The following is a 288,358-nucleotide window of genomic DNA, read 5'->3' as shown; positions in this document are numbered from 1 at the left end:
AAAAAAACTGATAAGGTTTGTGGCACATAGTAGGACTCAAAAATCATCAGTTGAATGAACTGTCAAGTTGAAATTATCAAAGAGAGAGGTCATGATGGGTTGGAGAGGTAAAAAGAGTCTTCAGATCAAAATAGACTCTATGTTCTTCAACCAGGAGCCGTTTGATCAACAATCACGCAGTGAGAGATTTGACTACAACTCGGGTCCTGGAGCCTTTGGCCAGGAGACTGAGTATCTCTTTGCAATCTTATCCAGAAAAATTTTCTGCTAGAATGACCACTTCTTCCTCTACCTTCTCGGAATAAAGCAGTTCCACTGACTCTATTAATTTGGGACAGCCATTGATCCCCAACCTGGATGTCAGTAAATAGACTTTAAATCAGAATATCCTACTATGGACACAATAGAAAAAACAAAACTGTGCCTGCTGGAGAATGCCTCTTCCTAAGAGCACACTTGAGGGCTTGTACTCTGAATTCGCTTGGATATATTTGAATTTTCCCCCTAAAAAGCACCCAATCTTTTCTGAAACTTGGACACCCCAGCAGTAGGTCAAGCTCTGAAGGCGCCCTACAAACAAAACTCCGAACTTTTCTCCCTCCAGCTTGCCCAGAGGAGTCTCCATATCCATGATCGGCCTTCACCTTGTGCACCTACTTTATCTTTTTCTTTCAATTTTCTCTCCCAGCAGGCTGGGCCCTGGCTGCCTGCCAGCCTGCACTGAGAGGCCTGCATGCTGACTTGGTGTTACTATGCGTTTGTTTTTGTAGAGAGCCATCCACAGAAGATGGGCTTCAGTTTGCTTACATAAAAGCATTCTCCCCCACAGCTAGGCTATAGGTGCATTTAAATTGTTGCATATGGGGCGCCTGGGTGGCTCAGAGGGTTAAGCTGCTGCCTTCAGCTCAGGTCATGATCCCAGGTCCTGGGTTCAAGCCCCACATCGGGCTTTCTGCTCAGCAGGGAGCCTGCTTCCTCCTCTCTCTCTGCCTGCCTCTCTGCCTACTTGTGATTTCTCACTGTCAAATAAATAAATAAAATCTTTAAAAAAAAATTGTTGCATATGTGCTTTAGCTTCTGACTGAAATATTTTCCAAACCATATAGGCTAGGCATCACATGATCACCATGCTGATTCCTTTCTATCTCTTACCAACTGAACTACATAGATCTGTTTCCATTAAAAAAAAAAAAATCTTCTTTTGATCTATTGTGCATGGGCCTGAAGAAATCAAGATCTCTGTTCACAGATACATCATTTTTCTTTTTCAATATCAATACACCAATGCCTTATATTCTTTGGAGGGAAAATGGGAGAGAAACTGACATTTTTTGACATCTGGATCTTTAAAATATCAAAACAACTATCTTTTATTATAATATCAAATAGTAGCAATATTAACAATTGGCCTTCATAGTAATTTGTTGTTAATAGGTTGGTCATATTTCCATTATCACTTACTTATATTGAACACTATCTTTTTAAAAACAGGAATACTTAAGAATTTATCATTGAAGTACTTTGGATTCTTCTCTGAAGTGATGTATTGGGGCATCATTTAAGGCAACTAGTCTTGCTTGTCTATAAGGACAATGTCAATAAAATAATCATCATCTATGTAAAAGAAGTTGGTTTCCCTGTCAGTCAGACCCCAACAGCCCATTGGATATTAGGGCTACTTCTGTCCACTGATATTGAGATGACCTAAAAATATCTTGGGCTTGACAGTATCTAGGGCCCAGGGAACTATCTTACCTCTAGACTACCCCAGATGATGTACATGTTGTAGATGGGAGATCCATATCTTAGTAAAGAAATAGCTAATCTTCTTCCCCCAGGGAAGTGTAACCACTGAAATGAAAATAAAAAAGTCTATTTTTAAAGAAAGAAAAACTTGGAGTAGACTATTTCTTCCTTTTTTCTTTTATTCTAAATTTTACTTATTAGTTATTTTGGTTTACACTTATCCTTGGATCACTGTAGGTAGCTCTGACTAGAAAGTAGACAGGGAGAGCTTATAGTATAATATTTCAAGGTATTACCTGGCAATTCTTCCCACCCCCAGCAATGAATTTTTATATTCCTGGAAAGTACATTCACTCTTACCCATATGTTTCATCTGACCAACCTCATCCCTAGAAATGGAGGTGGGGGTTGGGGAGAAAATTGGATCTCTCTCCTGTACTCCTATCTTCCAAGAGTTGTTCCATATACAATGGGGTAGTTTTGGCTGAGAGATCCTTACTTTACTGGGTCCGCAAATGTAGAATAAGTAAGGTCATAGATATCAAGCGGCCTTCTCGCTAATTTGGTCTAAAGGTCACTATGTTGCCCAAAGTTAATTGCACAATAAAGAAGTTCTTCTGTACTTCATCTCCCTCACCCAACCAAAGGGAGATCCATTGCATTCCTGCCCAAATGTCAAGAACTGAAGAGAAAAAGCTATTGTACTATATTTGGTGGCTTTATTAGGCTGGAAATGCCACAAGTGAACTCCTCCATTGTATCTACTAATTACAATTTTTAGGAATTCTTAAACTTCTCTGGCAGGGAGCTCCTTGGACTTTTGAAAATGAGCTAAGTAGGCTATTCCTGAAGCAGGTAGCTCTCAGAATTCTATACTAGAGCTGAATTAATTTTTGTTAAAAACAAATAAGATGCCCATTCTTCTAAGTACCAAACAACAGTGTTTGACTTCTGATTCCATGAATGTGTTTGAACATAGGGAAAAAATCAACAAGAGTGAGTAGGGAAGAGAAATTCAATACTTAAGATGCATCTGTCAGTATTGTTCATATATATATATACACATACACACACACGCGCACGTGCGCACACACACACTCATAATAGCAAAAATCTACTCTTTGGAATTAGTCACCCTGAGATCAAGAAGTAGCTCTACTAACCCTCTTACACTGTTGGTGGGAATGCAAGTTGGTGTAGCCACTTTGGAAAACAGCATGGAGGTTCCTTAAGAATTAAAGATAGAGCTTCCCTATAACCCTGCAATTACACTACTGGGTATTTACCCCAAAGATAGAGATGTAATGAAAGGAAGGGCCATCTGTACCCCAATGTTCATAGCAGCAATGGCCACAGTCACCAAACTGTGGAAAGACCCAAGATGCCCTTCAACTGGCAAATGGATAAAGAAGATGTGGCCCATATATACAATGGAGTATTATGCCTCCATCAGAAAGGATGAATACCCAACTTTTGTATCAACATAGACAGGACTGAAGGAGATTATGCTGAGTGAAATAAGTCAAACAGAGACAATTATCATAAGGTTTCACTTATTTGTGGAGCATAAGGAATAACATGGAGGACATTGGGAGATGGAGAGGAGAAGGGTGTTGAGGGAAATTGGAGGGGAAGATGAACCATGAGAGACTGTGGGCTCTGAGAAACAAACTGAGGGTTTTAGAGGAGAGGGTGGTGGGGGTTTTGGTGAGCCTGGTTGTGGATATTAAGGAGGGCATGGATTGCATGGAGCACTAGGTATGGTGCATAAAACAATGAATCTTGCAACACTGAAAAAATAAAATCAAATTGAAAAAAAGAAAGTAGCTCTGTTAAAAATTGTAATGCTCAGGTAGAGATAGGCTAGTCAGCTAAAAGAAGAACAGATGTGGCAATGAAAATTATCTGTAAGTCCCCTTCTTTGACTCAACAGAGGGAAACCGAATTCTACCAGTAAGACCTAGGGAAATAAAACTAAGACTAGTAAAAATGCAACGAGATTTCTTAGCCAAGGCAAAAACGCCAAAAAGAAAACCCATAGCTTTCTGAAACTAAGCCTAGACCATATGGTCTTGAGATAATCATCTCAGTTCAAAAACCTCTCTCATCCAGAAACTGAGGGGGAAAGGGAGGCCTGGAAGGAGCGAAAAGGCAGATTACAGTTCCTCTTGCCTTCAAGCAGCAATGTCACTCACCTCCTTTATTGTTGACTACCAACCCATGGGAGATTTCTTTCAGACTCTGCAACTGTGCAGCTGAAGAAGAATGGTCCCAGTACAGGGAAGATACCAAGACCCTGGGGTGTAGGGTCTCCCACAGCAGGACATGGCGTTCTCCTGTATATGCAGGACCCCCTGGTCAAATTTGGAGAGCCCAGGAATAAAGAGAGATACAGGTCTGATTCAGAGACCTAACATCCACATTCTTGGAAATGTAATGTAGAAAATGGGAAAAGCATAGAAAGTTTAATAGGAGGAGAGTGAAACAGGTATAATGTTTTGAAATCCCTCCAAATTTGGGCTCCATTATCAGTAAGTAAATCTCACTTTTATATCTATGTTCAATCCACCATTAAATTTCAGTCCTTAAACAGAAGGTCTGAGTGAGGAAGAGGAGATACAGAGAATACCAGAGAAGGGTCCTTTCTGATCTTGGTGGATAATAGAGAGGAGGAAGCCATTCAGGTCCTATTATCCCTTCCCTAGGTTTAAACACAGGTAATTTGGAGGGTGGCAGGGAAATGTTCAAATACCAATACATTCCGGCTGAGTCATTTGTTCTCTTCCACAGGGAAATAATGAAACCAAGAGAAAGACCAGTGAATACCTGGACCTGGGCTGTGATACCAGCAGGGTACAGAAAGTCATCACCATGGAGACCAGAGAAAAGTACAAGGAAATCACATGGATCTCTGGACACTTGCTTCCTTACTTGGATGAGGACACAGTTAATTTCACCTACCCTTCACATATACGATATATGGAGAGCTGAAGCAGAATGGAAATCTGAGAGACTGATTAAATTTATCTAAGGAGGCCAAGCTTTATGGAAACCAACTGTTTAAATTGTAATGGGCTAAAGGTACCAGATAATTCTTAGGTTCATTTGGCGGGGGGCACTCATAAGGGAGAGCGGAACAATTTTAGAAAAGGAAAAATTCTACTTTCTCTGTATATCTAAGAGTATGGGGAAACTTACATTAAAATTTATGACTGCTTACTATGGGTCAGACAATCATAACATCCACATAAAATTGGGACCTTGGAAGAGAAAAATCGCTTGTCTAGAGTGACATAATCAGTAAGTGAAAAGGCAGGATTTCAGCACAGGTGATTCTAATGTCCGATCTTGTGATCAAAGCTACATGCTCTGTTGTCTTCTAGAACATGTACTGTGGAGTACCAGAGCTATTCCCAAGCCATGCTGTGTATTATTACCAAATGGCCTGAAGCAGAGACTTTCGAAGAAGACAGTTTCCATATCCCCTCTATATAGAGTTGGGGGCACTGCTTAGAAGTTGTAAGGACTCTGCCTCTGGAAGAAATATTAATAGTTACAAAAACTTGCTCTGAGTAAATTAGGGCACGGATAAACATTACAGAAAGGAAAAAATCAAGAGTGACTATGTGGCAAGTGTTGAAGATTTGTTCTCCCTATCTCTAGAAAGATTTTAAAAGAGTAACTTGGAAGGACTACTTTGAGATAATGTATCCATCAAAGCCATTTCAAGAATTCCAGAAGGACCTTTGTGTAATAGCCTCCAGAAATGACTAAGAATGGTGCTGTGTTCCCCAGCTGCTTAAGGATTTAGCTACAAATTGCCAAGAAGGGAGCAAGAGATGTTGGAGACTGCACAGGCTGTCAGTAAGCGTGGCTACTGGTCAGGAGCCAAGAGCAGTAAACGTTACAGGTTTAAACAGTCTCCACTGTTCAGAACTACAAGGAGACGCTGGGAGTCCGGGTCATTGACTCTCTGGCTGCTGTAAGAAGCTCAATTTGAGAGAAGACTACTAATCTGAGAAATCGTTAAAAGCTCTCCCTGTCCCCGAGAGTGGTCGAGAGGCTCCTCTGGAAGTTGTGGGAGGAAAAATTGCTGATGTTCAGGTGGAAAAGGTACCATTGATGGGAGGAATCACAGGGAGTGCCCAGAGAAAGAGTGGAGACTCACAGAAGTCATCCTTTCTGTCACCTCAGCTCCAGTTTTGTTTTATTTTGTTTTGTTTTAAGATTTTATTTATCTATTTGACAGAAGAGAGACACAGCGAGAGAGGGAGCACAAGCAGGGGGAGTGGGAGATGGAGAAGCAGGTTTCCCGCGGAGCAGGGAGCCCAATGCAGGGCTTGATCCCAGGACCCAGGGATCATGACCTGAGCCGAAGGCAGACACTTAATGACTGAGCCACCCAGGGGTCCCTCAGCTCCAGATTCTTAGAGAGCAATGGGACAAAAGGAGGAGTGGGTGGCATCTGCATTGTCTGCTTGCTACTCACAGAACCAGGACAGGCTATGATATTAAAGTATTGCTGGGCAGGGGGCTTGTGGGGGGGAAGACAGGCTCATCACTTATATATAATGGTACCTGCTTGAGCTGGAGATCCAGAAATTCTGGGAGTTGTTTGAAGAACTCTTAGAGCCAGCGGTTAAAATCCAACCATCTGATACTCTGAGAGGAAAGCAGCCTAGACAAGAGAATTACAGATAATTACGTTTTAAGAAAGACTTGCTTTGTTATAATAATTTATGTCTGGCCATTGCTGATATAACCACATCTATGGAACTCTATATGGAGATCAGCGCAAGTAACACATTTTACAGGCAGGGAGATTACAGCACGGACCATGGTGGGAGCCATGTTGAAAATCAGGCTGTGAATCAGTTACTGAGCTAAGAACAGACCCCAGCTGCCATTTAGCAATAGAAAACAATCTCTAACAACAACCTAAAGGCTATTAGGATTTTCTCAGCTTTAGATAAATTCACCCCCAGGAAAGTATCTCACACTTCTGAAGAACTGTAATTTAGTACAGTGACTAGAATTTGATATGTTCTATTGGTTTCCTGGTTAAGGAAAAAAATGAAGATGTTTAAAATCAGCCTTGAGATTACAATTGTCAAGTAATCTACTGTGCGAATTGCTGTGGAGAGGAAGGTTAGGAGGCAGTCCAGCTGAAGAGATTTTTACGAAGACAAAAAGAAAAGATAGAAATATTTTCACTTTGACCATGGTCTTTGAAAAGTTACAAACATTATCACACAAATTTGCAGTGCATTTTTTTCCCATTAATATCTATTTCCCAAATTTAGAAAACATTTTTGAGGGAGCAATGAAGTAACAACTTCATTGTAAAATAACTTAGAAATGTACTTTTCTTTTTTTTTTTTTTAAAGATTTTATTTATTTATTTGACAGAGAGAGATCACAAGTAGACGGAGAGGCAGGCAGAGAGAGAGAGAGGGAAGCAGGCTCCCTGCTGAGCAGAGAGCCCGATGCGGGACTCGATCCCAGGACCCTGAGATCATGACCTGAGCCGAAGGCAGCGGCTTAACCCACTGAGCCACCCAGGCGCCCCGAAATGTACTTTTCCATGACAGAAATTTGAAGACTTACAGCTGAAAGGAGTTTTAGAGTTTATCTCCTCCAACAACTTCTACGTGAATCCCAGCTCCCTCTCCCCAAGGTTGTAAATGGATTACATGTCACCAACCCCAGTGGACTGTATTGAGTCTTGACTTCTCAGACACATTTGACATTGTTGATTTCTTGACACTTCTTAAAATACTCTTGTCTCTTGGTTTCTGGTGAGGAATAGGTTTCCCCCAGCTCTGACTTCTTCTCGAATTTCTGTGCGAGGTTATCCTCTTCTGCCCAGGCCGGAAATAGTGCAGCTTCTCAAGACTCGGTCCTCTTCTCTTTTCACTCCAGAGACTGTATCATTCATTCCCACTGCTATGATTACAATCTTTATAAGGTGATTCACAAATTTTATCTTTAGTCTCGTCCTTTATTTTTAGAACTCCCCTGAGTTCCAGATACATATAAACAAATCCCTGTTTATTATCTCTTCTTCGATCCTGTAAAGTCACCTCAAAACCCATGCTCTTCCCTCGGTGTCCCCAACCCCAGACACCATCAGCAGTCCCTCTCCCTGAATCATGAGCACTACAGAGTCACCCTGAAGCCCTCCCACATTGACCCCAGAGCCTACTGATGTACCTCTGAGGCATTTTTCAAATCTATCCTCCTGTCTCCATCTCCGGTGCCACCAGCCTCATCATCCTTCCTGGATCATTATATTATTCAAAATACCACATCCACTACTTTTGTTTCCTTCCAATGAATTCTTTCCTCAGCATCAGGAGAGCAACCTTTTCAAAATACAAATCTAGTTATAATACTCCCTTTAAGGGGGAAAAAAAAAAAAGTTAAGAGAGTCCCAGTGTTCTTGGGACCAAAAAAACCAAAAGTGAAAACACACACAGAATAATTCTTAACATGCCTGCGAGGTCACACAAAGTCTCACCACTGATTGCATTTCCCACTTAACACTGTGTTCCCCCTCACTCTCCTTGCCCCAATAGTAGCATCTTCCAATTTCTCGACTGCATCATGCTTGCTCCTATCTCAGTTACTTTGCCTCTGTTATTTCTTCTGCACTTAGTTAACTCTTTCTTAGCCTTGAGATCGCAACTGCCACTTCCTTGCCTGACATCCCAGATTAAGACAGACCCATGAATTATCTGCCCGCCTAGCCTCATCTTGCCACTACTGCAGTGTGTTCATTACTAGGGTAGTTAGAACATCTGCTCAGTTTGTGCCTGTCTCCTCCACTAGATTTGAGGTGCCATGAGACCAGATAGCTCCTCTCAATTTACTCATCATTTTCTGATCAGCGCCCACACCGTGGGCAGGCAATAACCATTTGTTGAGTGAATGAAAGAATTCCTTCCTGTCCTTGAATATCCCCAGTGAGAAAGAAATCATGGCCTCCTGAGTTAGTTCATTTCTTTTTTTCCTTCCCCTTTTGGGAAATTTTGATGGAAAATTCTTCCCTGTATTTAGACTTAATCTATCTCTCAGTAACTAACCAATTTATTCTTTCCTCTGTGAACTACAAAATTTACCCATTACTTTCTCCATGTGATAGTTTTTTAAATAAATGAATTCAAAATCATGATAATTTTACTCTTACTCTCTCATCTTCATCTTTTTCTTCCCTGTTTGCCATCCTCTTTATGCTTTATGAAATATGACCACCCTAGTCTCCTACTGAGATGAGTAAACAAGTAATTTTATTAAACACCCGAGAAATGACTCATTTTTATGTGGACAAGCTTATTTCTATATTCAGAGGTAGATTTATTGACTGGCTTTTTAAGTCCTGTCAATATCAAGAGTGTTTCATAGATTTGAGGATAATTTTGAAGGTAATTGTCATTGTAATATGGATATATTCAATTTAAATTCAGAAAACTTAGATATATAGATCAAAATGGACCTCTGAAAAAGATCCATCAACTGACTATGTCAACATCTATTTAAATTAAAACTATCCACTTTCTATGCTCCAGCAATGAAGAGAGCATTATTGGAAAGCCATGTGTTTTGGCAAAACTCAAGTGTACTTGTTTTGGCTTATATGTATTTTCTACCACAAAAATAAAGGGTTCTCATTCATTGCCAGGCAGCCTGGTTTGATGCCTACTAGAGATCGGAATATCAGTGCTCAGTAAATGTTCGTTCAAGGGAAGAATGCACAATTTATTGATGGAATGGCTTCTTATCACTGGAAAATTTGGTATATTTGTTGAATTGACATAAGGAGCTAAAGACGATCTTCTCACTTCTCGCTTATGAGTTTCATTTACAAATCATATATTTTTTAAAGATTTTATTTATTTATTTGACAGAGAAAGACACAGTGAGAGAGGAAACACAAGCAGGGGGAATGGGAGAGGGAGAAGCAGGCTTCCCGCTGAGCAGGGAGCCTGATTTGGTGCTCAATGCCGGGACCCTGGGATCATGACCTGAGCTGAAGGCAGATGTGTAACAACTGAGCCCCCCAGACAACCCTACAAATAATATTTAGAAAATAATTGAGAAATAGTCACATTAGTAATGACTTCTATAATTCATATACAAGCTGGTCCTCTGGTAACAATTCAGGAGAATTCCATTTCTCAAGTTAAAAAAAAAAAATGGCACTGAAGATGTAACAAACTCTGCCTGAAAAACTCCTTCCTTACACCAAAACTTCTCCTAACCTCTAGAGGCATTTACTCCTTTAAATTATAAATTTATTCCCAACATTGATTAGAATTTGGCCAGATCCAGAAATTATGTATTTAGGATTAAAACATTCAAATGGGTCTTTACAAGATCATTCATTTGCATTTCTAAAATAATACCCCAAATCATACACTTGTACAGAAAAATTATAGAAGGAAAAAATTAGTTTTGCTGACTCCACTCTCTCTTAACTGACTCTCAAGTCGAAGCCTGTTCCTTACCCTACTCCTCATATATGAGACCACAGAAAAGAATTAGTAGAAAGAAGTATTAGGAAAGAAATGCTATTTTTGTATGTTAACTGTTTCAATTTAAACTGGACTGGAAAGCATTCTCCGTTTATGAAATGATGGTACTCACGAGGAGAGAAAGGGCTGGAAGAAAGACTTCTGGGTGGGGCTGGGGGAGGACATCTGAAATTGGGTCTCCTAATTGTGTCTTAAGCATCAACTTCTTAAGAAGATAAAGCTCATTTATCTTAACTTCAAGTTTATACTATTTTAGAATATAATTTCCCCAATATATTTTATTATTTTCCATAAGCTTTAGAAAATATATGCATTAGTATTTTCAGGTAGTATGTATCCTTTTTAAAAAAAAATCATTCAACACTTTAAGTTGCTGGTAATAATAAGGAGGCTAGATTTAGACTGAACAAGGGTGACTACTTCTAATGACAGTCAAAGCTGCATCTGCAATGTTCACTGATGTCTGTTTAAAAAAAAAAAAAAAGACCCAAAGCTTTTTATTCTTTAGCTTGAACCGTGGTTATCATGGTCCTAATCATAGCGCTTATAATCAAGGCTTTTTTCCTCTAATTTTCTCTTTCCTTCAGGAAAGCACCCTCACTTCAAGTCAGGCTCATGCCACAATCTCCTCTTTCAGATGCCTTGGTTGGAGGACGTGTCACGTTGTGTTGGAGCTGTTCATCAATCAGCGGTCTCCCGTGTGTTAATCCTCACCCCAGTTAGCTGATTCAGCCCTCCGGATTCTGACCACTGCCATGGTCAATCACACAGCTGCTCTATTCAGCCTCATCATCTCCCTATTCTTACGGATTATTGCCTCATGGCCACCAAGACAAAAAGAAAGAGAAAGGGAACCAAAAGCGTCAAAATCATGTGTCCTGAAAGAAACACTCAACGTGTTCAGCATTTTTCATTTAATTGATATGATGGAAAGGACTACTTTTGCCAAATATTTGTCAATCATATGCATATGATGATAAGAAATCAGCAGTTGGACATTGCCATGGTGGTGGTAGTTTTTGTCATTTGCTTTGGTTTCCATTCATAACGTCTCCCAACCTGGCCTTTTTATGGTGAGGCCATTTCTCTAACCCTCAATAAATCCATTATTTATTTAAACTTTATACTCAGAGCAATGACTTCAGAAACAATCAGTGTCACTTTACTCATAATATGTCCAATGTAGTTTTTTCCCTGCAGGCTGATATTGACTCAATCACTTTGTAAAAATTATTTATCACCTGCCAATTGATTTCTACAGTAACGGGAATCACAGAACATGTTGCTACACATATCAGATTGCAAAGAAACATAATGAGAAATCACTTATTAGAACCATCTTCATTATATTTATTAAATATTTGTTAAACATGTTAACATTTGTGACAGCATCAGGAGGAATTGCTCAAGCATTATACTGAACTAAGCTGGTGGCAATCAATTTTTATCACATAAAATGATGTGAAACAGCATTTTTTGTAAAAGAATGGTAAAGTCTTTTGAAATAAGTTTCTATAAAGAATTTACTTTCTTATCTCCTTATATTGATGGAAAGAAATTCAGAGCTATTTGCTAAATTTTTCTCCTTAGTGATAAAATGAGACCTATAAAGATAATTTTCAAACAAAAACAAAATTTCATTTTCCGTCTCAACTTCTCAGTGATGCATTTCATAGAATTGCAAATCATGATGAGACGACTTGGAAAATCCCCTTCCTATAAAGAATATTTAAGTAAAATTATTATAATTTATTCAGAGTGCGTCTACTTCATCATTTCTTTACATCTCTTTCTCCTGGAACTCCAGCTCCATGTTTTAAAGTAGCTGATAAGAATATGCAATTTATGGAGCATACTTAATCTGCAAATCACATGCTTTGTTTTCTTTTTTTAAGCAGATTTAAAATAAGTGGTATACTCTCACACACTTTTACTCGAGGGATGAATGGCATGCAATCTGAACAGTGAACTTCGCAGGGACGTTAAGAAGGCAGACAACTCCATTTGATTATGTTCCAGATGGTGACATCCCTATGTCTTAGTACAAAGGAACACATTAGAACCTTCTTAAGGATAAGTTTTGAGAGTTAACAACATGGAACAATCAACAGGGCGGTCAACAAAGTTTTTTACTGGGAGAATGTATTTGTGGAACAAGGTGGCCCTGGTCTCCCAATTCCAAATTTTATGTGTTTATACAGGGTGGGCCATCTTAGATGTTTCCTGAAATTGTATAAGCTCACATTTGAAATTTGCTGACTTCTCTTTCGGTGTCTTCCCCCTGCTCATGGTAACTGTGCTATGGATTGACAGCATTGTGTGCAGTCATGGCATCATGTCCTATGCCTGGACACACAGGAAGATTGTTCCTAGTCTTCTTTGTAGTAAGGAGGACAGCGAGACAGGGTTTTGGTCAACAGGATGTAACTGGAAGGGACACATGCCGTGTCCTCTGGCAGAAACTGCAGATGCCACTTTCTGAGAAGGCAAAACAAGAAAATGGAAGCCATCTGGATCCTGGAACAAAGGTGTCTCAGGAGTCCCCTGACGTACATCAGAAATTTTGTGAGTGAGAAATAAATCTTTTATATAAAACCACCCAGTTGTCAGGATTTACATGTTATCACAGCAGAACCTTTCCTACTCTGACTAAAAAACTTGCCTTCTATTTTCAACTTCCTTTTTCACAAACTCATGTTTTTATGGATAAAGCATAATAATTCACCTCTTCTAAGAGGTAGTTGCATCTCAATAAGATATTCATGCAAAGCAAAAAATACCACGAAGCCCTCAAAGAAATTAATTGCTAAAAAAACAAAACAAAACAAAACAAAACTTGAGGGCTATGAAAAAGAGCAAGGGAAACTCGTTTTTTTTAAATATTTTATTTATTTATTTGAAAGAGAGAGGACGAGCGGGCGGCAGGTTAGGGAAGAGGCAAAGGGAGAAGTAGACTCCCCGCTGAGCAGGGAGCCTGATCCTAGGCTCGATCCCAGAACCTCAAGATCATGACCTGAGCCAAAGGCAGATGCTTAACCAACTGAGCCACCCAGGTGCCCTGGGAAACTCCTCTATGAAGACATAACTTATGAAGTTTCTCTGGCTGTATCATTTACTCCAGCATTCTATAGGTTGACCTTTTAAAAGTCACATTTGTTCTCCATGTTTGTACAGTTTCTTTCTCCTATTCAGTAAAATGCTATTTTAGCAAGGAGCAATAGAAGAAAAAAGAATACATTTTTTGTTGTTGAGACATTTTTGACAGTTGTAATTCTATCAAAAGAAAGGATTATAAAGTGATTTATTTAATAGGTACATACACTAAATATCTTAGCTTCTTAAAAATAGTTCATATTGAAATCATTTAAATAATAGGCATTGTGCATTGAAGGAGTTCTGTATTGTGCTCAGGATCCTTTTGTGCTTCTCTCTATGACACATAAGTTCTTACAAACAATGCTTCTGACATCAGGTCACAGTTTTTGAGATGTTTGTCTGTAGCTCCATTTTTTTCAATTGCATCCACAAATCCCCAAGTCTGTTTATTTTGTCATTAGGAACTGTAAGAAGCATTGACTATGAAAAGTGTGACAGTTTGGGAAAAGCATGGGTTTGGGCATCAGACCTTGGCTTAAATATCATTTCCGTCATTTACTGGCCATAGAAGTTTCATGATTTTTAATCTGAAGAGTTTTATTTTCTTACACGTTAAAATAAGGGGGTGAAATCCTACCCTATAAGGATTGTTGAATTTGTTTCTAGAGTCTACTTATGAAACCACCAGCACATTGCCTGCTATAAAGTAGGAATTCAACATTCAAGAGTCCATTTGAAAATTATTTTCTATATATATGACAGTATATATGATTAATGTGTAAAAATGTACATATTTTTAAAAAAGATTTGTGTTTATTTATTTGATAGAGAGAGACACAGCAAGGGAGAGAACACAAGCAGGAGGAAGTAGGAGAGGAGGAAGCAGGCTTCCTGCCGAGCACGGAGCCTGATGCTCAATGCCAGGACCCTGGGATCACAACCTAAGCTGAAGGCAAACATCCAATGACTGAGCCACCCAGGTGCCCCAAATGCACAGATTTTAAGATTTTGATAATTCTATACATCCATGAAAAACCACCCAAAACAAAATGTAGAATATTTAGCACCCTGCAAAGTTCCCTTACAGCCCCTTCCTGTAATCTCACCCTTCTTTCTCCCTCCCACCATTTCGACAATCACTTTCTAATTTATCTCATCATACACTTGTCTGATTTTAAGCTTCATATGAATTGATTCATAGACTATGTACTCTTCTGTGCCTGGCATTATTTGCCTGACACAATGTCTTTTGAGATTTATTCATTATGGATGCTGTAGTTAGTGTTTTTCATTGCTGTATAATATTCCACTGCATGATTCTACCACGATTTTTGTATCTTCTTACATGTTAATAGACATTTGAGTTTTTGTCAGTTTTTTATTATTATGAATAAAATTGCTGTATCTTGTACAATTTTTTTTTTGTAGACTTATGTTTTCATTTCTCTTTAGTGAGTGCCTAAAAGTAGAACTGCTGGGTCATAAGGTGAATGTATATTTAACTTCATAATATGTTAACAAATAGTTCTCTAAAATGGTTGAACCATTTCATACTCCTACCAGCTGTGTATGAGAGTTTTAGCTGCCTGATAGCCTTACTGATCTTCAGTGTTATCAATCGTTTTGGTTGCAGCCATTCTAATGGGTCTGAAATGACATCTCATTGTAGTTTTATTTTTCGTGCCTTGATAACTGATAATGTTAAGCACCTTCATGTGTGTTTATTGGCCTTTTGTATAATTAGTTTTCTAAAGTATTTATTTTGCTATCTTTATATTGGGTTGTTCATACTTTTGTTGTTGACTTTACATATTCTGGGCACAAGTCCTTTGTCACATATATACTGCAAATATTTTTCCCAATATGTGGCTTGTCTATTTTCTTCATAGTGACCTTCGATGAGCACACTCAGTTTTGACGAAATGCAACTTATATACTTTTTTCTTTTATAGCTGTTGCTTTCAGTGTTCCACCCAAGAAATCTCTATCTACCCAAAGTTTTCTCCTAAATGCATTATGGTTCTGGATTTTATATTTATCACTACGATCCATCTTCAATTAACTTTCAGGTGTGGAGTGACATAGAGTCAAGTTTTATTCTTGTCCACACAAATAAGGATGATAATGATTTAATGCTGGGCTTATAAGCTTGGGTCTTACATTTTGTGCTTTGATACTAGACACAGTAAGACATATCACTGTCTTCAGAGCCGCTGAGGTAATGTTAAGTAATTGCAACATTTTTTTTTAAAAGTTTAATTGTATTAGAAAAATATCTTCTTAAAAATGTTATAAAATATCCATGCTTGAGCAACATTGTTAAGTCAGTGATGATTTCCATGCAACCTGCACAATCAGCCTCTCCTCCATCCCCCAATTTAGTTTTCCAACCCCAACCTTCAGCGTCTTTCTTGCAAACAAGTACCAGGGCACTCTTACCCAGTGTGATAATCTATGTGGCTTAGTTCTCCATAGATAGGTTCTTATTCCAGATGTTTCATACACTTTGTCCCTTTCTCTCCTGGCTCTCCTCCATAGTAGTGGACAGCAAATTTATCTGATTACTAATAGAAGCCAATGTGTTGATGTTTATTACCCCATTTAGCTAACTTATCTCTAGTTAAACAAATCCTCTTTTCTGGACATGATGTCAATTCAAAAATATGAATTTAGTGGTAGAAATTCCAGGCACTGTATAAATTGATGAGAAGATCGGTTTGGGATCAGCCAGCTCTGTGATAGTGTTTAGGACTAGTCTTAAACACCCTCTTTTGGGGTGGAGGTACCATTATTTGACTTTTCTTCAGACTGGTCCAGGTGTTCTACTGTAATAGAATCACCTCTACTTTTGCCTGTATGTTCACCATAAAAGGTACTTACTCCTGATGTGATCAGAATGATACCAGTTTGATTACATATTATATCATTTATAGCCACTTTCCAAATGGGCACAGCCCTCCAAAATGAAAGTTATTACATTAGCTGAGTCTGTAAAGTTTAAAGTGAATTCGGGAACTGTTAATTATCTCCTGGTTGCTTATTATGTAGTGAATGTGAATTCATAGAAAGTCAATCTGGATAATTTTGTACCTGTGCCAAAAAAAGTAATTTCCAAGGTTAGTCAACCTCAAAAAGTCTGTGCGATGGGAGTACTTTCTCTAAAGTGTTCAACATCTCTTGTCTATATAATCTTGATTCACCGCATTGCTAATGACCCTACATACATTTGGTGCTAGTTAACAGTCACTAAAATCAACAATTCAAATTGTGGTATTTTAATATTTAATATGCCCCTTGCTAAGTTTCCAATGCCATCTTTCATTCTAGTTCACAAACAATTTTACAATGTAGTGACTTTTTTGCTGATGACATTTTCTTCGTAAGCCTAAACTTTCCAAATTCTTTTCAGGCACATTTTCTGTTGCATTTTTACTACTCAAAAACTAATCAGGCAATCATTTCTTATCAACAACCGCTTTTCCCATTATGAAAGATTCAATTGAAAACATCCATTTGTTTCATTCTTTCTGAGGGAAGACAGTCTACCATCAGCATTGTCCCCTGCGGCATTCTGAGAAAATTTTTTATAAATCAGATTTTGCTACTACTGAGTCCCTACCTGAACCTTTCCTGAGCTATATTTGCATCAAGGGAAGAACAGGAGTAAGAAGAGAGCTTCAGTATTTTCAGTCATTTGGATAATAACCTACTCAAACTGTAACTTTTTCTTTTTTCAGGTTTTTTTTTTTAAATTTATTTATTTGGCAGAGAAAGACACATTGAGAGAGAGAACACAGTCAGGGGGAGTGGGAGAGGGAGAAGCAGGCTTCCTGCTGAGCAGGGAGCCTGGTGCAGGGCTCGATCCCAGGATCCTGGGTCACGGCCAGAGTCGAAGGCAGATGCTTAATGACTGAGCCACCCAGGTGCCCCTCAAACTTTAATTTTTATTCTGCTTACAGATCTGGCTCTACCACCCTTGCATTCTTACTGCTCTTCAATTTTACCATGTTCTTGCTACCAAGAAGGTAAATGACCTGATAAATTGACCCAGATTACAATTTGCTTTGAGCATTATTGCTCCTCAAATAAAGTTATACTTAGTTTAAACTCCCATTTTAAGAGAGACCCATGGGAGAATGGGTCTTATAAACTCAGAGTCTCATGGTGAATTAAATTAAAATATAACAGACTACTCACTAAAATTACACTACTACTCACTACTACTACTATGCAAAGCTAGCCACACTTAATGTATACCGGTTGTAAATGAACACAGCTAGAATCTCACTGTACTCCATCAATAATGCTGCTGATTACATTAATACTAATGACAATGTACATTTATTGCCCACTTACTATGTGTAAGGGATGCCTGGGTGGCTCTGTTGGTTGAGTATCAGAGTCTTGATTTTGGCTCAGATTATGTATGATCTCAGGGTTGTGAGAAGAAGCCCCAGGTCAGTCTCCAATGCTCAACGTGGAGCCTGCTTTAGATTCTCCCTCTCGCTTTGCCCCCTAGTCTGCTCGGTGGGCACTCGAGCAGGCATTCACACTCTCTATCTCTAAAACTAAACAAAACAAACAAATAAACAAACACCACTGTTCTCAGCACTTTTGAAATATTCTTATTTTATCCTTACAGCAGCTCCATGAATAAGATCATATAATTATCCCCTTTTGGTAAGTAAGGAAACCGAGATACAGGGTAGTTAGCTAACTTGTCTCAGGTGATACAGATAATATTGAAAAATGTTCGCTGATACTGTGCACTGGCTACAAGCACTAAGGATAGTGTTTCCTAAGCGTCATGTCCTTTCTTTCATGAATTCAATTGGGAAGCCCTGGAGGAAACTGGGAATTAGACTCAGTCATTTGCCGGGCAACACCTCGTAAGTGGAGAAGAGTGAATCCAGAAACTGGCTTTGCCTGGCACCTAAGTTTATCCTCCTAATTACTACGCTGTTTCACAATAATGCATAAAACTATTGCAGATGCTGTTGATAATATAAGAACAGGAAATGGCAGTTTCATTCTCAGGCTTACAGGGCAATATGTTGTGGAGCTGATGTAGGAAGCCCAGTCTTTCTCTCTACTTCTCACCACGAATAGGCTTTGCAGATACCACTGTAGTATGTCCCCAAATGTCTGTGGCCGCAGTGAGCAGTGTGCTTTGGAATAAGACAGCAAAGGAAGGAGGTGGCTAAAGATGAAGAGGACTGGAGGCAAGGAAAATTAACCACCACACTCTCCAGCTGCCTGAACTTTGACCTTCCCCAGCCTGCCAAAAGATAAAGATGTCTTCTTTGGACAACACAATTCACTAGGGTTATGGTCAAGAACTTAGCCATATGAGGCCTGTATAAATAGGACTTCTCAAAAAAGGGACGATAGGGAAATGTATTCATAAAAGCTGGAGACTCTTATCAGATCAAGAGTTATTTTTCAAAAATTCTTTCATTAAGCGTTGATACATGTAAGATACATAAGATGATACAAAATGTTAATACACTAAAACTAAATACTAATGCAATACTAAAACATAGATACAGATATATGGTACTGGAATAGAGCCAAAAATACTTTCCCTGATTTTTTTCCATTTATCATTTAACAGAATATTTTTTCTGTAATTCTTTCTTTTTTCCTCCATTTTCTTCAAAACTCAAGCCTCTGAATAACAAAAAGTCATAGTATGTATTATCTCTCCTTCATGTTTTGTGGTGTAATTATTTCCAGATTTTCTATTTGATAATTGTGTTAAAAATCACGCTCAACCTACCCATTTTTCATTGTTTATGTTCATTTATTCTGATTTTGACACATTTTACATTTTCTTACCTGAGGTGATACATTTTATAGTAAAGAATTCTGTTAAGTGTTTGTTTTCTTTCTTTGTTTTTTTAGGGTATGGGCAAATTACTTTTATTCAGCTGGGCACCCTTTCCAGAAATTATAGTACCCAATTTGTTTCTTTAATTCTTATTTTTAGACACCCCAAACTGGGTGTCTACGTGGCTTAAAATAACAGAAATATATTGTCTTACAGTACTGGAAGCTAGAAGTCCAAGGTCAAGGTGTCAGCAGAACCATGTTCTGGAATCTGTAGGGGAGACTCCTTCTTCGCCTCTTCCCAGTATCTAGTGGTTGCCAGCAATCCTTGGTGTTCTTTGGCTTAGAGCTGCAGGACCTCTGTCTCTGCCTCTGTTGTCACATCCTCTTCTCCCCTGTGAGTCTATGTCTCTGTCTCTTATCCTCTTATAGGCACACCAGTTATTTTGGGTTAAGGGCCCACCCACTCCAGTATGACCTCATTTCATTACATCAGCAACAACCTTACTTCCCAATAAGATCACATTCTGAGATAGGAGGTTTTAAGACTTCAACATATCTTTTTGGAATACACAATTCAATTCTTAATAGAGAGTAATAAACCCATCATATAAAATATTTAAGTGTTATGATACCCATCTTTTATTTTTAAAATGCTTCTTCACAAAGAATAAGGATCTATAATACACATATTCTTTGTCCAATTTCTGTAGGGAAAAAAACTTTCTTCCCATTAGGGGTATATTCCCTCTAAAGTCCTGATTCCAGTTTAAGTCAGAATCACATTATGACTCTGCAGTCTTTTGCCTCTTTCGTTCTTATACAATGACCTCTGGCTAGATGATTTCTTATAAAGTATGAAACAAATCACTTGACCCTTTCTGAGCACTATTCGTTCATCAAAATCAGTGCTATTTCTCTGAGTTCATAACACAACTATAAAAATCATGCTAGCCGGTCAGATGAACGTCCTAGGTGTGAGGTCTCTTCAGTAATTGTCTCCCATTTTCTACAGCCTCATCAAACTGTGACCTGTTTGGGGTCCTATGTCTTATATTTCTTAATTAACAATAATAATATGAATTGTATGAGATGCTATGATGAAAATAATATGAGGTTCAAAAGTATACTTTTCAAATACTGATATTATTTGTATTTATTATTATATTTTATTGTTTTTATTTATTTTTATTCTTTATTTTTTATTATTATGTTCCATTAGCCAACATATAGTACATCATTAGTTTTTGATATAGTGTTCAACGATTCATTGGTTGCATAAAACACCCAGGGCTCATCACCACACGTGCCCTCCTTAATACCCATCACCCGATATCATTGCTTTATTTCTGTCTCCAACTACCCTTCCCTTTCTAACAAAACTGCTTGGAGAATTGTTTACACTCAGTGTCTACAATTACTCTTTCCCTCCATTCTTTTAAACCATTCCTTTTTAGCTTTTATCCCCATCAAATGACCTTAACCCAGCTCATGGCATTAAATATTGTGTATATGCTAATGATGCAACTATTTCATGAGACTGAATCTCTCACCATATATTCGGTCTTCACTCAAATGTCCAAAGAAAGGCATCTCAAACTTAATACACACAAAACTGAATTACTAAACTAATGACACTCCTGGGGGAGGCCTGGGGAGGGAAACCTTCATTGCTGTCATTTTCGCCATTTCAGTTAAATGGCAAACTCCTAGTCTAACACAATCAACCCAAAATCTTGGCGTCATTTTGTGACTCCTAACTTTCACATATCATGGAAAGATTGCTGCTCTGTCTTCTCGGCTCCAACTTCAGGATGTACTCAGGTGCTCTGCCACCTCTCCACCGTGATCAAAGCCAACATTGTATCTGAACTCAATCGCTTCCATTCCCCTTAGTGTAAAAGCCTGTAAGGCTATATACAATCCATCCTAAAGGTAATTGATTCCTGACCTCATCTCCTATTCACCCTACCTCGTTCTCTCCAAGATAGCCCCATTGACCTCTTTGCTGTTACTGGGACCTTGCAGGCACAAGTCTGCTTCAGGACCCCTTGCATTTTCATTGCCTTTGACTGGGATTCTCTTTGCCTATCAGATAGTCCCCAGATACAGCTCTGCCTGTTTCTTTCAAGTGCTTCCTAAAACTTCATGATCTCAGTTAATTGTACCCTAGCACCCTATCTAAAAGTTTATATATACTCCCCAACATTTCATACCGCCAATTTGGCTTTATCTAGATTTCATCTTAGCAACTATCACTGTCTAACATATTATATATTTTACTTATTTATCTTTCATAGTTCTGTCTTTGTCAGCTAGGATATAAGCCCTGTGAGGACACGGAAAGTTTTCTATTTAACTCATAACATCTGGAACATCGTGGTACTCAAAAATTGTTTTGAATAGTCTAGCTTATTAGCCAGCATATCCCCAGAACATAGAATAGAGCTAGATAGATAGTAGATGCCCATTAAATATGTTTGAATGAATGAATTCTAAAATACCTATTGCACATTGTCTTATTAAGTATTATCTTGATAAATCTTTGTTGAATTATTAAGTGAATGTTTTTAAGGCTTTAAAAATACTTTTTGATTTTATTTAATCAAAAAGTAATTGTTTCCTTTAAAAGTTGTCCAAATATTTTTTGAAAATTATGTTCCGTGGTTGTCCTCTCTATTATTCTGATTTGTCTCCAAAATTAGAATGATGATATTTCTTTTTTCAATGAGTACATTAAGTATTTAACTACAAAAGAAAATTACAAAAGCCACAAATCATTCTGCTAAAATCACTTGAGAAAAGCATGCTGTTGTGACATTAAAAGAAAAAAAAAACTAGTTTTCAACGTGGAAAAATATCAGAGGGTTTCTAAGGGCTATCCTCTGAAACAAGATAAATGAGATTTCTATCTGAAGAATGTTCCTGTTATAACATCTCAATTTCTTTAACAACGTTCACTTTGAGACTTTTATTTGGCATGATGGTATTTCAGACATAAATTTATAGAATCTGATTTAAAGACATGCAATGACAAAAACTAAGATTAAATTAATAAAATAAGTAATCACGTGTTTCCTCCTTAAGTAAAAATCCTATTATACAGAGTAGTGAGTGCCTCAGAACATTCATACTCTATTTTGTTGTATTTTTTATTATAAGAATAATAAAAAGTGAAATAAGCATTGATTGGATTTGTCATTCCCTGTACAAAACATGAAATGCACAATCTATCCCATTCCTGAAAGGCTTATTCTGAAAATATATTGCTGTAAACATTTACCAAATCAAATCCACGCACTCTACTAAAATAAGTCTATTTGGAGATGGTAGATAGACAAGATACACATCATCTATGATTAATAGATGCCCCTGAATGTCTATCTTGATAATTTAGTGCCATTGTTGATTATTTAATCCCTGTGTTCTAGTGATCTCATTTTGCAAATCTTTTCTGTAGAAAAAAAAGAAGAAAAAACAAAAACAAAAACAAAAAAATCTATAGTCTAGGGGCGCCTGGGTGGCTCAGTGGGTTAAGCCGCTGCCTTCGTCTCAGGTCATGATCCCAGGTCCTGGGTTCGAGCCCCACGTCGGGCTTTCTGCTCAGCAGGGAGCCTGCTTCCTCCTCTCTCTCTGCCTGCCTCTCTGCCTACTTGTGATTTCTCTCTGTCAAATAAATAAATAAAATCTAAAAAAAAAAAATCTATAGTCTAGTCACAGAATTACCTCTTTTGTTATACTTTATATGCAAAACAGGGAATGAGGATGACCCAGAAAAGGGGAAAATGCATTCTAAAATGCAACGTGAAGAAAGTGAAATCAGAGCTGGGTGAGTTTCTCAAGACAGAGAGACTTTTTTTTTCCCCCAATCCAAAGTTAATACCAGATCATTGTTTAAAAACCAAAAAAGACAATATAGAATTATTCATTTAAAAAAATTAATGTTCTCCTTCTCAACCCTTGCAGGCATTCCTATTTCTGCCTTTCAACTTCCTTCTTCAGAGCAATTGTATATGATTTATTCTATACCTTTCTAGAACTTTCTCTATATATATATTTATATATTTCTTCATAAATGACTTCATTGCTATTTAACGTGAAAGCTATTCCCAAACAATTCTTAAGCCAAAAAAGAAAATGTTTTGGCAGACCTCAGGAACCAAGTCGGCCAAATAACTAAACAACTTATATATCATACCTATCACTTTTCAAAAAAAGGCAACAGTAAAATATGAGCAATGTTACCTGACAACACTAAATTGTCAAAAATAACATTTATTTTTTACTATATAAACAAAAATTTTCAAAATCTACATGTTCAAGAATTGCATAGAACAAGTTAACACCACAAGCATCCATTCCAAGGGCTCATTACTTCAGTAACAGAGGGCATGGCTCAGCAATGCACCTTTAGAACACATCAGGAACTCTCCTGCTGCCCTGACAGTTTGGGGACATCCTGAGTCAAAAAAGACCTAGTTTTGTCACTTGTCAAGTGAGATATCCATATAATGTTTTAAAATACATATATGATAGAATATACAAAGAGTATTGTAAGGTGATTGGTATGGATTTCCAAAATCAGATTGGTCTTACAGGTTGATAATTTGACTTAATAATCAAGAAGATACAGGTGATCATCCCCATTTGTTGATTTTATCCACAAGTGACATAGTCCCATTCCTTTATCGCCTCCAATATGTGTATGCATGATCATGATTGAGATTCTCTTTTAATTAAAAGAAAAAAAAAAGAATTGCACATTTTGGTAGGGATGGAGGCTTCTTCCTCTTTTAAGTTTACATGTAGAACTTCTCACTGGTTATGATGTAACATCAGAGACTACTTGCAGATAAATCCTACTTCCGTTGGACAATTATCTGATTGGAGTTTGATATTCTAAGATAAGTATAACTTCTATTTCTTGGGCTTTTACTATGAATCAGACCTTCTCATTTAATTTTAGCAACCTCAAAAGTTAAATATTTTTATTAATCCTGCTTTAGTATTGATGACGTTGAAGGTTACAGGAGGGGAATAACTTCCCAAAGCAAAACAACCGAAGAGTAGAAGGCTGAGACTTAAAACGAGGACTTTCTCCTTCTGAAGTCTATTCTTTTACTAGAGTAATCTTCCAATACATAACAATAATGCTCTGCTTCCAAAACTTATCACCCGCCCATTTATAGATATTCATTTGAATTATTTTTTAGATGATTTATTCATTTTGAATGAAACCAGTCATTAATGCCAACTCTCCCAAATACCTTCTTACAATTATGTTAATTTCAGTAACTTTGTTGATGCTTCCTATGTACTGACCACATATACCAATGTAGAACCAGTTAAACATTTTCTAAGTATATATAAATTATCTGTACAAAGAGAGAAAAGAGTTCACATACTGTGTGCTAGGCATAGATCTTACCCTATTTCTGATTAGTCCTATTCAAGTACAGATCACATGTGGAGGCGGGAGTTAGGAGAATGAGATTTTTCAAACCACCAGGTCTATAGAAATCTAAAGCATTCAATGGTAGCTGCTAAAACCTGTCATGTATTAAATATATAGGTATCTCCCCAAAAGAAATGAAAATGTATGTTCTCACAAAAACAAGTACAAAAATGTCTATAGCATCGATATTCATAAGAGCCAAAAATTGGAAACAACCCAAGTGTCCATCAACTGATGAACTAAGTGGCTTTTCATACCATGGACTATCATTCTGTCATAAAAAGAAACAGAGTACTGACATATGCTAGAGCTCTGACATTCTCTCTTGTGAAAGAAGCCAGTCAGAAAAGATCACATACTATGTAACATCATTTCTATGAAATGCCCAGAATAGACAAATCTATAGAGACAGAAAGTAGATTGGTAGTTGCCTAGGTCTGGGAGAAGGGATTGCCAATGGGTAAAAGGTTTTCTTTTGGGGGTGATAAAAATAGTAGAATATGGTGTTGGCTGCATAACTGTGCAAGTGTATTAATAACCTTAATTTTGAGTTGTGTATTTTGAGTTGCAGATTTTTTGGTCATTCTTACAGGACAACCAATTGTGTCCTGGAAGCTAAGGATGAGATGACTTGTCAGAGTAGCCTGAGAAGGGTTTCCTTGCACAATCAATGCTCAGTGCATCCTTGAAGAATCACTGAGTGATCTACAAGCTCATCTGACTCCTCCTAGGCTTCCTAATATTGGCAAAGATGGTGCTCGTCATGGTAGCAGTTAAGCAGCCTCCTGGAGCTGATGGGGGACCTTTGGTTCTGTTCATTTATTAATCCTCTATGAGACAAATTTCAGACTTTTGGTAATCAACATATTCAGGTTCATTTATTTCAAAGCTATAGATTCTGTTGTACTTGTCACAAGTTTATTTTGAGAGTCACAGTGAGCAATTACTCAGCAGTTTTGCAATATCCACCATATCCTGAGGGTAGGGCATACAGAAAAATCTGGGTTGATGCCTACATAGAAAGTTTAGGGAGAAAATAGAAGCACAAAAGAGTAAAGACTGAATTTATCCTATTGGAACATAAAAGTATGACTGCTAAGACTGACTTCATATACAAAGTTTGCTAATCAGTGAACAAATGACTTCCATGACTTTCTCAAAATTGTGTCATGTGGCATGAATATAACCTGATTTTAAGGGTGGTGGTGACAGACTCTTGGGTCTAGCTCTTATATGTTATCAGAAAAAAAAAATGCATAGACTTCTTAGGGCAAGAATTAATTTTAGAAAATTTTTTTTAAGATGTTATTTATTTATTTGACAGAGAGCACAAGTAGGCAGAGAGGCAGGCAGAGAGAGAGGAGGAAGTAGGCTCCCTGCAGAGCAGAGAACCTGATGTGGGGCTCGATCCCAGGACCCTGGGATCATGACCTGAGCCGAAGGCAGAGGCCCTAACCCACTGAGCCACCCAGGTGCCCCAAGAATTAATTTTAAAAAGTGGGATTTAATGATACTGCAGGAAATAAAAATTCTCCTTCAGTTTCTCTTCCCATTGCTATTCCATATACCTTCCAGTACTACTACTCATCTGCTCATCCATTAGATTTGAGCTCCTGGTGAGTTGCAATCCTGCCTTTTAGAGCCTAAATATTATCACAGATGTTTAGACAGTATTCAGAAGACAGGGGCTGCTATTAAAGGTACTGCCTCGTTAATTGATTACCAGGTCATAGAACAACTATAACAACAAACACTAAGTTCCGAATGAGCTCTGTGTTTACCTACTTATTGCAAAAACTTCTTTAGGAGCCATTTGTAAATCAAAGTTAAGACAGAATACTAAAGAAAAAATAAATAAATAAATAAAAGGAAGAGAATAGCTTTAAAGTGTTAGAAGATTATGCTGTGAAATAAAAACGTTCTCATTTTCCATAGGACAAATTGTCACATTAAGTAATAAAAGCACAGCAGTAAGTGAGTGACTAAATAGTTCACTCCTTTGCTGGATCTTTCCCTTGGTTTTTAAATCTTCCTATTTTTAAGCAAACAAGCAAAAACAAACAAAGTCTCTTTGACCTCCTTTCTCCTTTCCTAATCCTCCTTTTCACAAACTTTCCAAAATGCTGTCTATATTACACCATTTCCATTTCTCATAGCTCTCATTATCTCATCTAAGTAGTTTTTTGTTGAGGTTTAGAGTACAACCGACCCCATGTCTTTTGACCTCCTGTCCCTTGACTTCTCAGAATCTTTGATACTATAGACCTTTTGCCTCCTTTAAAATTCTTTTTTCAAAATATTCTTTTCTTGGGTCCTTGACACACTTTATTCTTCCTATATCTTTGACTACTAAAAGTCTTCTTTTGCAATATTATCTTGCAGGAACAAAGTTTTAAAAACTCTGATGCCTTGCTGGTTTCATACATGCCCATGGCTTCAACTGCCTTCTATGGATTAAAGAGTCTTTCTCTGCGTAGACCTACCTTTTTAGTTTCATATCAGTACATGCAACACTCCACCTGACATCTCCATGTGCTCGTCTCCAAGGCTTCTCCTCATTATTTTTCCGATTTTTTAACTTCTGGCCTCCACTACACATACCCAACTGCGTACTATCCATTTCTTTCTCCAGGATTACAACATTGCATTCTTAGCTGGTTTCCACATTCACCACTGCCCTCTCTAAACCCAGCCTCCAAATTTCAGACTGAATCATCCATCCAAAAAAGCAAGTCTGAACATGTAGTCATCCTTCTTTCTTCTCCACCCTACAAAACACATTAAAAACTCTTCCTGAGCTCTCAATGCTCTTAACAAAAAGACCAAACTCCTATGGGGCCTGGTTATCTCTCCAGGCTCACATCAGTTCATTTTCTGTCTGAATAGCTACACCCAACCACTGGCATTCTTTCAGTTCTTGAATGCTCCATATTCCCTTCCACCACCCAGCCATTTGAACAGGCTACTTCCTCTATCAGCAATGTTCTCCTTTCCTATTATCTCCTCGGTAGATTCTGACTCTTTTGTGTATCACCTCCTCAATGAAGCATTTCTTGACTGCTGCTGGTTAACAAAAAACCATGAGTATAGAGGCTTAAAACATCACAAATTTATTATCTCACAGTTCTCTTGGGTCAAGAGTCTGGAGACAAGTTAGCTGAGTTCTCTGCTTAGGGTTTCACCCAGACTGAAATCAAAGTGCTGATATGTTCAGCCTCATCGAAGGCTCAAGATCCTATTCCAAGCTCAATCACATTGTTGGCAGAAGCCACATTGTGGCTGTCAGGCTGAGGTGCTCATTTTCTTGCTGGCTATCATCAGTAAATAAGTGGATACACAAATCACGGTATATTCTCACAGGTGAATAAAATTCAGCAATAAAAGCAATGACCAATTCGTATACACAATAATATGAGTAAAACAAAAATTAACTACTCTGAGTGAAAAAAAGCCTGACCCCCCCCAAAAAAATACATACTGTATGATTCTATTTATATAAATATCTAAAAAATGCAGTCTATCATGGCAGAAAGCAGATTGGTGGTTGCCTAGGAATAGAGCAGATGGAAGTGGGAAGGAGAGTTACAGACAAGCGTGAGAAAACTTTTGGAGAGTAATAGATGAGTTCATGATCAACTGTAAGCTTTAAATAAGGATAGTTTATTATATGCCAGTTATTCCTCAATAAAGCTATAAAAAAGGAAGAATCATCATCACCACTATTTTCTGATATCTTATGCTTTAATCACTTCGCTTTCTCTCACCTGACCTTGGTCAGGGCCCAGGACTTCTTTGAGTGTCTGATGTTTCTCAGCCACAGAGACATGCTTTCTGGGGGTATCTAAGTCTACCAGATGACCAAAATTTATATGAAGTCCCAATTAGAGCACTGGCAAGTATGGCACCTAAGGACAATGTGGAGAATTGAAGAACATGATTTAAACATGTTTTAAACATGGCAGATAAACTTACGTCTCTGCCAAAGAGACCCTTTGGCCTGTAAATCAAATGGTGTCCTGAACCAAAAATAGAGTATGCTTCAAAGCATCACTAAAGGTAGCTGCAAAATCAAATTCAAGTTTTAAAAATTTATTTCATGGTGACCAGTAAATCAATTCAAACTAAGCTAAGGGTTTTCCAAGAATATACCAAATAAATTAGTTGTAATTGAAATCAAAGTTATACATTTTCTGAGACCATTGAGAAGAGCAGAACTAGACATAGTAAAATGCTACCACTGTATTGAACTTGAACCTGAGTTTACTTAGTTCAGATGGTTCAAGTCCCTGACTGTATCACAGGTAAAATGATGCCCACCATTTGTGGACCTCTCAGTGGAGCTCTCGTTGTCTGATATGGTGGTAGAGAAAAATTAATATAATGTCCTAAGGTGCATGGGCATTAGTCCCTAATAACTACAACTGATTAAATTCTGGTTACAGCCATCCTAGGCTTCTAAGCACCACAATTAGTAGAGTGTGTTTTCACTTCCCAAATTTGAAGAAAAATACCTAGATTACAGAAAAATCTAGTTACTGTCAACTACATAAATGAAAGTACTTATATACCACAGCATGTATACAATTAGCTAATAAATTTCCACTCAATAATTATCTGAAATTAGGAAAGCAGAAAAGAAAGAAAGGAATGTGCCACATACCAACTCCACATTTTCCCCTAAAAGCATTGCTCTCCAGTGGTGACAGTCACAACATGTTTGGGAAAATGTTATTGGACCTTGTGGAGTTAACAATATAGTGTGGCTTTCAACTAGGAGGAGAGCTTTAAAGCAGAGTCATAAGAACATTGTGGTAATTGTACTCAACACCAGGGAAAAGAAGTAAAACAGCAAGATGTTGAAAATAATACATTTTAATGGAAAGAAACATAAAACAAACTTCACAATGGTGCCCTTTTAATGTGCTCACGATAGCTGTTAATTTTGAAAAGGTAAGTGGACTGTTTATAGCATATAAAGAAGTAGAAGGTAAACGTTAAGAAGGGCTATTTGGGATAATAGAAAGCATGGTACTAAATCTTAAAGTAATAGCTACTTAAAATTTTGCATTTTCCAAATTTAGTCTATGACCTAGAAAATTTTAATAGCTCAAAGCCTTAGGCAGATCGAAGAATCACTCCCACATTTGGACTTTTTAATCAGGATAATGGATTCTGACCAAGTCGAAGATATCAAACAGTAGAAGTAAAGGATTATTAAATATTGAATGGAATCATAAAGTCATAGAAGTTGAGAGCAGTGAAGACCTTTACAAGTGACAGAGTACAGTGGTTCTCTTTTCATACAAATAGAGAAAACGAGCCTCTGGAGATTATTTGCCTGGCTCGAAAGCACATATCAGAAAACCTTTACAATCATGACTTTTTACAAATGATTTAAATGCTTGAAACATGGGAAACCTTCAGTAAACATTTGCTGAATGAATATATAAATAAGTACTTTAGCCTTCTCAAAACCTATTTATTAGACATTTAGTTAGGCATAGCTATATATATAGTAGGTGATTAATGGTAGTCTGAATATTAATTAAAATTTTAAAAATACATAATAGCACTTAATTACTAATTTCATAACACAATTTTGTAACCAGTATGGCCAAGATTAGGAGTTTTGTCTGAGAGAAGCCACCTACTACCTCTATGATCGCCAACGGAAATATGCCCTGAGGATAAGGTGTGGGTTGTATCAGTGCAGTCACCTTGTGAAGTGTGTTGGACCATGTCCAAGTCCTTGCCTGCTATTCCCTGTCATTGTTTTGGTCTCCACCAGTGAAATGAGAGAAGCCAAGAGCAGGATTCACAAAACAGGAACATCAAGGAGAACGCAATAGATGGACAAGGAATATATAAGGAGAAAAAAATTGAAAAATTTTGGAGCACGTAGGATTGATATCCACATTAGTAAATTGACAAATCTGTTTTTTCCAAAAGAGGGTGATGCCAGAAAAGTGTTGGTATTGTATCTTCAAGTTCTTTTTTTTTTTTTTTTTTGGTATCTTAAAGTTCTTAATATGTTTTTGATATGGCCTGGAAAACAGGGTGTGTTAGTTTACTAGGACTGCTGTAGCAAAGTAGTATGAGTTAGGTAATTCACACAACCACGCAACAGAAATTTATCATCTCACAATTTGGAGGCTGGAAATTGGAACTGAAAATGCTTGTTCCAAATGGTCCAGGCCTCTCTCTATGGCTTGTAGATGACCGTCTTCTTCCCGTGTCTCTATACATTGTTTTTTCTCTACATGTGTTTGTCTCTGGGACCAAATTTAACCTTTTCATAAGGACACCAGTCATATTGCATAGGGTCCACACTAATAATTCATTTTAGTTTGATTACATCTGGAAAGACACTAGTACATCTGCAAAGGCCACATTCTGAGGTATTTAGTCTTTAGACTATGACACATGACCGGTAGGGGTGGTGGGAGACATAATTCCACCCCTGACAAACGCATGGACTACATAAAAACAAGATTTCACTTTTGCTTTTTTCATGTGAAAGGTACAAATGAAGTTGCCAAGTGGCTATAAGATAACATCTCTATTTTTGGAACTAGCTATTACATTGTATTAATGGTTTGAGGAGGAAGATTGTACTTCTTGAAAACTTAATCATCTCTAACTTGCCATTGACTTTGTGTCGGTACACAAGGAAGTAGTTATATACGATCCATGAAAAATCAATCTTTGAATAGACAATTTTTTTTTTAAGATTTTATTTATTTATTTGACAGACAGAGATCACAAGTAGACAGAAAGGCAGGCAGAGAGAGAGGGGGAAGCAGGCTCCCTGCGGAGCAGAGAGCCCGATGAGTGGCTCGATCCCAGGACCCTGGGATCATGACCTGAGCTGAAGGCAGAGGCTTTAACCCACTGAGCCACCCAGGTGCCCCTGAATAGACAATTTGAAGGAGTCTTTGTTATTAGTTTTCTGCTTATTTCACAAGATCTTAGATTTATAGCTAAGAAGCATCTTTCTTCTAGTGTTAACACTTTTATTTATGTATCAATGGTGGAGCACTTTTTTTTTTTTTTTTTTTTAGTCATGGTCAAAATCCTACTGAGCCAAAAAAAAAAAAAAAAAGTGTTTTCCAGCATTTTACAGAGTGACTAGAAACTGGAGAAAGTGGTAGCACATTTACTTGCTGAAATATTTATGAAGAATTATAAACCAGGTAGCCTAGTGGTTAAGAGAATGGCTTTGGAGTCTGATGGATCCAAGTTAAAAATCTGTCATTTGCTAATTGTATGACCTTGAACAATTAGCCAATCTCACTATGTCTCAGTTTGTGACTCACATTCATTTGTGATAGTAATAACCAACCACATATACGTTCTGTGAGAGTTACATTTTAAAATGTTCATAAAAGGCTCATAATAAACACCTGTCTCATAATAACCCTTTGTTATTAAATAAAGAATGAGAATTGGAAAATGAAATCACTATGTAAGCATGAGCCTGATATTCTGATATTAATTAAGAACAATAAGATTCAAAACTTGTGATGATACTCAAAAGGAAAACAACAGGGTTGCCTGGGTGGCAAGTGGGTTAAGCCTCTGCTTGCGGCTCAGGTCATGGTCTCAGGGTCCTGGGATCGAGCCCCGCATCTAGCTCTCTGCTCAGCGGGGGAGCCTGCTTCCACCTCTCTCTGCCTGCCTCTCTGCCTACTTGTGATCTCTCTCTGTCAAATAAATAAAATCTTAAAAAAAAAGTTAAAAAAAATAAAAAGAAAACAATGGAAACAATTTCACCTTTCATTCTTAATTACAATAATTTGCTCAAGTAATACATAAATCATTTTTACCTAGAGTATCAATTTCAAGCCAATCACTTGCACTACTTTTCAAGTAAAAATTATTAACTTATACTCCCTCATTTTTATTGGTGATTTTCCATCACGAGATAATAATTATAAAATTATATATTGTTAGAAATTGGTCTTCAAGATAATTTTGTCCAATTTTTTCATTTTACTGACAAGAAAAGTGATACCCAGGAAGTGTAACTGGTTTTCTTCACGTTACGTATTCAGGTCATAACCAACCTAGGCTTTTTAAATCCCACGCCCACAGTCAGTCATTGAAGGGCATAACTCTTCAAAATAATATTAACACATATTATATTGATCTATACATACATACAGCTTCCAAACTTTCTTACTTAATTTTCTAGTAAGGAAGAAGATTTCATTAAACTAGCCAATTGGAAATTAATTACAACACTAACACCTGGTATTATTTAAGGTAGCCCCACACAACAAAAGCTTATAAACACCTACCTTTGGAGCACATAAGGAGGTATAAATTTTCTTATCCAATTGAAATTTAACATTAGACTATACTAGCCTTAATTCATTTAAAAAGTAAAGACACTCCTAAACTGACGGGGCAACAAAATGAAATTAAGATGATGCTGCAACCCTTGGTTAAATTCATCTGATTGATCAACATGACAAACTCACTAAAAGATAAGGTAAGAAAAAGGGATGGTTTTTAAGATAATCAGATCTGTCCACATTAACTTGTCTTGGAGAAAGCCAAACCCACAATGCCTTGCATTATTTGTTGTTGTTGTTGTTGTTGTTTTCACTGATCAAGAGATTAAAAGAAAACAGATGTAATTTCTATTGACAAGATTTCTAATCACTCTTACATCTCTGTTTTCCCAAAGGTCTTGAGAATAATTGCTAGAAAACTCCTGAAATGATGAAGAATTAAGTAGTGATGCCAGTGTTGTAAAGGCTCTGTCTGCTTTGGGGAGGGGAGGAGTTTAGGAAAGAATAGTCTGGTTCTTGTCAAAGACATGCTCCTAGGATGGATAAATTGTTGGCATTCCAGAACCTTTCCCAGCGTTAGAGGAAATACAGAGGGCAGATGTTAACAGAGGGAGAAATCAGTGGAACTGCTAAGAGGAGCAGGGGAGAATCAGAGAAAGGACTTCAGTGAAGGGATATTGTTAAGTAGGTGCTCAAGGCTCATTGGGATCATGTTACAGCATCAGCTATGGGCTTACACTGTGGAATGGAAACATAGGCGAAACTGTTAGTGGAAACAAACTAAAAGAGCATGTTGAATTGAGTAAGACAACTTGGATTTGTGAAACTGGATCTTGAGTTGGAATATAGCATCACCAAACAAACATTGTGTGTGTGTGTGTGTGTGTGTGTGTGTGTGTGTGTAGAGTTTGTCACTTATCATATTTCATCTATAGATGTGTTCACAGTGAATGCATAGACTTAGCTTAGTTTACCAAGCAATAGAAATAGAAACTGGTTCTAGCTGTTTGTATTTTACCCTTGAAAATGTATAACCAGGCACATACTGGTCTCTACATTTAAGATCTTCCTAGATAACTTCCTTATTAATTTGGTCTGGTTGCCCTGCAGGCCTCCTGGACTAGAGCTGTCATGCTGAGACATTACTCCATGTTTCTTTCTGCTTTTCTTTCATTTTGGCTCATATTCTCATTTTATTAAAGAAAATCGTCTAATAGCTGCCCATGAGAAAAAAATACATGGGATGTGATTTTTTTACACCATTCATGTCTTAAAATTTATTTCTTTAAATTTCTACTTGCCTGCCAACTTAGCTTATTATAGAATTTTAGGTTGGAATTCATTTCCTTTCAAAATTTTCTATCTTGTGCTCCATTATATTCTAGCTTCTAGCGTGGCTACTGCAAAGTCTACCATCATTTCAATTCTTTACCTTTTCTGTTCTCTTTGGAAGCTTTTTAGATTTTTTTTTTTTAACTCCCATTATCTGAAATGTCATCACAACGTGAGTTGGTGTGGGCCTTTCTCACGAGGTTGGGCTGTCAGAGGGTTCATTTGGGCTGGAAACTCATGCCTTCCAAATAAGAAGTATTTATTATTTTTAGTATTATCATCATTACATTTCCTTTATCCTCTTTTATTCTGGATCTCTCATTATGTGGATGTTGGATATTTCATATTGATGCATCGTGGAGTGAAAAATGTTTTCATTTATTTGGACTCTTCTATTTTCGATCTGATTTTGGTTTCACTTTTTGAAAAATATCTTCAACATTATATTCCAAATTTTTATTCAATTTGTTTATAACGGGTATCATATTTTTCATGTTTCAAAAGTTTTTTGTTGTTTGCCTGTTTGTTTTTTAATCGCCTTCTATCACTCAACAAATACACCTTCTTTTGTCTCCTAGGAAACTGACCATAATTCTGATATTCCCTATATTCCCAACCTTACTTCTGTTTCCTTCAAATTCCTTTTCAAAAGAGTTGTTTTCATCTCCGTCTTTCAAGAAGGGACTTTCTTAAAATTAATTAAATGTGAATTTGAGACCCTTTATGCTTGGGCAGGATTTTGCAACGGGTAAGCTTCACCACAGAGGAAATGGTGGAGATCTGGCCATTTTCTCAGGAAATTTTTTCCAACTGCTAGGAGGAATAAATATTTTTTTTCTTTTCTTTTTTTTTTTTTTTCTTTTCAGGTTATTTGGCTTCTCCAAAGAAGAAACTTGTAGTCCTCTGGCCAGGATCTGTGCCTGGGTCACAGTATTCTTGTCATTGAGGAATATGAGGTTGCCGAAGCTTCATTTCAGTTTGTAGAATTTCAATTTATTCTCCCCTTTTCAGCGGGCTGCCTCTTTCTTCCCTTCCGTGTGCCAGGTGGCCCCCGGGCCTGAGCCCCTCTAGTTCCATTTTTCGGCAGAGTCCCTGGGATCTGCTGGGGTGGGGAAAGAATCACTTGGGTGCCCAGCATGGGACCTGCACTGAGCTCCACGTGAAGTCCAAACCAAGTCTCCGTGTCTCTGTGTTCTGCCCGGTACCTACCCCGGACTTGAGCAGCAAGTGCAGTGGTGCAGGGCTGAGCCTTCTCCTGAGTCCGTGATCCCAAAGGCTGGCTTCTCCTTTGCCATCTTCTTACACCTTGGGTTTTCCTTCACTGCTTATGTGGCTTTAGCACATCTCATGAGTCTTCACACACGATGTGGGCCTTACCAAGAAAGAACCCTAAGTTTAAAATAACGGAATAAAGGAGAGAGAGCTGTGCATGGAGAGAAGTCTCACGAACAGAGTCGAGCAGCTGACAAGAATATGGATTATATGCTTGTATGGGGCACGCGGGGTGGGGTGGCAGAGGCTGTGGCAAAACCAAAATGAGAAAAAAAGAGTCCCTTTGAGGAACAGCAGACGACGGTTCTGTGGCAGCCAGTTAACGGGGACTTGAGGGCTGAGCTGCAGAACTGGAAATAGTTACAAAAGGCAGACGGGGAGCCATTAACAACAGATTTGTGGTGAAGGTTTCATGAGATCAGATAGGGAGGCAGGGACATCCTGCGGTGCCTTTTCCGTAAGCCGGATAGATGGGTGGTGAGAGCCACAGCAGGACTAGGAAATCCCCAGTGAACTAGAAATGAAAGAGGGAAAGAGCGTTATTGGGAGAAGTTCTCAGAAATCTCAGATTCTAAGGGCTATGTACTAGGCATTGCATTATTATCGTGAGGTCCCCTTGAAAATGAAGAGTTATATTAAAGTATCTAAGGTGTGTCTTTATGATTCTGGAAAATCCGTATGAAAAATAAACTGTTATTCAATTTTCCAAGTATTTCTGTGGAACATGGACACAAAATCGCACACTTGGGGCAACTGGGTGGCTCGGTAGTTAAAGCCTCTGCCTTCGGCTCAGGTCATGGTCTCAGGGGCCTGGGATTGAGCCCCGTATCCGGGTCCCTGCTCGGCAAGGAGCTACTTTCCCCCCTCTCTCTCTGCCTGCCTCTCTGCCTACTTGTGACCTTTGTCTGTCAAATAGATAAATAAAATCTTAAAAAAAAAAAAAATGAAAAACCTTAAAAAAAAAAAATCACACACTTAAACTCCTGGCAGATTTATAAATACTTACATTAAACACCACCACCACCAAAAAAAAAAAAGAAAAAAAAAAAGAAGAAGAAAGAAAGAAGAAAAAAAAGAAAAGGAAATACCTCAGGACTTTAAAAGAAAAAACTTTATGACTTAAAGTTCCCCCATGCAGAAAGAGCTCCCAAATATATCCCCTGTACCTGGCACAGAAACCATGAGGAAATAATTTCATTAGAAAAGAAGGTTTTGATAAACAAAGTCAATTCTTAAAATGCCATCGGGTACAAGAGGATGGATTGGTAGTAGAGTTTTAGACATACGGTTTATTATTCAATAATGCTTATTTGATTATGACTAAAATTAAATTGCTAAATTATAATAGAAATATAACATATATAAATATAAAAATAATTAGAGACCGATACTGGTTTTACAACAAGAAAACAGATTTGCAGTTAGGCATATTCAAGTACGAAAAGAGATGAACAATTTATAGCAAGATAGTTTCTCTTGGGTTTTGTGCATTTGGAGATGTTCCACCGAAAGTCCTAGTTCAGGTACAAACCTGTGCTTCTTAAAATACATTTTTTGCTCTGGCCAAAGCACTGTTTTTTTCCCCTGAAATCATGCCGGTCATGCAGACAGCCATAGTGTGATCGCTAAGTTAGCATTCGGTGGGAACATTTGGACCAGCAACTCCATTCCCGGGGCACATAACCACCAGTTATTTCTGGACCTGACTGGAGGCGCTCCGTTTCCTCTCCTCTGAGAGGCGGCTGTCACAGCAATTTAGTGTCTCTTGCCACCACAGCAGGACATTGATTAGTTTGACTGTGGGAAAGAAAATGCCACCCACAGAATAATCAGTTCTATTTTTTTCAGTGGTGGGCAAAAGGGTATCTGCTCCTAGACCAGCTTTGTGCGAAGACAGCCACCTCACAATCTGTTCTTCCTACTTGCCTGATGTCACACTCTCCTCCCCACCCCCAGAGAGCTGGAGAGAATTCTAGGTAAGCTGCAGCAGTCTGTGGCCCCCAGGGGAGTCTTTACTTATCTCAGATGCGGAATCCGGTGCTATCTTGTAGATGGAAAGGACCTGTGGTCAGCTATGGGGAAGGCTGGTTCTGGGCAGATGCATGAGGTAGATGAAGTCAGGCATCAACAGTGTCCCACCCTCCTCTCCTATCAAACCCTCCTTTTTTTTTGCTTTTGGGTTTGTTTTTATTTTTGTTTTTGACTTTATTTATTCTTTTTGAGAGAGGGAGAGAGATAAAGAGAGAGAGCAAGAGCATCCGGGAGAGGAGGAAGGAGGCCCCCCATTTGAGCCAAGAGCCTGACTCAGCGGGGCGCCTGGGTGGCTCAGTGGGTTAAAGCCTCTGCCTTTGGCTCAGGTCATGATCTCAGGGTCCTGGGATCGAGCCCCGCATTGGGCTCTCTGCTTGCCAGGGAACCTGCTTCCCTCTCTCTCTCTCTGCCTGCCTCTCTGCCTACTTGTGATCTCTGTCGAATAAATAAATTAATAAAATCTTAAAAAAAAAAAAAAAAAAAAGAGCCTGACCCAGGGTCCAGCGCAGGACCCTGGGATTACAACCGAAGGCAGATGCTTTACTGACTGAGCCACCCAGACCCCCCCAACCCCCCTTTGTTAAAGGAAATACCTAGTTCACTTTTTATGTCACCCCAATAACGTTCCTTCTGGGATTCATCTTTTTAAAAAAATCTCTATGATCATCTCACTTCTTAAAGCTGGTCATGGATGCCACCTCACTTTTCAGATTAAAATAAAAAATTATTATCATGCCCTAAAGCCCTGCACAGTCCAGCTGCTAACCCTGTAAACAGCCTCAGCCCCATTCTCCCCACTCAGTCAGTCAGCTCTGGGAGGACAGCTTCTCTCCATTACTCCAATCCCCGGGCTCCTTCCTGCCTCACGGGAGCGGCTCTCTCACTGGCAAATTCCAGTTTCCATCTGGCAAATTTTTACTACTCCTAGATCCCAGTATGTGCCACTTCCCAAGGAGGATATATTCCACGGCCAGATTCAATTAGATTCTGCCGATGTGCCCTCTGATACTCTCTGTATTTTTCCTCCCTGGCACTTAGCAAAATTGTTGTGGGATAGTTATTTGGTATGTGGTTATTGGTTGATTGTTCACATACCCCACCTAATGTAAGCTCCATGAGAACAGGGACAGTATCTTCTTTGTCACCCCTGTACCTCCAAAGCTCAGCCTGGTGCTTCACCCGTAATGGTGTCATCAAAGCTAAGAATTTGGTGAATTTAGGGGTGCTTGTGTGGTTCAGTTAAGCAACTGCCTTTGGCTCAGGTCATGGTCCTGGAGTCCCAGGATTGAGTCTGTGGGGAGTCTGTTTCTCTCTCTGACTTGTCCCCTTTCATGATATTGCTCTCTCCCACTCTCTCTCTCTCTCTCTCTCAAATAAATAAATAAATAAACAAATAAATAATTTGGTGAATTTAGGACACCCCCGAATCCTTACATTCTCTACCAGGTCTTGAAAGGATAGAAACACTGTTAATATCTAAACATTCTCACCAACCTAAGACCTGAGTTCCCTAGACCCCAGTTCTATACTATATATATATATATATATATATATATATATATATATATATATAATCTATATATATCTCTCTATATAGAGAGATATATATATCTATATATATCTTACTATATATTGCCGTATCATGACAAGAAAGGGGAAAAAGATACCAGACATCATTTAATGGCCTTTATGCTCTCCTTCCAGCTTATAGGATATATATGAGGAATTAAAGCAGAGTTATTTAGTGATTCCACTAAAAATGTTGAGGTGGTGTTTTTAGTGTTGTCTAATTTTTTTTTGGCAGAAATTCTGGATATGACACATCCATATTTTTATAGAACTTTTTTGTGCAATGTATAATCATGAAGTTTATCAGGTCAGTTCAACCAACTCTGATTTCAACCAGAAAGACAGGAACTCATTCTAACTATATTCTGGTTGTCTATAACTACCTACCGAACAACCCAAGATTTAGTGCTTTAAAACAACAATTACTCATTTTGCTAATATATGTAATATGTAATATATATGTAATTTGGACAGGGTTCTGTGCGAACTACTCATCTCTGTTCCTTGAAGCATCTGCTGGAGTGGCTTGACCAGGATTGGAGGTTCCATTTCCATAAAGGCCCATCTGCTCAGAGTTTGCACTTGTTGTCAACTGGACACTCCCCCGAGGGCCTTTCTTTCTTTCCCGTTGGGCTTCTCTATGGACTGCTTGGACTTCCTCTCATAATGTAACTCAGTCTCAGAGGTGAGTGTAAGAGGTAGTAGAAACTGCCAGTCTCTGAGAGCGCTGGCCCAGAAAGTGGCCCAGGATGACTTCTGCTGCATTCAGTTGGTCAAGTGCTCTAGACTGAAGGTTTGTGTCTCCCAAAATTCATATGTTGAAACCTAATCCCCAGTGTGATGATGTCTGGAGGTGGGCCTTTGGAGGTGATTAGGTCATAAGGGTGGATCCCTCCTGGAGGGGATTTGTGCCCTTATAAAAGAGGCTCTAGAGAGCTCCCTCACTCTCCCTGCCATGTCCACAAGCCTGCAGCGAAGATTTGGCCGTCTATGAACTCCACCAGACACCTCATCTGCTGGCGCCTTGCTCTTGGACTTCCCAGCCTCCAGAACTGTGAGCAATAAATTTCCATTGTCTAAACCTCCCCGCCTATAGTATTTTGCTATGTGGCAGCTGGAATGAACTAAAACACCAAGGCAGTCCCAGCATCCCCTAGATTCAAAGGGAAGGATATATCAAATAATTTTATACAACCCTGTCCTTGTCACTGAAAAGAAGCAGTTCAGTAATCCACACCTGGGTTGGTTTCCAAGGCACTTAAGGGGGAAGCAGAAGTTAACACTTGTTGCCAACATTGCTTTTGCCTTCTTTCCCTGTCTCTTTGCTTAGGGTTTGGAAGAACCCTTTGAGGTACTTGGGTAAGGATGATTGTCAACAATGTGGAAATAGATCGTGACTGTATTTAGTCCATCACTTCATCACATCTAGGTCTGATAAAAAAAAAATCAACTAAAACAAAACTATTCGGTCTTTTTACTCTGTACAACCTACAACCTTTTGTCGCAAGTGATATGTTTTTTAGTTAGGCTTTAGGGAAAGGAGTCAGTGGTAGGATTTACAAAGTCTGTAGCCAGACTCAAGTCTTGCTTCTGAACGTCAGCTGTGATAGTAATTCAGTGTCAGATGCAGTGTGCAAAGAGGAAAAGTTATCACTGTCGAGAGAAAACCAGGATGCCGAGTCCGGTGGGGTAGCAAGGGAAGGCTTCCTAGAGCAGGTGGGGTTCTGATGACACCTTGTAAGATGGCAAAGATGTAGAGTGGTGCAAAAGGGGAGACAAGGCCGAGATTCTTCAAAGCAGCTTCTCTACATTTCACCGTGAACTGTAGGCTACAAGGGGGAAAGCAGGCGACAAGGCTGAATAGATTGGGGTCAGTGTGCCGAAACCATGGGACGGCCACCCTGGATTTCAACACTGGGACTGCGGCTCTGACTGGCAACAGAAGCCCGGTGGTTGGTCACACAGGCCTGAGTGGCAGGGACAGAAGCAACGGGAACAGGGGCCGGAGAAGAGACCCAGGGACAGTGGGGGCAGAGGCTGAGCCAGCGCCTGGTGGACAGCCCGTCCGGGCAGGACGGATGCAGAATTGTAATAGGGAGGGATCAGAGCCCCAGGATCATGTGCCAGGTCCTCAGATAGCCTTCTGGAAATCTCTAAAGCAACAAAGCAGAGAAAAGGAAGGGCAGAGACCTTGATGTACGCTGCAACAAACCGCTGAGCTGACCTTAGTGAGTCTAACCGGTGTCTCTTGCCTTCACAGGAACCAGGCCAAGGCCCCACATTTTTGAGATGACCTTTGTCAAGCGGTGGCAGTCACAGGAGGGTTTTGAGCAGAGAAATGGCGGACCAGGAGTGGTCCTGGAAGATGAATCACGTGGAGAGGCCAGTGAGTGACACATATATTTTAAACAAAGATCTGTCATCACAAACCACACTGCCACCACTATCCACCAACGATGTTGAAGGCACTTTATATCTGGGTACTGTGTGGGGAGTGTGGGGTGATCTTCATGCAATCCAATGAAATGACTAGAATGAATATTATTCTTCCCTTTTGGTCAAGGGGGGAAATGCAAAACTGACAGTGTGAATAACTTGTCTAAAATAACAGCTCAAATCAGCATCACAGCAGGGAGTGAAACTTTCTGTAGCTCTCAGTCTCTTTGCAGTAAGCTCTGATCACTGCTAGGTGTAGGCTGGGGTCCATAAGTTTAAGGACTAGTCTCATGGGCTACTGGAGGGGCCAGAGGGAACCTCTTTCCACTCCTTCCATGTGGCAAGGCCCACAGTTGCCCTCTGCAGTTGCAGAAACCCAAAACTTCAGTGAAGACTGGAGCTTACCCTTGTGGCCAAGTCCACACATCTGTCATAAAGAAAAGTAAAGATTTAAAAAAAAAAAAAATCTTCGGGGGCACCTGGTTTTCTCAATCAGTTAAGTGTCTGTCTTCAGTTCAGCTCATTGGGCTCCCTGCTCAGTGGGCAGTCGGCTTTTCCCCTCTGCCTACTGCTTGTGCTTTCTCTGACAAATAAATAAATAAAATCTTAAAAAAAATATTTTGTAGAGTGGCCCCAGGAGCTCATAGTTACAGCTGAAAGAAAGAGCTTGTAAGCTTGTAATTTCTCACACGTGGTATTCCCTCTTCATTTTATGGAAAAGAATACCAAGATCCAGAGAGGTTAATTAACTTATCCAAGATCACACAGCTACTCACCGGTAGATCCCCAACCAGAATCTAGGTCTTAGGGGCACCTGGGTGGCTCAGTGGGTTCAAGCCTCTGCCTTCGGCTAAGGTCATGATCCTAGGATCCTGGGATCAAGCCCCACATTGGGCTCTCTGCTCAGTGGGGAGCCTGCTTCCCCCTCTCTCTCTCTGCCTGCCTCTCTGCCTACTTGTGATCTCTGTCTATCAAATAAATAAATAAAATCTTAAAAAAAGAAAAAGAATCTAGGTCTTATGTTTTAAGGTGCAATTTCAATGATGGGCCTTTTAAAATTCTGTTTATTCTGTTAGGAGGTTAGAAAGGCCAGAAAAGGAATCCAGAATCATTCTTTATTGATCCCTTAGATTTCCCTTGGTCTAATAGTGTTCTTTGTGGTTAAACAACATCTAATACAAACAAAAATCTTTACCATTTTTTTGACTGATTTTCTTGGATTAGTCCTACAGATGAAGACTTGGTTGACAACAACAAACAGTCATAGATGGTTAGAAACTTTCCCCCAACTTTCCCTGACCTTCCTTCAGATACTCTATATAGAATGCCCTTGAGGCCAACCATGGTGTTTTATGTTTTTCTATTACCTAATTTTGAGTTTCTAGGAGATACTCAAATAACAACTAATCGATTAAGGTAGATAAAACCACCCTGAACCCACTGCTGGACAACACAGCTACATACAGGGGTCCAGCTTGGTCCAAAGGTCAGCTCCCCAGGGCTGTGAGCTGCACGCGAGCCAACCATCTGTCCCGGTGACTGTGATCTGGTGGATAACCCTGTGTGTGGAGAATGAGGATATACAATGAGAATGTAAACCTTGGGAGTTTTCAAGAACACACACATTTATTTTGAGTTCTCACAGTAGCGGGATGAGATTGAGGTAGTCTCAGGGACTAGTTCACAGGTTAATGTGAAGGGAGCTGGCAGGGGAAAGGATCACTCAAGGGCCATCACCAAGGGGACAGTCCTGTTAGCATACTTCCAGCTCCATGAGGACCAGTGGACCAAATAAGATGTGATGAAGAGAGAAGAGGTACAAATGACATGCCATTTCCACTCTGCCTGCTTCTCTGGCTTCTCTGATCCAGGTCCCAGATAAGTCAAAGTGCTCTGGGCTTGGAGCATAAACCTGAGAATACTGCCACTGGCCAGCTGTAACTTCTGACAGAAGACTTAACCTTTCTGCCTATCTGGTGCCTGATTTGTAAAATGAGCATATCCATAGCTACCACTGATGAGAAAAAGGCTTCCTCTGGGACTAGCAGTATACAAAAACTTACACATTGATCATCATTGACATGCAACTCATTGAAGATAGAGTAATATTATCTCCTCAACACTCAATACATTGTTTAAAAATCTCCATTCTTCTCCCATGTTTATTCCACATGGTAGTCAGTCTTTTATGATGAAAATTAAATCACATATATGAGTACTCCAGCAGTGTCTGATACCTTTTTGGCATTCTAAATTTTCCTTCCTTCCTCTTCTCTTTTCTTCCTCTGTCTCTCTCGCTTTCCTTTGCTACTTTAATGCACTCAGTTCTTCTTCTGACATCACATCTATGTATTTCTGTAGAATACACAGGCATTGTGGCTCCAGCAAAGAGAAATATTGAAGAATTCTCATCCTACAGTAGGGATTGTGATTTTGCAATTCATTTTCAAGCCACATTCGTGCATCTAGGATTTAGGATTGTGGCTTAACACATAAAAAACTGTATCTTGGAAAATAAGTTCTGTAGTTTCTAGAGCCCGGCGAAGATACTTGCAAATCTATTTTGCCTTTTTTCAGGTTTTCCTAAGGCTGGTCTTAAACTAGCCTATTAATTCCGTGTAGGATAGTCTTTACACTATTTCTGATTTACTTTGTGTCTCCAATGGAAATCTTGTTCTGCATCCTTGAGTCTCTCTTTTTTTTTTTTCTTTGACTCTTCTGCCAAGCTAGGATTTATGACAGGTATAACCTTGCATAGCCTATCAAAGATTTAGGCGTATTGATCATCGTCTCTCTTCTACTACTTCAGCAGCCTTTCATTTCCCAGGCCTCCATGGGGACATTTCCACCACTGGTAAGAGCTTCCAGAAGGTCTCCTCTCAGGGGGCTCCTGGAGTACTTCAGCAAACACAAATCAGATTTTTAACAACAGCTACACTAGTCTTTTCAGTGCTCAGTCACTGACATGTACCAGAGGCAAGTTTATAATAGCTTTTCAGTCCCATACCTCGTAGAGGAAAGATTCATTTTGGCACACTCTTTTTTAAAATCTATAGTAAAAACAAACAAACTATTGTTTTGAAACCCTGTCTTAAGAAAATTGCCATTTGTCCTTCATCATATAAGAAAGATTGCGACAAATGCTGATTTGTAATAAAACATATACAGATAATAAATTCTAAGCATTAAGAAAAAACAAAATAAATGAACTACCTACCACAAAATATTTTTGTGGATATTTTTGAAGAAGGAGGAGAACAACCATAAGATATTCATACTTTCACATAATTACAAGTTTCAGACCCCAAAACACCACATTCATCATTGTGTCCAAATGCCTCATTTTATAAATGAGATCCTGAGAAAATAATTGATTTAGCCAAAGCTACCTAGTCACACTTCTTTTTCAAGGATTCAAGTCCATCCGGGATTAAAACAACAACAAGCACCATTGTGCTTTATTCTTTGCCTCCTATTTGCAAAGCAACTGCTCTGGAAATATAGTCCTTGCTCTAATACGGTTGCAAGTTTCCTTAGACCTAACGAACCGTGGATACTACAGGGGTCACTTTAATTCTATTTACCGAAAATTCAATGACTCACTACTCTCCACATCTCATGGGTTCGTATCTTACACTCATGTCTTGAGGTCTCCGAGTGTTACTCATAAGTCAATCTATCAGCACTATTTTCCTTTCCACAGCTACTGACCTGATCCTCTGACTAAATTCCAAGGCCACTGCTCCCTACACCCTCCATGAGACTACGCATGTCTCTGCCAGGGCTAGTTCCGGATTAAGTATAAGAACGGCTTTCTTGGGGCGCCTGGGTGGCTCAGTCATTAAGCGTCTGCCTTCAGCTGAGGTCATGATTCCTGGGATTGAGACCTGCGTCAGGCTCCTTACTCAGTGGGAAGTCTGCTTCTCCCTCTCCCACTCCCCCTGCTTGTATTCCCTCTCTCACTGTCTCTCTCTCTCTGTCAAAAAAAAATAAATAAAACCTTTAAAAGAGAGAGAGAATGCCTTTCTTCTCTTGGGGTCACCCTTTGTCACTGAGAACCGGCCCAGAACTTAAAAGGTCAACTTCCCGGTGTATCGATTTTACTCTTCTTTCTCCCTCTGCCAACCAGCTTTTTCTTCTTTCCCTTCACGTGGCAGATTATATTGCTGTGACTCCAATTCAGTGGTTTATATGATTCAGCCCTATGGAGAGACTTCTTGGACATCTTGGAATTTCAATTCCGGGATCTCATGAAATAGACCTATCAGAATGACCTATCTTGAGTAGAATGTCTACTTCAGGTCCAGTCAGTCATGGCTAGGATTGATACAAATATGTCTGCAATGCATCAGCCTCTAGGAAATAGGAGTGTCAAGTGGGGATCTCATGAAGGGAGAAATGGCCCGTGGACTGAGCAGATATCCAATGGGTGTGCTGTGGGGCTCCTAGTCAGACACCGAGGTGCTCATCCCACTTCTCCTCTTCCTAGTTTTTGAGGCAAATACTTAACCTGTCTGAATCAAAGAATGTGAATGCATATATGTGTGCTACTTATCTGATCAACTTATCAGACATTCCTGAGCATTTCTGGATCCCAGCAGTGAGCTGAACTTAAGCTCCCGCTGACATAAATTTGCCTCCCAATATTTAAAAGAATAGCTATATAGTTGACCCAGAAAATTTTAATCTAGTATAATCACTTGAGCTTAGGACGAACTTTGCTCAGTTTCACTTTTTTGCTTATCAGAGAAAATTCCCAAAGCCAATACTGATTGTGTGTCAGGTAATGAAAATTCATCGTATCTTCTTCACTCTACAAAATCTACCTTGAGATTCTGAGTCTTTGAAGCATCCTTTTGAGCACAGCTCCTCCTTGTCTCCAAATACTTTAAAAATCCAAGCTTGATTTTAAATACCCAGTGTGGAATTGCCTCCAAATTAATTCTCTTATTTGTTTACTGGGGAAACATGATAATTTGTTTTCGTGGTGCCAAAGAAAAGGAAATCTTGTCAGCTCAGAATTCATACATCCAGAAGAATGCCATATTCCACTATTTTCTTTCAGGCAAAGTTTTTCATTCTACCCAACCCGGAGGGTGTCAGCGGGGTTGCGTGGCCTCAGAATACCGTGCCTTTGTGGGAGCGCCGGGCTCGGCTTTCAATGTGGACTCTGCAGGCCGAGTCGCCTTTCCAAGAAAAGAACAATCTGGAGAGAAATTCATCTCATTTATTGTAAAACATGAAAATGCAATTATGCAATTTGCAATTAAAATGAGGCTTTCGGTCTTTAAATTTAAATTGCTGAATCACTTGCCGCTTACATTTTGCCTTATATATTTTGTATTTCCTGTGATTATATCTCCTCTTCCCAGTGACGGCAGAGACCAGGCACCAAACTTTTCAAATCTTGCACAGCTATTTTTATTTTTATTTTACTTATACATAGTAACATCTATTGCCTATTAACGTAAACTGGGTGCAAACACTTACATTTTAATTGCATTTCTTTAGAGTAAATCGAATCCTCCAACTGAACTGAAGGCACAAACACAACGCTATTTACCATTCTTTATTTTGCGGAGTCTATTTTGCATTTTGAATGATCTTTATAAATGCTAAACCCCCAGCTTTCTACTAAATCTAAAATATTTTAAGTAAAATAGAAGACAAAATTACCCTGTGCCTAAAGTAAAAGTTGGAATCAGCAGTCTTGAGTCCTGTCACCAGCTTCACCTGAATTTATCCCTTCCTCTGAAACAATTTTCCCTAATCAAAACAATCATCTAAGAGGATAAGTGGAAGCTCCCATGGAGAGATACTGATCCAGAATTCTTCTGGTAAATGCCGTTAAGGTAAACACTTGGTAGATACTCTGTCACTGATACTCTCCTTATCTGCTTAGGGACATTCTTTTCTCTGCGCTTTAATCATCACAGAGCAACCTGGACCAGGCCACAGTCTAAGGCAAGAGTCAGAAGGAAGAACCCCAGTGTCTTCCTAACAAAGTTTACATTCTAGAAAGGTATCAGTGATGCATCTATCTACTCAATTTATTCCTTTTTTGTTTTGTTTTATCGAAGCAGAAAATAAGAGTGTTAGGGAAGGGCCCAGTGTTTTTCTGCTAAGCCAGGGTGGGCAAGATGAGAGGACCTTGGCTTACAGGATATGTTTTGCTCTAAAGGAACAGACCCAGTACTTGAGGTAGATGTCCATTACAGATCATTGTTCATTCTTTGGACCATCCTTCAGCTTAGGTCATAAACAGAGACCTCTGACATTTGCTGTCTCTCTTCACCCATTGCTCATACTTTCCCAAGATAGCTATTTTCTTGTCCATTTCTCCTTTATAGGATACTCTTAAAAATTTTACTTATAAAGAAATCTCCCCTTTCACAGCACCAGCAAACATCCCTCTTTTCCATAGCATTCTCGGGAATTTAGAATGCAAAAAAATACAGAAACAAGTTATGTCGATTGAGGGGTAAGGGATAAAGAAAATGTGGTAGTTATATACAATAGAATATTATTCAGCCATGAAAAGGAAAGAAATCCTCTGTGACAACATGGATGAACCAGAAATGCATCATGCCAAGGGAAATAAACCTATCACAGAAAGATAAATTCTTCATGATCTCACTTATATATGGACCCTAAAAATGACAAACTTACAGAAGCAGAGTGGAATGATGGTTGCCAGAGCCTGGGAGGTAGAGAAATGAGATGATGTTGATCAAAGTGTACAAACTTTCAATTATAAGATGAATAAGTTCTAGAGATCTAATGTACATCATGGTGACTGCCAATAACACTGTATTTGCAAAGAGGGTAAATCTTAAGTATTCTCATTAAAAAAGAGGTAATTATGTGTTAATTAACTCAGTTGTGGCCATCATTTTGAAAAGTATATGTATACCAACACACCATGTTGTAAACCTTAAATACTCACAATTTTTGTTAATTTTTGTTAATACACCTCAATAAAACTGGGGGTGGGGGAGAATTCAAAGAAACCCTTTCTTTCCCCACATTTCTGTAGTACTTACAATCAGTTCTGTAACTGTAAGTTTTATTACGAATGACATCATAGTACCTAGACATGTCTACCCTTCTCAGTTGGAATGTAAACTCCCAATGGGTGAAACCAGTTATTAGAGGAGGTATTTTTTTTCTCTTTGGTGTTTACTTTAGACACTTAACCCTGGTATTTAGGAAACAAATGCTTATATATTTATAAAATGGTAAGTTAATGATGATATACATACATGCTTTACTAAGACTTAAATATTAAAATGAATAAAAGACCTTGAATACAGATAATGCAAATGCACATTCTTTCAAAATCCCCTTCTGACAGTTCTTGTGTGACTTTGCCCAAATTTCTCATCATTTTCAGGCACCAAGTAAAGTCCCCCCCCCCCCCCCGCCCAGGAATCATAATGACATTTTTAATAGAGTAAAAAATTGGAGATAAGGTTCATTTTCAGAAAACCAAAATAATTGTTCAGTAACATTCCCCATGCTATATATAGAAGACATCACAAGAAATCTTGCTTCTACGTCATTCCTATGAACATCCATTTTGGGGCTCCTATTAAAAAAAAAAAAAAACAAAAACCAGGATAGACTTTCAGCACAAAGGAAATTGTTGCTCAAGAAAGCTCTTAGAAATATTAAAATAGCCAAGTTCTTAGAGTGGGAAAAGTGTTCCAAAGAAAACAATCTGAAATTTCTATTTGTACTCACCAAGTTAGGGATTTGAAGAGTTATTCAGGGGAAAAGGGACTCTGCTGCCTTGTTTGTGTCTCTAAATTTGCCTTCAGGTTTGTACCCTAAGGACTCACTTTTCATTCTGCAGGTGATGGTAGGGCCCAGGGTAAAGAGACCAGATTGGATGTGATGGACAGCAGAGTGGGACAGATCAAGCAGACCACCACCACTTCCCAACCCACGTGTCGGGTGGAGTGGAGAGCATCTTCCCATTCATGCATTCATTTATTTCATAGTTGTTATGGAATGCTTACTGAATACATGAGACTCAGCTAGGTGTTAGGTGTATGCTGGTAAGTACAAAGACCGGTAGCCTACCCGAGCAGACCTTACGGTTAGTTTAGTGGGGCCAGTCAGGCAAGAAAGAAGTAAACGGGCAAATAGAAGGAAAAAATGTGATCAGTTCAGGCCAGGAAAAAGATTCTGCCTTCGATTGTGTGGAGGGGTTTTGCTGAAGGCATTGTGGTCAGAGAAGGTTTCACAGAAGAAGTCATAGTTCAGTTGTTACTCAAAGGATGAAAGGAGTTGGTCATAGTGGTGGCAACGGTTGGGAGAGTCTGAGACAGAGGCATTAAAACCTCGAGTGGGAGGAGAGTTCAGAGTCTCAGAGAAACTGAAAGAGGACAATGTGCTGGGGTGTGGAGTCCAAGGGCACGATGTGGGGATGAGGTCAGGGAGGCGGAGGGCAGACTAACGTAGGACTGGCTTAAGTCATTGTAAGGAAGTAGCTTTGATTTTTTTTTTTAATAAAGTGAAATGAAAAGTTACTGAAGGTTTTAAGTAAGGCAATAAGCTGATACCCTTTATATTTTCAAAGGATTATTGAGGCTGTTCTGTTGAGAACAGAAAAAGGGGAAGGATGGAGGCAGAAGGACCTGTGGGAGGCTGTTACAGATGTCATGGGCTGGGGGAGGAAAGAAGGTGGTTTGGGGAAGGGGGTGGTAGTGAGGCCAGAGAGAGATGGATGGACAGGAGCTCTGTGGTGAAGGCAGAAGCAACAAGACCCAGTGAGAGCTTCTCTGTGGAAGGGAGTAGAAAGGAGAGAATAAAAGATGATGCTTCGTTTTCTGATTGGATGGCAAACCCATTTTACCAAGGTGGGGTAAACCAGGAAGGAAGAGGCAGGAGATTTTGAGGGTAGACTAAATATGGTTATGCCTTTTAAAATTAGATAGTCCTTTAAAAAAAAAAAACACAATAATTATAACATAGTCAAAATAAATATGAAACTCTCTCTGCCCCCCTCCAAATTTCCTTTGCACACAATTACCTGTGGGAAAATGACAGATTTAGAACATTTGAAGGCCATCTTTTTTTTTTAATTTTTATTTTTATTTATGTATTTATTTATTGTTTTTAAAGATTTTATTTATTTATTTGACACAGAGAGAGGTCACAAGTAGGCAGAGAGGCAGGCAGAGAGAGGCAGGGAAGCAGGCTCCCTGCTGAGCAGAGAGCCTGATGCGGGGCTCAATCCCAGGACCCTGGGATCAGGACCTGAGCCGAAGGCAGAAGATTCACCCACTGAGCCACCCAGGTGCCCCTGAACGCCATCTTTAACTGGTAGGGTACCCAACACAGGCATAATCCCTAGAACAGACGTTTGCAAACTTTTTCAGTTTGTGATGCCTTTGGTGCAATTTTTTCATGGCATCAGCAAGAGCAAATGAATTACCTAATTTTTTTTAACTAGTTCAACCCAAACAATCTGGGGGAAAATTATATTTTATTTCATGTTTAAATAATCACTACTAGACATACTAATGATGCCTCCAGGGCAAGGCACAGCTTCAGAGACCCCGCTGTCAGATCGGACACGGCCGCCTTTTACTTCCTTTCATATTGATTTCTGCATTGCTACTTGCTTTTTATCACAGCAACTTTGAAAAACCCAGCTTCTCAAAAATATAGCGTCATTAAAAGGAATGTAGCCCAATTTAATGTCGAAACTGTGAATGTCCCTAAGCTAATCATTTGCCTGTGTCTGAAAGATATTATGCATTGCTGTTTCCCTCAAAGATTTAAAACATCCTGCTGTGACCCTGAGAGTTCCCTGAGGTCCTCTGGGGGCCCCTGGCATATAGTGTAGGAAATGGGACCTTCACAGGTGATGAGAAATTTTGTGCAAACCTTAACCTGTGTTCTCAGAGCAAACAGCATTCAGGGCAGGCACTGGGGCAGTTCAGATCTTTCCTAGAATCAGCTTCTCCCCCACTCTATGGCACCAGGTTACCCAAACACATTTCTGTTACAGGCATAACTTGTTTGGTTGTGCCCATCTTACGGTGCTTCCCAGACACTGCATTTTTGACATGAAGGCAAGCCCACATCAAGCAAGTCTATCAGCTCCTTTTTTCCAAAAGCGTTCACTCACATCATGTCTCTAGGTCCCATTCTGGCAATTCTCACAATACTTCAAATGTTTTCAACATTATTATTATGCTTCTTACAGTGGTCTGTAATCAGTGATTACAGCTCATCTGAAAGCTCAGATGATGGTTAGCATTTTTTTCTCAACAAAGGATTTTTCAATTAAGGCATGCACATTTCTTTTAGCCATACTATTGTACACTTAATAGACGACTGTAGAGTGTAAATGTAGCTTTTATATGCACTGGGAAACCAAAAACTTCGTTCAACTCACTTTACAGCAGTATTTGCTTTATTGCAGGGGTCTGGAACCAAGCCCGCAATGTCTTCAGAGTATACCTGTATGCACTTTGCACACTCATGAGCCTCCAGTGGGTTTCAGTTAGTCCTTTCGCATCAGGAGGCAAACTTGGCCTCAACTCGAGATTCTCCAGCAACTCACGATGGCATCCATGTTTCTCAACTCAAGATTCTCCATCAGCTCACGATGGTATCCATGTTTCTCAACTCGAGATTCTCCATCAACTGACAATGGCTTCCATGTTTCTCAACTCAAGATTCTCCATCAACTGACCATGGCTTCCATGTTTCTCTCTCTCATTACTATAACTCCCCTTGAGACACGGTCAGCCCGGTCTGGGAGTCCTTGTAAGCCCTCCATTCCACCTTTCTCTTCTGGAGTTTTTGGCTCTTTCTGATTGTGAGGTGCTTCCTGTCGTCCTAGTACCCATCCACCCTCTTCACTCCCTCAGTGATGAAGACCTACTGTGTCCACATGGCTTTTCTGAGGAAATTCTGGATGCTGCTCACTCCAGGCCCCAGAGCCCCTGAGAATGGAGTTTGTTGCCAGACTGCCTGAGTGTTAATGTTGTCTCTCCAGGTATGAGCAACGCAGTCTTGAGTTCCTGAACTTCCTAGATCATTGCTTCCTTAGCTGCAAATGGGCAGAAGGTTCCCTGCCTCAGAGGAGGGTAAACCATTTCTTACTGGAAACTGCTTAGATTAGTGTCTGACACAGAGGCACTAGTGACTGTAATTCCAGTTATTGTCATTGGTGTTTACATTTTTTTAGTGACAGTTTATCCCATTTAACTATTTTTGTTTTGCTGTATCTATAGTGAAAGATCGTCCTCAAAGGCAAGTACCACACACAGTGTTTCAAATTCTGAAGTTGAACTGAACTGAAAAAACAACACACTTTCATGGATTATTGTAAAATAGTCATGCAAACACATGATTATAGAATCAGGAGTCTTAGATTTTTATGTAAATGAAGTTCTCTAAACTGACTTCTCCCATATGTGTGCCAAAACTTTTGCAAAACAATGATAATCAATCTATTTGGAAGCTTTCTAAAATAGTCTTCTAAAGACTTTCTGAAATACTTTCCAAGTACTTCTCTAAAATAGTCACTAAACTACTCCTCCGCTCTCTTAAAGTGAGGCTAGCAAATATAAATTAAGCGGATTTGACTCATTGTTACTAATATGGATGTCCCTCACTGAGCAGTAATTCTGTTTTGTGACCTCCTGCACTTCTGTCTTGTCTGTCATTTTTCATCTCATTGCATCTTCCTGGAACTCTTTATCCCCTTAAGTCAGAGGGAGAAGATCTAGACAGAGGCTATCCACTGGATAGACTCACCCCCCAAGTAAGAGTCTCGTTCACCAACATGATACCGTATGCGAGGGCCTGAGAAAGCTTGCACTTGGGTTTGGTGAAGAGCAGAAACGAAGTTCAGACCAATAAGGTCACACATGATGGCTGAAACAATAAAGGGCTTAATAGAGAGCAGGGGATTTGCAATCGCTCTTTCACGTTATCACAGAAAATTTGGTGGGGCCGGTGGGGAGGAAAACCACTTGCCCCTGAGCGCTGTTATTGTTTCCTTTCATTGTTCGTTTGTTTATGTCTCCAAATTTCACCGAAGAAAGGATTCAGAAGCCCTCTACCTCCAAAATAGGGAGCCCTGATGTAAAATTATGGGGTGGAAATCATCTCCTTGGTCATGTTCAGGGAATTCAAAAAGCCTAACTACAGTAAGAGCCATGCAGTATGGTTCTGTGTGTCAGGGAGTGGAAGGTTCACAAGCATACTCATTCTCAGGGTCGCCTTCTTGCGTGCATTACGTAGCTGTGCATGGGAAGAGACAAAAAACGGCACTGATCCTTTCCACGTTAAGATGGCTGTGTCACACATCAGTTGACAACTCTACCTTCATTAGATGCCTGACAGCAGTTACGTTACAGCAAGAACATAAGCCATGTTCTTGGACAAGTGTCCACCATCAGTTGTCATCACTGTATTTTAAAAGCCACCTGGGATGGTTAATTTTGTGTGTCGACTTGGCGAGGCTATGGTACACAGTTGTTTGTTTAATCACCAATCAAGGTGTTGCAGTGAAGGGTTTTTTTTTTTAGATGCAATTAACATTTAATTCAGCAGAGTTTGAGTAAGGCAGATTATCCTCCATAATGTGCGTGGGCCCATTCCAAACAGTTGAAGGTTTTAGGAGAAAAGGCTGAGGTCCCCAGAAAGGCAAGGAATTCTTAGATTGCCTTTGGATTCAAGGTTGCAATGTCAACTTTTCTCTGGATCTCCAGCCTTCTAGAGTGCCCTGCAGATTTTAGATTGATCAGCCTGATGATCACATGAGCCAATTCCTTAAAATAAATACAGATAGATGATAGATAGATCCATGGATACCTAGATTCTCTATTGGTTCCATTTCTCTGGAAGGCCCTAACTAATAGAGAATAATACCCAACCAAACCTAGCCAATAGCCGCTTCTAATCTGACTTCTCCCTCTGGTTAAGTGTGGATCTGACTTTACAAATATAGAAGCTTATAAACTGGTGTGTTGCAAAGCTAGAAGACTAATAAGTCTTCACTATCTGACCTTGAGCCATCCTCCCTGCTGAGTACACTCCTTTCCAAAATTAGAGTATATTATTTCAAGTAAATAAAAATAAATCAGAACAGTAACTCTACACCTGCAGGACCCTTTAGAATACTTAAGGATGTTAACCCATCCTAGGACAAAGATAATAGCTCATCTAATTTCCAATGATAATGCCTTTCTTATCTCAGATATAATGAAAAAGCTAATGGGCATTTTAATGTTTATATGAAGAGAAAACCAGATCTTGTTACAACAGATCTGTCATAGCTACTTAAAGAAGGTTCTACCAAAACAATACCCAAAGGTATTAGGGGCCTGAATTGTGTTACCCCCAAATTTACATGTTGAAACCCTACCCCTAGTACTTGGCTTTACTTAGAGACAAGGCCTTTAAAAAAGTGATTAAGTTAAAAAGAGTCTGTTAAGGTAGGCCTTAATACAACATGACCTAGAAGAAGATGAAATTTGGACACACAGAGAAACATTACAGGTGCATACACCCAGAGGAGAGACCATGTATGAACATGGTGGTGAGAAGAAAACCATCTTCAAGCCAAGGAAAAAATCCTCCAAAGAAACCAAACCTCCTGACATCTCAATCTCAGGCTTCTAGCTTCTAGAACAGTAAGAAAATAAATTTCTGTTGTTTAAGTCAGCCAGTCTGTGCTATTTTGTTATGGTAGCTCTAGCAAACTAAGGCACAAGGAAATCAGAAGTCTTACTTATAACTCTACTTCTCTAGAGCAAGAAATACTTATCTGGTTTCCCCCACACCCACCCAAGAGTTACAATGCCCTTCTGCTACAGTACTGACAATCTTTTCAAATGATGGGATATTTTGTCAGATAAACTTCAACTTTTCATCCTTAGATTCCATTTTCTTACAACAATGAGGAAGAAGAGCAGTGTGGAATGCCCTGTTCCAAGGAAGTCTGAGGTCTCCGACAGAAATGGTATACATGACATACAGAAGCAAACTGACCAAAGGAAAGTAAGGATTTTGTGGTAAGGGAGGAAGGTTGAAAGGAGAAAGTAAAAGTAAGAAATTGAGATGAAGTTGGAGCAGGAGACCAATAACTCATATCAGTGCTAAATCCAAAGACCTGTAAGCTTCTGACAAACTTTAAGTTGGTTGTTTTATTTTTTGTCAGATCAGCCATTGAGGCCATATTTCTTCTTCCCAAAATATAACCATCTTCAAACTATGCAAGTAAATGGTTGGGTGAATTTCATTTAATCATTTAAGGGTTTATGCTGAAATTTACTTCAGGCAGATAAGTTAGAAGTATAAGGATATGTCAAATTCTCCAGTGACTTATGATGAATTCTTAGAGTGTGAAACCACTCCTCTCTGTTGTTGGTAGATAAGGATTTTTTTAAAGTGATCTGTGCATTTGAGAATTAAAGTGAGTGGAAAATTTCTCTAAGTAGGACATATTTCTGATGACTAAGATTGGTACATTATGTCTACTCCAAACTAAGTCAATAATGGATTGTTCCCAGATAAGCACACAAAAATGAATTATATGTAACTTAGAGCTGAAATAGCAGACATAAATTAACTTATTTAGTTCACCCTAGAACTGGTCCAGAGAAATAACAACACAAAAAAAGAACTCCCAGAAGAACCAGAAAAAAAAAAAAAAAATCACTGACTAGATAGCATGACTTTCATCAAGTGATCATATTAAGGTCATTAATAATTGCAGAAAATGACTAACCCATTCATAGTTTCTGTGGAAATGGTGTAGAATCTGAATTTTATAATACCATTTGTCTTTCAAGTTTTTTTTTTCATGATCCAAGTGAAAAATTGAGCACTCATTACATGAGAGGAAACTCAAACCAGAGAATGTCATAAATTTATGGAGAGCTATATTGAAAAACACATCTTGAAAGTGACACAAGTATGATTGATGAGAAAAATCTCAACTTTACTTGCAAACTGTTTTCCATTAAAGATTTTTAAATCTTGTGATTTTGTTTTTAACAAAAGTGCTGCTGTTTTTTTAAAAGATCTCAGAGAATAGGAGTTTAAACAGCAACTTTTCAAATTCCAGAGAAACTGAATCCAAACACTGTTTTACTGTTTTATCTGGACTTGGAATCTGCGAGAAATGTCTCCTGGACAATGAAATGGAACCCAAGACAGTAGACTCATGCATTTCTTTACTTTTTTAAACTATAAGCATTTGCAAGTGCTAGAGTTTTTCAAAGTACATTTAAAATTATGAGATAGAAGTGAAAAAGCACAAACTTCATCTTGTGAAAATGGCAATGACAGCTTATTTGCAACTGTGTCTCCTAGAATGTATAAGATGCTTATTGACAAGAGAAGAAGGAGCTAGATTTGGGGATGGATGTTGGGCAGAGATGAAAACAAGTGATCTCTCTGCCCAACTGATTGGCTCCTTCAGGAAATACTTCATGTTGTAAAAACATATTCCTGAACCACTTCCTATCATTGATATAGTTAGTAATACAGAGAAAACCCATTCTCCTGAACATAAAACAAAGAAGTCAGGAGGTGTGTCAAAATACTCACTCTGTAGCTCTGTCTTCTTTATTGTGCCTCTTGCTAGTGAACCCACACAAGTTGTCCCACATCTCTATACCTCAAGATTTACATTGGCAATGCAGATAGTATCTTGTCTAAATATTTGATTGAGGAAAAGAAAACTGAGATAACACATAAGAAAGTCTTCCTAAAGAAAAAAAAAAAGGCTATTCCATTGCAATATTTGATTGCTCTAATTTTCTATTGCTCTAAAAATTTCCTTCATTTCAACACCTATTTAGATCTTATAGTTCTTTTTTTTCCTCACCTCAATAGCAAAGCAAATGTGTTCCGTAAACTCCAATGAAGTAGAGAAGCTTCTCTGACATGTTCCTGGATTTTCTACTCAATCATGTTCTATCAAATCAAAGTAAAATTGCTTCTGTGAAGTTAGTGGCGCCATTAAGGACGGTGTAGTCAAGCATTGGATGAGATTCCAGTTGGAGGGTTGTGTTCATATGTCAAAGCAACACATTACCAGCAGAACACAGGAAGGTTCTCTCCACAGCCTCTTCACTTAGGACCTGTGCACAGCTGCCATCTCAAATTCACTCTGATCTCAACTATAAAGTGTGGAACCAATAACAAAATTGCATTGTCTTAGTCAAGGTAGACACATTTTCTAATGGCAGGCCCCTGCTCTTCTGTCAAGTTAGGGCTACCAGGGCTTGCAGAAACCATCGAAACCAATGGTTTCCAAACATTTTTAGTACAAAATCTCTGTTCTCTGTTGAAGTCTTATCCCAAATCCTGCTATGGAAAACAGTCTGGAAATGGCTCTGTCTTGGAGGAGGCAGGAGAGGAGGACATCTCCCCACCCAGTCTTCCCACTTGGAAACATCGTCACATCTTCAGAACCATAAGGTCTGTGGAATGCATTTTGAAAATAATGAATTTCTTTCATTTTACAGACAAGGAATCTTAACATGCTCTCCTGGTAGGAGGATGAGAGCCCACACTGACTGACTACATCCTGTGCTCTTTTTATTAAACAACCTCTTTTTCTTCATTCCTTATTTCCCCAGGAGACATTTGAGTTGGTTACTTCTGTGGGCACATTCCCCACACCTGGGGAGTCTGGGCTGGGTACAGGGACAGAGACAGGGTTTGTGGATGAAATAGGAAAGAAAAATGTGATGTAAACCTCATAATTAAGACTCAGCCACCCAAAGGTTATTTACAGGGAGGGCTAAAGGGGGGTAAAAGAAACTCAGAACAGCGTTTCTCAAATTCTGGGTTTCGCTTCAACACATTTGAAGTTACTGAGGACTCCAAAAAGCCTTTAATGCACATAGGCTTTATGTCTTGTAATAATGAATAGAACTGAGAAATTTTAAAATATCGATTCAGTCATTTATTTAAAATCATGAGAACCATTACATAAAACATAACTAACATATTTTTAAGAAAGCAACTATATTTTCCAAGTAAAAAAACAGTGAGAATGACACTGTTTTATATATTTTCCAATCTCTTTAATGTTTGGCTGTAGGGAAGATCGCCCGATTGCCATACCTGCTCCTGCCTTCGAGCTGTTATGACATCACACATGGTGCAGCCACTGAGTAATGCCATGCTGGGTTAGAAGGGTATGAGAGTACTCACAGGAAATGATATCTTAGTATTATAATGAGAATAGTTTTGACCTAACAGAGGCCACAAAAGGATCTCTGGGACCTAAAGTGTATTCTCCTTTGATCTTTCACACAGTGAGATCTCTGCTTGGAAACTGACATGAAGCATGATTCTGAGCCTACAACAATGAAAAGCGAAATGGTGTTAGAAACTGCAAGTGGCCCAACTGGTCTGTACTAAGAAGGCAAGGAGGAGGGGGAGATATGCTTGGTCCATTTATTCAGACTGTGTAAAGAGAGTTAGAAGATATAGTAGATAAATATCATTTCTGTTAGATAAATGCAAACTAAGGCAAAGAGAGAGAGCTTACCATCTCCACCGTACTCACAAAGTACAAGGGTAACAAGGTTGTTATCACAAGAAAGTAAAACTAGCAGTAGATTTACTGAAAGACTTCATATTCTTTGAACTTTTTGGTTTCCTGGTGTGATGGGTTTGCAGGGTTCTTGTCTCACAGAGTTGAAGAATAAATCTTGAGGACAAAAGGGGGAAGTGAAGTGAAAGTTTATGAAGTGAAAGGGAGAACACAAAGGGAAGAAAAGGAGCTCTCTCGAGGGAGAGGGTTCTCAAATGGGTTGCCCCTAAGGGGTTTTATGGACAGTCTTTTATAGAAAACTGACCAGGGAACTTGGTAAATATCTTGTCAATAACATGTAAGACAAACATGGTGGGTCTCTAAATATGGTCAGAATATCCTGTCTATATTTGGAACAAACATGGTGGATTTGTTATGTTCCCTTCTTTCTGGTCAATATCTTGTCTATAACATTTCTTCACATCTGGGATTTCTGGGGACCTAGTTAGGTAGACTTCTGCATGAGCTTCATCAGCAGCCCCCTACCTACCTCTCTTCCTTCCCCGCCTGTCCCTTACTCACTAGAATAGGCTAAGTTTCTATAATTTCAACATGGAATCACTGTGAGCAGATAAAATATTGTAAGAAATCTATTCTACAAAATTTAAATTTTTAAAGATTTTTGTAATTTGTTATAACATGTAACATGTAATCACGTTTCCTTTGTGTGCTCCCCACATCCAGACTCTCAAAGCTATGTAAAGACATGTGCCCACACAATAATCTAGAGCAGTCTGTGCAGGGGCAGAGGTTGTGAACAACTCAGCCCACGAATGCTGAACCCATCCCTACGTGCACACACACACACACACACACACACACACACACACACACACACACGGTGGGTTTAACCTCAGGCTGTTTTCTGTTGTTTGGTGGAAAGAGTGCTTTCCAAAGTCCCACTCAGCTCAAGAGGACAACCATTATGCATGTTTTAAAGATTGTATTTATTTATTTATTTTAGGGATAGAAAAAGAGAGAGCGCACACAAGCAGGGGAGGAGCAGAGGGAAAGAGACAAGAAGACTCCACACTGAGCTCAGAGCCTGACATGGAGCTCGATCTCATGACCTTGTGATCATGACCTGAGCTGAAACCAAGAGTCAGATACTCAACTGACAGCCCACCCAGGCACCTCCATAATGAATTTTAAAATCAGAAATGTAGCCATATTTTTTTCTGAACAAATGGCTAGAAATGATAAATATAAGGAATGACACTCTGTTAGAAATTCAACTCATGCCACCCTAGGTAAGAAAAAAAAATCAATCTGGTAAAACCATACATAGTTTTCAGCTTTTCCTTCTCAATGCACTGCAAATAATATATTTTCAATATACTGCAAGTAATATCGTAAGAGAAATAAAAATAAAGGGAGAAAGTAAAGTAGGAGTGGGAGAAACCGCACATAGATAAAACCTTAAATACAATTGGTATCTCTTGGTTCTACCTTTTGTCTTTGTAAAACCCACTTCAGCCAACAAAAATATGAATGCTTTTAAAGTTGAAAGGTTATAAGAGAAGTATCTCCATGATTACTTTTGAAGCTTCAAGCCTGCAATATTTATTTTTACAATTTAACTGATATTGTAACAGATATGACATTAATATGTGCAGAATCTGATGGAGACACCAAGAGCGGAATCATTCAAGTGCACACAAACACCATGTCCCCACCAGGGGAACGTGTCAGGTGAACAGTGACATACACCAGAATACTGCTGGCATTTAGGGATTAGTGTAAATGGGAAAACAGTGAGGCAAGCAGGAAAAAAAATAGGTTAGGTAAATGTGTCCTAGGGAAATACTAGTCTGGAAATTTTACATTACCCTTTTCATTTTTCTAAACTAAAAATACACAGCGTAGTTTTACTGGAAAAATTAGGGTGCAGATTTTTAACAGGAGGCACTGGCTTTCCACGTAAATGACCTGTCAGGGAACATAGATGAAAGGACCAGCTACAGAGTTAAAATGACCTCAGTGGAAGCTGACACAACACAGAGGTGAGAACTTGCTGTGTTCTGTCACTGGTGCCCACAGATCACCACCAGAGGACTGTCCCCCTCCCTGGTAGTGCCTGGAGCAATGGCACCTGAGTGTTCTTTCTGGGAGGTATTTTGGCAACTGAGAAAAATGTGAGTATAAATACATTAAACCTGGAGGGCAGTGAACAGAGAACTTGTACTCTAATTCCAAGCTGAGCTGTTCCAACTATGTGGAAAGTCTAGGAGCCTCCATACCTCAGCAGTGACCTATGAAGATAATAACCCGAGAGCATTGAGAAAAGGCACAGGATGTGAAGACTTTCTTTCTGAGATCTGATTTCCCTTTTTCTGTGCGAGTCATCTGGTATGCTCTGGGTATCAGTTTAGTGACAGGTTTGTTTGCACACCAATGTTCACAAGTTCTTATAGAACTTGATTCAAATCCTTAACCAAGACTTAGAGCAAATAAAGACATTTGCTTGATAAATATAAAACAAACATACAGCTCTCTCTCTCTTTTTAAAGATTTTATTTATTTCACAGAGATTTTATTTATTTTACAGGGAAAGAGAGTTGGGAGAGAGAGAGAGCAGAGCGAAAGGGGGAAGCAAACTCCTCACTGAGCTGGGAGCCCGATGCAGGGCTCGATCCCAGGACCCCGGGATCACAACTGGAGCAGAAGGTAGACACTTGATGAACTGAACCACCCAGGCACCCCCAAACATAGACTGTTCTTATCTAAGATTCTCTCCAGCACATACTTTCCACGAGGCTCCTGGAGAAGTTTGAGAATGTTAGTTGTTTTTCAGAGAGAATTGATTAATGTTCTCTATCCAGAGACTGGGTCATGATGGGAATATCCTTTGGACCTAATTTCCCTCTACTTCCTTTTCTGTTTTTTTTCTTTCTTTCTTTCTTTCTTTCTTTTTTTTTTTTTTATAAACTAACGTGTAATTTTTTTTCCCACAAAACATACCCTCCCCAGTGTCCATTACCCAGCTACAGCAATCCCCCAACCCCCTCCATTACAGCAACCCTCAGTTTGTTTCCTGAGATTAAGAGTCTCTCGTGGTTTGTTTCCCTCTCTGGTTTCATCTTGTTTCATTTTTTCCTCTCTTCCCCTCCATTTTCTTTTTATACATTTTTTTGTCCCTCTTCTGGCTACAGAGAGCTTTACTCTTCTTTTTGTCAAATACATTTAATAATACCCCTCCCTTTAGTTGTGTGTGTGTGTGCATGTGTTCCACCTGTATTCACTTTTATTTGTCATGTATTACTTACAAAGTATTGATTTTTTGTCTTGTAACTGTTGATATGTTTCTGTTCCCAGCTTGCAATAATTCTTATACTTTGCTTCTATCATGAATCATGATGCCCACTTCCCTAGACACACACACAAACACACACACACACACACACACACACCTTGCCTCCAGTCTGCACAAAATTCTGCCCTCTGGAGAATGGAGGGCTGCTGGCAGGTTTTTTTCCCCAAGTAGTTCTTGGCCTGGCTGAATGCTCTCATTGTCTCTAAAAGAAATACTGTGGCTGGGCTTCCTAGCAAAGGACCTCTTTGAAAAGCACACCCCAAGGAAACAAACCTGTTCTGCTGTTACTTTCTGGTTTCGTTGTTTCTGAACATCCGCCTCACGGCTCAGAGAGAACAGCAAAGAGAACAGTTTGGGGACGTAGCGGGCACTATTTTGCACTCTCTTCTATCTGGGCATTGCTTATAATAAAATAACAGAAATTTATAAAGTGCTATAACATTGGAGTTATTTTTAATCCATTTTTGGGCTGTATAGCAATAAAAATACAGACAGTGATGAGGCAATGTTCAATAAACCAACATTTTATTGCTGTAGAAGGAGCCTTTGTAAACCTTCATCCAAAGTCACTCTGTCGGGAACTCCAGGGAACCAGCTACGAAGTACACCAACATAACTCCTGCTTTTACATATTCTATGTATAATTACCCTTTTTTCATTAATAAAAATTATGATATAATTTTAGGCTACCTCGTAAATATGCAATGATACAAACAGTGAAGAAACAAAGAGAGAAAAACCACCTGAAAGTTACTACCACCATAATTTATATTTATTCCCTAATACGGTGAGCACGCTATATACTTCTCATCTTACATTTTTTTTCTCTTAATATAACTCAGAAATATCTTCTGTGCTTCTAAGAAGCCTTTATAATTGTCATTGCATTGATTTTTTTTTCTCACTAATGCCATGAGATTCCTTTTTTTTACTCCCTTTTTGAGTTACCCTTGTTAATACAGAATTGTGAGTTCTTTCTCCTTAATTTGATGCAATAAGCACAGATAGATTATTGTTTTATTTTGTCTATGGTTTTGTTGAAGACTTGGGAGCACAGGCAAAAAAAAAAAAAAAAAAAAGGCAAAGGCAGTGAACACTGAAGAATTTCATTCCAGTGGTGTGTCCACTACAACAGAATCCCTTCCTCACATCTCAAGATGGCAACACCACACTGGCCCATTTGTACTCAGGGAGATGATTACAAAGACCCCCAGCCTCCAAAAGAGTGGCAAGAAATGATCTTGGGTTAGCCCTAGAGTTCTTAACAAAGATTAACTTTTGGGAGGGAAAGTGAAGGAGGCATAATGTACACTTCCTCATCTTTTAAAACATCCTTAGCTTTGAATCAAGATGCTTGAAGTCAATCACTTTATTAATATTGAAGTAGAGGTCATTTCTGTAGTTGAGTTGGGAAATGGTATGTGGAATGTTAGGTGACTCGGCAAGAGGACTCAACCAGCATCCTCCGGCAGCCCAACTCAAGGCATCCATCATCATCCACATTTCAACACGGCCCCTTTTCTGGGGGTGACAGCTCTGGCAAGGTTCCCTTTCCACCATCCTCAACATGAACCGAGGTGAAGGCAAACACATTGTCAAGAAGGACCAGTGTTGCTAATCCATGTAGTAAATGAATGATACTGTCTGTAGTTATTACAGCAAAATTTTGTATTAGAATTGAGGATATTTGGGAGCAATTTCAAGTCTCCAACACAGTCAAGAAATTCTCCCCTAAAACCAAAAAATTTCAAAAAATTTCTCTGCTCACGCTATAGAACAATATTAATTTTAAGTAGCTGAAAGCGTGAAAAATAAAAGAAAATGATAAAGTCTTAAAATTTTAAAAGAAAATATCTATAAATATTTCTCTACAAAGATCTACAAATGTTTATCTGATAATTGGATAAAGACTTCGTAAGCTTTATATAAGGAAACTTTGTGCAGAAAATTACCATATGGATTTGATTATCTAAGTATTAGAATTTCTATATGTCAACATTATAAACAAAATTAAGTCCTTCAAAAAGCTGGTAAAATATTTGCAACCAATATGACATTGCTAATTGTATTTACTTTTTTATTTTCAAAGGTTTTATTTTTTATTTGAAAGAAGATAGAGAATGAACTGGGGGAGGGGTAAAAGGAGAGGGAGAAGCAGACTTGCTGCTAAGCAGGTAGCCCCAATGCCAGGCTCCATCCCAGGACTATGAGATTATGACCTGGGCCAAAGACAGACACTTAACTGACTGAGCCACCCCGCCGCCCCTGACATTGCTAATTTCAGGCTGAAAATAGGTAATGAAATAAAAATAACAATGATAACTCAATAGTTGAATATGTAAAAACCATAAACAGAAAATTCATGAAAGAATAAAAACAAAAATTTCACACAAAAACTGGGGAAGCGATCTACTTCTCAGGAGATGGAGCAGACATATTTTCCCTATTCCTCCACTAAATACAATTACAAGCATTGGCATTCTATGTAAAACAAACCATAAGAAGTCTATGGAACATGGGAAGGAGGTCGCAAGACTGCCTAAAGACCTGGGGATTCAAGGGATAAAATAGCAGTGAGTTTTCTGGACGTTTTCCCTCATATATACTAGACTTGGATCTGAAGAAGCCAACAACCGAGGTATATCAAAAAATGCAAACAAACAAAGCCCCTAAAAAAGCCTGTTCTCTCTGACCAAAAGACCAGGAAAGGGGCAGCCCAGCAAAGGGAAGTTTAGACAGTAATCACTCTGTTACATCCAACCACCAAAGAAAACGAAACACACACACAAAACCAACCAACCAACAAGCAAAAACACACAACTGGCTCCACCCCAATCTACACCCACAAAGGCTGAGTGGGTTCATCACTGTGCAGTGGTAATGAGGATGGCCTCCTTCTGTGGTTTTAGTGGAGGTCATGAGGGAGCACCCCTACTCCTGCTGACCAGGGAAACATCAGTGGGAGCTAGTAGGGAGCCAGAGTCCCACCTGCATCCAACATTAAATTAGGGGTCCACTTGCTCAAGTGCCTACACAGGCTGAGTGGCGAACCTAGACTTCTATCCCCTCTGGCAGTAGTGAGATGGCGGTCCAACATTTTTGTCAGAATTTCAAGGGAACCAAGACCTCACAGTGTTTAAAGCACAGAAGAGGTCTCAATAACAAGATCACTTATACTGATCCCTTTTGCTGGCTTAACTTCTTCTAGAAGGTTCTTCCTCGTTAAGATGAGAGTTGGTGAATAAGCTAGAATAAAGGGGTAATCCTTTATGAAGTTGGACCGTTTATCATGTGACTTCCTTGTTTAGTATCCTGTCCAGGAAGCTGAAGTATAGTGACATGGGTGGCTGGGGAGGGACTGGTTTCTGGAGCAGAGCACTGAGAGAACTGAACTTGTTAATGCTGAGCAAGAAATCAGTCATGACGTGATACAGTCCTGCCCCTGTCCCTGTGCGAAGGGAGGAAGCAGCTGAGTTCCAGCTCTAACCATCAACACGGAGGACTCAGAAGCAGCACTTGTCAGCACCCCGGAAGTGAAGGTGACCTGTTCGATGAGCAGTCTACACAGATCTGAGTCAGGTTTTGGATTTCATAAAGTATCGACCTGGGCAGTTAAACTAATTATATCTAAAGTTCAAGGAGGGGCACCTGGGTGGCTCAGTTGGTTAAGCGTCTGCCTTTGGCTCATGTCATGATCCCAGGGTCCTGGTATCGAGTCCCACAAGGAGCTCCCTGCTCAAGGGTAGTCTGCCTCTCCCTTTACTCCTCCCCCCCTGCTTATGCTCTCTCTCTCTCTCAAATAAATTTTAAAAGAGTCTTTAAAATGCAAGGAGTAAGGAGAAAATAAAATAATTGTAAAACTTAACATGGTGGTAAAAACACATTTCCTGACACTCCACAGTCTTCTTTTCTCATTTTTGAATGATTCTAGATGTATATGACATTTTTCGTAGTGTTTTAGGCAATTGGCACATTGGCCATCTGGCAGGCAGTGAAGGAGCACACCTCTGACATTGTGAGGTGATGCATCAGCGGTTAAAAGCAAAACAAAAGGTGGTTGGTGTTTATTATAACGGAACAGCATAGACCCGGAGGTCCTTAACTCATCCGTATTCACGGAGGCATCTTCACAAGGAAACATCCACTTTCACTGAAAATCATTTCTAACAAGACAAAATATTTCAGCCAACTGTTGCTTTTTGTGACAAAAATAAACAACAGACAAACAAAAAAGGTAAAAATTAAATAATCTTAAATGCTTGCCTTGTTTCTGAAATGGGCTAATTAGAGATAACAAAATTGGGGAGACGTTCTTATAGTTTCTTCACTTGCAATTGTTCAATGATTTTGCAGGATGAATCCAAACTCTTTAGTTTGGACATGAGGCCTTTTGTAGTTTAGATCATCTTCTAATTTAATTTCCATAATTAGTAAACAGTATTTCTCACCCATGAAGCAATACTCAGTAGGTCCCTGAACACATATACCCTTCTTCTTCGTCTTTATCTCTGTTCACATTGCTTCTGCCTCTTGGAAAGCATATTATCTACTTCTCACCTGAACATTCCTCCTTCAAAACTGAATTTCCCTAAACTCTCAAAACACACCAAGCACTTCTTTTTGTGTTCCTGTGCACGTCCATTTTATCACATTTAAGGTATATACTATAATCATCTGTACACCTCTTAACCTCCCCTCCACCAAGTCCTTTCATTTAATAGATACTGAGTCATAAATATGTGTGAGGCTCTGTTCTGAGCACAAGGAATACAGCAGTTGTAGAAGTCAGGGTCTAAAATAGAAAAAACTTGAGTGTTTACAACAGAGGAGATTTAATTCAGGGTATTGGTTAGAGAAGATGAGAACAAAACAGAGCAAGGGGAAACAGTCTGGAAGTTAACAACACCCAGGAAGGCACCATTTTGGGACTAGAGAGGCTAAAAGAAGAAGAGACCTACAAGAGCCATGGGATGGAGATCGCCTTTCAGAAACTGGAACCACACAAGCTTGCCCTGTAGGAGTTAGCCGGAGGCATGGTGGCGGGGAAGGGAGGCAGCTTCGGCTAGAGAGGCCAGCAAAGGAACAAATGGGAGGAGAAATTCCCCTCTTCTCCATTCTGTTCTCCAGTCTCCTGCTAGTGCTCCCCATTGTCAAGTCCATCTGGAAGCCAGCTAAAGCAGGGGCATGAGAAATACAGTAGGTTTGGTTCCCACTAGGACGCAGAGCAGAGCAGTGGAAGGGTGCAGAGTGAATCGAAAGGCAAAAATGCCCAGGATCGGCACAGCCTTGAAGAATTTATTTTTTTTTTTTAATTTTTCCTGCCCTCATGAGTGTATGAGCAGTTCACTCTATCTCACCTCTGTATCCTTAACTCCTTGCACAGGGACTGCACATAGTACTTGGCCAACATGCATCTTGGATGCCTTAATTGAAGAATTAAAAAGCCATACAGATAAATAATCTTTAGGGTCTCCTGGTTCCCTCCACATCTCCAACTGCTCCTTGAGAAAATACTTTGGATGACAGCTTTACCTCTTGATACCAAATAAAGAGCATAGCTTCCACTTCCCACATGGGTAGCTTACGAGTCCTCTATATGTGTTGTGTTTTCTGGGTTTTTTATTTGGACCTCATAAATTTGATACTATTCCAAGGTTTCATAGTCCAGAAGATTACCAAGGTCACCATACTCCAGGCAATGTGAGTTGGTTTGACAATCTCTGGGTTTCATTCTGCTGTATTTCGCAGAACATAGCCTGTCCCTGCAACCCCTCTTGCAGAAGCTGTATTCAACATTCTGTAAGCAGAGCATTAGATTTGCCTTCTGCAGCCTGGGCAGACAAGAGGGCACTGGAATTGATCTCAAGCCCTTCTGGAGCAGACATTTCCAGGATTCTGCTGAACTTGTTGGCAAAACTCTCTAAGTGTTGTGAGTAGCATTTATATTAGCAGCTGTTCTTCTCATTCCTATAGGGTCCTCTCACTGGCCAAGGTCTTTTTCTGGGCCATTATCAATGCCAAAATTAGCCCAAAAGGCATGGATAAAGACTTCATACACACGGCATAAAAGTGATTAAGTTCAGCAAACATTTTGGCATGTTGATTCTGTGCTTGGCATTGTGCTGATCAGAGGGAGGGAACCAAAATCACAGAGCATCATCATGATCATTCTTATTATTAAGGACTGCACAGAACATACACTCCTGGAGGGTAAGGATTGAGGGCACCACCTTTGTATCCACCCAGTGCCCAGCAGAGAAGCTGGAGTCTAGTTAACCACTTATTTATCTATTTATTTATTTTTAAATTTATTATTATTATTATTGTTATTATTTTAGTTCTACTCAAGTAGAACTCAATACAGAAATGCATCAAGTTGCTTACTGTGTCTGTACTATTAGAAAATGCCCTAACTTCAGTCCTGATTTATTTGGTTGGGGAAAATCCATACTGCTTACAGCACCTCAGCCTCTATGGTGTCTCTTGGTTCTCTTACTCTCTGTCTACCCTCAGTTTGCATTTCAGGATTATTAGAGTTTAAGAGAAAGAGTGAAGAAGATAAGGAAGATAGAGATGAGAAAGGTAAAATCGGAGTAAACGGAGAGATAAGACACAACTCCAAGCACTGAAAGTGAGTAAAATAATGAAAAACTCTTCTCTTCCACTGCACACTCATTCTGTTTCCACTCTTGTGTGGACTCTCATGAAGTTCTCCTTGATTAGAAGGTTTGTCCCCTCCTTCCCCCGGCATCCAAATCCCTGGCCCAAAGATGCGTTTCTACTGGGCCTACAGGAGTATTTTCAAGACAGGACATACTTCCCTGATAGGCCTGGGTAGGGATTGCTCTCATGCACAAATCTGATCTTGATGCTTTCACTAATTCATTTCTGCATTGGGCAACTGCTCATTTCCTAGGATATCCTGAGTTCCTACTCTGTAGAAGGCACTGGACTAAGGCAAATGGGACAGATGAATGAGACCTGGGCCTCAGCCTCAGAAGACATAAAGAGACATCATTCATCAGTATGAATGAATAGTTACATTTGTGAGATAAACTTAAATAGAAGTACCTATGGATGCTGTATGGACAAAGAAGTAGGAATGATTAATATTATATAGGATTTGTCTTAGCTACATATCCAGTCTTTCTCAAACCTTATCATTCTGCTCTCAACAATCAATTATCTTGGTCAATTCAATTGGTCTATTCAAGAATTATTTATTGAGTACTTGCTATATGCTGAACTTTGCAGAAATCGAAAGTATAAGTGATATTTTCTTGGGGCATCTGGGTGATTCAGTCAGTTGAGCATCTGACTCTTAATTTCAGCTCAGGTCATGATCTCAGGGTCAGTGGGTCTGATCCCCAACTCAGGCTCTGCTTTCGGTGGGGACTCTGCTTGAGATTCTCTCTCTCTGACCATCCCCGCACTTGTGCTCACTCTCTTTCCCTCTCTCTCTCTTTAAAACAAATAAATACATAAATCTTTAAAAATGATATACTTTTCCTCCTGGGTCTTCACAAAATATTAGGGAGACAAAAAAATAAACCAACCAACCTCATGGCATATCTCTAAATGGTAAGATTATATTGTGGAAGGAGGCCATGAAGGAGACAGAGCTTAGCTTGGGGTTGTAGGTATATAATGGGGATTGGTACCTGGAAAACAGAAGAAAAGGACCTTTTAGGCAAGGGGAGAAACTTGGGGCTTGAGAGGAGACTCATGGTGGGTTGAAAGATCATAAGAAAAAGAATGATTGAGAGTGTTGGGATAGGAGAGATGGTGAGAGAAAAGGTTGTATTGATGGGTACAGTCAAATTATACAGAGTCTAGAAATCCCAGAAAATTAAAAGTCTAATTAATTGGAGTATCCAGAGTACTCAGGAGCCCATTCTGCACTTTCTGGGAAAACAAAGGTCCAATGAATGAATTCCAGGCTTTCATTAGCCAATTGAACACACAAAATAGTTCTGTTTTTGAAGAGACTTTGGTATCTTGCAGCCTGGACTTAATATTTAACTTCTCACCTTTGCCATCTTTAGTAAATGTCAGTCTCTGTCGCTGCCTTTAAGCCTTTTCACTTTGATCTCTCTGCTGTTGTGAGGTCTGTTGGTGGTTTATGTGGAAAATCGTGGTTACCTAGATTCCTAAATTGTGCTCATGTGGCTCACCTTTTGTCTGCATGTCCTAAAATGATGACAGCTTGTCAACAATGTCACAACCTAGTATGGGCCAACTTTTCACCTTCTTACCTTCCACACTGACGTTTCTGAAAACATGTCAACACAGTAGCTTGGAGTGCGGTTGAGGAGGTGTGGATAGGAGAGCAGCTGCAGTCATGCTGAGGAAAGCACTCACGTAGACAAATAAAGTGGAAAACAGCAGACAAATAAACATATATAGAGAGAGATCTGAGGACTAGATGACTTGAAATAAAGGTGGCAGTCCTATAAAGAAAAACCAAGCTACTAAGCACTTAAACAAGTTGAATATTGTTTATAAAAAGTAGCATGGGAAATCAGTGTGGGACAGAGTCAGGGTTAACATAAGGTCTCTAGCTAAGAGGCAGAGAAATAAATTTTTTGGTACTCTTCTTACTGTCCCACTTTCCCTGTCGCTTTCGACCTGGGTCCTTTGTTCTGTGGGCTGTGGAAGGAAAGGCAGCTTCCTTCCTAACTTCTCTCCTAGTGCCCACCTCCTCAGCGCACATGAAGGAAAACACACATGGATAATCTATCCAGGTTTCCTGAGGGCTTTTCCAATCGGGAAGGAGGACCCAAGCTTATTCGGTATTCTTTCCCAACCTTCTTTCTTTTTTGCCCACAGGAAAAAAGTAGTCACAAGGATGCTCAAAGGAATACAGTAGTTCCATCTAATATGGCGAAGGAATTTCTCTCCTTATGTACCTCCTGGGAGTCTCATAAATGAAGCTGAAACAGGAAGTTTATCCCTCCTGAGGATGAGGGGAGGGACCAGCGGCCACTGGAGGATACAGTTTTGAGGGAAGGGAGAGTCTTAAGGGTTTACCTTCTCCTTTTTCTTTCATTTCCCTAGCCAACAACCACAGGAATCCTGAACAGGCCTTGCCAGGCTTTGACGTGACAAACAGGTTGTGAGGAAGCTATCAAAACACTATTTTTAAGACAGAATAGGAAACAGAGAGAATCAGGATCCCAAGTTGAGGTTCAACTATTTTCTTTTTCCCCAGAGGGGATTTCCAGTTGCTATTGGCACAAGTAGCATTTTGTTGTACTGAATGTGCAAAACAAGACTTAGACATATTAATTTACTTTCAGTTTATAGTTTGGGACCATTGTAGGGGAAGGGCAGAAACCTCTTAAGGAAGTGATAGCATACAGTAATACTGCTGTGCCCACAAATCTTTAAGTTGTAGGTCTTCAATCATTCAAAAATATTTGCTGCTAAGTTACTCAGTCCTTGGAGGACACCAAAAAATAAAATTTTTATCTGGATGAGCTTCCAATCTAGTGGAAGAAATGAAGCAAGTCTGTTGCTCGTACCTACAGCAGAATGTGATGGAACGCATGAGAAATGTTCATGTTAATGGCAGTAAGACTGCATCTGGTGACAGGCTTCAGAGACTATGTAGGATTCCCCTTGAGATTTTTAAGGAAAGATAAAAGCCCACCAATCTGACAGCAGTAATGGGTAGAATGATTTGACTCGTAGGGAAATGGGGTGAGGAAGGACAGAGAATGAACAAAGTCCAAGGTTTGGTGGATTCAGAAATTAATGGGGATCCAGTTTGACTGGAAATAACAGTCATGGGAGGTGACACATATATGAAAATAGAAAACTGTTCAGTTTCTTCATATAAGGCTTCAGTGCTGTGTTAGAATCTGTGGTCCATGAAGTAATGAGAAACCACAAAATCTTTTGAGCAGGACCGGACCCTGGTGAGGAGATCTTCAAGGCTGGGTGAGAGGTTTCCTTCCATGTCCCCCCTACCACCTCACATAGCATCCTGGAATGTAACTGCCTCCAGCTGTCCTCACTTAGTGATTGTGGATTCTTGCAAGGCAGGAACCACTTCTTGGATGGTGAAAATGAGCATCTAGAGAACATGTGTCACAAAAACTGGTACATACAATGGGCTAAATAAATAAATAAATAAATGATTTGAAGAGATAAATGAAAATATTAGAGCTGACAAATATTGAAGCATTACAGGGGACCAGAGATATTTTGGATGGAGACCTGACAGCTCTTAAGACTAGCGGGCAAGAGAAATTATTTTCAATGTGGTGACTTCACGAATGGAGGTGCCTTGAACAGAAAAAAGGTAGTCAATAAGCCACCAGGACTGTCATTCGATGGAAAAATGTGCTAGTGCACTCTTCCAAACCCTCATTCTTTACATTATGCAAGCAGAAATAGCATTCCAGATCCCTGAAAACTTCTGTCATTTAGATAATATTATAAAACAAAATCAATGTTTACAAAATTGACCATTTGCTTACATATTAAAAAAAAAAACTCTGTACATTAAAAAAACAAATCGTTGTGTTTGTCAGATGCCTTTTGAATGTCTATGTAGCTGATTATCTTGCCTCATATCTAATGTATGACCAGTCCCTTTTACCCTCTATGAATTAAGGAAACTTCCATAAGGAGGATGAAAAGAAAGTGTGGATCTACTATTCTTTGTTATATGATGTCGCTGATAACATTGCCATGTTACTTCTCCCAAATCTGGTTGAGTAGCAGAAGTGGACAAGGTACGAAAGCAATGGGAAGAGATTGTGGTCCCCTTCAGTCCAAACAGGGGGGACTCACTCTACTTCACTTTCTTCAGTAATACTAATAGAAATTTAAAATGCTATTAAACTAAAAGGCTTTAAAAAATTAAACACTGGGGGCACCTGGGTGGTTCAGTGGGTTAAAGCCTCTGCCTTCGGCTCAGGTCATGATCCCAGGGTCCTGGGATCGAGCCCCACATCGGACTCCCAGCTCAGCAGGGAGCCTGCTTCCCCCCTCTCTCTGCCTGCCTCTCTGCCTACTTGTGATCTCTGTCAAATAAATAAATCAAATCTTTAAAAAAAATTAAACACTGAATGCTTAACAGATTAAAATTATGAAATTAAGCATAACATTAGCAGAGAGAGACTACCGGTGGTAGCAGGAAGATTATAATGTTCAGGAATGCAATTTTTTACCCAAAGAGCCCCAGAAATTGTGTTAACTGTGTCAGTGCTCCAAGAGAACTACAAAGTATTGCAGGAATTTGGAGCAGGGAGTCATCATCTATGGCTGGGTGATCCAGAAAGTATTCATGTACTTGAAGGTACATGAGTTTGGCCTTGAATTATGGATAGATCTGCAATAGGCAGAAACACAAGGAAAAAAATTCTGAATAATAAATTGCAGAAAGCTACACCTCTCCACAGCTGCTGCATCTCAGCACCTGAATATTGATTATGTTGTAAGCCTACAACTATTAAGAAATACGTATCCCAGAAGTTAACCCAGAAACACATAAAGAATAGAAACACTCCCAATTATACAGCGGCAAAAATTTAGTTAGATGTCACAGAGTAGCAAGTATGTATAATAAAACTCAAGCTCATTACAATTTATACCATGTTAGAAAAAAGCAATTCCTTTGGAAGGAGCCTTATTTCAGCACTGACTTATAATTATAGATGTACTTAATTCCATCACTGATTTATTTTTATTGGTAATGAAGCTTAGAACTTTAGTTTAAAGTATCTCTCTTCCATGTATGTCAAGCAATTAATGACCTGTAAATGAACTCTTAAATATGCTAAGAAGCTCATTATTTAAGGTAATTACTTAGCAAAGCAATGATCCTATGATTATGCAAATTACTGACATTAAATCATAAATCTGTGAGTATCCAGTTTTATGTTTCATTCTGGACCCTCAAAATGACCTTCCAAACTAGGTATTTATTGCTTGATCCAAAGTTAAGATGAATAACCAGACGATGAAAATATATACTTCAAGGGTGACGAGAAAGAGTGGCTGTTAGCAATGTCTGGGGATTTCTAGGTTTCCTTCCGCTGATAGAGTTGGAGCTGGAGCCAATGATGGGGATGATGATGGTGATGATGGTGATGGTAGCTGTGGCTTGCTAATTCCTCCAGCCGAGTAGTTGTTTAGATTTATGAATAGATTATGTGCCAGAGGACATATTCTAAAGATTTTTGGCTTTAATGTTGCTTAATTTGAAGACCATCTTCATCAGACAGACATTTATAAGTTACTTTTTATGTGTGTACCAAGTCCAAAACATTCACTAGGGACTGAAAATAATCCGTGCCTGGGAGCAAGGGCGACCAGGGTAAGAAGCAGGCGATCAATAAAACTTTTCATTGTGTGCTAAGTGAGATGGATGAGCTCCAGTCGGATCCTTCGAGATATAGAAGACTCACCTGGTCCAGTGTGGGAGGAAGAGGGAAGGGGGCAGAGGTGAAAACAGTTTGAAGGCTAAGGGGAATAAAACTTGGAGATGGGGAGTGAGACTGTTTTAGGCAGAGAGAAAAAGCCTGGGACGTGTGAGGAGCAACAGGCTGTTCTCTGGACTGCGGATAAACTCAGTGAGGCCCCAGTGCCGAGTATCAGGGTCGCTGTGGTGTTGGTAAAATAGAGGAGGCTGGAGAGGGAAAAGAGGGAAGAGGAGGCCAGAAGTTTTATTTTGAGGGATATGTTAGGAAGCATTGGAAGATTTTTAAGGAAGGGGCCTATACGATCAGGTTCGCATTTTAGAAAAATCAGCATTATGAAAGGGGGTCAAACTGCTTGTGATGTTAAAAATATCCAGTAGCCTACTGAGCTGGGACCAAAGGGCAGGAGGGTCTTAAGTGTACTGAGTCAACTCTTTCCTTGCTGCCTCCAGGCATGTGTAAGTGCAGCAGGCGTCTACTTACTAACATACAGAGATACTCAGTGTCATAGCCATCATAAGGCTGTACGCATACGTGCTAGCTCAGTATCTGTTCTGGGTGGAAAGCACCACATTCAGTCAAGGAGATCCATAGCACGTTACTGATATAAACCATATAGAAGTTAACAAAAGTCTTCGCAGGAGAGATCAAGACACTTGAATGCACTCAAGAAACCCTCAAAGAGAAATTAAATGGCTTGGGTATTAATTGGTGGGGATTGAGTGAAAAGGAGGGTAATAGGGGAGGACTTGTTCTTCTGGCTTGAGTAAACAGGTGCATGGGGTGGCCATTCAATGGTTCATGGAGAGACGTGGGAAAGGAGAGTGGAATAGCCGGGGGTGGAGACATCAGGCTGTTTATTTGAGGTATCTCTGGAACCCTGAGGAAGAGATGTTTGCTTGGCATTATTTGATCCTGTAAATTGGAAGCTCAGGAGAGAGAGAGGAACAAGACCGGCAGGTTTAGGAATCATCGTTACAGGTGGGAGTTGGAGCCATTCATGGTGGACAATGTCTTCCAAGTAGAGCATATAGAGTGAGGGGCCACCAGCTTGAACAGTGAGTCTTAAATGTTCCCTAGGTGATAATGCTTTGTGTACACACACACACACACACACACACAAACACACACTGGACAACACACACAATTTAATGGATCTAGGAAATGATACATCATATCCAAACAGATAAGAGATTTACTAACCTACTGCAACCACTCTCTTACACAGCTCAGTGTGTACAGGTTTCCTAGGTGGAGGGCAAAGGACATTCACAAACATGGCCCTTTGTGGATCAGGATATCCCACCCCTACTCTGTACATGGAAGAATATGTGCTTTTACAGACTTGGGTGTAGAGGCATTGTTTTCAGTTAGCTCTTCTCTCTTTCCCAAACACTGAGAGGAATATGAGAATTTTAGCTGATCTCCAATAAAAAATTCAGAGGAAAATTATTAATTTATATTGTTATCCTAACATATAAATTGTGTCTCTTGTTTGCTAATTTTCTACTTTTTCCTAAATTCTGTTTTGTCTATGTATTCTTTTAATCAATTCTTCTCCAGGCCTCCGTACCCTTGAGAATCATTAAAACTGATTCATAGCATCTTGCTTTCTGCCTCTCTTAGAAATCCTTCTGAATATGGCCTCCAACGTTACTTCCAAAACTCCATTTCCATAACATCACTCACCCAGAGCTGGCAATGACTTTTCCATTGCCAATTACATCAAGCACAGACTTCTTTCCCTCCAGGCTCTCTAGAATAAAATCACACCTAGCCTATGAATGGTTTTAATGATTCCCTGATTGAGTTCTTCAAGGCAATCAGACCTAAAAATCTTCACTGACTACCCGCCCTAGTCTGCTCTAATTCTTCCATTTGTTTTCTATTTTGCAGAGCTCGGATCTCAGTAATAATAAACATGGATTTTCAGAGATTCAGAAACTCTGGCCCTAGGTTTGGAGCCTAGTGACTCTTTTGACAAGCTATTTAATTTCTTATCTATAAGATAAAGAAATCTGCTAGCACCTTTCATAGACTTATTCTTATTCTATGTGAACATGCTTCCTAAATTACAGTTTTAGATAAAGCAAATCCTATGTAATCAAAATTTCTCTTATCTGAAATTCAAGAATACATGATTTTTAAACAATGTATATGTTTGATAGCTTGGAAATTTTCAGTGTTCCTAGATACAAGTTAGAAGTCACTACTATTTGAAATAATTAAAAAAGAGGGACTTGGAGGTTGGGAACAGAAATAAAGGCCAAATAAATACTCAAGAACTTCGTGGGGATTTTCAACACTGGTTTTCCAAAAGGGCAGGCTTAAAAGGGTTTTAAGTTGACCTAGGATGTAGGACTACTCTCTTGCCAACTATATTCCTGTGATGAGGAATGCAGTCTAAGTGTAAAGGGAATGGCAGTTCCGGAAGTGTGTAAGACTGAGCCACAAAGTCACAAAGATATCATCAAAAATTTGGTTGAGGAATCAAACGCTAAACATTCAAAGAATTAAGTGCTTTCTAGTATATGTATTACCTACAACAAAGCAGAAACAGATATACAAGTAAACCATTATAACTTTGTTGCAAAAAGATTACAAAAAGGGGCACCTGGGTGGCTCAGTGGGCTAAGCCTCTGCCTTCGGCTCAGGTCATGATCCCAGGGTCCTGGGATCAAGCCCTGCATCGGACTCTCTGCTCAGCGGGGAGACTGCTTCCTCCTCTCTCTCTGCCTGCCTCTCTGCCTACTTGTGATTTCTGTCTGTCAAATAAATTAAAAAAAAAAAAAAATCTTAAAAAAAAAAAAAACTTTGAGGCTCATTTATTAAAAAAAAAAAAGATTACAAAAAGTATCTGGCAATTAAGTAAATGGAAATTAGTAACATGCTACTCATTAACACTAATTTAAAGATTCAAAATGTCATTTGAATTGCAGATTCTAGTTCAATGAATTCAAAAGTATTTATGAGTTTGTGTGGGTTCACTCAAGACCTTTGCATCTGTAAGTCTACTTTCCTTCATTTGCCAACTTTCCTCTCCTTTGTTTTAAAGGCCTTGTCCTAGGGTTGGGGGAGGTCTGTGGGATACTGAGGGTCCAGCTAACACCAGGGATCTTCCATGGTATTTCCCCCATAGTTATGATATAAGCTCATCTGCTCTCTTCCTAAGCGTTGCTTGCATTTTGGTCTTTTCCATTCAACATTGTTGTTTTTGTGCAATTCATGAGTTATTTCCAAACATATTTTGCTGTCCCAAATAGACTGAGGGTTCCTTAAGGCCGACACAAAATCTCTATTCCTTATAAAGATACTGTGACTGCAAATACACACACCAGACTCTTAACAAGTATTTCTAGAGTAACTGAAATCAAGTCTGATAAACAGAAGTTTGTTATCTATGGTTTCTTAACTGTAAATGTAACGTGAGTAAAGAATGTTATTTCTTGTAGAAATCTGAACTTAGTTCCTCATATTTACCATTCAAGTGTTAAGAAAAACAAATTTGTGGTTACAGACTAATGTCTTATTTAGTTACTGAAATGTCTGTTATTAAAAGTAGTGGTTTAAGAATCATTTTGTAATCACTAATGAAGTCCAAAATGCTTAGAAAATTCAAGATGGTCCTTTCAAATGCTCCTTTTGATATTATGCCTAAGTGTTTATAGAGCATACCTATAAAATATATTAATATTTTGTTTCAGTCCTGTACTTCTTGACAGAATATGAGGTAAAAATGGTACTCAACATGGCTAGTTAAATCTGTCACAAGTATGTGGGGGGAATACTGGCAAGAAGGTTGTTTTTTTTGTTTTTTTGTTTTTTTTCCTCTTACTCCCTCTTATTTTAAAAGTATTTTATAAGTGAAAAAGGCAACATTGTTTTTAGAGTTTGTTGAAAATTTCAAATATCTAGTCCCCAGAAGCAAGACTCATCATCAGGAATATCTAAGGCCTATCCGGGTTTTCAAAATAGTGCCCACATATACCGTACTTGTTGAACAAATTCAGATTTATTGAAAGTAAACATTTACATTGGCTACAATGTTAGAACTATTACAAAGCTGGATAAAAGAGGCTTAAGTAGCAGTAGAAAGCAAGTGCAATAAAAAGTGAATAGAGAAAATATTTGGCCTTAGTGATCTCTTGGCAGTATTTATTACATTCTGTACATATTGTTAAATATTTATAATAACTCTAAGGCACCAAAGGCTAAATAGCAGGTTGCAATACTATTTTGTGCACAAAAGTCAAGAAATTTATTGTAAAGAAGGCTGGATAGTTAAAGAAACATAGGCATCTCTTAATGTTTACATAAAGGAGTGGCTGCATTTTTTTAAATCTCAAATGATACATTAAATATTGGGTAGATTGAAGAAAGTATTTTTAGAACATTAATTATGTTGACTATGTAAATAAGCACTATTTTTTTTTACTGACTTGCTGGTAAATGTGTAATGTAATCTATTCTTCAACACAGCTTTTTCACACTCATGGATATGTTTTGTCTAAAAACTACTTGAAATTCTTTTAACCTACAAAAACCTATCCTAATATATCATAGTGTATACAAAATCTCCAGGAAAATTGACTGGACAGTAATATACATCAAATTTATATATAATCTGACAAAAATTTAGCAGGCATTCAATGCCAAAATAACTGAATATTCAGTCTGCCATTCTGGCAAAGCAGTTGAGGATTTTAATCCTTTAACTGTAAAATGGGCAATTGTTTGTGACTTAGGTGAATGGACATCAAATTGGCCCATGGAGAAAACCAATCTTAAAGGGAACTAATTATATTCAATTTTGCCTTGAAACCCCTTCACATAACTCACTGGGTCTTAGCTGTATCATTCATCACCAGTGAGTGAAATATCCTTATTTCTGCAGTGTGAAGAGGTAATTGATAGTATCTACATCCAGCACGGTCTTGCTGAATTATTTGAATTTACTTCCATTTGCAAAATTTTATTGTTCCTTCAACTGGAAACCAATTTACCTTAGCAAACAGTCTATCATTTGTCTTGAGGTAGTGTTATAATGAAGAATTCAGCAGAGCAATCAAAAAACATCCTAATATTTTTACAATGTGCTTCAAGTGTTACTATGAAATCCACATACTTAAGCGGTAGGCAGTCCAAGGCTGAGTGGCCCTTCATGACATATTAAATTACTATCTGATAAAGGCATCCAGACATTAACAAGGATGATGAGTTCTTCCTTAAAACTTTCTCAAACGCCATGGCCTCTGGCGAGTTATGGTATAAGGTACTGCTAAAATTCTTTCAATGATATAAAAAATTCATAGACTTGCATATTAAAAGTTTCCTTTCTTTTAGCAAAGTGGAGAAAAACTGAGAGTTGTCTTTTCTAAACTCTCAAGTTTTTCAGTGAGAGATATTCAGAACATTAACAATAGTTTTGGGGGTGGTTTCTTACATTGCATATTTGATACTAAGTTTAAGGATGTGGCTCTCATTCAAATTTTAAATTGAAAACCACCTTCACACTCAACATTTGACTGAGATTTGCTGAGCAAAAAAATAAAAATAAAAATCATTTCAACATGACGGAATCTAAGGCACCAAAAATGCCTTTCCATAAAGTGTTGTGGAGCACTAGGTTATAAGTATATTATCACTTTTTTCTTTTTGAACGTCCAATCATTTTCTTCTCTTTTTAATACAGTGGACAGTGAAAAAGGACAAATTACTCATAGTGAAATGTTTACAAAATGAGTAACGCAGGAAAAAGCAGAAAAAAATTAAGGTTCTTCTTCCGGTACTTCAAGAATGAAAATAAAGGATTACCTTTGCTCAGTAGGTTCATATTATGTAGTAATGGCTACACAAGTAATATAACTACAACAAAACATCAGTGAACAGACTTCAAATATTATATAAATACAATACAATATCACATGTTTGGAATCATCAAATATGTCAATAGGTAGTATCTTACTGGGGTAACTGAATCAAGGCATGATAATGTTCAAACTTCTACATTTAAAGACCTGCTTGGATCTTGGAAGCATGATATTCACTTACTAATGATAGATATTGAAATTAGATTCCTTAAAAATAAAGATAAGTATCAGGATGCTATAGTTACCCCAATACCATAAATTCAATTAAAAGACTTGCTCTAATACTTAGACTATTTGCTTACAAAGGTTCTGAACTTAATTTTTCAAAACAAACTTACAACCTAACATTCTGCACTGCAATAGCATTCAATGAATTACCATTAGGAGACATCTGATTTTATTATCATAAAAGATGTCCATTGTCTGTAATATTTAGTAAGCATGAAAACTAGCAACCACTTTCCTTGCCCTAACAGGTGAATTCACTTTTATTTTTATTCTTGAACTAGCAGTAGAAGTTTGCGTTATGCCAGTTTTTCCTCCCTGAGATACTCTCCCCTGAGTCCTCCAAGTTACCCTTCCAATTCAGGTGCTAATACTTCACTCTTTAGAGCTCACTCAACTGCGAAGTCCAACCTGAATGATTAGGTCTGTGGTCTTAAAACTACATGTGGAGGCACTAGAGAGAGTTTCTGGAGATGCCTCGGTGGTGCTAGTGGCCACACAGGTGGGCCTCCAAGAACTCAATTTCTAAATCTCACTAGTACATCTTCACAGTGATGTTATATAAGATTCAGAAGAATGTGCCACAAAATTAATTTATAATTTTGTCGCTTCAAATGGTTTTAAAAACCCAGTCAAAGGGATTTGGAAGACTTGGGGAATCTTGACAGAAAAAAAGCTAGTCGTCCTCGTGTCCCATGTAAAGTCTTCAAGTATCTAGTCACAGAACACTAAGGAAGATGTAGCTTGGCCCTACCATGCCGATACAATCCCTCAGTCTGGCTTTGAGTTCAGAGGCACAAGTCAGAACAGATCAATGTTTTAAGTGGATCCTATCACAATGATTAATATCCCCACCACTTCAAGTCTATTTTTTGCAGAAATAAGCGGCATATCAATTATTTACAATATAAGAAAACAAATAATTAGTAAAAACTTCTTAGATAGCAACCCTTAACAACGAGTATGACCTTTTTGCTCACCTTTAATGCCAAAGGAAATAAACACAGAAGTTATGACATTATACTTGCAAATGACTAAACATTTTTATTTATTTTTTTCGTTCCAAATAAATTAGAATCAGATATGAGCCTTGATTCAGGGTTTGACTAGAGTGGCAGACTTGCTAATTAAACTGCTCTCATGAATGGCCTTATTCCAAAGACACCATGGAGGAAAATAAACACTGTCTAAAACTTACAATGAATAACTTTAGGACCCAAAGAAAGAGAAATGATTTTGATGAGCACGTGACTCTTGAAAGGAACAATGCTAAGAGCTGGTGTTATTCTCTATAAACTTATTTGTGTTCTTTTAATATAAAAGAAACTTCAAAGTTTGTCTTCTCTCTCAATAAGAAAAAAAAAAATAAGCAGAGGTATTAGATGAAAAAATATAAAAAGTGCTGGTGTGGTATAAATAAATTTTAAAAATGTTCCACCGTGGGAAATAAAAAATATATACTGTTTGTTTAAATTCTGAGGCCTTTCTTCTATGTATATAATCATTTGAATATAGAGTTAATCCACCTGGGGCATCTGTGTTCCCCAAATTATAACTATTAGATAACATTATAAAAGAGTTGAATTTTAACTGAAGTGGAAATTATTTAAACAAATAAAAAAATTGTTTCTAAACATCTTCAGTGAATGAATGGTGGTAAATTTGACTCATATCTTGGTTTATGTCCTGATTTACTGCTTACTGAATATTATTTTCTTCCTATTAAATGAGCATAGAATCGGGGAGCCGTGCCGTCTCTGCTCGATCACACATTTGGATGCATCGGTCTATAAATATGTACATTACATATTCTTGGGCAAAGCTCTGCATCTAAGACCTAATTGTCTTTGTACGAGAAAAAAATAACAAGAGAATAGGAAACGTCCCTCCCCAAAACATCTGAGTGTTCATACCACTAAGTAAATAGCACATGAGAATGTGCAAACAAACTTACTGCAAAGTACTGTATAGATTTAGATGTCTTTATAAAATGTTCTCCGTTCTATTTTGGTAACCTAAAATGTTGGTATATAATACTAAATTTCCAATTGAAGAGTTTAATATAAAAATATCAGCACAGAACTGTTTTTTTTCAATCTGTTTATTGTGTGAGCAACCCAAACTTCAGTTTAAGTGCTGTTGCAATTTTATTACTAGATTCCATAACCCTACAATTGATAAATTTTATACCATTTTAGGTATTTAATGAGATACTTAGAAATACTAAGAAAAAATCAGTATTCAAAGGGTTACTTTTGTTTATAATAACAATAAATTATTTTATCATCTTCTTCAGTTCAAAATCCAGCTTTGAACCCGAGGAAGGCTTTCAAATCATGTTAATTAAATGGTGGTCCTTTAACCAGTAGCAGTTTGATTACCAATTACTCGAAGGATCTCTTTGTGAATGCCTCCTTCTTGTGTGTTAATATTCGCATCTCCAACTTGGCCATCTTCATAGCTAAAACACAAAAAAGAAACGTAAGACATTTTTTTTAAAAGACAAAACACTCAAGAAAGCACTTAAAACCCCCTCAGAAATGCCATTGGATACTTAAAATTTAGCCAAAGAGAATGAGTAGTGAAGACGTTACTTCTCAGTTTATTTAACAAGGTGTTTGCGTCAATAACCGCAGAAAAGTCTGCATGACTACACACACGATTATCCTACATCATGCCCTGATTTGCCCCTTCTTTCCTTCCTTTTTACTCTGAACTTTTTCATCCCCCATAAAGCATTGCCTAGGTCTTTGCCTGGTGGACATTTCCCACTCAGCTGTTCCACGAAGCCTCCCGTGGAAGAGCATGCCAGCTCCAGCTTTTGGTTCCCTAGCTTCAAACCTTGTGAGGCCCACTCCCACTTATCTCATTTGTTTATTTTCTGATCTGCAACACCCTTAGAAATTACTTCACATTCTGCCGCTGCTCCTTCACCCAGCCAGCCTTCTCATTATTATTCCTTTGTGATCAGTGCTGCCTTTTTTCCTTATCACTGGTAGCTCTATGTAGTCTGACTCTAGAAGATACTCTGATTTATGCCGGTACTCCACACAAGAATCCAAGTGTGCTAAGCTATAGCAGTGGAAATATAACATGAAAGGACAGCAATTACTAAGTCCCTTAGAAAGAAAGAGGTGCGTTTTAGGTGATCATTTATTTCCTCAAATAAACTTACTTGGGCAGTAAGAATTTTCCAGGAAAGAATTTTTAAACTTCTGTGATAAGATTCAGAAGAAGAATAGGTGATGAATTAATTTTACTTTGTACAAATGACTTCAAGACAGAAGCTTTCGAGAAGTAGTAATTACTTCAAAGTAGATAACCAGGCTTGTAAGCAGCCTCAAAGATTTATGAACACCACTGTCTTTTCCTCACTACATAAAAATTCTCCTGAAATAGCACAATACAGGAAAATGGAAGAGATGACGTAGAGCAATGAGAACTCAGGTCCTTACATAATCCACTGCTCAAACACCCAGTGGTAACTGAATCTGTATCACGTCTAAACTCTAAGAACTGACTTATGGTTGCCTATCAACTTGGTTAATTCTATCCATATAAGTATGTCCACACGCACACATGTATGCAGGCATGTGTGGATATAAGACACTCAATGGTGAAACGTTACCGTGAAGAAAAGAAAGGGCCCATTTAGAATGATTCTCCCAGGAGATCAAACTGTAAGTGCTCTATTAATTAAATGGAGAACGTTTAAGTGAAATGCTTTAAGCACTGTCCAAATCTAATTTGGTGCTTTGTGGCAAACTGTGTAAAAGTTACAGTTTATTGGGCAAGTAAAATATGTTACACCGGTTTTGTGTACATCCTGGCTACCCATGGGACAAAGGGCACACTAAGGCATCCACAGCACTGAGCCAAGGCTGGGGAGGCAACCTGGCTTGCAGACTCATCCCGAGGGAGATAGTGGTATTTACAGAGCCAATCCAGCTAGTTCCTCAAGGATCTGGATTTTGGAAAGCAAAAAGACACTGCCAAAAAGAGGATGGAGAGACTAAGAACACCAGACTGCAGTTACACTTACACCAGTCCACATAGCTCTCTCCTCATTTTCCTGATATGCATTTATGTTTATTCTGTCTCTACGGCATCTGTGTCCTCTGGACACAAAGTTGAGTTGCGTAAGATACTCTTGGCTTAACTGATACCCAGCCTACGTACTACCAGCTCTACTCATTCAGTTTAAAGCTGACCTTTGAGATTTGTCTGCAGTACAATCTAACTGCTTTTCCTCAACCCACTGCAGTCATTCTTCCCATCCTACCACTCTGCTGGAAGTCCAGACAATGGCTACCCAGGGCCTCTTCGATGAGGAATTCGGATTCTACCCGCTACGTCTGCAGTACATGATACAGCTGACTGCTCTTTTTCCTGAAGCTACATTATCTCTTCACTCCCTAGTTGGCCCTTTGATTATTAATTCTCAGTTACCTTCACTGCGTCCTCTTCCCTAACCTCCCATTTCAATGCTGGCTTTATCCACAATTCACTCTCAGTGTTTTCTCTTTTCATGATATGCAAACTCTCAATTATTTCAGTCTCTCCCGCTGCTTTAATTATCACCCACATGCTGATTCCTAAACTATATCTCTCATCCTTACATCTTTCCCTAACTAAAATTTTCCCATAGAAATCACAAATCTAGTATATTCAAAACTGAACTTAATTTTTTACCCCAAGACTGCTTTTTTTTTTAAACTCTATCAAAATCTCAATTTGGAGTGCCATCACCTACCCCATCTCTCAACAAGAGAACTTCAGTCATTCTTGGCTCTTCCATGTGCCTAAATCCAATAAATCACGAAGTCATCTTCCCCTCTCTTTTCCTAATTACTCCCAGTTGCACCTTCTCTCCGTTAGATGACATTACCTTCATCTAGGGCTTCATTATCATTTGTTTAAATAAGTGATTTTCAAGTTGCAGGTTATGTACAATTAGCAGGATCTGAAACTAACTTAGATTGTTCGGGCTAGCCTTTTTCAATGAAATTAGAATAGAATAGGACACGGAATACTGAATGCACCCCACGAAGTAAGCCTTGTTTTTTCCAAAGTCACCATGTCAAACACGTTTTCTTCTGGAGTGAGAAAACACTGACCTAGATGATTGTAAGAACATTATAACTGATCTCTCAGTCTCCATATTGAGCCCCATGATCCCCTTTAGAAGACTTTTCTGCTCTGCTAGAAAACAGATACAAATAGGATACAATAGGACACAAATGGCCTCCACTTCACTTGCAGGACAAAATCCAATGGCACTAGCATGACGCCCCAGGGTCCCTCAGAACCCAAACCTAAAAATCCTCTCCAGTCAAGTCCCACCTCCCCAACACTCTATTTCCATTGTAAGGGCCTATTCAGCCAGAGCGGCCCCACCCCGGTTGAACTGCCATTTTGTTGTAAAACTTAAATTGACTCTACCCTCCCCACCCCCCCACCCTTGCCCAGGGGAACTTACTTAAAAACAAGTCCCGGAAACCAGTCCGAGGTAACAAAGTCCAAGTAAAAAGGGTGAGCCAGGCCAGATGGAGGTATTCAATCAGTGGGGACGCATACTGTCTCCTAGCTACCAAGGAGTATGGGCCCCGCCCTTTGGGCCCCTATTCTGACCAAGGTGAAAGGCTGGTTCAAATGTTTACTAGGGTAAACTGTAATTCAATTGGTCACCTAGCATGACTGTGCAGCTTTCTCTGTGTGTTACAATTTCATTGGCCACCTGTGCGTGGCCAGGCCCAACCACGTGGCCTTTGCTCCATAAAAGCTAGTCTGTGAAACAGAGAAAGGTCGTCTTCTCTGTAAGGGGCGGCCCCGACCGGTCTGTTTGACGGTCGGTTTGATTCTTGATGCTAGCGCGAAATAAAGTTTTGCTTGACTTTCGCTTTGTATGAGTCTCGCTCCTTTAATCGCGGACCCATTATTGGGGGACCCAACACCATCAAATGGAAGCATTTGCTATCCCTAAATACTACATGCTCACTGACTTCTGAAAAGCATTTGCAGTTAATGGAGAGACGATGAGAATCACATTCTTTAAATGAACAATAATAACTTAGGACAGAAGGAGCCTGGGGGCAAAAGTGAGCAGAGACTAGAGAGCAAGAGCAAGAGGTTGAGACGGAGATCGAAAGCATTAAGAAAAATGCTTATTCTTCCGTTGTCTATGAAACCCACAAGGAAGCACAGCAGTTGTGGGTTGGAAGGGAAAAACTGGCCACAGGCATTCAGGTGTCTTAAACAATGACGCATGTATCATAATACAGGAAAGGCAAACTACCATTTGACCAGGAGAACTGGCAGCCGTCTAGATACGTGCGCTGCTAGTGGCATTAGGGCATATGCTACAATATGGCACACAGAATGCTTTGCAGCTATTAATCAGTATTCCAGACATGCACTCAACTGCTAAGTTAACAGTGAAGTTCATTTATGTCCAGAAAGCAACAAGATTAAAAAAGAAGAAATGGAGCAAGACTGGTATCAATAGGGAAACGGTACACCTGACTGGGGTTTTCTGGAGAAGGAAAAAAGAAACCATCTAAAAGGAAACATACTTTATATGTATGAGATAGTTGCCAGGGGCATTAAAAGATTACGAAGATTTTAATAAAAAAAAATAAACCAATTTGCTTAAAAAAGTATAAAAAAGAAATAAAGAGAACAGACGGAATTTAGCTGCCTGGAACTCTCCAGGTATGTTAGGAAATTTCCTGGATGAAGACTTTTGAATGCATTCACAAGTTCTATTCCCAAACTCATGTAGCAGCTAGCTTTGTGACAGCTTTAAAGAATGGTATACGTCAATTTGTTTTCAGACTCCCTAAATCTGGAACCCAGAAATGACTGCATTGTTTTTCATTAGCAACAGAGAGGAGAAATTCACTGCAAATGGAATGCTATCCAGCACTTCTCCAACTTCTCCGAAGTTCCTTAAGGTATCTGATGCTCTAAGAGCATTATCTACATCATCGCCCATGTACAATTTCTTCATTATGTTGGAACATTCAGTCTTTGTCACTGCTCTCCTATACTATGCGTTAAGTGTTTGGGGGAACAGAATTTGCATTGTACTAGAGGAGATAATAGAGTTATGCAAATAGCTGTAAGATAGGCAGCAAGGACGAGCAATTTTAGGACGAGCAAGGACAAGTAAAACTTAAAGACAGACATCATGTCTGACTGGGATGTCAGGAAAGACCCCATGGAAAAGACCATGTAGTTGAGCCTTGGGAGATCAGCTAAGGCTGAGCTGGCAGGTGGGCCTATCATTTGGACTGACTGAGCAAAGCACAGTGATGGGAAAAATACTTCCAAGTTGTTTTCAAGAAACACCTTAGATAATAATTTTATTCCATCAGTGGTCTGTACGGGTCACTGAAGTAAGATAAAACGGGCTCTTTGTTGGAGAATGTCATGTCTTTGTTAAAAACTATCAGAATTTATGAACAAGGTATAATCAAGACTCTGCTTTAGGAATATTAGTGGGATATAAATAGTATGATCTTAAAAAATTTTATAGAAATGTAGGCTATACACCAAAAGATTAACTATAGTTAACTAACTCCAAGTGGGATATTATGGGTGACTTTCTTCTTTTTTGCTTACCTTTGATTTTAGTTTCTATAAATGAACAGTTACCACTAGTGTAATAATGTTAATGTTTAATAAATGTGGCATTGTACAAGACAGATTAGGGGCAATGACAAAATTGGAAGCCTAGAGAAAAACTAGTAATCTTTTGGTGGACTCTGAGGCAGAGAATGATATATCTATGGAAACAAAGGCATCGAAAGGAGAAAACTGTGTAAAGATATGCATGGGGGCTGATGACTATAGTGTCAAGGAAAAAGACATTAAAAACTAAAGCTCAGGGGGCGCCTGGGTGGCTCAGTGGGTTAGGCCGCTGCCTTCGGCTCAGGTCATGGTCTCGGAGTCCTGGGATCGAGCCCCGCATCGGGCTCTCTGCTCAGCAGGGAGCCTGCTTCCTCCTCTCTCTCTGCCTGCCTCTCTGCCTGCTTGTGATCTCTCTGTCAAATAAATAAATAAAATCTTAAAAAAAAAATAAATAAAACTAAAGCTCACGATTGCAAGTGTCTTTGAGTAAAATCACTGTGTAGACTGGGGAAGCCAAGAACTTGACTCGAGGTTTTAGCAATGGGTTTCACTTGGTACATACTGATTTTAAGGTATGAGCAGACTTTTTGAGGGGAAATACCTAGCGAGCAGTTAGGTATGGGCATTTCCTTCATTCCTACTTCTCTGCCAAGCACTGCGCTAGGCACACAAAGACAAATGAGCCATACAATCCCCAACCTTAATATGTATGCGGGGATAATGGAAAAGATCGTACAAAGAACAACTCAGTGATAAAAACAAAACCCATGGCATCCGCACAGTAACACCAAGGAGTAGCACAATGAGTGAGGGAAAGTTTCTGGGAGGAGGGAAGGCATATGCTAATATTTAAAAGAGCGGGAATCAGATAAAGTAGTGTGAGGGGAGAGAGGAAGAGAGAATCCAAGTTTACTGGAGAAAGGAAAGAGGAAAAGCATAAGCATTGTGGGAATCATAGCATACAGTTTAGGTTGTGAAGCCTAATACCTAAGGTGAGAAATCATGGGTAATGAAAACCAGGGCTCTGGGGGAGCGGGGGGAGGTGTGAGGTGGTGGTGGTGGGGGCTAGATATCCTTGATCTTCTAACACAGCAATGCTGAAGGAAGAACAAAGGTCTGGGAAGTGAGTTGGTTTCCTTTGTGAAGGAGACTAGACTTCATCTTACAAGAAGCAAGCAGTTTCTCAAGAGTTTTACGCAGGAGAGTGATGTGGCAGTTTCAATCTTGGAAAGGGATCTGGGTTGCAGACAGAGAAATTGAATTTATTATAGGCTGGGGATAAAGCAAAGTTTCCAATCATATCAGCTTGATGTCACACAGCTAATGCCACACAGCTTCACCGAGCCATGACCGAATGGTTTGTCTTCCAACTTTATAAATAACTTGTCTGTCTCCTCACTATGTTCCCATTCAAACACTGTTGTGGTGGTGTTTTTTTCTTTTTTTGCAAAATCATGATGAAAGTCCTCTTTCTTTTCACTCAATGGCCATGATACAGTTCTTATTTTATGAATTTTTCTTGTATCTGCCTCTTAGATTTCAAACTTTCACCAAAAAAAAAAAAAAATTACATAATCTAAAATATTTCCCTTTTTAGCTTTGTCTTTGTTCATTCATTAGAAATCTACTGAGAAGGATCCATGCATCAGGAACCAGGGGAGATGCTGCAGGGCATCAGGAGAGTAAACAAAGGCAAGAGTAGGAGTCAGCCCTTTCTGACATGGAAAATTCCGATACAACGAAAAAATTGATTTTTAAATCGTAAGTTTTGTAGTGTAATAATCCCTAGAATTGGCTAGAATCTGTTTACAACATCTGAATTATTATATTTTGCCTAAAGCATTAAAATTTGATTAATTCATTTTGAAATTATTAAACAAAACTTTTCAAATTTATTTCTATAAGTGATATCTTCCCTTAAATTTTACTTTCAATTTTTTTGATACAGTAGTCTGTTCCCTAAAATATCCCCCCAATTCTTCTCTCATTCTGTGTTGTTGTTCACTTGTTAGAGAGAGTATGATTAGGATATTAAACACCTATCTTATTATCTCCATTCTAGAAATCAGATTAGCATGGAAACTATTTTGATTTTTTGTAGTTTCACTTAATAATAGATTTAAAAGGGAAGCCCCCAATAATTTATATTCTAGTCATCAGGCCAAACTTCTAACATAGGAAATTAGATAATGTTAATTTTAAAAGATCAGAATAAGGGACGCCTGCGTGGCTCAGCTGGTTGGACGACTGCCTTCAGCTCAGGTCATGATCCCGGAGTCCCGGGATCGAGTCCCGCATCGGGCTCCCAGCTCCACGGGGAGTCTGCTTCTCTCTCTGACCTTCTCCTCGCTCATGCTCTCTCTCAAATAAATAAATAAAATCTTTAAAAAAAAAAAAAAGATCAGAATAAAATGAGAATAAGAAAATAAGATTTTCTGCCTGATAACAGTATATTTGTGATAACTCACTTCTTTCTCAACAATTTATCTTTTCCTAGATGTTACCACTCACTGGGAAGGCACATTACTCATAGAACTCTGTGATTTTTATCTTTTATAAAGAAGCTGATGGTTGTGGGCACCTGGGTGGCTCAGTGGGTTAAGCCGCTGCCTTCAGCTCAGGTTGTGATCTCAGGGTCCTGGGATCGAGTCCCACATCGGGCTCTCTGCTCAGCAGGGAGCCTGCTTCCCTCCCTCTCTCTACCTGCCTGTCTACTTGTGATCTCTCTCTGTCAAATAAATAAATAAAATCTTTAAAAAAAAAAAAAAAAGAAGCTGATGGTTGTAATTAAAATGTACATTAATTAGTGAATGGATTCTCTTTCTGATGTGTTTGAATCTTATCAATTTTCCTTAATTAGTCTCTTTTCTCTTGAGGGTGCAGAGAAATTAGGATGAAATCTCATCTGTATTTATGAAAGAAATGAAAACAATTACCTTAACAGATTTTTTTTTCTTTAAAATACTGGAAAGCAGCTAAGTATACTGGCAGGATTTTATTCTCTTTTCTTCAGATGGTCTTTCCTCATTTTTTTTCTTCTAATAAATACAGAAATCCATCTCTCCAGACATACACATGACACATATATTCCTAAAGATTTATTTTACATATGATTTATGTAAAATTTCAAAGAAATAATGCTAGAATGCCTACTGCCTAAAGTTGCTTATTTAGCTTAATGAATTTGAACTTTAGCAAGATGCTAAGAGGATTAAATTAACTGATTAAGGGGCGCCTGGGTGGCTCAGTGGGTTAAGCCACTGCCTTGGGCTCAGGTCATGATCTCAGGGTCCTGGGATCGAGTCCCGCATCAGGCTCTCTGCTCAGCAGAGAACCTGCTTCCTCCTCTCTCTCTCTCTTTCTGCCTGCCTCTCTGCCTACTTGTGATCTCTCTCTGTGAAATAAATAAATAAAATCTTTTAAAAAAATGAATTAATTAATTAACTGATTAACATCAGGCTAAGGAACGGATTTTGGAGTTACTTTTCCATCTAAATCATACGGTCACTCAATCAAACAAATTTGTGATTGGATATGTCTTTTGGAAGGCCAGTCTTCTAACAGTGGGTAACAGTCATGATGGTCAAGAAAGAAGGTGGGGGGAATTTAATGAGTCCTTTTTTTTTTTTTTAAATATTTTTATTTCTTTATTTGAGAGAGAACGTGAAAGCACAGAGGGAGAGGGAGAAGCAGACTTCCCGCTGAGCAAGGAGCCCGATGGATGTGGGGCTTGATCCCAGGACCCTAAGATCATGATCTGAGCTGAAGGCAGACACTTAACTGACTGAGCCAACCAGGCACTCCTAGTGCCTTTCGTTGAAGACCTGCACTGTGCTAACTTTGTCCTCATAAGAATCTTAAAATCGGGGGCGCCTGGGTGGCTCAGTGGGTTAAGCCGCTGCCTTCGGCTCAGGTCATGGTCTCAGTCCTGGGATCGAGCCCCGCATCGGGCTCTCTGCTCGGCAGGGAGCCTGCTTCCTCCTCTCTCTCTGCCTGCCTCTCTGCCTACTTGTGATCTCTCTGTCGAATAAATAAATAAAATCTTAAAAAAAAAAAAAGAATCTTAAAATCGCATATAGCTAGCTTCCCTAGGAAGCTCCAGACCCACATCGCACCCTTATCTACCTTGCATTCTGACCAAGGAGGCTGGCCTGTACAGACTCTAATAAGCTCACTTCCCTCTACTTTTGGGCAGGGTTTAAGCAATGGTGAGTCCCAGCAGGACAGTGGCGGTGGGGCAAAGTCCAGGTTTCCTTTGGGTCCAGGCCCATAAGGGCACGTTGGTCTATGTAAGTCCCTCAGCTGAAGGCTCCAGCTCTTTTCGAAGATGCTGAACTAGAAAGGGTTCTCCTACTGGGTTCTGAGAACAGTTTCTTGTCCTTGTCCTTGTCCTTTTGGTCCTGGGGATGCAGAATACTGCTCGTGCTACTAGATCCAGGTTACTACACTAGACCATGTTGCCCCTATAAACCACATCTTTTTCAACAATCTACTTGTGGGTGATAGAAATTATGTTTTTCATGGGCCACAGATTTCCTGTTGGGATTCTGCCTGGTACGGGAGACACAGCATGCTACTGTCTCTACCGATGATGCTTTATTGTATCTACTAATGAAGGTCAGAGAGGTCCTACAACATGGCTAAGGTCACCTAATTGGTCAGCCTGGACACAAACTGTCCAACCAAAGCAGGCTCTGTCCACCATACTCATGGCTGCCTGGCCGTGGAGAAAGATATCTATAGATACATATATATGTCACAATATGTAATGTCTATATGAATATGTATCAGAAGTACAGAAGATACATAAATGCATAATACATAAAACAGTATCACAAGAAAGTCACAGTTTTCATACTATCCCAAAGAAAACCAGACAGTTCATAAAATTTGCATCGAGAACAGTCTGCCAATAAGCCAACAATCAACTGCTGCAGGCACAGCGTGCTACAGATAACACTATATAAGCAATCTGGAGGCAGTCATTTTGACATGGCTTATAAAACAAGCCTGTGTTTTTTTTTCCATCTTCTCTTTCGAAGACTATATAAAGGTACAAAACGGATATACTCCATTCTTTCCTGAGGTCTTTCTGGAGATAGGACCGTGGCTGAGGAAGAAACAGACAGGGAAAGGGTTGGGAGTCAAGCGAGGGTGGGTGAAAATCAGGTCTACTGCACTCATTATTTATTTGAAGATGAAAAAATAATGCTATTATACTCTTGTGCAGGTCTTATGATACAGCTGTGTCAAAAAATCCACATCAATATGTCTTGCATTGCCAGCCAATGTTACATGAAGTGCAGATCATCAACTTTTTAAAAAATATTTTATTTATTTGAGAGAAAATGCACACGAGGCGGGGCAGGGGGCAGAGCGAGAGAGAGAAGTGCACTCGCCGCTGAGCAGGGAGCCCAATGTGGGAACCAATCCCAGGACCCTGAGATCATGACCTGAGCCAAAGGCAGCCGCTTAACCCGCTGAGCCACCCAGGCGACCCATATCATCAACTTTTTTCCTCATTACTATTTTCTTCATTCCCAGTTATAATACTTCTTAAATCCATAGACAACTAAAGACATATGTATATGTGTGCGTGTGTGTATATGTTACATCTATCTATAGGTGTATGTCTGTCTACACATACATACACATGCATATATATATGCACACATAGATCATTAAAGAGACAGAAAGTTTTTCTTCACTTCTAAGTTAATAGCCTTTAAATAACCCCTCTGTTTTTTACAGCTCATTAAAATAAAACAGAAACATTCAGATGATGAGAAACTACCTGTCTGGTACTTACTGGCAGCTAAAGTGACCAAATAATAATGTAGTCACTATCTCATTCATGGAGAAGACAGTAACATACAGATTTGAACCTTTACACTTACACAAAAAAGAATCGTGTGCAGACATGATCAGTATTTGGGACGACCCATATCTCTCCATGTTTGTGCAGGTCAGGTGAGGTGATGACTGTAAATGGAAGATAAAATTAAAGAATGATTTTATTCTAAGTTACTCTATCCATCCTCTTAGAAATCTAAAAGCACAAAGTACATGCACAAACACACATGAAAAATGTTTAACCTTATAAGCTATCAAAAGTGTAAGTAAATACAATGAAATGTCATGTGACAATTTTATGTTTTAAACACCATCAGTGTAACAACAGGAAGGGAATCACCTGTATAGTATCAAAAGCAAACAGTTCCTGACTTGGGGACTATGTAGAAAGCAACTTCGTGTCCTATATTAACTATCAAGGGTTGACTACGTAAAAGACAGTTAATGGTGCCTACTGAACTCCCAGCACCAGTTTTTTTTAGTCAAGGTTAGATTTTATGGCAAGAACAAGGAAAAGTATACGATCTTGCAAATCACCTATCAATCTGTCTACCGCAAGTTTAGAATAGAGGAATAATGTCAGTGTAGAAGCAGAAAGACCTATTGGGCTCTCCTCTTAGTGCTTGGTTCATCTTTCACACTTTTCACAGTATTATACATTCAAAAACCAACTTAAAGAGGAAGGCGGCATATTCACAAAAGAGATTAGCAATACTTGATCAGAAAAATATAATTACCATTCTGAGATATCTGCCAAGAATAAAATACAGCACTGTCTGAATTCTTGCCAATTCTGCTTTTTCACCTTTATGATCTCTATTGTATCTGTTTTCCATCTGTGCCCTTAGAGAAGGTCACAAGGAATAATGCAATGTTTTCACTAACCCATTTTGAGCATTCTGGAAATATAGTCGAATTCTTAAACACAGATAATATAGAGAATTAACACTATGAGGTTTGTGAAACTTTCAACTTACCTTCACATAAGGCTATGCATTTTAAGTTACGGCTTTGCAGGAATTGGGACTGCTGCCCTTTTTTCTGTGACTAAATTCCAAAAGAATTAAAAAATCAGAGTGAACATAGGGCAGTTGCTCAACTGAGAAAAGAACTAATCATCATTAAAAAATAATAGCCACTAAGATAGCTTCAGATTTAAAAAAAAAAAAAAAAGGCCTATGTAGACTAGCAGCAATATCCTTGAATTCTTTCTTAATGTCAAGCTATATTTGTTGTATCATTTAATTTCTGTACATAGTCATTATTAAATCAGTCTCAAGATAAGTGAACTAAAAATGCTCAATTAAAGTTTCACAGCCTCACATCATAGAATTAGAACTCAAATTTATTTTTACTGGAAGCCTGGCATCCTCATTTCAAGGGAAACAAAATTAAAATTGCATGCTCTTTTCAAACTCTACAATCAGTTATTCCAGATCATCTAACTTACTCAAAACCAGACCATTTTTACAGCACCATTAACTAAGCTGCAGAAGTTTCAGGAAAATCTCATGGAGAATATCTGTAGTTTTGTTTGTTTTTAGATATTAAGTTAGCTGTAGTTCCCCCCCACCCAATTCAAAATCACATTATTCATTAAGTAGATTTCTCACTTGTCCAGAATGGCTGGTTCCACTGAAATAACAAGGGATTTATGCTTGGTCTTTTCTCTGTCTGGAATGTTCTTTCTCCCATATGGCTCATGTACTCACTGTCCATAGGCCTCCACATAATCACCTCGGATGATTCGACATACAGTATTCTACAGCCCTTTTCCCTGACTTTTCTCCATTTTTCTCTACCATCTAGCATTCTTCCTCTCTAAACATACATTTAATTTATCCATAGCCACTCAATAGGATGTAGGCTCCCCGAGAAATTCCTCTTGTTTTTGGTTCTATTTTTGATTTGTCACTACAGTCCACTGCCTAGGAATCTCTCCCATTGTGATGGGAGCTTAATAAATACTTGCTGAACATTTACTGCATAAAGGTGTTTTGATTATCACATTTCAGGGTCAGTTTTATGGCTTTGTGGGTAATGGCCATTCAAGATAATTCTGCAGACTTAAGAAGCCCGAGTGCTTATGGAAGCCCTGCTGGCTAAGGAGGCAGGAGCTCACTCAGCACACATCAGCCCCTCGAGCGGCTACAACACCTGTGATGCACTGCTGCTTTTACTGCTGGACGCCGGCTCATCTTTGGTTGTCACCTTCTGCTTCTTGTTCATCCCTGAAACACAACAGCAGAATTGTAACTGAGGGACAAAGCTGGGTGATACCTTAAAATACAATCCACTGGCATCACAAAGTTCTACTGGAGGTGAAGACATTGCATCGGCCATAGATGACCACGCTGGGCTCCGGAAGGAGCAGCGGCTATGACCTGGAAAGTCAGTGGGTTTTGGGAGGTCCTGAGAGTGTGAGAATGCAGACAAGCCAGATTGGTTTTCTTTGTACTGAAAACAGGGATAGGAAACTCTCTTGCAAAAAACTGATATATTTAGAAAATTCTTAAAATTTGCTTTTATAGGGCTGGTAGAGCTTAAACTTTCATTTTACTATCTGGTTAGGAGAAGGAGAAGGTGAGGAGTGGGAAATATGAACAAGGTCAGAAAAATACATTTACGCTGAAACTTAACTTCGTGAATTGTTCATCTGTATTTAATTCTGTGTAGAATTTACTGTATCATCTAATAAAGGAAAAATTACGCAAGTTCCTTTGTCTATGATACTCACAAGTTTTAGCTTACTCTGTTAATGCCATGACTTTTTACTGTGACAGATTTTAGACAAACAGACGTAAGATTCATATCTGTTTTAGAAGAGATCAGTATTTTTCTATGCTTTATTTGGAAATGCCCATCTACTGTCCAGAAATTGAGAAGTAGGTTGATTTTCTGTTGTTGTTGCTGTTTCAATAAAGGCTCGATGAGAAAGAATAAACTGCAGACGGTATGAATATAACTCTTTCCAAGTCAGAAATATACTCCCAAAGTTGCAAATGTCGAGAGGGTCAAGCTGAGAACAAGGCCTAGGGTTTCAGCCACGTGCTTCTGGGAGAAAGGTAAAGTCTGTTATCCTCAGGCGGACTGTGCTGCTCTCCACCCCTTACACTTGCAGCCTGAAAGCCAATTACGGAAAGCTACTTCACAGTATGTGATGACTTGATATGTTTTTCCTTATCAATGCTGAGGATGTATTTTTTTTTCTTTTCTTTTAAGAGATTTTATTTATTTATTTGACAGAGAGAGATCACAAGTAGGTAGAGAGACAGGCAGAGAAAGAGGAGGAAGCAGGCTCCTTGCTAAGCAGAGAGCCCGATGTGATATGGATCCCAGAAGAGGGATCATGACCTGAGCTGAAGGCAGAGGCTTAATCCACTGAGCCACCCAGGCGCCCGGAGGATGTATTTTCTTGAACTGGTTTTATTTTAGTTTTTTATTGTGTTACATTTTAATGAGATTTAGAAACTGATTTATGCTGATTTTAATTTGTTTTTTCCTTTGAATTATATCATTCTGTTTCCTTTGTTATCTTATTCTTCCTGGTGTTTCTCTTTTCTTTCTTTCTTTTTTTAAAAGATTTTATTTATTTATTTGTCGGAGAGAGAGAAAGAGCACAAGCAGGGAAAAGGGCAGGCAGAGGGAGAAGCAGGCTCCTGGTAGAGCAAGGAGCCCAATGCCAGACTCAATCCCAAGATCCTAGGATCATGACCTGAGCCAAAGGCAGACGCTTAACTGAGTCACCCAGGCATCCCCGGTGTTTATTTCCTGTGTTATTTTGGCATATTGTTTTTTCAAAGATTGTTGCAACAATATTTCTTAAGCCATAGGCTCTTCTACAATGGGATTTTGTCACTCTTTCCTTCGGGAATGAAGCCTAATTCCCCAACCCTCAAAGATGCAGGGGCTTGTGACTGCTCTGACCTATGACATATGTGGGAAGTGCTACTATGTGACTTCTGAAGCTGGGTCAAAAGGCCTACAAAGTCCACCTGGTGTTCCTAGGACATGTGTTCTGGAAAAGTTTGGGGTAGAACCCTGAGAAACAACTTGCTGTGGTTGAAAAAGCATGAACTTAGGCAGAATTATACTGGCCTGGTTAATGTTTACCTGGTGATTTGAACTCTCAAGATATCCTTTTGTATAACAGAGCATCTTAAGACTTACTAAGCAGGCACCACCACCAACTTCAGGAGACTATGTAATATAACCATACAATCGCACATACACATGAGCACATAAGCAAAACCAACTATATATGCAGGTGTATGAATACAAAAACTTTACAAGTCTGAAGAGAAATACAGAGAACACTGAGGCTGGGGGAAAGGAGAAAAAAATTCCATTCGTTACCTTACACAGGTCTATGCAGTTTCAATTTTTTTTTTTTCTTCAACTTTGTATAGTGAGCATAATTACTTTATGTTTAAATACATTAAGTTATTGATCTAAAAAAATTATCACACTGATTATGGAAACATATTTCCCCAAATTTAAAAGTGTAAAGAAATCACCCGAATTGTACCACCTGAAGATAAAGAATGCTAATAATTTCGTGATCTTTCTTTCCATATTTTGCATTTACCAGGCTCCTCTCAAGCACGTGCTTTCAATTTTTTCCAAAATAATTTTTTCATACAATATCACCCAACAAAAAAATGTCAATAAGCAGGATAATTTTGAGGGTATTTTTCTAATCCTAAATTCCCCACATTGTTCAAAATATCTTTATATAATATACAATAAAAAAAGAGAAGAGGTTGGCATGGTGCAGAGTTACAAACCAGGACAGTGAATTACTATAGATGAGTAGTCTGTGTTCGACAGAATGCTTTGCACATACCACATTCTCAATAGTTACTTGTGGAGGGAATGAAGGTAGAAATCACTGAACAAAATGGAAATTAATTCTGACATTGAAAAAAACCACATATTCCGCTTTACATATTAGGGTAAGTATTCTAAATTCACCCTGACATGTGAGCTTTGTTTCTGCTTCTGATATGAATCAAATGAATTAAATGCAAATGTATCAAATAAGCTTCAGTCACTTGATACACATTAAGAAAATTCAAAACCTCACACACTTGAGGTTAGAAATGAAATAGGAGCTTACCTGAGTAACCAAAAGATATGCTTGACATTGGGCTAAGATAGATTCCACTCCCATACATTGCACCATGGAGCTAAAAGGGGAAGAAAGGGGACAGAAAGTGGACAGTCAATGGTTTCAAAGGGGAATATTTTACAAAAGAAAGGAATCAGTCTCATGTTGGGAGGATTAACTCTCAGAAAACAATAAATCTCTTTCCTAAGATCTAATGTGAAAACAGTACTACTAATATCCTTGTCTTCAACATTCAGTGAGTTGATAGATGAAAAGTGATAGCTAGAGAAAATATCCTTGATAAAGGTTTTCTACCCGACCCATGACAAAGACAGTCACTTATTATCATGTACTAGCATAGGTTTTTATGTTAATGACTCCAAAATATCAAAAACAAAATAGGCTGAATATACACAACAGAGCTTTGATTAGGACACACATGCTAGTTCATCAACAAAGTAGCCTATTCAGAGTTTCACTGTACAACACTGTCATCCCATTCTTACCTCCTCTAAACTTTTAGGTTAACAGTTTCATTAGCGAAAACTCTTCAACTGATCCAAGAAACTACTCAGAACAATTTAAACTCTCTCTCATCACTTCCACGTTCTAGGGCCCCTGGACCTTATTTAGCATGGACTGAATACTAATTCAGTAAGTGTGTGTTTATGGACATTTACATTTAATTGTATCATTTCAACTGTCATCTGCGTGTGGGATCCAGCACAGGTGACGGGATTAAGCATCTCATTTTCTGACCTCTGTCCATCATCAGATGAAAATCAGCTGAATGAGAGTGAAGTGGGGTGTTGAAGGCGACAGGCGTAAATAAAGATGAGCGCTATATCCACGATACCCCATGAGGGATACCCCATGAGGGATATCCATGATATCCCGCTGACTCCCAGCACGGCCCCGGAGACCATGAAGCAGGCAGCAGATGGCTCTTTGGTGTCCAATCTCCCTCTTGCTGATTCTTAGCCCTACCTTACCTCCTCTTAAAGTACCCCACTCTGGGGCAGTGCTCAAGAAATCTGCGTTGAATTAGTAGACAGAATGTTTGCACGGTTTTACTTTCTGCATGATAATTTTCTTCTACTGAAATTCAAAGTGATTTTATTGTTTTCTCATAGGGAATTCAATTTCTTTTCCTCTTCATCCCCGGATGCTGTGTTGGTCAATTCTGCTTCAGTTATTTTATGAACATTACTTCTGCCTTTTAGAAATTCTATGTAATGTTTAAAGCCCACTGGCTTCCCCTTTCTCACATAATAAAAAAGCACCAGGATTGCTTACTGAATTCTAACACTAAAGAATATATGGTCTTGTTAAAGCATTTAGAAAATTTACCTGCAGTCTAGTATTAGAAGCAACAACCAGACCATTCCTCAGGATAGAGTGCCAGTTTTCAATGTGTGAGCCACTAAAACACAGAGGAGGGGAAGGACAAAATAAAACAAAACATTAATAATCTTCGAAAGTGGCCACAATATGATCAGTCATGTACCTTCTCGAAATCTTGAATTTCCAAGTCAAGTATCAGGCAGTGGACTACTCAGGGCTAACAGCCAAGTACTAAAAGAATGTTTTCCTCCCCATACATTTCTGGAAGACTGGGGTAGAGACATACCCCCATCAACAGGAAGCCATACTCACTGAAAAGCAAAGGTGCTTCCAAAGAGTTTTTTAGCAGCTCTAAAATTAGATTCTTTGGCTGGTGGACTGCTGAGAAGAAGGAATTGATGTGGAGTATGCATAAACTTCAGTTGCTGCCGTTTAAAATAATGACAAATGAAAATGTCAAAATTAACATATAACCAGACTGATGACAATTTCAAATTTTACTGGTTTAAGAATTAATTGAGATTCAAGCCATACTAACTTAGATTAGCAGGACCATTCATTAAAAAAAAAAAAAAACAAAACAACAAACCCTGCTTAAATGATCTATCATATGGAGTTGCTGATATGAAGGGTAATTTTTTAGGCTAATGGAAAAGGAACAGGACACAGACAATCCAAAGTCATTTATATTTATCTTTGGAATACACTCTGTAATCATGTCCAAGCAGATCTGCCTTCCTCATTATGTTTCTTTTTAAGACTTTTATTATTGAATTCCCTAAGTATACACTAGCAATTCAACTGGGGAAATATCTGAGTTGGCTAAGCAGAAAAGAAAAGTTAGTTCAAGATTTTAAAATTGCAAAAACTATCATCATCATGCTTTATTTGCATACATTTATAAAACTGTAAATTGCCTACATTCACGCATAGTTCCCCCTTTGTTCATGGAAAGAAATTAAAACAGAATCTTTTGAATTAGTGGACTGACAAAATTTTCTAATTGCTGCCCTTTCACTTAGGAAAATACTTATATAGGAGTACAATATAAAGGAAATCTCGCGGCTTAGAGATTCACAGACAAGCGAGCTGAGATTTTGGATACGGCTCTTCTTTGGTTTCGATCATAATTGAAATCAGAGCCCATTAGCTTTTTCCTTTATTTTCTAAGTGTATTAAGCCGATAAGGCAGTATCTTCTCCTCTGTGGAAAAGAGGGGCTGTGCCGACAAGAAACTGACAATGATAAAAAGCACATTACCTTTTTTCTGGTCAAACTCCTGATTCTTCCTATCACTGGTGGAATATCTAAACAATTTCAAACTGACCCTTTTACTTACTTAAAAGTTCAGGGCAGCAGCCTGAATGTGAATTTGATTTCTTGGGACAACTTGGAGCTGGTGCACATATGGTAATTTCAAACTGAAGAATTAGGCCTAACCTGGGATTACTTCAATTTCCTGGAGAGGCTGCCTAAAAAATCACAGGGGTCACTTCTCCCAACCAGTCAGGACTCTTCCCATTTCTGTATGTATATGTTAAAAAACAACTTACCCTGTTAACTGGCAGTTTCACAATATGTGACCTATTACTTGAAATAACCCTGAAATTAATTAAAATAGTCCATCAGTCACAAATATATGCCAAATATACTTAATGTTTTTTTCCCTTAGTTGGCAAGTGATCAGAACTTACGTTTGCCGTGACATTAACTAAATTGAGTAACCATTTTACTTAATTACATCCCTTTGCTTTGGTTCCTGAAATAATTTAAAGAGCTTATGTAACAAAGAAGATAATATTTTAATCTGAGAAGGAAGAAGCAGTCCCTTAAAACCTAACAGATAATGATTTTTAATCATTACGACCTCAGATATCAGCAAATGAACATTTCTAAACATACTTTCAAAGGATGATCGTCGAGATGCAAAGCTTAGATACATCAGCTTGCTTGGCTCTTCCCTACACTGTCTCATTAAGAACGAGTTCCTGTGAAGATCTTTTTCTTTCTTTATATATTTGAAGATCTTTGTGCTGATATATATGGTGATATATACACAAACTGTTATTCACTATATTTAGACACTGAGGTTGAAAAAAATTTACATTGTTATCTGAAAGAATTAGTTATTTTTATGTTTTTCAGAACAGAAAATAATAACTAGGGAAAACTCTAACAAAACAGTTTTGTAGATTTTCTTCTCCTTGAAAAAGTGACTAACAAGCTGAAGGAAATGATCACAAATAATTAAAGTTAACAACGAGGCTGACTACAGGGGCAGGAAAAAAAAAGAGATTAGATATTTGAGATTTTTACCTTCATTCTGAATATGATTTCATGTGAGAATGTAAAAAATTACAATGAAAACTCTGTTATTCTATTCAAACAGAATTTTAATAACAGATCATTATGGATATAAAAAGGAAAACTTCCAAATCTAATTTTTTAAAGTTTTATTAGACTAAATGTTTATTGTAAAATCCTAAATGAAAGTTAAGTAACCAGAATCATTCTTTCTCCTTTGCCCATCTTTCCATAATTTTTAAAAACTTCCTGGTTGTAGCATAGAATAAATCTCATTCAGACCAATCACTTATAATCTTTACACTTGTATAAATGTATAATTGTGGTGAATTTCACAGTCTTTACGTTTTCAGTGATTTCAAAGACGTATGTGCATAAAACCCTCAGAGGTAAGGGGAGTAGGTACTATTGTTTTCATTTTGCAAGTTAGAAACCAGAGGGCAAAGGCTTTGAAGCAGGTGTGGTAGGAGAGGCCTTCTCAACCGGCTCTCCTGTTCTCAACTAGCCTTCCTTGGATCCATGCTGACTATGCCCCTCACCAGGCTCACTCCGAACACATCTGCAGTCGCCAAACAAAGATTTCATCAAATTTATACTGTTTTTGTTAAGGAAGTGAACCATACACAACATACATTTTAGAAAGATTTTTCAATAAGTGTTTGAAACTGAGTTTTGTTGCTGAGTCCTCAGTTAACTAGAAAATTAAATGAACCAAAACGGCTTCACCATATAATCCGGCTAATCACATTTTTTTTTTAAATGATAGACAAACGGCTGTCAAATACATTGTTTATCTGCGTAGCGCATAGGACAGCATTTTCTTCCCCTTGTGATATACAAGTTTTAATTAAAGTGCGAGTCATTAAGGACTCTGTAAAATCACCAGGCCTCATAGGCTTGTAGAACTGTAGCATTGCAGGTCTTGTAAATAGGCTTTTTTTTTTTTTTCCCCTTAAAGCAGGCAGTAGAAAATGATGCTGTTTTCATTAAGAGGAAAACTAAAATTTTATACCATTGCAGTAGGGGATGAGCAAGGGGGTCTTGTTTATCCATCTGCTTCTTGATTTCCAGATATGGTGCCTGGAAAAAAAGTCATTATACTTCTTGATTTTTCTTAAAAATTCCTTTTTTTCCTTTCTCATTTTTCCTTTATGCAAAAGGAAAATCAGGTTGAACAGGTATGTCTAATCTAGTTAAACCCAGAAGCTTTGTGGCTGTGACTACCCTCGTGTTCTCCCCCAACCCCCACAAGGTGATGTGAACTCTTAACTTCATGTGGCACAATGGACTTGCCCAGACATGTAGCTCCAAGAGGCTTAATCCAGCTTTCGTCTGGATCCCACGCCCTAAGCCACGTCTAAAGGTGATCCCAGGCCCCCAGCTGAGTTTCTGCTCTAGCAAAAGCGATGTGCCCAACAACAAAAGTTACCTCCCTTGTACCCACCCACACTGCTAACCTTCCTAATTCTCTACTCATCCCTCTTCTGTAATTTTCTGCTTCCCCACTGCCCCTTATTTTTACTTCTCTGTAGCCCCCTTCTGTTCCGTGTCTGCTCTCCCTTTAAAAACCTCTATCACTTTTGTCTTCCTTGGAGGTGACCTCACTTACTCTCCCCCAGGGCAGTCCTTCAATTAAATCTCTCTCCCCACCTTTAGCAAGTGTTAGGCGCTGTCTCTTTCTGAGATGACGGTTTTTAACTTTGAACTAACATTAAAGCAAAACTTGTGAGAGCTACTACTCCCGCTCATATCTGAAGGTACTGACTTAGGTGCAGAGCTTTACATGAGAAAACTGAATGAAATTTACATAAGAAGAGCCCCCCCGCCTTTTTTTCAAAGTATTTAGTGGAATTTACCCAGACAATTAACTTTTTCATAAAACAAAAGGCGATCCGTCTGTAACAATTTACCACTATCCACAGGGCAGTACCTTCTAGAAAATAGGACAGTATAATGATATATTTATTTGGAGAGGTGTAAAGGATTTGATGCAATAGAACCTGACAGCATCCCTATGGAGTGCAGACTGGAAGGAGGTGCAGTGTTACTATTTACCACCTTGATAGTGAAGAAGCTAAGCGTCAAGCAATTAAGCAACTTGCCCAAGGTCACAGGGCGCATCACTGATGAGCAAATTATACAACACCCGCCTCTGACTTCCTAGGCTGACACTCAATTGTCTGCATTGCCTTCTATTAAAATAGCTTACATATGACCCAGAATAAAGGAAGAAAATTTTGGCAGAGAGCTGATCCCAGAGTCAGAATTTCGTAGCTATTTTTATCGGAGAATGATCTGGGTCTAGGGTATAGTATAATAAACACCCTAGTACCACCAAAGTCTTTGGTGACTAAAAAATGTTTATTTAACTTTGTGTAAGCCAATGGAATAGGTTCATTTTCCCCCCAAGTGGAACTGTATTTCATTGTTTTCTCTTCCTTATACAAATAATAATATTTGTTTGAAAAGGAATTCAGGTAATACAGAAAAGTATGGGCATAGAAAAACAACGAGCCAGGATGATGGTTTTTTTTTTTTTTTTTTTAAGATTTTTTATTTATTTGACAGAGAGAGATCACAAGCGGGCAGAGAGGCAAGCAGAGAGAGAGAGAGGAAGAAGCAGGCTCCCTGCAGAGGGGAAAGCCCGATGCGGGACTCGATCCCAGGACCCTGAGATCATGACCTGAGCCGAAGGCAGAGGCTTAACCACTGAGCCACCCAGGTGCCCCAGGATGATGGTTTTTAAGCAAATGATCTAACTTGTAAATTAAGGATCTCTTTGTTTACCATTGTCTGACACAAACTATTTGTTGGACAAATGGATGAATATTTGACTACCTGAATAAATAACTATCCGAAGACTCAAAACTCAAATTTGGAAATGTAAAAATGTACTCTGGGAGCACATTTCAAATACAGCAGTGGCGATGGCAGGGGTGAAGGGAGGAGTGGCAGTGAAGCTTTGCGGGCCTCAAGACTGAAGGAGTCCAATACTCTCTCCCCAAAAACAGAAATGACCCAGGGTAATACTATAAGCCTCCAGGGTCTGTAGCGTAGTGCAAGCCTTGAAACCACCACATGCAAACCAAACCCATAATGTGTGTTGTTGTCAATTACAGATTATTAATTTCTACTTATCATTGATGAGTTTTAAGCCTCTCTCCAAATTCTTGACAGTGGAAAAGCCTCAAAAATTCAATAGCATGTGCTTTTCGAAGAGCTGGACTATAGCCCAGTGGTATGTTAGACTTTCATAATAAACCGCCATCCGTGCTCAGCAAACATCACCAAGCCTCCCCAAATGGCTAAAAATAGAAACTCATACTCTTGGGGAGGCTTGTGTCCTCCAAAGTTGTTTTGAGATTCTATGTTCTGTTTAAAATATTTATGCACAATTTATATTTGATAGAATATCTGTTTTTATTTTGACATTAAAATAATGTGTTGGAACTACTACCATTAATTAAAATGAACAGTCTAGGAAGATGGTACCAGATTTAACCTTTGCTTTAAGATAGTCCAACATACCTCCATATACTCCAACTGTCACAGAGAACATTAGGAATATAATCATGCAATTACCTTCCAAAAGTCACAGTGATAGCCCACCAATACAACGATGTAATTTAATTAAAACCTCCTAGTACAACACACTTTTAATTTTTAAAGTTCTTTAATTATACTCCCATCTAATAGAAAAATCTACATTTCACTACACAGCGAGTACTCTCAGACATTTTTAAAATATGATTTTACTCAAGCAAAACTAAACTGTACAAGACCACAAGATGATATACTTACTTGTGTCATTTCTCTAATGGAAGTTATGCTATCCAGTGCTTTCATTACTCGATCATAGTTCTTCTTCTGTTTGAGTGGGGAAAAAAAATAGCATTCACTATAAGCCTTTGCAATCTACATGTTACTAGAGAAACACATTATTTCTGTACGTGGATTTCCCTTCAGAGTCGATTTGAAAGACTGTTGTGTACAAAAAAGGAAAGGCTTTAATAAGATGATTCTAGGATGTAGGATACATAACTGAGTTAGAAGGAAGAAAGAAGAAAACAATCCCAATCCTAATATAAGTACATAAAATCATGTTTAGCCTACAGGGGGAAAACTATAAAAATAAACAAGATATTGGGCTCTTGATTCTTTGTCTCACCAAAAAAATTAAGCCATGATGAATAAAGTAAAAACAGAATCCTTCTAAAATATAAAAATCCACTTTGAGTCTCATAATATCATTTTGCTTTTATTTTCTTTTGATTGAAAGGTTGTTACCAAAAGAATATGACTAGTAAGTGTATAAATGAATGACATCACACACTTAACTGATAATTCATCTTTAAGTATACTCTGTGTACTCTTGCCACTAATGACAGAAGGAAAGCTTTTCCAAGGACATTTTATATAGCCATTGTTTCCACAGAATGATTTCAAGATGGATAGTAATAGAAACTAAGGCAATTTTAGCTTTCATGTAATTGGAGAATTCTGCTATTTCAGAAGGATTCTGCCTCATCTCCACAAATATTTATAAAATTGTTTTCTCAAGAAATGCCAGTTGACCAACAATATGGACTAAATTTTCACTAACCTTCAGGTAACTGGGGAGGAAGGGGAGTGGGGAGAAGGCAAGGGATGATTAAGTAAAAATACAAAAGAAAGCAAAAATCGGTCCTTTTACCCACAACCCTTAAAAATTACAGTGAGGTTACATTACGCTAGACTCTCAAAAATATTTAATGAAGTTATTACTGCTATTTTCCTTCCTTTCACGCAAATGGGATGTGTAAAGATTGCAATTTGAGAGGATGAAATGGGTGTAGCTTCATAAAGATGAAGTTCTGAAAGTGATTTTAAAAGATGAAAGGACAAGGGAAGTAACAGGATATGGGAAAGACTGGAGGAGGCAGTAAATCAAGTTTGTGGGAAAGGAACTGTATTTATTAAATGGATAGGGTCCACAACAGGTTAGGGGTCGGCCTGATGAGGGAGGGGGTTAGACAGAAAGGGGGAAACTAGCAGGACTAAAACCTCAGCTGCTGTTACGGGGGGCAGGACGGGTCTATGAGGAGCAGTACTCACTCTGGGGTTGAAGGCCAGCATCTGAGGATCGTTAGGATCCACCACAGAAGGATATGGCTCGAAAATGACAACTTTTCTAGGAGATTCCAATGCAGACCTACACATGGATACCAGCAGATCTACCACCTTGAAACACACACATGAGACAGTTAGCATCCTTTGAGATTCAGCTCGTGCTTTGCCATTGCTCCTCCCTCTCGTAGTCACCTAAGTCTCAAAACTGCTATCAGCTTCTCAGATCTGTAATTTACGGCTTCAGACCACAGTTGACCAAACTTGACCATTAACTCGAAATAACTAACATGTATTGCTTCCAGTTACGTCCTCGGATCTCTTTGTCATGAACTCCTACAGTGCTCTCACACTGCTCTAGGCTCTATAGCAGACATGCACAAGAAAGACAGGTCCTCTCTCTAAATGGATTTGCATTCTAATAGAGAAGATGCATAACAAAATAATCAGTTAAACATATGCTCAAATACATTTCTGTTAGTGTTGAATGCTGTGAAGAGTAAGCAGGCAGTAGAGACTAAGGCAATAGGGGGTTTCAGAGTGCCTAGGATGGTGGTGATATTTCAACAGAGACCAGAGTGAAGACGGAAAGGGAGATAGAGCTCTGGGAGAAACTATTCCAGGTGATGGAAACCGCAAATTCAGGAGATGAGTCTGACGCACTCCAAGAACAGTAAAACTCCTGACATCATCTTACTTCTTCCTGCTCTCTACCTCAGAGACCTTCTCTGCCATTCATAACCTTTGGTACCCTAAATAAGATGGTTTTATTCCTGTGTTCTTCTGTGACCTCTTAACACAATTTACTAAGAGGCAGTGCCATTTAACAGGAGTAGAGCCCCCTCTCCAGTTCCCAAAATATGCTTCTGGCAAGTCAACTGAGAAAACAGACACTGTCTAAATGGAGAGAGGGCACATGGACAGAGACAACAACAGTGTGAAGATAGAGGACATCATAAAGAAAGGAATGGACTTAATCTTTACAGAGAAAAATATTTCTAGAAAGTTTTTAGACAGGCATTTAAGAAGAGTAGAGTAAGAGTAAAATAATTTTTGATTCTTGTGGTTCATGGGAGGGACACTGTGACCTAATGGCTATAGTGCTCACTATGTTGTATATATACTCACAAAACACATCCATCCAATCACAGCATCCAGAATTTCCAGTGACCTAAAATAATCAGCAAAACTCAAGCCATCGGGTATATGATCTATAAGGAACCCTTCCCAAAGTACACAGACATACATCCCAAAAGACTCGCTCAGAAAATGGCAGAACTGAAAGAGCCAATATGTTTCCAACACATTATTCCACTTATATGTGTGTGTCTGTAAATATATGGTTTCAGCAATAGATAGAATAAAGACATAATAAAATCCTTTTTGTCTTCTGAATCCACAGTCACACTCCTTCTACCCCAGAGAGATGCACTTAAACCTAGACACAAATTGTTTTTGGCATTATCTGGTCTCTCAATAAAGAAAGATCCAAATAAAAACATCTGAAAAAGAATAATCAGTAAAATAAAACAGCCCTTTCTGACATACTGGCTGTTGGGAGGGAATTGGTACTATCCTATAAAAATTTTTAAGAATTACAAGTCACAGTATGCAACTGAAGTGTTAAAAAAGTGCATGCCCTTTGCTTTAATAAAGGGTCAAATGATCTTTCACAAGGGTACCAAAACCACCCAATGGAAAAGAACAGTTTTTTTCTACAAATGACAGTGGCAAAACTGGATATCAATATGAAAAAAAATGAAGTTTTATCTTATACCATACACAAAAATTAACTCCAAATGCAATAAAGACCTAAACATAAGACCTTAAACTACAAAATTCCTACAAGAAAACATGAGGAAAAACTTCATGACATTGGACTTGGCAATGATCTCTTGGCTTGACACCAAAGCACAAACAATAAAAGCTAAAATAGACAAATGGAACTACCTCAAACTTAAAAACGTTGGTTCATCAAAGGACACAATAAACAGAGTGAAATGGCATGGGATGGGAGAAAATATCTGTGAATCAGGTATCTGAAAGGGGGTTAATATCCAGAATATATAAGGAGTTCCTACAACTCAACAAGAAATCAAATAATTTGATTTAAAAATGGGCAAAAAACTCAGATAGACAATTCTTTAAAGAAGACATCCAGATAGCCAACAGCACATGAGAAGATGCTCAACATTATTAAACATCAGAGAAATCAAAATCAAAACCATAAAGAGATATCACCTCATAACCATTAGGATGGCTACTATCAAAAAACAAAAACAAAAACAAAAACCAGAAAATAACAAGTGCTGAACCCATGAAGAAATTGGAGATTTTGTGCACTGCTGATGGGATTATAAATTGCAGCAGCTGCTACAGAAAACAGTACAGAAGCCCCTCAAGAAGTTAATAATACAATTTCCATATGATCCTGCCAGAAGTGACAATCCCACTTTTGGATATATATCCAAAATAATTCAAAGAAGGATGTTAAAGACCTAGTTGCATATCCATGTTCACAGCAGCATTATTCACAATAGCCAAGAGATGGACACAACCAAAATGTCCACTGACAGTTGAATGGGTAAAGAAAATGTGGCATATACATACAGGAAAAATTATTCAGCCTAAAAAAGGAAAATTCTGTTATAGGCTACAACATCAATGAACCTTGAGGACATTATGCTAAGTGAAATAAACCAGTATAAAATAAACCACAAAAAGACAAACACTGTCAGATTTCACCTATGAAGTATTTAAAGTAGTCAAATTCATAGAAACAAAAAGTAGAATGGTGATTACCAGGCAGGAGGAAGGGGGCTATATAAGGGGAGTTGTTTAATGGGTACAGAGTTTCGTTCTGCAGGATAAAAAAGTTATGGAAATCTGTTTCATGACAAGTTGAAGACACTTAACTGCTAAACTGTATGCTTAAAAAATGGTTAAGATAATCAATTTTAGGTTACGTTTTTTTTTTTTTTAATCACAAGAGTAATGATACAAACAGAACAGTAATAACCTGAGCAATGTATACCTTTCAATCAAATATTAAACACCCTGTCCCAGAAGCATCAAACTACCAAAAATTATATGCATTCTTCTGCCAATAATTTCACGTTGGGAGTCCTTAATGAAATAGTGGATATAGGGGGTAGGAAATTTAATTAGAATATTCCTGCTAATATATGTTCTAAGACAACTTGAAAGAAATAGCGTAACTACCGTAGCAGAATCTCATGCTGTCCACCAAAGCCTTCTACTCCTTGCTTCCCAGGTACAGAGCTCTTGACAGGAGGCAGCTGCTTGACATGCAACATTTCCACCCCTTTTGTCTACATAAGGCTACATGACTAGTTTTAACCAATGGAATTGGATCGACAGTGGAGAAGGGTAGAATGGGTGCACCTTCTCAACTTTTATCTCTGCCTCTACTGTATGCCATGTACTTAAAGACAGCAGAGCCACACAAAGGAAAGGGTTCAGTTAACTCAATCATCACACAGAAAGCTGCCCAACAAGCATTCTAACTGGATAGTTGTGGGAGGAAGAAATAAAAAAGTCCATCATTAAGCCACTATAATTTTATGTTTTATCTGTTACAAAGTTAGCATTAGAATTTTTGAACAAGAAAAGGTCTGTATTACACTGTTTGGATTTATATTCATTTGCATGTTAATTTTTCCATGGAGTAAAATGTCTACTTTAAAAAATGAAACGTAACAAATGACTATAATTTCTTTATTCCAAATCATGTATTTCCCCACTCCCAGCATTTAAAATGATTTTGTTTTTGTTTTTATGTAGGCACCCACGCCCAGAACGGAGCCCAACATGGGGCTTGAACTCAGGACCCTGAGATCAAGACCTAAGCTGCGATCAGGAGTTGGATGCTTAACTGAATTAGCCACCTAAGCACCCCCAAATTTGAAAGATTCTTAATGGGCTCCTAGCACATAATGGTGAATGCTATAGTCAGCAAGTTACAGACATCTTTCTTCTTACACTGAATAATATAATTGAAGGGACAATCCAGACGCTAAGATACTTAGGATAGAGAAATACAGAATTCAAACAATGGGAATTAGGCCATTTGATGAGTGAGAAAAGGTCTGTGGGTTTATAGAAACACATGCTTGCAAAGGCTATTGTATACAACCCATCTGATAGAGCAAGACTCTCCACCCTTCCCTGAAGGAAGACCTTAGAGCGCTTGCAGATGAGAAAGTTCAAGTCCAGAAGAGTAAGAAAGGAGTAGCCTACAGATACATAATGTATTCTGGAAAAGAAATGAATTTAAAATTGAAGATCAATGGCTTTCAAACATTTCAATATTGATTCCTTATTTTTTTTTTTAATAAAATCTTGTAAGAGAGCTAAACATAAAGAAATAAAATGGAGCTGTTTTTGGTTGAAACAGTATATGGGGGCTTCGAATCCTGGCTTCTTAGACACTCTCATCCCAGTCCAGCCTCCTGCCATGTCCCTCTAAGGGATGTTCTTGCAAACTCAAGAGAACCACTGAAAATACAGGAGTCAACTGATGCATTAGGACTACTGAGATATAGTTTCTTTCTTTCTAGAAAGGGAATCAGGGGGTGCCTGGATGGCTCAGTGGGTTAAAGCCTCTGCCTTCAGCTCAGGTCATGACCCCAGGGTCCTGGGATTGAGCCCCGCACCAGGCTCTCTGCTCACTGGGGAGTCTGCTTTCTCCTCTCTCTCTCTGCCTACTTGTGATCTCTGTCAAATTAAAATTAAAAAAAAAAAATTTTTAAAGAAAGAGAATCAGTTTCTATGTAATCTTTAGAATTACAACCAGAATATTGTGTACTTGCTTTCAAGTAGTAAAAAGAATATTCCACTTCAGAGTAGAATCATGAAATTGATATGATCGAGTAATTGTGTTTTGTAACTATCATTACAAAATCCAAAATAAAGTTCTCTTTAACAACCATAATTTTTTGAGGTAGCTATAATAAGAGGGGGGTGGGAAGCACCTAATAGTCTATCAACCTAGCCTACGGTGGCAGGATGCTAATTTTCCTTCTAGTTTTTTTTTTTTTTTTTGACAGATAGAGATCACAGGTAGGCAGCGAGGCAGGCAGAGAGAGAGAGGAGGAAGCGGGTTCCCTGCCGAGCAGAGAGCCCGATGCGGGGCTCGATCCCAGGACCCTGGAATCATGACCTGAGCTGAAGGCAGAGGCTTTAACCCACTGAGCCACCCAGGCGCCCCCTAATTTTCCTTCTAATTATTTCTTCGTTCCAGGTTCTAATTCCTTCCCTTCTCACATCGTCTGAGGGACAATTTACACTAAAATGCACAAACGTTAACTTTACCACTTGAAGAATTTTATATACATAAATATATATGTTTATAGGTAAATTTATATGTGAAATATATAAAATATACATACTATGTAAAATACATATTTTATATATTATACATATATACCCCCATACCCATTCATGCATGTACATGTATGTATACTCATAAGCACACACACAGCCGTGTGAAGCTTAATCATCTTTATGTACCTGTATTTCAGAATTTGTGCTACCGAAGTGAGCATTTCAGATAGCTATCTATAAACAGCATAGATTAAAGTATCTCTTTTTTTTTTTTGAGCAATATTAGTTCCAAATGATGAGAAAAACTTTCACATTTAAAAAAAAAAATGGGGGCGCCTGGGTGGCTCAGTGGGTTAAAGCCTCTGCCTTTGGCTCAGGTCATGATCCCAGAGTCCTGGAATCGAGCCCCACATCGGGCTCTCTGCTCAGCAGGGAGCCTGCTTCCTCCTCTCTCTCTCTCTGCCTGCCTCTCCGCCTACTTGTGATCTGTCAAATAAGTAAATAAAATCTTTAAAAAAAAAAAAATAAAAAAAAAATGAAAGAAAAAAAAGAAAAAGGACCCACCATGGTCAGACACATTTGAGAAACCCTCTAAGTACTGGCTACTTATTTTCTTAGTTTCAGGGATTCTGAGAGTCTTTAATATGCAAATATGTGCATGTTGGCTATAGAAGTGGTATCGAGCCATATTTTTGAAATTTAATCATGGGATCTTTTTTCCCACATTACATATGATCAATGCCATACCATTTGTATTCTTGTTCATTTATAATTCATTATATCACAATTGTTTTCCTCAATAGTTCTTCAAGTGGATGTACCTCCATTTAGTTAATGAGTGAAACAATTAGGTTAATAGGACGTATGTAAATCCACAAGGCCTGCGCTATTCCATAGTAATTGTACTTCCATCTGGACTAAAGCCTGTTAATTGTAGGCATTTGATACCTGTTGAACAAATGTCTGTTATATGATCATTTTCCCCCACCCATCTTGCAAATTTTTTAAGTGACAGATTGGTAATTCTCTTCACATTTAGCTTCGTGCTGATTTCAGTAAAGCTGAATATTTTCTTACATTTCTTTACTAACTATATTTGTGAATTGAGTGTTCATTTCCTCTATTAATCTGTTACAGTCTTCATGTTTCTTTTTTCAAGTTTTATGTGCTTTTATACAATTATGTTTAAGGCAAGACAAATTTTCTCATAGGTAGCTCTTATCGTTCACTATTCTTTCAAGTAAAAAACAAAGTATGGATGGACTCAAATCTGTTGGTATTTTTTACGATTTCTTGACACTGCATAAATACACAAACCTGAGACACTGTCCATGCTGTGCATGCTTAGTATTACTCTCTTCCAGTTTGTATGTAGTATTTTTAAACAAAACTCTTCTTTCAGCTATTAGGAATTTGTTTTTACAAATTTGTTTTTACAAACATGGGGGTTTTGCCCCCCATGTTAGAAGTCATTTGTTCCCATCTCACTTACTAAAACATTTTAATTTTACTATTTGATGAGATACTTCCTTTAAAATATGGTAAGTATATTTATAACTATATCTCTTTTGGAGATTATTTGCCATCCTATTCTTTCCAGTACTACATTTTTTATAAAATAGAGAATTGAATGTTTCTGTATATGGTCGGTCTAGCCTCCCTTAATTAACACTCATTTTTTTTGTTTTCTCTGATATTTTTCTATTAATCTATCTTACCTATATTATCTGTAAATCTATTTTCATAGGTTTATGAGGAAGTTAGTTTGCATAAATAAATTTTTAAAAATCAATTGAAATTTTGCTGGAATTCATGATTCATGAAGTAAATTCTAGCATCTTTAGAATTTATTTTTTCCTTCCAGAAACATGGAATGCTGCTTACTCCCAAGTTGCTTCATTTGTTTTTATAATTCTCTTCCTATGTCATACACACTGCTATTGTAAAATTGGATGCTTTTTCTTATATGTTCTGCCCTTTATCTTTTCACCTACGTTTTAAAAATAAATTGGCTTCCATTTTATGGCACTATAACTTTACAAATAAATTTTACATAATGCATGTGCAAGGGTTTCAATATTTCAACTTTGCCATGACAGAATCATAGTTATTTTTCAAACACAAGAAAGTTGGCTGAATTTCTTCCCTCTGCAATTGCCAAATGACAAAACACTCACTAGATACAGATAGCAAGATTCAGTTTCAAGCTTAAAAAAAAAAAAAAAATCAAATGCCAGCCTGCTTTTTAATCTACCGTCAAACTATCAAAAATGTATCCAAAAGAAGAAAGAAGAGCAGACTGAAGGTAACTAGTGGATCAGAATAAAGTTTTCAGATCAAAATCAGGACTAATTAGCACTGTGTGTTCCTACCTGAGCTCCAGTAGCTATTTCATCAGCAGCTTCGTTCATTACTCCCAGGGTTTGAAAAGCAAACACACACAGCTCTCGCTCACACACAGTGGGCTACAAAAGAAAGGGCAATGAGTTACAATACTGTTTTTTTTTTTTCCGTTTCCCAACTCTTAAGGTAATTTTATGACATTCCATTAAGTATCTTTAAAAAATGCAAAGTTTCAGGGAGGGAGACAAACCATAAGTGACTCTTAATCTCACAAAACAAACTGAGGGTTGATGGGGGGAGGGGGTTGGGAGAGGGCGTGGGGTTATGGATATTGGGGAGGGTATGTGCTATGGTTGTGAAGTGTGTAAACCTGGCGATTCGCATACCTGTACCCCTGGGGATAAAAATATATGTTTATAAAGCTGTAAAAAAAAAAAAAAAAAAAAAAAAAAAAAAAAAGAAAGAAAGAAAGAAAGGATGAATACCCAAGTTTTGTAGCAACATGGACGGGACTGGAAGAGATTATGCTGAGTGAAATAAGTCAAGCAGAGAGAGTCAATTATCATATGGTTTCACTTATTTGTGGAGCATAACAAATAGCATGGAGGACAAGGGGAGATGGAGAGGGGAGTTGAGGGAAATTGGAAGGGGAGGTGAACCATGAGAGACTATGGACTCTGAAAAACGATCTGGGAATTTTGAAGGGGTGGGGGGTGGGAGGTTGGGGCACCAGGTGGTGGGTATTGTGGAGGGCACAGATTGCATGGAGCACTGGGTGTGGTGCAAAAATAATGAATACTGTTATGCTGAAAAAATAAAAAAAAAAAATTAAAAAAAAAAAAAAATGCAAAGTTTCAGAATATTAAAAGGAAAGGAATCACAGGACCTTAATTAACAAAAGTTAAATTCCTAAATTTGGGTAACAATTGGTAAATAATCATCTAGTGATATGGAGTAACAAATATAAGAAATCCATTTCAAATAGTTGTAGGCACTTGCACTTAGAATCTTTTAGCAACAGATGGAAAAATCATCTCTCCTACTTCATTCACTTTTGTACCTGAGATGTATTAAAAAAAAGAAAAGAAAAAAGCAGACACCTAAGCTGGTGATACACTAAAAAAACAAAGTTAAACCTAACAGCTGTGTAAAACAAATATACGAAGAAGAATTCCACTTTTTCCTAGGTAATTTTCTTTGGAAGAAATAAGCATGACTCTGCTTACTCGCTACTCAGCTCTTGAAAGATTGGTTTTGTTGCAAAGACTTTTGACTTCAATAACCTCCTGAAGTCAACAGCACTGAAATATACACTCTGCAATTGCTTTGGAAGACTTCTCATCTTTCAAATCTAATATAGTGTCGTCTGTTTGATTTATCTTATCTCCAGACTTACATTTCATTAGGTAGCTGATGAAGCCTAACACGATACAATCCATGGTGCCACTGCCTAACAGACAAAAGGCTTTTGGTTAGTGCCACTGCTCCTCTGCTCACTCATTTCTGAGAACGACTTGGTCGAGCGCTTAACCAGTGGGAAGTACAGTCCCTTTCGGTCCATCTTTTATGTTTGGAATGGGCCCATATGGTGGCTTTGTAGACATAAGCATGACCAATCACAAACACTTCTGGTGACGTTCCCCAAAGAGAATTTTAGGAAAAAAATCAATTGATACCTTTCTTTTATCCACCTTAAAAGGGCAGTTTGATTCCATTTCAGAAACATCAGGTAAAACTATCTATAGAGGAAATTAACTGGAGAAAACTCTTCATCCAGACTCAAGCTATACAGACAGTGCTATATATAGATGGCTCTACTTAGAGCAGACTGTTCAATTTCTGCGACTTATTTTTCCTTAAGTGTTTAACCTGTTTTTAATCTTCTATTTTTTTGTGTGGGTTTATCTATATGCATGTATGTTTCAACCTCAGTTTTCCCCAAGGACATTGGCTGTTCCTTCTGTTTACTTTCTGGGAGCACAATATGGTCTGAAATAATAATAACAATCATTTATTGTCCATTTACCATAGTGCCAAACATTATACTGGTGTATAGTGGACCTGTATATAGAAAAAGAATCTGGGGAGAAGATAAACCATAGAAATCATGAAGGACCCTAGGAATTTATTCATGTACCAGCCACCCAACAATGTTCACTGAGGAAGTAAACGGGGACACAGAAACAGAAGGTATTTTTTTTTAATACTACTCTTGTCTAATAACCATACATTTTTTTAAATAAAATCCTTCAATCCCAAAGGAATAATAGGAAAAAGCTTATTTAGTGTATACAAGTAATAGTTGGTTTCATTTTTTTCAACTGAACTTTGGCAATCAATTACACTTACTTTGAGATCATCCAAATACGTATGTATGTAGGTACCTATGTACGTGGTATTAACAGATTCCAGGAAATGTTTTAAAAGAATAGAAACCATCTTTTTCAGTACTAAGTGGTTGCTTCAAACAATGGAAGTGAAAGTGAAATAAAATATCTCACACTCCACTAGACTGGATGGATGAAATATTAAGATTTTAATGTAGGAAAAATGTCTAAGACGGAAGAAAAATAGTGTAGTTATTTTTACATATCTCTACCGCACACTTTGTCACCAATCCTAGGTATTCATGTGCCAGCCTGATTTTGTTTCAAATAATCTGTACCAATTTCGCCCTGACCTATTTTTTTTTTTTTTAAATCTTGGGTAACAAATGAGCAACATTTCAAAGCTTTCTTCTGTATTTCCATTTCTTCTCCCTCCCAGACCTGATAATATTCAAATCTCTGATCACATGAACTTGCCAACTGACCCATTGCTTTTTTTTTTTTTTTTTTTTTTTTAGGATCTTATTTATTCATTTGACACAGAGAGATACAGAGAGAGAGAGAGAGCATGAGCAGGGAGAGAGGCAGAGGGAGAGGGGAAGGACGACTCCCCGCTGAGGCAGGAGCCAGAAGAGGGTCCCGGGACCTAGAGACCATGACCTGAGCTGAAGGGAGACGCTTAACCATCTGAGCCCTCTGGGTGCCCCTGACCCTTTACTTTAAATTAAAACCTACATTCCTAATGATAAAGCTATGGCTTGATTACTTTATGAACACTTCTCTTCTTTCTTGCATCTTTTTGGTTGAAATGTATAAGGCTGACTTTTAGGAATATATGGTTCCTGCAACTGTTTGAAGAAGGAAGTCAGATGCCCTATAAAACTTTGAGGGGAGAAAGGGCAATTTTTGCTACTGCACTAAAAAATTAGAAGTACACATTACATTCTTACAATTTTATCTTCCCTTTTTTAAAATAGCAAATATAGAGGTAATATGGTGATTAATTTATGCTGTATTAACACCAAACTAAGTAAATACTAGTGAATTTTTAAAATAACAATCAATTGCTCATTTAAAAAAATATTTATTTATTTGAAAGAGCCAGAAATAGAGAGAATGTAAGAGGTGTGGGGAGGAGCAGAGGGAGAGGAAGAAGCAGACTCCCCACTGAGAAAGGAGCCCAATACTCAAGCCAATGTGGGGCTCAATCCCCGGAGATCAGGGTCTGAGCCAAAGGTAGACGCTTAACCCACTGAGTCACACAGGTGTCCCTCTATTGCTCATTTTTACTAGAAAGTTCAAGACAGTATCAGAGCTATAAATCAGTTAAATTTTCAGATAAACATTTACTAACTAGTTTTTGTAAACTTTTGACCCTCCCTGCTCCCATGTTTATCCACATTTTATTTGAGAAGTTCAAAATGTCAACATAAGATAGCACACTAAAACAGAGTTCTCAAATCATATTAAGTAATCAAGATTAGATGTCTCATTGCTCACAGAAAGGACATTTTATTCAAAAAAGAGGAACCAAGGGAGCACCCTGGGTGGCTCAGTGGGTTAAAGCCTCTGTCTTCAGCTCCAGGTCATGATCCCAGGGGTCCTGGGATCAAGCCCCACATTGGGCTCTCTGCTCAGCAGGGAGCCTGCTTCCCCCTCTCTCTCTCTGCCTGTCTCTCCGCCTACTTGTGATCTCTGTCAAATAAAGAAATAAAATCTTTAAAAAAAACGAGAGAGAGGAACCAAATCATTCTTCCCTAATGAAACATAAGTAATTACATTGTGGGTTAGCTGACTCTCAGCTATTCCCCCACCCCCAACATATTCTGCTCTGACTGTACCATTTACACAGAAAGCTCTAGCATCAATTAAAAATGGAACATAGGTGGGGCACCTGGCTGGCTCAGTTGGTGGAGCATGCAACTCTTGATCTTGAGGTTGTGAGTTCAAGCCCCACATTGAGTGTGGAGATTACTTACTTAATAAATAAATAAATACATACATAAACACACACCCCCATTTTTGGGGAAAATATTAAAAATTCTTACTGGGTAAAAAATTTTTAAAAATTTAAAATTTAAAAAATTTTACTGGGTAAAAATATTACTGGGTAAGTGTAACGATGTGTCTTACTGCACATAATTTAATACAAAGTGTATATGCCCAATATAACCAAATGTGTACATCATTTATGAATTCATTTCTGAGTTTACAATCAATCAGTGTTTCAATTCCTAAAATATTAACAATTCTTAATGTTATTTTATTGTCCTCAAGCAATTAGTTCCTATAATTTGAACTGTAAAAACATGACAAGTCCCTCTTGCCATTCCACATACATAATTCTTTTTTTGCGATGTAACATTCATTATGCACCATTTAAACACACAGATGACTTTATATGTCCCTAAGATTTATTTTAGAAGTTTTAAAGCCAAGACAAATACATTTTAAATTTTAGTTGAATCAGAACAATTTAAAATGTGAGCAATGAAAATGTATTTCAAAAATGGTTAAGTCTAAAGAATATTTTAGAACCTAACTGCGTTTTAGAAAGTTTGTGTCTTCAATAAATTCAAATTACTTCCTACTAAAAATAGAAATGATAAAACTCAAGAGTATCTATGTATTTGTATATAGCACGGTGTAGATGAGAGGTTTTCAAACCTCTTCTGCCATGCTTTTTCCACTCAAACAACATTTTTCATGTTAGCCCAATATACAGAACAGACAAAAAGTGGTGACTGTTCCAATGGGGGCACATGTGCACAGGTTGAGTTTTCCTATCTGTAAAACAGGAATAAAAAAATCACATCTAGTGCACCAGGTTGATAAGACCAAGAAGTAAGAAAAGATAAGAGGCTTAGAAAATCTTCCTGAGGTACACAGAGCTGTTTAAATATTAACAATAAATACTAGGTAACTTGATAACCACAGATGCTTCTCATTTTAAACCAATGCATACACAAAAGTAAGTGTTCAATAAAATTTTCATTGAAGCTTATTATGAAATAGTATTTTTATTTTCATATCCATAGCTTATCAAAACCCTTAATTTAGTGTTAAAATTGTTCTTGGTAAAAAAGAAATGAGCAGTGTAAATAAAATTCCTAGTTAAAAAACTAGGGTTGAAAACATGTAAGAATAATTAAGAATAGCTACTAGAAACTCAAAACCTACAGGCCTTTATTTAGCTCTTTGTATTTCTGATTTTATAGTCAATGCTTCAGGTTATTTTCATGGTTTGGAAGAGAGACACATTCAGGGTGGGGGGTAGGTGGGGGGAGCAAGTTCACCATGGCGAAAGAAAGACAGGAATCCCGTGGAGATCAAGGCAGATTTGTAGTTAAGATAGGCTCATGCCCATTTAAGCTTCAACACAGTGTTTCCTATTATCTCATACAACTTAAGTTGTTGTTTGAGCCTTAAAACCAATTTATTTCTACTTGGTTTGGAAAAAATCGTATTTCTGAACTAAAGTGTTTGGTATAATTATCATTTAGCCTATATTTCAAAAATGGAAATCTTACTTCTGTGGCATGAGGTGGGGGGATGGGAGGAAGAGTTGAGGAGGGAACAAGGTGTGCTTTTCCATCCATTCTTCAAACATTCAAGTCAGACTTAAATACAGGAAGACCTACCTGTTTTATTCTTAAGAAGTAAAATGGGACATATCAAGGTTTGTTGGGGTCGATTCCATGTTAAAACATGTTAACCCCCTAGGGCCTGCCTGGGCCTACTTAGCCATAATGACTCCATGTTGCCTAGGTAGACATTTTGTTGTTTAATAAATGCCTCAACAGTTATTGATAACAGTTCCAGGTAACTGTTACTAAAACACACACCTAGGGGCGCCTGGGTGGCTCAGTGGGTTAAAGCCTCTGCCTTCGGCTCAGGTCATGATCTCAGAGTCCTGGGATCGAGCCCCGCATCGGGCTCTCTGCTCCGCAGGGAGCCTGCTTCCTCCTCTCTCTCTGCCTGCCTCTCTGCCTACTTGTGATCTCTCTCTGTGTGTCAAATAAATAAATAAAATCTTAAAAAAAATAAAAATAAAAAAAAATAAAACACACACCTAAAACAAGGCCATTTTGTTGTTTAATAAACGCCTCAACAGTTATTAGTATCGGTTCCAGGTAACCGTTACTAAAACACACAGGTAGGAGACATCCAATCAGCCAAAGCCATATATGTAGATGCCTGTGATTGTGCCCTATAAAAACTAGCCTGTAAGACCAAGGGGCGTCGCTCTCTTCGGAGGCGGCCCTGGCCAGTCAGTCTGACTTCTAATGCTTGTCATAGAATAAAGCTTTACATAACTTTCCCTTTGTCTCAGCCTTGTTTCCCTGGCCGGTCAGTCTAACTTCTAATGCTTGGCATAGAATAAGGCTTTGCGTAACTTTGTCTCAGTCTCATTCCTTTGATAACGGACCCAACAGGTTTACCTACATGCTCAGTGTTTCAACAATTATCATGGGAATGCCTTAAGCTTATGCCTTAAGCTTATGACCAAATTATAACTGGATGCTGCTAATTTCATTCTGAAAATAAGAACTTAGTTACAAACATTTGTCTAAGGCCCACAGCTCAGGTGTCTCAGCTGATTTTGCCTCAGTAGGATTGGGCATTATACTCAAAGAATGATACCAGGATCTCAAGCCTGATCAATCTATTCACAGCAAGCAATCTGGAATATTTTCACATGACAGGAGAAGAAAACGAGGTCCATAATTTTCATGTCATATGTTGATCTGGGAAATGGGAAAGTCTACTAGCCAGGGACATACAGAATGACTGCCAAGTACCAATGATAAATTTCTAACTATAGAGATCCTAATCCCTACAACCATATGCATGGTTTTCTCCAACCCAGTTCAGCAGCCCTTCTGCAGGGTTCAAAAAAGAAGACAAACAATTGCATTGATCATGGTATTCAGTGTGAGTATAACATAAAGACAAGGGCACTAGGAAGGAAGAGGCTTAGAAAACAGTGGTGAGTCTGGCAATAAACCCTTATTTTTGTGTCTTCCAAAAACACTGGATGAAGACAAAAATCAACATTTTAAAGCATCAACAGTTGGCTGTCTTAATACTCTAGTTGATTCCAAAATGTAGAGAACCACCTATTGGGTTTGGGTTTGGTTTTCTGATCATAATCCGAACTGCACTGCCACATGGGAAATCCAGGACACTCTAAAACAATCCTTGTGATGTTAATGTGAGTTTTATGCATTTGCAAAGTTTTACATGTCAGGCCTCATGCCTGGGAGTGACATTTATAACCTTTGTGAACAAAGAGATAAGTGAATCATTGCGGTATTTCTAAATCAGTAAGCATGGTAGGTACCCATGTTTCAGAAAGTATGGCACGCTTACCCAGACCTCTGAGTAAAGTGACAGAAGAGTACAAGTAGTGACCAAAATGTTAAGACTTCTGGGAAATAGCAGTAAAGGGCAACTTATGTCATTCAATAAATAATCATGCTTAGACAAAAGAGAAAAAACGTAAGACACACTTTGAATTTTGAATGAAAGAGATCTAACAAACATAATGAATATTAGATATAGAATTCTCTGGAACCCTGAGTTTTATCTGACTTATTTAATCACTCACTGGGATATAATGTCTCTTCTTTACATCTCTAGGAGTTATTACAGTTTGTAATGTGTCATCTGTGCTGAATAAATGGTCAATGAGTCAGTTTAGTGATTAATACTCCATAAGAAATTTTATGTGCACTAATTTTATACATTTTTATTAAAATTACAGTAAAACATATTACAATGTAAATATAAGAGAGATACAGAAAAAAATGAGTATGCCGGATTTAGGTTAAATATCCAGTTAAGACAATCAAGAGGCAGTTCTTTGTTTACTTCTCTTCCTTAGACTTCCATTTCCTCATTTAATTTCAGCTGTCACTTATCTTTCTATTTAAGAAACCAGTAGGTTTTCTGATTTCTTAGATATCAGTCTGAATGGCAACAACATAAAACCAGCAGAAAACTAGCTATACTTACTTAGAAAACATCGTTATTTACAAAAGAACTTCCACTTCTAGAAAGAAATTCTGGTGCAGAATAAAACAGTTAAAGTAAAACAAAAATTGAAGCAAGGCACAGAGAATACTGATAGCAATCAGGATACTTCTATCACTTACTATAGAAATGAACTGCCAGTAACTGAACCACAAGGACCACAACACGTGCAGAAAATATCCAGGATGTGAAAGTAGTCAGTTAAAGTACATGAGTCAAGAGTAGCATCCTGATAAAGAACTGTGGCCTTGGTGCATTCTGCCAGGGTTTGAGTCTCATTTCTATCACTTACTAGCCACGTTGATAGTAAATAAATTACTGTTCTCCTCATCTGTAAAACAGGGGTAATAATAATACCCATCTCACAGGGTTATCATGAGATGACTAAATCAAATAATAATCCATGTAAAACACTTTGAATACATGATCACATAAAAGGCACTCAAAAAGCACGTGCCATCAATAACATTATTATAACCTTCTGGAGTGAAGATCACATTGCCACTGATCATGCAACAGATCAAGATCCACAGATGAACACTAACAAAATAAAGATGGACCTTCTGATGGGATAAACTGAAATGACCAAAGGATTCTCCTTATTCTCATTGTAACTACACGCTTCCATGTATCACATCAAAATAACTGGCCCCAATATTTAATAAATAAACACCGATTTAGTTAATTTGGGTTTCAGAGTAACATTGTATGTATCTCTTTGAGAAAAAAAAAGCTGACTGACAAAGAATAGTGTACGAGCAGTGAGATAAATTTTTTATATATATGTTTCCCATAAACAAGTAAAATTAAATATGTCTTAGACTTTGACACATGATCATGATCACAAATGGTTATTACATGTTTTTTAAAGAATACATCCTGAAATGCAAACAAGTTCTGACAAAATTTTCTCTTTATAGGCTTTATAATTTGTCTTTTCAAATATATATTCCCAAGTACAGGACAAATTTCTCTTAAAAAGTACAAAAGAATCTAGCTTGGTGCCTTATACTGAGAAAGCCTTCAATAAGCATTTATGATGCAGTTTTGAAGACAGGCAGAAATAGGCTCAAAGTCCAGCTTCTACCCATATTGGCTGGGTGATGCTGAACAAATTGCTTGATCTTTTTCGATCTTAATCCTATTTGCATGAGCAAATGAGCGAAAAAACACATAAACCACAAGAGTTTTGTGAAAATCAAATAAGGAAGCAATATGCAAAATATCTATCCATACAGGGTCTAGCATACAGCACTCACATCATCCGCAAATGAGGATCATTTTAGTTTTTCCTTTCTTATCTGAATACCCTCTAATATTTTTTCTTACCTAATTGCCCTGGCTATGTTCTCTAGTACAATGTTGATTAGAGTGACAAGAATAAACTAACTAAAAAATAAATTTATCAAAGTATGTGTAAGACCTGATTAATGAAAACTACAACATAGTGTAGAAAGAAACTTTTAAAGATCCAAATAAATGGAAAAACTTCTTGTGTTCATGGACTGACAGGGTTAAAATTTCCCAAACTGGCCTATGGACCCAACGCAAACCTATAAAATTCCCTGCCTTTTCTTTCTTTCTTTTCTTTCTTTTTCTTTCTTTCTTTTTTTTTTTTTTTTGGCAGAAATGAACAAGCGGACTTTAAGATTCATACAGAAATGCAAGGGAGCCCAAACAGTGAAAACTATCTTATAAAAGGAAAATGAAGTTGGAGGACACACACTTCTTGCTTCCCAAACTTACTGCAGAGCTGCAGTAATCAAGACAGTGTAGCACGGATGGAAGGATACACATACAGGTCAGTGGAATAAAATTAAGAGTCCAAATAAACCAATACATCTACAGTCAAATGATTTTCAACAAGGGGGCCACGATCATCCAATGGAGAAAGCTCTTTTCAACTAACAGTGCTGAGGCAACTGAATAGCTACATACAGAAGAATTAATTTAGAACCCAACCTTACACCATACACAAAAATTAACTCAAAAAGGATCAATGACTTAATTGTAAGACAGAAATTATAAAACATAAAAGAAAATATAGGTGTGAATCTTTGTGACCTTGGATTAGGCAACAGATCAACTGATAAATATGGGCTCCATTAAAATTTAAAACTTTTGTGTGTCACGGGATGCTACCAAGAGGTTAAAAAGAAAAACCACAAACTAGGAGAATATCTGCAAATCACACATCTAATAAAATTTAGTATTCAGAATATATATACACACACACACACATATATAAAGAACTCTAACAACTAAACAACAAAAGAGAAATAATCCAGTTAAAAACAGGCAACGAATATAAACAGACATTTATCCAAAGTAGATGCACAAGTGGCCAATAAGCACACGATAAAATGCTCAAAATCACTAATCATTTGGGAAGTGCAAATCTGAGCCACAATGACATACCACTTCACACACACTCAGATGCTATATAAAAAGAAGTATCACAAGTGTTGAAGAAGTGGAGAAACTAGAACCATCATACACTGCTTGTGGGAAAATAAAGTGGTACAGCCACTGTCAAAAAGAGTTCGGTAGTTTCTCAAACACTTAAAGTTAGCATATGTACCAGCAATTCCATTAAATGATGAATGGAAAATGTGTGTCATATATCCATGTAATGTAATATTATTACACCTCCCCCCGCAAAAAAAGAAAGAAAGAAACACAGACTGATACATGCTACCTGGATGAACCTTGAAAACATTATATTAAGTGAGAAGCCAAAAGCAAAAGGCCACATAATGTATGATTCCATTTATATGAAATGTCCAGAATAGGCAAATTCATAGAAACAAAAAATAGATTAATGGTTGCCAGAGAATGAGGGGAGGAAAAGACTGGAAATGACCAGTAACAGTTATGGATTTCATTTCTGGGTAATGCAAATGTTCTGGAATTAGACAGTGGTAATGGTTCCACAACACTGTGAATAAACTAAAAACTACTGAATTGTATACATTAAAAGAGTGAATCACATGTTATATGAATTTTATCTCAATTTTAAAATTATAGAAAAACTTGAAATCGGATCATTCCTCCCAAACTACATATCTAAATAAATGGAAAGATTTATTTTTTGTGGGAACATATACACATTGATTCTTATTTCTATACTCCCTCAGTAATGCCCCAAAAGTGTCAGTGAGCTGGCATTTTTTGGAAATCATTAAAATTCAGATTCTCTGTGTGCTATTGTGTAACTCTTCCGACTTCTCTTTTCTCTCCTGGTAAGCATCTTAAATTGTGTGGTTTTGAAGAAACCCTGTTCATAAGTTTACATATATACATCTATAGCTACATTTATCTTTCTATCCACCTACATGTACATCTATTGATATTAATACAGATATAAATAGATGAAAGGAAAGAGAGATGATAGATATGCACATATAAGAAATACGCTAGGAAATATTTTCCTAATATGAAACAACTTGTCTTCCACAGATTCCTTCACAAATAGTGATTCATTTGCCAAAATTACACCACTGTGTGTATTAAATAATTTGCTCATTAGACAGTATGCACTGTAAATCAAGTTATATACTTCTTTATTTTTATATCTTAACCCTTTTATATCCTATATCAACACTGAAATTCTATCAATGAGAACTTACCCTAAGCATAGGGCCATTTTGAAACACATGTGGCTCATCACAAACCACACAGTATTCATTCAATACAGGGATCCGCTGTTCAGCAAACTCAATTGTCTGAAAAAAAATAATAAAGAGAAATAATTAAGTCAAGTTCATAGATAATTTGAAAACCCATTAAAAGCTCAAATATTTCTGCAATGGATGGCTTGCTTGGATCTTACCTGCACTAGGAAGCCGCGGTCTCGTATTGGAATGCATTTGGCACCATTTGGCTATAAAAAAGCAAAGTAAAAGAAGAAAATAATTTTTTAACTCAGAGAATAGATGAATTACAGCCTTTGACTTTTTGAAACAGTGAATACAAGTGTGTGATCTAAGGTCACCTGTAATATGAATTAAATCACTGAACATGACATCAAGATTTTAGAGTTTCTTTATTATAATATACTTTCTGCCATTATTACCACAAGCCTTGTCTAAGCTAACCCAACAGCATTCTTAATTTTTGATCTTCTAGTAAAAATGACTGGCATTTTTAAATGATCACAAAAGCTCGTTTCCACTACTACTTACTGTCAAATGCTCCCATCTCCTCATTTAGATTATTTCCATCTTATTTTACAATGAGAATTATTCCTCCAAGGACATATGAGACAGCTACTGAGGGGGTACACCACTAAACTACTGTACTGTATCAGGCTTAATTATACAGAAAATAGTAAGATACTTTCTTTTACAGAATACGTGAAATTATCTTTTTTACGTGAAACTCTCATGGGAAACTTTCTATGTTAACACTTCAACATTATTTTCTAAGTGTCCTTAATGCTTACTTTTGATAGGAAATGGGTTTTTAGGGGTCCACCTAAAATTATCAATATACTTACATACATTTTCTTAATACAAGTATAATTTTATGGTATCATTTACAATGTAATTTTAGAAATAAAACTATACAAGAGGAGCACAAATTTCTGAAGATGTATCTTATTTTTTTTCAATGCCATCTACTGTTAGGTGTATCCATATGTATGGTTAAGAGTCAAGTACACTCTTACCCCAGCACACACACGCATTTACTGGAAGAAAACATTTTTATCGATTGTTTTGCATAATTAATATACATAAGGGAGGTCTGTTTCTTTATCTGAAATCGGCTATAATGCTGATCACTCCAAAGGTAAAAGCTAAGACTGACTCCCAGTAAATACCACCCAGAGGGCTTAAGCTTGAGTACCGTTACCTTCCCGCCCCATCTCCACCAAAAAGCTTCAGGGTAAAGTGACTTCAGTTTTATCAAGCAGACACTGAACGCAGCTTTAAGCAAAGCTCTGGGATACAGAAGTAGAGGATGATTCTCTCTATAAGTTACGATGTTCATAGGCAAATGTCCTCATCCAGAAAAGGAAGGACATTACTCTGAATTTAATTATTCGACAAACTTTGTCCTCCACTACCGACGTACGAACACTAGAGGCCAGATAAACCTACTTGATAAAACATTAAAATGCCATGCTTGCTTAAAAGGATCAGCTTTGTGGATCCAACCGACTTCCTTCCATTTTTAGCAGCATTCACGCCCAAGACAGGAATTTGGACTAGACTGTCAATCAATAGCTAGAGTTATTTTTTTCAGTGTCAAAATGCACGTTCCAGTACCGGTTGCCAGTGTCTGGCGTGCTAAGTAACACTCCAAAAGAAAGAAACGGTAAATTCTAAAACACGAAAACAAAAACGAAAATCTCACTTCTTTCTTCTACCAGACCTGCCCAAACGAACCCCCCACCCCACCCCAAAACCTGAGGAACTCAGGATGAAAGTATTTACGCACAGCAGGCTGGGAAGATGACGATGAAGACGGGGTTAAGATACCGATAAGCCCTGAGGTGAGAGAGAGCCTCCTGCCCTCTGCGTTAGGTTCCTTGAAAAGCTCCGTCTTGGAGGACTTGGGAGCGCTCGAGTAGGACTTGCTGAGCAGCTTGTGGCTTTTCAGTCCGTACAGCTCTTCCATTCTGAGATTACTGGAGTAAGATCTGCTTAACAGTTTGTGGGGCTTCAAGCCGGCGTTGTGCTCACACCGCGGGTCTCCGGAACAAGACCGAGTCAACAGTTTATGCGACTTGAGAGTGAGGCAGTCCTCTTGCTTGACGGCGGCGGAGCAGGGCCGGTTCAAGAGTTTGTGCGACTTAATTGCCGGCACGGTCTGCTCCGCCCTCGGGTCGCTGGACAGGGAGCGACCAAAGGTCCTGTGAGACTTGGTGGCGCACACGTCGTCGGTCTTGACGGCGCTGGAACAAGTCCTCCGCAGCAGCTTGTGCGTTTTGGAGATCCCATCTTGCTCCGATTTCAGCTTGGATTTGCTTTTACCACAACCGGGGGGAGGGTAACTTGGCGACCTTGAAAACGGAACAGCAGTTAACACGGGGCGAACCAGCAGCGCGACACACCGCAGAGAGCACCGTGGAGAGCACCGCGGCGGCCCCGTCCACTGCACGCGGCCACAAGGCCCACCTCGTTTAGACACAGCCCGTCCCGCGCAAAGAGAAAGTGCGAGCATGCGCACCGTGAGCACGTGCGCCGAGCCGCCATCGAAACCGCGTGGGACGGAAACAAACCCTCCGAATGCAGAAACGAGTAGCCATGCTTTTGAGGGAATCGACAGGACCTAGTCCGTTCTCTGAAGTCACACAGAAGATGCGTGGATGCCGAGACTATCTTAAAGAATGTTCTGAAGGACCTAACCGTGGAGTAGCCCGTGCTCAGAATCGAGAAAGACAACCGAGAAGTCATCTGCTACCCACCTGCGCAAGGTAGAAAATAAATGCAGGGGAGATTTCACCTTCTTCTCTGACAGCTTCTTATTGTGCAGGCAGTTCGATTTTTCTTTGCTCTGTTTCCACTGCTGTGTAACGAATGTCTGCATGATCCTGTCAATCCAAAGGAAGTCTGTCATCACAGTTCCAAGAGAATTTAATATGCCATTTCCGTATTATGTAGAGAACGTATTTATCGAAGGAAAATAAATGCACGGGAATTGGTGAGATTCTAACTTAGAATCATACGAGATGTTCCCGTATGTAGGAAAGCCCCATGCAGGAAATGTCTATGACTTTACTGCATTTTGGTTAATAACTCATTGATTACTGTAATACAATTAATAACGTAAATGATAAAAGAAGTGATAAAATTAGGGGCGCCTGGATGGCTCAGTCACTTAAGCGTCTGTCTTCGGCTCTGGTCAGAGTCCCAGGGTCCTGGGATCAAGCCCTGCATTGGGCTCCCTGCTCAGCAGGGAGACTGCTTCTCTTTCTGCTTCTGTCCTCCCCCTTCCCCTGCCACTTGTGCTCCTGCTCTCTTGCTCTCTCTCTCTCTCTCTCTCAAATAAATAAATAAATAAATAAATATCTCTTTTTAAAAAAAAGAATTGGTAAAATAACAGGCTATAAAGAGATTTAGAACGGCAGCCTTTAAACAACTTTAGCCAAAGTTCTTTAGCCAAAAGCAAATTCTGAATTATTTTGCTGGTGCCAGAAACACAGTTTTGAAATAATGTTTGGTAGTCATTATGATTTTATCACTTAAGATACAAGTGAAGTCCATTTCTTTTCACTTGATTTGCTTATGCAATTTTCTTCATGAAAAGGGAAATAAAATGAAACCGTGAAATCGCTAAGTAAAAGGAAAACACGTAAAACTGATTCTGCCTTCTTAACTTGCTATGTTTCTGGAAAATAATCCCTTTATATTTCAGTTTTCTCTTATGACTTACTGTGAGGATGAGATATTTTTGGAAATCATGTAATTTTAGACCAGAAAGGATCACAAGCAAACCCAGTTATTTATAATTTAAGGAAAAGTAAATTAGATTAAAATTTAACAGGAATCATTAAGAAAAAGTTCTAGTCCGTATACTAAACTGTCCATAGAACTAAAATTTACCCTTAGAAGTAATTAACCTTTTTAAAATGTTAAACATTTAGATGGAAATATTAATAAAATATTACATATTCTACAAAGCAATTAAACAATGAATACAGAACACAGCTTTCCTTAATTTCTCAGAGTTAGAATTATACACATCATTTCTTTTTCTGAGTCCAAACAACATACTCAGACATCATTAAAAGGCAGAAAGTTACACATTCCAAGAGTTCTGTGTTTTTGCCATTCTTGGCTCATTTGGACCTACTTCATTTCACTTTAAAAAAAAAAGTTAAGTGGCTAATAAAGTACTTTACTTTATGTAAAACTATGGACTTTGGATGATAGGTATCAATGTACATTCATCAACATCAACATCATCTAACAAATGTACCTTTCTGGTAGGACACATTGATAGCTGGAAGCCTACGCATATGTGGGGACAGGAAGTCTATGGAAGATTTCTGTATCTTGTTCTCAGTTTTGCTGTGAACCTAAAAATGCCCTTTTAAGTTATTAAATTAGAAAAAAAATTAAAAACAAGGAAGAAAATTGGGTGAGGGTAAAAAACATCACAGGAGGGGAAAAAAATACAGAAGATGTGCCAAGGTATGGTGGTAATCAACTTGGATGGTGTAATATAGAGGCAGGCTCCATGCTTAGCTCCAAGATCTGTTAAGATACTAGCTCAACACAGAAAACAAAATCCAATTAAAAAAACAAAACCAGCAGCACCTGGGGGGCGGGGGGAGCTCAGTCAGTGAAGCATCTGCCTTTGGCTCATGTCATGATCCCTGGATCCTGAGATCAGACCCCAGGTTGGGCTCCCACCTCAGCGGGGAGTCTGCTTCTCCCTCTGCCTCTCACTCTGCTCAGGCTCTCTCTCTCTCTCTCTCTCTCTCAAATAAATAAATAAAATCTTCAAAAAACAAAACAAACAAAAAAACCAATTCCACTGGAAAAGCACACTTAATCCTAGTGCAGAAAAATAAGAAAAATTTTAAGTGCTTATAAAGAAGCCACATGGCATTCTACAATGTGCTAAACATATGTTGTAAATTTAGTTTTATAGATGTGCAATTCAAAACATTAAGGGTTTATTATCTAATTTTTATATATTCATATTTAAACCCAACACTGGGAATTTGCAAGAATACTCCTGTATCTTAATTTCCTTTCAAATGTGATCCACCTATAACTCACATTTGCACAATGTCAAGTCATAAAAACTTAAGACAATTCTAGAGCTCCATAATATGTACAACCCTTTATAACACACACAAGCTTTCTCTTACATCAATAATCTCAAGTAAAATGACCACAATACATTCCCTATGTAGTAAATGAAATAAAAGTTTCAAAGTACTTTCTCTTAGAACATTGCTCAATCAAGACTAATGTCTGATGCCTAATTTAAATTCATTAAAATACAGGTGAATGCATGAACTGAATCATCGTGGAGGGTGTAAACCATGTGTTTAAATATATAATAATCTAATGATAAATTTAAATTGAAGTAAAATTTGTATATTCAGAAGGATAAATAATCCTTTAGGAATTCTCCAGTAATACAAATTCTTTTTTTTTTTTTTAAGATTTTATTTATTTATTTGTGAGACAGAGAGAGAGAGAGCACAAGCAGGGGGAGCAGCAGGCAGAGGGAGAAGCAGGCTCAGTCTCAGGACCCCAGGATCATGACCTGAGACGAAGGCAGACACTTAGCCGACTGAGCCACCCAGAAGTCCCAGTAATACAAATTTTTATAGCTGATGTATATAGTATAGGATTTACTAAATTTAATTTTAACTATACGCTACCATGTTTTAAAAGTCATTCTGACTGGAGTAATTTTATGCTCATAAAATATAAATTAATTCATTGCATTAGACAAGGTCTAAAGAGGAAATAAAGGGTTTATTTAAAAAAGGAATGATCATTTTAAGAGTGTAAGCAGAGGAGCTAAGCACAGTGCAGTCAGCCAGGGCCAGTGGCTGTTGACTGTTACCACCTCTAGGCCCCAAGAACAAGCAGAGGGAAACTGTAATGGAACCCAGTAAGAGAGAGAGTTATGCATAGGCTATGGCCTAGAGCAGAGAAGAAAGCTTCATTTGAAGGGCTAGTCAACTCAAGGTGACCTCTTAGGGTGGAAATCAAAGGCAATAAATACTCCCTTCTTATACTGTTTCCTCCTCTGTTGGTCACCTATAGCCACAGTGACACATTAGAACCTGCACCCACACAGATCAGCCTCCACAGGCAAGGGCAGGGAGGGAGGAGACTGGACCTGGGCAGGCAAACAAGGACGGCAGCTGCTTCAAGTGGGGAGCTCTGCCAGGTACACTACTGATGCAGCTCTTGGCCTCAGATGAGTTCCTCTCCCGAGGCTCTCACTTCAAAAAGCTCTTTTGATAAGAAACAGGGGAAAGGAGTGAGCAAAATGAGAAATCAATTCTTTTTCAAAGAAATTTATTTTTTTTTCCCTTGGGAAACTTACTTTTTCAGCTGATGTCCCAGTCCAAATCGCTCTTTTGTAGAAATCTGAAAGACATCAACAGTGGGCACTGCAAAGGAAAAAATAATCAGTCGAAATGTGGAGCTGAAACTTAACCATCAGCCAGGGAAAAGACCAAAAAGGAATATATATGATACAGTACATTATGTACACATACATAAATATATTATACATTTACATATTATATAGTATGTAAAACGTATTTATACACACATACATATTTTAAAATAGCATACACCAGTCCGATACATTGCTATTTATGCTTCATATATATATATATTGGAGATCATTCTTGGTCATTAGATACCATACACTAACATATAACATATGTGCATATAAGATTATCATATGTATAATGATGAAGAATCGCCAAAAAATATGTAAGTGTAAATAGCAATATGTAGGACAGTTTGTACATGATTCTGTAAGTGGAAGAGGCATGTTTGTATAAACAAAACACTCTTTTTATTCTTTTTGCAATAAAACAATGGATGATGACATATAAGAGACTTGCCTTTCACTAGGGGGCCTGTCATGTATTTTTACCAGGTACATGCATTTCTGTAAGCTAATAACTATGATGTTTATGAATTTAATAATCTCTGAAAAAGTCACTCACCATTCATTCTTCATGGGTTTATTAAAGAATATCTATCTGAGTGTCCACTGTGCCAATCATTATAGATAGAATGGCAAAAAACAAAACAAAACAAAACAAAAAACCCACATACACAAATATCCCTGTCCCCATGAAGCCTTGGTCTAGTGGAAGGAGACAAACAAAAACCAGACAGATAGACTACCACATGGTGGTAAAGGTTCTGGGGAAAAATAAAGAAGGGAAAGGGTCTTGGAGTAAAGGTTACATGGGAAAAATATATTCCAGCACTTGATAGCATGGCAGAAGAAAAAAGTGTCCTATCCAGGGGAAATCACAATGGCACTGCCCCTGAGGGAGAAATGTGCCTCAGTATTCTAGGAACAGCAAAGAGACCAGTGGAGCCACAGAGCAGTGAACAAGGTATCACTTTAGAAGCTGGAGATCTGAGAAGGACCACAGGTGTGGCAGCATAAGATCTCTGTAGAAAACAAGGGGAGAAGTGGGAAAATCATTCAGGAACTTATTAAAGTAATTGGCAAGAGATGTTGTGGTCTGGATTGGTGGAGGTGGTAAACCGTCTTGTTAATAGGACATCCTCAGACCACACATGTCCCATATTGGAAACCAAACCGGCACCCTCAATTTCCTCACCCCCTGGGTTGGCTGTTACTCGGGGACACAAACACTCCACTCATCAAAGAAAACTGGTGCTGGAATCATCAATCAGTTCCTTTTCCAAAAGCATTCCAATCCATAGGTACAGACTGAGGAAATGAGTGGACATCACTCAAATCCCTCCTGTCCCAAACCTAGGGCTACAGAAATTCAAAAATGAATTAAAAAATCCTAACATTTTGGAAACTCAGCAGAATTTTTTTTTTTTAAGAGAAAGATGACAAAAGTGGAACTTGCTGTGCCCTCTTGGAAGATTTAAGAAGACACAATTTCTTCCCAGGTAGATGGAAAAAAATAACTGGGAGATGGAAGCAGAGAAACAAAAGGGACCTGTTTTTTTAAAAAATGCAGAAAAATCCAAAATGCACTAGAAGAACTGAAATTATCACTGGAAGAAACTGTATAAGATGCATAGAGAGAGAGAGAGGGAGAGTAAAGAGATATAATAGACACAAATATTTACCCAGGATATATAAATTATTCCTACAAATAAATGATACAAAGACCAAAACTCATTCAGACTGTAAATGACTAGAAAATAAACATCAATATTTTACCAAAAGGATAAATCTTCTAGGGAAATGTAAGTTACAAACACTGACTCAACTAGTAGTATAAAATCTGGATGACCTAAATTATAGAATATACTAAAAGAGCTAACAAGATGGTACTTCCAAAAATGTTCCAAGATTCAAGTGATAAAACTTATCATTAAATTAATGAAATTAATTATTACTATTAATTAACTTGAATGCATTCAGAAGATGTTAATAATCAGTGAAACTGGATGCAGAGTGTATGGGGACACGGAGTACTACCTTGGCAATTTTTCTGTAAATCTAAAAATGTTTTAGATGAATTTGTATAACTTTTTTTGAGAGATAGAGCGAGAGAGAGTGTGTGTGAGCAGGAAGGATGGGCAGAGAGAGAATCTTAAGCAGACTCCACACTCAGTGCAGAGCCTGATGTGGGGATCAATCTCATAACCCTGAAACCATGACCTGAGCAGAAATCGAGTCCGATGCTTAACCAACTAAGCCACCAGGCACCCAATTTTTATAAAAATTTCCTCAAGTAATAGCTTTCTGATAACTAATGATCAGTTAGAAAATAAACTGGAATATAAAAGTCCCATTAAACAAACAAGTACTCATGAATAAATTTAGCTATACTGACCTCATGCAGAAAAACAGAAAACAAAAAACACAGAACGGTACTGATACCTAAAACTAAAAACAACAAACAAGTCTTCCTTTAAAGGAAAAGTGAATATAAAAATGTCTATTCTTCCTAAATTTATTTAAAAGTTACCTTAAAATAACCAAATAATTCCCCAAGAGGGTTCATTTTTTAGGGACAAGAGACTGAGGAAGAACTTGACAGAATGAGCTACAGAAACATTTTCATGTTTTAAAAAAGATGAAAGTTACTCGATTTTTCCTAGTCTTTCATATAACATAGGTTGGGAAGGCAGTAAGTGAGGGATGCTTAAGATACATGGAAATGATTCTAACACTGATCACATACATGTACAGGTACCAATGATGAGATGATTTGTACAGAAAAACATTTTTAATAATGTTGGTTATTTATCGCATTAAACCAAAAGCAGCCTTGCCCTTCAAATCAGAAACTAGGCTTATACAAGAGCAATTCTGAAAAAATACATAATAAGAATAATCATGTCTTTTTATTTAAAATGTATTTCCTCATATACAAGGAAAATAGTCCTTATCTTTAATATTAAAGTGGATAAGGAGGTGTATTTCTTTAATTCTTATCATTCCTGTTCACTTACAGATATTTTGTCAGATTAGCCCTGATCAAATATTATAGCTCAAATAAGTATTATTCATACATTTCCAAAACCTAGCAATGAATTTTTTCAAAAACAGCTGTTAACTAGGTCAGTTTCAACCTTGGATTCTTCATAAAACTTGCTTGAGGTGAATTAAGATCAAAGTGTACCCATTGAAAATATATACATAAAAAATAATATTAAGGAAAAAGAGGGAAAAAATAGCCCAATAAGTACACATAACAAAACACAAGCAACACCAAAGTAGATGTCTTACAAATGAACAAAATTAAAACACTTCAGACACAAGCTAGCAGAGGTTTCTAAAGTATTTTTACCTTTTGAGGGGGGAACTATTATGACCCCATAAACTTATAGTTGGTCAAGTTTGTCTCATTCACAAAATCAGAGTCATTCTGAGGTTTGAAAAAAAGAAGAATCCTCATGTTTCCTTGGTTTATAAACTATTAGGTAGGCAAATCAACCAATAGAAATGAAAACAGAAGGACTAAATTATGGATGAGTTGTAATACCAAAGAAGGTGTGCCAAATAATAAAGTCATCTAAATGTGAATTAGAATATAATTATTAGAACATTTACAAAAAAAAATTTACAAAACCATGCAAATATAGCAAATCTTTAGAGACATTGAGAAGGAAAATCTCTGCCTAAAATTCAAGATTATATTTAAAAAATGAGTAACAGTGTTAAGATTACATAAAAGCATGCCACATTCTCATCTCACACAGATGGAGTAGTGTGAGTAGAAATGAACTGACCCAATTTTGTTCCTAACCCTGATAATTTAAAAAAAAAAAAAAAAGTTCAAACATAAGAGCTGCTCTTTCTTTTAACCACAAACAGAATAAAACCAAATGGTCACATATCAAATCCCTAAAGAAAGAAAAATAATTAACCATACAGCACAGTATTTGGGGGAACAGCAAAAACACATATAACTATAAGCTGGAATATTGTGCAGATATTAAAAATTATTCAATTTCTGAATATTTAATGACTTGAGAACAGTCTCATGACATAATAATAAGGTGCATAAACTACACAGTTCAGTGTCAACTTTATGAAAATGAGCCAAGCGTGAACAGAAAAGAGAAACACCAAACTATTTGCAGGTTTCTCACTATAGAGGGATTTTGAGTAATTCTTTTTCTTTTTTATTGCATTTCTATACATTTGAAATAATCACAATAAAAATATGTAACATCTAGTTGTCTTTGCCTGGCATTAAATCATAGGCTTTTATATTAAGAGTTGATTATTTAAGTAGAAATCATTATACAAAAATAGAAAAGAGGTGACTCAACAGAAACTTTTTCAAAATGAGAAATTTTCCTAAGTATTTCTTTTTCTTTTTTTTTTATTTTATTTATTTGAGAGAGAGAGAGAGAGAATGAGAGAGAGAGAGCATAAGAGGAAGAGAGGTCAGCGGGAGAAGCAGACTCCCTGCTGAGCAGGGAGCCCGATGTGGGACTCGATCCCAGGACTCTAAGATCATGACCTCAGCCGAAGGCAGTCCATTAACCAACTGAGCCACCCAGGCACCCTTTCTATGTATTTCATCAGCTTGGAAGGTCAGGGATTTTTCTCATGTAAAAGCTAATAGTAGACATAAGTTTCTTAAATGCCTAGAGAAAGATGCGCCAACATCACAGTAAAGGATGTGTGAAGATGGCCATGACTTCATGTGCTATCTATATCCACATCCCTTGATTCTGGGTGGGTTTTCCAACTGCTTTGAACAATACAATATAGTGGAAGATTCACTGTGCCTTTTTCCAGGTGGCATCCACAGCCTGTCTCTTGCAACACTTGCTTTCAGACCCCAGTACCCATGCTACAAGAAACCCGAACCACATGAAAAGGCCATGTGTAAGGTCAACACTCAAGTTAAGGGGCCGCAGCTGAGCTCCAAGATGACACACACATCCACTGCTACCCCAAAGTTCTGCACCTTGAGCATCAGACCTAGCAGAGCCTTTAGTCGACATAAGCTCTACCTACCATCTGACTTCAAAGGCATGGGCGACTCCAAGCAAAAACTGCTCATCTGAGCTCGAAGAACAGTTAGAGATGGTAAGTGGTGGTTTTAAGCCACTAAGTCTAGGGGTGGTTTGTTATTCAGCAGTATGCAACTGGAGCAAAATGAGTAGATACAGTGTATGTGTGTGTGTGCACGTGGGCCCACAGGCATGCGTATCTGGTAGGGGAAAATATTGTAATTCAGTAAGTCTTGGCAAGATCTAATAATCATGTCCTTTGCTGTAAATAACTATCACTTGAGATATAACAAAATCATCCTTTAAGATAGTGGAAAACAAAAGTATTACTAAGATTTCCATTTTCAAAAATAGAAGTATGTTGTATTTATAGTTAGGCTAAATTCATCAGTAATCAAAGGTGGGATAAGTAAACATTAAAACTGAATCCCAGAATCAGAAACATAATTAATTAAATCTAAGGGTAACCCAAAATACACCCTCTGAGCCCCTACTATAAGCAAAGTTCTCTTTTAGGTTTTATTTGCTTGTTCACAGCAACTTGTCAACTTCTGAAATCTATACAACTAAATGTTGTATGTTTCTGTTTCCAAAAGTTAGACTGGCAGGGGCGCCTTAGTGGCTCAGTCGGTTGAGTGTCTAGACGCCTTTGGCTCAGGTCATGATCCCAGGGTCCTGGGATGGAGCCCCACATCGGGCTATCTGCTAGGCAGGAAGCCTGCTTCTCCCGCTCCTACTCTCCCTGCTTGTGTTCCCTCTCTTACTGTCTCTCTGACTGTAAAATAAATAAATAAAATCTTAAAAAAAAGTTATACTGGCAATAAACCATCTTTGTTAGGATGCAAGTATATTTAAGTACCATTATTAAGATAGCTACAATTATGCTCAGGATTACCAAATGAATATTCTGTTGAATGCACAATGCACAACTAATTCATATTCAAAATAATAAACACAGAAATAAAACTAACCTGGGCCATTTAAATACTGTGTAAGTGAACAGTGTAGTCGGACAATTATAGGTTCTGTTCGAATCACTTCCCAAGCCACAGCAATCTCCTCCTGTGCAAATATATTAAAAGATGAATTAATTTTATGGAATTCTTGATTTCTTTTTTTTCCAAAATGAAACTGTTTCTTTTTTTTTAAATTTACTTTGAAGAAATACAAAAATCAATAAGTCTCACAAATTACCTCAAGACCTAATGGTTTGGAGAAGAATGTCAAAGTATTCTTAATTTTTGCCTTCTACATAGGAAAATTGAAGTGAAAATTTAAGAAATAATGAAGTACTATAATAAGAACCCATAAATTTCAGAATATATTGAAAGAACCAATGTAAAAATATATATATCATGCATTTCTTCAACCAGTCATTGTATTTCTTTATAATCACTTTAACAAAATCAGCATATACTAATAATATGAGAAACGAATATTTAATTTTTTCCAACAATACTGTTGGAAAACAATAAATGTTTTTGAATGTATCAATCATACTGTATAAATTGATACTTACATCCAGAAAGCTAACATCAATATGCAGATCAATATCTACATCATCAATGGCTCCGTATTCCCTGAAAGCAAAGATTAACACTTATTTTTCCATTTTCCTTAAAAGATAATGTGTGCTCGTTTAAGTCAAAATTCAATCTCTCTTTTCCCTGATCTCTACAGAGAACTCAGAAGTGAATGGGGACATGAATTAACTAATTTCATGTAGTTGGACTGTCATCTTTTGTGACTATTTATGCCGTCTAGACATCTATTTTTACGAACATGCTTTTGCATACATAAATTCAAGAACTGTTTGCTTCGTAGTTTCAAACATCCCCAGTTCTCTGTGGCAAATTCAACCATCCTCTCTTAGGACCACTTGGTGTGCAGTGTGCTCTCTGAGAGGAAGAGCTGCTTCAAAGGCAAAAAAGGAGTTTCTTATGGGAGAAAGGGTGGAGAAAGAATTCACCATGACAATGATGTGCCCATGATTTTCCCTCCCGTGTTAAACATCACCAGCTCTGACTGGATCCACGGGCTTTGCCACTTAAATGTCATTGTGTTTTGAGAGGCAGCTCTAGAAACCTGATATATCAAAATTAAAACAAGTAACAACAGTTATGTGCCACAGGAAGACATTCTAGAAACCAACTTTTCTCCAGCCCTGGGAGTGCCATAAACCAGCATACATGAAAGAGCGTAAAAACAATAGTTTTCCCATATTCTCTAAATACACATATCTGTATTTTTTAATATTTTTATGAGAGTATGAAGTTACAAATGCTATATACAGTGAGAAATAAAACTATACAGATAAGTGAAATGATACAAGGTAGCTGCCAATATTTATTAAGCACCCATGTGCCAGAAATTATTCTAAGAATTTTACATCCATGGGACCACAGTCCACTACACATACCACTACTACCTTTAATTTATATACACACTGAGACCCAGAGTAACAAAGTAACTTACCCATCATCACTCTGTAGCAGAGCCAAGATTTAAAGACATACATCCTCTTTATTTATGCAGGTGATTAATCCGTTCAGTATTCAATCAACTAGCAATTTGCGGGGTCCTCATCATAGTCTTATGACGAGGATACTATTGCTATCCTCATTTGCAAACAAGGAAACTGCGGTTTAGAGAATTGAAATCAGATGCCAAAAAGTCAATGTCAGTGGGGGAGTCAGGCATTGAACTCATGTTCAATTTCAAAACTGTGTGTAGGACAGTATCTGGCACACAGTTAGTCCTCAATGACAATTTCTGTGCATTATGTATTCAAATAATGCTAACATAATACAAAACTGTGGCAATTGTCTAGGGTTCAGAGAGGACACCTTTAATGATTAAATGGTTTTATGTAATTTGATGAATGAAGAAAGTGAAAGGTATTTTTTTTTTATTCTTTATGTCTATGATACACAAAAAACAGCATATTAGAATGTAAGAACTCAGCCTCTGTGCTTTCTCCATCATCCCCTTAAAAATATATCAAAAAAGGGGTCCCTGTTCAGGTTGTCCCTCTTCCTCTGCCCCACCCCTCTGCTCGTGCGCTTTCTCTCTCAAATGAATAGATAAAAATCTTTAAAAAAAATAAAAAATAAAAAAAAATTTAGAGGGGGGCCTCGGTGGCTCAGTCAGTTAAGCATCTGCCTCCGGCTCAGCTCATGATCCCAGGACCCTAGGATATGGCCCAGTTAGGCTTCCTGCTCAGCGGGGAGTCTGCTTTTCCCTCCCCCCCTTGCTTGTGCTCTCTCCCTCTCTTTCAAACAAATAGATAAAAATCTTTTTAAAAAATTAGAAAGTTAATATATATCAAAACACTGACCACATTTTTACTATTTATGAAATTGTATTTTTTATTCTTTGATGGTAATATTTTTAGATTACATAAAGAAAAGGGATAAAAACCTATTCACATAGGAATGGATTTCTTAAAAACATTGCATGGCTTAAAACATCTGTTATTACAAAGGATAAGAACACTTATAACCTTGTGCAAATTTACACATGATATGATATGCAAATTAGATTTTAAATACACCAATTTATTAATGAAATTATACAAATACTATGCCAAGAATAAGGACCAAGCAAATAAACCATCTCTTTAATGCCTCTGGTTCAGGGATCAGTAACTTTTTCCTGTAAAAGTCAAGAAAGTAAGTATTTTAGCCTTTTCAGGCCTTTTCTGGTCTCTGTCACATATTCCTCTGTTTTCGTTTTTCTTTAAACCCTTTTTTTTTTAAATCTTTTTTTTTTTTAAAGATTTTATTTATTTATTTGACAGAGAGAGATCACAAGCAGGCAGAGAGGCAGGCAGAGAGACAGGAGGAAGCAGGCTCCCTGCTGAGCAGAGAGCCCGATGAGGGACTCAATCCCAGGACTCCGAGATCATGACCTGAGCCGAAGGCAGCGGCTTAACCCACTGAGCCACCCAGGCGCCCCTCTTTAAACCCTTTTTAAAAAGCAAACACTATCTGTATCTCACAGGCTTTTCAAAAATGGGCCCCATGACCCAGTGATCATAATTTGTCGATCTGGAACATCAGCAAATTATTCATAAATATAAAAGTCAAACATGTTTTGTGTAAGCAAATTTAAAGAAAGAACCACTAAATATGGTGATGAAGACCAATTACAAATGATGTTCAGTAGACATTCCAGTGGGGTGAACCTGTAACAAGTATGTGTAAACTTCTGCCTAGAAAGATGTTTGTGAGTGCAGAAATTGGGGACAGAAATGAATATTAAATAACAAGGGAACACTTAAATAAACTATAGGACACTGATACATCAGAAAAATTTTTTACCCATTACTAAATTGATATAAAAATATGTACTATCCAGAGGGATATGTTCCAAAATATACTATTTGGAGCAAGTAGATTACCAAAAATGTATGGAAACTGAAATGCTCTTTTTTAAATTAAATAGAAATAGAAAAACCAAAAAAGTTTAAAAAAAAAAAAAAGAAGAAAGTATTTATTTATTAACTGTAGATTGTGGGTAAAATTTATTTTATAAAAAAAACCCACGGTCTTGGGATCAAATCCCACATGGGGCTCCCTGCTCAGTGGGGAGACCGCTTCTCCCTCTCTTCCCTGGTCATGCTCTCTCTCACTATCTCTATCTCTCTCTCTCTCAAATAAATAAATAAAATTTTATAAAAAATTAATGGGTTTTCTAAAAACATATCTCCTTTTTCTGACTACAAAGGTAATATAAGCTCATTTTATAAAATGTCAGAAAAACATACAAAAGCAACTTATAATACTACCACTCAGAGATAATTATCTTTGCTTATATCTCATTCCATGTATTTGCTTGTATCTCATGCCATATTTTTATATATAAAAATTTGTCCTCCTCTTTCTTTCACTTCTTCTAAAACGAGTGTTTTTCTCTATTAAATATTCTTCCAAATCATCGAATTAAATGGTTGTATTTGTATAAATACAATTCTATAATAAAACAATGATATAATTATGGGGCTGCTATTGATTTTTTTTTTTTACACAGTAAATATTGATAAAAAGTCCTCTGGATAAAAATTTATGTGCATCTGTCTTCTTAAAGAATAATTTCTAGAATTACTGCACAAAATAAATAATATAATTATATTTGGGAGTCTTGATATATGTCATCTAATTACTATTTTAAAAGGTTATAACCATTTCTAATCACACCAGCCAGGTTATCACAGTGACAACTCCCCACATTGTCATCATCACCAGGTGTTCGTTTGCTCTGGTCAATCACTGCCAGTTTCCCAAGGGAGAATAACTCAGGTTTGGATTTAGTTACAATAGCCAGAGTGTGATTCAATCAGAGGCAGAAAGAAGGGAATCAGAGACAAGAAAAATCAGTAAGAACCTTACCCACAGCTATTTTCTTCAGAGATTTCCAGACCACTTCAGCAGAATTTATTATAAAGTTATGATCAGAAAGTGACATGTATTCTTTTAAAAAGTTTAATATGAGAATTTTTAAGTCTTCTTTATATGATTTCTTCAACATTTTTGTGGTTAGTGTTTTCCCAATTTCTAACACCGTCAATTTATTTCAACAACAACAGAAAGAAGGAAATTAAGGTTTATAAGTGCTCTTCCCCGCCACAGCAGAGCACAAAGACAGAACACAAACAGAATTTTAAGGAGGCAGAGGCATTAAAGGTTTGCAATTAACTGGATTCTGCAGGTGTAGATCTGTAAATAGTTACACTTTTTGTTTTTATGCCACACTTCAAAGAATTCACAACAGCGCTGCGTATATGCAAACCAATTTCCGTTGTGATGCCCTTTTTATATAATGCCCGTAATTTCACATTTCCCACTGCGAGATTACAAAGCGTGATTACAGTTTGTCCAGATGCAGCGACCCAGTCATCAGGATTGCTTCTATATCTGAATAACTTTCAGTTGCCCCGGATCTCATGAATAGCAAATGCAGAATCAAGTCAAAAGCCTGAAATATGAATGCAACTTGAATTGTGAAGCCAGATATCTGATTGTGTCCTGAATGCTGTATCAGGTTTATAATAACTCAAAATAATTCCATGCACTGCCTATATTTATTCACTGTGAAAAGATCGCATCAGACTGAACCTGAATGCTTTTTCAAGATAAGGAGAACAACGTAGAAATGATCTGATGTAGTTGTTACACCCTGGAACTGAGAAAAGATCGCTTCACAAATTTTTCTCCAGACATGTGAGCTACTCTTTGAATCAATGCATCTTGAAATCTGGTCATTTGATTTTGGATATTTATACGTGACCTAGTTCATTTAAGAACATACGTATGAAATATATTTTTCTACGAACGTGTATTTTTGAGGGCACCATGTATTAGAATTCTTGGCAATTTTTTCTCCTAATTTTTAATGGAATTAATCAAGATAACACGCTCATTAGGGAGACACAACATCCTTGTTCACAATATAGTAAATGTTAGACCATCCCTGCTGGTCCTCCTTGCTCTATAAAACTACAGCTTATTCATTATACTGTCGTGATGTTTTATAACACCACCTGATCAGAATTAGCAGTGATTGTGCTGGTTATAAAAATATTATTAGATATCTAGCCTTCCCTTATTAACTGTCAAGGAAATTAAACATTATACACACATACATGAAATTCTACCACAGGTTCTTGGGAAATAAAATTATTGCTGTTTAGTTATTTCTCACATTCAGTGACTGGTCAGTTACATTTTGAGAAGAAATAGATTTTGTGAGGAAACACACACCTTCTATGACATCTGAAACTCCACAGCATTCCCTGTCTGTGCATGCCTACTCAATGTGTGTTTTTTGCTCAGTGTGGGAGAGATGTTTGTGAATGGGCCAAGAAATATGCAAACTCAGTAGTCAGAAATAAACCTTGGTAGATTAAAGCATTTGCAAGACTGTATCCAAAGTGCTCTGAAGTTTCTCTAAAAGGCAACAGGACTGAGAAGAATTTAAAAACTAGATCCGGATAAAAAAGGAAGCCGAGATAAAAATTACACTGTATAAGAGATACAGTTGCTACAATTCCCCCTCCGCTGACAAATCCTTGGTTTGGCTTCAGGAAAGTAAAGGCGTTGGGAATAGGGGTGACTGTCTGGGATCTGACATTCTGAAGCTTTCGCCTAGGTTATGAGCCAGTATTTTCAGAAAATACTCTCCCCCCCTTTCTTTCTTCTAGGTGCTTCCTGTTACCGCTTTTCCCTGGTTTTCAGTCAGACCATTTTTCTGGAGGCTCCAGAAGCAGGAGTGGGAGAATCCATAGCTGGAAAGAACACTACAAATATCCAACACCAGAACTTTTGAGGAATGACGTACTTCAACGTAGGTTAAATTATGTTGCAATGACAAACTTCTTCAACTCTCAGTGGTTGAACACACAAGAAAGATTTGTATTTCCCTAACGCTACACGTTTACCATGGACTTGGAGGGAGGAAGGGGAGTTGCTACTCACTGTGGTCACTCAGGGGCCCGGAGTGACAGAGTCCGGGGGAAACGGGAGCTCCTGCACCAGAGCTCACGCTCACATTTCACTGGCCAGAGGTAGCTGTGTCCACTCATCACATTAAAAGGGGCAGGGAAATAAAATGCTGCCAAATACCAGAAGGCAGGAACCAGAAGATCTGTAAGTAAGCCTACTGGTCACCACAAATGGAAATGTAGAAATCCTGATTTGTATGGCTTTTTTCCCCTTCCCTCCCCTCTCCTCTCCTTTCTCTATCTTTCTCTCCCCTCTTCCCTCTCTCAAGGAAGTATGGGGGCCTGAATATAGTAGCATAACCTCCTCAACCTTAAAAACTCCTCAGTATTCCCTATCCTCCAGAACATATACTCCAAAAGACCCTATTACAATTGTCCATCCACAAAAGGTGATCAAAATGCAAAAGATGGGGCGCCTGCGTGGCTCAGTTGGTTAAGCATCTGCCTTTGACTCAGGTCATGAATCCAGAGTCTGGGAATCAAGCCCCCATGCTAAGCAGGGAGTCTGTTTCTCCCACTCCCTCTGCCCCTCCCCCCTACTCATGTGCGCATGCACGCCCTTTCTCTCTCTCACTCTCTCTCTCAAATAAATAAAATCTTTTTAACAAGTACAAAAGACTTACAATCTTGCAATCTTCCAACCTTCATTAAGCCTTAGTCACCATAAAAAGGCTAGAATATTACACAGTAGCTTTGACTTTTAAAACAGAAGGTGGTATGATCATAAAGCAAAGGTTATTTCACATGGGCTAGACGTTTGAAATACCACAAGCAAACTGTCAGAATCATTTCATTCCTGACCACGTGAGAATTTTGTGACTTATAATTCCCCACACCTTTCTAAAACTATTAACCTCAAATTGTTTTCAGATGGCACTGATCATTTTTTTTTTAAAGTAATGACTAGAGGAGAAAATTTATAATGAAACACATAAAACACCCTCACTTTGCTGCATGATTCAAGGCGAGACATGTTGATTCAGACTGATAAACTGATAGTTTATCCTGTTTCTCCAGATACCTAACTCACTTCAATACAAAAGCGTATGAACTGGAATTCTCATCAGTGTTTATAAGTATGGGTCAACACAGCCAGGATTCTGCTTTTGAATGATATGGCCACATAGAGCTGAAATTACCTCCTTCAGTAATGAACTGGCCATAAGTCCCCATTTCTATCTCCTCCTTCAACCTACTTTAAGAGGTTCTGTCTCAAGTGAGGCAATGCCAGTTATTTTCATCTCTTACAGAGAACTTAGATGTGGTTAGCTGCCCTTCTCATTAGACATCACATTAAAAAAAAAAAAATGACACCAAATAGCCTACTATGCATATTGAGGTACTTTTGTTCTTCAAACTCCATTAAGTTCTTATAAACCTCAATTAAGTAAAAGAACAGCTAATTACAACAGTCCGTTTTCAACAGGCTTATAACTTTGTAAGGAAGAAGAGTCCAAGACCTTCTGCCTAACTACTTCTCTTGCCATGTGCCCAAGCTTCAGTATTTGATACTAGACAGTAAATTCATTTGTATTTATTTCAAGTAAATCAGACTAGTCTTACTGTGATTCATACTTCACATCATGAGGCCTCTGGGAGATTCTTTATTCTGGAAATATCCTCTGTAGCTATAGAAAGTCTAGAGCAGGCAAGAACATGGCTCATATTCAAAAAGATTTAAAGTGAATCAAAACTTATAAGTGAAATAGGAAAGGAGAAAAAAAATCAAAGCCATTTATGACTTTCAATATTTCAGTTGAATGAACTTACAAATATTTATCTAATTTTAAGAGTAGATAAATTATCAATAATTTTATTAATAATGGAAAACACTAATAGAGATGATCACTGGTACTTAAATTCTTGCTGAAGAAACAAAAAAATTGCGCATATATATATATATATATATGGCAATGTAATTACAGCTTAACATGGAAATATGTGTTTAAGAAAAATCCTTATAAATGCTTATAAAAGCAATCAACATGTGCTAAGGCAATCCCCAAAACAATAGGCAGTGCAAATTAAAAGAAATTGAACTTACTGTATTATATGATTAACTCTATCCCAGTCTTTTTTTTTTTTTTAAACAGAAGGGGATTAAATTACTGTGATCAAAGTTTCAAGTGGTCAAACAAATTCTGTCTCAAGTTAAAAAATTAATCATTGTTTTGGACCACTTATGGATAAGTCCCTACTGCCTTCTTCATTTATTCATTCTAACACACTTATTGAATACCATATCCTCTACCCAGGAGCCACAGTAGAGATCAACTGAGAAATAATTGCAGCCAATCTGCTAAAACCTTGAAAATTGCAAAGATTTGCTTTTCCAAGTATAATCCCAATCACTCTCAGTCCACAGCAGCCCACCAGAGCACCATGAGTAGGACAGACAAGATCTGTGTCTCTAGCCCCAAATTACTGAGGGGGCAGGTGGTGGTGAGTTTGTTTTTGAAGTTAAAATGAAACCGTTGATAGTGATCAATTATAGCTGTATTGTATTTCCCAACTTTAAATATTTGTTGGCTCTCTGAAGAATGTCCATGGAAGAGAAAGTAACCAGATAATGTGAACATCTTTCATGGATGCCACTATAAATGATCCAGAATCCATCAGCCCGTATTTCATATACTCCCTGTGCTGTATTAAGTACCAAAATATAAGCATGATAAAAAAACCAAAACACAACAAAATAAAGCAAACCAACAAAAAAGCACACGGGTCCCTGCATTCACAGAATTTAGGGTCTAGATGGGGAGAACTAAACCAATAATGATAAGACAAGAGAAGTTGAGAAGCATAACAAATGAGGTGAAAGCCAAATGCGATGGGAGTCTGAGGGCAGAACCACCAGTCTGCACTGGAAATTCAGAGGCGGCGCTGGAGAAACTGGCCTTTGGACTTTGGCTTGAATAAAGACACCAACGGGGTTATGAGTGAAGCTCTCACTGGTGAGCAAACAGCTTGTGCAAACGCCCAAAGTCAAGAGCGAACAGAGCGCATCTGGAGAAAGGGGACAGTTGTGGTTTGGGTGGATGAGGCGGGAACCAATGTCAGGCTGGGGTTGGGGTCTGGAATTCCAAGGCAATGTGGAGGCTACCCTTTAGGCAAAGAAAAAGAATCTGAAATAATCAGATCGGACTCATGGAGGGAGACGATGATAGTGACAGGAAAGAGTATCTTTTTTAAATTAAGGAGAGAAAATGGTAGGTGAGGATACTGGGGTTTTCTGAATAATTAAAAATGATACACAATGGTCTTTAAGTTTAACACCAAATTATATATGAAGTGACTGCAAGATAAAATACAGTATCAATCAAACAAACACTGCAAATTTATGTCCTTTGTTCCCTTTCTTTTTTGGGGGTCAAATCACATCCCAATGTGATCTGGAGACCAGTGGTTATGCATTATTTACTTTCATTGTTCACACGATGTGTCCATGATTTATGACTGACTGCATGGGCCCAGCTGGCCAAGTGTATTAAGGAATTGATTACGACACTACTTAAGACTGATATTTTATCAAACTAACTCTCCAAAATAACTAATTTCTTTCATGCATCAATGTACTCTTAAACCACATGTACCAAAAACAAAACCAAAAAAATTGATACAGCCAGAGATACACCATTTTGCCTAAGGAAAAACACAGCAGAATGACTCAAAAAATTTCAAATATAGCTAAGCCCAAGAATATTTCCACTTAAATTGCTCAACAGAAAATTCCCAATGACTTACCAAATCATTTTAATTTTTATTCCAGAGAGATATTGATTTACCTGAGAGAAACTGCATGCGGCCCGTATATCTCTCTCACTGCCGACAAATCAGCCTCAAGCTGGGGGTGCTTGTGCAGTTCCCCGTCATAGTTCACCTGGCGAAAAGGGATGGTTCAGAAATGACTTACGGGTGAAGAGAATCAAAAGAATCAAATACAAACTGTCTCTTGAGCAGGTCCCCCTGCAGGTTCTGCCATGGACATCGTCTCTGTCATCTTCATTGAAAAATACAGAGAATACAGCAGTATATTCACTAAAGATCGTAGGTTCGCTTATGTCCTACGTCTTGTATAATTTATTATGTTTGAAAAGTAAAATTAGAGGGGTGCCTGGGTAGCTACAGTCGGTTAGCCATCTGCCTTCGGCTCAGGTCATGATCCCAGATCCCGGGATCAAGTCCCGTCTAGGGCTTCCTGCTCAGCGGGGAGCCTGCTTCTCCCACCCCTTCTGCTACTTCCCCTGCTTGTGCTTTCTCACTCTCTCTGTCAAATAAATAAATTAAAATCTTAAAAAAAAAATTAGACTACTTTGATGTGAGAAAAAGGCAAATGTTAAAGAGACTAAAGTAAGGGGTTGGCAGATAACCTGAAAACTTCTAGACTGAGTATCTGTCCTGGAAAAAAAAAAAAACAAAAACAAAAAACAAACATTTACTTCCTCTCTGCAAATATTAGCTGTGTAAACAAAAGTCAAAACTAGAATTTTTTTGCATGATTAAAGTTTAAAGTGCAACACTGGTTAGAGAATTGTTAGGAAAATACATCACGGCTAGAAAGGCACTCTTGGAGAGAAGCAGCCTACTTTTATCTATATGTCCATATCTCTACTGTCTTGCTTATGCTTGATTAATTACCGATTTTTTACTCCAAAAAAGTAAATTGACTTACATTCTTTTACACAATTACGATTTTGGCTTTAAAGTATGACTTTAGGGGCTCCTGGGTCACTCAGTCAGTTAAGCATCCAATTGTTGATTTCGGCTCGGGTCGTGAGATCAAGCCCTGTGTAGGGCTCCATGCTGTGTGTAGAGTCTGCTTAAGATTCTCTCTCTCTCTCTCTGCTCCCCCCACCTAGTGTGCAAGCATATGCACACGTTCTCTAACAACAGACAAAAGCACCACTTTACTACCTTCCCATTATGCAAGTTACAAAACATGTTTGATTAAGAAGTTTACAGAACCAGAACAAGATGCTTTATACAGCCATATCCTAAAATCTATAGCACAGTTTGAAATTTCCACGCTATCCTGGAAAAATAGTGAATTCTTTTATAAATATGCATATGTGGCTATGCCATTTTCATATACATCACCATTTTCCAACAAACACTTTACATCAGTGAAAGAGGAAGAGAAAATGAATATAAATATTGAGGATGCTCAGTAATTAGGGACCATCAATTTTTATAAAGGTTAATCATGTACTACTTAAAACTAACCATCCATGCTTTCTTTAGAAGGGTCATCATTTCGAAACACTGATGGAGCCCAACATGCCTAAGAAATGTAAAAGTCAAAAACATAATACAATGCCATCTGCAAAATCTCTGCAACCAAGTAAGATAAATTCAATGTAAGTGAGTGATGACAGTCAAAGAATCGCCAAAGTAACCTTAGTTTCTGAATATACGTACAAATAAGAAACAGAAATGATGCATATTTCCAAGTCAGTTACAGAACGAACACGGAGGTCTCTCAGATCACACGCACGGGAAACCTCTAGGACACAGATGGCTGGCTACTGATGACTCTGAGAGCGGAGAGCTGGGAGGTCTGATGTACTCACCTGTCCTCCATAATAAAATTCTTCAGAATCATTATCACCTTCAGAATCTTCTTCCACTGTACTATTTTGTCTTGACTCCTTTAAAATAAGAGAAGAAGAGAGTTTTAGTGGTCAAACCATCTTGCCTTCTTTTGAAAAAGAAAGTCGCAAATGGCCATAATAGAGAAATCTTGTGCTTATCACCTGGATTTTATATAAAAAACATTCTTAGTACAGTACAAACCAAAAACAAAAGGTAGTATAAGAGACAGTTTTGTCAGTGCATTAAGCGCTAAGTACATTTTTTTTACAAGTTCTATTTCATCGATTTTGTGTTATACCATTTACCATTTGATATGTACATAAAAAACCATGTATAATCAACTACAACTTTGGCTTTGTTCTGTTAGAACTTCTGACAAGTTTGTACGGATTCAACTTTTTTATTAAAAAGTTCCACAGCACTATTTATCCTTGACTGTCCTCATTTCCACTGCCAACTCTACACAATGGTATGAAATAAAAGGCACTCAAACTCCAATAATGAAAAAATCAAATTACGAAAATAAATATGAATTACATTATGAAGAGAATTTCCGCATATAGAAGTTATTTGCTTTAGATTTCAGATGTCAAAAGGATATTTAATTAAATATGCTTGAACTTGAAGTTTGAGTTTCTAATTAACTGAACCACAGCTGTGATGTGTCTAAAGTGCAAACAATGAAAACTCATCTAAAACAACTAATGATGATATTCCTATCCCTGGCTCTGTTAGAATAATTAGGAGAAAGGCAAATTCCATTAGACACAGGAATCTATTAATTCAACGTTTTGGAATCATTCCCAAATTTCTAGAACAAATTTCAACTTCTTAAGGAAAAAGAAAAACCTACAGAAAGGGAATTTGGGTTTTGGGTTTTAGCAGAAGTACTGCCAAATCTGTGGTTCTCACTGAGAATAAAGAAAGAGTAGAGGGAATGAAATAACACTAAGGGAAAGGAGGGGTTGTACTGGGTGCAGAGTGTTAAGAGCAAAGAGTTGTTGGTCCTGTTACACTCATTTTGTTTGCTTAATGTCCCAGTATTTATCGACTGATTCAAGCAAACATTTTAAAGGTAAGGAAAGGGGTATGAGTTTGTTGTTGTTTTAACACTGGTCCATAATAATGACTCTACATACCCATGTTCTTTGTTACCTTAGCTAAAGAGATCGCCCTTTACAAGTGAAATTGTAAGGGTGCCATCGAAATAATGGATAGCCACATATAGTTGTTAGAACTGTAAGTTACATAAGTGCTCCTAGGTCACTTATGTATTTGACGAACATATGAAGAGTAAGTAAAGCTTCGTATGTATTTGATCTAGATTTAAACCAGACATTCTATTATTTTAAAGGGAGCATCCTTCTCTGAATTAATTCTAGGTCACTACCCTCCCCACACGTTAAGTCTCTCAGCCACGAGCTTGTGTTTCATCCGCTAGATGAGATCTTAACCTCAAAAACAGTGATGATATTAAATATTAACTATAAATACAAGGTAAATTTAAAATATGATTACTTTTTTAATAAATATAAAACATGAAATGCAATATCCATACCTCTCCATTCTCCTTCTGTAATTTGGATTTTATGGATAAGCAACAGTTAGTGTCATTTGTCTTCCTTAATTCTGAAAGTTATAAAACATCATTTCAGTTTTCAGTATACTATTTACCAAACATTCATAAGTTTCAGTATAAAAACCACCCCTCAGATTCTCTCTTCACAAGAAAATTAAGGAATATTTTGAAATTATATTATGTCAGGAAGTTTCATGATATACATGCTATTCTCATTTTTCATAAAATATGAAATATGGTCATAAAAATATGGTCAAACCAAAGTGCCACTACATAGACTCCTTCAGTTCTCATTATATATTTCATGGGATCTACATTGTCCTGAGCAAGCTTTTTAAGTATTCAGTTTGCCTCTTCTGTTACATGGGCTAAAAGAAACAAAAAAATAAAGCTACCTATATTCAAGAAAAATTACCCAGAGTTTTGAAAAATAGTATATTCCTATTACCTGTTGCTATTCGATAAAAAATTATTGGAATTGGCTCTGTGGTGACTAATACATCTTCATCATTTTCTGAACTTGATACGTACGTATTATCTGCAAAGAAATGTGGACAATTAAAGGTATAGTAACTTGAAAAAAGACACTTTATTTTAAAAAATGAGGTTAGATCCACATCACTTTTACCACTCGTGAAGCACATACTACTGCTCTGATTAATTTCAGAAAAAAAATAAGTGCATTTCAGATATATGTGTGATTTAATTTTAAATGGCCTCTCTAAAGATGCTTGCATCTCCTAGAGAAATACAGACTTTGGATAGAGAATATAACCCAAATGTATCTCTCCTATTCCATGGGGCAATAGATCATTGGGATGCTGGAGGTTACCCTAACTCAATGAACAAGGTCCTTCCCAGGATCAGTAGCTGCTACAGGAAGCAGGCTAGTGGTTGGAAAGAGAGAGCTAAACTAGCACATTTGGCGCAACAAATTCAGTATCATGTCACTAAAGAATTTGAACGAAAGTTTGTGTTGAAAACCATACCTCCATATTACTCTAATGCACATTTTTAAATTGGTATAAAGTCTCACAACTCTTCCTCCATGAATGAATTTTCATTAAATAATACTAAACGAGTTGCAGTCATAGGACATTAAATTATTCCACAGCTTACTTAATATTTTTATTCATTATTTATTTGATACATTTAGGATTTTCCCCTAATAAATATCAACTTTCACACATGTGGTAATATAATATAATATAACACACAGCCACTTATTCTAATTGGTTCCTTGAGAAGTACAGGGAGAGAGCTGTTTTAACAAACACCAAGTCATTAATAGTGGTCCTATAATACTCTCATCAGTGTTGTATAAAATACACAGAATATAAAAATAAAAAGCATAAAATATTCCCAACAAACAAGAGAAACCTGTATCAGTTTCTGCAAAAGGAAATGAGTACACAACAAAAGATCTTGAGCCAAGTTTTCATAATATTGTGTCAGCACAGTCAGAACATCATCTTCAATTGATAGATATCAAAGTCATTACTTTATTTCCAAAAAAACATCTGCACTGTTTTTAGACCTAGGGTAGTGAGTCAGTGAGAGCTATATGTAGTCACAGCGAATCCACAAAAGATGTTCAACAGACACAAGGCTTTCATAGTTATTCTGGAAGATAACAGGACATGAGCGTAGATTAGATTTGAAACACAACAGGTTTGCCCCATTACTTTGTTTTAATTGCAAATTTTGCCTTGTTTTCTTTTCAAATGGCATCAAGGTGGGTGTGAGATTTTTTTTTTTTTAAAGATTTTATTTATTTATTTGACAGAGAGATCACAAGTAGATGGAGAGGCAGGCAGAGAGAGAGAGAGAGAGAGGGAAGCAGGCTCCCTGCTGAGCAGAGAGCCTGATGCGGGACTCGATCCCAGCACCCTGAGATCATGACCTGAGCCGAAGGCAGCGGCTTAACCCACTGAGCCACCCAGGTGCCCCGGGTGTGAGATTTTTGTATTGATCAAGCGAGACCACAGATTAAGAAACGGATTTAAGATAAACTTATTTTAATTAAACTTAATTAATTAATTAATTTTAAATTATTTAAATTATTTTAATTAAACTTATTTTAATTATTGTCGCATTGATTGAGACTTCAGCCGTTTATCTGGAGTCTCTTCTTTCAGTAACCTCATACTCTGAGGTAGGGATCAAAACCCCTCTATCCAAGCCAGTATTTAAATTTCTTAAAGCCTCATTGAGAATCTCACTGATTCCAAGTTATCTGCTACAGAATCAACTGAATTAGATTCTCCCCATGCACAGTGGATTCCGTGAAGCAAACTTATGGAGAAAAGGGGTATTAGAAGTGTGGATTAGAGCAACAGAATTAATAGCTGACCACCAACTAGAAAGGGAAATCCAGAAAAATCCATAAAATGGACACAGTATCACACAGTATCTCAAGGTCATGGAACAAGGAGGATTTTACTACAGCTTCAAGATGCAAGTAAATTAGGGCTTTCTGTTTACGAAAATGGGGAAGTGAATAACTCAGTTTAAAGAAATGGTTTACATAAGTGTTGATATTGGAAGGCTGTCAGCTTTGATTCAAGAGAATATAATTTGGTGAATACATGTTGCATAATGCTCAAAGACAGGATTATGCAGTCAAACATATCATTTTCTACGAGATTTTCTCCCAGCTTGTATTTTGATCAGTATTTAGGTATTAAAACACTTCCAACTTCTGTTTCCGGCTTAATTTACCCAAGCCAAAATGTTTTCAGGTTTCAAGACAATATCTATTAAATCATCATTACAACATAATAGGCCAGATCAAAGGGGTATATACACAAGTGAAGAACAGAAATACAAGAAAGCAGACAAAGCACATAAAGCCTAGACCCAGCTACCAACTAGCTATCAGTCCTTTCTAACTAAGCCACGGTTGGCTCAGTTCTAAAAATGAAGGTTTGCTGATGTGTTCTGAGGATCGTCCCAGCCATATGAATGAATTCTATGTTTTCTCTTTTTGTTGTTGTTTAATCATTTCTAAACCTTCCTAAAACTATTTTGACATCTGTAATAATAACATCATCTTTGTTTAGACATGAGAAAGTAGGACATAAAAAGAATAAAGAATGCACTTAAGGTAACAGAATGAATGAGTCAGTGACAGAATAGAATGTTTTCAAACTCAAATTCCTTCTCTGGAATTCTCCCACTTAACTCCAGAGCTGCCAATTTTTTTCTTTCTTTTTTTTGAAACTTCTGGGGACCGTTAGGTTCTTTAATGTGTAAGTTTTGCAGAGGCCCTCAAGATCTTTATTATAGGCTGTTAACAGTATGACTATTTTCTCTTCCCTGTCCTACCAGACTCTGCAAGCATCAGCAGAACGCTCATGGACAACCAGTGAGAAATGGGTAGAAAGCTAAGAGAAAGCATCTCCTGAACTATTGTTTTCACTGCATTTCAAATGCAACATAATTTAAGCCAAGTCATTCCAGGATTCATTACTATGTAATTTATATAATTATAATTATATTGGTTTTATAATAAAATCTGGATATCTCCCCTGAATGTTGTGTATACTATTCATGTGCTTCTTGTCAACCTTCAAGCCACTCATTTATCATCCCTGTTTTAAAGATGGAGAAACCAAGGCTCAGAGAAATTAAGCCATTGGCCCAAATTATTTAAGTAATTAAAATTACACATGACTCATAAGTAGTGAAACCGTCTGACTCCAAACATCAATGCTTTGTTATGCTTTTTTAATGTCAAAAAATTGTCACTCAACAGCTGCAGGATGTTGTAAAGTATGTAAAAGGGATGAGAGAGTCACACCCACCAGTAAGGCGAGCCTCCTAATTAAAGGTGGGAATTGATGAGAAAAAACTCTGCTGTTCTATTACAGGAGAGCCAATTATCTGTGACTTGTAATATACTTACTTTCAAAAAGCAAGAATCTGTCTGCAGTATAAATGACATAAGGAAATACAAGTAAACCAGAAGGACTATTTCTTCACTTTATTTTAAAGAACCAACATATCATTTAGCATTGCATTTATATCCATGTTACTTAAGGTATACTTAACACTCAACAAAGACCCTCTTTGTTCACAAAAAACAAAACTGTGACTGATTTCAAAAGATGACAGAGGTTAGTAAATGATTAAAATTATAAAATGATAAATTCGTTCCTAAGGAGAGAAACAGAGTGACATAATCCTGAATTTGAAGAATTATTCTCATACATTTTCCACAGGACAAAGAAAGTTCCAAATTTTCAAACTTGGATGATGAACTAATCAGTCAACCATATAATCCAGGAAAAGTAGGAAGGGAGGAAAAAAAAAAAAAGGCTGAGGAACAATAGCAGAAGGAATTAACAAAAGTACTACCAAGATTACTGCATTCAGAAATTAAAAATGAAGTAAAAAGCTATTTGTTTGAAAGGATTTTACAGTAGGTAAAACTCTGGAGAAGAAAAATCGAAGGGAGAAAAGGCAAGAACAAATGTAAAACAACAGAAAGAAGAGAGAAGAAAGAGCCACAGAGATGCACAAGATTTTCAGATGTATATACTGATATATACTGAATACTATAAGCAAACTTCTTGCTGAAAAAGTTGCACATTTCACCAACATAGTGAGCTTTAAAGAAGAACACATGCTTAGAAATGACTAAGAAACAGAAAATCAGAACAGATAATAATCATGGCAGAAAAATAATTATTAATCCCAGAACTTTCCCTAAAAAAAAAAAACAAAAATACCAGGCTCAGAGAGATTGGCTTGCATGTTCTGTCAAATGACAAAGAACAGGTACAATGTCAAGTCCTTAATGACAAAGTGTATGACAAAATACATCTAATTCTTAGAGATCAACATTAAGATATATACTAATAATATAACTCATTACCTTATTGTTCAAAGGAGAAATCATGTATGATAACTCAACAGATGTTAAACAAGAATTTGATAAAGACTTAATAGTCATTCAAAAAAAAAAGCTTGGTAAATGAGAAAAGTAGTTTTCTAAGAGCAGATGGAAGTATGATCACTAATTTTGAAAAATGAGGACAAAGCTGCCAACTTTCTTATCAATTATTAAAAATATTCTGGAAGTTCTAGCAGCGTAATGGGACAAAAAAACATAAGGATGATTATTGGAAAGGGAGAGCAAACAGGTAATTTTTATACAATATTATCTACCTGAGAAATCAAGCATATTAACTGAACTGTTGGTACAAATAAATGTAGATTAAAATTTAATCATAGGGAAATATTATCATGGTAATATTCACTTTGAAGGAAGCTCCATAAAAATACATAGAATTGGTTTTTACCACTAAACTACATGTCCTTGGATAATACTATTTAACCTCTCTTGGCATATTTCTTCAAGTACAAAATGTCATTATAGCCTCTGTTCTGCTTATACACAAACTGGCATTTAAAGTCAATTCAATTATGTATATGGAAATACTCGGTACACAATGTACTGGTTCGTCACATCAACCAATTCAAAATCCTACCCCCAAATGTACAAATCTCTCTCACCCATAGTTGTGTTTTATCTACACTCCTTTTATATTTAGAAATGAAATTATATTGCAGATTTACTACAGACTTTCTCCAGGATGGGAATTTGTTTAAAAGGAAAAAAAAAAGCACTAATAATAACCAATTTTTAGCAAGTTTCAATTTTTGTACATTGCATTTTTAGAGGGGCTCCCTCACGCCAAGGCGAGAAAAAGTCCGTGATACCTCTTGGCCACAAGAGGGAGCTAAACATTTTGTTCGCTTGGTTTACCAAAGGCATCTTCTGCCCTATTTCTTGTGTTACAGAATGATTCACTGTCATCAAGATGGGTTTTGATTTGTGGCATTATTTCTATCACCCTAACTAAAGTCCTCTCATGATTGACATCTCTAGGAGCTGCCTCAGATGAGAAGTACAATAATTATAATTATGTATGATAGTGAGGTTAACTTTTATTTTCCTAACATACTTATTTGGCAAATACTCAGCATCAAAAATATCACAAGGGTGAGAGTTGACTGCAAAATCAACTACAAAAAATTTTTCTTCATAAATATTTTATTTTGTCTTGCTACTTCCAATGAAATCTGCCTAGAACACTTTATATACTATTATCAAAAAATAAGCATCTCTTTAATAATGAATAACCCCCCCTTGTAAAACTATACGATAGTCTTAAAGAATACTATGCTTAACATGTGTGGTGATCATAGCAAAATAATTGTAAGGGAGTTTATGATTTATAAAATTATTTTTATTTATTTTTGATAATGTTAGCCATGGTACTTTTAAAAAAAGATTTATTTATTTGAGAGAGTGAGAGTGAAAAGAGAGAGAGAGAAAGCATGAGCAGGGGGAGGGGCAGAGGGAGGAGGAGAAATGGACTCCCCCCTGAGCAGAGAGCCTCACATGGGGCCCCAGGATCATGACCTGATCTAAAGGGAGACACCTAACCAACTGAGCCACCCAGGCATCCCTATGAAATTATTTCTAAATGTAACATTTGACATTATTAAAAAATGCATGATTAAATGCATGATGCAAACTGCCACAAAAAATCCTAGCCTAAATGTTAAAGAAGGGAGATCGTCATACTACCTTATGAAGTAATTATTTTTTAAAAATACTCCAAGTACATATAATCAAAGTTACTTATAACAATGTAGTAATTTTACATAGAAAAATATGATCCAAATCATGCATAGTATGTGAATAAAATGGCTAGAGTTGAATAAGAATTGATTCTAATTTATGATACTTGCAGATCACAACAGTATAGCTTGGTGACCGTCTGATTTGAGTAAGTCAGACTGTTGGAGAGAGAGTTAATGTTCTTTGCCACAAAATACAATAAACAATAGATTCCTGCATTATACTCTTTGCTCTGAGGGTAAACTAATCAAGGTGTATTTTTTCTGCACTATGTCTGCAATCCTTATGCTCTTATTCAAAATATCATTATAGATGTCACTTGTGAGGAAAATACTAAAGAGGAACATCTTGTTTGTATCTTCACATTGTTGTGACTGAAATGTTAGCATCCACAGCCTGGGCTCTATGAGATGACATGCGTCTAGAAAATAGGACTGACCTAGGCCTAGAAGAAAAACACTTGTCTGATTTACAGAAAAAGGGATCTGCAGCGTTCTTACATTCTGTCTTCTAGAGACAAGTATCTGTAGGCCTTCTAATCCATTTCAGGAGACAGACACACAGTGAGAATAGCCGTGTATATACCAGATACCCAGTCTAGTCCAGCGGTATAGTCCGTAGGTTCTGGACTACTGGGTTCAAGTCTCAACTCTTCCTCTTACTAGGTGTGTCACCATTCAGGAGGAAAATGGTGATATTATGGTAACAATCTCATAGGATTATTATGAGAAATGTGTAATCATTTATATACTTAGAGAAATGAAGACAGGCTTATTCTTAGCTAATTGTTATTTTTAGCTATTAGTTTAGCTGCTCTTCTTACCTGTTCTGTTTACATTATAAAAAGTCAAATGATGTTGCAAATCCAACAACTAAACCGGTTCAGGACTCTTTGTTTTACTTATAATGACATAAACATACACAGGCAGAAGCTATCACACGGGCTCAAGTACATGACTTTTCATCAGGAAACTATTTTGATTTTGGACTGCATCGCAGGGTAAGCCATGCATCTCACAGGCATCCAACAGAATTCTTCTAGATCTGCAAGTCTTCCTGTGAACGTTTCACTCTTAGATATATTTATATACATTCCCCATCTCCAATAGAAAGAAACATTCAAAGAAATCATGATACGAGTATTTGTAATAAAAAATAGAAAGAGAAAAGCATACCTGGGTAATCTTCAGACACATGTACTGAATAGGATACACTGTTAAAACAGGGGGGGAAAAGAGAAAAGAAAGGCTCAAATTACCACTAAGGTAAATGTTTTTACAAAATAAAAACCAACCTCACATTACCCATTCATTTTTTTTTTAAGATTTTTATTTATTTATTTGACAGACAGAGATTACAAGCAGGCAGAGGAGATAGGCAGAGAGAGAGGAGGAAGCAGGCTCCCCATCGAGCAGAGAGCCCGATGTGGGGCTCGATCCCAGGACCCCGGGACCATGACCCGAGCCGAAGGCAGAGGCTTTAATCCACTGAGCCACCCAGGTGCCCCTTACCCATTCATTTTTACAGATATAGTACAGACATTCATTTTTACAGATATGAGTACAAATATTAAGTATAAACCAAAAAACCTCCTTGGTATTTGACACAGGAAACTTACAGGATTTTAAGATATATTTTCCATGAGTATAAACGGTTTTTGAAATATCTTTCTCCCAACAGTGATACCTTTAGTATAGATAGGTCTTTTTAATCTCAGCAATACCAAATATTCCCTAAGCTATGACCATATGTGTCATTCGCTCAGATTTTATCAAATCTCTCTCTCTCTTTTTTTTTTTTAACCAAACATAAAGTATTCCTCCTATTTGGTACAGCAGTTCAGAATTTAAGCATTTATTTTTAATACTGCTTCCCCACAATATGCTGTGCTTTTGAAACATGCCCTGTGTCCTTTCCTTCAAAGAATTAACAACAGGATGCCAGTGGAACTAATAGTTATTCATCAGCCACATCATGATATGTAATAAATAAATGATCTCCTGTTCTCAGAAGGATTGGGTTGCTTTAAAAATAGTTTTTAAATTACATTTTAACAATTTCACAACTCCTTTCTCAGTAACCTGACTGCTTCCAGATATTATCTCAGTGACGTATTAAAAGTTACCATGCTTATCTATAAGTTCACTTTCCTATCTCGATCAGTTAGACTGTAAGTCTCTTGAGGTAAGGGTCCATGTCTATTTTTATTTTTAACACAGTCACCTATTATGATACATGACTCTCAGCACTTATTCAATATTAGCTTTCTGAATGGATCAGGGGAACTGTTGCTGCCAGAGAAAAGTCAAAATTTAGTTTAAGTTCAGCCAAATTAACTGGCTGTTAAGACCAAAAAAAAAAAAAAAAATTCAATTCTCTTTGAAGGAACATACAAAATAAAGTCGATGCAAAGTATCATTCACAAAGTGAATTCAATACAACCCAAATTACTTGACATATGAACAAGCAGGAAAATCTAACCTATAGTCAAGTGGAAAGTTGACCCAAGTGCTGGAATTAGCCCACAGTGATGTTAAAACAGTTAATATAAATATGCTTAAGGAAACAAGAAAGGAAAATCCGATCTGAAGAAGAAGAAACAGATGATCAGGGTCTTGTGGGACAGTAGCAAAAGAGCAAACATTTTGTATTACTAAAGTTTCAGGAGGTGAACAGAGAGAGAAAAATACAGGGGATAAAAAGAGCTGAAAATTTCCCAATTTGGGTGAAAGACCGATGTACAAACTAAAGAAGCCCAGAAAACCCTGAACAGAGCAAGTGCAAAGAAAGCTGCATCCAGCTACACAGAGTCAAACCACTGAAAATCAAATATAAGGAAACATTTTTAAAAGAGGAGAAAAATTTGACACATTACATACAGGAAAACAGTAAGAATCAATGTTTTCATAAGAAACGGAGGACAGAGGACAGAACAATGATGAAGAGCTGGGGAGGGAAAGTAGGGCTGACAACTATGAACCCAGAATTCTATATCCAGGCCATAGATCTTTAAAAATGAAGATAAATTTTAAAAATTATACATAAAAGAAAATTGTGGGTATTTGTCCTAGCAAACCTAAAGTAGAAAAAAATCCCAAAGTTCTCCAGGTGAATGATATCAGAAAATCAAAGGTCCAGAAGGAATGGAGAGCACCAAAAGTTGTAATTTTTCTCTTAAAGTTTTAAAAATATATGACTGTTTAAAGATTCTAACACTTCACTGTGGGATTTATAAAACATGTAAATGTAATATGCATGACAATTATAGTATGATGTCAGGGAGGGGTTAAATGGTCATATACAGTTTCCAGATTTTACATCTTAAATAAAACATTGTAATACTAACCATAAACAATAACCCTAAGAAAAATTAAGGATACACTGTATTCCCTAGAACAAGCACAAAAAAACCTTAAAAAACAATAACTAGATGAAAGAATTCTAAAATCATTTTGGAATGTTTAATCCAGAAGAAGGCAAGAACAGAGGAACAAAACACAGAAGGAACAAATAAAAAACAAACAGTAAATGGTGCCTGACCCTAACTGTAACAAAGATTGCTTCTAATGCTAATGGATGAATTACACTGAATAAAAAGGCAAAGATGGCCAGAATGGATTAAAAAAAAACAACAACAAGATCCAATTCTAGGCTGTCTTTCAGAGATCCACATTAAATATAATTGGAAGTAAAGGGGGGAAATTTATACCATGCAAAGGGTAAGCATAAGACTCAAGTGTTTAAATTAATAACAAAAACTTCAAGATAAAGATAAAAAGAAATCATAATGATAAAAGGGTGAATTGTCAGGATGAAGGCACAACAATAAAAAATGTATATGCACCTAACAACAGAGTTTCAAAATACATGAGGCAAAACCTGACAGATAAAGAAAGGGACAACTCCACAATCATAGTTTGAGTAATTAATACAACAAGACAACCCCCCCCCAAAATCATTAAAGACATGGAAGATCTGAAACAGATTTTCATTTAAAAAAAAAAAAAAAAAAACTATAACTGCAGAGTATCCTTTTCTTTCAGGTATGCATGAATGGAACATTCACCAAGAAAGTTCGTACACTGCACTATAAAACTAGCCTTAGTAAATATGAGTGGATGGACAGTTGTATTTCACCATAGTTCATATCCTGGTTTCCTGGCTCATCTGGTCTTATAACACTAAGTCTTGAGGCCTCAAGGAGGACTTATTTTTAGAATTTAGGACTAATTTTAGAATTTGTGAGTGGACTTAGGGCTATGTGACTGTGGCCACAGGCTGTGCGACCCCTTCAGGCAACCCCAAGTCTTCCAGACTCCTCAGATCAAACCCCTGGCATGCTGCTTAGTCCATGGAAAGAAATGACACAAAGGCAAGAATGAATAAGGAAGTGAATAGGAAAACAAGATGGTTAGTAATGAGACCAAGTACTGATATACTGTTCTTTCATCAAGTATATTTCATTGTTTAATTAACTCAAAAAGCATTTCTTGGTAACCCGATAAAAGACAAATATTGTGTCAATGTTTAACTATGATTTAGATAGAAAAAAAAATTAGGAGATAATTTTGTATGATTAATGTAAGAGGAAGCAAAGAATATAAAACATAACCAATATGATAGACATAGGAACTTAAACATTTTAAAGCACAATAGTATTTTTTTTTACTTTTTATTTTTATATAATTAAAGGTTCACATGAAATTGCACAGGTAGAGAGGTCTCATGCAGCCTTTATCCAGGTTCCCCCATTAATTACATGTTATATACCAATACTACAATAACAAAAGCAGGAAATCAACATTAGATAAAGTTTGCATATAGTTCTACGTTATTTTATCACGTTTGCATCATGTACTTACTATCATACATCAAAATACGGAACTATTTGATCGTTCAAGGATTTTCCTCATGCTATCCTCGTTAGAGTCAAACCTGTCTCCCTTCATCCCAACATCTTTAACCCCAGGCAGACCCTAATCAATTCTCCATCTCTATAATTTTATCATTTCAAGAACATTATATAAAGGGAATCACAGAGTATGACATGAAGCACAATACCATTTGGACGCAAAGTTAGTATTGTGAAAAAATTACTAGGATTGACAATATTTAGGATTGACTGAAGAAGCAGGAGATTGGATTCAGAAGCCACTATCAGTGGGGAGGGGTATGTAACAGGGAGGAGAAGGCGGCAACAAATGGCAGATGGTGGAGGCCAGCCAAGGGACCAGCTTTGGAAATCATGGCCCTGAATCAAATGCCAGGAATTAGAAGATAAAATAACCATGCCAGCGATGCTTCAGATAAACTGGGGGAGACACACACTATGACCTCAATGAATTTATTTTCTCACAAGTCAACCCCTTAGGCAACGGAACTATACTATGTAGAAATGAAATTATTGATGATCAAGGCAACCCTTCATCCAGCAGAACTTTGTGATAGAAGCCTGGAATCTTGCCAGAGACTGCACTCAATACTAAGCTGAATTAATTCCCAACAGCCTACCATCTCAACCAATAGGAGTTGGCTTCATTTCTCATCCATATGACTGTCCAAATCTAAAAGGAAGCCTTAATATGTTCCCATGATTATCTCCAACTGGGGAGCCTGTTGTAATCAGGGCCACACAGAGATCAGATTCCAGCTTTGAGCCTTACTAGCTGAGAGGCATTATGAAAAGTTACTTCAATACGCTCGGCTTCAATCTCTTTTCAGTAAAATGGAAGAATCCAGACCTACAGTACCAGCCTGCTGTGATGATTTAATGTTTTAACAGGTGTAAGGTCCCCAGAACAACGCCAGACACAGAGCAGCAGGTGCCAAGTAATTCTAGTCAGCTTCCAGTACAAGCAATGAAAATGTACAAAAATGAAATTTCATATGAATGAATGCTTATTAGGAAACTCAAGTTACTAAAAAATCACAATATATTACTTAATCAGAGACCAAAACTAACACTGATGATTTTATATTACGGTTCTATTATCCTCCTGATTTTAAGAAACATTTCCAGGTTCGGGATCATACCTAATTTTTCAAACACAAAATAGAAAGCAAAAGCCCTACAAAATGACTCATCAGCTCCTGTGCTATATAGCATTTTCTTGGTAGTACACCAGAAGGAAAATCACCAGGGCTATAAAATCCAAATCAGTTTCACTCTGGGGCTTACAGAGTTCTTAGGGGAACTATCTAGTACAAGCAGACATGGATGATTAAGCTAAAGACCTAACAGGTAGGGCGGGGGGTGGGGGGCAGCACAGGGAGGGGGTTAGGAAGCAAAGAACCAAGCTGAATAGGTACAGGAGTAAGGGTAGCATGGACCGTACGTATTAAATACTAAAGCAGGCGAAATTATCGTGAGGAAGTGAAAAGGAAAGAACGTGAACGAGAGAAGGAAGAGAAAGCTGAAGCAAGCTCTGAATTCTGATTCAGGAAAAAAGATGCTTGCAAAATTTTAGAAGAGGCTTCTAAACCACAATTATACTGAGGTGCTTTGTAGAGGAAGTTAGTCGGTCACTCCGTGTTCGTTATATACTGCATGTACTGCACAGTGCTGGGGTTTGGTTTGGGTTTTTGAGATTTTATTTATTTATTTATTTGTCAGAGAGAGAAAGAGAGAGAGAACAAGCGGGGGAGCAGCAGGCAGAGGAGGAAGCAGACTCCCCCTCGAGAAAGGAGTCTGATGCAGGACTCAATCCTGGGACCCTGGGATCACGACCTGAGCCAAAGGCAGCCGCTTAACCAACTGAGCCACCCGGGCGTCCCTTTTTCCCCCATGCTGGGTTCTTAATATCATACATTTAAGACTGGAATCTCTAAACTATTTCTATAACTTCAATCATTTCTTAAATAAATAGCTGCTTCCACTTGTTATTCCTCTGAAAGCAACTGTCCCTACCAAAGACCTCTAGCTCTACTGTCAAGAGCTTCTGAAGGAGTTCGAGGGTGGGGGCAGGGCCAGGGGCGGGGGGGGGGGGGGGGGGGGTGGATATCCTCAGATGTTCAGTTATCTACCAGATCCTCTATTTTGTTTCTACATTTGTTTTCTTGTGTAATTAAAAGCATTCATAAGTTCATTCTTATACCTAACCTCACCGCTCACCCCATTACCATCCTATTTCTTCCAAAATGCCTGCAAAGTATGAATAAATGGAGTTTAGAGCTAGTTTCCAAGTTCACAAATAGAAGAAAAACAAAATTTTTTTAAGAAACCTTAAAAGATTTTATTTATTTATATGACAGAGACAGTGAGAGAGGGAACACAAGCAGGGGGAGTGGGAGAGGGAGAAACAGGCTTCCCGTTGAGCAGGGAGCCCAACGCCGGACCCCAGGATCATGACCTGACCCAAAGGCAGAAGCTTAACGACTGAGCCATCCAGGCGCCCCCAAAAATTTTTTTTAGGAATAGTAGAGAGCTCAGGAAAATGGCAGTTTTAACATAATAGGGGAGGGAACTCGGATCTGAGGAGGAAATTGTTTTAGATTTAGACCTCTTGGCAGTACCAGATTCAGTAGCTGTATTTTACAAGTGGGTCCCAAAATGTTTCTGTCCCCTCAAACTCAAGAGTCCTGGATTCTGAGTTCATACTTTTTCATCTACACCCAGCAAGCAAAACCCAATATTTCATTCTGTCTTTTACTTTACTCTCTAGAACAATTTCTCTGATAAACCTATCCTTACAGAGCTTTTCTTTCCCAGTTAGATCACTTTTAAAATTTACATAAGAAAAAGCAAAATGCAGAAACTAACCAAACAGGGCAGCTCCTGGCCCAGAGTTCTCCACCCGAGCTATACGCTTATGGCTACAGGCCTCAACTCTGTACGTTCGCATTTGCTTGCAAGACAACAGCTTAGACCTGACGATATGTGTTCCCTAGCCTATTCCCAGATCCTCTGGGAATTTACCAGAAGACAATTCCCTCCGGCACCTCTTTGCCAGTGTTCAGTATTACAGGGTGAAAAAGACACTGTCCAACTATCCATTTCCACAACCAACTCTTGTATCTCAAGGCAAAAGGTGACTTGGCATGCTAGCAGCTCCCATTTGTTATTTTGATGCCATTTACTTCCCAAAATATTCACTATCACACTCATTATCATTTTTATCTTGCATAAACATTTTCTAAATATCCAAGTCAACGAGCTCATTTACCATTATTCGCTACCAATTGTTCTGTCATTTATCCAGGATTAGGAATTTCTAGGGCACTCTCTTTCTCTTCACTTAAAAATCCTCACATCTCCCACATCCATATGGACAACGTTAAGCTGCATATGGTTCCATGACCTCATCTTCCCTTAATTTTAGCTCATGAAATCCAAGGATACCCCTTGGACCTTGGCTTGAAGCATAGCGGTTTCCTTCTAAAATCTCAACCCAGTGTCCCACTTTTTAGCCACAATTTTATAACTTTTCAGCCCTCACTCCTTTATTCCTACTCCCTGACACCCACCAATCCCCATGCTTTTTTTTTTCCACTCTCTTTGTTCTTCATAATCTCTTCCAGCTTCATTTCCTTCTTTATGTGACTGCAGAGCCTTAACTGCTCTCCCCACACCATCTTCAACTCCTTCATTGTGTACCCCTATTTTGCCCGTGCAGACTATCTGCCAGACCTAGAACCACCAGACTTTGGATAGGACACGTCTCAACTTCCTCCCAATCGGGGCTTTGAATGCTGCTGGAGAGGACAATGGATCCAAAACATCTGAACCCACTATAGACATATGGTGCCCCAGGCCAGCTCCAACAGCCTTGCTCAATAAGCCCTCATAACCTCTTCTGCATCTTCTTCTTGGTAGACTTCACAACTTCACAACTTCCTAGCATCCTGTAACAATTCGCCCTTTCAATATCTGTATTAAGATAAAACAGGTCATCATATGGCTACTCTGTCTAGGCATTCTATCATTTCTTTAGCCCACCAACCACCTGTAAGTTAACACTTTTCACCTTACACCCAGGAAGATGGAAATGTCTGTTCTTTTATCTAAGACTAACCCATCTAGTTGATTTACAGATGCCATAAATGAAGCCTCCATTTGGGAACTTGTTCCACAATTTGAAATTAATTTTTAAAAAAAAAAGTGTAATTATGGAAGTATGAAAAGATTCACTTGCAAAGATATTAATGGTAGCACTATTAAAATGAAGAAATACCCAGAAAAACAAAAATGCCAATAATAGGATTACATACACTACTTTATATACATATACATGTGTGTGTGTGTGTGTAGGACGTAACACCAGGTAACTGTGAAAAAGTAATGGCGTAAAATAATATTGTAACTAAAGAGACACGTGTTTCTGATACATTAAGGTACATACAAAAAATTAGACAGCTACAACATATTTGCATTAAAAATATATAAATATGTATTTATTTGCTAGAAATACATACTGATAGAAGCATGGCTAGAAAAATATGGATAAATTTCAACATTTGTTATCTCTTGTTTATTTGGTGAAGGGAAACTTTATTTTTTGTATCTGTATTTTTTAAATCTTTGTAATAAGTATGAAATGTAACAGGAGGGGGAGGGAGCTAGTAATGTTTAAGCTCTCCCTTCACCTTGTAACCTTTTCTAATTATCACTCCACCTGCCTTCTTAAAATCGAAATTTTGCCAAGAGTCATCTAAGCCCTTTTTGCCACCTGTCCACTTGCACCTGCACATTCCAACCTGGCCTCCACTCCTAGGACCCCACCAAAATTCTGCTTCTTCACAATAGCACTGGTCTTTTTTTTTTCCTAGTCCTTTTCTTACATAAATTCCCAGATGCATTTAATAAAAACAGAGACATCATGAAACCCTTCTTTCATGGCTCCTGAATCCCCTGCCTCCCTAGGTCCCCTCTTATTTTTTTAAGATGCTCTTCTGAGTCAAGATCTCGACTTTTGATATTTCACATTTCATGCTGTTTTCCTATTTCAATGCTTTCCAGTCATGCTGACTGCTCTATTTTTTCACATGAGTAATCTCAACTATATCCATGAGTCTCCTACCAGCCATGAGCAGAAGGCTCAAAAATTCCCTACCTTTCAACCAAGTAGGCAGCTTTTTCATTTCCCACCACATTTCAATAGGACATTCTGCAAGCAAATTAAACCCCACTCATACAAAGCAGAATTCACTGCCTTCTTTACATTAATTTTCAACTCAACAAATTAAATACCAAGAAATTTGGGGCAACTAATAGCAGCACCTGCCATTAGGAACTATAGATCTACTTTCTATTTGACCATATCACAGTGCAAGATGCTTGGTCACTTCCTGGAACATGGAAAGTCCGAAGTGGTTGATTTGAAGCAGAACCTGGACTATGCACTTCTAAAACTACCCCAAGCAGTTCTGAGGAAAGTAAGCTCTAGACCTTGTTTTCAAAAAACAAAACAAAACAAAACAAAAAACAAAAATAACAACCAGATACTGATTCTACAAAATTAATGTTAATTATTTAGCGTGTCTTCAAGGCTCTTCATGATCTGACCCATGGAACTCTCTGACCAGCCAAAACCTCGACAACTACCCAGAGACCTGAGCTTCTAACCCCTTCAAGTTCTACCATTTCCAGAACAGGTCATTTTACTCACACAAAGGAAAGTGGCCCCTGACTCTGGATGTGAAACCTGGCTCCGCCATTATTAACTGTGTGACTACGAGCCAGGTAACAACACTCTCTGACTCAGTTTCCAATCTGCAGTTTTCTGTCTCTTAGGGTTGCTATGAGTAGACAGGTTAATACATGTAAAACACTTTGAAGAAAAGAAAAAGAAGAAACCAAGCACTCCAAAGTTTTCAATAAATATTAGCTGCTTTATCCATAAATATCTTTATCATTATTATTATTCCTACACATAGACTTAGTTTCCTGGAACACACCCCGCACCCTTCTACCCTCAAGACTCCATCTCAAAGACAACTTCCTATGAAATTTCTCCAACAATCCAGGCAGATGGATGTTTTCTTCCCCTATGTCCAACTTCATCTCTAGACTTAAGGTACAGACCAAACATTTTCATCCTCAAATCCCCAGGGATTTGACACAGTAACTTATTTAAAAAAAAAAAAAAAAAGTTTCCAAATAAACGAACAAATCATTTTTTTTCCCCCAAATTACTGGAGGATATACCATGACAGTCCTTGACAGAAAACATACTGCTTTGGCAAGTGTTGAAAGCTTTGATGAAAATCAGCAAATGCTGGTACTCAACAGCTACCCTGTGGGTCCACACCGCCGTGCATGGGAGTGTCAGGCACTTCTATCACCTCTTCAGAGGCTTTTTCTGATACCCAGAACAGCGTGGGTTCTGAATGCCCAGATCACGTGTATTCTCTGTATTTCTCATTTTCACATCTACATACTGAAGGTGATACTTGCATTATTCCCAGTCTTGACGGCATGAGTTGAAATTCAGTGACACAATGGAGGGGAAGATCTTTGCTCCAAAAAAATGGAAGCATCACAGTTATTTTCAATACAAACAAGCAGAAGTGTTAGCATTTCAAACTGATCATTAGTGTACTAGTTTACTTGTCCAGAGAGCGCTACACAGCAAAGTCCTTGTTTAACCTATCTTGAAACTTGTCTCTACTCCTATCTTGAAAGTACAGAAGGAAATGTCAGTTCTCCTAGGCAGAAGAGGAAAGTGATATAGAAAACGTTTGAGCAGGGACTTACTGGAACATCATATACTCTGTGCTGGGAGCAAGCATGCTTGAAACAGGCCTATAATGACAACCATGCATATACACCCGCCCTGCCCCCCTTATGCAGCATTCAACATCAAGGCAAGAGAACTAAGCTCTCATTCCAGTAGAGAAGACACATCTTTCCCGCCAATGAAATAAACTGTTGAGGCAGGACAATTGATATTACCCTTTACAAAGGTTTAAGGAGTGAAGATGCTTGCCTGATAAACACTTACTCAATAATACATATGTTCCTACTTTCAAAGCTTATTTTGACAATTTTTAAAGTTATATTTTCAGTAAGTGATGTAACAAGATTAAAGTAATGGTGTTCATTTGTGCAACTTTTAGGAAACTGGCTGAGTTAGCAACTCCATGCTTAAATACTATATTATAGGTCAAATGCTTAGAATTTTAAGCAAACCATCTTTTCTTTTTTTTTTTTTTAAAGATTTTATAGGTCAAATGCTTAGAATTTTAAGCAAACCATCTTTTCTTTTCTTTTTTTTTTTAAGATTTTATTTATTTATTTGAGAGAGATCACAAATCGGCAGAGAGAGAGGAGGGGAAGCAGGCTCCCCGCTGAGCAGAGAGCCAGATGCAGGGCTCGATCCCAGGACCCTGGGATCATGACCTGAGCCGAAGGCAGAGGTTTTAACCCACTGAGCCACCCAGGTGCCCCGTAAACCATCTTTTCAACAGAGATGAACTTGAAGGACCTAAGTTCAACTTTGATTAGTAACCAGGTGCATGCTTTTTGGGATATTAATATGCCATATGGCATGAGCAAAATTTTTCTTTTATACTGCCCTTAGTCAAAGCAAAGAGCCAACTGCATATTTAAATAAAGTTCTGTTTCTCTTTTATTCCTTGATTATAACCAAAAATAAAAAGGAGGTCACAAATTCAATGTCAACAAGACCTGACGAATGGAAAGAGCATGCCAAGTCACCAACATCAAATTTATTATATATAAATATTATTTCTGTATTTCCTCCCCAAAGTTTAATGTCTGGACTTTTCTTCTCTGTGCAGTTTGCAACTAATTCAACAATCTTTTTGATAAATATTCACTAAAATGTAGATGCCTTTCCCATCACTTTTTTACATCTAGGTTCAAGTCATACAAAAAGCTGCTACAAATGATTTACACAACATGCCAGGACTGGAAAGCTGAATATGATAATTCTAAAAATGAGGTAAGGCTTTGTTGTGGCAAGAAAACGTGTTTTAAGAAAATACTATAAATATTCAGAGAGATAACTGCAATAAATATTAAGATACTACCTCAGCAACTTGCTCAAATCCTTAAAGTATGTAAGATCAGTGCTTTCCAAGATAATTTCTTGTGGAGTATCAAGCGCAATTCTTAATACCACCCGGAGACCCTGGAGGATGTAATCTATCTACTTGTCTCACCCCCGTCTTGTCCAGGGCTGCAACAAAGAGGACCCCCTTCACTTCCTAAGCATGCCACATTCTCTCTCCCTGGAATGCTCTCCTCCCTTTTGGCTTAACTTGTTCTCATCCTTCAGATCCCAACTCAAAAGTCACCTCATAGGAAGAAACTTTGTGATCATTCCTGCCAGACCTAGATCTTACTCCAGAGCAATTTCATAGTTTGTAATTATACACTCATTTGCATGACATTAACATCTGCTTCCCCCACTGAATCCATAAGATTGGAAGGCACTTCTGTTTTCCTCACCTTAACCTCCCAGCCCCTACCATATATCCAGTATATAGTAGGAACACTGTAATTAATTGTGGAATGAATATTTATTAATAAATGTATAAAATCCTTTGACCTTCCAAATTGGAATAACCTTCCTCACAAAATTACTTAGCAACTATGATTTAGTTTACAGCCTGAAGAGCACAGAAGAAAGAACACAGACTTTAGAATATGCCTTCACAAGCCCTGTGAGCCTGAGAAAAAGAATTGGCTAATCTCCTCCTGCTTATTTGGCAAGTGAGATAACATCTCCTTCCCAGGATTGTCAAGAGGATCACAGGGAAGATGATAAGTGGAAGAAAGAAGCTTGTGTAATGGGAGGAGACAAATCAATGAACGTATTTATTAACTCCCTCCCATTCCCCAAAACTCAAGCATGAGAAGATAAAAAATAATTCTGTAGAGGAGGACATCTTCATTATCCATTCCCCTCCTTCCCCTCTGGGCTGAATATGAAAGTCCTTGGGTTTGCAGGAGAATTCCTTCTCCCAGGGGAGAAAATTGCTGAGCTAATGGACAAGCCAATCAGATAAGCCTAACTTCAGCCGGGAGACTTCTAACACCTGCGGTAAACAGAGAAAGGTTGAGCCCAGAAAATTTCAGAGATGGAAGCAGAGGCCTGATCAAACTAAAACTAAATCTCTCTACCAATGAACTTTTCAAGGAACAAATAACTTTTTTTTTTTTAAGATTTTATTTATTTATTTTACAGAGAGCATGTGAGTTGGGGAAAGAGCAGAGGGAGAAAAACCAGCAGACTCAGCCCACTCAGCGTGAAGCCCCATGTAGGGCTCAATCCCAGGACCTGAGCAATCGCAACCTGAGCCACAATCGAGAGTCAAACGCTTAACCAACTGAGCCACCCAGGTGCTCCCTTTTACTCTTTTAAGCCAGACTTACATATTTTTTGTGTGTGTTTCTTACAACCAAAATCATCCTAACTGGTACACAGACCTATTAAGCCACATGAGATGTTTTAATGTGAACATCTACAAGCTATTTAAACTAAAAACTCATAGGCACATAGCCTTAGTTTTATGATTTTTTTGTTACAAAGTGTCTACTTGCATGATTTACTTAGGATTTTAAGTAACATTCACACATTTTATAGAACTTGTGACCTAAAATGAACCGTAATAAATCAGATACTACACAAGAAAAGTTGCAAGTTCACAGTCTTATTATTTTTCTGTCTGCCAAACATAAGGTCATTCTCTTTAGGGTGTAGTATTTTTTTTTTTTTCTTTGTGGTTAAATGATTTTTTTTAAGTCCTTCATGGTTCGTTATTTTGTTTCATTATGTATATATGTATATAAAGTTGAATTTGGTAAACTGTAGTCCTAGCCACTGCTTTTTTTGTTTGTTTCTGGACTACAGACTTTTTTGGGAAGTCAGCAACTCAAGGGAGAGTGAGAATACTTTGAGACTATAGAACAGTATTTCTAAGTGCTTGCTACAATCAATTAGCTTTTCGCTCTTCATTAAGCTTTTGAAAAATGATTTGTTCTCACAAGATTAATGTGGAAAATATAATTATTTGAAAACAAGGGTACTGTACTTAAATCTGACATATTTTGACCACGAAGTTAATTGATTACTAGATATTCAATTAACAAATGCAATTCATTATTCAGCCAGTGAATATGTAACTAAAAGGTAGCAACAAAGTAACAAACAGATAACCCAAAAGGAGCCCTTCAAATGTTTTAACAAAGGAAAGGTGGCAGTTGTAACAAGTATAATATCTAACTAGGATGTTGATGTTTTCTGTGGGAAGAGAAGATTCATCAAGGCAAACTCTGCTGACCCTAGATCCAGTGAAAGAAGAAATATAGAAGACTGAATTAATGGATTATTTGTTCAGATATTGTTGATGCTGTCTTAATATTCTATTTTCAAAGGATATATGAGGAAGACTTTTTTTTCCCCTTAAGCTATACCTAACTTTCAATTTGGTAGACACTGCTTTTCAAATTGAAGCAAAACATTTAAAGAGAGCATCTAATTCTCCCTGATCTCACCAGAATTCAGAAACGAATGAGTGTCCTTATTTTTCATGACCATACAGTTATTTTCAAAGGTTCAATAAGAATTTTCCCTCTCTTGTTACTAGAAAATTATTGGACAAATCAATTGTGTAACCAAAGCTATCCCTATAATATATTTGAAAATGATTTTCATTTAATCAGGAACGACAGGCAACTACTGAGGGACAAGGATTGACTTTACATGTAGCAGTAATGCTTATAAGTGTCCCCCAAGAAAACTGGCCTAACACTTGGCTGATAGGTTCCCAAAGTTATGAGATGGTGAGAAAGGTCACCTTCAGTCAGGACAGGAACCCTGGCAAATGCTAGGAGCCTCAACCAGACAGAAATTCACCCAATTACACAGGTACTAAAGATGAAATGTGTTGGAGAGTTTCCTGGTTTTGTTTTCCTAATTCACAAAAGTAAGTAACAAGAGGCTTTTAAGAGTCCAATCTAAAGTTGTTTTTTTTTTAAATTTCTCAATCACCTCAATAACTCATGGTTCTAGATTTGCAAACTCAAGGAGGCCTCTATGGCCAATTAACATTCTCACTGCAGCACTTCTTTTTTTTTTTTTTTTTTTTTTTTTTTTGGATGAAGAATTACCTTTGTAAATTACTTATGCTTTCAGGAGAAAGACTACAAAGAAAAACTGTGAAATTTGAAAATTTGAAAATGAGACACTAGCCCTTTATCTGATATGTCATTTGCAAATATCTTCTCCCATTCTGTCAGTTGTCTTTTGGTTTTGTTAACTGTTTTCTTTGCTGTGCAAAAGCTTTTGATCTTGATAAAATCCCAATAGTTCATTTTTGCCCTTGCTTCCCTTGCCTTTGGTGATGTTCCTAGGAAGATGTTGCTGCGGCTGAGGTCGAAGAGGTTGCTGCCTGTGTTCTCCTCAAGGATTTTGATGGATTCCTTTCTCACATTGAGATCCTTCATCCATTTTGAGTCTATTTTCATGTGTGGTGTAAGGAAATGATCCAATTTCATTTTTTCTGCATGTGGCTGTCCAATTTTCCCAACACCATTTATTGAAGAGGCTGTCTTTTTTCCATTGGACATTCTTTCCCGCTTTGTCGAAGATGAGTTGACCATAGAGTTGAGGGTCTATTTCTGGGCTCTCTATTCTGTTCCACTGATCTATGTGTCTGTTTTTGTGCCAGTACCATGCTGTCTTGATGATGACAGCTTTGTAATAGAGCTTGAAGTCCGGAATTGTGATGCCACCAACTTTGGCTTTCTTTTTCAATGTTGCTTTGGCTATTCGAGGTCTTTTCTGGTTCCATATAAATTTTAGGATTATTTGTTCCATTTCTTTGAAAAAAATGGATGGTACTTTGATAGGAATTGCATTAAATGTGTAGATTGCTTTAGGTAGCATAGACATTTTCACCATATTTATTCTTCCAATCCAGGAGCATGGAACATTTTTCCATTTCTTTGTGTCTTCCTCAATTTCTTTCATGAGTATTTTATAGTTTTCTGTGTATAGATTCTTAGTCTCTTTGGTTAGGTTTATTCCTAGGTATCTTATAGTTTTGGGTGCAATTGTAAATGGGATGGACTCCTTAATTTCTCTTTCTTCTGTCTTGTTGTTGGCAAACTCAACACCCAAAGAACAAATAATCCAATCAAGAAATGGGCAGAGGACATGAACAGACATTTTTGCAAAGAAGACATCCAGAGGGCCAACAGACACATGAAAAAGTGCTCCATATCACTCAGCATCAGGGAAATACAAATCAAAACCACAATGAGATATCACCTCACACCAGTCAGAATGGCTAAAATTAACAAGTCAGGAAATGACAGATACTGGCGAGGATGCGGAGAAAGGGGAACCCTCCTACACTGTTGGTGGGAATGCAAGCTGGTGCAACCACTCTGGAAAACAGCATGGAGGTTCCTCAAAATGTTGAAAATAGAACTACCCTATGACCCAGCAATTGCGCTGCTGGATATTTTCCCTAAAGATACAAATGTAGTGATCCGAAGGGGCACGTGCACCCGAATGTTTATAGCAGCAATGTCTACAATAGCCAAACTATGGAAAGAACCTAGATGTCCATCAACAGACGAATGGATAAAGAAGATGTGGTATATATACACAATGGAATACTATGCAGCCATCAAAAGAAAGGAAATCTTGCCATTTGCGACGACGTGGATGGAACTAGAGGGTATCATGCTTAGCGAAATAAGTCAATCGGAGAAAGACAACTATCATATGATCTCCCTGATATGAGGGAGAAGAGATGCAATATGGGGGGTTAAGGGGGTAGGAGAAGAATGAATGTAACAAGATGGGATTGGGAGGGAGACAAACCATAAGTGACTCTTAATCTCACAAAACAAACTGAGGGTTGATGGGGGGAGGGGGGTTGGGAGAGGGGGGGTGGGGTTATGGATATTGGGGAGGGTATGTGCTATGGTGAGCGCTGTGAAGTGTGTGAACCTGGCGATTTGCAGACCTGTACCCCTTGGGATTAAAAATATATGTTTTTTTAAAAAATAAAATTAAAAAAAATTTTTGAAAATGAGCAAAAAAGATACTGAATGTTTTCTGCTGAAACACTGGACCCTGCAGAGATTCTCTGATCCTAAGAGGTGTTTTTATTAACTCAGTTATTTTAAACCCTGCAGGGATAAAAGCTAAGTTGTTAAAAAAAAAAAAAATCATAATGCAAAATATTCCTGATCATGGCACTACAAATGAGTTTTTTCAGTAACGAATATATATCTTGATAAGTTAAATGTCCATAACACTAATTGCCATTGAACGATCTTTAGTACACAAATCGAAGAAAAAAAGCTCTGGGATGGACAAACGAATGCCTCCCTATTTCAGATTGATTTAGATGCTAAGCTGAAAAAAAGTCAAATCTATAAATACAATAGACTTTGTTTAAATATTTGTGGGTGGTGGGGGCACCTGCGCAGCTCAGTTGTTTTAAGCATCTGCCTTCTGTTCAGGTCATGATCCCAGGGTCCTGGGTTTAAATCCCAAATGGGGCTCCCTGCTCAGCGGGAGGCCTGCTTTCCCCTCTCCCGTGACCCCTGCTTGTGTTCCCTCTCTCTTGCTTTCTCTGTCAAATAAATAAATAAATAACATCTTAAAAAAAAATATTTGTGGGTTGTGAAAAAGTTAGAGGTAACTAAAAGGTTCACAAGCAGTGACTGGGTAAATAAAGAATGGGGTATCTATTGTGAAGGTCTGTGGCCAGGAAAAGGGATGTGGACTGCAATCGAGTAATACTGTAACCCCATTTTTATTAAAAATTTGGATTTACATATCTTTATCAAAATGTATGTATAGCTGTATTGGGCTTTTGTCGGGGAGAAGAGTATAAGGGTCTACTTTTGGGAGGAGGTTTCTTGGATCACTGATGGCTATTATTTCTGATGATGTTTGCTTCCAATTTTTTCTGGAATAAATGTTTTAATATTAATCAAATATACCTTTAGAGGAAAACGACTAGAATTAATTTAAAAATTTTATTTCCCAATCCAAATAAGAGTATATTCATTAATAAAATGGGGGGAAACACCTCTATATTTCCTGGGTAGCTCCCATACCTCTTTCAGCCATCAGTTCTCATTTTTACTTTCAAGAGCCCTCCCTCTCAGCTTCACCTGGCTCGTTCCCATCTGAGGCAGACAATATTAAGATCTCTCACTAAACACTGCCACAGGCCCGTTTACAAGCCCCTCTTAAAACTTTTCATAGCTATAATTGGGGTCAACATCAAATCAATGTTTCTTTCCCCCACTAGATGTAATTTCTCTATGTATCTTACTCACTGTCGTGTCCCAGATGCTTATGCATACTGCATCCTAAGAGATGCTCAAAATACATATGTAGCTCCCTTGCCATATACACTGAGTGACTCTTAAAATATGCTAGAGTGGGACACGTGGGTGGCTCAGTCGGTTAAGCATCTGCCTTGGGCTCAAGTCAGGATCCCAGGCTCCTGGGATCGAGTCCTGTGTCGGACTCCCTGCTCAGTGGGGACCCTGCTTTTCCCTCTGCCTGCTGCTCCTCCTGTTTGTGCTCTCTCTCTAACAAATAAGTAAATAAAGTCTTTAAAAAAAATTTTTTTTAAGTCTTTAAAAAGTATATAGTAGAGTAAGAAGTACTTTATGTCTTATCAAAGAGAAACAAACCTAAATCCAATTAACTTAAGTCTCTTTATAAGTCTGATTATAGGAGAGATGAATAACACTTGCCTTTCCCTCAGGGAATAGATTTTTTACATATGTAATATTTTAAGGGATATAATTTGGCCTATAATGCATCGGTATGAAGCAAATCACTATAATGGAATTTTATTGTACTGTGTAATGTCGTGAAGTGAGAACAAAGGAGTCACACTGTGTCTATACATTACATGTAGAGGGTTCAAGGACATTCATCTATAATTCAACATGCTCAAAATCATGAAAATATTACATTTGATATTTGCAACATTGATTATAAAATCTGAACAAACAATAAAGGGCACTTGAAGGTCTTAAAATTTCAATATTTGCAGGCCATGCAAATAAACAGAATATTTTCTGTTGAGATCGCTTCCCAGGAACCAAACAAATGTACACTGAATCCTATTACAGCACTACCACATGAGAGAAGCGACCACCAATCTGGCTTATAAAAATGTTCTTCCAGTCACTTTGAACCCTTTTGTTCACGATTAGTTTCTATTACAGTGCACATTACAGTGATAACTAACAAGACTGAGGCTCTAGAATACAGGTTAGTCTAACACTTGGTTCTGCATATATAATCTCGTTATAGTCTGGATTTAGGGTGGGCATAAATATCACACTATCTTAGCTTCCCTTTCTAGGCAGTGCATGGTTAAATCTGTGCCTTGGCATCCTTGATTTTGGCACCAAGAATTTCACTGAAGAAAATGGGAAAACTCCAGCACCCATAGAAAGTCACTTCTCTAATTTCTAAAAATAGGCAAGCAAACCTCTTAGTTTCAGAGAAGTCAATGAAGAAATTTCTCAAGCTACAGAGAAAAGCAAAGAGAGAGAACATTATTAACCATTTTGTTCAATCAACCTGAGAAAGATAAGGAATACTAAACATCCTGGGAACATTTGGCAATTTGGTTGAGAATTCACATTTCTAAGGAATAAAAATAGGAAAAAAAATCGATTTTACACAATTTTATATAAGGATAAATACATTACTGACAAATTGCGACTTGTTTAAAATGATTATGCGATTTTCAGCAAAAATTTACTCATATGCTGCCCTCTGTTATCATATCATATACAGGCTGAGTGTAGGATAATCATCACTTTTACCATCTAGTGGCCCCCCAAAGCAAACGGAGAACTGGATACTCCTACACCATCAAAAAGATCTTTTTTACTCCTGTTCCCCTTCATTTTTCTTAAGAGGGCCAATAAAAAGGAAAATGGCAAAATTTCTATCATGAGATTTCCCAACCCCTTTCTCTACCCTCAAGAAATCCTTCATAAATTACCATGAATTTCACATATAGCAATTAAAAAAAAAAAAAGGCAAAATAAATATCCATACAGGATCTTCAATTAAACCTCCATTTTAAAAGGAGGAAGATAAAGTTCAATGTTAAAAGCCTTTGTATCTCTCATACACACACACACACACACACACACACATATACACACACACACACACAATATATATATATAGATACTATATATATATGAGATACAAAGGCTTTTATATGTATATGTATATATATACATATATATGAGAGATACAAAGGCTTTAATATGTATATGTATATATACATATATATGTATATATGTGTATATATATATATGTAATTTTTTTTTAAGATTTTATTTATTTGACAGAGAGAGACACAGAGAGAGCAGGAACACAAGCAGGGGCAGTGGGAGAGGGAGAAGCAGGCTTCCTGCCAAGCCGGGAGCCTAATGCAGGGCTTGATCCCAGGACCCTGGGATCATGACCTGAGCCGAAGGCAGACCCTTAATGACTGAGCCGCCCAGGCGCCCCTCTTATTTATATTTTTGCCTTTAATATCATCATATCATATGTTCCTTGAAGACTTTCCTGAATGCTTCCCAAATTCAATTCCCATAACAAAATACACTTAAGGTCATTTTCTTCATTAGAAACTCTTCTAATGTACACAGTTAATGTACAGAGTGTGAGGAGAGTAAGGAAATGGTCCAAATGGGACAAGATCACTTAAGGAAGACTTTGGAGGTAAGTGTGTAATACTTGAGAATACACTAGATACTACAGATAGATACACTATATCTATCTAACTATATCTATAACTATATATAGCTAGATCTATATCTATGTATATCTATAGATACACTATCTATATCTAATACTTGAGAATACACTAGAGACTACAGATAGACACTACAGATAGATACTAAATACTACAGATAGTTACAATGGTTTCTACAGATCAACAAGTGTGAGACCCAGATCTGTAGAGGATTCTAGGGAAACTGAGCTGGTAGGGAAACAAGTAACCACGATGAATATTAAAATGAAACCTCACATGATAAGAAGAGATGGAAAATGATAGGAAAGACATTGGATTCTACAATAGATATTGACAAAATACCCTTTTTTTGGTATAACAAATTGTGAGGGTGTGAGCCCATAACTGATATCATTTCTAACCCTGAATATAGTTTAATTAAAATTTAAATACAAATACTATGAAAGCTTAATATAACCTTTCAAAAATTGACTTATTATAAAATATTAAGTGAAAGTCAGTCAATCAGGGAAATCCTTAAAGGCTTTTAAGTTAAAGTCAATCAATCAGGGAATCATTTAAAAGCTTTTTTAAAAACTACTTCAAGAGTTATTAAATATAAAGACTTTTTCAAGCAAATGTTTTCCATAAAGTATTGATATTAGCAATTTGAATCTTCAGTTCTTTTTAAAAGTCAAGTTGCCCACCAGAGAGTCTAATACACACCATCTGTTATGTCAGAATCAAGTTTTTTGTCCATTTTAAATCAGACTTCTATGACCATAACTCACAGAAAAAGGCACTGTTATGTGAGACTTATTCAGTTTAATTCCTATAGTTACCAAAAAAGAAAGAAGTTACTATCTGCTGAGTAAAAACTATTGTATGTCATTTACATTTGTCATTAAAAAACAATTTTTACAACTTTGTTTTCAAAGCCAAATTACCCAACAATATACTGAACATTTCCCACACATCTGTTAATTAGTTTTTATGCAAATATCGGTCTGCATATCAACTATTTCTATTCAGAATTTCTTTTTAACCATGTTTAGCAAATCTGTATAAAACCCTGATTGCATGTATAGCAAGCACAAAACTGGTTTTAAAAATTACAAGCACTATGCACTAATTTTTATGGATAAGTCCTATGGTATGTTTTGTGTTAAGATTCTCTCCCATATTGTATGTCGTTTATTTTTCCAGAGTCTAGTTACAACCTTAGGGGCAAGCACTAAATTATTGTCTCTTTATCACATTATTTCCAGTGCCTGCAACAATGAGAAACCCACATTCTTAAGCTCAATGCTAATAAAACTGGGATGGTTTTCACATGCTGGGAAAACCAAGATGGTAAAGATCACTGTCTCTTATCTGAACCCCCAGTGGCCAGATGTATTTTGAAATTCAGTTTTTCATATTTTAGAAAGATAACAGTGCACATTTTACACCTTATCATCAAAAACAATGTGTCTGGAGAGAGGCATGAACGTTCCCTCTGTTAACAAACTCATGTCAGGTCAGTCTGCCAATAATGGGCCAAACTTAGTAACTTTGTTTCAAGTTTCAGAGTTTTTTTTGGATGTAGAAATTCTGGATAATAAACTGTGTCTGTGTATAGACATACACACACACATACTTATATGTATTTTAACTTTTAATATCTGAAAGGATAACTCATGAGGCCACATTCTATAATTAAGGAAACACATAATTGATTATAAGAAATCTATACATAAACACCTAAACATTAAGTCCTATACGTTATGCTTTCCTAATGACTGTATCCCCCCAAAAATGAGAGAGAAGGCTGCAGGAGATAACGAACATTTCCCATCACAGTAAAATTAGATAAACGTATCTTAACATATCTTAATGGAAAGAACAAAAAGTTGTCTAGTGATCCTTTACTCAAGGTTCTACGAGGATATCTTCCTCTTCAGCATATAAATAAATTTAAGAACTCTACCGGACTTCCTGGATTTACCTGAGCCACACCTGTACAAGCAAAGGCACAATGCTAGGACTTTCCTAGTTTACATTTTCATTTGACTTGAGTCCAACAGACAAACACATTCATTCTTTTGGACAGAAGAGCAACAGAGCAATCAATTGAAAAAAGAAATTAAAAATGGAAAGACCTTGTTTTGATTTACTTTCTAAAGACCAAAAGATAAAAGGCTTGAGAAATGGCAGGAGATGGGGGTAGGGGGAGAACATTATGACATTATTCACAGAGTGGCAGAGTGAAACAGAAGTCAATAATCACCTAACTCACACTCTCACTGTGCAGATGAAGAAACATAATTTTATACGGATTCCCTCATTTCCATGCGGAACCAGAAGCAGAGCTAGGTTTTCTGACTTTTTCCTCTAAGCCATTTGGGTCTTGTGATTTTGTGAACCGAGCTTTGTTAGGGCAAGAAATTTCTGATTATTTTGCAAGAAGATTCAAATCGTTCTTCCTCAAAATATTTCTGAAGATAGAAGGCACAGAGAAAAGTTACTGTCCCAAAGCAATCCAAAGCCACCAGGCATCCCTCCTTCCACAGGTTACAACCTTGTCTTGTAATTAATATGCTTAAGTTTACACAGGCATTTCTTCATCTGTTCTATTTCACCTTTCATCATTATTAACAGAAGAAATGATTCACATTCTAAAAGTACAGCGCTGTTTTCAAAGGCAGACACTTAAGCTATAACAAAAATATCTCCATGTTTTTTGGCAATGAATAAATATTCCATCAGTTAAAGTACTGGTTAATAATCAGCACACACACTCACTTCTGTCCCATCAGCTTTTCAAGAAACAAAAATAGGTCTGACATTTATAAAATTACATAGACTAACAAGAAAAAAATGAAACTAAGACCAAACAAAATTCAGTTAAAATTCTTACACAATCTGTACTGATGACTTTAAGTTTCATGTTTTTTAAAAACATATTTCAATTTCAAAGGAGGAAATATACCCAGATGCTTGCCCTAATTAGTATCAGACAAACAGTAACACTTCTTAATACCTTAGTTAAAATGTTTCATGTGTGTTCCCTTCAAGAAGGCATTTAAAATGTTTGTAGGACAATATGTGCATACTCAAATGCTTCTAGCTCCTTTCTTCTCCCACTTTCCATCCTCAAATAAATTCTGCTCAGGTAACAGACATTTGATAAAAGATAGGAAACATTTCAAGGCCAGGCTTCATAGTCATAATATACACTTTTTTTCAACTTTTAAAACCAATGTGTATTTTTATGTTTAAAGTCTGCAAGGTGACAAGAAGGATACTGAAGTTGTCGTCAGTGTCAAGAAAGAGTCCAAATTTATCGGTAAGAATGGGAAGGAAAAACATTTGAGACAGCTAATCTGGAAGAGATGGATGGAAGATGCCTACAGGAGATATTCATACCTAACTGAAAAGAAATAATTCAAAAAGAGTTACCTTGCTCAACTGCAAAGAGAAATAAAATGTATTCCCATAACACTCATAAAATTATAGTCATAAAAATGGACCATCTACCTGGGCCTCTTATTTTATAGGTTAAGGAAATTAAGGTGCAGAGAGGTCTATCAATTTGTCTTTGGTTACAAAGCACTTGGTCCAGAATTTAGGTCTCCTTTGATCCAAATGCCTTTCATTAATTTCACCATTTTCACGATTATTTAACTGCATTTTTTAAAAGATTTTATTTATTTATTTGACAGACAGAGATCACAAGTAGGCAGAGAGGCAGGCAGAGAGAGAGAGAGGAGGAAGCAGGCTCCCTGCAGAGCAGAGAGCCCGATGTGGGGCTCAATCCCAGGAAGCTGGAATCATGACGTGAGCCGAAGGCAGAGGCTTTAACCCACTGAGCCACTCAGGCGCCCCTATTTAGCTGCATTTGTACAGCATATTTATTAACATTTATACACAGCAGAACACCAGCTCTTGCTCCAAGTCAGAAATGAATCAATTTAAACCAATCATGAAATGTACTTAACAACCTAATGTGAAAAAAAAGTTACTTTTCCTCTATATTTTCTTTCCTTAGCACAGCACCGTTTGTGGATGGAGACATGTCTAACTCTATTTGGCATAAGATTTGCAAATCAGTATTAGCTAGCAAAGGAAAGTTCTTTTAATGATGCGGTGACTGTTTAAACTACTTTTATTTAGTTCATAGTTACAAGAGCAATGAAAGCAAAATATGTCTAATTTCATTTTTTAAATGAATGAGATTTTCACTTTAGAAGAGGAGCAATGTTCAACAACCACACACTTACATATGTACCATAAAACTGGACCACAAAATCACTTTATTTTTGAGGAAAAAAAGTTTTGAATATGCATTCAATATTTTTAAAATGAGCTCTTCGTTACCTTTTTCTACTTCAATGAAGATCTTTGATTTGTCTCATCACATTATTAAATATTTTTCAAAGTTAACATAGAGATACCTGCAATATGAAAGGATATGGAAAAACTAAAATAGTCCATATAAAATTTCATTTTGAGTGATATAAAAATTATCCTTTGTAAGTGATGCAGCATTTTAAATTCTGTTGGGGAAGCCATCCATTCAAAAAATATTTAACTTCCTTGATTTTAAAGAATTAGTTTTACTTTTTATCTTTAAATGTTTTTGTATCAGACATGCTTGGGAAAGGAAAGGCAACTAATTCTGGGAGGGGAGTAGCCAAAAGTCTCATGTGGGTTCCAAAAAAGAAAGGTGGGGAGGGTGGTGGGGAAGGGAGGAAGAGAAAGAAAGAAAGAAAGAAAGAAAGAAAGAAAGAAAGAAAGAGGGAGGGAGAAAGAGAAAGAAAAAAAAGGAAGGAAGATAGATGGAGGGAGGGAGGGAGGAAAGGAAAAAAAAACCAAAAAAACAAGTCTGTGTAGTTTTAAGAACTGAGGAAACTGTAGGATGTTGATTTTTAAAATGTGATTCCTACAAAAACAAGAACCCGACACACAAATAGATAGTTTGACAGAAAAGCAAAAGTGAAGCTTAGACAGCCATCAGTTAAATTGCACTCAGAATATTAAAGAAAAGAATATGAGAATGATGTCAATTTAAGGATTATGTGGAAGTATCAAATGACAAATGTTTCTCAGAACTCAACAGATTCATTTTGACCATTTTTAATGAGGTGATTCATAGATAACTCAAAATTCAGATCATTCTTTGAAGTAAGTCTAATCACCACAGCATCCTTTCATCATGTATATGTAATCCCATCACCTATATGCAGTCTGAGATCTAAAATTGCAAATATCAATAAAGCTTCTTCCCCTGATGCTGTCAATTGACAGAGGAAACAAGATAATGGCTTAGAAATATTTGTTAGAACTGCAAGGAGAATACTTAAGCCTTAATTATTTCCACCTAGAAAAACGACACAGCAAGAATGCTGGCAATGGTCACATCTGCCCAGCTCTGGTCCTAAGACCTTCCTTCTCAAACAGGCACCATCCTAACCCACCCTGACATTTACAAAAATGCCTCTGAGGAAGTAATTCAAAGTCATTATCCTATTATGACTAAAAATACTACAAAACAAAAGACTTTTAACTTTTGTGAGCTTTTAAAAGCACACAGAAGGTTTTATAAATATGGCAAATATTAAGCCCTTGAGAAAAATGACATTCATACTCAGGGTGAAAAGAAGTCCTAAGGAACTATATTCTGTGACTAGTTCCCACCCATCATTAATCGAACTCTTACATTCCTGCAGCCAGTTATAGAGTTAAATGATTATTGAAGACCTACTTTGTGCCAACACAGCTGAATTAAGAATAGACACAGCCCCTGAACTCAGGAAGTTCCATGTATGGCCAAGGAAAATACAATAAAAATATTGCTCAAATAAATGAAAACGACAGCCGTGACAAATGCTCTGAAGAAAGATGACACCGTAAGTGGGAGCATAAAACAAGGACACAAGACTTGCCGCTGGTGCAGGGATGGGAAGTTTCCCACAGAAATCTGTAAAGGAGCAAAAGGAAAGGAATGGAGGAATTTTTTTTTTTTTAGATTTTATTTATTTATTGGACAAATTAAGTAGGGAGATCACAAGTAGGCAGAGAGGCAGGCAGAGAGAGAGAGAGGGGGAAGCAGGCTCCCTGCTGAGCAGAGAGCCTGATGCAGGGCTCGATCTGAGGACCCTGGGATCATGACCTGAGCCACCCAGTTGCCCCAGGAGTGGAGGAATTTAAACACACCACCCATGTTCTTCAAAATTTTCATTTTCTAGCCTTATAGCTTCCAAACTAAATGTGGAGGGCAGAGACTGCATTTTATTCCTCTAGATATCTGCAGTATCTGTAGCCCCCCGCACGCTAGAAGGTGCAAATCATAACCTGCTTTAACCTATTTTGCTGAAAAGAATGGAAAGCAAGCCTACAAGGAATGTGGACTCCCTGAGTATTTAAACTTTATAAAATATAGTCCCCCTCTACCCCTGCCACAAGTTTGACCAAAACCCTTGCCACAAATCTGATCGAAGCACAGTATCTACACACAGAAGACAATCATGAAAAGAGGGATACAGCTTGGCAGGATCAGTGTCCATCTTTTCCAGAGGACACTGGAAACGAGCAGTAGGTGCGGGCACTGGGCAAACTCCAATAGAAGGGAGGATTTGGCCCGCGAGAGCCAACGCTGACTCACAACGTGTCCAAATGAGCCTACAGCATTTTGTACAAGGAAGTGGCTTGGATGTTCCCTAAAAGAAGGGGAGTTGGTCATAAAAATACGACAGCCCCCCTACAGATGAGGAGCTGAGGGCAGAATGATTACCGAAACTAGTATCGCAGCAACCCTCTGTCACTCGCAAAACACTAAGAAAGTGCCTGTGCTTTACTTACCAACTTAAAAGGCCCTGAGAAATCTCACATTAGATTAATTTACGACTGTCAATGCCATCCTTACCCTATAGTGTGGGATTGCCTTATCCTTAGTGGGAGAGCAGTTTCTCATGACCACTCTTCCAGTTACATCCACAAAAAGAAATAATGTAAAACACAGAGTGATGGATTGTTCTAAGATGTGGCTTCCCTCCCCAGTACATGTCTACCCTGCCCCTTTTGGGCCAACAGAGGTACCTGGCTTCTGCCCTTGGAGAAAGGTCCACTGCAAGGGCACAGAGATGCTCTATGGGGACGAACCCTGAGCAGTGCCTCTCACACTTGGATAGGACTTGTCTGTACAGTCCTTGGTGGTCCCGCCCTTCTGAGAGAATATTCAAGAGCCAGCAAGTCGATGTGAGACCAGCATACAAAGCAGCTCCCTTGTGAGTTTTCCTGCATTGGGGAAAAGGGAACTTTCTGAATCATCTCTGTGGCCAAGCCAACTTTATTAAATGGAGCTTTGTTCCCAAGGGAATTTTTAATTGAGACATCACTGGCAATACGCAACATGCTTTTAAAGTGGCTGGTGATGCTAATCAATGTGGTTAAAGGTGAAGAAACAACCTCCCCTCTCGGATTCTCAAATCATATCTGAGGTACTCCTGTCAGCAAAAACATGTTCATAAAATGGAAAAAGATCTAAAAGCTCGAAGATAGGTTAACGAAACAGTTTCCACACACTTCATTGGACAGATTTTTACTGAACACCTTCTATGGAATACGCACTTAATGACATCATTTTTTTTTTTTTTTAATGCCATACATTCACGGTTACTATGTAGCTGAGGAAACAGGGACTCCCAAGCTTTGAAACACTCCCCCAGTCAGGCCCTACCAAGAGAAACAGTGAAGCTTCAAACCCAGGTCTGTCTGACACATCACTAAAAGAATCTTAAAAAAAAAAAAAAAAGTGGGGGCACCTCAAAAGCAACAGGGCAAGCGGTAAAATCGCCACATAGAGAGCGATCAAGCTTCCCAAAAAGAGGCTCAGAAACACCGAGGGTGTCCAGGCATAGCCACGCCCGCTCGGGCTCTAAGGGAAGCTTCGGAGGACTGCAGACAGGCACTGAATTAGAAAAACTATCGGAGCAGGACTGCTTACCACCTGAGAAGGCCAACACCAGCCATGCCATTTCGAACCACAGCCAGCCACAGAACAGAACATACCGGTTATGTTTCAGAAAGACTGAGGGATCTTCTACTGTTGTTGTAACTTAGCTATAAACCCTTTTTATTTATTTATTTATTTATTTATTTATTTATTTATTTATTTTTAAAGATTTTATTTATTTATTTGACAGAGAGATCACAAGCAGGCAGAGAGGCAGGCAGAGAGAGAGGAGGAAGCAGGCTCCCTGCTGAGCAGAGAGCCCGATGCGGGGCTCGATCCCAGGACTCTGAGATCATGACCTGAGCCGAAGGCAGCGGCTTAACCCACTGAGCCACCCAGGCGCCCCTATAAACCCTTTTTAAGTACTGGTGTTGTAAAAACTGTATCAACAACTGAAAAGGTCTGCTGTGGAAAAAACCATTAGTAAATTAATAAATTAATCTGTAATTTGTGTTATGTAGACCACTAGTTTTGTTTTAATTAACAGCCATTATTAACAGTAAACACATGAAATTATGTTTGAATTTCATAAACATGACCTGACTGAACATGTATGTGTTCATGTCAGGATCCACTACTTGGCTAATAATTTCCCAGACTAATAGTGATGACTCGAAGATAAGATTGTTATTTGAGCCTATGTGTAAGTATCCTGCTAAAAATGTAACTAGGTTGGGGCGCCTGGGTGGCTCAGTTGGTTAAGCGTCTGCCTTCGACTCAGGTCATGATCCTAGGGACCTCAGACGGAGTCCTGCATAGGGCTCCTTGTTTGGTGGGGAGCCTCATGCTCCCCCTGCTTGCACTCTCTCTCTCTCTCATTCTGTCAAATAAATAAATAAAATCTTTTTTAAAGTATATAACTAGGTAAATAATTCTCTGGTTGTTCTCACTTTAGACATCAGCCAGCATTCACCTCTAGCTAATACACACAAACATAAATATTATGTAAAATGCTTTATAAAGAACAACTGCATTCCTTTAACTGGTAGTATGCTACTAGTCCAATCAAAAAATTCTGCAATGATAACAATGAAAACGTTGAAATAAAGAATATCATATACAGCCAAAACTGCCATATGTATTGCTTTTACCAAAAAATTTTTAAAACAAATAACACGATTACGGTATTTCCCATTAATGAAAAGTTAAATTGTAGGCAGATGAGTGGAAGAGGGAAAGATACCTAACATTTCACCGAATACCATGTCCAGTCACTTCAGAGGGACACAACTGTGGTTCGTGGTTCTTACCCATCTAACATATCACATTGTCAAAATCAATTCAGGTAGCTGCAAATTCCTTTCTGAATCAATCAACTTCTGTTTTCAGTAAAGGGTAACTAAACTGATTTTTTTCCTTTCCTGTGCTGGCCCATGTACTATATCATTTAAAAGGAAAGAAAACAACAAATTTGATTAGCTATAATTTATTTTACATTTGATTAGCTATGACGTATTTTAAATGCATCTACTGGAAAGTTAGCAATCTGCACGCTTATTAAGGTAGGTAAAAGTAAAGAATTCATTTTCTCACATACAATCAATTTCACCGAGCTATATATCTGTTTCTTCATTCCAAAAGCAGAATGGAAAGGCATGTAATCTGAAGAGACAATCATATTTTCGAGCATTTTTACAGTTGGTCCTGAAGAATATTTATAGGCATGTCATTGCACAGATGGAGGCTGACCCAAAGAGAATAATTTCTTCTGGAGAAATTGAAATCCTCTACTTAAAATTTAAAAGGGAAACTAAATTCCTCATAAATAAACTTTTTTTTTAAAGATTTTATTTATTTATTTGACAGAGAGAGAGATCACAAGTAGACAGAGAGGCAGGCAGAGAGAGAGAGAGAGAGAGAGAGAGGGAAGCAGGTTCCCTGCTGAGCGGAGAGCCCGATGCGGGACTCGATCCCAGGACCCTGAGATCATGACCTGAGCCGAAGGCAGCGGCTTAACCCACTGAGCCACCCAGGCGCCCTTCATAAATAAACTTTTAAAAATATTTCAATGTCTCTAGGACTTAAACATTTGACTGAAAAGAAATATTTTTTAAATTTCCCTCCCTTCTTCCTAAAAGAGATTTTTGTTGTTGCTGTTTGTTTGTTTGTTTGTTTTTAACCCTAATAAGGAATAGAAATAAACCTGTTTGGGGAAATCTGGAAATATTCTCCAATAATGCATATTTTTTCTTATGTTTCCTTTATTTTTCTCACTCAGTTTTCTCTTTTCTTATTTTCCTTTCTCGAGACCTTATTCTTACCTCTAATTGTAGGATTACTACCACCAAGCATAAAGGTACTACCTGCCATGGGTAAACCATAAATTTAATGGATCACACCATTACACAGTTTAAAGAGCTTCTTCTCACATTACAAGTATGAATGAACAAGAAAACAAATAGAGGTTAACAGATTTATTTAATACCGTATAGCAAGAAAGTGAAAGAATTAGCACAAGAACCTAGTATTCATGCAAACACAAACCTCCTTAAATGAAGTTTAATGCAAATCACCCAAGAACAAACCATCACTGCTTTTCAAAGAGAAAGGCCCTTGCTGTCCAAACACTTGGCTACTCATACACTTAACCATACTGATGTTAAATCAACAGCATCATCGTCATCAGGATTATATCATCATCACCAAAGTCTTGAGAAGGCAACTATTTTATCTAGGAAATGAGAGAGAATAATCTATTCCTAGTAGAGAATACACTGAACTCAAAACCCTGGGGCAAGAGCGCAAGAAGGAGAAATTGTGTAGCTAGCCATTGCTTCCTACCACCAGACTTTTCAGGACTCTGAAGTAAGTTCTTAAAACAAGCATCTGAGAACCAAATGATAACATTAAAAAAGTTATTATCCATTAAAGGCATCTGAACGTTGATTTACAAGGGAAAGGAATTTTGAGCTTATTGCCAATATTTGCATGCAAAGTAAAAGCTATTACCATATTTAAGAGGCAAAAATATACTTTAACATTCATAGAGTGAAAAGGCTGGGCAAGAAATAATAAGTTATCTCTAATCAGTAAATTATTTCAAATGGCATCTGATAGCTGTTGACTGCTACCAAGCCACATTACGGATCATTCCAGTAAGCTGGCTATAAAACAATACAATTACCAATGTTAACTATCTGCTGCAGAAATATTCATGATTTAGAGTGAACTGAAATGCCTCCTTGCTGCTGGACTGTCCCACACATTCCTAGTAAGTACACCACTCACATCATTCTACAGGGTTAGGAAAGGTCTGGAGTAACATGAGATGCATAACATCTTTAAGTATATAAAACATCCATGCCTGAAAATTTGGGCAAATGATTGCTGGGAGAGGCAATGTCCTGTGTTCACTAAATCCTGTGTCTTCCCTAAGACACAGCTGGATTCCAAGGTCCCAAGATGGTCCCATTTGATACCTTTTGGTATCAATTCTTACATCAGTAGTGGTTTAACACAACAGATGTTGACTTCTCATCCATATCACAGAATGTGGAGAAGAGCAGGAGATCCTGCTCCAGTTGGTGGGAGCCCAGGCTTAATAAACTACCTGGCCCAGCAATCTGCTAAGACTTCATCCTCCTCTGCACTCCATCCACAGGTGCAAGAAACAAAGGCTCATGAAAGTCACGAAGAAGGGTGCCTGGCTGGCTCAGGGGGTTAAAGCCTCTGCCTTCAGCTCAGGTCATGATCCCAGGGTCCTGGGATGGAGCCCCACATCGGGCTCTCTGCTTGACAGGGAACCTGTTTGCTTCTTTCTCTCTGCCTACTTGTGATCTCTCTCTCTGTCAAACAAATAAATAAAATCTTAAAATAAATAAATAAATAAATAAATAAAGTCATGAAGGAAAGTTTCATGAACAAAGCCCTGAAATGACATACAACACCTCCTCCATCCATGCTCCATTCTCTGGAACTCAACCTAAGTGCCAGGGAGGCTAGAAAATGTAGTCTAGGTGTGTACCCAGGAGGAAAGGAATTGGGTGAAGATATAAAAGTCTATACCATAGCATCTTTTAACACTTTTAATACATTTGGCTTATTGTAAATTTTTTTAAATTTTTTAAATTTTTTATTTATTTATTTGACAGAGAGAGATCGCAAGTAGACGGAGAGGCAGGCAGAGAGAGAGAGGAGGAAGCAGGCTCCCTGTCGAGCAGAGAGCCCGATACGGAACTCAATCCCAAGACCCTGAGATCATGACCTGAGCTGAAGGCAGAGGCTTAACCCACTAAGCCACCCAGGCACCCTTATTGTAAAATTTAATTACTTTGAAACTCTTCCATTAACTATAGAACTTCCGTTCTCCAATGTCTTTCTTTAAAAATTAATGGCAGAGAAAAACAAATATCCATACAGGCGTGCCTTGGAGATCTTACAGGTTCAGGTCCAGACCACTGCAATAAAGCAAATACCACGATAAAGCAAGTCAAAAGAATTTTTGTTTCCCAATGCATATAGCTTTATTTACACTATACTGTAGCCTACTGGGTGTGCAATAGCATTGTCTAAAAGAACAATGTACACACTTTAATTAAAAAATACTTTGTTGTTACAAAACACTATCCATCATTTGAGCTTTCGGGGAGCTGTAATCTTTTTGCTGATGTAGGGTCTTGCCTTGATGTTAATGGCTGCAGATCAATCCAGGTGGTGGCTGCTGAAGGCGGAGATGACTGTGGCAATTTCTTAAAATAAAGACAACAATGAAGTCTGCCGCATTGATGGCTTCTTCCTTCCGCTAATGATTTCTCTGTAGATGAGATGCTGTTTGATAGCCCTTTGCCAGCAGGAGAACTTCTTTCGAAACTGGAATCAATCCTCTCAAACTGGGCCACTGATTTACCTACAGACTTCATTTATGTAATATTCTAAATCCTTTGCTGTCATTTCAACAATCTTCACAGCATCTTCACCAGGCATGGATTCCATCTCAGGAAACCACTTTCTTGGCTCATCCGTAAGCAAGAAGTCCTCATCTGTGAAAGTTCTATCATGAGATGGCAGCAACCCAGTCACATGTGCAGGTTCTACTTCTAATTCTAGTTCTCTTGCTGTTTCCCCCACATCTGCAGTGACTTCCTCCACAGAAGTCCTGAACCCCTTCAAGTCATCGATGAGGGCTGGAATCACCTTCTTCCAGACTCAGGCCACACTGTCATTTTTTACCTCTTCCCTTGAATCAGGTATGTTCTCCAAGGTATCTACAATGGTGAATCCTTTCCAGAAGGTTTTCCATCTCCTCTGCCCAGTCTCATCACAGAAGTCACTATTTATGGCAGCTCAAGTTTTACGAAACGTATTTCTGAAATAATAAGACTTAAAGTTGAAATGACTCCTGCAGAATGGATGCTGTGTTTGCAGGCATGAAAATAGCACTCACCTCGTTGTCCACCTCCATCAGAGGAGCTCCTGGGTGACCAGGTGCCCTGTCAATGAGCAGTAATATTTTGAGAGAAGCATTTTCTCTTTCCTAAGGTCTCAACAGTGGGCTTAAAATATTCAGTAAACCATGTTATAAAAAGACGTGTGCAGTCATCCAGGCTTTATTGTTCCGTTCACAGAACATAGGCAGAGTCAATTCAGCATCACTCTAAAGGGCCCCAGAATCTTCAGAATGGTAAAAGAGCACTGGCTTTGATCTTGAAGTCACCAGCTGCTTTAATCCCCTAACAAGAAGGTCAGCTTGTCCTTGGAAACTTGAATCCAGGCACTGACTTCTGTTTAGCTCTGAAAGTCCTAACTGGCATCTTCTTCCAACATAGGCTGTTTCATGTTCATTGAAAATGCACCACTTATGGCAGCCACGTTCATGACCTCAGCTAGATCTTCTGGGTAACCTTCTGCCACTTCTACATCAGCACCTGCTGCTGCCTCTTGCATTTTGATGTTATGAAGACGGCTTCCTTCCTGAAACCTCATGCCCCAGTCTCTGCTAGCTTCAGACTCTCCTTCTGCAGCTTCCTCACCTTCCATAGCCTTCATGGAATTGAAGAGAGTTAGGTCCTTGCTATGGTCTAGGCTTTGGCTTAAGGGCATGCTATGGGTGGTCTGATCTTCTATCCAGACCACCCAAACTTTCTCTATAATCAGCAATAAAGCTGTTTTTCTTTCTTATCATTTGTGTGTTTACTGGAGTATCACTTGTAATTTCCTTTAAGAACTTTTCCTTTGCATTTACACCCTAGCTAATTGGTGACGCAAGAGGCAAACTTAGCTTTTGACCCCCCTCAGCTTTTGACATGCTTTTCTCACTAAGCTTAGTAATTTCCAACTTTTGATTTAGAGTAAGAGACAATGACTCTCACTTTCACTTAATCACTTGGGAGGCCATTGCAGGGCTATTAAGTGGCCTAATTTCAATATTGTCATGTCTCACGGAATAGGGAGGCCCGAGGAGAGGGAGTCAGTGGAGCAGTCAGAACATACACATTTATCCACAAAGTTCCCCATCTAATGGGCGCAGTTCAGGGCTCCCCAAAATAATTAGAACAGTAGCATCAAAGGTCACCGACCACAGATCACCATAACAAATATAATAACAATGAAAAAGTTTGAAACATTGCAAAAATTACCCAAAAATTACCAAATGTGACAAAGACACACAAAGTGAGCAAATGATGTTGGGGAAATGATCCCGATGGCCTTGGTCAACATAGGGTTGCCATGAGCCTTCAATTTGCAAAAAATGAAATACCCGCAAAACACAATAAAGCAAAACACAATAAAATGAGGTATGCCTGGAATTTTTAAAGATTTCAGTAATCCCCAAAACGTTCATGAAAAACTGTTCAGTCCAGCTGTCCTTCCTCCTTCAAATATTACATTGAAACATTCATTATGAAAACTGTTAACATATTTTAATTGGACAGAATGAAAGAGGGAACAGCTTGGACATGAAAAATAAAAGCTGATTCATCTACTTAGTCACATTCCTTAATACTATTCCAAAGCTACCAAAGTTTTAGAGCATGATAGAGATAAATAGAAAAAAAAAAATGTAAAAAAGAGAAAGAGTATATTGTAAGAACTGCTTGGGGGAAAAAAGACCGAAAAACCAGGACACAACTTTAGCAATTTCAGGTTCATCATTACATGTCATTACATACAAAGGCATGATTTCTTATCAACCAGTAACAACTCTTCTTTTCATGAGAGAGAAAACATTTTCTTTTTTTTTTTTAAAGATTTTATTTATTTACCTGACAGACAGAGATCACAAGTAGGCAGAGAGGCAGGCAGAGAGAGAGGAAGGGAAGCAGGCTTCCTGCTGAGCAGAGAGCCCGATGCGGGACTCGATCCCAGGACCCTGAGATCATGACCTGAGCCGAAGGCAGCGGCTTAACCCACTGAGCCACCCAGACGCCCGAGAAAACATTTTCTATTAATTCACTCACTCTCACTAAATAAGACCTTATTGTGTTTAAAAAAAAAACATCTAAAAAGTTTCCAAAGGAGGAGAAATATTCAGCCATGAAATATTATCAATCTCATTCCCCTGTTAGTATAGGCTGTTTTCCACTATATTCCCCACCCATCTGAGCTAATCAACCACGGACAAAGGAAGGCACAGAATAGTACAACTGGTTAAGAGTCACGGGTCTTTGCCTTCAGGAATTCAGAGAAAATGGGAGGGAGGGTTCAGTGAACTGAACAGTCTCTCAAGAACATCAGTTCCTTGCAGCGCAGGGTGGTGCCTGGCTGGCTCAGCCAGTAGAACGTGCGACTCTTGATCGTGGGGTCATGAGCTCAAATCCCACATTGGGCGCAGAGCTTACTTTAAAAAAAAAAAAAAAATGTCGGTTCTGTACTCTGGTATAAATTACTGAATGAGTGGACCATAGCACAAGCACAATTAGCTTAATGCTTCTGAAACAGCTGGCCAATTTTCATGTTTCAATAGAGTATCTATCAGGGCGTGACTACATGACAAAAGCTTAACACTTTCTCTGCCAAAAATAAATAAATAAACAAAATTTAAAAAGTGAAGTCTCCTGCACCCACTTGTGTTTAAATGGCATGTTTCCTGAAACCCGGGAGGTGCCCACTGCTGCAGTCTCCTAACAAAAACTATAGTAAGTAAGACCGATTTCTCTCAAGAACACGAAAACTGCTACTGAAAAGTTCTGCACACAGAGATATTAAAGGACTGGAAGGGTTTTATACCAACTCAGAAATGCTCCATACATAACCCTTATGGAAGATAAAAAAACAATTATTCTTACCACTTATGAATCGCTTTGTTAGATCATTAGATTGCTCTTCCCCCCACAAGCAGCAGAGGCCGCAGAAGAGATGTTAGAGCAAGGAAACAGGACGGCCATGCACCGCTGGGCAAATCACGCACTGCAAAAGGGCTCCAGGCTAAGGGCTCCCAAAAGAGCCATTATCTAGCCTGTACTCTGTCTGGCCAATAAGACTTGCACACTAGCACCGCTCAGCTAAGAGGAAGGGATGCCGTTTTCTCAATATCAAAGATCCATGTCAAACAGCTAGAGCGAGGGGAAGGCAAAGAGGAAAGATGATCTCAAATGCATGATCTATTTCATGGAAATACAGACCTTTGTGGTGTCAGGGGTTATTTATCCAACATTTACTCATACCCTTTTCATAGACATCTGCTATTTAGCTTGGAACATGCCTCTCCCAAATCAGGACTAAGTATTACAGTTTCCACTGCAAATAGGTATTAAGATATGACCACGTTCTGGGCAATATGGTATACACAAAAGTATCCTGTAGCAGGTTCTGGGATCCTCCTCTAAAAGGCAGCTGGTAAATGTACCTTTGCTGCTGCCTTTCTCCATTCTTTCCTCTTGTCAGGAACAGGAATACCACACCTTGGCCCATAAGGAAGGGATGAGAGGAAAGGGCCTGGGTCCAGAGCAGGCCACGCCTGAAAGACCTACATGACAAGGAGAAAACTTCTCACTTAAACCAACAGTATTATAGGCTTTTTATTAATTGCAGCCAAATTACTCTGTGAAGACCCTGGAGCCTGAGGAACTGAAAACAGAGGGGCAAGAAACTTCCCTTGACACATGACCTAGATCCCTGCTGAATGCAAACCACTACCCAGAGTTAGACCCTACCAGTGAAACTGTGACCTTGTAAAATTGTGCAAAAATTCATGAAGTTTTACCAAAGTTCTTACAGATGGTCGAACTCCCAGATTTTAAAGTTAATTTCAATTCGTCACAACTGTACAATTCTTCAATGACTCTATTCTCAATTTCTCAACAACTTCACATGTGAAATTAGCCTGTTTGTCAGCAACAAATTCTCCTTACCTCTTGAGTCATTTGCATCAGCATCCAAACATAATCTAGTATAACCTCCTGTAGTTTTTCCAAGCTACCATGGTTCTGTCTTGTCAATATAATCAACAACCTCCATGACCCCAAATCCAATGATCACTTCTCTCTTTCACAGCTGAACTGTCATTAGCATTGGACAGTTAATGATGTTCCCTTTTTTGCAATACTTTCTTGACTTCCATGACACTGTACTCTCTTTTAGTTTCTATGTCTATCCTTCTCCTTCTACTTTCAACTGCTGAACCCACCATCTTGTTTGACCTCTGAATTATGGAATGTTCCAGGGCTCAGTCCTGCAACCTCTTCTCTATCAGCATAAATGTTACCTCATCTGTTCCTGGGCTTAAATATCACCCCTATTTCAACAAACCCCAGATCCCTCCTTCCTACCCTGACTTCACACTTAAACTCCAGGTAAAAATCTAACTTCCTATCTGACCTAGCTGTTGATTCCCTACCCTACTACTCCCAAACCTGCTCCTTCCCAGACTTCTCTTATCTTTACCATCTAAATACTTGCTCAGGCCAAAAACTATGCAATCATGATTACTCCTTTCCTTTTCTCACCCGCCCCCACATCTGACACCACTTTTGGAAGCTACCCACTACTGTGCATTTCCTTTGTCTATAACTCCAAGGCAAGCCGCCATCATCTTTCCCCTGAACTTCAATAATGTTTCCATCCCGTATTCCAACTTCTTCTTTGCTACTCCTCAGTAATCACTGTGTGCAGAGAAGCCAAAGTTATCTATGTATAAATTATATAAGTTATTTAAGTATTTACAAATCCTGTAACTTTCCTGCTCAAAACCCTCCAATGACCTCCCTTGTAGGTAGAATAAAATTCAAATTTCTTAAATGCCCAACATGATCATACCCTGCCTACTAGGCCTTGTTCTCTGTTAACACAGCACTGAGAACAGTAGCTGACACACAGTAAGTATGCAATCACTATCTGCCAAACGAATCCATACATGTAATAAATACAAAACACATGGTAAACTTACAATACCTATTCAAACACACCCTATATCCACTAGTAGCAAGAAACTAAATTCCTTTAATCTGAGAATCTTGGTGTTGCAAAGGCATCAGCTCAATCATCAAACTCTTTTTTTTTTTTTTTAAAGATTTTATTTATTTATTTGACAGAGAGAGATCACAAGTAGGCAGAGAGGCAGGCAGAGAGAGAGGAAGGGAAGCAGGCTTCCTGCTGAGCAGCGAGCCCGACGCGGGACTCGATCCCAGGACCCTGGGATCATGACCTGAGCCGAAGGCAGCGGCTTAACCCACTGAGCCACCCAGGCGCCCCTCAATCATCAAACTCTTTGATAGGCAAGTAAAAAACCATGATATTATATCATTGTATTGACACAACTATTAAATCAGGACTATCCTACATCATGTAATTATTATCACTTAGAAAGCCCCGTACACTATTATCGAGCCAGCTTCCTTTGGAATTTGACAGAATTCTAATGTAAGGAATAACGGCTTCTTCCTTTCTTCAGAAAAGGCTCTGATTTGACAATTCTCAGCCTCCATGTGGAAACACGAGAGTCTCATATAGCCATTCTGAAGCACAGCAAAGATCAGGGAAGAATTACTCATTTTAGTAAGGCATAATGAATTTGAGATTCTTGCTATAATGTCAGTTTCATTCATTCAGACGTACTTTCGCAAGTGGGAGTTAAAGAGGAATGGAATTACAAGCAGAAAGCTGGGAACCAAAAACTTACAATAAGACCTAATATAGTATTCATCTTTAAAGAACAGATGAAGAAAGCCTTGCTCTCATACATTACAGGAGAATGAGAAGCCACCTCGGTACCTATCTGTGTGGTGAAGACCTAATAGTTAAGATTTCCAGTTACAGGCAGGAACAGGAATTTGCTAATATAAGTCAAAAGGTAAACATGCTGTGCATTTTAATTTAAGTATTTGTTTTTCAAAAATATTATCTTAATTAGCATTTACTTGTTCCCTTTTTTACTGCTGCCTGTAACGTAGTGGTCTGAATAATTGTTTAAAAAGAAACATTTTGGGGGCACCTGGGTGGTACACTCTGTTAAGCTTCTGACTCTTGGTTTCAGCTCAGGTCGTGACCTCAGGGTCATGAGATCAAGTCCAGTGGGGCTCAGCAGTCAGCGCAGAGTCTGCTTAAGACTCCTTCTCCCTCTTCCCCTACCTCTCCCCCACACCATGCTAGTTCTCAAGCTCTCAAATAAAAACTTAAAAAAAAAAAAAAGGCATTTTAAAACTTCGATTAGTCATATTGTCTTTTCCTTATTAAATGACCAACTTTGGTAATCTTTATTTGCAACATTTCATTTTTGGAAAAGGTTTTTATGAATATGAGGGCACTGACATACACACCCAAGTAAGTGTGAGCTGCAATTTCCTTTCCTACCCCCAAATGGTATTCCTAGAAAATACATAAAAATATAAGAGAATTCATAAAAATTTGTCCAAAATTATGAAATTTATCCATTATGACTATTTTGGCAGGATGTGGAGGAGCATTTTGTCTCCTACCTACCACTCCACCATTAAGATAATATGGAGTTAATTTTACTTCAATTTAAAAAAAAGTAAGATTATATGGAAAGATTACTAGGGAGAACAAAAACTGTGGGTGCTTTCATTAAGACCACGTGAGACATTATTTTACTGCTCTAGTCTTGGCTGCATTTATGCTACTGTTTGCAGTCTTTTGAGGGTACTGAAGTGAGAGGAGGCACTGCCATAGGTCAAAAATTAATATGCTGCTTGGGTTGAACGTGCCTGGCTGACCACTGACTTTGGTTTCCTGATAAACCCTTACCAAAATGAGAGTAAAGGCGGGGGTTGGGGGAAGGACATAAATTCATGAGGACAGGAAGAAAAGGAGAGCCATCAGTGGAAAGAAAGTTTCCAACACTTTCAAAAAAAGAGAAGGGGCCAGAAAGAGTTAAGTAATTTAAGAGAGTAGAAACGCTGGTGGTGGGCTACCTAGAAGAATGTATCTCAAGGAGAACAGAGGCAGTTGGCCACCTTAAGACATTGGATAGGTTCAGAATGTGAGGCACGAGAAGCTGGATGGAGGCTCAAATCAGTGGGCTGGAGACTACACAGAACCCAAGGCCCGGGTCCTTCCCTGGTGACTCCTATCAGTCTACACACCCTGCTCATACCCCACCATCTCCAATAACCTTGCCAGAAACTTCACTACCCAGAGCTCATTTCCTCATTTGTAAAAAAATCTATTATTTATTTTCTATTGCTGCTATATAATAAATTACTACAAACTCAGTGGCTTAAACAAATTTATTATTATCTTGTAGTCTGGATGACACAGTTCCAACCTGGGTGTGACCAAGCCAAAATGAGGTTGTCAGCAGAGCCCCGTTCCCGCCAAAGGCTTGGGGGAAAACCAGGTCTCTGCTTTTCCAGCTTCTAGAGGCTGCCTACATTCCTTGGCTCATGGGGCTTTCCTCCATCTTCACAGTGAACAGCACAGAATCTTCAAATCCCTGACTCTCCCCATCTGCTGCTTTTATTACATCTGCTACTCTGACTCTCCTGCCTCTTATGGCTCACTATGGCAATCCAGGATAATCTCCCCATCTCAAAATCTCAATTTAATCATATTGACAAATGCCTCTGTATCATGTAAGGGAACATATTCACTGGTCCAAGGATGAGGATGGGGACGTGTGGTGGCCATTACTCTGTCTACTAAATGATCTTGTCAGATCACTGAAAGATTGAGAGTGCCCATAGAACAGCGATAATAGTTAAAGTTTATTGAGCACTCAAGATATGCCAAGACATCTCTTTTTTTTTTTTTTTAAAGATTTTTATTTATTTATTTGAGAGAGAGACAGTGAGAGGGAGCATGAGTGAGAAGGTCAGAGGGAGAAGCAGACTCCCCATGGAGCTGGGAGCCCGATGCGGGACTCGATCCCGGAACTCCGAGATCATGACCTGAGCCGAAGGCAGTCGTCCAACCAACTGAGCCACCCAGGCGTCCCGCCAAGACATCTCTTAAAGCCTCAGAGATTTAACTCACTGCAACCTCACAGCAGCCCTAGGACATAAAAACTACCATCACCCCCACTTTACAGATGAGAAAAATACAGCACAATGCCTACACCTGAAGCCACATGCCATGTATCTGACAGAAGGGGGATTCAAAATCCAATCCTCATCCACTGAACCACTCTGGTAAACATTGAGTAAATTTTAGTTGTTATTACTATTATATCACTGCACCAAATTTATTACATACATGAACATAAAAATAAATAAAGCCCAATGTTAACATGAAAACTTCTTTAAAAATATTTTATGTGCTTCCCACTTTCCCATTTTAAATACTGTTGTTGTTTTTTTTTTTTGAAGATTTTAATTATTTATTTGACAGACAGAGATCACAAGTAGGCAGAGAGGCAGGCAGAGAGAGAGGGGGAAGCAGGCTCCCTGCTGAGCAGAGAGCCCGATGTGGGGCTCGATCCCAGGACCCTGGGATCATGACCTGAGCCGAAGGCAGAGGCTTAACCCATTGAGCCACCCAGGCGCCCCTTAAATACTCTTCCTACCAACTTTAACTTTTTTCTTTAAGGAGGCACAACATGGGGCTCGAACTCACAACCCTGAAATCAAGACCTGAGCCGAGATCAAGTGTCAGATGCTTAACCAACTGAGCCACCCAGGCGCCTCTAAAGATTCTTTACACCAGCATAAAAACTTTTTCTCTTCTCTCCGTACCAGGTCTATATGTGGTTCCTATCCCATACGCTCCCATAGCTCCCTGCACGTGTCTGTACTGTCAGTTGTAACATCAGAATATACTCTAACGTCTGCCTCTTTCTCTGGCCCATGACCTGTGAGCGTCTAGAGGGCTGGGACGTCTCCATAGTCACGGTGGCCCAGAGAGCCTGGTCGTCAGGGCTTGTTGAATGCATGAGTGAAGAAATAATAAGCCGCAGTGTCTAAAAAACCTAGTAGGTTGTTTTGCCAAGAATCTTTAGCAAATGCTACCATTCTGCATGCTTCTTAAAATATCTCCGTATATTAACATAAAATCAATATGAAGTTGAATAGATTCCAAAATGTTCTTGTTTATTTTGTTTCTGCAATCAACAATAATCAGAGAACGAAAAACATGAACATTTTGTTGTTTTATGGGTGCTTCTTAAGTCAGTATATATTCACTGTGGAGAAACAGAAAACCTTTTCCAAAAGTTCTTCTCTTCTAATAAAATGCCAAATGTCTATTTCTAAATGTATGGCTCAGGGAGAAGTCTACAAAATGTTAATCAATAGCCAAAGGTCAGCATATGTTGTTTGTTCTTATTGCTTTGGACATAACATAATTTCGTTTTTGCCATTCCACTTTGTAATCTACTTCAAACCATCTTGAACAAAGTGAAGATTAATACAACTTTAAACTGATAAAAGAAGAAAATCATATTGTACCATAAATATTTGTCAGAGATGGAAGAAATAACGAGATCCTTCGAGAACTAGATAAATCAATTTTGCAGAAAAACGCTTTAGATTTTTATTTCTCCAAACGTTTATCATTATTGCAATGATGCTAGACAAATAACCTGGTTATCATTTACTCCACTGGCTTTAATGCCAAAAGAGGGTTAGCAAGTGTATTAATAAAGGTAAAGAAGTAACATGTTTCACCAAGATGCTTTTGGCTGCGTCAAAAATCCAAACTGACTGGACTTTAAAAATAAGACCTGGATTAGAAGTACGGAAATGTATGTCAGAGTATAGTTGTTGTGGGTGGGGGAGTAGGAATGAGGTCGTCCACGATTGTTGAATTGTTGAATTCAGCAGCTCAACAATGTCATCAAGCACTCAGATTTTTCCCATCTTTGCTCTCTTAGGATATACCCTTTTTCAGCTCTGGGTTAACTTCCCGTGTGGCCCACAGGGTGACTGCTGCAGTCCCAGCGTGACATCCAGACACGAGAATGTCTAAAGTAGAATAGGCTTCCCATGTGTGCTTCCTTCTTGAACAGCATGGGAGTTGGTTCCAGAAGCCTCACAGCTCACAGGAGCAAACTTGTGTTTTAGAGGCTAGGTGTGTGTCCCACAGCCAGCCCTGAATCGATCAGGACGAGGAGGAAGGGGAAGGTGGGCATGACAAACAAGGCACATGATTCGGTTAAACTAATTTGCTTTTTCCCCTGGCCTGGGAAGGGGGTCACTTATTTTCACTAAGGGTCATTTCACGAACAAAACTGGTTTTCTCTTTGCATGGAGAAAGAGGTAGGAATCCATGTCTTATAGACAATAATGTTTGAAACATGAGAAACAAATGGTGTCAGAAGAGTCAGCGCTATTATAGGTCAAAGTAGCAAGTTCTAAGGATGTAGTGTAAGGGAGCCAAGGTTCATATACACATAAATACAGCTGTGTTCACAAGAGAAGGAATTAACAAGCCATTTTACAGATGATCAATACAAGAAACCATTCGCTTTCTAAAAAGTAGCTGAACGTACTAACATATGCTGATGCTAGGAAACATTCAAATATTTGCGTGTATATAAACACACATATGGGGCGCCTGCGTGGCTCAGTGGCTCAGTGGCTCTGCCTTTGGCTCCTGATCTCAGGGTCCTGGGATCAAGCCCCACATCGGGCTCTCTGCTCAGCGGGGAGCCTGCTTCCCCCTGTCTCTTTCTGCCTGCCTCTCTGCTTACTTGTGATCTCTCTGTCAAATAAATAAATAAAATCTTTAAAAATAATAAAAAAATAAACACACATATATGAATGTGTGTATATGAATATATAACAGAGAGATAGAAAGAGACAGATACACCAAAGCTAGGGAGGGAGTCATTCAAACCAGAACCTCTTGGGTATAATAATTTGTCATCAGATATGTAAGGCTACAGACATGGAAACAAAACTATGTTCTGTTTCAAAAGTCAACAGCAGAGTTACACTGCTAAATCTATTACATCTAAATACTGACACTCTGAAAAAGATGAAATCCAAGAATATTTGCACCATAATGGAGCACACAACACGCACGCACACGCGTGCACACACACGCACACAAGCTGTTCCTTATCTTTCTCTAAAAAGTTTCCTACCAGAACAAAACAGCAGTTACAAAAATGAGAATTAGCAGGACTCGCTAAGACCTGGATACCACTGGGTATTGAACCCATTTTAATCTCTGATTCTTCTAAACAGAAAGATGTTCTTTTTAAAAAGATATAGATATGGGGCGCCTGGGTGGCTCAGTGGGTTAAGCCGCTGCCTTCGGCTCAGGTCATGATCCCAGGTCCTGGGTTCGAGCCCCACATCGGGCTTTCTGCTCAGCGGGGAGCCTGCTTCCTCCTCTCTCTCTGCCTGCCTCTCTGCTTACTTGTGATTTCTCTCTGTCAAATAAATAAATAAAATCTTTAAAAAAAATAAAAATAAAAATAAAAAGATATAGATAAGCATCACGTGAGTACTTTTCTATCACTACTGCTGATAAAGTTCCAAGGCACCAACAACCACTGCCTCATTAATCATCCCAAAATAGATAAAAGTCAGTAGAAGGCAGAATCTAAGCAAAGGATTCATGTAATCACAAAACAATTTTTTTCAATTCATACTTCAGGTTGAACCAAACCTGCAAATAGGTCTCCCTTTGATAACAGTGGCAGAAATGCGCACGTAAGTGATGTGATGGAAGGTGTTCCTTTTCTTACCTTATTATTTTAAGGTAAATTTTAGGAAAGGATTATTTTAGGAGTACTGATGTAATGAAATGAAAACATAATAATGAACCCCAGGAAATTATTAATGTGGACTTTTCCCTCACTGCCATTTTTTTTTTCCTAGCCAAAATCTGCACACAGCTTGACTCTGTTGAAGGGTATTAAGTTCATGTCACCAACATCCCTGAATATATATTATCATTATCATGTATTCTCGCTCTCACTCGCTCTCGCTCGCTCTCTCTCCTTCTTCCCTTCTTCTGCATACACATTTGTACACACACCCTTCCTTACCAATCCATCCACTCGTCTTTGACTCTTGGTCTGTCTACATTTTTCTCTTTTAGTCTCTTGGTCTTCCTATCTCTCTCATTTTTCCCTTTCTTTCTTTTATATTTTGCAGCCATAGTAAGATTTAATGACACTGGGATTTCCTCTGGGAAGAGTAAATTTCAGGATGAGTCCTGAAATGAAACAGTCTTCCCAGCCGTGTGGTGGCTACACTCTGCAGTTTCAGGGGTCACTACTGCCCTCCTGCTATAATGCCTGCTTGTACAATCAGTGTACTTGACCCACTGCCTTGCTCTTAAACATCAACAGGCACGGAAAGATCACTAGACATTTGAGAAAAGCCTCCAGCACTAAGGTAGGAGACTAAAACAAACAAAAAAGGAAATCTGGAGAAAACAGAAACAATGAAGGAAGTAGAGGAAACTAAGTTGATACAAAGAAATACAGATAATGAATACAGATGGTTCCCAACTTAGAATGGTTCTACTTATAATTTTTTTTTTTTTTTTTACTTTACAATGGTGCAAAAATGGTGCAAAAGCAATAAGCATTCGGTAGAAACCATACGTGGAATTTTGAAAATGGATCCAATAAATTACAGAAAATATTCGAAACTTTACTATAAAATAGAGCTTTGTGTTAGATTGACTTTGCCCAACTGTAGGCTAGTTTAAGTATTCTAAGCACACTTAAGGTGGCCTAGGCTAAGTTAGTGATGTTCAGCAAGTTATGTATATTAAATGCATTTTCTTTATTCCTTTTTTAAAGGCTTTATTTATTTATTTGAGAAAGAGAGTGAGCGATAAAGAGTATGAGTGGGCAGAGGGAGAGGGAGAAGCAGTCTTGCCCCTAAGCAGGAAGCCCAATGCAGGGCTCAATTCCAGAAGCTTGGCATCATGACCTGAGCAGAAGGCAGACGCTTAACTGACTGAGCCACCCCAGCGCCCCTTAAATGCGTTTTCAATTGAACAATATTTTCATTTTGTGATGGATTTACTAAGATATACTCCCACTGTAAACTAAGTATGATCTGTGCATAAAACAAGAACTATTTCAAGTATTTTCAAAAGGAAAAAAAGATAAGAAAAAACCCTGGAAATAAAAAATACACTGGCAATTAAAAATTCAACAAGGGAGTTGGAAGATAAAATCGAGAAAAACTTGAAAAAGAATAAAGAGATAAAGATATGGAAAATATGAAAATGAACATAAGAAACATAGAGGATTGTTATAGGAAGTTAAAGAGTAGACCCCAAAAAAGGAATTGAAGGAGGTGAACAAATATTATTAAATATAGGGGCACCTGGGTAGCTCAGTTGGTTAAGCATCTGCCTTCAGCTCAGGTCATGATCCCAGGGTTCTGGGATCAAGTCCCGCATCGGGCTCCCTGCTCTGTGGGGAGCCTGCTTCTCCCTCTCCCTCTGCCTGCAGCTTGCCCTGCTTGTACGCTTCCTCCCTCTCTCTCTCTGTGTCAAATAAATAAATAAAAATCTTTAAATATATATAGATATATTATTAAATATAGAATACAAGGAAATTCCCTAGAAGGACGGGAGCCTCTACACTAAAAAGATTTGCTATGAATGCCAAATCCAAGAGTTCTTCTAATAAAGTCTACTCCTAACCATATCATTGTGAAATTTCAGAACTTGAAAGATAAAGAAAGCTCTGAAAAGCTTCCAGAGAGATACGAAGACAGGTGACAAAAAGGAATTAGAATCAGCAAGATACTGGATTACTCAAAAGCACTGTTTACTACAAGACTATCAAGCAATGTCTTCAAAATTATGAGGAACAATGAGTTCTAACTCAGAATTCTATACTTTCTTAATCTATCACTTAAAATGAGGATCAAATCAAGGTATTTTAGACATGCTCATCCTCAAAAAAAAAAAAAAAAGACTTTCGACGCAACTTTTCTTTGGCAACGAGAGTGTATGTCTTTAAAAAAAAAAAAAGGAAAGATAACATATCAAACCTACAGAGAATATGGATCAGACTCAAGAAAAAAAGAAGGCTCAAGAAAAGACTCCGAGATAGGTCAGGAAGTGGGAAGGGGTAAGTCATTGATAATTTATTTGATATGTTTGACTATTTGGGAAAATTACTGAAAACCATGAGAAATGTTCTAAAATATTTTTTTTAAATAATTGATATATAGTCAAATAAAAGCTAATGGAAAAAAATTCATAGGCAATTTTTAACTCTAGGAAAAATAAAAAATAGAAGGAAAAACATATATAGTTATAATGGTACAGTCACTATAAATACTATAAATACTATAAATAACTACTGATGTAACCAAAAATTGTGAAATGGCTTATTGGGAGATTAGGGATAAAAAGACACAAGAGAGATAAATACTAATATAATGAATTATATTAATTCATTATGAATTAATATGAATTCAACAGAAACTATTTAAAATTGTTAAGTCAATAAATAGCAGCTAAAATGTATTATTTTAAAATATGGTAAATACACTGATTATAAACCCAAACTATCTGATTTTATAATTACACATGTTTACTTCAGTGAATATAGAGTTTAAAAAAAGAAAACTCACTGATAACAAAAGGAGATATGATCAAAGAAAAGCAGGATAAGACCGGCATTCACTCATATCCAAAAGAAACAGTCAATATACTCAGTTTTTAAAAGAAAATCTTGGCAAGTAGTATGGTCTCTCCACTTGGCTATTTTTTCCCTGAAAAGCAGCCGAACATGTCCCTTCATCAACCAACCCCTGTCCCTCTCCCTGGAATATCTCTTTGGAATCTATTCCAAAAATCAAGTCTTAAAATCATTCAAAATTATATTCAGACATTAAGAGGTTAGTTCTTGATGAATTGTAATCAGGAATTTTAATCAAACCTTCAGAAATTGCTACATTGTCCTTGAGAAAGAATTATGCATTCTAACTAGCTGTTAGGTCTTTTTAATTGTTACTGTGAAATGAGTATTAAAAAATCTCAATTTGGGTGCCTGGGTGGCTCAGTGGGTTGAGCCGCTGCCTTCGGCTCAGGTCATGATCTCAGGGTCCTGGGATTGAGTCCCGAGTCGGGCTCTCTGCTCAGCAGGGAGCCTGCTTCCCTCTCTCTCTCTCTCTCTCTCTGCCTGCCTCTCTACTTGTGATCTCTCTCTCTGTCAAATAAATTAAAAAAAAAAATCTTAAAAAAAAAAATCTCAATTTAAAACATCTGCAAAATACAAAAACACCCTAAGAGAATCAGCAAATGAGCAACAACTGTAACTTCTATGTATCAAAGAAAGTTCTTTTCCTGCAGGATGCGGACCATGGGAGGTAAATACTGATTAATCATATATTTATGCTAATTGAATGATGAATTATGTACTCTAAAGAACTATGCTTACGTTATATATAAACAATTTACACTGATGCATGGTTGACAAGTGTCTGATTTATTGAATCAATAAATGCTCTTATAAATGTGTACAAAAAGATTTTATATATCAGTTCACAAAGAACATATTGATTTAGTGAACTACATAAATATATGCAAATCTAACACTTAAGACAAGAGTACCGAATAAAAAAGTAGCTATATAGATTTTCAGTAAATTATGAAACCCTTGAGTAATGATTTCATAAGCAAGATATATGCATTCCAGTATATGGAAACTGCAGAAATCAATCACTCCATACAACCAGCATCACAATGAACTATTAAAATACAAATTAGGAAATGCTCAGATTAACCAAATTTTATTTAAATAAAAGCCCTCTGAAAGCATAAGGTATTTGACAAAACAAAAAGTAATGATGCTGTTCTTTTTCTTATTAGTAGTAGTAATATTATTATTGCTTCCATTTATTCTGGGTACAATTCTAAACTCTGAATTAAATAATTGTGCTTGTGTTTATTTACTATAACAAGTTATTATTTCTACGTAGAAATTAGAGAGATTAGAGGCCCAAGATCATGAAAGGCCTAGATTCAAACCAAAACTTATGGACTCAAAACCCCAGTCTTAACCACTAAAAGCAGACTTGTTTCTGACATTAACCAACACAAGAATTTTACAATCAAAAGGCTCCAGGTTACCAAATGGGAGAGGAAGAGGATTAAATGATTTTCAGGTAAATGAAAATTGATACCAGACATGAAAAGTTTTGGATCCCATAAGCCAACTATTCAGAATATACAGTTTCTAAAACTATTTAAGGAAAATATTTAAAACCCAATAAAAGATAAGGAAAAGAATATAAAACTTCACAGAAACAAAGTTCTAAACTTTTAAAAAATTTTAAAAATGTTTAAAAATTTTAAAAATGTTCCAACTCATTAGTAATCAGATGCAAATTAAGATAACAATGAGATACGATTTAACACTATAATATTGCTATGAACTTTAAAATGTAACATAAACTACTGGCAAGAATGGGGGAAATGGTGACTTTCATTCTACCTGAAATATAAAATGATACAAACAATTTAGAAAGCAACTTTGAATACCAGCCTATCTTTAACAATTCCACTTTTAAAATACACCTAACAGAGAATCTAGTTCAAGTATATAAAGAGACATATAAAGATGTTCAATAAAATTAATAACCATACTAACTTGAAATAACCTCATAAGAGTGGAATACAATAATTCTACTAAAATGAAACTGTTATCAGATCATCCAAGGTTTTAAAAGTGAATATATATCATGTTTTATGGAAAAGATGTATTTCTGGCATGGTGTATTCAAAATATGTCTGTAGGGGTTCCTGGGTGGCTCCTATGGTTGGGAGTCTGCCTTGGGCTCGGGTAATAATCCCAGGTCCTGGCTCTAGCCCCACGTCAGGCTCCCAACTCAGTGGGGAGTCTGATTCTCTCTCACCCTCTACCTCTCCCACCTGCTCAGGCTCTCTCTCTCTCTGACTCTGTCTCAAATGAATAAATAGAATCTTTAAATATGTGTGTGTGTGTGTGTGTGTGTGTGTGTAAAGTGAACAATTCAGGACCTTCATTTTGAACATAAAATTATTTATTAATGATTTTCTTCAAATTACACACTTCATCAATATGTTGAAACACATCCAATATTAAAGAATTCTTTGACACATATCCACTGGAGACACCACAATATGACTAACATTCCCAAACTCATCTGTTTTACCAAATGCCAGGGGTCTTGAAAGAACAAAGATTATAAATCAAAACTAAAAATCAAGAAGTTAAAGGTTAAAAACACTTTTGGGGCCCAAACCACAAGTAAGTATATCTTGAAGTTTTAAAATTCAGTGAATCTTAAAAATTTAAACATTCCAAAAATATCTATCTAACCTGAACTCCTACCACCTTCCTCCCAATTCCCTTTTCAGTACTTAACAAAGCACTTTACTTATGTTTCCCAAACACGTAAGTTCTTTAGTTTCCAATGCCTTTGTAAATGCTGTTCACTTTTCTTTCCTAAAATGTTTTTATCTAATTGTTTTATCTCCTGATTGGGTCTACCCACTTCATCATCCAGAATCTTCCTCCTTCAAGAACTTTCCCAAACTTGTGCCATTTCCCAGCAACCTACAGACTCTTGTCTCAATGCTAGCTTCTCCAATTCTTCTATTTCAGTAGTTATTACTCTACCTTATAGCTATGTGTTTATGTGTTGGTTTTCTTTAACTGAACCATCCGTTACCTAAAAGCTAAGATGCTATGTCTACTTATCCTTGAAATCACCATTACCTTGAGAACTGGACTTGGCAGATACACACATGTTGGCTAAGTAATTGAGTATCATGCTTAATGAATGCAAAGGGGCAAGGGATGAATGCATGGTTTAAGGAAACTGAAAACAATAACCTTACTAGATAATAGTGAAATCATAAAAGTTCATCCACGGAGGTTTATAATTGGGATGTGAGTAAATTTATCATCATCATCATCATCATCATTATTATTACTGTTGTTACCATTATTATACCTGGTTTGAATAATCTATTTCAATTTGAAATTACTGTAACACCCACATGAGCAAGGTGTTCTGACCATCAGCAATCTAAAGAGTTACGACAATAACCTCGATTCACAAACGGTATGACTCTTCACCTCTCAAAGACCATACCCAACTCAAGCTGACCAACCATCATCCAGCACTTACTGTGCCGGTCGTATTGTAGCAGGTAGGAGAGTTAGCTCTGGAGCCAGTCTGAAAGCTCAAATCCCTATCCCTCACTTCCCACTTATGTTACCTGGGACGAGTCACTTAATCTCAATATGTCTCAGTTTACTAATCCATAAAATAGATAAAACAGCGGTACCTAATTTAACAGACTACTCTAAGTATTAAATGAATTAATACATAAAAAATATTAGGAATGGTGCCAACATATAGAAAGTAAAGTGTTCATCAACCATTATATATCATCACACTTAGACTGTCAACCCTATAAAGTGTGAATTACTTATTTTACAAGTTGCCGGGAATACCTGTCATGAAATACACTAAAATGTCTATATAGTAGGCAATGTTTGTCGCCTATAGCATCCTTTCTTTCCTCCTGGGGGGGGGGGGGGGAATTCCTAATCTCTTTCAAGTATCCACTTCTCTTGCTTCCAAGACTTAGAGTAAGATGGCCCCATCCTTAGCTCCAAACTGGCCCAATTAAGAATGAAAGAAAGGATTTGAAGTCCTGACTTACAGGACGGATTTCCCCTTACTCATTCCATTGAATCTGAACAAGGAAGCAAGTAAAATACCAGTTGCTAATGGCAGCCATCCTGAAAGCCGGAGGAAAACCCACCTTAGGATCAGTTCCTTGATGACATCACTTAGCCTCTGCCCACGGCTTCCGGCAATTCCCATCTTGCATAATAAATTTCCTTCATATTTAAGCCAGTTTGAGTCCCAGAATTTTGTTATTTACTGTCAAAATACCATAAATCAAGCAGAAGCTGTATGTCTGGTGTTTCTTTGTAACAAAGGTAACCTGGCTGAGACAAGGATACCCTCCCTGACAGTATCACAACAGACTATACCACTCAGGTCAAGATCATGCTTCGTTTAGGGTTACTTTCCCATATGCTGCCCACAGTGCTGCAATTATAAAATACTGTATCCATAAAAGACTTAGTTAGCCCCAAGAATTGATAAAAGGTGAAAGATGAACACAATCTGAAGAGAATCCAGAGCATTCTTAGACCCAAGACTTGGGAAATAATGCACTGACCTCTCACCGTTGATACAGAAACTGTTGATTCCCCAGTCACTACTATCAAAAAGTACTTTGTAAATCTTAATATTATGGGGTTCAAGGCTGGTTAGAGTTGTTTATTACGCCAATCCCAACAAATGTATAGCGCACGTTCATTTTCATTTTTGCCAAAATACTTAACATGTCATGAAAATGTTCACCAATACTCTGATACCTTAGAGAGGTTCTCACACTTGAATCCCCTCAGGATTCCCCTGGGATTCTCGTTAAAATTCAAGTTCCCAGGCATCACACCCAGCAAACAGGATTCAACTGTACTGAAATGGAACTCAGAAATCTACATTTTGTCTAGACTTTAATAATTCTGATGGGGGGCGCCTGGGTGGCTCAGTGGGTTAAGCCGCTGCCTTCGGCTCAGGTCATGATCCCAGGTCCTGGGTTCGAGCCCCACATCGGGCTTTCTGCTCAGTGGGGAGCCTGCTTCCTCCTCTCTCTCTGCCTGCCTCTTTGCCTACTTGTGATTTCTGTCAAATAAATAAATAAAATCTTTAAAAAAAAAAAATTAAAAAAAAAATAATTCTGATGAAACCAAGCCCTAAACACATTTGAAGACCCACTGCCTAAGACCAGATTCAAAAACTATATGAAGGAAATGCAGACAAATGGCAACACATGACAAAGTATCTTACGATGACAAGTCCTAGCCCAGATCCACAGGCTCTTTTTAAACATACACATTTTTAGTTCCTCTGTTAGTTATCTCCGTATCACTTAGATCTTATTTTATCACCTACACATTGCTGACAGTGTATCTATAGAAACTTTATTATTTTTAGTTTTCAATTGGTTTGCACCTTGGTGCCTTGAAATAATAACCCTAGATCATTTCTTAGTCCATAGATTTCTGTCAATAACTCAACGCCCCACTACCCTCCGCAGCTGAGCCAGATATTACAAGAAACTAGTCCCTAGATGTTCGGCCGAAACGTATCACCAGTGTTCTTTTACTTCTTTTACTTCTAAAATCACACGTTCTCCTGAGCCATGCTGACAGAGAGCAACTAACTGCCTTAATCAGTGAACTATTTCTGAAAGTAATAGAAGTACTTACTTTAAAAACTTCATTTTCAATAATTTATCTCTACGTAATTACGTTTCCAATTTTTATATGCTTTATTGCAGCGCTCCGATTTTAAAAAGAAAATGAGCCCAGTTAACTAAAAATAAGTCAGTCATCTTTATCAAATTAGTATTTTTCTTTTCTCACTTGCGTGACACATTAGGAAATGGCAATTAAAAGAGAAGCAAGCTAATTAGCTACCGTGGTGGCTTTCCTATAATCAAGTGAGGCACGTAGACGCAGAAAAACTACATCTCACTCACACATAGAAAAACCCCTGATTTACTCTGGAGTTTGGAAATTCATCAAAGCACAACACAAACCCAACACGAAGTTCTCCTGCAGTACCAGTCATGACAATAATTACAACTTTAAAGTACACGTTTTTCAACGTTGAAAACAAAAATGTCCGCCAAAACATTTTCCACCGTGTGCATTAGTGTCACTAGGTATCCAGGAGATAACCAGAATGGCAATGAAGGGTCTGGTGCTGGCAGCTTGGAGTCTGCCTGTTTGTAAATGTCATATCCACCCCATGTGTAGTTCTCAAGCTTTTACTCCCTCTCTAAGGAAGCAAATCATTAATCATTAAGTAATTCTACATTTAAAAAATTATACTGCCCTAGAGTAATCTTGCAACTCTACCCACAGATTAGCAAATCTAGGCTTCCAAAAACATTTTAAAAAACCATTCTTCATGTTTATTTTAAAGCAGCACTGTCCAAAAATAGTATATCACAAACCATATATGAAATTTTAAACTGTCACGTCAAAAAGATAAAAAGAAAGATGACATCAATTTTAGGGATGCCTGCGTGGCTCAGTCGGTTAAGTGTCTGCCTTTGTCTCAGGTCATGATCCCAGCCAGGGTCCTGTACTTTGGTCAGGAGAGCTTTTCAAAGATAGTAGAAAAATAAACAGTGTTTTCTGATTATGAGCTGAAAGAAGACAGTTCAAATCGCCTTTTTTCGGGGTGCATGGGTGGCTCAGTTGTTAAGCGTCTGCCTTCAGCTCAGGTCATGATCCCAGGGTCCTGGGATCAGGTCCCTCATTGGGCTCTTTGCTCAGCGGGAGGCCTGCTTCTCCCTCTTCCATTCCCTGTGCTAGCATTCCCTTTCTTGCTGTCTATTTCTGTCAAATAAATAAAATCTTTTTTTTTTCTTTGAAGATTTTATTTATTTGACAGAGATCACAAGTAGGCAGAGAGGCAGGCAGAGAGAGAGAGAGGGAAGCAGGCTCCCCACTGAGCAGAGAGCCCAATGCAGGGCTCTATCCCAGGACCCTGAGATCGTGATCTGAGCCAAGGCAGAGGCTTTAACCCACTGAGCCACCCAGGCACCCAAATAAATAAAATCTTAAAACAACAACAACAACAACAAAAACTGGTCTTTTTTCAACCCTTTGTAATCAAAATCTACATATGCCAAGGAGAATTACTGAGATACATAGATGTAAGAGCTAGCCGCAGGAGTCAATAAATAGCCCATCTCCCAGCTAGAATAAGGAAGACTTGGAGCCAGCCTCTTCAGCCTAAGGCAGATTTCACACCCTGTTTGTAGAATGCACCCATAAGACAACTTCCAGCTACAGCAAAGATTTAATGCGAGTAAAGAGGGTAAGTTAAATGTTAAATAAAGCTCAAAATCACAACAAAATCAATCATTTCGATAATCAATTAAATCTTAAATTTGCCTTATGGAGTGGTACTGTCTTCTATAGATCATGTCTAAATATGGAAAATTAATGTTCAAAGTACGAATGTTATGGGGCTCCTGTCTGCCTCAGTTAGCAGAGTGTGGGGCTCTTGATCTCGGGGTTGTTGAGTTCCAGTCCCATGTTGGGGGAAAAAAAAAAAAAAGCAGGGGCGCCTAGATGGCTCAGGGTCCTGGGATCCACCCCGCATCGGGCTCTCTGCTCGGGGGGACCCTGCTTCCCCTTCTCTCTCTGCCTGCCTCTCTGCCTACTTGTGATCTCTCTGTCAAATAAATAAATAAATCTTTAAAAAAAAAAAAAAAGGGCAAAGAATGAATGTTCAGACTACTAATAAATGAGGGGCCTGGAGGAGCCTTAAGGATCTAACACAGAATCTTTTATACAAGAAAAGTAGAAGTTGCAAGCTACGGAAGCATCAATCCATGGACATCGACAAACTCACTGCAAATTTGTTATTTATTACTGAAAATGGATTGCAAGTGTATTTAAATTTACTCTTATCATGACTGCATTGCTATTTCTCACTGAGTACATCAGTAATAGGGGCTGAAAACCCTAAATGTTTTTGTTTTTTTAATAAAATATTATTTTTAAATTTAAGTTCAACTAATTAACATATAATGCCTAAGTGTTTTTACTATACCAACTTTTGGGTATATATTATCTTAGCAAACACTGTACTGTGCCTGGAGAAACCCACACAACCATCGGGCTGAGTTCCTAAAAGATAACACAGCCACTGCTGGAGAATATCCTTCAAATCTGACCTTTTTTATCCAACTGCCAGTGGATATTCTACTTTCCTTCCTCTACTGCATTACTCCCACTTTACTCAAAAACCAAACTAATTCAAATGGCTTGATCTAGGTTTGTGGGGTTTTTTTCCTCAAATTTCAGTATTTTAATAGGTCCGAGTAAGATGTGTAGAAAAAAGTAAGAAACAATATAATTAATTGGAAAAAACAAAAACTAAAGAGCATGCCTGCAAGCAGAATGAAGACAATGCCACCAACAAGGTCCTCCTGTCTAAATAGTCAGGTGATGTTGAAAAACACGGAATTCCAAAGACGCTGTCCAAGGTAACAGTGTATTTGACTCAGATGGCCATCGATGAGGTGCTGTAAATGTAAGGCTTGGGCAGTTAATAGGCTTTGACCTTCAGAATAAAATCTGGGGAAGCTGATAATGAGTACAATATTACCTAGAAAGACATATCGTGAGCTGAAATGCAAAAGCAAATCAACTTTTCCTTATTTTAGGCTTCTACTAGTTTTTCCATACTAGTCTTCTGGCAGTGAAGTCTAAGCTCTCCACATAGCTTGCCACAGTCATAGTTTTACATTCACCAAGCCCATGACTATACACCAGCAGACCACGACTTTCGTTTACTCCCATCATTTAATGGTTTCCAAGATGAAAGATTAAGAAATCTGGCCCATTCATTCAGACTTGCTATTTACAGTAAGCAAAAAGATCGTTTTCTGAAAATTAAAAGGCGGGGGGGGAGAAGGGCTTGTCTTTTTGATTTGTTTTCCCAGCCAAGCAAAATCATGTAAAAAAGTTCCGAAATGAGTAAGAAAGTGTGTCTTGCACACCACGTGCGGCCCCTGAATGGACACTGACTGTAGGACATGGGATCAGTTCCTTCTCTCAGTCGCGGACAGTGCTCCAGCTCGGACGCTTAATCGAGGACATTTCTGGCTTCTCCCTAAGAACAAACTGGAATAGAAAAAGCAACAAAAGCCTTACCTTCTGAGCACTGCAAACTTTTTTTTTTAAGATTTTATTTATTTGAGGTGGGGTGTGGAGCACGCAGAGGGAGAGACAGAACCCCAGACCCTGTGCTGAGTGCCGAGCGTAACGATTCCACAACCCTGAGATCATGACCCAAGCCGAAACCAAGAGTTGGGAGGCTTAACCAACAGAGCCACCCAGGTACTGCAAACTTTCAAAGAGAAATGAGAGAAATGAAAAGTTGGATTAGCACTTGGAACAACGAGGCATCTAGGGGTTATCTAGGCCAACAGCATGAATATTATCTATCAAAAGCTCTTATTTTTTTTTCTTTTTTTTTTTAATTCCAATATTAGTTTCAGTGTTGCCTTAGTTTCAGGTGTACAGTATAGTAATTCAGTACATTGATCAGGGCTCATCATCATAGATGTACTCTTAATTTGCCTTCATGTTTCACCCATCCCCCCCATATCTCCCCTCTACAAACACCTGTTTGTCTTCTGTATTTAATACCAAAGCATTTTAAAAAATTATTCTACTAAATTCATTTTCTTTTCACTAAAAGGTATGAAATTAAGATTTCCTTATATTACACTAATTGCACAAAAGTTCCTATAAGACTTGGTCATGTTTATGTCATATAGTTTCCTAGTCTCTCATTTTCATTACATTTATGGCATAATTGAGGTGATAAGATAAAAGGAGAAAAATACTTCCTACGAAGTTTAAATAAACAATAACAAATTTCTTTCTTTCTTTCTTTCTTTCTTTCTTTCTTTCTTTCTTTCTTTCTTTTTAAGAGAGAGAACACATGAGCAAGCAGGGGTGGGATAGAAGGACAGGGAGAGACAGACTCCCAAGCTCCATGCCCAGTGCAGAGCCTGATGCAGGGCCAGATCTCAGGACCTTAGATCATGACCTGAGCTGAAATCAAGAGCTGCACACTTCACCAAGCCACCCAGAAGCCCCAACAATAACAGAATTGTTGAAAGAATTAAAGTTCAAAAACTGAAAATGTTCAGAGTTTGTGAGATGTGTGTGTAATTGTCTGCAACATATAAATGCCCAATAAATGTTAGCCATTTTTAATGTCACTGTTCTCTTTCTTGATACTTTCTTGAATTATATTCCACTTTAAAAATCTAAGGTATTACTCAAGGCATGCAGTTTCTCCTTCCTTTGAAATACTACTGTACATACAAGTCATTATTACACAACACTCATCTTACTTACATCAAATTTCTTCATTAAACTAAGTTTTTATCAACTCTCCCCCAATACAGTTTTCTTGAAAACAGGGATCTCCATAACAATTATTATATCCTATTTTTCACAAGAGCACTAGAAATCTTTCATTGGCTCTTTTTTGCCTGATTGCATAATGAAATCTAGCACATTCACTGCGCTAGCTGTTACATTCCAGCAGCCAGCAAAGTGTCTGCCACATAGTAGTGCTAATAAAAACTCACAGAATCAATAAAGTAGAGACGCAGTCCATTATTCTTTTCTAGTAAGCTCTCCCCAAATGACAGTATTTTTCCTTAAAAAGTAAACTAAAAACAAACTTCAATCCCTACATTAAGAATATTTTGAAAGTTCAAAGTCTTAGGGCAAAAAAATAAAATAAAATAAAATTTTTACTAAGAAAAGTCTTAAGGCAAATAAATATAAACTAATTAGGCAAATGTAAAAACAAAAATTTATTAATGTCCTCACATATTTGACATAAAATCTTCAAAAGAAGATCTCCTAAAGTCTCCAGATGAATATTTTCTCAACGAGACAGTATTGCAATCTTGAAAAGGCCTATTATTGAAACACTAATGTCTGGCACAAAGACAAAGCCTCTCAAAGGCTTGCAACACAGAAACTGCTAGATCAATGGACGGAACACGCAGGTAAGCCTCTCCTGAAGATTCAGCAGCTCCTCACTTGTGAAAAGCACCTACCACAGAAATGAAACAGTAAGTCTGTGTCTGTTCTTAAGATCTGCAAACTCAGGGCGCCTGGGTGGCTCAGCTGGTTGAGCAACTGCCTTCAGCTCAGGTCATGATCCCGGAGTCCTGGGATCGAGTCCCACATCAGGATCCCAGCTCCATGGGGAGTCTGCTTCTCCCTCTGACCCTCTCCCCTCTCATGCTCTCTCACTCTGTCTTCTCTCAAATAAATAAATAAAATTAAAGAAAAAAAAAAGATAGGGAAACTTTTTGACCCAATGACAAATTGTGGGACTTCGATCCAAAGAAGAGCAGCACAGGAAAAATCATTCCTATAAATGACTGAGTAAGCACTCACTTGGCATATTGATAAAATCCCCACCACCTAGTGAAGAAAGTCACTACTGCCATCGTCTCATAGTCTAGGTATGAGACTAAGGAAAGGAAACATTTAAAAAACAGGCAAAGTTCTGAAAGGTAGAAAAATAGGAAGAAAGATATTGAAATTCTGAAGCCAGATGTGAGTGAGTAATTCCAATATCTTACTCTCTGACCATGTCTTTGTTTCACTTTCCCAATCCTAAGGAAGTATACAAATGTCAGAGTTGTCCTAACGTCACACTCGAGGACATCTCCCCCTTGAGGCTTGCTTCTGAGAGAAGGACACTTTCAGGTAGGTGTCACCAAGGTGGGATGTATCAGAGGAACGGAGAACAAACAGCAAGCTCACTCAGATCAGGGCATTTGACAGTTGTGTTCTCTGCAGCCAAGAACAGGGCCTGAAATGCATTATTTGAGGCTTCAATTACTTCTACAGGAGGCTTAAGGATGTCTGGCACTATACTAAAAATAAACAACAACAAAATTTCCTACTAACTCTTATGAAGTAGAGAGAGAAACTGGATGGAGAAGAGTAGCACTATAGCAATGATGTTGAGATTTTATACAATTTTTGGTTGTTTTTTTTTTTTTTTTTTTTTAACCACAGGAAAGAGAGGTCAGAAACAAGGGTATCATTTACTAGATTTTTAGTTTGGAATGAACTAGGGTTTTCTGACTTAGAATGTTTAAAATACTTTTTAGAAAATAAAAATGTGTTACAGAAATAAATAACAAACTGAGAAGTCTTGACAATTGTCACTTCAACAGGCAGGTGTGGATTTTAAATGTAGTATTGTTCCAGACGCTACAAATAAAGTAGGAATTTATCAAGTTAAATGACTATTTTACTTTGATGTCTTATCAGTGATCACAGATCAAGTTATTTATTGTCACAAAAGGCTAGGTCTACTTATGGCAGTTGTATGATTATCTGTAATATGTACTTTTCAAAAACCCTTAATGCCCTTTCTTAGAGAAATAAGTAAGATTTAATTAAAAGTTAAAAGATGTTTTCATTTCTCAAGGGGCCAAATTTAAGAACAATTACATAAATTGTACAACTAAAGTTGAAAACATTTTCATCAGGTTTTAAATCATATATTCTGCGAATTAGTCCCCAAATTCAAGGAAACTGAATGCTGTTTTATTTAAAAGGTCAGCTGTCAAAACAAGAAAAAAGTATTAGTTTCTGTTTACGAGCTAAAACAATCACAGTGCCACAATTACATCCACTATTTTCATGAGTCAGAGCTATAAAAAACAAGATCAAATTATTTAATGTTTTTAATAATAAAATTAGGACATAAAAAGGGTCCAAGTTTCTAAACAAGAAAAGAAGTTCTAAATGCTGTTTGTAACTGGGTAACCGAACAAAACAAAACAAAAATTCTCAATCTGTACACTATCTATAGCCTTTTGAGCAAGCAAGATCTTCCCAGATGTGGCTATGTATCCCTATTTATGCAGAACAATGAACAGTGTATTTTGCAGTCACTAAATCAACACGTGCTTTAAATGGTCTTTCCAAGCAAACTCGGTCTCTTTAGCAACCTTATAAATTTTCCAGACTTCAAAAGACCCATTCGTATTAGCCAAAGTCACTTCAAATCTGATTATTCAAACTATAAATGTAATTACATAATCAGAAGGTCATATATATTATTTGCCATTTGTGGAAACTATGCCAAGGGAAGCAAATTAATATTTATAAAAAGGACTGAGATAAAAAAAAAGCATATTTTTTTATTAGAAAAATTAAAGGTTTTACCCCCAAATAAGCAAATCACTGTGCTTAGAAGTTTCTTTTAATGACTTCCCTCAATCCATAACTCTCACATCTAATCAACACACCCCACCCAACACATCCAATAAACATCAATCCTATTATTCTGCCCTTGAGTTTCTCTTCTGTTCATCCGCTTATCCCCATTCGTATAGCCACTACTCTAACAGCATCCGTTATTATAGATAATTATATAAAACACTTTCTATCTTACCATTCTACTGAGGAAGAAAAATGGGTGAGAAAAGGAGTAACAACCTAGGCCAGAGCTGAGTTGACTGAACTCCAAAAGTTACGTCCGTAACTTGAATTCATGTTAGTCAGTAAAAATAAACCACATTGGAAATGAGAATGAATGTAGTCAAACAATGTAAGACTTAGGTATCAATTATAATATAAAAAATACTCCATGGCATCATCTGGGGAATATCCATTGTCTCATAAATACAAAAATTCAGAAACTCCAATATCATCAGGAAGTGTTTTGATGAATACTTCACTGGATCTGGAGTACTGCTTAGAGGGTTGTTTAGTAACTACTTCAGGTATGAGAGGGAGGATTGCTAAGTATAATGATTATCCTGAAAGAAGGCTTTTGCTAAATTATAAAAAGACATGGAAGTTAATGAAACAGTAGCTGAATTAGCATTGCATTAATTTAATATCACATCCATAGGGGGGAAAATATAATTCTGAGAAATGATGCCCTGACACAAATATTCAGTTACTAAGTAAAAGCAACAGTCAAGAGACTACAAACGCTCTTAAAAATAAGACAAAAACAAACATATATTCCAACTCTTACTAATTAAATACTTGCCTTAAAGCATTGTTTAGTAAATTTAGGTCCTGTTGTATTTTATTTCCTTGCAGTGGATCAAATTAAGTCTCTAATTTCACTGCATTACAGAAAAGCAAGACAAAAATTTATGTTTGGAAACCACAGGCCTCTCAAGGAAAAAAGTTTTTATGTGCAAACTTACCTCGTCTACCAACTGTGAATGAAGCAATCCAAAGAATAATCAATAGTTAAATGAAACTTGGTTTTCACTGCAAAGAAGCGTTACCCTCTTACTCAGAGAACTTTAAGGAGGCAAATCATATAAAAATAAGTTATTTTTCCAGCATGATGGCAAAAGATAAAAAATACCAGCTTTTTTCATTCTTAAACAGTGTAATTCTTTTTTTCTGGAAGCTGATTCCAGCACATCTGGCCCTTGGTATAAGACACATGTTGAGGATTTAAGACTTAGTCCATTTCTTGACCTTAAACCAGTAACCACATCTGAAAGCCTCATTTTTCTCACCAGAATGCTTACAGCTGGCCTTTCAGAAGTGGGTATGTATTTAGTTTGGTTTAATTACTAATTTTCAATGAAGAAAGATTCCATAAGCCGCTGATGCCTGTTTATGGAACTTTTATTGCTCAATGGGTGATGTTAACCTACCAAGAATGTATTGGCCAGAGAAAGACAATGAGGGCCCTTAGCTGCATCAGAAGACCTCCAGTGCCCTGGCAACTTACTCAGAATTTGGTCTGTACACAGTCCAGCAGCATCGTTCATCTAGGAGACTATTAAAAATATCACATCTTGGCCCACCTCAGACCTACTGAATCTGAATCTACATTCAACAGATGCTCACGTAGCTTCTACGACACTCCAGTTTAAGATTTAGTGCAAAGCACTTTTGGTTTTTTCATCATACTGATAGTGGAGAGGGAACTATAAGTAATTTGGCTGATCTACAAGGGTCTCTCTAGAACCAAAATCAGGAGTAATCCTAAGCAGGTGATGTTGTCATAATGAAGATGGCTGGGTAAACATATGCTTCCTCTGATCTGAACAACTCTTTGCACTGAGGCTCTCAAGTCCACTGGGAAAATGGGAGGCAGCTATGGAAATGAGTCCATGGAAAATGTATATACAGATATTTTGAAAGTTTTAAGTAACTATTGGTATGGTGTTTTCTTCTGAAGATTCCATTTCTGCCAAGATCTATGCTCTTTAGGTAATGGGCTTGGCAAGGGAGGAACCCATACGGTCAACAGCCAATCCTTCCCCATGTTCCAGCATTGTAGGCACTTCTCAATCTTTCATTCACTTGGTCAGCCATGGAAACCAGGCTTATTCAACACTACCCACGTCCTGCCATGCCGTGGGTAAGAATACAGTCAGCAGAGAATAAAACAGACCTGACTCTATCTGTGTGGTTCCAAACAGGTTATCACCCTGTATCCAGCAACATACATGAGATCCAACGAACACTCCGGTGTCCTCATTTCTTGAACACAGGGATGTGGAAAAATCTTTCCACTAGAGTTCCAAGGAGGCAAAACTGGGAGAATTTTTTTTCAAAGAAACTTTTTTTCTTTTTCCCTGTGAAACTAAGTAAAATCCTGTTCCAAGTCTTCCTAGCAGGAGGACATGTCTTGAATAGATTTACTTGGTACACTTTTAACTTAACAGATATAAGCAAAAGATCACCGGAGCTAGCACATCTTACATAACACCTAGTCTTCTATTCTTTTTCCTTCTCTAAATCCTTTCAAGAAACCTCTGACCCAGGCTTCTTTTCAGATTTTTTTTTTTTGTACTCATTATTATTTCCTCTAATGGCTTTTCCTTCCATTCAGAGAGAGGGGGGAAAAGCGAAAATCTCATCAGGATTAGAGTCTGATTATTCTTTGTGGAATGGTCTATGGCCTCCTTCCTACTCTCTCTCGTGCTGGAGGGGGATGAATCCCACTTCTGTTGAGATTCTGCTGCATGTAAAACTCTCAGGTATAATTTTTGGCTTTATCTAAGGCAAAGGGTCATTTTATCACAATAATAGGGAGTGAAAAGATGCTAAGGAGTAAGAAAGGGATATGAAGAATGCCTGCTAGAGGGTAATTCATTTGAATTATATTTCAATTATAATACTCACACATGTTCTAAGATTCCCAGAAAGCCCTGAAAGTATGAGAAACTTTAGATTAGTATGGACACCTATAAGGCAAGAGTCATGTTGAATTCATCTTTGTTCCCCTGGTGCCTATGTCTGCTGGAGTGGTGGATAAGGAAATCAATTAGTAAATATTGTATACATTTTGTTCTTGGAGGTTTTCTTATCTAAATCTCCAATTTAACCGTCAAACACTAATCCCTTCATGTATTTACTCATGCACTTAATGGAGAAATAACTGCTGAGCACCTATTGTGTACCAGGCACTGCACTGGGCCCTAGGAACGGTGAGCCACAGACATGACACCGTGAGCCCTTACACAGTTCATGGTCCAGAAAAGAAATTAAACTTTGCTCAGATGATCATATACAAATGTGTAAAACTGCACTGCAATGCAATGAGAAATCTCTAGTAGAATACTTAGAGAGAGAGAGAGAGAGGAAAAAAAAAAAGAAAAGGTTTTTCCTGTATGATACTTAAAGCAGTGACCTGAATCATACAAAGGAAATTAAAAAGGAAAACCAGAGCCACTGATCCAACACAGTGATTATTATCATTATTAGTAAAATTATGGTTAATAAGCCACATGCTAAACTACATTATGGATAACAGATGAGAGTATTTACTTAAAAGATACAAAGATACAGCTCTGAGTATCCACCAGCAACTCAGCAACTATCACCACCAATCCATTTATCAAGAAAATGATACAAAAATTTTATTTTTTAAATTTTTTCTGGAATAAACCTTTTTAATTTCCTAATGTCTCAAAGTAAGTACTGATTTTCTTCTTTCAAATACTGTTGGCCGGGATTTCAAATAAAAGAAATCAGACTTCCGGATAAGATTTTGGCATTTGCTATAATAACTTTCCAAAAACCCTTGAGTTTTTGACTCAGAAGGATCTGACCTATTCTTTTTCATGTCCTATCTGAGTGACAGTTGTGGTGGCAAGCTGGGTGTCACTATCATAAGTGAGAATAAGAACACCCAAGGCCACAGCAGTAAATCCAAGAGCACAGAGATAATCAGGCTGTGTCCTCAGTGGCTAAGAGCCAGCTAAGTTTACAATAGCATAAGAAATTCCAACAACTATAGAGTCAGTTAAGAAAGGGGCAAGCAGATGCAGTATAAATGTAGAAATGTTGAAGCCAGAGAAGTGATTAAAGAAAATAAAGAAAGGAAAAAAAAAATCTAGGAGTAATGTCGGTAAAATCAAGATGGAAAAGACTTTACAAAAAGAAGACACAGAAGCAGAAAGAGGCAGATGAGTGAGGGCAGGGGGCGAATAACAATGGGTTGATGAGTAAATGGGAAATAAGAAGCATATATTACTTCAAGGAGAAAGAGAAAGGGAAATATCTAATGGGCAGAAAGGACCGCTACTTTGTTTTCAGATAATAGAATCATGGCTGCCTTCCAGTTTTCATTCTTTCAAACTGAAGATTATGGGCTAATCACTCAAGAAATGTATGTGTTCCACATACATTAAAATATGGTACCTCAGATACCCAAATTTAATTTACAATTTGGGAGAATTTTTCAGTTACCCAAGTTTAGGCTAATCTTAAAACTTTCAAGCTTTCACCCCAGTAAAATTTAAAAGAATTCTGATTTAATTTTTTTTCTATTATTATTTCAGTAAGGCAGCTCAAACAGTGACTATAAAGTAATAGAGATTAACCTACAGAAGGAACTATGGTATAGTTTGATTCTACTCATTCCTTTTCTACATTATCTATTTGAAATTAATTCAAAGTAACTTTTTCTTATCCTCATTTAAAATGAAATCTTTCCTCTCCCCTGTAGAAGCATCAAATTACATCCTCTAAGTCCTGATGTACAGACTTAATTTATAAGATTTACATAATTCCTAACAACAAACAGCATGTATTTCTTTCACCTAAATCATCTTTGTTCAAAAATAAATAGTATGTTCAATGGAAATATATCAAAATAATGCCATGGTAGGGAATAATTTAGAATTCACTCAAGTGAAAATTCCTGAAATTTATATTTCTCATAGCAACTGTAAATCACAAAAAAAATTGCTCAAGTACACTAAAGCCTGGATTTTGCATATTCAAAAGTAAATCAACTTGCAGTGCTTCTGGGAATAATGATCCCATACCTGATGAGTAATTTTTAAATCAAAATAATTTATTATTAGGAAAAGAGTTTAGAAATAATCCATTACCGAATTATACAGTGAAGCAAGGATACAAATATAAAAAAGAACAAAACTGAACACTAACCAAAGGAAAAAAGTAACCAAATTTATTTATTTTTTTATTTTTATTAATTTTTAAAAGAGCCATAAAAGAAAAGCTTATTGAAATATTCTCCTTTTTTATTGACAATAATAATCATTAATTACTTAGTGCACATTATCAGTATGGATTATAGAATCTATCCATTTGCTTTTATGAAGTGTCTAATAAATATTCAATCAGCTAAACTAGCCAGATTCCAACAGTCATTCAACCCTAGGTTCAATACTTCTGGAGGTCTGAATGACTGAGTGTGAATCTGGACTGGTTGTTACTTTTTTCATTTTCTAAGCCCTGTGGGGTCTGCGTGGTCACACCTAAAGCTTGGGCCTATCTGAGCACTGACAATTCGTTATTGTCAAGACACTCCGTTTGTATCCTGGGTTGCTGATCACGCCACAGAGTCTACATAAGGAGTCTACACATGGTCCCAGTTTCCAGAAGGCGGACATCGCAAGCTGTACTGCCATAGTAAAAAGTAAGTTTCCCGAAGCTACCCTAAGGAAATGTCTCAAGAACACCAAACTTAGATAAACAGAGCTGAAACCCCTCCACAGGAACCGTGGTTCTGAGACCCTCTGAGGGGATTTTGATCAAAACCAGGAGAATCAACCATCCGTGAGAACATATTCACTTCCAATTAAATACATGCAAATTAAAAGTATGAGATTCAACTTTGCGTGTGTGTAACTAGCAAAAACAAAAAAGGACTCGAACATCCTTGTACGAGCTAAGTCACGAGAATGCTGCCTGATGTGTAAATTGGTGTCACTTTCACGAGGGCAATCTCACATGTATGAAAAGACAGGATTTTCACTGTAGGAATATCTTAGGAGTAGACAGACAAGTGCAAGAAAATATAAGTCAAAGGATCCTTGTTCACCCCTGGACACTGAGAGCAAAAAAATACCGCCTCAAACATAAAGTATGGTACATAAGTGGTAATAAACAATGATTCAGGTTATTGTAGGGGGAAAGGCGACTTGCGAAATACCACTTAGGAATCTAAGATACTCCTTCTTTGCAGATAATTAAAAATGAGAATGAGAGGAGCAAGTGTGCACACAGGTGTGTGTGCATGGTGTGTGTACAGAAAAAAGCACTGAAAGGAGATATATCAAACTGTTAATACATTATCTTTGGGTGCTGAAATTATAAGCAATTTTACTTTCTTTTTCACACGTTTCTGCATTGTCAAGGTTTTTAGATTAAATAGGCATGACTCTAAAATCCTGGGCCATATAGATGTGAACCTAATGAACCAAATAAGCTTAGCATTCTATAATATTACCTCGGACTCTGTGAACGTGTTCTTCTATAAGTGCAGTTATATTCTATCCTGAGACCGGTTCTGACCTCCTGAGACAGCCGAAACAATGAGAAAACTGGACAGACTTAATTTCCTAATGGCTTCAGAACAAGGCTTAGCTTCAAAATGCTGGCTGCATGTAATCCATTCTATGCCTGGGGATACTTTCAACTGTAGTGTTGAATTAATAAAAGATGAGAAAACACTGGGACCGTAACAGCTACTCGCTACTTCCCCAGCTTATTCACATTTTATTTGAGCAAGGCCATTGGCAGTGGTGTGTATGGTCAGTTGTAATAAATAATTAAAGGCTAGGGAAAAAAAAAATTTAAATACTTCTTTCATTTATTATCAACTGAGGATCTGGTTTAAAATCCACCCATTGCATTTTGGTTTGGTAATCATCTTGAGAACTCCTAGGTTTAATTTATATGCAAAATTCCTAAGGGCAGTCTCCAACATCCTTACAATAAAAATTTTAAGAGCTGTTCTTTTCCTGGGCCAGTCATTTAGAGACACAGATAAGAACAACATAAACTTCACATAAGCTTCAGAGAATTTAAAGTCCAGAAGGGAACACAGGCAGGAAAACCAGTAATTATACATTATTGTTTTAAGTGTTAAAACAAACAAGCATAAGGTGCCTTGGGCATGCAGAGTAAGTGCCTCTAAGACACAGCAAGGACTGACCACATGTGACCAGGTAAGCTGAATCTTGGAAGACAGTAAGGTTTAGTCAAATGATTAGAGAGTGACGAGTATTAATTTTTTCCATCCTATGGAAGTAAGAGAAAGAAATCATTTCTCACCAATTGGCCTAATTATGTACCGATAGCATTCATTCTTTCACTGAAAGAAGGTTTGATTTTCTACGGTCACTTGGGCTAAGTGAAAAAGAAACTGTTCCTGCCCTTAAGGAATGTAAAGATAGAGTCATAAACAGAGAATTTTAATTTTTTATTATTTTTTAAAGATTTTATTTATTTATTTGACGGAGAGAGATCACAAGGAGGCAGAGAGGCCAGCGGGGGAAGCAGGCTCCCTGCTGAGCAGAAAGCCCGATGCGGGGCTCGATCCCAGGACCCTGAGATCATGACCTGAGCTGAAGGCAGAGGCTTAACCCACTGAGCCACCCAGGTGCCCTAAACAGAGAATTTTAATTATGTGATCACTATCCCCATGTGGCTGAGTATCCAAAGCTACAGTAACATCTAGGAGAGACATATAATCTAATTTTGAGTATCTCAGGGAACACTTCTTAGAGGAAATGACATCTAAATTGAAATCAAAGCAAACAGAAAAATAAAATTTAAAAATGCAAAATAAAAATAAATATCAAAAATAAGTAAAGTGGTGGGGATGAGTGAGTTTTGGGGAGGAAAGTCAAGAGATGCCTCAGCACAAAGAAAGGGGCTTTTTTATACCACGATGAAGAGTATAGGTTTCACTCTGTGGTCAGCGGAGAAACCAGAAAGGGCTTTAAGAGAAGGAAGTCACATGATCCGATTTATAACTCAGAAAGATTATTTTGCTATGGGTGTAATGGAATGGAATAGAGCAAGAGTGGAGGAAGAAAGATTAATTTGGAAAAGGCTTCTGGAATAATGAAAGTGAGTACTGGTGGCGGTGGTCACAACTAAAATAGAAGTTTCGATAGAAAGCAGCCGCCTTGGGGCACCTGGGTGGCTCAGTGGGTTAAGCCTCTGCCTTTGGCTCAGGTCATGATCTCAGGGTCCTGGAATCCAGCCCCGCATCGGGCTCTCTGCTCGGCGGGGAGCCTGCTTCCTCCTCCTCTCTGCCTGCCTGTCTGCCTACTTGTGATCTCTATCTGTCAAATAAATAAATAAAATCTTTAAAAAAAAAAAACAAACAAAAAAAAAGAAAGCAACCGCCTTTCAATATCAGCTGTTTGGTGGGTGTTAAGGAGTTAGAAATCAATGCAGACATAGTGATTAGTTATAGATGTAGTCTGTATGGAAGACAAAGGCATCTTCAATATCTCCCAAGTGCTTCACTGGGGAGAATATGGATGAGTGGTGGAGTCATCCAATGAATGGCACAGGAACTTGCAAGGCGGTGGGCGGTGAGACTCTTTTTTTATGTACTTAACTTGGAGATTCTTTTTTTTTTTTTAAAGATTTTATTTATTTATTTGACAGAGAGAGAGAGAGATCACAAGTAGGCAGGGAGGCAGACAGGGGTGGGGTGGGGAGCAGGCTTCCCACTGAGCAGAGAGCCCAACGTGGGGCTCGATCCCAGCACCCTGGGATCATGACCCGAGCCGAAAGCAGAGGCCTTAACCCACTGAACCAGCCAGGCGCCCCTAACTTGGAGATTCTTAAAATGTCCAAGTTGTGATGCCATGTAGACAGGGAGACATATCGAAGATAGATCTGAGCCAAAAAACAGACCACAGTGTAAGAACATTAAAAATGAAAGGTCAAGGATTTGGAAGATCTGGGACATGTAAATATAGATATTAAGACAAGGAGGTTGGCAGAGATTTCCCAGAATGTCTCGAGTAGGTAAAGGTGGGAGAACAGGAGGGAAACATTAAGGTACACTGACATTTAAGGAACTGAAATAGAAAGAAGAGTCCCTAGAAGGATGCAACCGTCAGAGGGGGCAAAACCAGGAGTCCATCACAGAGGCCTGGACCGGAGAGCATTTCCAAATGGAAAGCATGATTAACCCTGGCGAAGGCCACAGTTGCACAAGTCAAGGAATAGTGTCCATCAACACACACTGCGGTGAGGCTGAAAGCTGAGTGAGCTAAGTGAGGATGTAAAGAGAAGAACCAAACATTTGTCAGAAAATTGCCTTTGGGTGGGAGGAAGGCAGGAGCAAAAAGACAATAGAAAGTAAACAAGTTTTTATTTGTAAACTTTTTTTTTTAAAGACAGAAATGAAAAAAAAAAAAAAGAAATGAGCCAGTGAGAAAATGAGTGAAAGGGAGATAAATCATGGAACTGATGTGTTCCAGAGCCGCGTGGCAGGTGTTAGCACATTAGCCACAGGGTTTTTCCAGTGAGAATGAATGACAGAGGAAAGGATGCTCTAGAACGCAGTCGGGTTGGGCTGTAGACACGTGGCAAGAAGTAAAAAGAGTTGCTACCTTTTGGTTACTGATTTTCATGTGAAGTTTGATGGGATGTGTTCTGGAAGGAGGTGGAGGAATAAGAGCTTTGAGAAGAGCAGAGAGAAGAGGAAGAGGAACTACCACGGAAAACAGGAAAACAGACCATGCTTGTTTCTCACTATTCAACATTCTTTCAAGGATTCATGCAGTATTTGACATGTGAGGGACCAGTAAGGCTGGAGATCATACCTTCATCACCACTCCTGAGAATCTACCTGAAGAAATGTTTATCAGCCCAGCCATGGGAGTGAAGTAAGAAGGTAGATGGGTCTTTAGGTGTAGTTCAGTTAGACAGGTCCCATAGAAAGACAAAAAGACAAGGAAGTTGAGAGGATATTGCCAAATAGGTCTTTAGAAATGATGAAACACGACTAAAAAGGGAAGGGGGAAAATTAGTAGGAGGAAGTTAATACAAAGAAACTAAAAGTGGACCATGAGATTAAAGGTCTCAACTAAGCAGTAGTAATAACATGAGAGCAGGAAAGATGGAACACCCCCAGTGTCAGAGAATGAGTTATGTGTGTTAAATACACCAAGAGTTCAAGCCGTTCTAGGAGATGGCAAATCCAGTGTGTGACTATGAGGTTAACACGGTGGGATATGGAAACACTAGCGTTGAGATAGTCAAAGATTTAGGAGGCCTGTGGATATCAAATAGGTCATAGTTGGAAATCTTTGGGAGTCACTCATGTGCTGGCTGAATTTGGGGCAGATTGGAAAATGGCAAACCATGTATCAGTCTTCTGGAAAGGAGGGCAAATGACCAAACATGTGGTACAAACCGGCAGGAGGGTAAAGATGGTGATACAGCAAAATGGTCAGCTTTACAAAAGCCAAAGATTCCACACAGGATGGAAAAGAAAGCACTGGGCATCTCTTCTCCCTTCTCCATCCGGAGAGGGGACATATAGGAGCACCCAGGGGACCAGAAGTCTGAGGAAGCACAGCCCTCGAGGGCAGCAGGAAAGTAGACTGGGAGAGGTGCTACTTGTGGCAGAGTCCCGGTGCTTTGACCCCAGGAGTCAGGCATTGCACACACATGCATTTGCACACTTGCTGCCCCCATGAACACACACAGACATGCACGCACACCAACACAGGTGTGCGCAACACAAAGTTCATGGCCCACAATACTCACATCATCTGTGTGCAAAGCCCGCGGCCGCACCTGGGGGCCCCGGAGGCCAGCACCATGTTCTTCTTGCGGTCCATGCCAGGGCCCCTCAGACACGTCCCAAAGCACAACACACCCCTCATCCCTTTTGTGCGGCTCACTCCACCGCGGCTGCGCATGGCTCCCCAGGATCCGCCCTCCCAGCCCCGCCCTGTCTCCCCTCACTTCCCTCTGCCCTGGGGCCCCCAGAACCCCCAGCTCCATGGCCAGCTCTCGCCTCTAGCCTCAGCCTCCTCACAGAAGCCTCTCCCTGCCCTTGGCCACTGGAACCCCGACCCCCACACACACGTGCACATGCTTCTCTCATTTCACTGTCACGCTCAGTGCTGTGCACACACTCACTGAGGCACACTCGTGGCCCCCAAAACGGCTTCTGCCACCTTCGCTTTGGGACCCGATCACACAGCCGGACCCCACGGGGAAGAAAAAAAAAAATCACAGTGGCTATTCCAACTTTCTTAATTTCTACTCCTCTACCTTCTTTAAGAAAGAATGGAAGTCATCAAGTGAGAATCCTTTTATCTTCTTTTTTTTTAAATATTTTATTTATTTATTTGACAGAGAGAGATCACAAGTAGACAGAGGCAGGCAGAGAGACAGAGAGAGGGAAGCAGGCTCCCTGCCGAGCAGAGAGCCCGATGCGGGACTCGATCCCAGGACCCTGAGATCATGACCTGAGCCAAAGGCAGAAGCTTAACCCACTGAGCCACCCAGGCGCCCTCCTTTTATCTTCTTAACAACATACATAATTGGCTGCTCCTGGCTCCTAACTATAAAGCAATTAAGTGTAAGCCTATGAGGAGATGACCTCAGGGAAGGGCCAATCCCCACGAAACACTACAGACTGATGAGCTTTATTGTGTCTGCACCAGCAGCCAAGGGCTAAAATTAGTGTTTTTCAAAAAAAAAAAAAAAAAAAAATCTTCCAAGAGAAAACCTGCACTCCAGGTACATGGTGGGACGTAGACCTCATTTAAGAATTACCTAGGTCTGGGGGCGCCTCGGTGGCTCAGTGGGTTAAAAGCCTCTGCTTTCGGCTCAGGTCATGATCCCAGGGTCCTGGGATCGAGCCCCACATCGGGATCTCTGCTCAGTGGGGAGCCGCTTCCCCCTCTCTCTCTGCCTGCCTCTCTGCCTACTTGTGATCTGTCTCTCTGTCAAATAAGTAAATAAAATCTTTAAAAAAAAAAAAAAAAAGAATTACCTAGGTCTGGGACACCTGGGTGGCTCAGTGGGTTAAAGCCTCTGCCTTAGGCTCAGGTCATGATCTCAGGGTACTGGGATCAAGCCCCGCATTGGGCTCTCTGCTCAGCAGGGAGCCTACCTCCCCGCCTCTCTCTGCCTGCCTCTCTGCCTACTTGTGATCTCTGTCTGTAAAATAAATAAAAATAAAATCTTAAAAAAAAATTATCTAGGTCTATGGATTCCAATAGACCTTTATACCAACTGAAATAGAAGGTGAAGGGATAAATTAGTTCCCAGGAACCTCACCAAGTAGTCAGAAATTACGTTTCCTGGGGGAGGGGAGTCACAGAAAAATAGAGCAGATATAGTAAAGCTCACCAATATTCCTTTTGCTCCCCCCTTATAGTTGGGCAGGTCTACATGACCAGTGTGAGCTGTGATATGTGATAGGAAGTGATGTGTATCACTTCCAGGCAGTGGTAATGAAAGACCCATGTAGATTTCTCCAGGTTATTTCTTTACTTAAAATGGAGAATAAGCAGGGTGTTTCCACATAATGCACATACAAGATGGAAGCTCTTCAGTCTGACTCCCCAAGTGATAATACGGAGCCCCCACAGGCCAGAGTGGAATACAGAGAGTAAGGGGGAAATAAGCCTTAGAAATGGCTCATAGTTCATAATTATTTGGTTACTGCAACACAAGAAGACCATACTCACCAGCAGTAGAAAACTTCCACATTAACCAAGAACACCCAATGCTGCGATGGCTGACAGGAGTGGATAGGGTAGTAAGAAGGAGAGAGTAGCCAGCTTAAAGTTTATTCCAAAAGAATAAAATATTTACACATCATCTCTGCCATCTGCATGGAAACGGGGTAGTTCGTTATGACATATTCTGATCTATTTCCCAGTAACTCTCTATCTCCTGTGAAACCTCTTCTTACATAGTGCACACTCACCAGGGACTTCTGAGGTTCACGGCAAAAATACTGATACTGGTTCAGAAGTCAAATCCAGGAGTGTGTTTTGTGTTGCTGATGCTGTGTGTGTCAGACTGACATATTCTCACATAGCGCAGTACACTCACTTACTTAAGATAAGTCCGACTGTTCCCTAGATTTTCCAAGACCAAATAGAATAAAAACCTGTGAAATCAAAGTAGAAAAGCTCTCTCTCTTTCTTTCTCTCTCTCTCTCTCTCTCGTAGACTTTGGGTTTGTCACATCAACATCTATTCCCTTTTCTTAGAAATGTTCCTATTATTCATCACTATATCGTATCTTCCTCAGGGTAGCTAATTTAGGGACAGCTAATTTTACCCCTAACTCTAGCAATGGGAATGGAATTCAGGCCTAAAATAATCAGCTTTTGAAAGCATTTCCCTTCTCTGGATATGGAAGAGGGAAAAAGCACCCGAGTTGTTTGCAGCTGTCTTACAATCCCATGAGAAAGGGATACTTATTGACATGGAGGGCAAGAGTTGACCTTTGGAAAGAAACCAAGTTGTTGAAGACATTGTTAAGCCCTAAACCAATCAATCCAGAAACCCAACTTACCACCCAATCTAGAGCTTGATAAACAAGAAAATCCGTTTTTTATTCAAGCCAATCTGAGTATTCTGTCATTAGCACATAAAGGCATCCTGACATACACAGATTTCAAGACATCCATGCTCTGAAAGAGTGCTGTACACTCCAGAAACCCTGGCTTGCTTATCCCCATTCTCTAATCAACTAAAAACATGTTTAAGCTAAATGCAAAGAGAATGATTAAGAATATCATAAAATCTGCATTTCTGAAAGAGGAGCACAGAGATGACTAGTCTAGAGCAATTGCCATAAATGGAACAGCTGAAGCAACAGAAATGCTAAGATTTGATCTTCCCTGGATGGAAGTGCAACAGAACTACTAGTCCCCTGACTGACCAGCAAGCACACCACCTACGAAGAGATCTCCTCCCACGCCCTGCTTCTGAGGGAAGAACAGGAGGCAAGAAGAAAAATATCTGCCGTTTGTGACACTTACTGAATTCCTGGCGTTCAAAGTAGCCATGCGGATATAATCATTTTTAAGAGTCCATGCTCTAGGGGCGCCTGGGTGGCTCAGTGGGTTAAAGCCTCTGCCTTCGGCTCAGGTCATGCTCCCAGGGTCCTGGGATCGAGCCCCGCATCGGGCTCTCTGCTCAGCGGGAAGCCTGCTTCCCTTCCTCTCTCTCTGCCTGCCTCTCTGCCTACTTGTGCTGTCTGTCAAATAAATAAATAAAATCTTTAAAATAATGAAATAAAATAAAAGTCCATGCTTTAAAGATGAAGTAAAATGAGCCCTAGAAGTCACTCCTGACACCAATTCACAAATATCATTAGGTCTTCTTTAAATACTGTCATCAGGTTTCTGACAGGCTCATGCGATTTCAGTGGAAGTTGGATGCTGGTTCTCTGTCAAGACTACATTTAAGCACTTTATCATTTTTATGATATTATGTAAATTGAAAAGAAATAAGATACATGAATATATAGAGATAACTTTAGTTATCACTTGTTATTATTCTCAATCCAGCATTTTTCCAACCCATAATTATCATGCTCAGCATTCTTACATCTTTGCAGATTGTCCTCTGAGACAACGTGCCTAGCTGTTGTTTTATATAACCAGTCCAAAACATCAACGTATCTACGTTATTTGGCAGTGACAAAGGCTACTGATACCAGCACTGTTATTTTCTTTTTCCGAAAACACAAACCTAAATTGAGAAATAACCATGGAAAGGAATGTTCCTCCTTTTTATCCTAATTTAGGAGGTAGAGTCTTTATTTCTTTTCAAACCCAAAGGAGAGAATCAGGCACACATTATTAATTCACCTACTTTCATTTGCTCTGATTAAATTTAAGGATGAACATTTCAGGCTGTAGTCAAAATTGTTCACTCATTATTCAGTGAACTTCAAAAACCAACCAGCTAAAAAGTCACCTAAGCTAGGAAACATTTACCAGCTCCTTCAGAGAACAGCATGCATCCTTGTACAAGAACATCTTATCAGTGGTCATTGGAAAGGTCCCAAGTTCATGCCCCTGATAATTAACCTATTTTAACTCAAACTGCGGATTAATATATGCTTCTTTAATGCTAATTACAGAATATAAATATTATAAGCTCTCTTTCTTAAAACCTATACTGAGTAGTATTTTCACAAGTAATAACATGAGGTTAAAATGACTCTCGATGTGCCATCTAAAATAAGACCATTGTGTCTTAAATGAAAGAAGGAATGTGTAGGGAGTTTATTTTGGTTTGTTATTTTTTACTTGCGTTTTTTCTTAATAAGAAAGAGTAGTTCATATAACACTGATTATAGTTTAGGGGAAAAAATGAAGTTATGTTGTACATCTTTTACAGCAGAAGTTAAGAGTGGTTCTAAAATAGAAAGGAAAAATGAATTTACAAAATAAAAATATGTGTCAGTGATGTTAGTCAAAGATCAACTAATGCTGAGATTAGCAATATTATATCCCTGTACAATTACTTATATTCTAATGAGAATTTTTAAGATAAAATAGGAACACACAATATAATGAGGTCAGAAGTCACCCTAATCATTCATCTTCGTATTCCCATTTAGAGCACCTGGTACAGTGTCTTCAGTTCAATTGGTATTCAGCAAATATTTGTTAAATGAATGAATAAGAAATGAATGATGAGAAAATGATAAACAGCTCCTCCTCTTCTGGGAGTTCAATGCTGAGTTCAAGAGCTACTTTCTTTTAAATACAATTAATCCTCAATGTCCTTGCAAAATAGCCAAAGGGAAAATGTATTTACATTAAATCTGAAATTGATGGAATCTACAGAGGGGTCAAAAATCTTTGTCAAAATAAATAAAGCATTCACCCTTCAGCTAGGAACAGGGTATTTAAATCACTTCCTATATGGATGGCTTTCCGTCCAAGGGAGCCCCAGTTATAGCTCTCCTCAACCTCTTCAGGAAAAATCCCTGGGACCACTGAGTTCTTAGGCTAACCTGTTCTCCCTATTGGTCACTGCTTTTCAAGTTCCTCTTCAGTCCTTCCCCCTCCTAATCCACAAATACTGGGACCAAGTCTTTTCCAGGTCAATCCTGATTGCTATCCTGCCTTCCCTAATGTACTCACGCTTATCAGACCGTATGTTCTAATATTAGCTCAGGGGGGAAGAAAAAAAAAATCACACTTGTATATGAGATCACAGAAAAACCGCTTACTAACATTTGAAAACACCATTATTATTCTATGTTCACCTCTGGTGCACAATTAAGCAATCAGGATGTAACTATATCCTATCTTCCTATTCGTGAGGATACTACTTATGGATTGGAAGTCTGACACAACATTTATGTGACCTAATTTTGAAAATGTAAAATAGTGTAAGGCCTCTAGGCTTAATTTTGTAAGGGGAAGATTAAAGGGACACAAGCAAGCACAGATTTATCTCTCTGTGCTATGGGACACTGGCAATTTTTTCCTAACTTAAAACATATGATATTTAAAATGCCAAACTTCTACATTTCTGCAATAACAAGGTGGTTATCATCTTGAAAAACACTTTCTGTACTTTCTCTCCAGTAAGTAGAATTAATATTAACACATGAACTGAAAATGTTAAGTGACTATAAATAAGCCAAAATGATTTCATTACAATTTAGCTTAGCAAAGGTTACTTTCATATTCTTGGCAGTAACCGTCTTTATTCATACTGAAGGCAAGGGACAATTTATAGCAAAGGAAGTGGTATCAAATACACAAAGTGGCCACCCCAGTGTGTACTCCACGGGGCTCACCTCAGATCTAGGTTTCTCCACTCAGCAGAAGTGGAGGAAGCACTGGTATTTGGGAGAACAAGTTTCTAATGGCAAAGCCTTGACCAAACAGCAGTATCCCACCGTCAATACCTTGCCATCTGCCGCTATGACAAATGGTACTATGAGCAACATGTACATTCGGCTTTGAAGCCAAAGAACTTAATCAGAGGATGAGAAAGAAAAACAACCATAAAATTAAGCAGAGAAGAAAACAATACATACAAAAAGGTTTTAAACCACCAAAATAGGTCACAAGGCCATGTCCTTACATTCCTTCTGGAGTCCTTGGACGAAGTCTGTCCCGTTTTAGACATGATTCTAACAAGCCTGGTTATTTGGTTTCCAATCACATCATATTACAAGCAAAGTGGAAAGAAGAATGGGGTGTGGAAGAGACGGGACAGAGAGTGAGGGAAGGTTCCTTGACCAGGCATAGTGACCACTGAATTAGTTCATTAGTTCCCCCTTCATGACCAAGCTAAATAGTTTGCTTTTTTCACTCAGGCTTCTCCTCACAGACGCCAAAGAAGTTCAGGTTGAAAGAAACTTCTGTTCTCATTCTTGAGTCTCTTCTACAACCTAAAATCAAAGACTTTTATTTTGGATTAAGTGCTTCCCAACTGGTTTAAACCGGAATTAAATTTTAAAGGAAGCTCTTAGACAATTTAAAACTGTAAGAATGATGAATCTGTAAACTTTCAACTCTAGATTATTCACAATCAATTTTTTTCCAGATTCCCAAAGCTAATCCCTCTGTCATTTTAAGTAGACAAGAAATAAAAGATGCTTAAGAGTCACTGTCTACATCCAGGATGATTAAATGACTTTTGCCTCCTAGTGACCAACAGACCTTCAAGAATGGAAGAACTGGATTCAGAGCCAAACGCACTTAATTTTAAGGCAAAAAAAAAAAAACCACAAAACACAAACAAACAAACAAAATCTGTAGGTATTGGGAAAACAAATTTCAATTACTCAATTGTATTTTACTAAAACAATTTTTTAATAAAACAAGAAATAGATGAGACATTAAATTCTCGTCTTCCACGATTAAGAAAAAGTAGTATCTTCTAAAGGGATCAGAAATATTTATGATTCTTCTATTATACCTATGGTAATAAATATTCTTTTTAGTTGGAACTAAACCTCACTTATGTCCTATCATTAGGGAAATTATCTATGAAAATTAATTATTGAGAAAACACAGTCTATCTTTTACATTCCTGAGAAAAGATAAAACAGCATTTTATAAAACTTGGACCATCTGCAAAATTTTTAATACACTTAAAGTATTCACACACCTTTTCAAGTAGGGTATCAAAAATAATTGTTGCTTGTTTGAATGGCAATAGACTGTTTTTATGAAAACCAGGCATGCCCTTAAGTCATAAGAACATATACAGGGCTAATGGGCCTGTGCCAAATATACCAAGATTTTAGTTTTTTTCTTTAAATCTGATTTTATAATTCTGTCCTCTTACCACATGGCTTCTGACATTACTGAGAGGCTAAACCCTGAAAGCAGGGCAGCCTGAGTTTCTGGCATAGGGAAGGCACATGAAAGTGAAGCATACTTTTTTCTTCTTTAAAGATTTATTTATTTAAGAGAGAGGGTGCACACTCACAGAGCCTGCACAGTGGGGAGAGGATAAAGGGAGAGGGAAAGAGGGAAGCCCAAGTAGACTTCCCTCTGAGTGTGGAGCCCGAGGTAGGGCTCAACCTCACAACCCTGAGAGCACGACCTAAGCCAAAGCCAAGAGTCAGATGCTTAACCCATGGTGCCCCCCAAGTGAAGCATGAGACAACAATGTTTTTCTTTACTGAGTGTATGCAATCAATGCACCTAAGCAAATTTGGGGGAGAGAATATGGGGGTAATCAATTCATGTATTTGCCAGGTGTCATTTCCTTACAAATAATAGAGTTCCCCCAGGTTTTAATTGTAATTATAGTTGCTCCACAAAAATCATCAACAGACTTGCACACAGACAGGCAGACCTAGAGTGAATGGAAGAACAATATAAACACAGAGGGCTTAAAATCTCTACGCTTACCCACCCTTGTGTTTCCCACCTTGCTTGTTGTAGCAACTCCAACAGCCCTGAGGGTTGCTGGGAAATAAGATAAAACACCGGAAGCTTACAGAGATGAGGTAAGGTGTGAGGAGAGGAAGGTAGGCGGCTATAGAAAGTAAGAGTAAAGGGCCCAGATCCAGCATAAGGAATGAGGCAGAGGTGGCAAGCCTAAGATAAATACCCAGTCCCAAAACACCTTCTCCCACAGAACCTGGAAAGTTTTCCCTTTTACAACACTGCTTAAAATTACTTTAAATTATCAACCAAGTACTTTAATTAGAAATGTAAATGTTGAGGCAATCCAGCTATCAGGGGGTATAAAGTTGTTCCAGCCACCTTCTCCTTCCAGTAGCTTCTCCTCTGTCCTTTCCACAGAGTAAATGAGAAACTTGCTCTAGACAAAAACGTGAGGGCAATTTAGAAGCAAGAACCAGGATTTACTGATCTTGTGTTAGTTGTTCAGTGAGCCTTTGTTCTGTTATTTCATGATTACAAAGTTCATGGGTTTTCCTTTTTTCCTTATGTATACAAACATATACGTATCAAAATATACTTGTCAGCTAACTGCTGTCAAGGAGGAAGTTATGACATGTATCTGTCAGCGTCAGCCAAAGTTCGAAAGAGCGAGCCTGGCCCTCAACAGACTAGTTCATTTCATTTCATGGCCACCCTGGGCCACCTGCCCTGGAGCCACCATTTCCCTCTCCAGGGAAGCTATGATGCAGGCCTGAGTGATTTTTTTTTTTTCCCTACAAAAACCACCACAGCAACAACAACGGAAAAAGTTTTTTCCCTACAGAGGTTATGCCGGACCATGCAAGAAAAGTTGGCAGACACTGCCACGTGTATCAGAATTTACCCAGATTTCCTTGGGATCGGGGAGGCTGGGCCCAGGGGAGGGAGCTGTGGGAGAAGGACTCTTGTAATGGCCCCACACACACTTCCACTGCCTTCCCAAAGAAACCACTTAATATTGCACAACTCAGTTAAAGAAAGGGGAAAAAACATGAGGGTAAGCAAATAAGGAATATAAGCAAAAACCTAGACTATCGCAAATTAAACAAAAAATCCTTATTACTCTAAAATTGTAGGTGAAGATCAGGAACCCAGACCAGTGGAGAGGAAAAGCATTATCACTGAATGCGGTGGTGACCTGGTGATGGCCAAAAGTGAATCTGGAGCATCTTTAGATTCTAAAACATAAACGTTTAGACTTGGACTTCATGGCACAAAAACAAAACAAAACAAAACCAAAAACAGGCAATTACATGAATGAACATATGCTTTACTATTTTTCAGAAAAAAAATAGCATGCAATTACTTGAATAAACACATGCTACTGCCACTTTTTCTTCACTATCATGTACATTTAATGTAATTCTTATCAGAAACTGTTATTCAATGATAGTGGAGAAATGGAGAAAGTTTTTTATTTCCAAACCAGACAGAGCAGTCATCCTACTAAAAAGGGGGAACAATTTTTTTGCCCTTAGTCTGCCTGCTTATGAGGTCCCAATCGCAGAAACTGGAATTGGGCTAGTGCTATAAATAATGACATCAGATGCCGTCTCCCCTATCAGATCCTGAGCTGGACACCATCAGCATACGTGCAGGGAAGGGTTAATGCAGGCCTTGGTTGCTCAGATCCTGCACATTCCCAAAAAAGGCCTGTCCTCAAGACTGGCCCTGGGCCAGTTCCCAGGAAATGAGCTCTGAGCCCTTGGAATACTCTGCCTGATCAGAACGTTTTTATGTGCCCTAAGTCTTAGACCACGCAACACCAGTGTGCTCAGTTTACACTAACAAGTGTGATATGTGGTGAACACATGTTTTTGCTCTGGGAGGCTGGAGTCTGAAGAGCCAAGGTCAGTTGTAAAGGTGTGGCATGCCTTTGTGATTGATCCCTAATGAAAACCCTGGACACCGAGGCTCAGTTGGGCTTCTCTGGTTCAACACTCTGCCCGAGTCGTCATACATCATTGCTGGGAAAATTAAGTGTGTCCATACGACTCTGCTGATTCTGCTGATAAGACACTTGCAAACTTGTGCCTGATTTCTCCTGGACTTTGCCCAGTGAGCCTGTGCCCTTTGCTGATTTTATTCTGTACCCTTTTGCTATAATAAACCAGAACTATAAATTAAACTATCACAGGACTCACAGTGTAACAGCTTCTGAGTCCTGTGATTCCTTCTAGCAAACCACTGAGCCGAAGAGTAGTCTTCAGGACCCCCTTTCCAAGCACACTGTCAAATTCAATCATAAAAACCTTGCAAAATCACTGCCAGTTCAGAGATAATAAAGCCAAGACTTTTCAAAGAGGTTAAGTCATTTGCCTGGTTGTTTAAAAAAAAAAAAAACAAAACCACCAATCTGTCCATTCTATTATTACTACACTGTAATGTTATGGGTCACAAAGAATTTTTTAAATAATCTTATAACTCAGTCAACACTGGAAAAACTTCCTTTGGAAAAAATAAAATGCAATTTCATAAACCCTGAAAAATAGACTACAATTGGTCTGTAAACACAATCCAACTTAAAGTTGGACTTATAAGAACTTTATGTATGTCTGGGATGGTTCTAAAAGCCATAATCAAATGTTTTTTCACCTATAAGGTGTCCCTCATCTGCTTACTCCTTCTGCCCACAAAAAGTTTCCAGTGTAATTCAATTCTCAGTACTTCCTGTCTTTGAATACTGCGGGTCTATGCATGGTCTGTGCATGTTGGGAGTTGGGGGTTGCGGGGGAGGGGGCTAGAAAGAAAGAAATAGGTATACTATTATTTTCTTTATGTCTGCAAATGTAGGTTAAAAGATTATCTTTGGATGTTTAGGAAGAAAAATTAAAATGCATTCCAATGTCAATGTTTGCAGGTATGTGCCTATCAATGCCAGTGTGTGCAGGCATGCATCGTGTGTGCAAGACACACAACAGCAGACACATTTCAAATAGGTTTTGTTTTAGGCTCAGCATTCCGCCACAGAAGTATCTGAAAGCACCAACTCCTACTTGATTTTATTTGAGAAGTACACTGGCATTATGTCTTTCTTTGGGGACTAAAAAATTAGCAGGCATAGAATTTCTGTAATAATCATTAGTATTTCTTGAAATATTCTTGTTTAGTGTAGTTTTATAATCTATATTTGGAAAACACTGATAGAAAACCTAATTTAAAATGATGATTTTCTTCTATGGAATTAGCTACAGACTAAATTCATAATATAGGCTATTCATTTTAGTTTTGTGCCAAGGCACTTTTATTTAATAAAAATAGCTAATTTTACATTTTCCTAATTCAAATGTATATGCCTGTGTAATGTAAAAAAGGATTTTTAAACTTCTATAGATCAGAGTCCTGATTCAGGAGTTGAAAAAGTCTTGGCAAGAACCTGCCTTTCTTGGCTGGCTATTTTTTTAAGACTCTAATTTTTAGAGTAGTTTGGAGATCACAGCAAAATTGAGCAGAATGTACAGAGATTTCCCATGTACGCTCTATTCCACATGCGCAGAGCCTGCCCCATGATCAACATCCCCCATCAGAGTGGTACATTTGTTACTAATGATGAACCCACAGAGACACATCATTATCACCAAGAGTCAATTTTTTACCCTTGGGTTCACTCTTGGTGTTGTACATTCTATGAATTTGAAAACTGTGTAATGACATGTATGCACCATTACAGTACCATACAGAATAACCTTACTGCCCTAAAATGCCTCTGTTCCACCTGTTCCTTCCTTCCTTTCCTGTAACCCCTGGCAACCACCGATCTTGTTATTGTCTCCATACTTCTGCCTTTTCCAGAGTGTCATATCGTTGGAATCATACTGTAGCTTTCAAGATTGGTGTCCTTCACTTAGTCATGGGAATTCTTCCCCCCATGTCTTTTCAAGGCTTGATAGCTCATTCCTTTTTGGTGTTGAATAATATTCCATAGTCTGTAAGTATCACAGGTGATTTACCCATTCACCAACTGAAAGACACCCTGGTTGCTTCCAGGTTTTGGCAGATTTGAATAAAGCTTCTATAAACATCCACGCGCAGGTTTTGTGTAGACATAAGTTTTCAACTCCTTTAGGTGAACACAGAGGAGTGTGGTCGCTGTACAGTATGGCAAGAGTATGTTTAGTGTTGTAAGAAACTGCGAAACTATCTTCTAAGTGGCTGTACCATTTTGCACTCCCACCAGCAATGAATCAGAGCTCCTGTTGCTCCACATCCTCACCAACATCTGGTGTCCTCAGTGTTCTGGATTTTGGCCATTCTCATAGGTATGGAGTGGTAAGCACCTATATTTTCATTTAAAAGTGCATCTGAAATGTAACACTTCACAGACTGTACCGCAAAGACTGGACACGTCACAGTTCTGTTTTAAAAAAACCTTCTGTGAAACTACTGCCCTAAGTGGATTTTTCCCTGCCAATTACCTACAGCTGGAAAAGGATTTTGTGTATGTTGGACATTGAGAATTGAAGACACTGGAAATTTTACGTTAATGACCTGGGAAGTCAACACAGAAAGCTCACATTAGATCAAACTGAGAGAGGAGGTAAGAGAAATGGGTGAAGGGGATCAAAATGAACAAACCTGCAGTTACAATTAGGTCATGGGGATACAATGTACAACACAGTGATGACAGCTAATAATACTGTACTGCATATTTGAAAGTTGCAGAGAATAGATCTTCAAAGTCCTCATCACAAGAAAAAAAAATGTTTGTGACTATGTGTGACAGATTTTAATTGGACTTACTGTGGTGATCATTTCCTGATATATATACATATCAAATCTTTATGTTGTATATATGACACAAATATGATGTTATATGTCAATTATACCTCATTCAAAAATGAAATCAAACTAGTATGATTTCATTTTTTTTAAAGATTTATTTATTTGAGAGAGAGCGTGTGTACGCACACATACAAGCAGGGGGAATACCAGAGGGAGAGAATCTTCAAGCAGACTCCCTGCTGAAGGCAGAGCCCCACGCGGGGCTCTATCAATTGACCCATGAGATCATGACCTTAGCCCAAACCAAGAGTCAGATAGTTAACCAACTAGCCCCCAAACGAACATGATTTTTAAAAAAACTAAGTTTAAAATCTTTCTTGCTCCAAATTTTATCATCTGGGAGTCAAATTCAGCCAAGAATATGCAATTCTTCTATTAATTGAAACTCACTTAAATCACCATTCTAAGCTGGTTTTCCCATAAGGACGGACTGCTCCAAAAGAAACCAGAGAATTTGGCTCACAGTGAATCATTCGAACTTTTTCTTAGTTAACTAAAAATGAATTTGACCATTCACTAGAGAAATCATATCAAATTCTGTGGTGATAATAAAATAATGACTGCTTTGCAGCTGGAGGGTTTGGGTTTTTTTTTTTTTTGCATATCCAGCTGTGGTGCATTTTAATAAGAAATGATGACTGCGTCAGCTTTTACCCATGAAGCAGATCTTTATGTTCTGCTTCTGTCTTCCACTCACCAGTGTCTAAGACTTTGTTCGTAAGAAGATCACTGACACAGAGACATACAGACTGACAAACGTATCATCACAATAATGAATTCACCCACTTAAGATTTGGCACACTGATTTCAAAATGAAAAACCTAGAATTTACTAGATTTTCAGTATGTGTGAGGTTCCACTGTTTTCCCTGAATCACAAAAGCTATGGAGCATTCGCATAGGAACAGGTCTGCTGTTAACATGAATCATTTTCAATATATACATGACACTGTGTCCACAGGACCGCACCTGAAAGCACCAGCTTCATTCTCCATTCATGTGTTACCAAAAGGAGCATGTGGCTTCTTCAAGTGTAATGACTGACACTGCCTTAAAAAAAAAAAGGGACAGTTTGCTTCCTGACTCATGTTGAAAAAATTCTGAGCAATATTTTAAAACTTCTTCAGTAAATTTCTCATTTGGTGACTGGGAGGAAAATACATAAAATCAATACCCTCATTGATTTCTACACATAATTTATCAAAAAAAAAAAAAAAGTGAAACTTGTAGATAAATCCCATATTTCCCTCGCCACAAATTTCTCCAAAAGTATAAACTCCATCAAAGAGGGCTCACTAGCAAGCTCTACTGCACTCAAAGTGACAGAATTTAAGAGGCCATAATGAGTACTTCTGCTACACAAAATCATTATCTATCTCTAACACTTCCTTCTGAGGCTGACTTCTAAACCTGTACCAGAGTGGGCCCTGCTAACTTCAAGGCATTGATGAAGAATCGTTGAAAGCTCTTATCATAAATGGATTCAACACAAATGATGACAAAGTGAGAGATCTAGAGAAATATATCCTCACATAGGAAAGTCAGTGGCATAAAATGCCAAATGCCTTTAACTGAAGCTTTCCTGTTCATTAAGCAAGTTCTATAAAAACTTCTGAAAGTAAATTCTTCAGGGCTCAATTGTGAATGTGCAATTTCTATTTCTACTATACTGCTATTTACTCAAAAACTAATTTTAATGAGTAAGACTCAGAGTTTGCCAAAGTGCTTTCCACAAAACAACTTTCTCAAGATGTTCCAGAGTTCTAATCAAGTAAGAAACCCTGAATACTTCATTCACTTCTTGGATATGCATAATGTATACTAACAGAAAAAGTTCCCAAAAGTCAACCATTAGAAAGGTTTAATATTGTTTCAATAAACATTTTCCAGACATAACTGGCCACATATGCAACACCTAATTGAACAGTTTGGGAAATGCTCTCCCATAATGTTAGAAAAATAAGACTCTCATTTAAGAAATATAGAAAATATTTATTATATTCTAGGCACTCTGCTGGGAACCAGATTTCTAGTCTTTAAACAGAATATTGGTCTTTTGTGACTTTTTTTTTGACTTACATTTTTCTCTTTTATACAGCTTTGTCCTTAATAGCATTGTTTGTTTGTTTTCCAATTTTGTCTGAACTTTTTTCTTCATTGATGTGAAAGCCTAACAAATGTAAAGTAGTTACATTAGTATCTGGCTCCATTCTGTACTTTGTATACAGTAAATATTCTGTAAGTGATTCTTGGATAACAAACTGTACATGTTTTTTAGACAAAACAATGATGAAAATCCAAACAAATGCAACACTTCTGAGTTGGTTGAGAAATCCTAAGAACACTTTCAGGCCATCAGCAAGATCTTTTCAATCTATATTTCAGAATGTTTAGAAGGAAACCATCTTAGGGGAAAGTCAGTTAGCAGCTAGCTTTCTGCACATTTCCGTATGGGGAAAACTGATCTGGCTGCACAAAGGTGTAAGTGGATGATCCCCCTTTTAAATTTAACGTCGTGCTTGGCATGTTCCGTTAATACCAAGAAGGTATCAGCCAGGAACTGGCATGTCACCGATACGAAAATGAACTACACTCAAAACTTGTTGTTGTTCTTCTGTAATGGACTGGTAACAGTCTATTTATATTCTTATCCCATCTTCCTCAGATTTCACCGTCTTCTCATTCTCAGTCTGTCCTACTCGTGATCTTACTCTAGCCTCTCCTTGAGCATAAATACGTCATAAATTTTCAGAGATGCCACCTGTGGTCAAATAAAAGATTAAATGAACTGGCATCCGTGATCATAAAAATCATGATCTCGATATCCAAACCAGGTCCATTATGTGACACAGAAACTACACAATCAATAAACCTTCAACAACTGTGGATGCTTCATGCACTAAGTACAGACTGGGGGCTGCTGAACGGAGAGACCAGGTCGATAAAAGGACAGTGGGAGCCTGAGAAGTATGCACGACTGGATGGGGAAGGTGGCTCTAGAAAGCCAAGGATGGGGGGTTTCGATTTGTTATGGAGGAAACCATGGTCACATCTGAGGGCTTCTGAGCAGAAAACTCCCATGGTGAAATTCATACTTTCTTTTTTAAGAGGTAATGTTCTTTGTTTTGTTTAAAGATTTTATTTATTTATTTGATAGAGATCACAAGTAGGCAAAAAGGCAAGCAGAGAGAGAAGGGGGAAAGCAGGCTTCCTGCTGAGCAGAGAGCCCAATGCAGGGTTCGATCCCAGGACCCTGAGATCATGACCTGAGCTGAAGGCAGAGGCTTAACCCATTGAGCCACCCAGGCGCCCCGTGAAATTCATACTTAAAAGAGTTCAGGTGTCAATGAACTGGACAGGTGAGGAGCTGTTAGTTAAGTATTTAAAACACTGGGTTACAGTGACTGACCTATGTCCAGGGATCAGGGCCCCCGACGAAATGCTGACACTGTGGGGGATGAAGATGCCCATGATGATTTCAAAGAAAGAGCCACTAAAGCTTTGAAAGAAATGAAGAGGAAGGTGGGATACACAAAACCTTAGACGGATTCTTCCAGAGTGGCTCAAACAAAGCCAAACGAGGGAAAGGCTGGGAAGAGAAGCTTCTTTTAACGAGGAAGTGATGGGTTGTTCTGATACGCTGGGTTCAAGTGTCCAGCATTGAAGTGAGGCAACAGGACAGGAAACCTAAATTATGTCCCAGTAAATAAGAGTGACAAGCCTTATCAATAAATGCCTATTTCTTATTAGCCTTCCCTGGGGGTACATGGAAAATGGGCTTTCAAAAACGTAGAGAGCGAAAAAGGGAAAGGGGACATGCCAATAACTGAACAATTCCGTACTAAGTCAGTGGCAGCTGTCTTAAAGCAAGATTTATCTACTACAGCACAATCTATCCAAAAGCAAATCTGTGCAGAGAATTACAAAATATTTTTAGGACTGATAATGTTCTCTTACATGTATTTTTCAAAATGCTGTCGAGAGAAATGATGGGGAATTTAAATGAGTCGGCCTAATATTTGTGTAAGGATTCCACAGCCAATGTACATAATTTTCTCACTATTAATGCTTAGCACTGGGCTTGGGCATTTCCCTTGCCAGCCAGTGGAGTTTTCAGTACTGGCCCTGGCGGGCATCCCACCAAGCAATCCCTCCCCAACCCCAAACATTCCCAACTACCCTCGTCATGCCAGTTTAACCACTGCCCCTTAAACCTTACATAAACATCGACTCACATGGCAATATACTCCGACTCTGCTTCTTCCTAACTGTAAGCTATTTAAATTACCTCTGCCTCAGTTTCTTTAGCTATAAAATGCAAAAGAGCTGACAAAATCCCGACTTGTCTCTGTTGCAAACATGGGATGTAAGGTAGGCAAAAGGTACAGCAGAGACTATGCCCAATAAATATAATTAAGAGTATTATCTTAATCCATGAAATAAACGGAGTTTAAATATTTTACTAGGTAAGTTTCAATAAAGTTATATTTGTGTTAAATTGGTGGTTATTTTAGGTCAGTGGTTTTAAAATTCATTTAATAATGAAATCCTTTTCAAAAAAATTGTGTACAGAAAAGAGCCAGAGCAGCTATAATTTACAAAGGGATATGAAAGCTCAGATTTCACTCACGCGTTCGGATTCCTTCATACTTCCTTCACCAGGCACCCCAGCTTCCAATGTAGGCTCCCAGGGCTCCAGGGAAAAGACTTTTTCTCCTAAATCATTATTTTTGGATAATAACTGATAAAGTATAAAATCACGGGAAGCAAGTCCCCATCACCAAGAGGAACATGCTAAGTTCTGATTTTTTAAAAAATGATTGTTCTTTTCATTATGACATCTTAAGAAGCACTTGATGGTTTCAAAATAATTGCATATTTCAAGATTTCTAGAATGAGTACGTAATTCTTTCACAATGAAAATTGATTAATCTCTTTGAGATGATCTTCTTCTACTTCGCCACCCTCTCAACACCCCAGTCCTGCATCCACATACACTTCTCCTTTCGAAGAAAGTCAAAACAAATGCACTTTATCAATCAAGTAAATTGCCTGTCTCCATGGCATCCCATGAGCAAGGAATTAAACATTGGGAACCCAGGTGGATTAAGGCCCCCAGAAAATCTGCTTGATCACCAGAATGCTATTGATTTTTTAAAACTGAATTAAATACTTTTAAAGTCCAAACTCCCTAGTGTGTCATCGTTCCCATTAACTCTCTCATAATGTTAAGCAATTGCATTATCTTTCTGTCCCCTAAAAGCATTTGAGCACGCCACGGGGTTTATAACTTGGCTACACGGCCTCTGAATTCTTAAGAAATTCTATTGCAAGTGACATGACCAGATTTGGGGCTTTTTGAAGTATTTGACTATCACCATACCTGACCATTTAGTTAGAAAATTGCTTCTCACCTGCCGGAAGACCTTTTAGCATTCATTAAATGATTGAATAAGCATCTACTTAATCAAAAAAAAAAAAAAAAAACATTGTACTAGGAGGGGAGACAGGATCCTGGGAAACTGCAATGAATAGGACGGACCCTGCCTCCAAGAAGCTCAAGGTCAGACGGATGCTCAAGGAAACATATGCTAATAAAACAATGTGACAACATGGTTTTAGAAATACCTAGAAGAATAATACAGAGAACAGAGTGCCAAAAAAGACTTCTCACAGAGGAATTTGTTTGGATCTTTAGCAAAGATCCAACAATGAAGGCCCTCCCAGGGCTGAGATGGGGGAAGATGGGGAGGACCGGTTGTAGATGGGAGTTTTGCAGCATGTCCAAAGGCCCAAGAAAAAGAAGGGTAGCATGTGATTTGAGGAACTGTGGACACTTCTGTTAGTGATACATGTGATGCTCAAAACAGTTATGTGAACAGAATATCCCAAAGGAGGGGGGCATATACTCACACACTTCAAAAGATGCCACTCTACCCACGACCACAGGAGTGTCTCTTCCTATAATTAAAGATATACACCTATAGCCAACTCTGAACATTCTGCCAGATATTAAGTGTCTAATGTATTAATAATTTCTAATATAAATGTTATATTTCTTATCATACAGTCACACTCCTCGATTGGAAAACTCTCAATTTAATAAACATTTCTTTATTCTCATATCCTTTCTAAAGGGAAGACACTTTTACATTCTTGAGTGAAAAAACACTGAGATCTCAAGAGTATAATACACTCCCTGGAGGCATATATTCTATATGCATATAGACACATAAAATGCTGAAAGAATAAGCTCTAACACATTAATAGAAGATGAAAAAAATCACGTGTTTCTTATGTTCTTCTTTTTTCTTTGGCTTATCTCTTTAACAAAAAGTCTTGACAACAAATACTTCTGATTTGTGCATTTTCTAAAACCTCAGTTATATCCTCACGATATACTATCCTTGCCGGAAACTCACAATCGAGGAATCCCGCAGGGGTATGGCCAGGCCAGTGGGCTCCTCTTGCTCAGTCCTTTTTTTGCTGACAACTGGCACCAGGGACTCAGCCTGCTCTCCTATCCCTAGGAGCTGTCACTACTTACTTTCTCCTTTCTGTTTCTTCTACCACTAACTGCACGACTGACTACAAATGAGATGAAGGGCCAGAATCCCTTTGTGGTCTTAAGGATTTTACTATTAATCAATAAGGGAGAAAGAAGGAGGCAGGAGATCACAAGCATGACAAGTACAGGGAAGGAATGACTTTTGCATAAACTTCCCAATTGTGTACAGTTGAGGCCAGACATTAGCACATCCCTGAAACTGGAAGAAGCACTGGGTAGGGGCCCATGGAAGGTCCTGAACCACTGACAGCTGTGAAGTTATTCCAAGAAGTCCAGGAATCAGAGGTGTGTTACAAAGACCATTGCTAGAATAAATTAATCTAGCTGTATATATACATTTTCAAGCATATGGAGACGGTCTTAAAAACCAAACTCATAACATCTAACACTTCTTTCTCATTATTTCCCAATCGAAAGACACAAAAACTATCACTCTCCAATCAGTATCTGCATGATCCTTTGATGTTCAAGCGTCTCCATGTTCAAAGAGGCTGAGAACAACAGTGTAGAGGAATGAGCACAGGTCTCAAGAGGGTTACAGAACAGGGTACATACATGGTAGCTTCTTCAAAGAACCGAGTAAATTTCAGCATGTTTCTTAAATTCTCTGAGCCTCGGTCTGTACATCCAAAAGTGAGGATATAACAGTTACATGAACCTTCTCTTTAGGGAAACTTAACTGAACTGTCTCCCAAATGACCATAAGTTCCCCCTTGTTCCTCACCTTAAGTCCACCAAGAAAACAGAACAGCCAATGTTAACAAGCCTTTCAACCTCCAAATGAAAGCTCAGTTTACCAGGCCACTGGCCAGCCTTGACACAGTTGCCTCTTGGCATTACCTCCTACCCACAGAAACATAAAACAATGTATGTGTAAAACAAATTCTCCCTATTATTTCTTTTTTGAGTAGTAACATGTGAGGTCAACCTTTGCCCTTAGAACAAAGTGTAACTTGTTCTTAGAAAGTGTGAGAAAGAGAAAATGGTTTATTAAGTTTTATCTACAACCTGAATTGAAAATGATCCTTTAAATATGTTCTCAATGGTTTAAATGAAATGATAGTTAAATATAATACAAGATAATCATATACTATTTCTCCTTAAGATTCCCACCTCCTTTAACCATGAAGTCAGTCTAGTTTATTGAAAATGACACTATTGCTAGACTATTATAAGTTAATAAGCACTTTCAATCAAAACAGCAGGATTTTTTTAAATTTTTAAATGCCCAATTAACATGCCACAATGAGAAATACAGAATAAATATCAGATTCTAATGTAGTTAATGAAAACAATGCATTTTTATCTTCAGGGGAAAAAAATGTCTTCTCTGCCATTAGCTATAAATACTAAAAGACTACCATTAAAGGAATTATTAGCATTATTATACTAAAACAAACTTTTATATATCATTTTGTAGAACAAGCTTTTGGGGAGATTTTGGGGAGACAAAGAAATTACAGGAACAGTCTGTTAAAGTCTTCTTTAGTAGATACACAAGTCCCAGGTATTTGAATCTGAGACAAAAGAAAATACTATCCCTTAATAAGATTACATAGAAAAGGAAACATCTCTTACTTTAAGAGCAACCAAGGTGCTTGCTCCTACAGTGAAAACTGAGGTTATTTTAATTAGTTTATTATTTATCCCAAACCCCACCCCCACACCCCACCCCCCACCCCCGCAGCCTTGCTCCTGGAGGCTTCCATACCTTCTTCACAACTTGCTATGTTAACACCAGTTCAATAATTTGCTGATACAGAATTTTACTGCAGCATTTAACAGATCTCAGAGATTAAGTGTATGGCTCACTCCCTCATTGTACAAGTAAGTAAACTGAGCCCAAAAGAACCCAAACATCTTACTGAAAATAAGCTAGTTAGTTGAAAAACCTACCCAGAGCATTCCCCAAGCCACACCTCTCACTGGGTGAACAGCAGTAACTGTTACACTGCTCAAGCAGCTATCTACCTGATTGCATGGAGAATGTTTTCAATGGGATGCATGGCATATTTTAACTGTTAAAATAATCCAAAAGGATATTAGTCATACACCAACCTCCTCTGGATAGTAAGTGTAGGAGCAGCATTAATTTAGCTGAATCTCCTTGAAATTATTCTTTTTATTCATAACTACGGTGATAGTACCACAATAAATTAAGAAGTACTATAATTTCATCCTCTCCCAGTAAGTACATGTTATGTGTGTTATGTTCTCAACTAGTAAATCAAATCAATATGCCAGTCCTGAGGCTTAGGCTATACATATGGGAAATGCGATAACCGTTTTAATTAAAGCTTTTTTGAGACACAGATTGCAGCACAGATCCTAAGCATTTTAAAGATTCACATTAATTCCAATCTTTTAAAAAATGTATATACAGAGGAAAGCTTCTTCTGCAATTTATATGTTCATAAATGTTTCCATTAAGCTAAGCAATATTTTGGAATGTGGTCAAATGATATTGAATGTCAAGTCCTAACAGCAAGGCTAAATCTCTTGACATTTCTCATATGTGGCCACTGCTCTTTTAAACAAATGTCCCCAAAGGGTTAAAAGGGAGAAAATCCTAACTTAACAAGTGAAGACTGCAAGATGTATTTTAAAAGCTACCTTTCATTTTAACTCTACCTCCTAAATACAAAATTGGATTTGGACTTCTTTCACACTGTTAACAATTTAGTATTAATATATGCATCTGTCATACCTCCCCCTCAAGAGAGAAGTTATACACTCCAGCTACATATAACTTCCAAATTCTTTCCAAAACTAAATGTAGAAAACCAAAATACCGCTCCTTAAAAAAAAGTATGGAGAACTGGCAGACTGCATATTTATGTCAACCTTCAGAAAACATGGAAACACGCAGCCCCAACTCACCAAGAAAATTATTACTTGTGTTGAAACTACTTTGCGACACCTTTTATGTTTTATGCATTTCACTTCATACCCAGGATTCCAGTTCTTCACCTGCTTGCAGCCGTCAACCCCCAAATCTCTCAAGAGCGAGCTACTACTACAGTATAACAGCTTTAATACGAACAGTGCAAGAGTTCTGCTCATTGCCCGTGGCGTGATCTTAGAAACCCTTGAATCAAACATATCTATGTTCCCTCTTATTTAAAACGGGGGGACCTCCAGCCTGGGATGTGGCTAAAGGACAGCAACAAGAGGAAAAAAAAAAAAAAAAAAAAAAAAACCCAAACACGGAACATGCTAAGAACAAAGGAAACACAAGCCTGTCAACAGGAAATGAAGCAACTCTATACACACAAATACCTTTTGGGGCCGCCAACGTAGGTGAAAGTAAAGGTGGAGTCTGAGTATCTGAAATCTGAAACGGAAAAGTCCTGTTAAAAGCTACCCCTCGAGTGGGTTTTTAACCTTGGTCATGACTTGGGCCCCCTATTTAGTGGAGCCAAGAGAAGGCCTGGCGGGGAGGGAGGTGTGGGCTGGAGAACCCGGAGGTCCCCTCTCCGCGCCATGCAGGAGGGGATGCTGCGCACCCCCGGCCGGGTGCCGCGGGAGGCCGCCCCCCGCAACAAGTGCCAGGTGCCATGGCAACGGCGGGAATTTCCCGGTCGGGGAGGCCGGAAGCGGCCCCCGCCGAGCTCGCGGCTGAGAAAGCAAAATCCGATCCTTCTCCCGGGGGAGCAAAATGGACGAAAGGCGACCCCCCAGGCAGGGGAGCAGGGCGCCTCGGGAAACCCGGGAATCCCTTCTCTTTCCGGGGCAACGCATTGTCAGTCGGAGGGGACTAACGGGAGCTGAAGGCGAGGAGATCCGGTCAGCGCTGCCCCCCGGGGGCCTCGGCGCCGGGCGCAGCCGGCCAGCGCAGCGTAGCGCAGCGCAGCGGGCTCCATTCCCGGCCGCCGCCGCTCAGCCCGTTGCGCAAACCCGCAGGTCCTCCCCGCCCGGCTCGGCCACCGCCGCTGAAAGCCGGGAGGCGGGCTGGGGCGCTCCGGGTATCCACAGCGGGCTAAAAAAGACCACGCACGCCACTCCGCCTAGACCCCCGCTGGGGCCACAGTGGTTCAGCCCCCAGAGCTGGTAGCCGCCCCAGACTGAAGGGGGGGGCGCCCCCTCCCCCTTTTAGCTCCAGCTCCCGCTGCAGCAGCTGTTGCCAAATGAACCCCGGAATGGGGACGTGCAACCCACCCCCAGCCCGAACCACACACGTCGCGGTCAGAGAGCTGGGAAGGGGGGCGGCGGGCGGAAGCTGGCGCTGGGTCCGAGGCTCCGGAAAGGCGAGAACTCACCTGCAAACAGGCAGTCCTTCTCGGCTCTGGACTTCTGGATCACGATGTCGATATCCTTCTGAATTCGCTCTTGCCTTGAACACATCCCCATTAAATAAATCCCTGGAAAAGAAGCAGCCGCTATTTCCACCCCACCCCACCCCCCTCGCACGCTTCCAGCTTTCGTAAATATTCAGTTAAAAATGAAACCTCTGGCCGAGGCAGGGGCTGGAGGCGAAGTGGTTTCGGAAGTGATCCTGGGTGAAAGAGGAGGAGGTGGTGGAGGAGGAGGAGGAGGGGGAGGTCGGCTTTGCATTCCCAGATGTGACCGCCCAGCTGCTGCTCGCCACTGCTGGATTCCAATTTCCTCCCCTCCTGACAATGGATGGTGATGACACCGAGTCTCACTTTCTCCCTCCCCCGCCCGGACCAACGGCCGTGGGGGGCCGAGGGTGCTGGAGACGGCCGGAGAGCGATCACCGGCGGGGCGGCGGGCGCCGGCGAGGGGCGAGCCCCGCTCCGCCTCACGCGCGCACACCCCTCGCGGCCCGCACGCCGGCCTTCCACACCCGCGCACACTCGCGCCCGCGGGCGGCGGCGGCCGTGCCGAGGCTGCTGCAGCGCCGCCCGCCGCAGACCCTCCCGCGCCCAGTCACCGGGTCCCGGCCGCCGGGGTGTGAATAGTATCCGCCATCCCGGGCACAGGCTGGGTGTCCCCGCCCCGGCCGCCGCTCGCGCCGGCAGCCGAGTGGGAATGCAGGTAGTGAAGAGTCCCCGGGGCTCCCAGTCCGCCCCCCGCTTCCACCACTTTTATGAATTCGACTCCACTTTTGGAAGGGATTATGAGTCATATGGAAAACCCAAACCGGAGCGGCTGGGAGGGGGGAAGAGGGAAAAGAAAAATCTTTAGAAATTGGAAATAAATATAACGAGCAAATCTTTCCTTGTTGCCACATCAGGCTAGATGGAAAAAAGCCTTGACATGCTCGAGACAGACGCCCCCCCCCCCTCCCGTGCCCCCTCACCTCCAGAATCTTTTTCTTCCAGGTGGGGAGGTAGTTCAGTCCCTTTGGGACACCCTTTAGGAAATGCAGCCCCTTTCTAGGGACTTTCTCTACTTCCAAAGACTCACCAGTTCTTCCCTCCTAGGTATTTCCGTCCATAAAAAATTGGCAGAATCAGTGAGCACGTGCCAGGGTCTCCCTAGAAAATGGATATCTGTTTGGCTTGTTTTAAGAAGCCGCCCTTTGCCAGTCAGTCAAGGGAAAGCTCCTACCATCCTGCTGTCCTTTTCAGAAGTGAGAGAGCGCTCTGATCCTCACTTCCTGTTCTGCCTTAGGACACCTCAGGGCTGAGGTAGCCGTCCTGCCTCTATACTGCCATATGCCCTAGGACAGGCATCCAAAGGCACTTTTCTTGTTTTTTCCCTCCACTGAGAAGGCTGCCCTGAGCAGACTGTGCGTGTCTCCTCTGGTTCTGCATTCCCAGTGCCTGGTGCAGTGCCTGAAAAATAGGAGGCAGGCCTGAACGCTGGCTGGATGCAGAACTGGTGGCACCTTGCAGCTTCATTTCTGTGCGGCTACCACAGTCTTAGACAACTTCCTTATCAGCAGAAGTACCCAAGAGTGGCCAGACTGGCTCAGACCCTGAATCAGCCCAGTCTGGATTCTGATATGGGCAACCCACTGGTGTGTAGGAGACTTAGAAATGACTGTCATCCCTGACGGGGTCTTAAGATTCCATAGAGATAAATGCAATGAGAAATCATATGTCCCAACCCCTCTGGCTTGCAGAAAAGAAAACATGAAATCATTTGTCCTACAGCCTTGAACGCAACACATTCACTGTGAATTTTAAGAAGAAACACTCCTCTGCATTAAGAAGACCACTGCTGTCTTTGATCTGAAAGTCACAATACAGTACGTTTTCTGTTCAGAACTTCTGAAACTTCCCTAGGGTAGGGCCAAGTGTGTAGTCCTCTTGCCAACCAAAAACACTTCCTTCTGTTCCACGTAGCCAGGAGTATCATGTGTATTTCCCTCCAGCCCTCTGTGCTCTAACTTCTCTAAAATGCTTAAAATCCAACAACTTCCCCCAAATTATTTGATGGTTGTCTCTCTATCCAGGAACCTTGCATTCTCAAAGTAGAACCCTTACTACAAATCATTTGAAATAGTTTTTAAACCTACCTGATGTATTTCTTCTGGATCACCTCTTGGTTTACTACTCCCTTCATAAAATAGGCCTTATTGTGATTTGTCCTATATTTGGCTTTTTTTTTTTTCAAACTTCACAGGTTGACCTGTTTTTGTTAAACAAAACTGACCTCACTCCGTTCATGCCCTTAAGGTGTGATATATTTAAATATTTTAAATGTTAAGGGATAACATTAAAAACAAACAAACAAAAAAACTTTCTATTTAGTATGCATTTTTGCAAGATAAGTTCCTCTAACAGAAACTGTACCCAGGCATCAGTGTCCCATGCTAGATCCTTAGGCATGATTCTTTCAAATTCAGCCCACAGGCAGTGTCTCATTTACGTTACCTCTTACTTAAACATTTAGATTGGTGATTAAAAACTATATAGACGTTTGAGATGAGGAAGTTATATCCCTGCCGTAAACACTCCTGTGCGCACACACACAATCACATGAATTCAGAAACACAGCACATAGTAAGCCTTTAATCCGTTTGTTAAAGAAACAAAAATCATTCACAGTAAGTGAGAACTCTAGTAGTGTGCTATAGGAAATTCAAGATAGTAAGTAATCAATACATTGTATGATTGGGTCTAGTCAAAAAAAGTCCCACCAGTTTAGAAAAATGATCCGAAGCCAACAAAAAAAATTTATTGGAGGAAAAATGTAAATTCTTCACCTCTGCTGAAAGCCCCAGCTGCAAAAGTAGAAGGTAATGGAAATGTGGCAATAAGTTCAATTATTAATAACTCACACGTGTCCAGAGCTTATTAGAGCGGCCTGATATTGCTGCAAATGCTTTGCATATATTAGCTCATTTCATATTCATAATAATCCTTTATGGTAGCTGTTACTGTAATTCTTCGCATTTTACAAAAGAGGAAACTGAGGCACAAAGGGAATAATTAACTTACCTCAAGTGGGATGTCGACTGCAATGATTATTTTCCTTTCCCCAAAACTTTCAGCAGAACTTCGAGGAAACTGAAATGAACTTTGTGGAAAATGGATGTTCAGAAGTCTCACTTCAGAGCAAACCGGCCTCACCCATGGCAGCTGGCCAGGAGTTAAGCCAACAAGAAGCCCTATAATGGATTCTGAAGCAGGCCTGGAACCTATGGGCTCTCAAAATAGCTTCTCCTGGTGGTAGCAATCTTTCCCTTTCCTGCATTGAACTTTCTTTCTCAAATGAATCTGAGTCCTTGGGAAAGTCTTAAGAAAAGGAAAAGCCTGATCTCTCTTATTCCTTGGGAATTAAGAAAAGAGGGCAGGAGGTAGGATTTGCAAAGAAAACACCCACTCTCCCAACTGTGTGATGCCATCCTCGGTAGCAAATCCCCATGGGAATGCCCAGCAGCTTTGGTCAGCTGTGGAACCAGCCCTGTAACAATTTGCTCTTGAGGTAGAATCAGAGTGGACGAGGGAGAGCGTGAGCCTGAGGGACTACCATGGGAAGAGATCACCAAGAGAATTTCAGCCAAGGGTGAGGATGTGGGATTTTATCTGAAAGAAAAAGGAAGCCACCGGCAGGAAGGTGATCTCAAAATTCTTTTCGACAGTTAGATTTCTAAGAACTTCTTGTGGTGGCTTTGTAATGGAAAGAGATTGATCAAGTTCAAAATGCTTGCTAGACCCAACAGACCCCTCCTAAATGAAGTGGGTTTGGTCGGCTTGTGGTGTTGCTTTGGGAGAAATAAATCCTGCCACCCTGACTTCCTTTGGTAGGTCTAGCAATCAAAGTATGAGCAAAACAAAGTCACCCTTGAATAAACTTGACAAAGGGGAAGACAATTTTAGGTGGTTTGGTGTGAAAGTCGTCCCAGTCTGGTCCTTAGCCTATCTCCTAACAAAGTCAAATGGAGCAGTGCATTGGTCATACTGAAGATTTCATGCACTTTCTAGCAACCTTAAGACACTTAGTATCGAAGCTATAACATGAAACCCAAACTGCTCTTTTTAGCTCCAGGCTTTTCTTCAATTTAGTCACATTTGTCTCTCAATAAACTTTAATTCTCATTTCTACCAAGAAGCATCCTTGGGTCACCTGGGTGGCTCAGTCAGTTAAGCACCAGCCTTTGGTTCACATCATGATCTCAGGGTCCTGGGATCAAGCCTCACATTGGGCTCCCTGCTCAGCGGGGAGTCTGCTTCTCCCTCTGCCCCTCCTCCCACTCATTCTCTTAATCTCTCCCTGAAAGGAAGGAAAGAAGGAAGGAAGAGAGGAAGAAAGGACTCTGGTTAGATGCCTTATCATCCCATGCAAACAAACTCATACTTCTCAACTTGTACTCACTTGTTAATTCTACTTCATTTTGAATACCTCTTCTTTTGTTTATTTTAAAAAATGCGTAAATACTGCATGAATATATTCTCAATGCAAACTATTTAAAGCATATATTAATACAGAGAGTAAAATCTGAAAATTCCTACCCCTAAATCCATTCCTGACCCCAAAGATAATCAGTATTAATAGTTATGAGAGAATCCTTCCATTCTGGCATTTAAATATCCACATATGTATGTTCATAGATCTATACATATACATCTTAATTTAAAAGAAACCATATAATATATGTTGTTTTGCAACTTGACTTCTCCACTGTCTTGGAGAATTTTCTCTGGCAGTGCAGAGATCTAGCTCATTCCTTTTAGTTACTGCAGAGAATTTTATTGAATGGACTCACCATAATACATTTTAACCATGCCTCTGCAGTCAGGATGGGGTTTTCCAAATATTTTGTGATTAAAACAACTTGTGATAAATGCACATCTTTATGCACAATTTCAGACGAGATCGGGCGCGTTCAGGGTGGTATGGCCGTAGACTTTATGCACAATTTCAGAAGTTTCTTTGGATAGATTGGTCGAAGTGGACTGACTGGATGACAGGGAACTGGTTATTTAAAATTTTGGTAGGTATAAGCAAATTGCTCTCAAAAATACCTCATTTTATACTCCACCTAATTCTCTGCATCATTCCCACTAATATGTACTGTAAATCTTTAAATCTTTTTCAGTTGGTTAGATGAAAAATATTTATCTTGCTTTTATTTGTATCTCCCTGATTATTAGTGAGATTGGGCATTTTTTTCAAGTGTTTGTTGGCAATTGAGTATACAAGTATAATTAAGTATGATTGCCTGTCATATCCTTTCTCTATATTTTCACTGGGGTTTTCTGACTTTTTAGTATTGATTCATAGGAGATCTTTATATATTCTAGATTACGATGCCTTTTCTGTTATAGATGCTCTTAGACAAAAGTTTTAAATTTCCATTTATTAAATAAAATAAAAATAAACAATTTAAAATTAACTCCTTCAGACCAAATACTACCTTCCTCAAAAAAATCTTTTCTGATTTCTCCAGCTCACTAACATTTCTTCTTCCCTGGCTTCTCCTTTTCTAGACTGTAAGTTCCTTGTGGGCAGGAGCTGGTTTTATTCATCTAAGTACACACAATAGAAATTATTTTAGTATGATCCACAGTAAGTAGTTTAAGAATAATTGTTGGCTTGGCAAGAAATCTTAATTACTGTCTTTTATTGCTGTTGTTTTAAATTCCTTGAAATTTTGAGTGCCCCTGTAGTTCTTTGTTTCCACTGTTCCTAAATATCCTTTGGCATACTGAGTGTTGAGTATACTGGTGGTACTCAAAAATACACATTGATTAATTGATTTCATTTTGTTATGCTCTTTGACATTTCATGCTGTCGTCACAAAAGAGAAACATTTCCTTAAAAGTGTTCCATTGGATATTAATTTCATATAATATAATGATATTTCCCTCCAAAATTGTTCCAGATTCAAATAAATTTGGGAAAATGGGATTAAATAAAGGTAATATGCCTTTATCTAATTAATTTGAGGCCTTACTATGCCTAACTAAGAGGGATATGTGGAATTTCCAAAAAGATTTAGATGACTAAACATGTGGGGGTTTTGTTGGTTGGATGGGTTTTTGGCAGTGTATTGTGTTTCATTTTAATAATTTTAATTTAATCATTTCCATTTAATAATTTTAATAACATATATGTTTTAATTCAGGTAAAAAAGTTCCATTACATATTCATTTTCTTCTTTGTGATATCAGTTGTGAAACATTTTTAACATTCATCCCAGGAAAGGCTTGATGTGATGATTGTGATGATTGAGTTGTGAAGTAGAAGAGGATCAAATTCTGACTCTCCAACTTACCAGTGATATAAATTTGAGGAAGGTACACAATCACAATCTGTTATTACCTAAAACCTCAGTTTTCTAGGCAAAAAATGGGAAGAGCATGCCTCCTGTCCCTTAATGGCTGAAGAAAAAATATTAAATGAGATAAGCACATGAAAAAGAAATGAAGAATTTGCTTAGTAAGAATTCATTATTCTTAAGGAGCCACCTTAAAAATTTTCTCTCTCGCTTCCATATGTAATTGACTGATTCCTCCTCTGTTTTCCCAATTAATCTGGTAATTTTCTATTGTGTTCTTGGGATACATTTGTTACAAATGAGTTGTGAGTCCCTGTGTAGGGCCTTCCTCTTACTCATATTTATAAGTCCTGTGCACTTGCTGCCAACTGGGAACCCGCACAGATTTGAGGTAGAAGAAGGAGCTGGTGGAATTCTAGAACAAGTGGTTCCCTGGAGATAAATTTCTTTACTTTCTTTTTCAACTGTTCAAGACATCCATATTTATTTGTTTTGAAAGGAAGTTAAAGAAAAGTTGAAAGTACAGAACAAATAACTTTTTTTTGTCCGGAAATATTGAAGAGAATTTTGCCAACCTGATGCTCCATTACCCCCAAATACTTTAGTGGGTGTGATAAGCAATTCAACAAATGGCCTTCAAGGTATCAGGTCCCAATCTCTGGAAACTGTAAATAATATCTTCTAAGGAAAAAGCCTTTTTATATATGTGATTAAGTTAAGGATTTTGAGGGATGCCTGGGTGGCTCAGTCAGTTAAGTGGCTGCCTTCAGCTCAGGTCATGATCCTAGTGTCCTGGGATCGAGTCCCACATAGGGTTTCCTTTCTCGACAGGGAGCCTGCTTCTGCCTCTGCCTGCCTGTGCTCGCTCTCTCTCTCTCTCTCTCTCTCTGACAAATAAATAAAATATTAAAAAAAAAGTTAAGGATTTTGAGATGAAGAGATTATCCTAGATTATTGGGCTCCAAATGCCTTCACAAATGTCCTTATAAGTTAGAAGCAGAGGAGAAGACAGAGGCTAGAGAAGCACAGGCAGAAGAGGAGGTAGCAGTGTGACCACGGAGACAGATTCTAGTGAAAGAGGAAAGGAAGAGGAAGAGGAGGAGGAGGAGGTGGAGCTATATTTTACTTTTGATTGCTTAAATAGATTTCTCTTTCTAATCCTATCATGTCTAGCAGACAGAAAATTTATCTTTAGTTTTTGGGAATTCTACTCCAGTTCTCCTGGGTTGTATTGAAACTTAAGAGAGCTTACACTGTGTGAAGGTATTCCTGGGAGGCCAATCTACTCCTTGGTCAGTGGACCACCCAAGTCAATGCTGGAAGCCCTTGTCTCCATCCACATAAGCTCTCCCAACTCCAAGAACAGTGCTTAATTGCTGAGTTAGGAACCACTTGGCTTTCTCTCTGTTCCTTCTGAGGTCCGGTTTGGAGCTAAATCCCATGCAGACTTCCTCCATTTCTTGTGTTCTTCGCTGCACTGAAAAGATCATGTTGCTAATATTGGGTGGGACAGTAAAGGGGAAGCCCCATTCTCTTCTTGTTTTTCTCAAACATTTTAATTCATTTTATTTTATTTTTAAAGATTTTATTTATTTTTTTGAGAGAGAGAACAAGGGAGAGAGAGTGCAAGCTGGGGGTGGGGGCAGAGGGAGAGGGAAAAGCAGACTCCCCGCTGAGCAGGGAGGGAGATGCAGGGCTCAATCCCAGGATCTCAGGTACCTGAGCAATACCTCCATTACTATAATCCAGTTTTTCTCTTCAAGGTCACATCCAAGGTCAGTATATTCCTCAGGCATCATTGGTGGTAAAACAGAACTCTAACTCAAACTAGCAAGGAAAGATTTGGTTTGCTGGCTCAAATAACTAGACACGGTACTTGGTTGGCTTACCAAAGCAAAGCAAGAGTTGGAAGAGCTAGAGACTTAGGGAGTCAAACTGGGGTCTCAACTCAACCTGAATTTTCCCTCTCTTTCCATTTCCGTTTCTGCTTCGCCTTTTCTTACTTTCAAATAATAAGGAAAATGGTCTTGTGGTAATCCCAAATCTATAACATTCTAACTTAATAAATCCAGTAGGAGAAGGATAACTTCTTTCCTCCAGGACCTATATATTAACCTCATAATAAAATAATATAATTATCGGGATGCCTGGGTGACTCAGTCAGTTAAGTGTGTGCCTTTGGCTCGGGTCATGATCCCAGGGTCCTGGGATCAAGCCCCACATCAGGTTCCCTGCTCAGCAGAGAGCCTGCCTTTCCCTCTCCCTCTGCCTGCCACTCTGCCTACCTGTGATCTCTCTCTCTATCTCTCTGTCAAATAAATAAATAAAATCTTTGAAAAAAAAATAATTATCTTCCCAGCTTGGATCAAGGGTCTGTCTTCTGTACAGCCACACTGCCAAGTGGATGAAGTGTTATGAGGTGTTAGGCCAGGTCAAGTACAGACTCCACATTCAGGGGCAGTACTTAGAATCGAATGAAGGCAGTGTCTCATACAGGTCTCTTGCTGGTCTGATAAAAAAAAAAAAATCATTTCCTGCCTCAGTTGACTGTACTTCTCTGAACTGGATCTGTGGTGTTCACTCATCTTTTGGGGGTGAATTATATCCAGAAATGGATTATTTTATTCCTCACAGTGTAGATTTCTTCTCATTTTATTCTCACAGAGTAATCATTAGAGCCACAGGCTATGCTTTCTATCACTGTCCCTCCTCTGTGCTTACCCCAGTGACAGGACTTAGCGCACTTACTATCCGTCTTCCTTTTTTAAGAGGCTAAGCAAACGTGCTCAGAACCCAAGTCATTTGCTGTGTTCAACAGTATTTCTCTTATAATTAAGCTAATGTGTGAAACACCAGAAAACACTCAATAAATACTCATGAAAAGCAATATAATGGTATCCTTCCACGGTGCAAAATGGAAACACAGAGAGAGGGCACATAACTCAGACTGAACTGGGGAACAGGGTTTGTAGGTAGATGCTGAGTATTGAAAAAAAAAAAGGGAATAAAGAAAGCGAAAAAGGACATTCTAGGCAGCGGGAAGCCTGTGAAGTCTATAATGTGCCGAGCTCGTCCACATAAGCTTGTAAGCCCATTGGTACACATCTCTTCCTCACTCCACGAGCAGCGATTTTTATATTGGAAGCTGGAAACAAACTATAGTCGGGGAGTATTTATCACAGAAATCAGGAATCTTAGTGAAAGATTTTGAAAGGGAAAGCACTTGACGTGACTTGCTCAATGTCTGCTGGGTAGAGTTCTTCATCAGTGGTTTTGCATGACAAACTTGGTAGAGGGACCCATCAAAGGCCACCCTGTACTAAATGTCTACAGCCCTGGGGAGTTTACTGCCTGTCCTATCAAATCAGTCTTAGCCAACTGCTTAGCCTTGAACTATGCCAGGCCCAACCCAAGCTTGAGTCCATCTGGACCAGGTGCGGCCCCCATAGCTGCACCACTTTAAATCCATCCCACTTACTCGTATGTCCCACAGAATACAAATCTGTTTCCTCCTCCCACCTGGCACACCAGCCTCCTAAAATGTTGACATTAGCAAGCTTCCAACAAAAAAAAAGGTTGCCGACTCTAGCCATATTTTTCTTTTTTTGTCTGGGCTATTTTAGGTGTGGGCCTGTCTAATGGTAGAGACATGATCTAAGTGGGTTTTCACAGTTCTTTGAAATCTAGGAATATATATAGAAAGACAAGTTTATTTAAGAAAGACACATCCAGAGATTGGAAGGAAAAAGTGTTCTTTTGGGGTGGGTGAGATGGACACTTACAAAACAGCAGCCGCCCCGCGAGCTGGAGGAAATGAACAAAAACACTGGAGCGCTCTTTCCAAAGTCACTTTGTAGCTTTTCATTTAAAAATTTGCTTTTATAAAAACATGAAGTGTTCTCATTCGACAAACTCTTATAAATGTCTTTCCTGATATCACAGGAAAATGCTTTCTTCCTTTCCCCCTAGATTTGATCCCTGAAATCACTCCACAGAGTCTTCCCTCTCTGAATCTGATCCTCTCTTCCCTTGGGGGTTTTGGCCTTTCTTTCTGCCCTGGGTAGGAAATACTGTGTGTTTAAAATGATTGTTCTACCTGTATAAACTTCTTATAGTTTACGCAGAAAATTTACAATAGAACCAGGAGTTAGAATTCCTATCGCTATCACTAGTTACTATCATGGAGAAGTGGTTACAGAAGAACCTAATGAGGATAATTTCTAAAAATGCATTTTTCTTCTCCCATCTTATAAAAGTGCATCATCCATGAAAAAGTTGTCATAGGGTGAATTTTTGTAAATCAAAATGTGTCATTCATGTTAACTGTATACAATGACTTCAAGTATTAACAGAGCAAACTTATAATTTCCAATGTCTGTATTGGAGTTTAATGGAATAGATTCCAGTCTTACTTGAAAATCCTCCTGTCCTTCAGCCTACATGGGAGAAGTGTCCTCCTTATTGTTGGTGGTTGTGTGACTCTTTTGGCCTCCCGCCAAATGGAGTCTACCAAGCTGCCCTTGCCTTTGGGCTTGTCCATTGACATGCTTTGGTTAATAGGTTGTTCACAGGTATGAAATCAGCAGAAGCTAGAAATGTGCTAGTGTGTCTGGACTTGCTCTCTTGCACTTCTGCCATCACCACGAGAAGATAAAAACCTAGGCAATCTGCTTGTTCTCAGAAGGGTGAGAGACATGTAGGGTACGGTAGACCTGGATTCATCTTGCAATTTGGAGCCAAGCCCACTCTACCCCAGCCTAGATCAGGCTCAGACACATGAATGAGAACAAAGGATTGTTGCTTTAAACCATGGAGTTTGGAGTTTGTTCCCCAGCAGTATTGTGTTAATTGTTGACTGACACAGACAGTAAAGGCAAAATAAATCAATAAAATGAGGCAAACAGTCTACCAGACCATTGCCAGCATAACCTAGATAATCGAAGTTTTTATCGAAAAGAAAACCTAGTACAAAAAAATCTCCAATTTTAAACCTACAAAGATGCTTTCTGGGTGGCTCAGATCATGCTCTGTAAGCTGAAGGGACAGCTTGAAATCAAACTTTCAAAAATTCAGATTCTTTAAATCTGAATGGTTACATTTCATACTGTACCTAGAAACCATAGCAAAGTGTTAAGAGTGATTATTTCTGAATAGTGGTATTATGAATATTTTTTCCTTATTTAAATATTTTTTGACAACATGGATTATTGGGATAATTTCAAAACATTTTGTTTTATTTTTAAAGGAACAAATTTAGCCTGTTTTTCAAATTACACATTTAAAAATAATCACTTGCTTCTCAGCAGGAATTTCGGAACAAACAACAAAAAAGGTGGAAAGCTAACATTGCTACACTTCAATAAGTGAGGTATTTATTTTATTTTTGCTCTACTTTTCTCCACTATAAAAGAAAAAAAATTAAGATTTTATTTTATTTTCTTGAATTTTTTTTTTTTTTTAATTTGGCAGAGAGAGGGAGAGAGAGCGCACAAGCAGGGAAGTGGCAGGCAGAGGGAGAGGGAGAAGCAGGCTCCCAGACTAGCAGAGAGCCTGAAGTGGGGCTCAATCCCAGGACCCTGGGATCATGACCTGAGTCGAAGGCAGCAGCTTAATGACTGAGCCACCCAGGCGACCCCTCAAAATATTTCTTCTTAAAATAAACTTTTTCACTAAAACCCAGTTTCTAGGGATGCAGTTAGATATTGTTTATCTGATTTCAAGAGAAAGCTCTGTAATAGAGGTGTATCTTATCAGGGTTCAGGAACAGGTATTTCTCTTCCACATAAACTTTCCACAACCTTCCATCCAGTGACACTGTAGGGCTGTGATTATCCACCCCATAAACACTGATAGGGATCACCTATGATCTCAGGCACAATGCTACCAGCAGGAATCTGCACCACAGGTCACAGAGGAGTAAGTTCAGTGAGCATAACCCCTGTGGTTAGGCAAGTGAAGGCTGAGCCTGTTCACTCTTGGGCCCCCAAAACACCCCCTCCCCCTCTGCCCTGCACCCCTCCCCAGCACCCCTACCCCCACCTCCACCCCCACCTCGCTGTAGGGCTTTGTGGCAATATTCTTCTTTTCTATCAAGGTGACTTTTTAGAAATGGCTCTTTCTTTTTAGGTCATAACACTTCTTTCCACTTTGATTATCTTCCTTTCTCTTTCTTCCAACATGAACCCAAAGTATTTTGGATTTTGTTTTTGCTTTTGTCTTAACGAGAAGTTGGGAGAAGTTCTGCTCTGTCTCTAATTACTTTGTTAAGTCTAGAATCCTCTCTTTCCAGAGCCATTTTCTATTAGGAACCAAAGCCAAGAAAACATTTTTCTCTCTTTATCTTTTCATATTCCTCCCCAGAGGCAACCAGCACACAATGGTCTAGAAAGTACTCAGAAGTGTTGGGGTGGGGTGCTGAGTACTTCTAGAAGTACTCAGAAAGAGAGAGAGAAAAAAGTAAAATGAAATAATGATGATAGAGATAGAGAAGTAGATAAATAGAGATATATGTGGAATAAATTAATGACCATGTCATCACTACATAATTACTGTTTTTCTGTACTCCTTATTAAAAGATATCATTTAACTTTTTTCTTCTAGAAAGGTTTTCCATCCACCAGTCTGCTATTTCCTCAGCTGGCAAGGACCAAGAGACTATTGGAATAAACTATTTTGGAAAACATGCAGCCAACAAATTCCATCAAGCTTCACACCCTTGCCTTTCATGGCAGCCTTAACTGATCAAAGCCTCCACCCTCCTGTGTACGATCCTTTCTTCCTGACTCATCGGTTTTCTTCCCACAGCCTTCCTCCCACAGCAGCTCTCCATTCTCCAACAGCCCCGCTGTTTTCTAAGCAGCTGTTTTCTCAGCAGCCCTGCTCCCTCTGTCTATAATGAAGAAATCCTGCTTCAATTTGTTCCCTCACTGAAAGTCCCTCTACCTTGTCTTCACTCAGATCCAGCTTTTCTGGGACACCACGAGCCTTCTGTAGCACCTCAAATTTCCCCACACTCTGGGCCCCAAATCCTTTTCCCTTCCCTGCCACTTTCAGATCCATATTGTTCCATGTGCATCTAGAAAGTTTAGTTTCTTTGAGTGGTTCTGTCTTTGCATCATGTAACTTTTACTTTGTGTACAAAGGCATTGCAGTGTGTCAGACACTGAGGGAAAAGGGAATCTTAGGGTGTCCTGCTCATTACACAATGAGAAATTCTTAGCAGACAGGTTTCAACAAAAATGTAAGATTTATCTGTGCTCGAGTTTTTCTCACAGTCCTCACACCACACATTTCTCAGCACCAGTATGTAAGAAATAATTATTTTTTTTCCTGAATATTATTTGTCTTTTATGGGCTACCTCATATACCATCTGAAAGCATGATCAAAATAGTTATATTTATGGATTTTTTTTTTTTGGCTTGTTTGCTGAAGAAGGGTTTAATGGTCATTGTGTCTAAGTGTCCAGAAACTGCCAAAGAAAATATTTTCTTGGTTTGAATTTATCTAGCGCTCTCCATCTGAACATAAAATATTTTATAAAGAAAGGTGCCAACCAGATAAGTGCCACGCAGTCAACACAGTTAAACCAGGTTAACTTAGCATGACTCCACCTGGGTGGTGAGAATGTAATGATTTTTGAAAGAGATGGTCTCTGGAATTAAGTAACTAAAGAGAAGCCCATGCATACAGATGTGCACATACCAAGGAATAGAGACCAAGAATAGAATCTTTCACTTCTTCCTCTTCCACTTCCACTTGGGGGAGTGAATTGCAGAGAGGAAGCAGAACCCTTCATACATCAAATGCAAAGCTCCATGTGTTCAATGAGGACACATGACCTAAGCTTTGAAGAGCTTTTAACTAATTCCCAATAAGCTTATCAGGCGTCCATTTAGCGCATCTCAACAGTCAAATTACAGTGACATCTGTGAGTTACATCTCTCCATATACATCTGGTAGTATCTTTAATCTCCAACAATGGTTTACTTGGTTGTAGAACTCTAGGTTGATAGTTATTTTCCCTCACGATGTGGAAGATATTATTCCTCTATTGCCTGTTCTTATGAACGAAATCCTATCTTTTAGCATCTCAATTCTTTTTGGGAACATTTAGAGATATATCTTCTAAACCTCAGTAATTCTTTAGTATTTTATTCGGCTCTTTTTGCTGCCAAAACTACTAACTCTTCTCTGGAAGGTTAAATCTCTCTTAAAAAGTTTCACTTATTTTCTCTCGGTGTATTTCATAGGGTCTTTGTACTATATTTGGTTCTTTATTGCCTGATTAGTCTTTATCCTTTTGAGATGATTAGTCCCGAAAGACCTCTTCCTTCAAAATTTGTCTCAATTCTTCAGCTCTTTGTTTTTTGGCTTATAATCAAAGATTAATTTCTGATTTGTTTTGTTTTAGGGAAGCTCAGTGGAAGTTTTTCCAAGCTGAATAGGATATTAGTTAAAAATATAAGCCTCCTGAAACCTTAATATAGAGGCTCTGACCTGAAGACACTTCTAGTAGTTGATGTGACCATTCATTTCTTAAAACCAGCTCTTTTTCTTTTGAATTGAATCACCCTTAATTCTGTAAATTGAATGTTATATTGCACCAGGCAAACTGCTGTGAATAATTATAATACTCATTGCTGAGTGATGTGACTTCTTCCTCAAAGCTAGGTAGTTGAGGGAAATTGCATGATTACGTCCCTGGGTATCTTGTCTCATTCAGGGAGTCATGTTGGCCCTCCAGGGAGCTAATGCGTCTTTAATTATTTAAAGGTTCACATAAGACCCCTTATAGATAAAAGCACATTAACTCAGCAGCTAAACAACAGTGACATGAAACATGTCAAATACAGAAGGAAGAAGGTGTAGAAGTGAATGCAAGCACAGGTGCTACCATCTCTCTGAAGTATCCCATTCCTCTATCAGTACTTGGTTGACAATGGGAGACCATTATGCATGGGAATTACCCCTGTTAGATACATTCTGAAATATAGGGGCCTTTCAAATTTCTATACAGCATCCTGAGAGACAAATTACATCTAGAATATACTCTGATATCTTGTAGTTGGCCAAATTTAAGAGAAATCATCTGCCTTTTTTTTTTTTAAAGATTATTTATTTATTTATTTGTCTGTCAGAGAGAGAGAGCGAGAGCGAGCACAGATGGGCCGAGGGAGAAGCAGGCTCCTCATTGAGCCAAGAGCCCAATGTGGAACTCAATCCCTGGACTCTGGGATTGTGATCTGAGCCTAAGGCAGATGCTTAACAGACTGAGCCACCCAGGCTTCTTGTTTGAAAGTAGTGTTTGAAATGACGGAAGATGACCATGTGAAGACACAGACGCACAAAAGGAGGAGAAAGCCATGTGATGGCAGGAACAGAGAGGAGTGTGTCTTTAAGTTAAGGAACTCAAAGAATTGCCAGCAAACTCCAGAAGCTAGAAGAAACGAGGATTCTGCCCTTCAGGTGTCAGAGGGAGCATGGCCCTGCGACACCTTGATTTCAGACTCCTATTCTCCAGAATTATGAGAAAATAAATCTCTACTGTTTTAAGCCATAAATAAATAAATAAGCAAATCCATAAAATTATGAAAAATGAATAAACTTATGAAAATATTAATACATCCATAATGTAAAATATTTAGATGCTTATACCACGAGTAAAAGTGTTTCTTTTTTTCCTTTTTTTTTTTTTTTTTATTTCTTTTCAGCGTAACAGTATTCATTGTTTTTGCACCACACCCAGTGCTCCATGCAATCCCTACCCTCAGTAAAAGTGTTTCTTTTCAACTCCTGTAGCCATTTTTCTCTTTACTCTTTAGGGAAAAGTTTAATGTGACGCCTTCTAAACTTTATGCAGGAATGTGTATGTGCATGTATATGTGTGCATGGGTGCGTATGTTAAATATACATATATATATACACACATTGTATCTATAATACACAATATACACATGTATAGACAAATGAAATATGCTAAACATAGGGGCCTGAAAATTATTTAATGTAAAGTTGGACTGAGACATAAAGGCACATGTGAGATTCCAAACAATCCAGTAGGAAGCAACCTCAATTGGTCAGATCAACAAGAGTTGGGGGCTCTCGGCTCCACTCCTCTGATCGCCATTAAGACAGCACTTTAATGACAAAGTTTACTGAAATGGAAATGCATGTGGTAGACACTGTTGGGAATATATGCAGTGGGGTCCTGGGCACTCACCATCCCCCCTGCCAACACACATACTCCTAAACAGAAGATTCATTGCCGAGCCACGGCAACGTTTGAGTGAGCCCATGCCGAATTTTTGGTCATGACTATTGCTGCAGGGAGGAGCCTCTGTCCTCAGCTGATCGAATCAAAAAGGAACACAGTTATTTTCATTCAGTGTTCGAGGGGGAAATAGCGTCTCTTCAAACATAGCAGAGGAAGTGTGAGGTAGTTATCTGGTGATGACATCAAATTTCAACCAATAAAATAAAACAGAGACCTAATTAATAAGGTAGAGTGAAGATACAGAGAGGACAAAAACATTTATTTTGTGTCATCACTAAAACTCTGCATTAAACTATCCTTGAGTTTTTCCTATTATCCCAATTCCCTTAATTATATGAGCCAGTTTGAATTATTCTTTTATCATTTGCGACCAAAATTATCAGAATACCTTAGCACTAAAATGTTAAATCATAATCGACCTATGCTAGTATTTGCCAGTGTTTAGCAGAGAACTTGCTTGCTAACTTAGTAAATCAAATAGTCTACATTCCAATACATTTGGAAAATACTGAGGATTATATTTCACACTTCCAAAGATTGCAACTTAATAAACATTTTAACAAGTGAAAGAAGTCTAGAGTAAAAATTCTAGAATAAGATTCTAGAATGAAAATCCATAATTATAATGTTAATTCATCATTTGTATTTTACATAAAGTATTTTCTACTTACTTAAAAGCTTAAGTTCTACCCAGTTACATTTTGATGACCAACCAGGTTTAAGACACCTTTGGTCTTTCTTTCAGTTCATCTCATGAACTTTTGTTCTTTCTACCTTCTGTGACATAGATTGTATTTTAACCTAAAAAGACAAGTGTTTGCAGAGCATCTGTTACATTTGTGTAACTTGGACTTTTAAAAACATAAACCTCAGTAGCCTAACATTTCTGACTTCAACAGTAATTATGTTTATCAGAAATACTGGGGAGTTTGTAGTACTATGGAAAGGCTGGACAACCAGACTCAAAGCTGAACAGTCATGAAACATGCCCCAAACAACTCTGTAGAACTTGTCCAGGGTTCTACTGGCACCACCTTTAAGAACTAACGCTGCCGTTTGCAGAGCACAATTGTACCTGTTGCTCAACCCCAGGCCACCTGTTCAACCACCCTTACCGCTCCCACTGTGCACCCCACAACAGATGCTGTAGCAGCTGCTGCATTGCCTCCACTAGAAACAGAGAGCATTTAACTAAAGCTGGTTCTTTCTCATGAACTCCTTAGTCAAATGAATGCCTGAGTGCAGGCAAACAGATTGGTGGAACTTAAATCATACCTTGAGACCCTAGCTGCAAAGGAGGCTGAAAAAGCAAGCATTTGGCATTTTAGCTTCTCAGCTTTAGTGGTCTCTTGTTCCTATCAAGGTTGATAAGCTAAGGAGTTTCTCCAACAGCAACAGACTTCCAATAATAATCAATATCTATGCTTTCAACCCAAGTGTCTGTCCATCACTACATGAATGGATGAAGAAGATGTGGTATATTCAGTGGAATATTACTTAGCCATTAAAAATGAGATCTTGTCATTTGTGACACACAATGTTGAAGGACCTACAGGGTATTATACTAAGTGAGTAAGTCATAAAAAGACAAATACTATATAATTTTACTTGTATGTGGATTCTGAAAAACAACAACAAAAAATGGACAGATGAAAAACCAGACTCTTCTTTTTTTTTTTAAAGATTTTATTTATTTATTTGACTGAGAGAGACACAGCCACAGAGGGAACACAAGCAGGGGAAATGGGAGAGGGAGAAGCAGGCTTCCCGATGAGCAGAGACCCCGAGGTGGGGCTCGATCCCAGGACCCCAGGATCATGACCTGAGCTGAAGGCAGATGCTTAACAACTGAGCCACCCAGGCACCCCACTAAGCCAGACTTTTAAATACAAAGAACAAAGTGGTGGTTGCCAGAAAAGAGGTGTCGGGGGATGGATGAATTAGATAAATGGGATTAAGAAGTACAAACTTCCAGTTATAAAATAAATAAGTCATGGAGATGAGAAGTACGGCACAGGGAATATAGTCAATAATATTTTAATAACATTGTATGGTGACAGATGGTGACCATATCCAACATAATGAACACTGAGTAATTTGTAGAACTGTCGAATTAAAATGTTGCACATCTGTAACTAATTAACACTGTATGTCAGTTATACTTCAGTAATAATAATAATAAAATCTATGCTTGATTCGTTCATTATCAACATAAACTTTTTTTTTTTAAAGATTTTATTTATTTGAGAGAGAGAGCATGAAATGGGTGAGGGGCAGAGGGAGAAGCCAGCTCCCTGATGAGCAGAGGGCCTGATGTGGGACTTGATCCTGGGACTCCAGGATCATGACCTGAGCCGAAGGCAGTTGCTTAACCAACTGAGCCACCCAGGTGCCCAACATAAACTTTTTTTAAACACAAACGACTCATGCATCCTTGTAAGAGATGCAACTCTTTTTCCAACGGCTGGACACTTACCTATACTCTCTTCCACAAAGGAACAAACCAAAATCTCATCGGTCATAGCAACTACTCCAAGTCTAAGAATTCTGGGTGATGTCCATTCCTCTTCTAATCTCATCACTATACTATCTTGATAATTTGTTATGATCGGTTCTAAAATTAAGCTAACCACCCCCAATATATGCTACACAAAAATTAGGGAGCAAAAAAGAGGAAAGAAAAGGGAGAATTTGTTAACATATATAAATATAAAATACACATAAAGATATAAATATACCAGACAATGCAAGAAAAAAAAATGTGGGCAAAGGTTAAGGACTTGACTTCTGTGAACGATCAGAGGTTCATTGTTGGCAGCTGTGACCATGTACCCTCTGGAACCTCTCTCCCAGTCAGAGCTTTCCATTGCAGGGTGACCAAATCTTCATTCTGGACAGAAATGTCCTTCATAATCTACTAACATGAGCCTGCTGTGGTCATTTATTTTATTTTAACAAAATTGATAGCCTTTATTCGTTAGAGCAGTTTTTGGTTTACAGAAAAGTTGAGAAGAAAGTATAGAGTTTCTGTGTTTGTCATTCCTATTCATCTTCCCCCAAGCCCCACTTTCTGTTATTTTTATTATCTTGTGCTGGTATGGTACATTTGTTAAAACTGATGAACCAATATTGATGCATTATTATTAGCTGAAGTTCCTCCTTTATATTAAATTTCACTCTTTGCATTGTATAGATCTATGAGTTTTGCCAAATGTATGATGTCATATATCTACCATTACAGCATCATTCAAGAATCGTTTGAGTGCCCTAAAATCTACTCTACTCCACTTCTCTATTCCCATCCCCCCAATTCCTGGCAACCACTAATACTTTCACTGTCTCTATATATACTTTCCAGAATGTCATATAGTCGCAATGTTATAGTATATATAGGCTTTTCAGACTGGCTTCTTTCACTTAGTAAAATGCATTTGTTTCCTCCATGACTTTTTGTGGCTCGATAACTTTTTATAAAAATCACTGAATAATAATCTATTGTGCGGATGTACCACTCTTTATGTATCCATTCACTTATTAAAAGATATCTTATTTGCTTCCAATTTTTGGCCATTGGTTTTCATTAATTTTTACCACAGGACTTGGCAGAATTAGGAGCCATCCAAGGGGATCCCCTGTATTCTTTTTTATTTTTCTCAGAAATCGCAATTTTAATTCCCCTCCAGAGCCACACTTTATTCCCCAGCCAACAATGTAACTGTCTCTTAAATTTTTTATTGTTTGTCCAGGAGCATGAAGAGCCCTGAAAGGCCACATAGCAGTCTCTCACCCTCAGATTCAAAGGAATATTACTGTGAGAATATCTTCCCTTGGGTACTAATTCAGCAAAGCCTAGACTCTTAGGAAAAAGAGACAAAAATTTGAAAAGGACCAGTAATCGTAACGGTGAAAGGCATGACTCCGACATCTGTAACATAGGTCAAAGATTCTTATATTTGCTCCATGGGAGACCCACACAAGCTCATACTTGATTATGAGTTCAGAACACACACCACATCCTCTAACATCAGCCCACCCTCGCAAGCTATCATTTCTCACCACTCAGGGCTAAGAGTTATTTTTGGGTGACAGGGCCAATGGTGAGACAAGCAAGGTCAATGAGTGTATATTATTTTGTTATAAAGAGAGCTCCTTGCATACAAGCAGTGTAGAGTCAGACACTATGGCACTGTATAAGGCATTCGATATGCTCATGGAGAGTGGTGATCAGAGAAGCAGAGTGTGCAGAAAAAGACAATGTCATCTCAGAATAGGTATCTATTCCAGTTGCAAAACTCCCTGTTGCCACGGTGACAGAGGAATTAAAATACTATCAATGAGCCTGCCAAAAGGTAAGTAATTTGTTCACCTGGGATATATCATTGAGTGCTTAGCCTTGGTCACTGTTCCTTGCATGCTGGACAGCTAGTGGTCTGGGCAGATAAGTTGGCTTTGGTGAGGCACAAGGCATGGAGTTGAGCCTATGTACGTTCTCTCCTGCTACCACTAAGGTAGTTTTGTTCATTAGTTTTCTGAAAGAGCAATGTAATGTCTGGTGAAAGAGGTGGTTTCATATCTACATATCTGATTGATAATCTTGACAGTAGTTTGGTAAGCATTCATATTCAGCATAAATGTTTTCCCACTCTAGCTCATTCTTAGTGGTTCATCCGCATATTTTTCCCCAAAACTCATTACCACTCCTCCAATCTTTTTTTTTTTTTTTTTAAGATTTTATTTATTTGTCAGAGAGAGAAAGCACAGGCACACAAGGAGAGGGAGAAGCAGAGGGAAAAGTAGGCTCCCCGCTGAGCAAGGAGCTTGATGCAGGACTCTGGGATCATGACCTGAGCTGAAGGCATACATTTAAATAGACAGAGCCACCCAGGCGTCCCACCAATCCAGTCCTTAATCATTTAACTAAATTATTAGCTACCACACATATCTCAATAATATCTCATCGTGCAGGGATAGTGGCCAACCAAATATATAGCTTGAAGTATCTTTTAAGATTACACTCAAGTGGGCTGTGATGCTTAAGCCATCTACTTTTGGCTGGCACTGATATATTGTGCAGTGACTTCTATAGAATACACTCAATTTTTCTCTCGTTAATCAGCTGGCCATAGAGAATTTCCCATGAAGACACAGACGAGGCTCAAGGAGGAGTTGCAGCACAGAGAGTAAGCTCATGCAGCTTTCTGTGTCTTCAGGATCGACTTTGGCTCAAGTCCATATATATTATTCCTGCCTGCTACTGGTGTATACTAGTTAATTGGGTAGCACTAATTTCATGATAAACAGTTCATCTTGTCGTGTTCTGTTCCATTGATAGGACTTCAGTCTCCACAATGGCCCAGGAACAGATCAAGAGCTGTCTCTTGAAAAAATGTTATTTTACAAAAAAAAAAAAAAAAAAAAAAAGAAGCATTTTGCTATAAACTCTTGTGAACTTCTGAAGCGTACTCTGGACCATTAGCATAAGGAAAATATTGTATTTATATTTCTAATAAAGTATGTTAGAAGATGAGACTATGCAAGCAAAGGCCACCATGGGGTATTAAATCAATGGGATTGTCAATACAAATATCATAATAGAAATTAACATAATGCAAAAAAGTTAGGAAGTATGGAGCTAACATAACAAGAAAGAACTGTTGAAAAATAAGGGCAAATCCATACATTATGACACATAACTAACTTTGTTAGATCATGTCAGTTAGGTTGTGCCTGGTTGAAACCAGTAGAAAACTTTAATAACATAGCAACATTTGATTTTGACTTAACAAAAAGTCTTAAGGTAGTTGGTCCGCAGGGTTGGTTTGGTGGGTAGTTTCTTTCCATCCTTTAACTCTGCCTTCTTCCAAGTATTGAATTTCATCATCAGGTTTGTTACCTCATAGTTGTAAATCGTGGCTACAGCTCTAGATAGACCGTATTTATTTGAAAGTTTCCAAAGTAGGAAAACAGAGAAAAAGAAAAAAAGACCTTCTCCTTATTTTCATTAGGGGTGAAATCTTTCCAAGAATCTTCAAACTATTTCCTCTCATATACTAGAGGTCAGAAATAGATCACAGACCAGCCTCTAAAACAATCACAAGCAGAGGAGAAATGATATTACATACTGACTCAAAATCCTTCATGATTCATCATTTGAGAACAAGATCTGTTATCAAAGACAAAAGAGAAATGACTGTTGGATATGCAGCAAGAGATTTTGACTTAATTACATTTTTTGTGGATACAGCTTTCTTTATAACCATCTGAGAATGGAGAGGGTCAACTGTCTTCTAGCTGTGTAATCCGATCAATGATTTTTGATGTTACAACATGAAATAATTTCACTAGTGTCTTTTTAAAAATTGGACTGATTGAAGATAAATTCGTCTTTAATAGAGGTACCATGAGCTATTCTATTTCTTGCCCCCAAATCTTGCGGAGATGGGCAAGAAGAAAGCATAAACTGGTCAGGAAATTGAGTAAAGAAGAAAAAGCTAAAAGGTCATAACAAATACCTTTCTTCACCTCTGATCTTATAACAATAGCCACACACACAAACCAGAACACCACAAGAAGAGGAAATAGTGGGATATTATAGAACACTGTGAGAAATATATTTTCATTGTTATTTCTGAGTCAAATTCTAAAATTATGAGTGACCTTGTATTAGCCAAGATTCTCTAGAGAAATAGGACCAATGAGAGATATAAGATACACATACATTGGGGTGCTTGGGTGGCTCAGCTGTTAAGTGTCTGCATTTGGCTCAGGTCATGATCCGCAGGGTCCTGGAGTGGAGCCCTGCGTTGGGCTCCTTGCTCAGCGGGGAGCCACCCTTCCTCTCTGCCTGCCACTCCCCCTCCTGTGCTCTCTCTCTCTCTCTGACAAATAAATAAATAAAGTCTTTGGGGAAAAAAAGAAAGATACACTTACATCATGGCTCTCATGGTTATGAACCATTGCCCCAGGAGAAGGAATGGTGTAGTTTCCGTTAGAAGGCCAGCAGGCTCAAGAACGAAGAGCTGATGCTTCAGCTCAAGTTTGAAGGCAGAAAAAAAACTAATCCTCTCTTAATTGGAGGAGGGTCAGTTTTTTGTTCCATTCAGGCCTTTAACTGATTAGATGAGGCTTACTTATGTTAGGGAAGATAATTTGCTTTACTTGATCTACGGATTTAAATCTAATCTCATCTAAAAACACCATCATAGAAACACCCAGAGCAATGTCTGACCAAATATTCGGGCATCCTGGAGTCCCATCAAGTTGACACATAAAACTAACCATGACAGACCTGGTAAACCTTTAAAAAATATTGATGCCTCCAAACTTTGGAATAATCAGTATAATTACACTGAGCATAAACACATTCTTAAATTTGCTTTCTGTGTTATGGTGTCTGGTTTGTGAGAAGAACAAAGAAACACAGTTCTTTGGCATTCTCTGCTCTACTTGTTGGCCTGTGTGTTAATGTGTGTTGAGTGTAAAATAAAAATAAGCTTCAGGGTTAAAGAAATCAAAATGGGTCAGATTAGGAAAAACCAGACTCAAGTATAGGTGTTCATTCAGCAACGTGAACCAGAAAGGTAGATGCTAGCGAGCCCCAGGATTATCAGCTAGATCCAAAAACATGTCAACCTTGTTCAAAAGCTAAGGGAATCCTTAAAATTCAGATACTATTCCTGTAGGTAGCAGACTAAATTCTACTGGTGTCTCTTCATAAATTACTTATATCCTCCAATTACTCCACAGGTCTTAGGAGCAGTCACTTTTTAACCATAAACTCTCTATCATCCTGTTGTGCACTGATAACCCTAACTCATCACGTACTCATTATGTTCCTTGTCCTCTACTTATTTATCACTGAAGCTTACTACAAAGTTGTTGAAATAAAAATGTGCATTGCTGGGGCGCCTGGGTGGTTCAGTGGTTAAGCCTCTGCCTTCGGCTCAGGTCATGATCCCAGGGTGCTGGGATCGAGCCCCGCATTGGGCTCTCTGCTCAGCGGGGAGCCTGCTTTCTCCTCTCTGTCTGCCTCTCTGCCTACTTGTGATCTCTGTCCAATAAATAAATAAAATCTTTAAAAAAAATGTGCATTGCTTAATGTCCTTAGCTAGCTATCAGGCAATTTGGATTTCTAGATCTAGCCATTCTCTCTTTTTTTTTTTAAGATTTTATTTATTTATTGGACAGACAGCACAAGTAGGCAGAGAGGCAGGCAGAGAGAGAGGAAGGGAAGCAGGCTTCCCGCTGAGCAGAGAGCCCGATGCGGATCTCGATCCCAGGACCCTGGGAGCATGACCTGAGCCCAAGGCAGAGGCTTTAACCTACTGAGCCACCCAGGCGCCCCTAGCCATTCTTTTGTTATCATACATGCACATACTACTTATTTACTTATCAATTATTTTATTTCTAATTAAAGAGAAACCCTGGAATTTGTAAGTATAATAAAATATGATGTTCCTAAATTGTGCAATATTGAAGCAGGAATACTGGTTAGAACTGTCATCTTTCATTTCACTTAATTTGGTCTGGAAAAACACATGGTTTGTGTAACAATTGGCTTCAGGCACTAAGCACATTTCATCCAGGAACATTTAAATGTAATCTAAACCGTCTTAAGTACTTTTTATGGTTCAAGAGGAGAGTCACTTCACTTTGAAAATATAAAATCTCAGGATCACAGAGTTTAAGTATACATTCCTGAATCTCGGGTTCTGAAGTTAATAGGAAAAAAAAAAAATGCTGATCTGGAGAGGTTACCGACTGGTAATAAAGTGGGAGTCTTTACATGTTGCTAATCAGATTTTAATGAAGCGAAAATAAAAGACTTGAAAGTAGTATTCTAGAAAAGCTTCTGGAGTAAAATCACAGTGGTTCTTTCACATTTGTTTAGAACTAGGAGGCTCGACGTTTTGAATGCAAACATTTCTCTCCAATGTTTACAAGAAAGCGTTAAGGTGGGGGAAGGAAGTCTGATAGCACCTTTCGGGAGTTGTGTTAATCCTACGGTTTCCTCCCTTCTTGTCAAAGAGAAGAAAGAAGAAGGCTACATCTGATTAAGTAGTGTTATTCAGCAAATGTAATTGCATCACCCGCACGTCTTAAATTAAAAATCTTGGTCTCTCTCTCTCTGTCTGTCATCTCTATTTTTAACTGGGACGGAATAACCCGTTTTGCCACTGACGATAATAGCCAGTGTCTGCTCCTTCTCATTAAGAAACGTGATCTTTTTGCCCAATTAACTAATTTTGTCACATACAACTTATACGAGGGAGATAGAAGAGTTTGTAGTTTGCCAGAGCAGTGCTGGGATTGCACATACTTATAACCTAGGGTTCCTGACGGATGGTGGGTTCTGATTTAATGGCTCTGGGAGGGAGCCTATAGTTTTCTGCCTTCTCTGCAAGCCCCCAAGTGTTGCCCCTTCTTGAGCAGCAAGGTCTAGAGGTCTAAAAATTGGAAAAGTTTAAAGATTTTTTTTAATTTATTAATTTTTATTTTATTTATTTGACAGACAGAGAGAGAGAGAGAGAGATCACAAGTAGGCAGAGAGGAAGGCAGAGAGAGAGGGGGGAACCAGGCTCTCTTCTGAGCAGAGAGCCCAATGTGGGACTCGATCCCAGGACCCTGAGATCATGACCTGAGCCAAAGGCAGAGGCTTAATCCACTGAGCCACCCAGGCGCCCCTAAAAATTGGAAAACTTTAAACATGGACAGATCTAAACAAAAAGTAGAGAACGTGGGAGGGGGGAATCCTTAATATTAGAAACAATAATGTGTTTAGCTTGTTCAGAATAAAGCCCAGGAGGGTCCCAGGGATTCCCAACTTTGCTCCACTTGTAAGGAACATGACTGTAAGGTCCACATAGGACATCAATTTTGCTGTTCTCAAATTGATATAATCAGTTGTTTCCAAGATTAGCATGATTTATTTTTTTGCTGGATGAGGGCAAGTAAGGGTTACAGCTGCTATTTGGAGAAATGCATTAGAGGGTAAAAATGCTTGAAGAAGTTATATTACTGAAAAAAAAATAGAATTGAATGAGAATAAGGAAGATCAAACTGAAATAAAGAATGAGTCAGTAGGGTATGGACTGTTAAACCCTTGATGAGATTTCACAGGTATTGACATACTGGGAACTCGAAATAAGAAGAATGGGAGAAAAGGTCAATTTGAATCCTTAAAATGTTGTGGGAGGTTGTGAGTAAGAAATAATTTATCATGGAATCTGGTATTAGAATTTTTATGTATCTCATGGTAGAAAACAGAGAGAGCAACAGACCAAAAGTGGTAAGAAATGGGAGAAAGTTTTATCTGCGATTATTAAAACTAGGGGAAATTCTATAGAGCTATTTAAAGGAAGATTTATGAAATTTAGATTTACGGAGAAAATTTCCTGGAAAAGATATTCTGTATGATCAATCATTCATAATATATATTTTAACAAATTTTGCAGGATATAAATAAAAGAAGGTAATCTAGTATAAAACCTATGAATAAGGCATATATAATTTTGCTTAGGAAAGAATTTTGGACTAAAAAAGTAGTGATTTAGGGTTTGCATTAATATAAAAAACAATAAGAAAAAAGTGTTTATGTTAGGTCTGAAAATAGACAAAAAAGTGCTGAGTAATTTAATAATCAAATAAATACAAATTGAAGTAAGAAGGTGCCTTCTAAAGTCTATCAGATTTATGTGTATAAAAATGGTGATAGTTTTTCTTGCTAACAGTGCAGTGAAATGGGCACTTTCATATGCAGCTTGATCAGCATATAAACTGGCACCATTATTTCTGCAATGCAATTTGAAAACATGCATCTCAAGCATCAAGACTGTTCACATACCATGATTCACTAATTAATCCCTAGAAAATAATTATAAATGCATATAAAGAGTGATATTTATTGCACTGTTACTTAAAATGAAGAGTTGAGTACAACATTTGCTTCCAAAAAACAAAGGGAAGAAGGGCAGATTACTTAAATATATGATACAAAAACACGTAACAAGATGCAGCGCAGGTATTTAAAAGCACGGTTCTAAAAAAAATATTAATGGCAATAAAAATGACCTGATATGTTTTCAAAAAGCTGGGGATATTTTTTTCTACCAGCAATATGGCAGACTAACTTGCTAGACCACCATCATGCTATATAACATCTACTAATACCAGATAAAATATACATGCCGTTTTTTCAAGTGTATTGCTGACTCACTAAGGAATTAAGGTATACCCATCAGAAGACCATGAAGAGAATACATGACACCAGAGAGGTATGAAAGCACCATAACCAGAAACTTCCATAACACAGGGCTGTTCCTGAAACCCTGACTTGTAATTTTTATGACAATCCAAGATATGGGACAGTGGGAGATAGAGCCTAGAGTCTTCTCAGTGCAGCAGTCTTACAGAGAAACCCATTCAAAGCCAGAATTCTAAAGGACTATAATTTCAGTGAAAGGATAAAGTAGGAAAAATAACTGTCTCTCAGAGGGGCAATCAGGAAAATTTTCTGCCCCAACTTAGTATTAGGTTGAGGAGGAAAATAATCATAATTTCATCTTCACCTGAATTTGTAGTTTAAATTCTCATGGTCTTCATAACTAAAAAAAAACTCAACTGAAATTTTATAGTTGTCCCAGTTTAGAGTTATTTCTAAGAACCCAGCCAAAACAAAACCAAAGATCTTTGAAGACATCTATGTATGCCAGGTCTTAAAGATTAACCACAGACAAAATTCCATTAGATATGGGATTAAACATTAACTATCACAAAACACATGAGGAGATAGGCATCAAGAGCAGAAACATAAAAATAGAACTCTATTCAAAGTGCCTGGTTGGCTCAGTCGGTTAAGCGTCTGCCTTTAGCTTAGGTCATGATCTCAGGGTCCTGAAATTGAGCCCCGTACTGGACTCCCTGCTCAATGGGGAGTCTGCCACTCCCTCTGCTTATGCACTCTCTCTTTCTGTCAAATAAATAAATAGAAAAAATAGAACTCTACTCATGAAGATTTCAGATATTACAGTTATTATGTAACCATAAAAAACTATGTTTAATATGCTTAAAGAAATCAGGAAACTGTGCTGGTAATATAAGTAAGTAACAGTCTATATATCATGTATTCAGCAGATTTGGGACTGAATTTAAGAAAATTCTAAAAAATGAAACATATAATGAACAGTAAAAATCCAATGGACAGGTTAAGTACTAGATTAGATAGAGCCAAAGATAAAATAAGGAACTGGAAGTTAGATATGAAGACATTATACTGAGTACAGCATGGAGAGGACAGAAAAATGGATATATGAACTAGGATCGAGAGATAGGGGCACTATCTGATAAGATGTACAAAAGAAAAATAGAGAATTAAGAAAGGTTTTAGTCAAGGAAATAATATCTGAGGACTTTTCACAGTTCAAATTTATTAATGCTCAAGATGAAATAAAGCACTTGCAAATTTTTCTTACCTGTAAAGATACTTAATTACAAGTTAAAAATTCTCCTCACAAAAAGAACCATCGAGGCGCCTGGATGGCTCAGTGGGTTAAGCCTCTGTTTTCAGCTCAGGTCATGATCTCAGGGTCCTCGGATCAAGTCCCACATTGGGTCTCTGCTTGGCTGGGTGCCTGCTTCCTCCTCTCTCTCTGCCTGCCTCTCTGCCTACTTGTGATCTCTGTCTGTCAAATAAATAATCTTTAAAATTTAAAAAAAAAAAAAGGACCATCAGGCCCAGATAATTTTACTGGTGAGTTCTATAAATATTTTCAAGGAATGTATATTATTTTTGTCATACAAAAACTATTCTAGAATGGGAAAAGAAGGAACACTTTTTAGTTCATTTTATGAGGTCACTAAAATCTTGATACCAACATTATACAAGAAATTTACAACAGAGAATAATTATAACCATCTCCTTCACAAACCTAATGGCAAAAATTCTAAATTAGAAATTTGCAAATTATCTTTTATATAGTGATCTATAAAAAAAAAGAAGATATAGTATGAAAACTGGATTTAGGCAGGATTTTTAACAATAGAAAAAAAATCTATAAATGTAATTTATCACATTAACAGGTTAAAGGAGGAAAAGCAAATTAATATCTCAGGAGATGCAGAAAGTGAATTCAATAAAATTAATTAAGCTTAATAAAATTTTTTTAGCAAACTAGAAATAGAAGAGCTCTTATTGTCCACCTATAAATCGGAAATTTCTTGGTCTTTCAAATAGAGGTGATTTAACACAGGTAATTGATTACTCAGATTATGAAAGCTAAGCCAATTTTTTTAGTTAACATGTAATGTATTATTTGTTTCAGGGGTACAGGTCTGTGAATCATCAGTCTTACACAATTCACAGCACTCACCATAGCACATAGCCTCCCCAATGTC

General features: G+C 38.3%; 2 protein-coding genes across 4 annotated transcripts; one reads left to right on the top strand and one right to left on the bottom strand.

Moving 5' to 3' along the window:
• Window positions 1-81,284: 81,284 nt before the first annotated feature.
• Window positions 81,285-259,083, bottom strand: PARP8 (poly(ADP-ribose) polymerase family member 8). Of its 3 annotated transcripts, none has more exons than XM_047729841.1 (28): window positions 258,951-259,083; window positions 258,316-258,417; window positions 257,336-257,390; window positions 176,073-176,135; window positions 162,064-162,101; window positions 154,682-154,771; window positions 154,213-154,283; window positions 152,633-152,710; window positions 150,848-150,942; window positions 141,081-141,141; window positions 140,533-140,623; window positions 134,451-134,517; window positions 130,837-130,962; window positions 129,867-130,431; window positions 128,257-128,307; window positions 128,054-128,149; window positions 116,091-116,183; window positions 108,361-108,486; window positions 107,068-107,133; window positions 104,279-104,346; window positions 102,516-102,564; window positions 101,275-101,387; window positions 100,969-101,041; window positions 99,628-99,697; window positions 96,666-96,739; window positions 95,486-95,555; window positions 94,553-94,637; window positions 81,285-83,484 (listed from the first exon to the last, which is right to left on the bottom strand). In XM_047729841.1, exons 2-28 carry the CDS (start codon window positions 258,404-258,406, stop codon window positions 83,382-83,384), a joined length of 2,628 nt encoding a protein of 875 aa, XP_047585797.1. In that variant the 5' UTR covers window positions 258,407-258,417; window positions 258,951-259,083; the 3' UTR covers window positions 81,285-83,381. The 3 variants fall into 3 exon arrangements, with proteins under 3 accessions (XP_047585797.1, XP_047585795.1, XP_047585796.1); XM_047729839.1 differs by lacking the exon at window positions 258,951-259,083 and adding an exon at window positions 258,505-258,938; XM_047729840.1 differs by lacking the exons at window positions 176,073-176,135; window positions 258,951-259,083 and adding an exon at window positions 258,505-258,938.
• Window positions 257,483-258,221, top strand: LOC125100048 (basic salivary proline-rich protein 4). The gene is given in 2 exon segments (XM_053447846.1): window positions 257,483-257,822; window positions 257,825-258,221. Coding segments are annotated over 2 exon segments (498 nt in total). The 5' UTR covers window positions 257,483-257,539; the 3' UTR covers window positions 258,040-258,221.
• Window positions 259,084-288,358: the final 29,275 nt, after the last annotated feature.

This window comes from Lutra lutra, chromosome 5, assembly GCF_902655055.1.
Source record: "Lutra lutra chromosome 5, mLutLut1.2, whole genome shotgun sequence".
NCBI lineage: Eukaryota > Metazoa > Chordata > Mammalia > Carnivora > Mustelidae > Lutra > Lutra lutra.
The sequence above is the reverse complement of the archived record's forward strand: the minus strand, read 5'-3'. Positions and strand labels throughout refer to the sequence as shown.

What these genes read in the sequence shown, in the direction of transcription:
- PARP8 (XM_047729839.1), bottom strand. Translation starts at nt 258,610, where the DNA reads ATGCAAAGCCGACCTCCCCCTCCTCCTCCTCCTCCACCACCTCCTCCT. An exon ending in TACGTTGGCGGCCCCAAAAG is followed by an intron (nt 176,136 to 257,335) that starts GTATTTGTGTGT and finishes CACTGGATCTAG; the next exon opens with GGTCAGCAGAGTTTGCCTTG. An exon ending in TGCACACGATTCTTTTTTGT is followed by an intron (nt 83,485 to 94,552) that starts GTAAGTGTAAAG and finishes TTTGTGTTTTAG; the next exon opens with CTATGAAGATGGCCAAGTTG.